Source organism: Pleurodeles waltl, chromosome 11 (genome assembly GCF_031143425.1).
Source record: "Pleurodeles waltl isolate 20211129_DDA chromosome 11, aPleWal1.hap1.20221129, whole genome shotgun sequence".
NCBI classification, from domain to species: domain Eukaryota; kingdom Metazoa; phylum Chordata; class Amphibia; order Caudata; family Salamandridae; genus Pleurodeles; species Pleurodeles waltl.
In genome coordinates, this window is record NC_090450.1 from 645,104,280 (window position 1) to 645,392,637 (window position 288,358).

The following is a 288,358-nucleotide window of genomic DNA, read 5'->3' on the forward strand; positions in this document are numbered from 1 at the left end:
GTTCCTGTCTTAGTGACAATATGGAAGTACTGAGAGCAGGATATAATGTGTCCACAATTTCTGGTATACTGGAAGCTCCCTGGCTTCAAGAAGTATATTCTGCACAAGTAGCCCTTACTAGAGCATGCCATGTTTCTGCTCAGCTTAAAGTTGCCATCTATACAGCTAGCCAGTATGGATTTGAAATAATACATGACTTTAGCCAGTTGTGGTCACAGAGAGGTTTTGTGACCTTTTCTGGTTCACCAATAAGAAATGGTGAGAGAGTTCAAGAGTTGTTGCAAGCTATCCAAATGCCTGAAAAGATTGCCATGATGAAATGCAGTGCACATCTGAAATCGCACGATTTTGTGTCAATGGGAAATGGATATGCGGATCAAGTCGCAAGGTGTTGGGCATTGAACTGTATATCATTCAAAGATAAGTGGGAATTATTACCTGAAAAAGATGAGACATGTCCAAGGTATGCATAACATGTAATAGATATGTTGGAAGAATTAAGAACACTGCAAAATAATGTTGACAGGGAAGAAAAACGATTATGGAGCAAAATCATATGTGTACAGCAACTGGATGAATTATTTGTTTCAGAAGAGGGTCAATTGGTTTTGCCAAACAGTTTGTTGTCTTAAATGGCTAGGTATTATCATTGTCAAGCACATGTAGGGAGGGATGCCATGATTTGCCTCTTTAAACAATATTGGTTCAATCCGAGGTTTAGACAAGTTGGTGAAACATTTTACCATTGTTGCATCATTTGTCAACAAATGAATGCGGGAAATTGAACAGTGGTCAATTTGAGCCACATTGGAAGAGCATGAGGTCCATTCAGCAGAATGCAGATGGATTTTATTGAGATGTCTTTGTGTGGAGGATTGAGATATGCGTTGGTGATCGTTTGCATCTTTAGTCATTGGATTGAAGCTCACCCTACACAAAGAAATGACAGCCTCACTGTAGTGAAACTACTGCTTAGGGAACTGATACCACGTTTTAGGTTTCTGATCTCTTTAGAATCAGATAGGGGAAGTCACTTCAACAACTAGTTAAATTGCCATGTGCAGCCTTCAACATTGAGCAGAAGTTGAATTGTAGTTACTGCCCTTAAGAATCAGGACAAGTGTAACAGATGAATGGTACCTTGAAATCAAGAATGGCGAAAATGTGTGCGCCCATGAATCTGAAATAGCCCCACGCACTGCCATTAGTTCTGATGACAATGAGAAACACACCTAACAGGAAGACAGGATTGTCAATGCACCAGATCCTCATGGGCAGAGCAATGAGGTTATCAGCAGTTCCTGCAAATGCTCTTGTGAACATAGCAGATGATATGGTGTTGGACAACTGCAAAAGTCTGGCTGATGTGGTTCACTCTTTCTCTCAGCAGGTGGAAGCCACCACACTGCAACCGTCCCAAGATCAAGGACACAACCTGAGTTGCTGGTGGCTGGGTTGTGGTCCGAAAACATGTGAGGAAGACGTGTTTGGGACCTCAATGAAAAGGCCCTTTCAAGGTAGTTCTGATCACTACCACAGCTGTGAAGTGTGCTAGGCTTCGGAACTGGAAACATGCAAGTCATAAGAGAAAAGTGGCATGTCCCTTAGACAATAAAGAGGAGTTGTTGACAGTACCAACAATGACCAGACAAGCCTCAGAGCCGGAAAGAGAAGAAAGAGGAACTGAGGCTGGATCTGAGCAGGTAGAGAACAATTCAGTCATTCCTGAGAAAGACAAAGGAGAGGGTCTCCAGGAGAGTGACAGTGAGCCAATCTCAATTGAGGCAGCAGGAGAGTCTAGTCAGGGGAGTGCTCTCCCAGAAGTAGATGAAGTTGACAGACAAACATGCCAGATCCGGACGGGAGAGTAGTTGAGGTGGATCAAAGCCAATGTGGTCTGACTCCTCCTGAAGCAGTTGCATGTCCATCAAGAGAAAATCCTGCAGAGCAAGAAAAAGTTTCAAGTTCAACACTGAAAAGAGCATTAAAACTGATACAATAGTGGCAACGGGTCTCACTAACAATTGACCTATCCGTATCACCTATTATCATAAAAATACAGGAAACATTTCTGACAATATATATTTTTTCTCATTCCATGTGTGCACTCATCATGACACCTGCCGCCAAGGTACCAACCCAAAGGGGATCATAAATGAAAAATATTTTGATAGTGCACCACAAATTTGAAAATATCATAAAAAAGTCCAAAAATCATGTGACGTCACTTTGTTCACTTTTGTTATCTTCTTTTTATTGAACTTCTCTTTGTAACAAATTCATAGAAACATCAGCCAATGCATTTTGTCCTTAACATAGGACTATCTCAGGGCTGCAATGTGATAAAAATGATACACTCAATCCAATAGTATTTATATTACATAAGTACACAAAGAAAACATACCCTATTTCTAAAAAGAAAAATTCATTTTTTTAAATTTATTTTTTAAGAAAGGGATACATCCTAAACCGTGGAGAAAATTAGAACATACTCTTCAATATCAGTAAAAAGACAGAAAAAACATGATAAAAAGGGACACTCACATTCAATAATACACATTAAGCCCAGACATATGCACAAATTATCTCTATATCTGGGGAAATAGTAGTTATAACTTCTCCCCATCTAATAATAAATTTGTACATAAATATACATTCAAACAACAATATTACAAACAAAAAATACATGAATTTTATAAATGCACTAACCATAACAAACACTTACAAATTAAATAAATACATATTATTTAAAACATGTACACTACATAAAAAAACTGACTACATGCCAACCAATTAATAAATTGGTTGACCAATCGTCAATAATTAAATACAAAAAAACAAATATCTATTCACACAAGAGATTTTACCCTACACTATGGTGCTGGTTGTATGATATTCAGTAGCCCAAAAGTGATATTTAATAGTTGAAAATAAAAAAAAATCCTACCTTGTGTCCATATAGTTTTCATATTAATCATCAAAAAAAGAGAAATATCCAGCAAGAAATAGTTGATGCAATATGAGCTTAATAACGGCCAACCTATCAAAAAAGTGATTTAAAAAAGAAACAAAAACTAATAACAAAGCCAAAAACTCAAAAATTGTGTAGTCATGACTTGAGCACCACCTCCCACCATGGCAATCATGTTATACCTGCTTACCTCTTCAATTTATACTATGTCCTTGTTGACATCAACCCATAGCTTTGCACATTAGCAGGTAGCATACCTAGTGCCAATTAGACCTAACAAAAACAATAAAACCACAAAAATAAATAGTGACATACCCAGCCACTCGAGGACTAATATCGGGTGGTATACCACCAGACATTCCTAATATGGTAACCAACATCCACATAGACCGCTACTGAAAGCAGTCTATGTATGATAAACCTTAACGTCCATAATGTGCCAATTATCAGACCTATCTCCCGTATATCTAAATCCAAGTCACACCCCCAAGGGCACGTATAACAACTGCTTACCTGCGCACCTCAAGCTCTGCACGACTGCACGACCGAGTATGATGTGCTGTGACACCATGTGAAACCAAGCCAACCAAAATCCCGGTTTATAAAACGCAGCCGGCTCACCGATAGGTCCAATATACCCGCATGTTACTATGGAAACCAAAATACTTTCAAGAATGTGGACAGCCGCCCTGCAGAGACGGTGGCCATTTTATAATGTAGTCACAAGTAACGCGTGACATTTGCAATATAGAAAAACATGTGACACTGCCGATATTATACATCTATCGACATGTCAAAACGCGAACAGAAGAACAACAAAAAGTGGCGGCAATTTTGTAATACAAACAGTGGTAATGCTAACCATTACAAATACAAAAAAAAATAATGCTGGCTATTATTATATGTCAAACAGCCCCTCGGTGTAACAATAAATAACCAAAAATACCACATACCGATGATACATGTGATATTCCAAACGGAGTTATAGGTTTTGAGACCCCAATGTGTCTTATATGATACTGGCTGTTAGTACATGTCCATCAGCCCATCAATATGACAATAGATCACCAAAAGCAACTCATAATGATGATATATGTAATATTCCAAACGTAAATATAGGTTTTGAGACCCCAATGTGCCTTATGCATCACAAAAGTACAAAGAGCGATTGCAATTGGCTAAAAAGTATGAATATCCACAATATCACAACAGACTCCCATTCCCCCTTGGGACAGAACATCATAGTTCTCTAATGCGGGCCAATTATTTAACCATCAGCTAGAGAAAGTAGTGAAATTCATCATCCGTATTGTGCCCCATATCAACGGCCCTTAGTCGGCAGATCCGAGCCACCACTTTGGGCCGTAGGGTCAATTCTCTATCGCCACCTCTCAAATTAGATAGTGCAAAGTCCACCCCATGAAACCAGACTTTACAATCATCAGGGTGTAGTTCCACCACATGGAGTGCCAATGGGTATCTAATATCCTTATTTTTTATAGCCCAGATATGTTCCTGTATCCGAAGCTTCAGGGGCCAGATTGTGCTGCCCATAAATTTTGCCACAACTGCACCCAATGATATAAACACAATACTTTGTTTTGCCATTAATAAAATATCTAATCACATATCTCTTGTCAGTATTATAACAAAAGAGCATTGACCAAGGGTCCACTGAAAGGAAACAAGTGGCCGGAGTCACAAGCAAAGAGAAAGGAAGCAGTTGTTGTGACAACAATCGAGGAAGAAGTAGATACGACCTGAGTGAAGAAGAATTAAATGGAGATTGCAAGTTGAAAAGAAAGAGAATAGCAAGTGAAAGGTACGCATGTCCTGTATGGGCATCTGCAACAACAAATAAATGGCAAAGAGAATTTGCGCCTTTTTGTTTTGATCGAGAGATTCCAGGTTAATATTTTGGCACTTGAAGGAAATTAATGAACTGAATTGTTGAGACAAATTTGAGAAAAGTACGAAGAAAAAGAGACTGTTGAAAGTAACCAGAAAATACTTTTGAACCTTGATTTGACAAGCTGCTAAACCGATTTTTGACAAAGGTTTCTGGAAGTGAGACTGAATGCTGTAAATAACTGCTGAAAGAAGATTGAAGATTTTGTTTTTTATTTTGCTGCAAAGTTACTACATTTTTCTCTTTTACATTCTGATTCTTTAGAGATCATGAATAACATTAGCCAGCAGGGTAGGAAGAACAGGTGCTGTAAACACATGAATATTGGTTTGGAAATTGTGTGTGTGATATTGTGCTTGATATTGATTGTGGGTATGACTGTTCTTGACAAGAGTAAAGCCAACCATACTTCAGCTTTAGAGACAAATACTGCATTAACAGAGATAGAGAAGTTTAGGTTAGATGAGAAGTATCCACACGTAGACAATGCATGAGGGGAACTTTCTTCTAATGCCTTCTATCACTTGTTGAGTGAGTATTTTGAGACAATGGATACAAGGAATTGTTATATGTGTACGCAGATTCATTCATCAGTCGAAGAAGGAGTTATCTATCATAGTTTGCCCCTTACTTATGGGATAAATTGTAGTCTCTTACTAACAAGATTCTGTAACCAGGATTACATTCAGTATTTCTATTCCAACAATGACGCTGTGTTTTCATTTGTCCCCATAATTAGATATCTAAGTAGAATAGCTAAGGACGATTACATAGTATTACTGAGAGGTTTCTCTGAGCCTACATGAACTTTTGGCACAGCATATGTGCACAAAAATAATCTGACCTGCTTGCTTACCCCATTAGAAAAGAGCACCTTAGATCAGTAAGATGACAGGAGAAAGCCATCCAAGGAGAAGTTAGAAAAGGGGTAAGAGAAAAGGACTTTTAGAAATGATTATACTTTTAGTGAAATTAAGACACAAGGGAAATAAGCTTTAGATTTGTTACACATAGGAAAGCTTTGTGTATATAGATCTAAATCAAGCACTGACACTTTATTTGTGGGAAAGAGTGAATGTAAGAATGTTTTTTTTGTTTCAGATTAAATGGACATTTATTTTGAATGGACAGGATCCAGCGATCCCTGATATATATGACATCTGTAGACCTAATGTTTATTTCCTACTTCCGAGAGGATGGTATGGCACATGTTACTTGGGGATAGTTTTCCCAAAGAAATTCCAACTTGATGACTTGAAAAGATTACCGAAAATGACTGAGTTGCATCACATTAAACAAAAGAGAGAGTCTCCTTCTGGTATAGTGGGAGATATATTTGGAGCAATAATTCCTTCAGTAGGAGTTGTTCTACATTCTGTAAAGATTTGAAAGTTGTCTACTATTTTGAATAACATGTTGACAAATTTTTCAGGAGTCATGATCCTAATGGATACAGAAATGGCTGTGGTAGGATCCATGACTCTTCAGAACTGCCTTGAGTTAGACGTTCTTTTAGCAAAGGATGGCGGAGTTTGCAAAATGTTTAGCATTGCTGCTCGGACATTCCTGATGATAGCAAAGATATTAGAAGCTCACTTACTAATTTGACTCATGAAAGTGCTGATTTGGAAGAGTTGAAAGAACCAGGTGTTTGGGAAAAAGTTGGCAAATTATTTGTTTCAGTGGGAAATTGGCTCAGCAACATTGGGAAAGGGATACTATTGAAGATAATACAAGGGAGATTGATTATTGTGATTTGCATAATTGGAGCATGGTGAATATGTAAGTTATTTAGGATGATCAAATTAAAGAAAATGAGAAGTAATCAGAGGAGAGAATATATGAAAAGGGAACATTTATTTTGGGAAAATTCAAAGAGGGAACGAAGATTAAAGGGGCTAGAGATGACAAAATTTTAGCTGAAGCAGAAAATTTGTGTGGGAAGATTTAAGTGTGATGACACCTTTAGTCATCAGAGGAGGGATTGTTAATGCTGAATTTTGCTAATGAATATTCATGTGTCCTGAGAGTTGAATTTGCATAGAAAATGAATTAATGTAGAAAATAATGCACACATTTGAAGTTTCACCTACTTCAGTGGCTGCAAATGTATAAGAAGTGTACCTTTTAATAGCTTATTAAATTACGCATTGAGCTTATGGTTGATTTATGTAGTAGTATGTTATATTAGAGGTTATGCATTATGGCCCTTATTACAACCTTGGTGGTAAATCCCGCTTACCGCTGTGCTGACTGCCGTCAAGATACCGTGGCCGCGGCGGAAATCCGCTACAGGTATTACGACCCACATCTCGTAATCCAACACAATACAGACACCCACACAAGTCCGCCACACCTAAGGTCAGTGATAAACTGGCGATAGCAAAACCTACACCGTCACGCCAACAGAACTATGCCTACACTATCACGACCCCCGAATCAACACGGCGGTCATTCAACCGCAGTAGTCCATTGGCGGTACATACAGCGCTCAAAAGACTCACACATTTACAAAACACAACCACATTGGACTACTCAAAATACACATACCTGATACACATACACACACCACACCCACATCACTATAAAACACACACCCAAATTACCCACAACCCCTTACAACACATTTTTTGGAAGAATCAGAGAGCGAGAGAGAGATAGAGAGAATAGCAAACACAACACCAGCATCCACAGGCACATAACACAAATCACTTATACAACATCCACACACCTCAAAGAATACACACCAACACAACACATCACACAGCACAACAAACATCTCCTCACACATCATCCACACCACATTATGGCACCTCAAAGACACCTCAGATTTTCTGAGGAGGAGCTCAGGGTCATGGTGGAGGAAATCATCCGGGTAGAGCCACAGCTATTTGAATCAAAGGTGTAGCAGATGTCCATTGCAAGGAAGATGGAGCTATGGCGGAGAATTGTCGACAGGGTCAACGCAGTGGGACAGCATCCAAGAACAGGGGATAACATCAGGAAAAGGTGGAACGACCTACGGGGGAATGTGCGTTCCGTGGTATCCAGACACCAGGTAGCAGTACAGAGGACTGGCAGTGAACCCCCACCTCCTCCCCCACAACTAACAACATGGGAGGAGCAAGTCTTGGCGATCATGCATCCTGAGGGCCTCGCAGGAGTAGCAGGAGGACTGGACTCTGGTAAGGCAAATCTTTACTACTATATTCCCCCACCCTACCTGATGCTATCACAATATACTAGCCCAACCCTCACACCCATCACCCCAATACCCCACAGATACCCCACTATCACAATCCACACATCCCAAAACCAAGGCCTGCATGTTATGCCAATGCATAGACACCCATCACCAAAGCATGCCCAGTACAGATACTCACCCAGGCCCCAAAATCACCACTCACACAAGGGCAAAGACAATAGGTCAAGCACAGGAGTAGAGGGTAACTCACCCATTGCACAAGATGGCACACACAGATACAATAACTATGCATTTATACCCCAACAGGACCCCTACCCAACATCACCAGACAGGAGGTGCCAGACATATCCAGTCCCCCCACACAAGAGCCCCACAGAATCGACAGCAGCTCTGCATACCTGTATCAAGATGACTAGCCTGGCCCATCAGGGACCTCGGGACAGTCGGTTCCCCTGCCACTGTCACAAACCACCACAGAACCTCCCCCCTCAGGAAACACCACCATAGCACCCACCCAGCGGGCCCATCCCTCTGTCCCCAGGACACGTCAATCAGCAGTGTGTCCACCACTACAGGGACCCCAGGCAAACCCACCAACCCAAGACAATCAGGGACCTGGGGCCAGTGGCAGTGGGCACACGGTTCAGGGGACAGAGGCACAGGATAACAGGGAACCTGGGAGGACTGCTGTGTGACGGGGGAACACAGGCCCAGGGAACCCACTCTCCACGAGGCACTCTCCAACATTATGGGAGCATACCACCATTCCCAGGAGACCATGGGCACAGTACTGGTAAAGTTTCAGGAGACCCAGCGGCTGCAGGAGGAACAGTACCTGGGGATCAGGGAAGACTTGAAGTCCATTAACACCACCCTGGTCACCATTGCAGGGGTGCTGGCAGACATGGCCAACACCATGAGGGACACAGTGGCCCACCAACGGGCCCTTGACACTAGCCTGAACGATGAACAGCCCTCCCCCCCTGCCGGCGCTGGTGGAAAGGAGGTCCCACCACAGGACCAACAGGCCACCAGCACCCCACCCCCTACAGAAGGAGAACCAGCCCACAAAAGGTCCCTGAGATCCAGGAACAAGACAGAGAACATTGCCAAGACCTCCGCAAGGAAATAAGACTCTTCTGATTGTCACCCTTCTGTCCCACTATATCACCCTGACAACCTTGAACTGCCATTACTCCACTTCCTATGCCCCCTTAGACAATGCACCTGTGATATCAATAGACTGGACTCCACCATGGACATTCCTCCACCATCACACCAGCCCATTGCACAGCCCCCTCCACTTATTAGCACAGAAATAAACACCCTTGAATCACAAATCAATCTGGAGTCAGCCTGTACTTTCACAAATGTGTTATTGCAACCTCTCAGAAAAATAGCAATGTCAATGTTAATTTTCACATTTAAATGTTCGACAGTTGTTGGGCAGGCGTAAACATGGCAGAAGGCAGAAAGTGGTACCCAGATCTGTGAAATGGAAAGCCAAAGTGAACTGTCAGAGTTCATACACAGAGGTAAAAAGGCAGAATCACGCAATGTCCTACAATAGTATGATATGAGAGGAGCAGTGCCAGTCTCTTACCTGTGTCTCACTGGAAGTATTGCATGATGATGTTGTTTCGGTTGTCTATATCTTCTTCTTCTGCCTCCTCTTCTTCACTGTCCACAGGCTCCACAGCTGTCACAGGACCAACATCAGGCCCATCCTCCTGCTGAAAAGGCACCTGGCGTCACAAAGCCAGGTTGTGCAACATACAGCATGCCACGATGATCTGGCACACCTTGTTCAGTGAGTAGTATAGGGAGCCACCTGTCAGATGGAGGCACCAGAACCTGGCCTTCAGGAGGTCAAAAGTACACTCTCTTATCCTCCTAGTTTGTCCTTGTGCCTCATTGTAGCGTTTGTCCTGGGATTCCTCACTGGGGTCAGTATCCATGACAGGTTGGGGTAACCAGAGTCACCTGCAAATATCGAGGGACAACTGTTAGAAATACACCAACCCTTAAGGACTCTCCCATACCCAGACACCTATGTAAACTGTGTTGGGACCTTGGGCTCACCTATTAGCCACACTGTGGGCCATATTTATAATTTTTGACGCAAAACTGCGCTAACGCAGTTTTGCGTCAAAAAAATTAGCACCGGCTAACGCCATTCTGAAGCGCCATGCTGGCGCCGTATTTAATCAATGACGTTAGCCGGCGTTAGCCGCCGGCGCTGCCTGGTGTGCGTGGAAAAAAACGACATACACCAGGCAGCGCCAGCATAGGGGGATATGGAGCTTGGGTGCCAAAAAATGGGGCAAGTCAGGCTGAGGCAAATTTTTCGCCTCAACCCGATTTGCGCCATTTTTTTCGACTCCCAACCCCATAGAAATGACTCCTGTCTTAGCAAAGACAGGAGTCATGCCCCCTTGCCCAATGGCCATGCCCAGGGGACTTCTGTCCCCTGGGCATGGTCATTGGGCATAGTGGCATGTAGGGGGGCACAAATCAGGCCCCCCTATGCCACATTTTTTTTTTAAAAAAATACTTACCGGAACTTACCTTAATGTCTCTGGGATGGGTCCCTCCAGCCTTGGGTGTCCTCCTGGGGTGGGCAAGGGTGACAGGGGGTGTCCCTGGGGGCATGGGAGGGCACCTCTGGGCTCCTTCCTAGCCCACAGGTCCCTTAACGCCTGCCTTGTCCAGGCGCAAAAAAACGGCGCAAAAGCGGCCGTACGTCATTTTTTTGGACCCGCCCACTCCCGGGCTTGAATTTTGCCCGGGAGTGTAATTACAGCGCACATGCCTCGGAGTCACTTTTTTAGACGGGAACGCCTACCTTGCATATCATTAACGCAAAGTAGGTGTCCACGCTAAAAAATGACGCAAACTCCATGGACTTTGGCGCTAGACGCGTCTAACGCCAAAGTGTAAATATGGAGTTAGTTTTGCGTCGGAATTGCGTAAAAAAAAAACAACGCAATTCCGGCGCAAACAGAGTATAAATATGCCCCTGGGTGCCTCTGGAGTTGCCCCATCCCATAAGGGATGCTGCTATTCCTCAAAATGTAAGCGTCATGCACAGAGCAAGGGTACTTGGCATTCACATGGGAGATGTACTGGTCTGTCAAACACACCATCTGCACATTCATGGAATGGTAGCTTTTGCGGTTTCTGTACACCTGTTCGTTCCTGCGGAGGGGACAAATGCCACATGTGTACCATCAATTGCACCAATGATGTTGGGGATATGTCCCAGGGCATAGAAGTCACCCTTCACTGTGGATAAATACTCCACCTGAGTGAAAACGATGTAGCTGCGCATGTGTTTCAGCAGGGCAGACAACACTCTGAACAACACATTAGAGAACATTGGCTGTGACATACCTGATGCCATGGCCTGTGTTGTTTGAAAGGACCCACTGGCCAGGAAATGGAGTACCGACAGGACCTGCACTAGAGGGGGGATTCCTGTGGGATGGAGGATAGCTGACATCAGGTCTGGCTCCAGCTGGGCACACAGTTCATGGATTGTGGCACGAACAAGTCTGTAGGTGATAATGATGTATCTGACTTCCATTGTCGACATGTCCACCAGGGGTCTGTATACTGGAGGATGATGCCATCTCATCATCTGCCCCAGCAGAAGTGCCCTATGGAGGAGAAGGGTGAACAGAGGGTCATACACCACATAGTTTTCACAAGGGTGTTTAGAACAATTGTGATGTAATCGGTGTGTTGCGCTGTATGTCCGTATTCCTGCACAAAAGTGATGTGCGCAGTTAGTTGCCCTGCCATGTGGCCCCCTGAAATGGCGGTTGCCTGACCTGTTAGGTGTGACAAGGGAATATGAGGTAACTGCCCTGGCATTGTGCAGCGTCGCGGTAGGCGGACGAAGACTGCAGCGCTATTCAGCATTGGTTATCATTGGGCCCTATGGTTTCCAGGAGCCAATGACGATGTACGCCGGTGGTGACGGTACACACCGCCGCGGATGTGACCGCCAATTTCTATCTGTTCACTCACTTGATACCTGACCTTCAACAGGAGAGGACCTACACTGCAAGTGCTGCTGTGGCCTGAGTCTGGAAGCGACAATGGCTACATGTCTGGGGAAAGGGCCCCTGCCTTCACCGCGGAGGAGTTGGACAACCTGGTGGCTGGGGTCCTTCCCCAGTACACGCTACTCTACGGTCCTCCAGACAAACAGGTGAGTACACTGTGAGCATGATGGATGGGACATGAATGTATGGAGTGGCGTGGATGGAAGATACGGGGGTGGGCAGAGGCCAGAATGTGAGGATGGTCAGTGTATGTGTCTCTGGGCCAGGGTGGGAGGTTGTGGCCAATGAGTAAGATGAGCTGGACGGGGAAGTAAAATCCATTCTTACCTCACTTTTCCTCTAGGTCAGCTCCCACTAGAAGAAGGGCATTTTGCATGCCATCGACAAGGAAATGCGGACCCTGGGGGTCTACCTTAGACGGAGCACCTACTGCCGCAAAAGATGGGAGGACCTGTGCCGCTGGAGCAAGAAGACGGCGGAGACCCAGCTGGGGATGGCCTCCCAACGTGGGAGGGGTGCCCATTGCACCATGACCCCCCTGATGTATCGGATCCTGGTGGTGGCATATCCTGAGTTGGATGGGTGCTTGAGGGCATCACAGCACCCACAAGGGTGTGAGTACAGTCTCAATCAGCGGACTCTGCGCGCCTTATAAGGTTTCTGGGTGGGGGAAGTGGGCTGTGGGCTCCCTAGGCCAGGGCAAACATGCCAGGGTAGATCCATTGTTAGGCAGGGTCAGTGGCAGTCAAACCCCAAAAGTGATAGTGGCCATCTACACCTAGTCAGGCTCCTGTTGGTTCCAGGTGTGCATCAAATGGGTCTAGGCACAGTCCCCCATGGGTATGTGATTTTCCCCTGAACTGTTATTGCATGGCCTAGTGCATAGGGCTGCTCCATGTGTGTTGTGTCTGCCAACAATGGTGTTGTTGCAGGCATTGACCATGTGTCTCTTCTGTCTTTCCTCCCCTTTTTGTTTTGTCACCCTGTCCTTGTGTGCATTAGCATCATCTGGCAGAAGAGCATTGGCACCGGAGCAGGAGGGAGCTGCAACCCACATGGCCCAGGAGGGTGAATGTATGGAGTCTGAAGGCACCAGTGGGACGGAGGGCGAGGGGAGCTCCACAACGGGGACCGGAGGAAACACCAGTGACAGCGACTCCTCCTCTGATGGAAGCTCCCTTGCGGTGGCAGGCACCTCTGCCCACCACATCAACAGGTACAGCCGCCACCCCCCCTACCAGCACCGCCCTCCCAGCAGCCCCTCAGTGTGTTACCTGTGCCCCTTCACCCAGGAGGGTGGGCATCTCCCCAGGCACCTCAGTCCCTGTCCCAGTCAGCCCTGCTGCCCTCAGTGAGGAGGTTATTGACCTCCTGAGATCCCTCACTGTTGGGCAATCAACCATTCTGAATGCCATCCAGGGTGTCGAGAGGCATTTGCAGCAAACAAATGCATGCCTGGAGGGCATTCATTCTAGTGTGGCGGTCCAACAGAGAGCATTTCAGGCTCTGGCCTCAGCACTGATGGCAGCCGTTGTCCCTGTGTCCAGCCTCCCCCCTCCAACTTCCACTACCCAGAGCCTATCCCAAGCACACCATCAGACCAGCATGCACACTCATCAACACACAAGAGTGGACATGGCAAACCTAAGCACCACACATCACACAGGCACTCACACAAGCACCATCCCCATGCAGATACACCAACATCCACTGCCTCCACTGTGTCCCCCTCCTCCTCGTCCTCCTCCTCCCTCCCAGTCTCGTCTCCACTCACACCTGCATGCACTAAATCCTCAGCCACTACCTCCATCACCAGCACGGCCATCACCACACACCGCTCACGTGCAATCACTGCCCCACTACCACTTACACGTCCCCTGTGTCCTCTTCCAGTGTGTCTGTGAGCCCTCCTCGCAAAGTACACAAACCCACTCAACAGCCATCCACCTCACAACAACCTCCAGGCCATGCACCCTCACCCAAACTCAGCAGACGTACACCTCCTACAACCATTACCTCTTCCTCTACTCCCAAACCCCCTCCATCTTCCCGTCGCAGTGTGTCTAAAAAACCTTTCCTCGCTAACATTGACCTCTTCCCTACACATCCACCCCTGTCCTTCCCCTAGGGCCAGGATGTCCAGATCCCAGCCCAAATGTAAATGTAAATTTTGCACTTGTATAGCGCACTACTCACCCGTTAGGGTCTCAAGGCGCTGTACTCATACCGCTATGGAACCCCTCCTGGCTTTTCCCTGTGAGGTGCCCACTCCTGGGCACCCCCAGGGTGAAGCCAGGCATCCAAGCGCTGTTGGGGCCATTGTGGAGATTAAGCAAGCTATTGCCCAGAGTTGCAGAGTGGGACCCATTAATTAGATTAGGCACCGAGGCGAGAATTATCTGGTCCAAGGGAATTGAGCCCAAGACCTGCCGAAACGGGACTTGAACCCTGGTCTTGCGCCAGATCTCTGCTTCAGGGTCTGCCGCTCTAACCATTGTGCCACACTTCTCCACACCTCAGCCACGAAATCCTCGAGCAGTGTGGTCCCTGATAGTCCAGTAACATCACAGCGGCAAACATTAGGGCTGCCAGTGTGCTACCTAAAAAGCAGCCCAGGTTGGTGATCTGAACAGAGGCTTGTCAGAAAGTCTTTGATTCCCTCAAGTAAGCCATGTGCACAGGGCCTGTGCTCAGGACCACTGATTACTCCAAGGAATTCCTAGTGCAAATGGATGCTTCAGAGCATGGCATAGGGGCAGTCTTAGAACAGATGAATGATGAGGGCCTAGACCAACCGGTAGCCTTCATTAGTAGGAGGTTACTTCCACTGGAACATAGGTGGAGTGCCATTGAGAGAGAAGCATTTGCTGTAGTCTGGGCACTGAAGAAGCTGAGACCATACCTGTTTGGGGCTCACTTCCGGGTTCAGACAGACCACAGGCCCCTCAAATGGCTTATGCAGATGAGGGGTGAAAATCCTAAACTCTTGAGGTGGTCCATCTCCTCACAGGGATTGGACTTTACGGCAGAGCATTCCCCTGGGACTGACCATGTCATTGCTTATGGTATCTCTAGATTCTTTCACCTTAGTGATAAGAGCTCACAGGCGGTTGTTTAGCTCTCCCCACTTTCAGCTGGGGGGCACAAGTTACACCTGACAGCCTTGGGGTGGTCATCCACCAACTTTTTGCCTGATTCCTCTATTTTTCTGACACTGTTTTTGCTGGTTTTCGGATTATGAGCACTTTGCCACTGCTGACCAATGCTTACGTGCATTTGCTCTCTCTCCCCTAAACATGGTAACATTGGTTCCTACTCAATTGGCATTTTTAATTTACCTGTAAATCTCTAGTATAGTGCACTACAAGTTCCCAGGACCTGTAAATGAAATGCTACTAGTGGGTCTGCAGCACTGATTGTGCCACCCACAAAGGTAGACCTTTAGCCCTCTCTCTGGCCTGCCATTGCAATGCCTGTGTGTGCAGTTTCAGTACCACTTCGATTTGGGATTTGAAACTACTTGCCAAGCCTTACACTCCCCTTTTTCTACAAATAAGTCACCCCTAAGGTAGGCCCTAGGTATCCCATAGGACAGGGTGCTATGCAGGTAAAAGGCAGGACATTTACCTCTGTGTTTTACGTGTCCTGGCAGTGAAAACTTCACATTTGTTTTCCACTACTGTGAGGCCTGCTCCTCTCATAGACTAGCATTAGGACTGCCCTCAGATACTTTTAAGTAGCAGATTTTGATCATGAAAGAGTAGCCATATCATGTTTCGTATGGTCAGAAGGGTATTAGAAAATCCTGCTTATTGGTGAAGTTGGATTTAATACTACTAGTTCAGAAATGCAACTTTTAGAAATTGACCATTTCACTGTACTTACTGCCATCTAAGTCTTTCAGCCTGTCTCCAGTCCATGTCTGGTCTGTGCTGGTTGACAGTGCCCCTTGTGTATTCCCTCAAGACAGCCATAAACACAGGACACTCAGTCAAACCTGCATTCATCTGCATACTGAATGAGTCTCCCTGGGCAGGAAGGGTGGATGGGCTCTCTCTTACATTTCAAAGGTCAGTGGTCTGCCCTCAGACAAGGGGATGATAACCCCTCCACAGGGATCCTGGCAGATAGGACTTTGCTGAAAGGGGAACTTGTGCACTTCAAAACTACTCTTTGATGTTTTCCCCATTCAAAGGCAATTTTTGGGTATATAAACTGGGTCTTTGACACCACCATATCAGAAGCTTCTGGATCTACACCTGCGTTATGTCAGAGGAACTGCCTGGCTGCCTAAAGTACTCATCTGGACTGCTTTGCTGAGAAGGACTGCTGCCCTGCTTGATGCCCAGCAGCCCTGCTGGCCTCTGACCTTGATGGAAGGACTCTGCCTTCCCCAAAAGCGCTCTCCAAGGGCTTGGATTGAGCTTGCCTCCTGTTCTGAGGTCTCAGGGACAACAAAGACTTCACCAGCTAGCTTTTAGCTAGGTTTACAACTTCAGTGATGCCACAAATGACCTCAGAGATGCCACCACCAATGCTGCAGGTGCTCCCAATCAATTGGCATCGCTGCACCCAACGACTGACACCTACAATGCAAGTCCAATGTTGCCGTGACACTGCTCACGCGATGCAGGGTCAACACAACACTGCGAAGTTGACACATCACATCTTAACCAACTGAATCCATTGACCCCGCCGGGACACAAGGTACTGATGCATTGCCACCAATGCCACACCAGCTCCCCCTGCAATCGGACAGAACTGATGTCTCGCCTCGCCCTGCCTCGCTGTGCGTAAGCAACACCTCACTTCCCGGGCACCCACAGTAAAATGTATTAGTGTATTAGAGGTCATTCTCGGTATATGGGGCACCTGTGGAATAATACTGGCATACTTAAGGACATTTTTGGCATGGGGTACATGTTGAAAATACTGATGCTAGAACATTGGAGGAAATTGTTGGCATAAAAGAGGACAGCTGTGGCATGTGGGAGGGCTGCAACTATGACAAAATGCTGGCACTGAATTGTGGAGGTCATTTTTGAAATAAGGGCCTCCTCTGGTATCTGAGTGGCAGTAGCAACATTCTTGCACAGCATAAGGAGTCACTAATGTCATATAGGGGCACCCATAACAAAATGTTGGTCCTGGCAGACTGGAGGTAGTTTATGACAAATGGGCACCCATACCACATTTTAGAAACAAAATGGGGACATTCTGGAGAGCATCATGTGTTAATGACTTTGAACACCATGAAGGGACTTGAATATTTATTTAGTGCCTTATCAGAGGCTTTGCCTTTTTAGCAAATATATGCGAAGATAAAACGCACTATTTAATAGTTTCTTTTTCAAACATTACCTGGGAATGGAAAGGAGAATTCCCATAAACTCCCCTCCACTTTCTTGCTACTTTCTCATTAACATGCTTCACTTTCTCACTACAATTCAGGCTCAGTATTACTCCCCAAAAGTTTCAAAGGTCATATCGGGACCCTAATATAGATGGTATGGTATGTTATGTTTATGCTATGTGGTATCTAAAATGGACATTTAATTGAGTTGTGTTCTTGTGCTCTTCCAGCCATGCAGTTGTTATGGAACTTTAGTGAGGTTGATTATTGTTATGTTATTAGTGGTCAGTTAATTTGCTATGACTTCCTGGAAGGAGTCAGGGCCAAGGGCCATTAGCTGTCACTTCCTGTGGTATTAGTAAGGACAAATTGTATGTGATGTCACTGCTGCTACCTGCGGCATTTTGGAGACCTGACATCCATGAGAGAGCTGTGGTTGTCGCACTCTGTTTGGGAGTTGTTCTAGCTGCATCTCACGTGTAACTCTGAGAAATAGCTGTGCAACGTTTAAAAAGCAGGCTCTGCTTCAGGGCCCACATTCATGATACAACCAGTGCTTAATTTGTGCTGATGTTTGCCGGGGCTCAGCACAGGCACATATTTCATAACACTAGCACATCTTTATATGCCACCACATGGCAGTGTTGTTTTAATTTTTTTAATGTACAGCATATCAGCAGTATGGTTAACCATTCTATAGACATTATGCAAATTATATCAGCGCACCAACACCGTTCTTGCAGCTTTGAGTGACCTGAAGTAGTAAAAATTGTCATTGTAATTTGGCAGCGCCAGCATGAGCATTGGAAGGCGCAAGGTGCAGCAGCATCCTGAGCAATATCTCTGGTACTGGGAGTTACTTGTTTACAAAATAAGCTTTGGATACAGCCCCATATATCTGCATTGTACACAAGTTTCTTTTTTGTTCCTGGGTGCAGAGGGTAATTAGTTATACTTTGGAAAAATTGCCTTCGTTGTTTTATTAACATTTTATTAAACAGGTAGTATTCTGGCATCAAAATCTCCCTTCAGCCAAAAAAAGAATGCAAATTCTGTATATATTTCTACGATATGGGAACAAATTATTCTCCAATCTCAACATTTCATTTTATTTCTATTAACATCTCATAAATTACATAAATTAAGCCTGTTTAAAACGAATCCATGCGGCCATTTTCAGGAAATGAAGATCACCTAATTCACTTTACTAAACTCATTGTGAAAGTAAAAGTATTTGTTAACGTTTTCAAACAACATCTAGAACGGAGCTTGGGGAATTTCACTCCTTAATCTATGAAGATAATAATGCCAGAGAAAATGTAATTCATATTTAACGAAGTGCATTGCTTAAAATAAATATAATTCTGGAGGAGAAACGGTATCACATTTTAATGCATTTGAACATTCATTTCGTCAAGCAGCATCTGCTCCCGAATTTCCCTCCAAGTTCTGAATATTCTTCCACAGTTCTGATGTACACACTAGAGACCATGTTATCAAGCTCTGATTTTAACTAGATAGAAATATGATTTTTAGCATCAGTTGACTGGATGAATCACACAATGAAGAAAGTTATAATTGATCTATGAGACAGGATTATTTTTCCAATTTAACTAGATAGTTGAGAGAATTGTACCTTATTACTTTGTCTGCCATTATTTTTATACACCACTTTTTCCACATTCATAATTTAACACATCAATTTGTTGACTAACTATCTCTTATCCTTAAAAGAAAGTATTCGTTATTAAATTCCAAACTAAACCTAACCCAAACAATAATCCTAATCATAACTTCCGCTTTTACAACTCATTGGACTGCGGCATTGCCTTATTGAAGAACTGCTTCACGGCCTCCATGAACAAGGCCCTCTGACTTCTAGGCCCTTAGGAACTCGGGGCTAGGGTGTGACTGGCCTATAAGGCTGTCAGGCAGTGCCCAGTGGGCTGTTCTTACAGCTCAGTGTGTGGGCCATTTGTTTGGGTGTTTGTGGGCCAGTTTTCCGTTCTGCTGGGTCGGGTTTTATGGGTGGTTTCCTGCTATAAAAAACAAACATTGCTTGCAGTAAGCATAAGTCTATGCAGGTTTGCATGCCTTGCAAAATAGTTGTACGGCATGTCTTTAAAAGATCGAAACATCAGCACAGCACACTTTTTGTGCTTTCTAGTTCACTAATAGCTGACACTTTTACTTTGGTGCCTGGGTCTATTTTCAGTCCCAGTGTGACCCTGGATTTGGCTCCCGAAGCATCAGCATCTGACTCTAACTTAAGATAAGCAGTGGGGACCCACTGACTTAAAGAACATTATTAAGTGGTGAAAAAACAAATAACTAGGATTCCAATAATGGTGCTTTACAACCATTCACATCTGAAAATCCAAGACATTTATCAAGATTCACCCATCCAAAATAACATTTGACCTCATTGACAATATCAGAAAGCTTCCTCAAACCTAACATGAACCCAAAATGTTTCACACTACAACTGATACAGAGGACAAAAGTCCAGGGCTTTTTAATTGATACCAGTCTCAAATTCAGGATGCACATCACATGCCGCATCACCTGCCCATAACTTAAAACACTGGTCTGATCTAAACAGTCCTCTAGGTGCTGGTCATATCCCATCCTAACGGTAACAAAGCTCTACTTGCTACCAACCTTGAGAGTCATTTGTTACCCCTAAATATTGTTCTTCAAACAGACGTCCAGTTCATTAAAAGTTTGCAGGATTTCAACAGGAAAACTCCTACCAACAAAGAACTCTACGGGCCCCTTATGCCTTTCCACATCATTTTAAAATCCTGCAACACTATCTAGTTGGCTGTCATCAGGGGCATTCCACACCCCTTTTTTCCAGGTATCTGGACATGCAGCATTTCCAGACTGGAATTTTGTAAATGCAGGAAGAAAAGACTACGGGCCCGATGATGAGTTTGGCAGTTGGACTGCCAGACTGCCATGTTGGCGGTCCCAAAAAGGCTACTACGCCGGCAGTCCTCAGACTGCTGTATTATAGTGTAGACAGGAAGAGCCACTGCCCGACAAGCCAAAGTGCTGACAGCCACTGGCGGTCTCCTATCTTGGCAGTCGGTACTACGGTGCTGTCAATGCCGCAGCCAACCACCGAGCCTATTACAAACACACAGTCAACGTGGCGGTCCCCATGAAAAGATCAGCCAATGGCGTCGACGTGTTAAGCAAAGTAACAGACAAGTGCCCTTTGGATGAGTTAAAAAACAACACAGCTGACAATCATGGGCCCATTGGGCACACCTGCAAAGCACACTATAAAATAATGATCCTTTGCATCTCGACTGCAACTGAGAGTTGATTTCTGGCCAGGGAGATGAGGCACCCCTTTTTCACTATCCCTAAAACCCCTTTCACACACTTTTCTCAATTTACTCCCCATATCACTTTCTATTTGTAAGTAACTTCCAGTCACCCACTTTAATTCCCCAACATTTCACTTCTCAAATGTCCCTGTTTTTTTAGAGGAAGAGTTGAGAGTCTTGGTGGATGAAATCATAAGAGGAGCCACATTTTTTTGAAGCCCAAGCCAAGCATACTCACCTCAATAGGAAAATCGAACTGTGGTAAAGGATTGTCAACAGACTGCATGCTGTAGGCACACCCTGCACCCAAAGTAGGGCATTAGGAAGAGGTGGAATTACCTGAGGGCCAAAGTGTGTTCCATGGCCTCCAGACAACAGATGAAGGCCAACAACACTGATGGTGCCCCTTCCGGTACCCCATTACAATTCTTTCCCTGGGAGGATAAGATCATGGCCTCCCTGCATCCTGAAGGCTTGACAGGAATACCTGGTGGAGCGGAGTCTGGTAAGTTACAACACAAAAACTGTCCCAAAACTGCAATGTCATGTATGCTCACAGCTCAGCTTTTGCCACTGTATCGTTTATTGACTCAAACCGTATTAAATACCCAAAGTATCTGAGATGTAAGACTGTCAATGTGTATTGTTAGACCTAACAACACAGCAAACAAGGCCCATCACATGACATAATATTGAATGGTGATTGTAAGTGATTCAATAACAAAATTTCATCCCAGGACTCATGGTATGTCTCAACATGTAAATGTATGCTCCAACCGAAATGCAGTCTGGCAACAGATATGTAATACCCAACATTTGTCAAATGTTGGGAAGCAGAGGGAGCGACATGACTACAACACCTGGGAGGCCCTATTTCTGTAACTCCAACCACCAGCCCAGTGTTCCCTTGCCCAAATACATCTGTCAGTGAACTCTCAAATGAGGTTTACTCACCAGGGAGTATACCATTTTTCAAGTGTTGGGAAGTACAGGGAGGGACCTGACTACAAAGCCCATAGGCTGTGTTTCTGTGTCTCCAACCACCAGCCCAGTGTCCACTTGCCCCAATAGGCCTGTTAGTGATCTCTCAAATGTGGTTTACTCACCTGGGATTATACCATTTGTCAAATGTTGTGAAGTAGAGGGAGTGACCTGGCTTGACAGCACAATAAGCCCTGTTTCTGTAACTTCAAACATCAGCCCAGTTTTTACCTACCCAAGTACACCTATAGGTGTACTCTCAAATGAAGTTTACTCACCTTGGTGTATATAATTTGTCAAGTGTTGGGAAGTAGAGGGAATGACATGACTGAAAAGGCGAATAGGCCCTGTTTCCATAACTCCAAACACTAGCCCAGTGTTCACTTGCTCAAATGTTAAAGAACACCTGGGTGTACCATTTATCAAGAGTTGGGAAGTGCAAGAAGTGACCTGACTGCAACTCCCCGGAGGCTCTATTTCTGTAGCTCCAACCAACAGTTTAGTGTTTACTTGTCCAAATGCACCTGTTAATGAGCTCACAAATGAAGTTTACTCACCTGGGAGTATACCATTTGTTAAGTGTTGGGAACTAGAGAGGGTGACCTGACTGCAACTCCCAGGAGGCCCTGTTTCTGTAACCCCAACTCCCAGCCCAGTGTTCACTTGCCCCAATACATCTGTTAGTGAACTCTCAAAGGAAGTTTATTCACCTAGTAGTTAGCAAGATTAAACCATTGAGTACAGGAATGACAGTTTACCAAGTGTGTACACCAAGTATTCCTAAGGACATAAGCTGCATCAGAAGATTGGTAGCAGCAGCAAACACATTGACACAGCATTACACATGATGTATGCAGATACAGATACCACAAAGTTGTGTATTTGCCTGTATCACACTCAACTAGGCCTCCCAATGGTCAAATGCACACATTGCCTCTCCACTATGTTGGCTTCACTAACGGTAAGATGGCATTTTCATTCACTCATCCAAAGTGCAACTGATTATCACATCTGAAGAGCTGCTTGAGTTTAATAGTTAAGGCAAGCTTCCTACGTGTCATGTCAAATACTCCTAAACCATGATAACATGGCACAATAGGCTAAGCTGCTACTTAAGAATGTACCATGTCTCTAATTACTGTAACACAAATCCTTTGGAGGTAGATGTCACACTTAAACCAACAACAATATATCCTCTGACTTAACAGGTCGAGTTGGCACACCCCTAGGCAGACCTCGTCCACCAACCAGACTCACACTCCATCCCTGGATGAATCCCTCAGTGATGATGGCACTCCTGGGCTTGTGGATGTGGAGGATGGTCCTGGCACATCTAGACAACCTGTAAGATGGCAACAGCATATCTCACTGTGACCATAATGACACCTCCCAGGCCTGAGCCCTGTTGCATCAATGTCACAGGCAACAACGTGCCCCCCCCAACATGTATAACTAGCACTGTTCCATCCATCTTGAGTCCTGGATCCTGAGGTGCAACCCAACACTTCTGACACTGAGGCCCGTATTTATACTCCGTTTGCGCCGAATTTGCGTCGTTTTTTTCGACGCAAATTCGGCGCAAAACTAACGCCATATTTATACTTTGGCGTTAGACGCGTCTAGCGCCAAAGTATTGGCAAATAGCGTCATTTTTTTGCGTGAACGCCTTCCTTGCGTTAATGAGATGCAAGGAAGGCGTTCCCGTCTAAAAAAATGACGGCGACGCAAATGCGTCGTATTTATACTCCCGGGCAAAAATCACGCCCGGGAGTTGGCGGGTCAAAAAACCCCGCATTTGCGCCACTATTTAACGCCTGGGTCAGGGTAGGCGTTAAGGGGCCTGTGGGCTCAAAAAGAGCCCACAGGTGCCCTCCCCTGCCCCCAGGGACCCCCCCTGCCACCGCTGCCCACCCCAGGAGGACACCCAAGGATGGAGGGACCCACCCCAGGGACATTCTGGTAAGTTCAGGTAAGTATTATTTTTTATATTTTTTTACTTTTTTTTGGGTGGCATAGGGGGGCCTTATTTGTGCCCCCCTACATGCCACTATGCCCAATGACCATGCCCAGGGGACACAAGTCCCCTGGGCATGGCCATTGGGCAAGGGGGCATGACTCCTGTCTTTACTAAGACAGGAGTCATGAAATGGCGTCTGGGCGTCGTAAAAAAATGGCGCAAATCGGGTTGAGGCGATTTTTTTGCCTCAACCTGACTTGCCCCATTTTAAGACGCCCTAACGTCATTTTTTCCCAACGCCGGCGCTGCCTGGTCTACGTGGTTTTTTTCCACGCAAACCAGGCAGCGCCGGTCTGCTTGCGCCGGCTAACGCCATTCCATAAATACGGCGCCCGCATGGCGCTTCAGAATGGCGTTAGACGGCGCTAAATTTTTTGACGCTAAACTGCGTTAGCGCAGTTTAGCGTCAAAAAGTATAAATATGGGCCTGAGGGTTCAGGCTCCAGTTGGAGAGGGCACCCTGTGCCAAGGGCAGAGGCTCTTGGGGGTAGGATGCTTGGGAGGAATACCATGGACCTGTAGAGTGAGGCCACTGCAGCTGCTGTCCACCAGGATACCATCAGCCACATCTTGGGGCTCTATCAGAAGTCCCAAGGAGTGATGGGCCAGGTGTTAACTGAACTCTAAGAAATGAAGTAGCAGTAGAGGGACATGATCCAAAATATGGATGACCACAATTCAAACATAGGCACCCTAAGAGTGGTGATGAGCATATCCACACAACCCATAGCATGCTTTTCAACCACCCTCCACCTTTTCCTGCGGGCCAAATAACTGAAGACCAAGTACATCTGCAGCAGCCATAGGAAGAGAGGCCCTGCCGGAGGCACAACCACTGTTGAACACCACTGCCACTGCAGCAGCTAACCACCCGTCTCGCAAGCAGGGACATCCATGCAAGAATCCAGGGGTTGTGGATAGCAAGACACCTACCACTGCCAGCAAGAAACCTCTTCCTTAATGTCCTCCTTTTGTGTCACATATATACTCCGTGGACTAATCCTGAACAACATTCCAGTTCGAATGGGAAAAGTGCTGTGGACTTTGGACTTTCCATGGTGTGGCATCTACTCCAATGATTTCATTCACCTTTACTGACCTCTTCACTGTACATTCTTGTTTCTTTCTGTCCCAAATAATTTTTCTATGTTAGCATTGTAATAATTCACCCATCACAAATGCATTGTCTATTGTATAAAAATGTACATTTAGCTATGTAGATATGTAAAACCATGTAAACCATACGATGAAAATGCAGGTTTGTGCAAGCTGGTATATGTTGCATGTACAATGTGTCCAGCTCAGGATTACCAGCATTACACACCTACACATAGATACAAGTGTCTTGGTTCAGAAGAGATTTTATTACATTTTTCAGCACGTAGGCTGTCAAGAAGTTAGAAACATAGAAATAGATGTCATCAGCTGTAGCCATATCCCATAGCTTTCAAAAAGAAGCTCACCTCATATAATGCAATACCCAGGCAGATGGCACTACAACTGTCCCTGATCACAGGGCCATTACAATCCAGTGCTACTGCATCTGGTGGTGTGACACAAACAAATGTCAGTGATGTGCCACAGGCACTTTGTCCTACAATGATGAAACACATTAACAGTTACAAACAGTTCAGACAAAAAGAGTGCTTAGATAATATGAAGTAGAACTGAAATGATTTTGACCTACAACAACATTTTCAATGAGCACATTATGACACACGTGAAGCATCGTGGCCACCACATAACAACAAACAAGTCCAATGGAGTCTTCGGCACTTCCATTCTATCACAGTACAAGCTGTCTTGACACAGGTCCTCTACACCCAAAGTCTGTTCAATACATTCCCGGGATAATCCATGTCCACTTTGTATGTGCCAACAGCACAATATACCTGCCAATGTCACAACTCAGAAATGGCCAAATGAAGATCTCATGGTGACAGTACCTGAACAAAGAACAAAACGAGGAGTATATTTATGAAACCACTCATATAACACAAGACACATAGGAAATATCTGGAGAACAAAGTCTGTTAAAAAAATCTGACACAAACAGAGCACTATCATCAAGGTGTGAACGTTTCAAAAGCTTCCTCATCAAATTCCCTTTGGCAGACTTTGCCTGAGATTCAGCTCCCTAACTAATTTCAAACATAAACTCCACACATTATCACAACTACAGTTCATTGTACAGTCAGAGTAATGACATCTGATTACATACTTACACTTGTGAGAAGAAGCTGTTGATAAGATCTTTTGGCAAGTCAGCTCCTTCCTCTTCAACACCATCATCTTCATTTGGCATTTCAAGATTCTCACCCAGTGATATCACAGGTTCCCCGACCTCTGGGATGTAAGAGATATTCCTCTGCTGGGAAATTTTATGGAACATGCAGCATGCCACAGTGATCTGACACACCTTCCTGGGTGAGTAAAAGAGGGCTCCCCCAGTCTTGTCCAGACAGAAAAATCTGGCCTTCAGGAGACCAAAAGCCTTCTCCACTGCCCACCTTGTTCTTCCATGGGCCTTATTCAAGCAGACTTCCCCTGGTGTAGGTGGATTCCTCAACCAAAGACAATTTGGATATGCTAAGTCTCCTGTTTTGGAATGAAACATAAGTGCTGCAATGAGTCACTCACTTCATGATTGTAGGGCCTGACATTGCACACACAAAATTAGGACAGATATGACTTACCAACTAGCCAGGCCCTCTCTGGTTGCAGTTGTGACATCAGCTGAGACATTGGTGCTGTTCTGCATTACGAAGGAATCATTGGCTAAATCTGGATACCGGGCACAGGTGTTTGATATGTAGAGATCTGACAAGCAGACAACCTGCATGTTGATAGAATGGAAATGCTTCCTTTTGCGATAGACTTGTTCGCTGGCCAGCGGTCACACCAAGTCAATTTGTTTCCCATCAATGGCTCCCACCACATGTGCGAGTCGACCAAATCTGTAGAAGTCAGCTTTCACATTGCCTAACTCATCATGTCTGGGGCACATGATATAACTGTCAATGTGTATCATCATTGCTGATGGCATGTCTCTTAACACACCACTAAACATAGGTTGGGACATACCACCAGATATGGCCACTGTATTTTAGAGGGACCTTGTGGCCAGGAAGTGTAATACTGCCATGATTTTAACAATGGGTGGTATGCATTATGGACTGGTGTTTTCAAGCATCAGATCTGGCTCCAACTAACAACATACATCCAAAATTGTTTGCCTATTGACACAGAACTGTTTGATGATGTTCTTCCATTGATTGAAGTTCTGGCAATGGGCGGTATACTGGAGCTTGTCACCTCCTCCTTCTTTCAGGGTACCTATTTGTGAAATAAAATTAATTTGAGCATTAGTCACTGTGTCCACACCAACACACTTGATGAATAGTACCAAAATCATGTGATAAAGCATTACTGACTGTAAAAACATTACATCCATTACACAAATACTGTTTACTACTCAAAGGCCAAATGTGAGCCCCATGGTTGTCTACACATGTAACAATAGCACGGAATTGGGCATCACCCAACTACTTCCTCCTCATGTGTCCCTTGAAATTTATCATTCTGTTCTGACCGTAAAAAATACAGTTACCGCTGGTGGACAGTGCGCTGCCGTAATATGCTATCTCTGACCATCAATACATTACACTGGTGATTGTTTATTAGAACCTACATAACAAAGCTGCTTTAGATTGTTTGTACTGATCAGACACATATATTGGTGTTGTGGTGCATTTAACAGGCCCTAGTACTGTATTTACAACTGCCATAATGGCGGATGCCTGACCTAGTTCACTGGACATTGGTAACTTCTCTCGCCCGCTGGCAGAAGATGAATGTATGGTAGGCAGTTTCAACAGCAGTGGACACAGTCATAGGCAAATGTTAATGACTGTGATGATTGCAGGCCAATGGCTGTGACTGTCTGTGGCGATGACTGTGTACTTGGCGTACATGTACAGTGCATTGTGATAAATCACTCACTTGACTCCTGACACTGCTGCCATTAATACCTCTACCACTTCAGCTGCTGTGTGCCGCCTCTGGGAGCAATCATGCCAGGCCAAGCAGTTGAAGGGGCCCCTGCCTTCTCTCCTGAGGAGCTGCAGAGTCTTTCCGAGTAGGTCCGTACCCTGTAAAGTCACCTCTATGGCTCACTAGGGGAGCAGATAAGAACCTCATAGACATATTTGATTCTGTTCAACACCATCCTTTCCTTCCTCATAGTCCACAATGCGCCTCTGAGTGCCAGTGAGACTTTTCGGGTGCCTGTTGTCACATTTTGTGTACCATACATGGGATGTAAATGGTGCTGGCAGTGGATACAAGTACTCTATGTATTTCACATTACCTTTGTGTTGTGTGATAAGCACTAGATCCTCCTTCTGTTGCATTAATATATCTAGGGAAGGAGTCTTTACAGCCATACAATGACATATCTTTGTATATGGTGTGTGCAAATGTAAAACAACATGAATGAGCATTATAGCATGAGCTGTAAATGTATACTGTTTTAGTCATTTGAGGATCTTGTTAGCAAAGTGTATAGCCCCACATTTCACTCAGCTCACATCTGTCCTTGCCAAACTGTTGTATGAGAACCATGTAAAACTCACTGTGCCCTTCAGGGTGCCACACAACTCTAAATCCACATAGAGAATGGGCACAGGATATACTGTCATGCATGGAAGTGATGGAAATGTGAGTGCTGTGTAGGTTCTATATACTCAGTCTTCAGAGACCACGGCCTGTCAAATGTTTCTCATAGTCTGGGACATAGACCAGGCAAGAGTAGAGTTACTGTGGCTATGCAACTGTGGCATCGGGCCCACTCTCTGTACACCTGCAGATCCTTGGATGTGGCCAAGTGAGTCTTCAGTGAAAAGACTTGACCTGAACGCCATTATATATTGATAACATTATGAATGGGTCCTGAGGTATCTCCCTGAACTAGAACTTACTTGCTCATTTTCAATGTGTGTGGTTGACTTATGACCGGTCCCTTACTCCCACAGCTCTGTTGTCAACTTTCCATAAGTCATATTTGTACACCACAGGTTTATTGCACAAGTGACAAACCTACAGTGCAGAAAGTTGGTTGATTCAGGGGAGGGCATGGCATGTGACTTATTAGCTTGGTTACATGCAACAAATCAGACCAAACATACCTTAGCCATATCAGGAGGATTGCCACATATGGTAAAATGTGTGTTCTGTGCTTCAAGAACATACCACACAAACCCACTCTGAAGTGGTATGAGGTTACATTGGGTAACCCACATGTCAACACATGCACATGAAAGAGACTTTACGTGCCACCCATAGGTGCCCTTTCATTGTCACTTAAGTCTTACGGTATAGTCTGTACTGTGGTAGTTGCCTGTAGGGACTGTATGCAGTGAGTTAATGTGGCTGGATGTAAATGTGTCTCTCCAGTGAGGCCCAAGGAGCTGACCTTTCAGAAGGTTACAATGGTGTGTTGTGTTTCATTGTGGCTCGCATCACTGAGCATGTTGCTTGAGGCTGGGTTACCTGATATCAGTAGGTTTGCTTAGTCAGTGTAGGCCATGAGCACGGTAGTACATTAGTCTGCAGATGACTCCAAAAATGTGTATTTCTGTCCCTATACTCCTCAGCATGTGTTCTTTACAATTGTGGTGCGTTGACAATTACAATATTTTTTTGCTTGGTGTTCTAAAATGTGTGTGAAACAAACAGTTGGCCAAAACATTAAATTGCAACCTTTTCATTTGTCTATTGCATCCATAAAGGCCAATGCCCATCAGAAGAAAGGGATTTGGAGAGCCATTGCCTAGAAGGTGCAGACCCTAGGGATTCATTGCCGGCGAACGCATCCATTGTCGCAAGAGGTGGGAGGACCTGAGATGCTGGACCCAGAAGATCACGGAAGTCCAGCTGGGGCTGTCCTCCGAGCGTGGGCGGGGTGCACACTGGAGCCTGACCCTCTGATGGCCCGCATTCTACCAGTGGCCTACCCTTAGCTTGATAGTCATTTGACAACAGCTACAAGGGGGTGAGCCCTTGGGCATATTCCTGCCGGTTACATTGCCAAGTTACTGTGTTAGAGTCTGCCTTCCCCCCCTCAAGACTGGAGATGGACCATGTGTGACACATAAGATGAGTAATTGTTTGTGTAGTTATGGAAGTGGGTGCATTCAGATGTTCCTTGTCTATTGGCCAAGTGACCTAGGACACACAGGGTACAGTCCACAAGCAATGTACTCTCCAGGACTAACACATAGCTGAATATAGTGATCAAACAGATCATGTAGTTTGCTGTTTGTAGGTGTCTTTTGTACCCAACAGTCCACTTGTCTTAAGTGTGTCAGCCCCAACAGCATACAACATGAGGTAATAGATCACTGTACTCAGCCATGTGTCTGCTCATATGAGTATATTGGCATCTGTCCCCCACAGGTCACTTGTCTTCAGTGTGTCATGTGTGCTAGTGCCTCACTTCTGTCTCTCTTGTGAGGATGACCATCTTACATGTGACAGATCATAATTGCCCTCTGGGAGCAGTCACATAGCAACACTTTCCATTGGTAAATAGTGAATGTCAGTTGATCTGATTTTGGTAACATCACTTTTGCCATCATTCATTGTCCCTTCATGTTAGCGTCTATACATTTCACTTTTTCCACATAAATTTCACTGAAGTTTCAATTATGGTCTACCCATCTTCATGGGATGATGTCTGATTCCCTCACATATGTGTGCATGGTAACGTGTTAGGAATTAGGCATATGTGATGGGCATACAATTAATTTGATGCCACAGACAGGAATGTGCCACCATTGCTTGGTGGCTCACACATATCCTCACCGGACACTCCATGTAATTTGGCATTGTACAATTGCAGAAGCAATGGAGGAAATGACAGGTAGGACTACAGTTTTTACTCACAATGTGCATTTCCATGCAATTGATGTGGAATCATTAGGTGAAGTGCTTAGCACATGTTAAATGGTGAAGGTTCATTACTTAACTGCTGACATGCACCAGGGAGTGACTTGCAGGAATGTAGGAATCATATGTGGTGTGTACACTCATTCATTCAAGGGAATCTGTGTTTGCATGACAAAAAGGGACAGTGAAGTGCCTTCCCATTGAGCAACATGTTAAGGGTCTTCTGAGGGTACTGGAGAATACCTGAGCCTCTACAACATTCAATAGACTATTGGCTTTTACCTATGCAATCTTAGAACGGTATTATCAGCAGTGTCAATCAAGACAGGTGATTTCTCTTGGGCTAGCTGATTTATTGTGGTGTGGATAATTGTAGACAGGTCTCCCAGTCATTTTGGGTTAATTGTCTCCAGTGTATTTTTCTGTGAAAGATGTGTTATCTATCAGAGAAACATTGGTACTACTTCCATGAGTCTGTTTAGACTATGTACATATTGTGATGTTACCATTAGGGATTTTTAACAGTGTGACATAGGTGTTTCCCTGTCACCTTCCTTCTGTACTTCTTGCTGCAACATGGCTGGATTAGTTGGCCATCATTTCATCATGATGTGGTATTAGGTGTATTAAGATGAGCTGGATGCATGATCTTGTATGGAATCTGTGAGATTGAACATGGCATTGTCCTAATATTTTTTGCCAACAGACTACTGAAGGATGCTATGTAAGACAAACCATTCAAGGTGATAAGATCTCCTACTTGCTCCATGGGTATTGTGATTGCTCAACTTCACCCATGCAACTGGAGTTATCTATGATTCTGATTTTCCTGTGGGCAGCTGTTCACAGTTCATGCAGCATGCATGCAGATGGTGTTGCAAATGTTGGGGCCACTTTGCTGAAGCTTGTGGCTAGGGGCTACTGTACATTATGGTCATGTTTGGTAATTAAAGCAGTTGTTCAAGTGTTTTCAGGCAAAGTTAGTGGCCCTATTTGTTTTTGTAATTTCAGCATCAGCACAGGCAAGCGGAGGAGACAGGGCTAAAGCCAGTGGGGAAGCAGCTAGTCATGGTACCTCCAGTCAAGAGACATCAGACACAGTGGGGGACAAAATGGTTCGGAAGGTGAGGGGAGTGCCACAGAGGACACAGGATCAATATCTTCAACTTTGGATTCTTCCTCCAGTGGCCACTCACTTGTTGTGGAGTATCCCTCAGCACCTGTACCTGTTCCATCCATGTCTGCTACCCCTAGTTGCATCTCCAGCCTCCCCATTGCTCCCCACCAAGTTGGCTGTGCCCACACACCCAAGAAGGTGGGTATCCCCTTCTCACCAGGCACCTCACCCCCTGCCCCTGTTACCCCTGCTGTCTTGAGTGAGGAGGCTATTGACCTCCTGAGGAGTATCTCTCTGGCTCAGACTGCCATTCTGAATGACATCCAGGTGCATGCCAGACAGCTTCAGCAGGTGGTTGTGTACCTGGTAGGCATTCATAGTTCATTTTCTGGGCCACCAAGATCTTTTCAGTCTCTGGCCTTCTCACTAATGGCAGCCTTCCACCCTTACAATCCTACCCCACCCCACCTACCTCTTCCCCATATAATTTCCCTATCCTCCTACCTGTCCAAGCACACAAACACATCCACCTCAACATGCAAAAGCAGCACACATAAGCACAGGCACCACAAGACACACCAGCATGCAAGTACTCAACAGTCACACACAGAGACCACCAAACCCACCATTTCCACAGGTACCATGCCCACCCCACCCCACCTATCCACAAACCACACTCACCACAATACCCATAGACACACACCACACACATCATAGCCCCAGACACCACCCTAAAACCCACAGACGCAACCACCACCCACACCATACCCCTGACTCCACCCCAACACCCACAGACCCAGCTGTCACTCCCACCTTAGCCATCACATCTACCTCACAGCTGTTTTTAGGCACACTATTGTCCTGCCATTACCTTTCTATCTTTTTGCCATTCCTGAATAATTTGTGATGTATGCATACAGTTGTGTTTGATGCAACCTGATTGCTGATCCATTTGCTGTGAGTGCAAGATCTGACTTTGGGATGAGTGCTGGTGTCACCCTGGAGAAGGGGAAAAGTTCAATGGATTGATATGTGGATGGTAATCCAGTTGGGGTGTCTTTGCATTGCGTGGTTTTTGATATGATAAGTATTTCATCTTGGCTTAGCCAATGTCAAAATGTATTGTGTTACATTTGTCTCCCTGATATAGATTGGACATTCATGTGTGCAAACTAGAGTTTTGTTTGTCCACACATGGATGCTGTTTAATTGTGCTACCTTTCTATACATTTTACTGTTCATGTGTCCATTTTTATGTGTGTACCTTCCAGCTACTTCATCTACATCTGTGACCTTTGCTGTTTTTGCTTTCTTGACTTGCACTTACACATTTGGCAGATCAGCATGTCACTTAGTTAGTCTATGGTTTGTCCCTGAGATACATGAAGGCCCCGTTTCAGTACAAACCTTGTAGAGGGACATGTGTAAAGTGAAATGTGTCCCAGGGCAGCATCCTTCCTGGTGTCCCACTGATGCCACCATCCCTATTCTGCAGGTATTGCTTACATTGTGAGCTTTGGATATTTGTCTCTCAAAATGTTGACATGCCATTTACCTTTCATTGTCTTGCAATGTGGGTGAGATGTGAGGGTTAAATAGAGGGATGTTGCATGGAAAGGGGTGTTTGGGTTATATGACACATCCATACATATGTGTCTTCAATATCACGACAGGTCATGGCATGTGAGCAATGTGAGGGTGGCAGTTCAATTAGTAGGTGTGATGTTGATGTGGTGCTGCTGTTGTGTGACACAATGTTATGTATACTTCACTGTCCCGGAAGCTGGTATGTACAGACGTGTGGTTTTATGGAGTGTGGTGGTGCAGTGTCAGTGACCTGCCCAAAGGGGGCATCATGGGGCTGTGATAAGGTCATACGCTGTGTACATCTCCGACCCGGGACACACAAGATTATACTTGGTCCATGGAGCACATTCTCTATACCTGGTCGATGACAGTGCATTGATTTGTGGTGTTTGGGGACACAGCTACATGATTTGTCTTATCGTTGATTGCGTTCACGGCATCATTCATTTTGGGCTCCATCTATCAGTAACACAGGACTTGTAGGATCAGTCAGACTGCCACCACCACTATGGCGGTCCATGGACCGCCAAACTCATAATCAGGCCCTAACAGCCTGTTTACCTTTTTCTTTGCTCTGCTGCTTTTTAGTTGAAATATGGCAAGGACCAGCTCACCATTACATGAAAGATCCAAAAGACTACATTTAAAACAATACCGCACCATAGTATAACATCCCAGTGATAAGGTCCATCAGCTTTGTCAAATCCTGTTATTCAATCTGACAACTGTGCCACTCTTCCCTAACCCTAATCTCTTGTTGTTCCTCCTGCTCTATGTCTGGAATCTCTTGACCTGTTGCTGCTCTTCACTGAACACCCCTGTCTCCATATTTATTTGTGCAACACTTTCCTGCTACATTTTTCCTCCCCTAACTTCTCTTGGTGTATTTGTACAGTCCTAATTGCTTTGAATTTTGGGGTCATATTTATACTTTTTGACGCAAAACTGCGCCGGCGCAGTTTTGCATCAAAAATATTACCGCCGGTTAACGCCATTTTGGTGCCCCGTGCAGGCGTCAATTTTATACTTTGATGCACGGCGGCGTAAACCACATGTGTAAGTCATTTTTTTTTACACACACCGCAGCGTCAAGTCATAAAGCAAAATGACGTTAACGCGGCGGAAATGACTGTGGGTCGATTTACGACAATGCAAAACGGATATGCAGCGTTTTTTTACAGATTAGCATTAAAGTTCCCCACAAACACACCCATTTCAACAGAGGAGAGCCAAAATGGATCCCAGATGCCTGTACAGACCCCAGGAAGATGACAACAGACCAGGAACCAGCCAGGAGGACCCACACAAGACCCAGGACAGTTTGAAGAAGAAAAGAAAGTGTTGCTTCAGTGCAGAGGAACAGGAAATTCTGGTTGAAGAGGTGACAGAACACCAGCACCAACTGTTTGTCACCTCAAAGTTGCCAATCAGTAGGAGAGAGACAATATGGCAACAAATTGTTGACAATATTAACAGTGTGGCAGAAGTACGCAGAACAGTCATAAAGTGCAAGAAACACTGGCATGACTGCAATCGCAGGACCAAGGAAAAGATGGCCAGGAACAGGAAGGCAGCACTGCAGACTAAAGGTCAGAGTCCAGTACACCAGGAGGCCCTGGACCACATGGAGGAGATGGTCGCAGCTGTCATCCCAGAGGAGATCGTCACAGGGATTCAAGGACAGGACAGCGCAGACTACCAGGAGACAACACACATGCAGGGTAAGTCGCATGGGGAATTAAAATGCACTAATGTTAACTGTAAGCAGGGGGGGATACCGACCACAAAATGCTTGGAAGCCATGATATACATGGAGTGGCATGGGTAAAGGTGTATGGCATGGGGGCATGGCCTGTACAGAGAGAAGCTGGAGCACACCATAACACAACACCAACAACAGTCCCATGGGGGTATGCTGTCATGCCAATGATGTAGAAAAGGTAAAGCCATGCCAGGAGGGAAGAGCACAACATCAAACTGACATCCCGTCACACGTCAGCCACTATACCCCCTGCATTAACTAGGGCCCAACTAACAACCTCTAGCCATACCGACAACAGGAATGTGTAACAGTGACAACAGTTACCACTACCACCTCCGCTCTGTGTGCAGCTCAAGTAGCCAATGGCAGTAACGTCCCCATGGATCATGCACACCTAAATTAGTGGGCTGAGAATGACAACTTTAACAATCACCTGAAACAAGACAAATGTTCCAGTCCTGTCAAATATGAATGCCCATAGTTGCCGCAAACATCAGCCAATGTCATCAACATTAGGAGCTACACAGCACTAAGGTCACACCCATGCTGCATATGCCACCGTCCATCCTGTGTCTGGGTCACAATGCAACATCCCAAATGTCATACTGCTCAGGCAACAGCATTGAGGGGGAGGACACATGTAACTGGTCACTGACATACACCTGCACAGTCAGAGGAGGAAATAGGACACTGCTATGACTATCAGGGCAATCCAGTCTCCACACATTCACCTACATCAGCTGTACACATTACCAATGCTAACATCCATATCGTGTCATTAGAATGCTATGCATAGGATACGCTACATTTCAACTACATACAAACGGATGTGAAAGATCAGATACTGGGGCAGGTCCAGATTGTTAAGTGTGCTGCTAGTGCCATCAGAGCACCCACAGCCAGTGAAATGCCTCACCATTTGAATGGATGTAGACGGAGGGTTGAGTAGGACAAGAAGGTGGCAATTCACTATTTGGCCTAAACCAACACTAGAGGAGATGATGCCGACAAGTCTAATAACTTACCACAATATATGTGACATGCTGGTGGGGCATAGGCCTGGGAGAATGCCCATCTGAAAGACTGAAGCAATGAACAGGAAACAATATCACAATGTGAAATCATCACAAGACAGGCATGTCACATCACCAATGCCACAACATAGACACACTAATTGTACCCTATTTCATTGCAGAGGATGATGGAAATCCTGCGGATATGCCTGTCCAGGACTACCCTGATGACATGGATGACGACCTGACAAACATCAGCCACCAGACTCTACAAGATGGCCTTGGAACCCTCCAGACCCCACCTTCTCTCACAAGGAGGAGCTCATAACAAGCAGCCATCACAGAGGACCCACCCACAACACCAATTGGAAGACCTGCCAGCTCCAATACAGCTGAGGATTCCGATGACACAGGCACCAGCTTTGAGAGAACTTTAGTCAGAGTAAAGTAGGAGCTGACCAAGGAGGTGCGGGTAGGGATGCAAAATATGGCAGCCAGTCTAGAGGGGGTGCGTTTGTGCATGATGTCAACTGAAGAGCAGGCAGTAGGTATGCAAGGGCGAACAACTCTCTTGCAGGAAGTAGAAAAAAGGCTGAAGGAAATCAGCACAGCTGTAATACAGTTGACCCAACACCTACAACAGCAATCCTGTCAACGCGTGCACGAATGCAACATTGAACCCTTCAGGGCCGATCTGGCTGCCTACCATCGTGATGTGGTTTCTATTCTCAAGAACCAGCAGATCCTCCTTGCAGCAGTACTGCCCTTAAGATCTTCACAGGTAGCAGCGACCGGGATGTCTGACTGCACATCTTCTAACACTGAGGTGTGTGTTGCCCCTTCACAACCACCACAACCAAGGACAGAGGAGGCAACACACACATTAGAAGAAGAAGACGTGGAACAGATCACCTTCACACGTAAAAGTACCCTGAAGCACTCATCCCTGCCACATGGCCAACTATTACCAAGGTCCAGCGCTTTGTAACATGCCAGTCTTATAACAACTGTACTCAATGACTGTTCTGCAAACCACTGTATATCTTGTCAGCCTGCCCAGTGATTGTCTCTCACTTACTCATTGGCAAATCCTGTCCCTGTGCACTGTCTGACACATACATCACCCCAGCATGTCAAATGCATTTTTCTTTAGCACTTGTGTAGGATCACAATGGAAGATGTCACTATAATGGACTCACAATCATGGACAATGTACATATAGCACTACAGCACTTTTCAATAAATAGTACTTACACAACAACTTTGTCTCTGTGTAATGTGACACATCAACCGTGCAGTAGATCACTGAATTTTGCCTCCTGTCAAATTACATAGCTTGTCAGTACAACTGTCCTGAAATTATGTAGTCTGATAACTATGTACAGTGGCCTGGATTGCACCATACTCTGCCCTTCCTGAGGGTAATATCTGATGAAAAGAGAAACCATACACCATAATGCTGTGTTGGACAGAATAATGCTTCCTCAAGGGATATCTAAGCCATCAAATAGTGGCAGCAAAATGTTGCCACCATGCAATACTAACACATATAACATTGCCCACAAATCTAAGCAAACAGTCAACAAACTGCATGAATTACGGTGTCTGAATTTACATCTAAATAAGTAACCATGCTGAACAGTGTCACAAATGATCTCTGTGAGTCATGAACACGATACTACAAGAGTGCTTACTACCACTCAGCTAATAAGAGTTTCCTTGAACATCACACTGCAGTCAGACATAACACAGTGTCCCCAATACCAAAACTGGATGCGCTGTATGTGACATTGAAAACATACGTAATGAAAACAACACGTTGGGATCCATAGTAACTGTGATTGGTGGTTGCAATGAATGGTCGAATCTTTGCAAGGTAGCTCTGGGGTAGCTGCCAGTATTACAGCTCAGTTGGGATTTGTTTGTAGCATAGGACACAAATGTTATAGAACAGAATTAATGCACACTTATGCCAAGGCCCTGATCTACAAGCATTTCACTCATACTGTAAAGGGTTCACTACATATTTTTTAAACGGCAATAACAGAAGAGGAAACTCTGGGAAAAGTCTTACCTACCCTAATCCACCCTAACTACTCATTACCCACAACTGTCCCTAACTAACCTAACCTAAACTTACTTATCACATCTAACAAAACATTCTAAACATCAACACCCCATCCCCCTTATGAGACGGGACACATGGAGGACAACAGATACTAACCTAACCACATACTATCCCATCCTAAGCAAATATATATTTTTTGTATTTTTATTTTTTACATTTTTTATATATATTTTTTTTTCTAAACACACAAGAACCCCAACATAGCCCCCAAACACACACTCAAAAATAAAAAAAAATGAAATAATCAGGAGCCCCTCCCCCACCCACTAACACTAACTAAACTAACATCCTATACTAACCTAACACTAAGCCCCCTAAGCCTACTAAGTATAAGAATAAGGAAAGAGGAGGTAGGGGAGGGAATCATGCCCATCAACAAAGTCTAGAGGTTGGCCCTCCGGAGGTTCCGCTTAATGGACTGCACACGCCTGTTGATATGGCGGACATCCCGCCGCAGGTGACTCATTTTCCTGAGGAACCGGTCCATTTTGCGCTGCATGTCCACAAAAGCAGCAGGGTGAATTGTTGCTGCTGGGGTGGTCTGGGTACCAGCTGAGGATGTGTGCGGCCGTGTATTGTCAATGCCTGTGGGCTGCCCTGAAGGTGGTCCACTGCTAGGGCCTGGAGCACTTGCAGATGTTGTAGGCACAACGGTTCCAGCTGTGGGTGGTGCCACCTGGGTGGTAGTGGTGGTCATGCTGGTGGTGGCTGTGGTGGGCAAAGAAGGGCCACCATGTGGGAAAGCCCTCCAGGCTCCGGAGACACGTTCGGTCCTGTATCTTCAGGCCATCCTTCTGTACCCCGACTCTACCAGCAGGATATGCTGGTAACGCATTGCCCGCCTCTGGAACTCATGGACCTGGATGGGTGTCATATTAGCAGCTGTGAAGCCAAATGAAAAAAATTACATAAGGAACTGCATTGTGTGAAACGGCACAAGAAGTCAATCAGACAGTACATCTACTGTACTTGTAACAGCTCCTATCATCATACAGATCATTGAATGTCCTTGAGGAAGTACATGGCAGGCCAGTTTCAAAGGTTGTATCACACATAGCACATCCAAACCCTACAAGATGGGTAACAACTGGCATGATTTTGGCATCAGAGTTCTGCCAGTTGTCAGCTAACAATCATGCTGCACATCTTCCGCCAATGCCAGTGCTACAAATGTCAGTGTACGGGATCGAAATATAGGGCCACATGATCTGCAAGTTGTAAATGGACTTGCTAGTATAGTACTCATGTGCTAAACCTGAGTGTGTATACTAGGTTCCAAACAAAGATTCACTGATTTACATGTCTGTGTAACATACTTGTATCATCAGTCCTAGGTACACTATTCACAAACCCATGCCTGTGTTTGAGGGTGGGGGGGTGGAGAAACAACTAACAATTTCAAACAACATGGACACCCAGGAAGCTTAGGAAAGCTGGACATGTGTTTGCAGTGGCACACACATCACAGGTAAGGTGCATCTACAAATAGGAGACAGCAAACCCTTGACCAATCCCAGCGCCACACATGTCTTGCAATGCAGACCTTTGTCCACATCATATACTTCCAGTAAGCCATGCCTTACAACTAACACAGAGTTGCAAGAACACCCCGGCCATGAGTTGCATGCACACCTAGGCCATTGCCCTCAAGTGCTGCATACTTGTAGCACTACATGTAGAGCTACATGCTGACAGGAAGTTCAACCTACAGTTTCATAAGTACATTAGTGAATAGGGAAGCAGAAGTCTGTGGGTAAGCATTTTGCAGCCCCATTCTGGGAGAATGTGGATCTGACAGGATTACTAAATCTGAGATTAGGTCCAGTGCGACTCTTGTTGATACAGGTGTTATCCACATGACTCAACCCAATTCACTTTGTGGGGCCTACAGAAATGACCTAGCATCCCTAAATAAGACAATAGGATAAGCATTGGCAAACTCCAAAATGCTGAGAAAATGAAATCCCACTCATGGAACAAGACAAATGATGGGCCAGCGTATCACACCTTGCTATTTGTTCAACACACAGGAGTCCATCACACATCACCAGCAAACACAACACATAACAGACATATCAACACTTACTGGAGTTGTCGGGGTCCTCGAATGAAGCCACCTCGCCCACAGTGTAGGGTGTGGGTCCACCTGTAAGGCATGGAAGGAAGAAATGTGCTCAAAATCTGTGCACTGACCAACAATTCCAAAGGCAAAAACTATGTGGAAGATGACATAAGTAAGTAAATCCACTCAGACATGATGATACTGCATCCGATATAGCACGGCTACCTTTTACATATCATGGGTCCCCTGTGAAATTTACACACATATCTGCACACATGCAGTGGCCCTATCATGTGGTGGCAAACATGCTACTTCATTAGTGAGCAGACATAATAATGGAGTGTATTCATCTCATCATGTGCATCCAAGAGAGACATCCAAAGCCTCTTTCCTTGAGGAGTGCATTACCAGTCAAACAGCCATTGTGGCCATGACACATGTATGACACATAGGTACAATGTACAGAGGGGCAGGGACATTTGTAAGCCCTCATGTTGTTACAGTTTCTTTATTTGATGTGGCCCAGCTATGATGAGTTGCACCAACCACAGATATATCAACCCATGTGCATACCTTTGGCCTGCCAGCCCTAAACGAAAGGTTGAACACCAAACACCAAATACCAGTGTAAGATGTTAGCTGAGGGCACCTTACACTTTTTCCCTATGTTTCCAAATCCAGATCTGACATGTATCCAAAATGATGAAGGACCACAAAAATCCCTAACATTCATAGAACTCCCGTGAACGCTTTCCTTACACACTCACCAGACACACATGAGACATATGTGTGGGCCACATTGCTATCAACAATTGACGTGAAACCTGCACTCATTTTCTGCATCATGTAGTGTTTCTAAAGTCAGTCTATCTGTTGCGTCAACAACGGTCGGTAATGTTTTGGAAAATCTATACCTCACTGGCAAATGTGACCTATATAGACATGATTGGCTCCTAATTTGTGTTGCTGTCTGACACATAGGCGGCACTAACTTACATTAAGCAAAATTATTCAGTAAGTTTGCAGAGCTCTTGCTTCCTGACAGCTAGCAATTGTGGTCCTTCACACAGTCCACCAATGACCCTGCATGTTTCCAAAGCATTCCACACACTCAACATAGCCGGCAGATATTGTACAAATCATCTGATGTCACTACAGAGCTTTTAATCATTCACATTTACATGATTTGTACTCACCAACAGAGCCACTAATCCCAATTCCCAGGTGGTCCAGCAGATCTTGCTCCCTGGAGATGAGGTCAGCCCAGCGGTGCTTCAGCTGGTGGTCATTCCTCTGGCTCCGATGCACATGTTGCAAATGATGCTGGACATTTCCCCACCGGATTCTACGTGCCTCGGTGTGATACCCCTGTATCACCCGCCCCCCTGCCTCATTCATAAGTGGGAGGAAATGGCACACCAGCCATATGAACCCCCCAAGCTCCTCCTCACCCATCTCGGCGAGACGTGGCCTACCCAACATCTTAGCCCCGAAAAAGGGGAATAGGGGATAAAGAAGAACAAAGGAGAAAATGGGGAAAGAATAATAAGAAAAAGTAAACTTAACTACTAAAAGAGCCCAACTATCCCCAAACTAACACTACCCACAACAGACTCCCACAAACAACAAAGACAATACAATACTGGACAATAGTACACAATAAACACTCAGACAGTAAACAACAACAATTTTAAATCACAAACTAACAAGTAATGGAGCACACAGGGGACAAAAGCACAATTTCACTGGACAAAACTCAGAACGCAGCCACAGTCTAGAAGAATCACAGACTGCAAAGTGAAAGTGAAAGTACCCCCACTGTACATAATCTGTAAACAGGATATCCTATTACATCACTTCCTTCATAAAATTGCCACAATTTTTTTCATTATGAGTCATCATTTTTTAAGCATTTAGCATTTTTTTGACGCACAGGAGTAAAAATTAGGTTGCATCCATATATTTGGAAATAGTCTAACACTTAACCAATTTTAAGGCCATAATGCGTTGTTTTGCAGGCATAAGCGTCATTTTTTGACGCGTGTGCGTCAAAATTTCGGGGCATTAACTGGGTTTGGGTAATTTATGCCATTTTAATGTAATGTTACATTTGTGACACAACTGAGATAGGCTGATTGCACCCACTTTGGTGTTGACGGTGTATGGTCACATGTGAGACATAATACTGCTGCTGACCATGATCCGCTACTTCCTTAACAGGATTTTCACTCGTAGCTTACGCACTAGATGGCCATATGTGTGGCCTACATATATGTATTGCACAAATTGGGCATGTTTGGCATCAAGAGAGGATAGCAAGGTGACACACATAAGTACAATACCTCAATGCCTATGGCTCAATGTGTGTGCATTGGCTACTAATGTAGCTGTCAACCCAATGTGTGTGCATCACAAGATGCATTCTTGAAAATATGCTTGTATGAATGTGAAGTCAATGTGTCCAAACCTTAGATGCAAGTCAGTGTGGAAATGAGAGAGGAAATGTGCTAGTCATACATGTAGCAACATCTGTTGTGTGCACTTCCAAGATTTTGGGTAACGTAGACACCACAAATGACAAACCATGCACCGGATAGATGGCAGATGCTTGTTCATGTCAATGGTCCAAAAGTTGCCCATCCCATGTGCTAGAAATTTGGAAACTGGGGCATGGGTGTGTTGGGAGTTAGGAAATGGGTTGACATGTACATGGAATGTCATGTGCGCAATGCTTGTCATAGGTATGGCACTTGTGCTGTCTATGTTCTGCTTCTAGGGAACTCTAGTCACAGATAGTCCTTGCAAAGGTAGGTGCTGTACAACTTACTGCTGTCAAGGGTCTTGACACACATTCCTGTTACCAATGCAATAGCACATCCACTGCCTCATGTATGAGGCATTTTTTTCCCTTATAGACTGATGGTGTCTTAGTTGTGTGCCATATGCTGCTATGAACCATGTGGCCAACATGTATGTGTGAAATAGGTGTGGTCCTCTGCTATTGAAATGTACAGGATATATGTCATTTACAGTGTGTGTGTATGTGACTGTTGTATAATACGCATCACAATTGCTCAGGAAATTTCTGTGTCATGATCGGTATATTAGCAATGCTCCATGAGGCTACACTCTTATTCTGATAGTTAGAGATAAAGGTGAGCACAAATGATTAGCCATACCATGATATGGTGATTATTATCAGTGTTTATTTACATTTGTTAATACAGTGGTGATGGTGAGTTGTTTTAAAAGAAATTGTTCACAATATGTTGGCGCCTACGCAATCCAGCAGCTGTGTTTTGTTGTTCCCCCTCATGTTGCAGGCCAGCATCCTCCTCTTCCTACTCTTCAGGCATTTGTGGCTCTGGTTCTAAGAGGGGAATGTTCCTTCGTATGCAAATGTTGTGCCGGATGGCACATGTTAGAATGATCTTACAGACCATTTCTGGGAAATATAGGAGGCTGCCACCAGTGATGTCGAGGCACCTGAATCTCGACTTGAGGATGCCGAAGGTCCTCTCGACTATGCTGCGGGTCCTCCTATGTGCCTCATTGTAGGCACACTCTGCTGCAATGCTTGGGTTGCCAAATGGTGTCATAATCCATGGCTGGATCCCATACCCCTGATCAGCTGAAAAAGAAAATGAATGGGATCATGTTGATGTAGCTTGCCCCATTAATATCACCTTGCATGGCACTAGTTGTCTTGTGTTGTCTGGTACTCTTTTGTGTTATTGTGTTCCTTCCTAGGCTTGTAAGATGTACCATCTGCATTGTGTTGTTTCCTTGGCTGAACGAGTGTTTGCCTGCTCACCGGTTGTCAGCAGTATGTTTGCGTATTTGCAGTACAGTGTGCACTCCCTAGCATTGTGACTTGTGATACAGGTGTCCCTGTGTCTTCACTGGGGGTGAGATGATAGTTCCATACACAGATTCATTTTGACAGTGGTGGTAACACGTTAGCATCTATGTACCCTGGACATCCCATACCTTTAGACTTAGGCAATGGATTAATTTAAACATCAGTGAGACGCTTACATTTTGCAAGGTGACAATTAGCCAAACCTCTCCATACGTTGTGATCATTGACATCTTAACATTTGACTGTACACTAATTCCAGATGTGTGACAGGTTCACTGCAGACCTATCAAACATGGCTAGCGATGTCACAACCTCTGTGTGTTCCTGTCCACATGTTGCTCTTGTGGTGTATGTGTTGTGTGTCCTAGAGGGTTGCTGTACAGTGTGTATGTAAGTAGGTTTTTGTACTTACCAACAAGTAGTCCATTTCCATATTGTCCATCCTGGAAGTGTTGATTGATGGTAGAGTAAGGGAAGATGAATGAGCCATGTACACTCCCATGATACTTTGTCACGATGTTGGTGATCAATCCTTGATGATCGACAATGGCCTGCACATTTATGTAGTGTGTGTGCTTCCTGTTGCGGTAGAAGTGTTCAGTTGCAGCAGGTGGCACAAGGCGTACATGTGTTTAGTCGATGGCACCAAGAACGTGTAGGAATCCATTAATGAGGTAAAACCCCTGTTTTGTCTCCAGCTGCTTCTGCAGTGTGTTTGGGAAGCAGATGTGGCGGGGTGTGAGTCCAATGATGGCATCCAGTACTTTGGGCAAGAAGGCAGAGAATGACGGCTGTGACATTCCGGCAACCAGGGCGCCAGTGCTTTGAAAGGAGCCACTTACCAACATGTGAAGTACAGCTAGCAGCTTGGTTTCTGTTGGGATGGTGCGGGGTGTCAGCAAGGTGGGTGCCAACTGTGGCTCTATGTTGCACAGCAGCTGCTGAATGGCCTGCCAGTTCATACTGTACCTCTGGATGATGTCATGTTCCCTGAGGCCATGAAGGGTTGTTCTGGTGCAGAATATCCTCTCCTGCCTTCTGCGCTGCCTTTGTGGTCCTTGCTGATGTTGTGGTAGCTGCTATTGTTGTTGCTGGGCTCTGCGTCTGCGCGCATGCTTGATGAGAAGCACCTCCATGTCTCCCTTTTGCTGCTCTGCTGTTGCTTCTTTGTGTTCTGATTAAATACAGGTGTGTTTGCCCCATTTTAATGCCTGCCCTGTCCCATGGGTTAATTTTTGACGCAAATCGGGCTGTGCAGCATTTTTGCCCGGAAGCATAAAAACGACGCACGGGCGTTTAAGTCATTTTTGGGACGGGAACACCTACCTTGCATGTGATTAAAACAAGGCGGTTTCCCGCATCCAGAAAATGAGTCACACGGCAGGATTTTGACATCCTCGGGCGTCAAAGTTTAAATATGGGGCAAGTTTTGCACCGAATGTATGTCAAACTTTTTGACGCACATTCGGCGTGGATGGACTATAAATATGCCCCTTGGTTTGCACAAATTGAATTCACGTACATACTTGCACAAACAAATGTTGTCTATTCAATGCTATTAGTACAAACACATTTTGAATAATTAGTTATATTTCTATTAACTAAATTACCTTCTTAAATCGAAATAAAATAGAGCCCTCTACACTTAAACCTACTGCCGCTGATACATTTTATTTATTTATACTCCTAGTAATTCAAATAACCCGATCAATTTAAATATGAGGATACAGAAAAGCCTAACACAAAAATAATGGAAATATGATTGCAATAAATCAAAAAAGCAAATACAGATTTATTTATTAATGCATGCATTTATTTGTTTCTTTTTTTATTAATTTAAACTGCTTTACTAACGCTGCTGAAAGCTGTTCAAGAAAAAAAACATATAAAAGAAATCAGTTTAGGTCCGAAACTAACCATCTTAGAAACAAGAGAAAGAACACAGTTAGACTCCTATGTATAAATAAATATGCAGCAGTCTTATTTTATAAGGTCTAAAATGAAGTCACAGTTCTCTGTCATTTCGAAAATGAACAACTGCCAAAAATGATGTCAGACAGAAGCAAGCCAGAAAGTCTGATACCCTAGTAGTAGAGAAAATCAGGTGAAATTACTTGAGAGGGGTCTGTTAGTCAACAAACAGAACAACAGGAAGTCAGGATGCGTCAAAGAGGGTCCTGAGGCAAGTGATAGAAAAATGGCAACAGCAGGAAATGTCACCTAAGGGGGCCTGAACACACCTTTGCAACCAGCAGCAGTTCATGAGCATAAAAAAGAAGGGATTAGGCGGTCAACTGCAACCTTGCCGATAAAGTTTAATTTAAGGTTGTCATTTATAAAGTGCAACTGTCACTCCCATATTGACAACGTGGTGCTATGGAGGAAGACAGGTGATGGGTGAGTTGCATAGTAACTGTAACATTCCCAAATGTGATGAGTAAAGGACATCTTACAAAATCTAGGAGTAGCAGAGAAAATCTGGGATCTCGAAGAGCCAGGTCTTCAGGCATTTTCGAAATGCTGATTCTTAGTCAATGAACCTTAAGTAGCTGGAAAGAGAGTTCCAGGTCTTGGTCCCTAGGGCCGTGAATGACTTGCCCCCTGTCATTGTTTTGTCTAAACTGGTGTGGTTTGAGTAAATTGGCCTGTGAAGATCTCAAGGTTCTGCTTGTAGAGTAGTGTGTGAACCTACAGTTGTGTTATCTAGAATAGAATTTGGAATTAGTGAAAGAAGCTATCTTGAATTGAAGTCAGCAACCACAACCCAGCAGCGAATGACCAACTGTTCTGAGCTGGCCAACCTTGGGCACTAGTGAATCAGCCACCACAGTGCTGACCAAAAAATGATTCCAATAGAAAATAGAATGCTTTGTAATGCAGTGATGGAAGAATGCATTCTCAGGCTCATCAACTTCTTTTGCCACACCCCTTTCGATCAACTGTTCTGAGCTGCCAACCTCGGGTAGTACCACCACAGTGCTGACCAAAAAATGGTTTTAATGTAAAATAGAATGCTTCGGAATGTAGTGGTGGAAGAATTTACCCCCAGACTCCTCAACTAGGTTTGCTTCACCCGTTTCCCATTGGGCTCACTTCCGCTCTGTGTCACAATCGCCATTATAGAATGAAGCAAGAACTGAAAGAGGAGTGGGGAGCAAACACAATAACAGATCGGTGCCAAAGTTCCTCATCATTATTTCCTCAGGACGTTTGTCATGTGACCTATGAAATTATTTCACCAATGTGTTAGCAACCATGGAAATCCAGGGGCTGATTTAAGAAAAGTGGTGCTGCACCCAGTGTAGTGCCACTTTTTCACGCACTTTATAGCCCTCCTACCTCCACCATGTGTGTGCTGTATTTAAAATACGTCGCACCATAGCTTAAGATAGGGGGCAATAGCATAAACATCTTTGATGCTATTGAAGTACTGTTCAGGGTTAGCTCCATATTTTGGCACTAACCATTAACAGTACACAGGGGGTCATTATAAATAATGGTGTTTCCACTTTTAAAAATGCTGCAAAAATGGCGCAAAGAAATCTTTTAGATATTTTTGCGCTATTTTTTCAGCCCCCCTAAGAGAGGAACACCCCCCCCCTTTGCATACAAAATGCCTGGTGCAGGCACAATGTAGCGCAAGGGGTCACAAAGTGGTACAATGCATGCATTGCATCACTTTGTAAATCCGGTGTGGCGATTTTGACCTCGTTGGGCACATTACCATAAAAAAAAGACACTAATGTGGCGCATAGAGACACTAGGCCCTCAAATCTGGGCTAAAGTGTGCAAAGTTTGTATGCAAATTTAACACGAATCTCTAAATTCTTAAATAAGACAAATTTACCACTTAGCCATTTCAAAGCCAGTAAGCTAGTCAGGGCAATGCAAATTTCCTTGACTAAGGTAGTATTGAAAAGGACATCTGCATAGTAATCATCTTTTCTGACACGTTCTTGGCTGCAGAGGGCCACCAATAAAACATATGAAGTTGAGAATAAATTCAAATGTTAACGTTTTTTTCTCAAGAGGATCCTTTTGGGACTATTGGCACCAGTCCCAGCCAGTTTCCAATGCCTTGACTGACATTTGACATTTCCTTTCAATCAACAGGGGATAAAAGAAAAAGGTACAGGAAGCAATTTACAAGAATTAAACTTTGCCGCCATTTCGGAATTGGAAGACATTTTAGTGTGTGACTTTTTCTATCCAAGCTAAACATCTCTGGATTTCAATAGGCCAAATTGTATTAAAAGAGATACATGATGCGTGTTGTCTGTGTCCTGAAGACCTCAGGGCTTATTGGATAGAATACATGGTTGATATGTACTCATTATTCACTTTATAAATTTTGCTCTGCAAGCATTGCCTTGCGCTTAATCTCGGAGATGGTGGAGGGTTACGAACTGAAGCGTGGTATGAGTTAAATGACAGCACACAACAAACGTCGGGCCACATGTACGAACATTTGGAATTGCAATTTCCTAATTGTCATTCCATGTGAATCACGATTAGGAAATCGCTATTTGAATGAATTAAACTCCAGGAATTTCATTTTAGTGTTTCCCAATGGCTCGTAAATCTACCTACCTCATTAATATTCATGAGGTAGGTCACAATTTGCAACCCATTGTGAATAGCTATAATCACAGGGATGGTGGCCTGCTGGGCTCAGCAGACCACATGTCTGTGATTGCTTTTGAATAAAGCAATTTTTTTTTTAATGCAGCCCGTTTTCCTTACAGTAAAACAGGATGTGTTTAAAAAATGAAAAGTTTTCATTTCATTTTGTAAGAGTAGGTAGTGGTCCATGAAACCACTGCCTGCTCTTGAAAAATGTTTTCACCTGCATTCACAATGGGGAAATGGTGACCACCTACTTGAAGCAGGTGGTAAATTGTGAATGTTTTGCAACCACATTTCAGTCACAAAACATTCCTACATACCGCTGCGATTCGGTATTAAGAAGAGACGCCCTTGACACGCCTATTCCTTATACCAAATCAGTATGTAGTCACAATTCCAGTTTCGCAAATTGGAATTCATAAATACCAAAATGCATTTTTGCTATCGCAAATGGCCACGTTGGGCCATTTGCAATCGCAAGAATGCATGATACAGCTGGCCCATGATTCGGTAACAGGTTACCGAATCGCAATTTTGGCTCTGCACATCCCAAAAAGCATTTCCTAGTCTCAAACAGGCCGATTCGTAGAATTGGCCAATTTGCGACTAGAAAAATGCTTTGTACATGTGGCCCAAAGTGCTCTATTAGAACTAGATTATTTACAAAAATAAGTCCCAGGTTGGTAAAACATTTAAAATAAAGACACAGACGGAAAGCAAAACATCATGGGGACCTGAGATTTGACCCACACATAGGGGGTCATTCTGACTCCCGCCGGCCGCGGTATCTGCAGGGCCGGCGGGAACTGCCAGAATACCGCTGCGCGGTCACAAGACCACCACGGGTATTCTGGGTTTCCCGCTGGGCTGGCGGGCGACCGCCAGAAGGCGGCCCGCCAGCCCAGCGGGAAACACCCTTCCACAAGGATGCCGGCTCCGAATGGAGCCGGCGGAGTGGAAGGGGTGCGACGGGTGCTGTTGCACCCGTCGCGATTTTCAGTGTCTGCATGGCAGACACTGAAAATCTTAGTGGGGCCCTGTTACGGGGGCCCCACGACACCCCATACCGCCATCCTGTTCCTGGCGGACAAAACCGCCAGGAACAGGATGGCGGTATGGGGGTTGGAATCCCCATGGCGGCGCAGCAAGCTGCGCCGCCATGGAGGATTCCCCAGGGCAGCGGAAAACCGGCGGTACACCGCCGGTTTTCCGTTTCTGACCGCGGCTGTACCGCCGCGGTCAGAATGCCCTTGGGAGCACCGCCAGCCTGTTGGCGGTGCTCCCGCGGTCCCCGGCCCTGGCGGTCCATGACCGCCAGGGTCGGAATGACCGCCATAGTCTAACATGGTTTTTCACATTCAACCATTTAGAAAATGATTGGGTCACTCCTTTATAAGGAACACCTGTGAATTAGCCCTCTCACTTTGCGTAATGCCTGCTGAAGGACGCTACTGTACATTTTGAATATCTTTTTCATCCCATGGGACAATGACGCCAGATAGCCTTGCATAATGTTCCATATTTTGCTATGATATGTATGCCATTGTCCTAATTTCTCTGCTGCCCTGTACGTCTGGTGAGACAAACTCAGTGTCTGTTGCTGGAAAATAAAAAGAAACATCAAGGAGCTTGCCCTGACATGGTTGTTCTGCATTGTATCCATTTCTGATGAAATACTGCTGTGTTGGCAGAAGCACTTTTGTTAGAAATAATCCAACAAAAAGCCAATAAGCGAGTAGTTCACTCTATTTAGGGCATGTGGTGTTCTGCATGGTGGGCAGATGTGGATCTGATAGCCTAGCATTCTTGATGGATCACCTGCCAGGATCTAAATGATCCAAAAAGTTAGATACAGGTTGCAGGCAACAACTGCCGGAGATATGTGTGCTCCAAAAAAGTCTGTATCCAAATATGAATTTGCTCACTTCATCAAATCCTTCAATTCTACCTAAGTGTTTATGTAGTTAATACATAGATTTATTCTTGACTCAGGACCTGATTTAGATCTTGATGGTTGCACCACCAAGCCACGTTGGTGGCAGACCCAAGACGACAGTCAAGTCGACAATGTTCCACCGGGCCTATTTAGATGTTTCAGCTATACAAGAGGTGAATTGACGGCAGTTCGCTGACAGAGGGAGGACATCGCGGGTCCCAATGGACAGCGGACAATGGCAGTGGATGTGGAATAGTGGTAAGTTCACACACACACACTGTGCCTTTGCCATACTTGTTCCCCTCCACAACTCATGAAATACCACACCACGTACACACATTCATTGCCATTCCACCACAACACATACATGCCACAAACAAACATTAATGGGCATCCACAACACAACATACATTCACCATTGACATTGCACCCACACATGACACAACCACAACAACCAACAGAACTACACACTCATGTACACAAACACACTGTCACACAAGCACAACTACACACAGCATGAAAATGACAATCACACAACATCACTCACCTGAATGATGCACACAGCAACACAACACACAACACAACGTACACAACAACATGACAGTCATATGCAGGTGGCACACATACTGACAGAACAACAGCACCCACTCCAGCTCCCTCACTCTCACTGAGCCAATTGCATTGCATGAACACATATACGTACTGAATCACACACAACTCGCAGCACAACATGACAGGTACTGGTCCGATGGCAACGTGTACACATAGACATAGTTGACAGGAGTCAGAAATGGGGTCTCTAGTTGGCAGTCAGTATGTGCTCTGTCCAAACAGGGACCCTCACTCTAGTCAGGTTAACGAAGATACACACCTAGGATAACCCCTGCTCACCCCCTTGGTAGCTTGGCACAAGCAGTCAGGCTTATTTCAGAGAAAATGTGTAAAGTATTTGTACCAACACAAAGTAATACAGCGAAAACACCACAAAATGAACACCACACCAGTTTAGAAAATTAGCTAATATTTAGCTAAGTCAAACAAGACTAAAATGACAAAAATGCAACATGCACAAGTGAAGTTATGAGTTTTTAAATAATAGAATCTTACTACATAGTAAACAATAGAAATGTTGTTGTTACACAAAGTACCTGGTTTAAGTAAAAAATAAAGCAGCACGGGCAAGCGTCCTTCAAAAAAGTCAGCGATGCATCGATTTCTTTCTCACAAGTGAGGCCGTGTGTTGTTTCTTCTCCAGTCAGGTAAGCAATGAGTTGTTTTTCTTCCCCGCAAGAGAGCGATCCGTTAATTTCCAGACAGGGAACTTCGGATCGACGCAGATTCACGTGCGATTTTGATGCCCAAAGATGATGATTGTGAAATCCGGCCACACAGTGATGGAAAACCGCACAGCGTGGGGTTTGCATCGTTTCAGCAGCTGCAAGCAGGCGTTGCATCATTTCTCTAGCCACGATGCAGGTGGTGCATTGATTTCCCAGCCGCGATGTAGGTGGTGCATCAATTTTTCAGCCACAAGGCAGGTGGTGCATCATTTTTACAGCCGCCTTACAGGTGATGCGTCAAAATGTACCCCTGCACAGCTCCTCTGCGTGGATTTATACATTGGTTCAACCAGCCTCACCTTTCAAGGGCCTGGGGACTGAATAGGGCACCACTTGGCAGGGCAGGAGTCTCAGCAGACAGTCCAAGTGTTGGCAGAGGAAGACTTTGATGGCCCTGAAACTTCAAAACAGAAGGCAAGCTCAGTTCAAGGCTTTGGAGATTCTTCACAAGCAGGAATATACAGCAAAGTTCAGTCTTTGTCCCCTTCCTCAGGCAGAAGCAGCAACTGCAGTATAGCCCAACAAAGCACAACCACAGGCTGGGAGAGCACTTCTCCTCAGCTGTTGCGCTCTTCTGCTTGGCACAGGTTCCTCATTATTCCAGAAGAAAATCTGAAAGTCTGGGGTTTTGGGTCCACTACCTATACCCCTTTTTGCCTTTGAAGTATGCAAACTTCAAAGGAAAGTCTCTATTGTTCATAAGATCCTGCCTTGCCCAGGCCTGGGTCCCAGACTTGGGTTGCTGCAAAGAGAAGTTCCAGGCCCTCCACCACCCGCAGGCACCCGCCTGCGGGTCATCCCTGGTGCCTAGTGGTAGGCATATCTGCTTTGTACCGTGTATTTCATTCTTTGTATATCGTATTTCGTTTCTTGCATTTTGTTTTTTGTATTACACACTGTTGTGAACTTTACCTGTGCCCATTTTCTGCTCCGCTTTGTATCGCTCTGATTGTGCCTGTTTTTTATTTTCTGGCTCTTGCCGGTTTGTTCTGACCCTGCCGCTGCTTCCCCTGTGGCCCCGCCCCCCTCCCGCCCCCATTGGCCACTCCCTCCCGCCTCCCAGCTGCTCCTCCCTCCCAACTCCCCTTCTTAATGGCGGCCACTGCCACCAGAGGCAAGCCCGTCTGTGCCCGTCCGCGCCCGTCCGCACCTGGACTGCGCCCAGCGCTCGTCCCCCTGGTCCATGCTCCTCCGGCCTCCCCAAGCGCCACTACTCCTTCACAGAGCTCCTTGCTCTCAACCCCGGCCGGCACACCTCCTGCGCCCAGGCCAACCCCAGACTCACACATAGACCTTTCACATGCCACTCATGACACTTCTCTTGCACTCATACCAACACCAACATCACCAACAAGCAACACAACAACAGCAAACCCCCCAATCACCTCTATTGCATCCTCCTTAACACAAGCTCCATCAACAAGCACGCCATCGAGCTTTGGGACCTACTCACCACAAACTCTCCCGACATCGCCGTCCTCACTGAAACATGGATGAACTCTTCATTAGAACCCAACATCGCCATAGCCATCCCAGAAGGATACAAAATCACCCTTAGAGACTGCACTAACAAACCAGGAGGAGGAATCGCCATAATACACAGAAACTCCATCAAGATTTCCACCAACAACAAACAACACCCTCGACAACGCAGAGAACCTACCCTTTCAGGTACACATGAACGCCAACACCACCCTAAGAGGAACCCTCATCTACAGACCACAAGGCCCTTCATTCTATGACGCCATCGCCAACACTATCAGATCCCACGCCCTGACCTCCACAGACTACCTACTCCTTGGTGACTTTAACTTTCACCTGGAAAGCACCCACAACTGCAAATCCACAGCCCTGATGGACAACCTCGCGAACCTCGGCCTCAAGCAACTGGTCACCTCACCCACCCACTCAGCCGGACACACGCTAGATGCCATCCTCACCTCCAGCAGCCACATCACCTTCACTCACACTACCGAACCCCACTGGACTGACCGCCACTGTGTTCATTTCTCCTTCCTGAAACCTCCCACCCACCACCAAAAACATCCTACTCCCTACCGCAAGTGGAACACGATTTCCAAAGAACAACTAATATCCAGCCTCGCACAAGCCCCACCTCCCAGTACCAACAACCTCAATGCCGCCACCCTCAACCTCACACGATGGCTAGAAACATGCACTGACTCCCTCGCCCCATTCAAAATAAAGAACAACACCCACACCATCAAGACCGCCACCTGGTTCACCACAGAACTTCAGTCTTCCAAACGAGAATGCTGAAAAACTGAGAAAGCTGGTGCCAAGAACCCTCAAAGAGCAACTTCTCCGCCCTCAAATCAGCCATGCGCAAACATCACCAGCTCATCCGGACCTCCAAACGATCCTTCTTCAAAGAACGCATAGACAACAACACACACAACAGCAAGCAACTTTTTGCCATCATCAAAGAACCCACTAAACCCAAATCCTGCACCATCGACCCTCCACACTCCCAAGACCTCTGCAACTCCCTCTCCAACTACTTCCACCGCAAGATCGCAGACATACACAACAGCTTTACATCGTCATCACCCACCATCACCGCCACCGACACAACCAATACCACAACACTCTGCCACACCATCCTACTGAACACCTGGACCCCCACCAACGACGAAGAAATCGACAAAAACCATGAGCTTCATCCACTCAGGCTCCCCAACAGACCCTTGCCCCCACCACATCTTCAACAAAGCCTGCCAAAGCATTGCTCCCCAGCTCTGGGCCGTCATCAACAGTTCCTCCGAGACCGCAACCTTCCCAGACATTTGGAAACACGCCAAAGTCAACGCTTCAAAAAACCCAAAGCAGACCCTGAAGACCTCACAGACTACCAACCCATCCCTCTACTCCCGTTCCCCGCAAAGGTCATAGAGAAGATAGTAAACAAACATCTGTCTCGCTTCCTAGAAGACAACAACATTCTTGAGGTCTCCCAGTCTGGATTCTGCAAAAACCACAGCACCAAGACTGCCCTCATCGCCTGTACAGCCGATATCAGGACCAGCTTGGACAAGGACGAGACCGTCGTCCTCATCCTCCTAGACCTCTCCACAGCTTTTGACACTGAATGCCACCAAAACCTCTGCACATGCCTCTTCGACGCCGGAATTCACCACAAAGCCCTGGACTGGCTCACCTCCTTCCTCTCCGAAAGAACCCAAAGAGTTTGCCTCCCTCCTTGCCGACGATGCACAGCCACCAAGACCATCTGTGGGATCCCCCAAGGATCCTCCCTCAGCCCCACCCTTTTCAATATCTACATGGCTCCTCTCGCCAACATCATCCGCCCGCACGGCCTCACCATCATTTCATACACTGACGACACCCAGCTCATCATCTCCCCCACGAGGAACCCTTCTACCACCAAGAATAACCTACACCTGACTCTTCGCCATCGCTAACTGGATGACAGCAAGCTATCTCAAATTGAACTCAGAAAAAGCCGAGATCATCATCTTCGACCCCAACAAGACAGCATGGAACGACTCTTGGTGGCCCACCACTCTTGGACCACCCGCGCATGCAATCTTAGCATCATACTTGACTCATCTCTAGCCATGACTCAGCAAATCAAAGCCATATCATCCTCCTGCTTCAACACCCTTCACATGCTACGCAAGACTTTCAAATGGATTCCTTTAGAAACAAGAAGAACGGTCACTCAGGCCCTCATAAGCAGCAGACTGGACTACGGCTATGCCCTCCGCACAGGGACCACAGCCAAGCTTCAGAAAAAACTCCCCCGAATCCAGAACCCAGCCGCACGTCTCATCCTCAACCTCCCCGCCATGAACACATCTCTGCCCACCTCAGATCCCTACACTGGCTGCCCATCAACAAAAGGATCATCTTCAAAAGCCTTGTCCACGCTCACAAAGCCCTCCACGACACCGGACCAGCCTACCTCAAAGAACAAATCAACTTCCACAAACCAACTCGGCAGCTCTGCTCCGCTGACCTCGCCCTCGCTACAGTTCCCGGCATCCAACGCACCACCTCTGGCGGCAGACCCTTCTCCCACCTTACCAACAAAACCGGGAATTCCCTCCCCACCAACCTACGCAAGACCTAGGACCTCCTATCCTTCAGAAAGCACCTCAAAACATGGCTTTTTGAGCAGTAAACCCCTGCGCCTTGAGACCCTAGCAGGTGAGTAGTGTACTTAAGAAATGTGTTTGATTTATAAGAGGGGTTGGAGACTGCATTGTGTGAGGGCAAGCACTGCCCATTCATGTGTAAGTGACCACTCCTCCGTCCACTCCTCCCAGACGGCCCATCAGTAGATGCAGACTACCAACAGCTCCCTTTGTGCCACTATCTAGTGAAGATTCACAAACATCCCAACTGTCAGTCAAGCAGGCAGAGTCACAAAATGGTTTAAGCAAGAAAATGCCCACTTTCTAAAAGTGGCATTTTCAAATTGATAATCTAAATAAACAACTTTAGCAAAATATGTATTTTTTAATTGTGAGTTCAGAGACCACAAACTCCACATCTCTATCTGCTCTCAAAGGGAAACTGTACTTAAAAGTTGTTTAAAGGCAGGCCCCATGTTAACCTATGAGAGAGATAGGCCATGCAACAGTGAAAACCTAATTTGGCAGTCGTTTACTGTGAGTACAGATCAGTACATGTTCCACCTTTAACATATGCTGCACCCTACCAGGGTCTACCTAGGGCCTACCTTAGGGGTGCCCTGGATGTATAAAGGGGAAAGGTTTGTGCCTGGCAAGTAGGTGCACTTGTCTGGTCGAATTGGCAGTTCTAAAACTGCACACAGAGACACTGCAGTGTCAGGTCTGAGTCATGTTTACAGGGCTACTCATGGGTGGCACCACCAATGCTGCATCCTCATTACTAGTATTAGATGTATAGACCCTGGGCACTTCTAGTGTACTTTACTAGGGACTTACTAGTAAAACAAATATGCCAATCATGGAAAAGCCAATTACACACACAATTTACACAGGGAGCACTTTCACTTTAGCACTGGTCAGCAGTGGTAAAGTGCCCAGAGTATCAAAAACAGCAAAAACAAGGTCCAGCACACAGTCAAAACATAGGAAATAAATGGCAAAAAAGACAGGGGAGACCACACCAAGGGTGCCAGGTCTAACAACAGGTGTGAATGTACCATCATTGTGGTGCCAGCATTCATTTGCCTGCAGTGGTTCCGACCTCATGTGCAGTGCCCACACAACGTACCCTGAAAATGTGGCATTCCTACCTTTGAGTTGGGCAATGGGGGGTTATGTTTTCTTCGTGGGTCAGTGGCAGCAATGACAGCAGGTGTTGTCTAGTCGTGTCCAGTCAAAGACCGGGGTGGAAAGGGGAAAAAAGTGAGTTTTCACCCCTCCCAATACGCCAACTCATACAGGGAGGTTGGATGGCCATTTGTTTCCTGGCTGTAAGGCATATCCATATCTGAATGGTGGGAGGAGTGGATGTGGTCCCGGCTGCATCCCTTTTTACCTCTCCTTCCATTGACGTTGGCAGTATTTCTTGGCAAAGACAGAGGTTCGATGCTGGCTTTCGTCTATGGGACATAAATATCTAAATAGGTCTTGTGGGCTGTCACGATGGCGGGTATGTTTCCAGTCGAAAAGTCGACAACAGAACCACTACCACCAAAGTCTAAATAGGCCCTTAGTCTTGCTAAAAAGAAAAAAGGCCAATTTCAACATGAATAGTTTATTCAGACTGCAAACCCATTCCTGGCAGGTAGGTACTCCAATCGATAAGAAATTGGGTAGTTACTGGTTGTTCATTGTTTCCTTAGGAAACATTTCCCATGAGGAAGGGATAGACCCAAAATGTATTGGGGTAAAGGAAATGTATGGATGGCCTAACTATATGATGAGATGATCATACACAGACACAAGAATAAATGTAATCTTTATTTTTAATGTATACATAGAACATTGATTATATTTCAGAAGAATGATATAAGAACTGTGTACAATCTGGAGGATAATGATTGACCCTTTTGACAGAGTGCATGAAGGGCACATTACTCTCAATCAGAAGGAGCGCAATCAATTAATTTTTGACTTGCACCCACAGTAAGAGGGCGATACCCTGGTGCACCCTAATAACTGACTAGGTGATTACAGTTAGAATTACATTTGATTCACAAAGGAGTGCAGCTGTTTACTACCTATTAATAGCCTTATTGCCATTATGCAATAGGCTATACCTGATGCCAAAGACCTTTCCCACGTTATGGGCTCTCAACAGTGGCTCAGGCCTATGTAACTCAGGTTCAGGGCTTTCAAACACTGGTATAGCCCTTGTCACTGATTTTGCACTGAGCCTTTTGGCTAGGTTCACTTTACACAAATGTCACAAACCTACATATATACATACAAGAAACAGCTAACACTGGTTTTCTGTACTTTCTCATTTATCGATTACCTTTTAACTCTTTTACGTAGTTTGCTAATGTATTTTTACGAACTTGGTTTGCACATAACTTTTCAATTTTATTCAACTGTACTGTCTGCACCACTCCTACCTCACTCTCAAACTCCGACTTAAGCTTGTGCCACGCTTTCTAAATGTTGAGACAAAAATCCATTGAGGTTATCTTAGTTGTGCCTCTGTTGTATTTTGCTTGTACAGATGCTTTTGAGATCTTAGTCATTTTTGTGTAACAAACATAATGTGAAATTCCCAACATTACCAGAATTACATTTCATTACAGATTAATATAGATGTATGTGTTTTCCCTCCTCTCATTGTCTAGCAAGATGATTTCTCACTCATTTGAAAATCAGTGGTAGTAGTTCAATAAATACAATTATTTTTAAATGTTTTTGCTGACTGAGGATGAAGGAGGGGAAGATTAGACTTTACTACTGAGGCTGTGGTAAAAATTATTTACAAAAACAAAAAATGTTGGCATAGTCAGCCTTACCCCATACCACATGCACTATTTCCTGAAGTGTTCAAGTTGTACGCTTTCAAAATTGCTCACATTAAGCTTAGCACAGTGAAAACTTCATAATAAAAGTCAGCTAATCAGGGTGAAATTCAGTGATTCTATCTATCAATCTATCTATCTATCTATCTATCTATCTATCTATCTATCTATCTATCTATCTATCTATCTATCTATCTATCTATCTATCTATCTATCTATCTGTGTGGTGTTTTGTGGCTCTTGTTATGGTAATAAGAATGTGAGCCTCATTACAAGTCTGGTGGTCACTAGACGGCCAGACTTGCGGATGGCGGTTGGATTACCACCAATGCGGCAGTCTGAGTGCCTCATCACAACCCTGGCGGTCACCACCAGCTCCACCAGGATCAGAGATCCCAGTGGTCTGAAGGTGGCAGAGGCCCTAATCTGCCAAGGCAGCACTGCAAGCAGTGATGTCCTAGGGATTACGACCCCTTTCTCCAAGCCTGTTCTCCTGCTGGAGAACAGGTTCAGGGGGCCCCGGGGGGAGCCCTGAACTGCCAGTGCAATTGGCATGGGCAGTGCAGGGGCCCCCTGGCCAGCACCATCACAATGTTCACTGTCTGCTTTGCTGGTGCACCCTGCGCTCTACAGCATTGCCACTGGCTTGTTTACGAGCCAGAGACAATGCTGTAAGCACTCAGGTTTCCACCCGCTAACCTAGCAGGAAACTCTTAATGCGGCCAGCGGGGAGGAAGCCTCTCTGGTGGCAACCTCCCCATTGGAAGTTCAGCAGATGGTGTGAACCGTCTGCCGAACTCATAATGAGCCCCTGTGTGATTAGAGCAGCAGCACCACTGAGTGTGGTAGACTGAGTCAACCCCACACTATCTAGAGACTGTCGGCCTAACTCCTGGCTTGCCAGCAGTACCTCACATAACCTGCTTAGTGTAATAGTGATTTGTTGCTACCTAAACCTGACACTCTGACTCCTCAGGGAAGTCATGATGAACAGATCACACATTTCGCTCAGTTACTCAAAGAATCACACATGGCAAGGCAAGACGAGAGATGCAAGCTAAAGTTCAATATATTGATTGAAGCATTTGCATCCTAGCATAAAAAGAGTGAGCTACTGTAACGAGGCAGATGAAATAAGATACAGTCATCATCATTTCAATAAGTGTAAAAAAGATAACCAGCCCCACCATTTTGTATGGTTCTAGAAAGTTTAGTCATTCTTATCTTACCTCTATGTATGAGAGCATAGTGGTATTAACCCATCTGCTGGTCCCAATCTAAGGGAGTAACCTCAGCCCATTACCTGAAGTGGACAGCAGGGGTCTGCCTGTTGTCCGAATTGCAATCCTTTCAGGAGCTGAAGGGTTAGTGTAAGGATCAGCAAAGCTGGTTGCATTATGATGTACACCCCTGGAAGTCATGACCAAAATGCTCTCCTTAGGCCTATGTGTGGTGTTTAATAATAAACCCTATACAGTTCTCAGAAGTGGGCCTGATGTCATGATTCATCTAGAGGATAAGAATTGTCTCCTGAGACGACAATGCAAGCTTGCATATTGTGTGCTGAATGTAACAGCCTTGGAGAGGGCACAAAATGTGTGTAGTGCTGAAGGCTGATAAAATGTGCAGTATGTGCTCTGTCATTCTAGAAGGATGTATAGCAATGCACTAAAACAGGCTTCGCTAAATAAATGACAAAGACTCAAACATATGTGTGTGTTTAAAGGCGCAGGCTGTGAAACTAACTAAAACCTGGGTGTCTGTGCTGGCACTAAAGGGCCACTACAACAGTGGCTGCACATATTTATAGGCTTGCATTTCCATGGGTAATGCATTTTCTGTGTTACAAATAACTTTCGTGCCTTTTGATGAACCCCATGAAACTTTACAAAAGAGTACTACTTTTTGACCAGTTTGCACATGGAAAGTTTCTGGTGACTTTTCCTAATTTCCCCAAGGAACTTTAAACACAGCTATAGCCCAACGGCTGAAAGGATTTACACATAGGGCCTGATTACGAGTACGGTGGTCCATAGGCCAGCTGTAGCTGCTGTGGAGGGCCGACCCCTGCATCCTTGGTACTCTGAGTACCAGATCAGGATGCTGGCGGTCAGACCGCCACAACAGCAGCGACACCGCCAGGATCATAGATCTTGCAGTGCTGGGGGTGCAGAAAGTAGTGGTCAAGGAAGATCATGACTTTCCTTTCAGCCAGCCTTTTACATGGAGGTGTCACCGCCATGAAAAAGCTGGCGGAAAGGCAGAGTTAGGGCCACAGGGGACCCCCTGCACTGCCCATGATCATGTTGTGGGCAGTGCAGGGGCCCACCTGTCAGCACACTCAGAATGCATACTGTCTGCAATGGCAGACAGTGTGCATTTCAAATGTGCTGTGTGCTCTCTCTAAGACCCAAAGCCAGTGCCGTCACAGTGTTTGCGCTAGCCACCCCAGCTGAAACATTATAATATGGTGGTGGGGAGGCCGCAGGCTTGGTGGAGGCCTCCCCGCTGCCGTATTCCAGGTCTGGTGGTCTGACTGCCAGATTCCAAAACAGGTCCTAAAATTGGCACAAAGCTAAATCTTGGTCCAGAAAGAGGGCTTTTGTGTTTTGGTACAAACCTGTTCAGTAGTTTTGGAGAAACTAGGGAGGCTGCAGACGATTTGTGAAACCAACTGTTCTCAAGCTTAGATCTAATTGGCTGTCCCCACATCAACCAGGAAGCTATCTTAGGACTTGGGACTCAGTCCTGAGTCCTGAAACAAATGCATAAAAAAAGATGTATTGGCAAGGTATGGATACACTAACCCCTGAGGCTTGGTGGTGGCTAAAAGAGGAGACCCTCCTGGGACCAAAAACAATTTTATTCTCAAAAACAGGCTCCCAATGGTTCTATAAATCCCCCATGGGGAGGAACAGGGCATAGACAGGTGGGGAGCCAGAGTATATGTTGGGGATGGTAGCACATGGCCCCTCTCCAGAAGCCTGCAAGAGGCACAAGGGGCACCAACTGCTGAGTCAACATCTTTTTGAAAGATGAGCCATGCAGCCCCCCTCCCAGAGCCTAAAAACACCCGGCTCCAGTGTCATAAAACCAATTAGGGAAGAGGGAGCAGGGTCCTGCTCTTCAAGCCTAAAAAGGTCCCCAGAGACAATAATTTACTATAGGGGAAAGGCACAAGGCAGCATACCTCCTGAGCCTGAAGAGGCCCGAGGGACTCTATCCCCCACGGTTGCAAATAACTTGATGGGGAGGGAGGGCATGCATCCCCCTCCCAGAGCTATTTTATGGCTGAGGGACCCCATCCCCTGGGTCCGGCTCAGGGACAGTGTCCCAGGTCCCCAATCCCTGGGACACCATCTCTTTCTTGCATGCGGGCATGGACAGGGAAAGTGCACTATTCTCCTACCAGCAAGAGCACAAAGATGCCCTCACCCGGTGAGAAACCAAACTTTTTTCATGCCCACTCCTGCTGACAGGGAAAATAGTAACGAATGCTCACACCATTTGAGTAAAGTAAAAATTGCCCCTGTGGAGTTGGGGAAATTAGTTTTTTTACCTCTATATATCTTTGGCACTGTTTGACTAATTGTCATGCAATTCTCTAAAAAAGATGTTCCCTGGTGATTCTAGTTGCTTATGGAAAGTTTTGGGGTGATCCGTAAAGTGGGGTGGAGAAAAACGGGGTCAAAACATTGCGTTTCCCATGTGAATTCCCAGTGGACTAAGGTTATCTTAGTTGTGCCTCTGTTGTATTTTGCTTGTACAGATGCTTTTGAGATCTTAGTCATTTTAGTGTAACAAACATAATGTGAAATTCCCAACATTACCAGAATTACATTTCATTACAGATTAATATAGATGTATGTGTTTTCCCTCCTCTCATTGTCTAGCAAGATGATTTCTCACTCATTTGATAATCAGTGGTAGTAGTTCAATAAATACAATTATTTTTAAATGTTTTTGCTGACTGAGGATGAAGGAGGGGAAGATTAGACTTTACTACTGAGGCTGTGGTAAAAATTATTTACAAAAACAAAAAATGTTGGCATAGTCAGCCTTACCCCATACCACATGCACTATTTCCTGAAGTGTTCAAGTTGTACGCTTTCAAAATTGCTCACATTAAGCTTAGCACAGAGAAAACTTCATAATAAAAGTCAGCTAATCAGGGTGAAATTCAGTGATTCTATCTATCAATCTATCTATCTATCTATCTATCTATCTATCTATCTATCTATCTATCTATCTATCTATCTATCTATCTATCTATCTGTGTGGTGTTTTGTGGCTCTTGTTATGGTAATAAGAATGTGAGCCTCATTACAAGTCTGGTGGTCACTAGACGGCCAGACTTGCGGATGGCGGTTGGATTACCACCAATGCGGCAGTCTGAGTGCCTCATCACAACCCTGGCGGTCACCACCAGCTTCACCAGGATCAGAGATCCCAGTGGTCTGAAGGTGGCAGAGGCCCTAATCTGCCAAGGCAGCACTGCAAGCAGTGATGTCCTAGGGATTACAACCCCTTTCTCCAAGCCTGTTCTCCTGCTGGAGAACAGGTTCAGGGGGCCCCGGGGGGAGCCCTGAACTGCCAGTGCAATTGGCATGGGCAGTGCAGGGGCCCCCTGGCCAGCACCATCACAATGTTCACTGTCTGCTTTGCTGGTGCACCCTGCGCTCTACAGCATTGCCACTGGCTTGTTTACGAGCCAGAGACAATGCTGTAAGCACTCAGGTTTCCACCCGCTAACCTAGCAGGAAACTCTTAATGCAGCCAGCGGGGAGGAAGCCTCTCTGGTGGCAACCTCCCCATTGGAAGTTCAGCAGATGGTGTGAACCGTCTGCCGAACTCATAATGAGCCCCTGTGTGATTAGAGCAGCAGCACCACTGAGTGTGGTAGACTGAGTCAACCCCACACTATCTAGAGACTGTCGGCCTAACTCCTGGCTTGCCAGCAGTACCTCACATAACCTGCTTAGTGTAATAGTGATTTGTTGCTACCTAGACCTGACACTCTGACTCCTCAGGGAAGTCATGATGAACAGATCACACATTTCGCTCAGTTACTCAAAGAATCACACATGGCAAGGCAAGACGAGAGATGCAAGCTAAAGTTCAATATATTGATTAAAGCATTTGCATCCTAGCATAAAAAGAGTGAGCTACTGTAACGAGGCAGATGAAATAAGATACAGTCATCATCATTTCAATAAGTGTAAAAAAGATAACCAGCCCCACCATTTTGTATGGTTCTAGAAAGTTTAGTCATTCTTGTCTTACCTCTATGTATGAGAGCATAGTGGTATTAACCCATCTGCTGGTCCCAATCTAAGGGAGTAACCTCAGCCCATTCCCTGAAGTGGACAGCAGGGGTCTGCCTGTTGTCCAAATTGCAATCCTTTCAGGAGCTGAAGGGTTAGTGTAAGGATCAGCAAAGCTGGTTGCATTATGATGTACACCCCTGGAAGTCATGACCAAAATGCTCTCCTTAGGCCTATGTGTGGTGTTTAATAATAAACCCTATACAGTTCTCAGAAGTGGGCCTGATGTCATGATTCATCTAGAGGATAAGAATTGTCTCCTGAGACGACAATGCAAGCTTGCATATTGTGTGCTGAATGTAACAGCCTTGGAGAGGGCACAAAATGTGTGTAGTGCTGAAGGCTGATAAAATGTGCAGTATGTGCTCTGTCATTCTAGAAGGATGTATAGCAATGCACTAAAACAGGCTTCGCTAAATAAATGACAAAGACTCAAACATATGTGTGTGTTTAAAGGCGCAGGCTGTGAAACTAACTAAAACCTGGGTGTCTGTGCTGGCACTAAAGGGCCACTACAACAGTGGCTGCACATATTTATAGGCTTGCATTTCCATGGGTAATGCATTTTCTGTGTTACAAATAACTTTCGTGCCTTTTGATGAACCCCATGAAACTTTACAAAACAGTACTACTTTTTGACCAGTTTGCACATGGAAAGTTTCTGGTGACTTTTCCTAATTTCCCCAAGGAACTTTAAACACAGCTATAGCCCAACGGCTGAAAGGATTTACACATAGGGCCTGATTACGAGTACGGTGGTCCATAGGCCAGCTGTAGCTGCTGTGGAGGGCCGACCCCTGCATCCTTGGTACTCTGAGTACCAGATCAGGATGCTGGCGGTCAGACCGCCACAACAGCAGCGACACCGCCAGGATCATAGATCTTGCAGTGCTGGGGGTGCAGAAAGTAGTGGTCAAGGAAGATCATGACTTTCCTTTCAGCCAGCCTTTTACATGGAGGTGTCACCGCCATGAAAAAGCTGGCGGAAAGGCAGAGTTAGGGCCACAGGGGACCCCCTGCACTGCCCATGATCATGTTGTGGGCAGTGCAGGGGCCCACCTGTCAGCACACTCAGAATGCATACTGTCTGCAATGGAAGACAGTGTGCATTTCAAATGTGCTGTGTGCTCTCTCTAAGACCCGAAGCCAGTGCCGTCACAGTGTTTGCGCTAGCCACCCCAGCTGAAACATTATAATATGGTGGTGGGGAGGCCGCAGGCTTGGTGGAGGCTTCCCCTCTGCCGTATTCCAGGTCTGGTGGTCTGACTGCCAGATTCCAAAACAGGTCCTAAAATTGGCACAAAGCTAAATCTTGGTCCAGAAAGAGTGCTTTTGTGTTTTGGTACAAACCTGTTCAGTAGTTTTGGAGAAACTAGGGAGGCTGCAGACGATTTGTGAAACCAACTGTTCTCAAGCTTAGATCTAATTGGCTGTCCCCACATCAACCAGGAAGCTATCTTAGGACTTGGGACTCAGTCCTGAGTCCTGAAACAAATGCATAAAAAAAGATGTATTGGCAAGGTATGGATACACTAACCCCTGAGGCTTGGTGGTGGCTAAAAGAGGAGACCCTCCTGGGACCAAAAACAATTTTATTCTCAAAAACAGGCTCCCAATGGTTCTATAAATCCCCCATGGGGAGGAACAGGGCATAGACAGGTGGGGAGCCAGAGTATATGTTGGGGATGGTAGCACATGGCCCCTCTCCAGAAGCCTGCAAGAGGCACAAGGGGCACCAACTGCTGAGTCAACATCTTTTTGAAAGATGAGCCATGCAGCCCCCCTCCCAGAGCCTAAAAACACCCGGCTCCAGTGTCATAAAACCAATTAGGGAAGAGGGAGCAGGGTCCTGCTCTTCAAGCCTAAAAAGGTCCCCAGAGACAATAATTTACTATAGGGGAAAGGCACAAGGCAGCATACCTCCTGAGCCTGAAGAGGCCCGAGGGACTCTATCCCCCACGGTTGCAAATAACTTGATGGGGAGGGAGGGCATGCATCCCCCTCCCAGAGCTATTTTATGGCTGAGGGACCCCATCCCCTGGGTCCGGCTCAGGGACAGTGTCCCAGGTCCCCAATCCCTGGGACACCATCTCTTTCTTGCATGCGGGCATGGACAGGGAAAGTGCACTATTCTCCTACCAGCAAGAGCACAAAGATGCCCTCGCCCGGTGAGAAACCAAACTTTTTTCATGCCCACTCCTGCTGACAGGGAAAATAGTAACGAATGCTCACACCATTTGAGTAAAGTAAAAATTGCCCCTGTGGAGTTGGGGAAATTAGTTTTTTTACCTCTATATATCTTTGGCACTGTTTGACTAATTGTCATGCAATTCTCTAAAAAAGATGTTCCCTGGTGATTCTAGTTGCTTACGGAAAGTTTTGGGGTGATCCGTCAAGTGGGGTGGAGAAAAACGGGGTCAAAACATTGCGTTTCCCATGTGAATTCCCAGTGGACCTTTGAACACAACTGCAGCCTGAACCACTGAACAGAATTACACCAAATTTGGTAGAATGCTAGCTTTTGGTACGCAGATTGTGCTTTTGGTTATTTGGTGTAAATTATTTCAGTAGTTCATGAGAAAATAAGGAAAATCCAAATTTGTATATCACTGGTTGTGAATACATCACAAACTTTCACCATTTTTCACAAATGCGCGGGCGAATAGAAGCTCTGTAATAGGCTGTCCACAACCCGACTAGAAAGTTGCAGTCACAATTGTATGTTATGTGAGAGTGTCACCAGGGCTGAAATTAGAAATGATAAGTGGTATAAGGGGTCAGGGTGGAAGTACTCCGACCCCAGATGTGTGATATAGGGGAGTTTCAGAATGAAATTAGGGGTTTCAAAACATTTTTCTTCACCATGTGTGATATTCGCGAATATCCTCAAATATCCTTTAAAAAAACATTCACAGACTCATTCATACACTAATTCATTCACTCATACATGCACTCAGAGACTCATGCGCCCACTCACACAGCCACTCGGACACACTCATAGACTCACACACCCTCTTTCAGACCCACCCAGACACTCACACACCCACTCACAGGGACAGGCCCTGAGAACAACCCCTGCTGTGCATGGACTTCGGCCAGGCACATGGTTGGGTGATTATATTGGCTTGGCTGCCACTGCCCGGCCCTGTGGCCAACCTCTGCCGTACACGGCCGTAGTTGGATTAACGTATAGTAATTAATGTTCCTTTATGTTTAAAGACCATATACATTTGCTGAGAAGACCCAAAGGTTAGAGGGAGGTTATAATTAGGTTCTCAATTTACTTGTACAAAACAATAGAACTTCAGTAGTTAGAGTAGAGTTATTTCAAGTAACTTTAACTCTCGCCCTAAAGTAACTATAACTTGCGCCTTCATCATGCAGACCTAATTACTCCACATATTATTCATTGATTACATCTTTGATATTATCACAGCAACATTGGCAATGTAAGTATTGAAAAGAAAACTGCGCATGGTGAGAGCGCAAGTTATGGTTACCTTAGGACAAGAGTTATAGGTACTTGAAATCACTCTAACTATAACTGTTGAATTTCTATGGTTTTCTATGAGCAAATTCAGAGCCTAACTATAGCCTCCCTGTAACCTCTGTTTTTTTCAGTGAATATATATATATATATATATATATATATATATATATATATATATATATATATATATATATATGCAAAAAACAAGAGAGAACTCTGGGAAGTTCCCAAATTTAGGTGGAGAGCAGCTCTAGTAAGGAGCACCCTGCAACACCAGCGACACTCTAGATTTGCTCACCTCAAATGTCTGCTTTTCTAGCAAAGTTTTTAAGCATAGGATCAGCACAGTGCTATCCACGCCGAGCTAGATAGTGACAAAGTCTTTTGCCATTTGTACAGCAAAATCTTTAAGCATAGGATTGACACAGTGTCATCCTCGCTGAGCTGTAAAATGACAAAATCCATTTACCACTTCAGGCACAGTATTACACTGTGCCTGAAGTGGTAAATGGCTTTTGTCATGCTCAAAAACTTTGCTAGAAAAGCAGACATTTGAGGTGAGCAAATCTAGAGTGTCGCTGGTGTTGCAGGGTGCTCCTTACTAGAGCTGCTCTCCACCTAAATTTGGGAACTTCCCAGAGTTCTGTCTTGTTTTTTGCATAATTTATGCGTCACTCTAACCCTGAAAGGGCCTTGTTTTGACTTATACTGGGTGCTCCCTTGTGTCTGGACAAAGCTAAACCCCTCTGAAGAGCTCTAATGAGAGCGAAACACGTGTCAGGGGTTGCTTTACTCATTTCAGGTTGGCTTGGATGGTATTTGACCAGTCCAAAGCTGTAATACTGTGCCTGAAGTGGTAAATGGCTTTTGTCATTTTACAGCTCGGCGAGGATGACACTGTGTCAATCCTATGCTTAAAGATTTTGCTGTACAAATGGCAAAAGACTTTGTCACTATCTAGCTCGGCGTGGATAGCACTGTGCTGATCCTATGCTTAAAAACTTTGCTAGAAAAGCAGACGTTTGAGGTGAGCAAATCTAGAGTGTCGCTGGTGTTGCAGGGTGCTCCTTACTAGAGCTGCTCTCCACCTAAATTTGGGAACTTCCCAGAGTTCTCTCTTGTTTTTTGCATAATTTATGCATCACTCTAACCCTGAAAGGGCCTTGTTTTGACTTATACTGGGTGCTCCCTTGTGTCTGGACAAAGCTAAACCCCTCTGAAGAGCTCTAATGAGAGCGAAACACGTGTCAGGGGTTGCTTTACTCATTTCAGGTTGGCTTGGATGGTATTTGACCAGTCCAAAGCTGTAATACTGTGCCTGAAGTGGTAAATGGCTTTTGTCATTTTACAGCTCGGCGAGGATGACACTGTGTCAATCCTATGCTTAAAGATTTTGCTGTACAAATGGCAAAAGACTTTGTCACTATCTAGCTCAGCGTGGATAGCACTGTGCTGATCCTATGCTTAAAAACTTTGCTAGAAAAGCAGACATTTGAGGTGAGCAAATCTAGAGTGTCGCTGGTGTTGCAGGGTGCTCCTTACTAGAGCTGCTCTCCACCTAAATTTGGGAACTTCCCAGAGTTCTCTCTTGTTTTTTGCATAATTTATGCGTCACTCTAACCCTGAAAGGGCCTTGTTTTGACTTATACTGGGTGCTCCCTTGTGTCTGGACAAAGCTAAACCCCTCTGAAGAGCTCTAATGAGAGCGAAACACGTGTCAGGGGTTGCTTTACTCATTTCAGGTTGGCTTGGATGGTATTTGACCAGTCCAAAGCTGTAATACTGTGCCTGAAGTGGTAAATGGCTTTTGTCATTTTACAGCTCGGCGAGGATGACACTGTGTCAATCCTATACTTAAAGATTTTGCTGTACAAATGGCAAAAGACTTTGTCACTATCTAGCTCGGCGTGGATAGCACTGTGCTGATCCTATGCTTAAAAACTTTGCTAGAAAAGCAGACATTTGAGGTGAGCAAATCTAGAGTGTCGCTGGTGTTGCAAGGTGCTCCTTACTAGAGCTGCTCTCCACCTAAATTTGGGAACTTCCCAGAGTTCTCTCTTGTTTTTTGCATAATTTATGCGTCACTCTAACCCTGAAAGGGCCTTGTTTTGACTTATACTGGGTGCTCCCTTGTGTCTGGACAAAGCTAAACCCCTCTGAAGAGCTCTAATGAGAGCGAAACACGTGTCAGGGGTTGCTTTACTCATTTCAGGTTGGCTTGGATGGTATTTGACCAGTCCAAAGCTGTAATACTGTGCCTGAAGTGGTAAATGGCTTTTGTCATTTTACAGCTCGGCGAGGATGACACTGTGTCAATCCTATGCTTAAAGATTTTGCTGTACAAATGGCAAAAGACTTTGTCACTATCTAGCTCGGCGTGGATAGCACTGTGCTGATCCTATGCTTAAAAACTTTGCTAGAAAAGCAGACATTTGAGGTGAGCAAATCTAGAGTGTCGCTGGTGTTGCAGGGTGCTCCTTACTAGAGCTGCTCTCCACCTAAATTTGGGAACTTCCCAGAGTTCTCTCTTGTTTTTTGCATAATTTATGCGTCACTCTAACCCTGAAAGGGCCTTGTTTTGACTTATAACGGGTGCTCCCTTGTGTCTGGACAAAGCTAAACCCCTCTGAAGAGCTCTAATGAGAGGGAAACACGTGTCAGGGGTTGCTTTACTCATTTCAGGTTGGCTTGGATGGTATTTGACCAGTCCAAAGCTGTAATACTGTGCCTGAAGTGGTAAATGGCTTTTGTCATTTTACAGCTCGGCGAGGATGACACTGTGTCAATCCTATGCTTAAAGATTTTGCTGTACAAATGGCAAAAGACTTTGTCACTATCTAGCTCGGCGTGGATAGCACTGTGCTGATCCTATGCTTAAAAACTTTGCTAGAAAAGCAGACATTTGAGGTGAGCAAATCTAGAGTGTCGCTGGTGTTGCAGGGTGCTCCTTACTAGAGCTGCTCTCCACCTAAATTTGGGAACTTCCCAGAGTTCTCTCTTGTTTTTTGCATAATTTATGCGTCACTCTAACCCTGAAAGGGCCTTGTTTTTATATATATATATATATATATATATATTTACCACCTCCTCTATAAGAGCAAAGGAGTTAGGCATCACTGAGTAGTTCCACACCTCTTACTGCAAAATCTTATGGCACCAGTCACGCCATCAACATCTGTACCCAGGGCCAGCTTTAGCACTGGTGGCGCCCTGTGTGACAGTCTTATTTAGTGTCCCCCACCCCATGACCACTTCTGGGATTCCCTCGCTACTACCGGGCAAATTTGCCCCTCATCTCTCCATAGCCCTCCTTTCACATACATTCATTTGTTTGACAGAACTTGTAAAGGATGGCTTTACTAATCCACTCAGCTATCCACATACAATATAAGTCTGTTCTTTGCAGAAGGTATGTTACCCTCTCTGCTACTTTATGATTAGTCAAAGCTGCCAATAGACAAATCTCCCATCTCTCTCCCTAGCAGGAACATTAATCACAAGAGGCATCCTGACATTTAAATTGCTTCCAGAAGGCTGGAAACACAAGGAACTTTTCAGCAGGTGCTTTTAAATCACAAGTTTTTAATCTAAGTTATTGCTAAACATAGTGCCCCCCTGAGGTCAGTGCCCCTCAATTCAGGTCAGCACCCGGTGCGGCCGGACCACTCTCACCGCCCTAAAGCCGGCCCTGCCTGTACCACAAGCATAGCTTTGGATTTTGGGGCTCCCAAGCCTGCTTTCCTCCCTGAGATCCAAGTTACTAGGGGCCAGTGCGCAGTTCCAACAAGAAAAGCAACACACCACTTCAGTCGTCTCTGGCATTTCAGGTTAATCGTAGCTATGAAGAAAGTAAACAACATTAGAACCTAAAATCCCTTGGCTAGTGGACACTGTGGATAGTGCGCAGTTGTTTTTAGAGGCATTTAGGCAGCTCACTGCTGTTGAAGAGCAAAAAGTATTAATAAAATATGAGTAAATAAATAGTATTAATATTCCAAACTCAAAATGCTAAAAATGTAAAACATGCAAGTCTGAAATGTGGTTGACATGGTGTTCGCCATGTAGAATTCTATGTTAAAATATAAATATTGTTGAAAACATATTTTGATGAACCATGACCATTTGTACTGATAAAAGACAATTAATATTGATGAATAAAACAAATGATTTGAAAATATTATTATTTAATTAAATAATGTACTAAATATGGTTTGAGTATTAAAACTGTTTTATTATTCATGTATTGGCATTAGTAAAAGGTTTAAGATTGAGACCCGTATCTATACTTTATTTGCGCCGCATTTGCGTCGTTTTTTGACGCAAAAACGGCACAAACTTGCAAAATGCCATTGTATTTTGTAGGTTTGCGCCGTTTTGCGCCAAAAAGAGGCGCAAATGCGGCGCTAAAAAAAGTATAAATACGGGCCTGAGTATTTTTCCACAGCACAGTGTTGCGATGTTATGCTGACTCATTGAAATTCATTTGCAAACTTTGGGTTAGATTTAAGAAAGGTGGTGCTGCACCCAGTGCAGCGCCACTATTCTTGCAGCCCTTAGCACCCCCTTAAAGCATCTATGTGTGCGCCATATATAAAATACGGCGTACCATGGCGGTAGATAGGTAAACAAGAGTCAAACATTTTTACACTAGTTCGGAGCTGGGATTAGCTTAAAAAAAATTGACGCTAATCCTGCAGAGCCCATTGAGGCCCATTGTAATCAGTGGTGAGCCTCCTTTTAACACCTGTTCTGAGTAGGAGTTAAAAGTGGGGAAACAATGATGCAAATAAATCTCTTTCTCTTCGCCAATTTTTGGCCCCCAGGCAGGGGAACGCCCGCTTTGCAAAGATTATGGCGGTCATTCTGACCGCAGCGGTCGGCGGTCGCCGCCTGCCAAGCGGTTCCCGCCGAAAGACCGATCCGCGGTCAAAAGACCGCGGCGGCCATTCTGGCTTTCCCGCTGGGCCGGCGGGCGACCGCCAGAAGACCGCCGGCCGGCCCAGCGGGAAAGCCCCTTCAACAATGAAGCCGGCTCGGAATGGAGCCGGCGGAGTTGCAGGGGTGCGACGGGTGCAGTGGCACCCGTCGCAATTTTCACTGTCTGCACAGCAGACGTTCATTATCACCCCTCGTAGTCTTATCTAACAGGAGTCTAGTTAGTAACGTTTGGGACTTTAAGCTAAATTCTAGAAGTTAAGTTCAGTGATGTGCAGATGTCAGTTCCAGATGATGTTGTTCAGACTTGCCCATTCATGTTGCTGATGCTGATCGCTGAAGACCTGCTGTTCCTGTGCTCTGCTTATGAAGGCCCTTCCTCAAGAATGTAGGGTAAACCAGACATTTAAAATAAACAAGCAGGGGTCTAATACAGCCCTGGCAATGACGGTCCTTTGTCATAATCCGTTATTTCATATTATTCGCAAAACAATAAAAAGTTAAGCTCTCTAAGTTCTGCTTGAGTTATATTTTTGGACAGTAATCTGAACATTTGGAAGCATTTTGTTCATTAATATAATTTGTCTAACCTTTCTCTCATGAGTGTTGAGTCACATATGAGAAAAAGTTAAGCAAGGCCTTTGCTGCCATGCATAATGCTCAGAAGTGACTATTTCATCACTGCTTCAGAGTACTTGCAGAGAAAGCAAGGCAAAGACCCTCACACACAAAATGTTCATTAGTTGGAAAAGCATGGCAGCTAGGAGTGCAGTCGGAAAGCAGTGTGGAAGAGTGGCCTCCTAAATTAGGCTTGGGTGACACGCAATAGGGCGGTGACATCTACTACCCTCAGAGGTAGACTTGAATCTTTTGACTCAGACAGGAGTAATAAGATCATCAACTATAAGAATTAACAGCCATAAACAACAATAAAATGTAATAAGGAGTCAATAAGTTGCATTCACCATGACCTACGTGGCCCTGCATCACCACACCAATTTAGTTAATTTTAAACATTTGTTGCCCCTATATTCACAATGCTAAAGTCATGTAAATAATACGAAATACCAAATGATAGCAATACAGAAAAAACACAGGCTATCCAAAACGTCCCAAGAATCTCAATCAAATAAGAACAATCACCATTAAACACTCCAAAAGAATTATATAAAATAACAACAGAATTATTTGAGTAATAGCAACAGATTTCATTAACTGTGCAGTTGAATCAATGATAATCACTTAATAAACATTAAATTCAGGTCATCCTTAGAACCAAATTCTAATTCGAAATGCATGTCTGGGATTGGGCTGTGTCACATGCAAAAATTAAAGTAGGACCAAAATTAATTTGGAAAACATCTAAACTATGGTGCTAACTACAATAATGCTGTTGGATTTCTAAGGGAATCCTGCATAAGGAAAAACAAATGCACATTGGTTATATCTCTCCTAAGTGAGACAACAGTTAGCACTGCGGGCATTGCTTCCACCCACAATTTGGTGACGCGATTTAATAAGCTGCCATAGGCTCATAGGGCCTCATTATGAGTGTCTCAGAAATGTGTTCGATATTGATCACAGCTGATCAAATTCGGCACCCTAGGGCTCAGAGTCTTCAGATCGTCCCCTCTAATGGAGATGTCACAACACCCATTATGTGAAATGTCATAGAAGGCAATGGTCATCCCGAGAGGAAGCAAAGGAACCTCTTTAACTACCTGGTGTCCTCCCAACACAGACAAAATTTGTAGGACATGTGGCACTTAGGTTAAGTAGCAGAGATCTCGCTTTGACAAAGTAAGTATTTGGTCGCAATATGAACCATGAGGGTTTTACCACCAACTTTTTGTCATTACCACTGAATAATGGCCTGTTTTTATCTCATGTTATCAAAAGTCTAAGGCCCTCATTATGACATTGGCAACATACCGCTGTGGTGGCGAATATCTGTTTGCCATATCATAACACACACACACCAATCCGACAGAATACAGCCATATACGCAAATCTACCAACCCAAAGGTCAGTGCTAAAGTCACAGTCCCAACACCCAAACCGTTACACCAACAAAACAATGCCCATCACATTATGACCCACAAAGCACCATGGCAGACATTCAACGGTGGTAAACCATTAACGGTACATATCGCCTCGCTCAGAATGGACACCCACATACAAAACAACACTACATTGGCCAATATGAAAAACGCTCACCTGACACCCATACACACACCACGCCCATACACCCACAGCACTATAAAACACACACCCACGTTACCCACAACTCTTTACGAATACAAGTTATTGCCAACAGACTGACACCAGGACCTCTGCGACAACTAAACACGCACAACACTTACACCCATTCATCCCTCACGCAACCCACATCACACACCCCACACATTACTCAACATACTCTTACCAACACACACCAAACAACACCCATGTTCCCACAAAGGCACCCCCGTTTCCCTGATGAGGAGTTATGGGTCATGGTGGAGGAAATAGTTAGGGTAGAGCCACAGCTGCTTGGAGCACAGGGACAGCAAACATCCATTGGAAGGATGATGGAGACATGGCGGAGAATCGTGGTCAGGGGGAATGCCGTGGGACAGCATCCAAGAACAAGGGACGACATCAGGCAGAGGTGGAACTACCTATGAGGGAAGGTGCATTTCATTGCAGCAAGGCACCAGCTCGCCATACAGAGGACTGGCAGTGGACCCCTTCCTTCTCTCCCACAGCTCACAGCATGGTAGGAGCAAGTCTTGGCATTACTGCATCCTGAGGGACTCGCTGGAGTAGCCGGAGGACTGGACACTTTTGGTCAACATTTACTACTAATCACCCCCCATACCTGCATGCCATATCACCCACTCACCCTTACTCCCATCACTCCACTGCATCCCACATACAACACCTACATATATGACTAACCACAATGCCAAGCCCTGCATGCTATACCAATGCATGGTCATCCCTCCAGCCCTGAATGGACACCCATTACCAAAGCATGCACAGCATAGGGAAACTAACAATCACACAGTACATCACCATACACAAGCAAAAGGTGGCAGGGCAACGGCAACAATAGAGGGGAAGATAGGGATGTACAATATGTCACAGACATGAAGCATAATACATCACTTACATCCCCAGTTAATGTTAGCGGAGAGGGGTGCCACGACTATCCAGTCCCCCAACAGAAGATGCCCGCAGTGATGACAGTAACTCTGGACTTCAGAATCTGGACCAACAACCTGGCCCATCAGGGACCATTGGGCAGCCAGTGACCCCAGCCTACTCACAGTTCACCACAGAGCATCCCTGTAGAAATATGGCTCCTTGTTGCAGTTACCCCCCCCACACTTTTTGCCTGACATTAATGCTGACTTGACTGAGAGTGTGCTGGGACCCTACTAACCAGGCCCCAGCACCAGTGTTCTTTCACAAAAAATTTACCATTTTTTGACACACCCCTGGCACACAGATAAGTCCCTTTAAAAGGTACCAGTGGTAACAAGGGCCCTGTGACCAGGGAAAGCCCCTAAGGGCTGCAGCATGTGTTGTACCACCCTAAGGGATCCCTCACCTAACACATGCACTCTGCCATTGCATATTGTGTGTGTTGGTGGGGAGAACAAGGCAAAGTCGACATATCATCCCCGTCAGGATGCCAAGCACACAAAATACTGCCTGTGGCATTGGCAAGTCAGCCCTCTAGCAGGCCTTAAAGCCCTAAGGCAGGGTGCACTATACCACAGGTGATGGGCATAGCTGCATGAGCAATATGCTTCTAAGTGTCTAAGGGGGTCATTCTGACCCTGGCGGTAATTACCGCCATGGCGGAGGTCGGCGGTAGCACCGCCAACAGGCTGGCGGTGCACCGCTGGGCATTCTGACCGCGGCGGTTCAGCCGCGGCCAGAAACGGAAAGTCGGCGGTGTCCCGCCGACTTTCCGCTGCCCTTGAGAATCCTCCATGGCGGCAGAGCGTGCTCCGCCGCCATGGGGATTCTGACACCCCCTACCGCCATCCAGTTCCTGGCGGTTCTCCCGCCGGGAACAGGATGGCGGTAGGGGGTGCCGCGGGGCCCCGGTAAGAGGGCCCCAAAAAGAATTTCAGTGTCTGCCTAGCAGACACTGAAATTCGCGACAGGTGCAACTGCACCCGTCGCACCTTCCCACACCGCCGGCTCAATTCTGAGCCGGCGTCCTCGTGGGAAGGGTGTTTCCCGCTGGGCTGGCGGGCGGACTTTCGGCGATCGCCCGCCAGCCCAGTGGGAAAGCCAGAATGACAGCCGCGGTCTTTTGACCGCGGAGCGGTCTTTCGGCGGGAACCGCGTGGCGGGCGGCGACCGCCGTCCGCCGCGGTCAGAATGACCCTCTAAGTCTATTCTTAGACATTGTAAGTGCAGTATGGCCATATAAAATATATGGTCTGGAAGTTTGTCAAAATGAACTCCATAGTTACATTATGGCTACACTGAACACTGGGAAGTTTGGTATCAAACCTCTCAGAATAATAAACCCATACTGATGCCAGTGCTGGATTTATACAAAAATGCACACAGAAACATCTTAGAGATGCCCCCTGTATTTTACCCAATCTCTCAGTGCAAGACTGACTGGTCTGTGCCAATCTGCCACTGTGAGATGAGTTTCTGACCCCCTGGGGTGAGAGCCTTTGTGCTCTCTGGGGCCATAAACAAAGCGTGCACTGGGTTGAGGTGCTTCACGCCTCCCCCTGCATGAACTGTAACACCTAGCAGTGAGCTTCAAAGGCTCAGGCTTTGTGTTACAGTGCTCCAGGGAACTCCAGCTAGTGGAGAGGCCCACCCCCCGGACACAGCCCCCACTTTTGGCGGCAAGTCCAGGGAGATAATGAGAAAAACAAGGAGTCACTCCTTCTGCCAGGTCCACCCCTAAGGTGACCCCCTCCTTGGAAAATCCTCCATCTTTGTTTTGGAGGATTTAGCCCAAGAGGGATAGGGATGTGCTCCCCTCCCCAAATGGATGGGGTACAAGGAGGGTGTAGCCACCCTTAAGGAAAGTAGCCATTTGCTATTGCCCTGTGACCTTAACACAACCCTAAATTCAGTGTTTAGGGACGACCCTGAACCCAGGATTTTAGATTCCTGATGACTTACAAAGAAAAAGGACTGCTTAGCTGAAAAGCCCTGCAGAGGAGGAGGAAGATGACAACTTATTTGGCCCCAGCCCTACCGGCCTGTCTCCAACTTCAGCGAACCTGCACCAGAGACGCATCCTGCGGGACCAGCGACCTCTGCCGACTCAGATGATTGCCCTGCACCTAAGAAGGATCAAGAACTCCTGTGGACAGTGGACCTGTCCAACCAAGAAAGAAGAAACTATCTTTGAAGGGACTCTCACCTCACTCAATAAGCGTGAGTCCCCACCACTCTGCACATGTCGCCCTTGGCATGTGTCCAGAGAAACCAATGACCCAGAGCAGATCCCCAGGCGACGCAGACGACGTGTTTACTCTGGGCTAACCTCTCTGCTCCCCCACGATGAACCTGCAGAGGGAATCCCAAGGACCCCTCTGACCGCGACTGCCTGGGACGAAGAAACCTGGCGCCTGGAAGAAGCACAGCACCCGCAGCCCCCAGGCTTGTGAAGAACCAACCACTGGTGCAGCAGTGACCCACAGGCAGCCCTCACCCTTGCCCAGTTGGTGGCTGGCCCGAGAAGCCCCCCTGCATCCTGCCTGCAACGTCTGAGTGACCCCCGGGTCCCTCGATTGAGTTCTATCACAAACCCAATGGATTGTTTGTCCGCTGCACCCGGCCGCCCCTGTGCCGCTGAGGGTGTACTTTTTGTGCCCACTTGGGACCCCCCAGTGCTCTACAAAACCACCCTGGTCTGCTCCCAGAGGACACAGGTACTTACCTGCTAGAAGACTGGAACCGGAGCACCTCCGTCTCCATAGGCGCCTACGTTATTTGGGCTCCTCTTTGACCTCTGCACCTGACCGGCTTTGTGTTGCTGGTGCTGGGTGTCTGGGGTTGACGAACCCCCAACGGTCGGCTGCCTATGCCCCAGAGACTGAACTTGTAAGGGCTTTACCTACCTCAAAAACTAACTTGTACTTCCCTGCCCCAGGAAATGTTGAATTTTCCAGTGTCTATTTTTAAAATAGCTTATTGCCATTTTATGCCAAACTGTGTACATTATTGTTTTGGTTCAAAGTCCTAACTATACCTATGCAAAGTACCTTACATTTAATGTACTTACCTGCAATTTGAATATTGTGGTTCTAAAAATAAATTAAGAAAATAATATTTTTCTATATCAAAACCTATTGGCCTGGAGTTAATTCATTGAGTATGTGTGTTCATTTATTGCCTGTTTGTGTACAACAAATGCTTAACAGTACCCTCTGAAAAGCCTAACTGCTCGACTACACTACCACAAAAGAGCATTAGTATTATCTGTTATTGCCTCTGTCAAGCCTCTTGGGGAACCCCTGGACTCTGTGCACACTATCTCTCACTTTGAGACAGTATGTAAAGAGCCAGATACATACACTTCCCCATCAGGAGCCAACACCACAGCACCCACCCAGTGTACCCACATCTCAGTCGCCAGGGCACATCAATCAGCAGTGAGTGTGCCCACCTGTACAGGGACCCCAGGCCACACCTCATACCCAAGACAATTAGGGACCTGGAGTCAGTGGCAGGGGGCACACCGTTCAGGGGACAAAGGCACAGGCCATAAAGGACACTGGAAGGACTGCTGTGCACGAGGGGAAGGACAGGACCAGGGAACCGACTCTCCAGGAGGCACTCTTCGAGATCGTAGAAGCCTACCAGCATTCCCAGGACACAATGGGCCAGATCCTTGTCAACATGCAGGAGAACAGGTAGCTGCAGGAGGGACAGTATCAGGGGATCAGGGAGGACTTGCAGGCCCTTAACACCACCCTGATCTCCATAGCAGGGGTTCTGGCAGACATGACCAATATCATGAGGGAATGGATGGCACAGCAGCCGGCCCCTACCACTAGCCAGTCCATAGACCAGCCCTCCACTTCCACTGCAGCTAGTGGGCAGGAGGTCCCACCACAAGACCCACAGACCACCAGCACCCCTCCCCATGAAGACGGTGAACCACCCCGCAAAGGTTCCTTGCGAACCAGACAGAAGCCAGAGACACTTGCCAAGACCACTGCCAGGAAATGAGCCTCTCCGCTTGTCCCCCTTTTGTCCTACACAGTCACCTTTTCCACTTTGAACCACCTTCGCTCCCCTTCCTATGGCCACTTGGACAGTGGACCTGTGCTACAAACAAACTGGAACAATACCCTGGACTTTCCTCCATCATCACCGCATTCCATTGCACTTTTCCCTCAATTTCTTAGCACTACAACAAACACCTTTGAACACAACTTGACTACTAGTGTTTTATGTTTTGAAAAATTGCATTTATGGAAACAGTCACATCTAGTGCAAATGATCTGAACACTATGAGTACATAGAAATAAGGACCTGTAGCTGTCTGTAGTCAGCACATCAGTACACAGTTGTTATATCACAAACATCTGTAAAATGACAAGCCATACTTGACAGTAAGTTGAGATGCAAATGAAGTTAATGCTATTATGCTACAGCCACACGGAATACAGCAGTAGTCATGGGAATGGTCAGTTGCTCTATCTCACCTGTGTGTCATTGGAAGTATTGACGGATAACTGATGTTCTGTTGTCCTCATCCTCATCCTCAGCCTCTCCATCCTCACTGTCCTCAGGGTCTACTGCTGCCTCAGGGGCATCTCTAGTCTCCTCCTCCTGCAGAAAGGGTACATGCCATCTGAGGGCCAGGTTGTGCAACTTGCAGCATGCCACCACTATCTGGCAGATCTTTTCCGGTGAGTAGCACAGTGATCCACCTGTCAGATGGAGGCACCTGAACCTGGCCTTCAGGAACCCGAAGGTCCTCTTGATGATCTGTCTGGTTCGCCCATGTGTCTCATTATAACGTTCCTTTGCCCCTGTCCTGGCATTTTTCGAAGCAGCCATGATTGGTTTGGGTAGCCAGAGTAACCTGCAAGTATTGAGGGACCACATATAGCCTTACACAGGCCTATGGGGGAACACCTGAAGACATACACTAACATACAGTGGGGAGGGACTCTAGCTCATCTATTAGCCGCACCCTATGCCTCTGTAGTTGGACCATCATATTTGGGATGCTGCTATTTCTCAGAACAAAGGCATCATGCACCGACACAGGCAACTTAGCATTGATGTGGGAGATGTACTGGTCCACCAGGCACACCATTTGCACTTTCAGTGAGTGGAAATTCTTACAATTCCTGAACGACTGTTCATTATGGCGGGGGGGACTAACTCAATATGTGTCCTGTCAGTCACCCCAATAATAATGGGACTATGTCCCATTGCATAGAATCCGGCCTTCACAGTGGCCAAATCTGGGGGAAAGAAATTTAGCCGCACATGTGTTTTACCTGCGCAGACAAGACTCTTGCCAGCACAATTGATAACATTGGCTGTGACATTCCTGCTGCTAAGCCCACTGTCACTTGGAAAGAACCAGTTGTCAAGAAATGAATCACTGATAGCACTTGCACAAGAGGGGGGATCCCATTCGGATGACGGATAGATGAGATCAGGTCTGGCTCCAATTGGGCACACAGCTCTGTGATTGTGGCCCTGTCCCGTCTATAGGTGAGGATGATGTGCCTGTCCTCCAGTATAGCCAAGTCCACAAGGGGTCTGTACACGGGGGTATGTCTCCACCTCCAATTCATCTGCAGCGGTAGGTATCTAAGGGACACAAGAGTGAGTAGGCTGTCACAATTTGAACAATGAAACCATAACTTCAGTGTACATGGTGCATTTATGTTATGGGACAGTGTTAATACGAGGTATATGCCAGTCTAATCTGTGACGCAGTTAATGTCAATATGACCTTTCTCCCATCCCCCCCCGTAATGGCGACTGCCTGTCCTTTATGTAGGGACAGGTGGAAGTGAGGCAACTCCACCGACGTTGGGCGTTGTGGCGGAAGGCTGTTTTGCACCACCATGCAATTGCTCATTGGATAATATAGGGTTCTATGGAGTACAGTGGCCAATTTGGATCTGCACCGGTGGAGATGGTGTACACTGCCGCGGACGTGACTGCCATTTTCTATCTGATTCCTCACTTGTTTACAGACCTTTAACAGGAGAACACCTACACTGTGTGTGCTGCTTTGACCTGTGTCCGGAGCCCACCATGGCCCATGTGACTTGGAAAAGGGCCCCTGCCTTCACTTCGGAGAAGTTGGAGCGACTGGTGGATGGGGTCCTACCCCAGTACGAACTGCTGTATGGGCCTCCAGACCAACAGGTGAGTACACATTGGGCATGATGCATGTGGGAAGGATGCATGGAGATGTGTGTGCTAGCACTGTGTCATCGGGGGTGGGTGGAATGTCTTGTTGTGTTGTACATGGTGTGCGCCGGGCGATGTGTTTGCCAATGGTGATGGAAACAGGAATGGTGGGCCATTTGTGTAACAGGCTGGACTGTTTGTTTAATGGTGTTCTCCTGTCTGTATTGCCTCTGCAAGTCAGCACCCATCAAAAGAAGGGAATATGGCATGCCATCGCCAAGGACGTGCAGACCCTGGGGGTCTATGGCAGACAGAGCACCCACTGTCAGAAACGGGGGAGAACCTGAGAATCTGGGCGCGGAAGACCGCGGAGGCCCAGCTGGGGATGGCCTACCAACAAGGAAGAGGTGCCCATCTGGCCCGCAGCCTGGATGGCCTACCAAGAGCTGGATGGGCACTTGAAGGAACCACAGCAACCACAAGGGGGTGAGTACAGTGGGTATTATTCTAAAATTTGGAAGGTGGGGTGGGATTCAGGTGGTGGATATGAGTTAGTGGCAAATGCAGGTAACCTAGCTTGTTAGCATTCCATTTCAGGCAGGGCTTTGTGGGTACAAGGAGTGGTACAGTTGGCGGTGTGTGGCAATCATCTTGCCTTAGCATCTAGCCGTATCACCGGCATTGCAATGTAGTTTGAGCCTGATCCCTGTGTGTGACGGTGCTGTGTATGCCAACTGTGGTGTTGGTACTGTAACTGACCCAGTGTTTCCTTTTTCTCTCCCCCCCTTTTTTGTTCTGTCATCTTGTCCTGTGTGCATTAGCATCATCTGGCGGAGGAGCAGGTGCACCGGCGACAGAGGGAGCTGCATCCCACAGGACCCTGGAGGCAGAGTCTACTGATGCCGAGGAAATCAGTGGGATGGAGGGAAAGGGGAGCACCACCAGGAGGTGAAAACACAGACTCAAATGCCTCCTCTGATGGAAGCTCCCTGGTGATGGTAGACAACTCTGTGACCACCCCAGCTTCAGGTACAGCCGCCACCCCCATACCAACACCGCTCTCCTAGTTGCCCCTCAGCGAGTTGCCAGTGCCCGCTCACCCAGGATGGTGAGCATCTCCTTCACCCCAGGCACCTCAGGCCCTGCCCCAGTGAGCCCTGCTGCTCTGAGTGAGGAAGCTATTGACCTCCTGAGATCCATCTCTGTAGGGCAATCAACCATTATGAATGCCATGCAGGGACTTGCATCCCAGATGCAGCAATGCAGTGGGCAAGTCACCCACTCCAGAGACTGTGGCTTTGGACTCCCCAGCACAAGGAAATGGGCATGGCACACCCTCCAGAACCAGTGGACAAGTCACCCACCTGAGAGACTGTGGCCTTGCACTTCCCAGCAGAGAGAACTGGGCATGGAGCCCCCTCTAGAACCAGAGGGAAAGTCACCCACTCCAGAGACTGTGGCCTTGCATTCCCCAGCAGAGAGAACTGGGCATGGAGCCCACTCCAGAACCAGTGGGCAAGTCACTCACCGGAGAGGCTGTGGCCTTGCACTCTGCAGCAAAGAGAACTGGGCATGGAGCCCCCTCCAGAACCAGTGGGAAAGTCACCTACTCCAGAGACTGTGGCCTTGCCTCCCTAGCAGAGAGATCTGGACATGGAGCCCCCTCCAGAACCAGAGGGCTAGTTCCCCAATTCAGCTGAGGTGCCATCCACCCCCATCTCCTGAGGTGCCTGTCCACTTGCAAACTGATGCCCCTGCAGAGTTATATCCGGATAAAGTCAGGATTCGAGTTGGGCCTTGGACTGTGACATGTGGTCATGTGGGACCTTTGAACATTGGACTGGGCAGTGTCCCTTTGTGTACATTTGTACATATCAGTTTCACAGACAATTAGATTATTTATTAGCTGTTGATATCAATACATTCACCTTGGTGCATTACTGTTGTCCTTGAATTATTCTGCCGTGTATCGGGTGCAAATAGTTTTTTCGTGTGCAGCCGGTCGTGTGTGTGTGTCGGGTTGTTGTGAAGCCATTTTAGTTATAGATACATGCATGTTATTTTAGCATACTAGGCCTGCCGCTGTGCACTTTAACCTAGATATATTTTATTTAGCTTTGTTTATTATTTTAACAATGCCCACTTTTTGCGGTCTTGTTTTATTTCTACATAGCTGTTTTTGTTTAGCAAGACATCCTTGTTCACTCTGTGCTTCTTTCAAGGCTGCAGCAAGATAGGTTGCCAGTGAACGTGGTAAAAGTTTTGTCTCTGGTTCTCATAGAAAAACACATATCCTTATGTGGGGACAATTTGTCAGAACATCCGCTGTTTTGTTATATAAACACTTCCCTGTCCCTTATACGTTAGAGGGAGATTCCAGCCAGAGAAACACGACTGTATGCTGATTGCTGAATGCTTCGCTACAGCTGCTTATGCAGACTTCAGGCCTTTGCTCATTTATGAGGGATGATGTTTTCCCAGGTGAACCTGAAGGGCAGAACTGGAGCTTAACATACTGTGCTCTAATATAGCCTAGGTAGGAATTAGTGTACTGACTCTAGTGGCAACATGGTAGTGTTATTTCTATGCTTTACTCTCCTTGTCACAATTTTAATTCTGTCAAGCTTTGTCATCCTGGTTATTGCAATACATGTTTTATTGTCTAAGATGCACGTGCTTCATTAAAACCTTATAGAAACATATACTGCCTCTGTTTGTCATTTATATATGTGAAACTAATGTAACTGAGAGAAACGGATGAGATCTGAGTCACCACAATTTCCTTCAGAAATCAATTGTGTCATGCGCTCGGCTGTCCAATCATCTCTGCTCTTGGGTAGTGATGAGGCACTGCTAGTTAGCTGGAGCAAAACCCAGATTAGGGCAACAGGTGTCACCTGTAGTGGGTTAAGACTAAGGCCCTCATTACAACCCTTGCGGTCGGTGGTAAAGCGGCGGTAAAACCGCCAACAGGCCGGCGGTAAAAAAAATTGAATTATGACCATGGCGGAAACCGCCAACATAGACAGCCACTTTAACACTCCGACCGCCACGGCGGTAAAAACAAACAGCATGGCGGTCACCGCAAACAGACATGCGGAAGACAATGTACCGCCCACTCTATTATGGCAGGCCAATCCGCCACCTTTTCTGGGGTGGATTCAACGCGAACAAAAACACGGCGGAAACAGGACTTGGAAGGGAAAACACTCACCTCTATACACCCCACGAAGAACCAGGACGCCATGGAGCCTGAACTCTAAATACTCCCTGCCACAGTCTTCCTGCTCCTCTACCAGGAGCATGAACGACGGCGCCAACGACCACGGTGAGTACTGCACCTACAACACAGGGGAGGGGGGAGGAGGGAGGGAAAAGAGAGTGACACACACACATGCGTAACACGCAACACCCCCACCCCCACCCTCACCCACACCAACACACACACAAATACATGCTGAAACATTACATTTACACCCCCCAACCCTCCTGGAAGAACGTAATGACAAAAGGAATTGATTGTAACCGTTATAATCAATAAACATCCATTAGTCCAAAAATGTATATACACTATAAACAAATATGTACACCAAGAATTCAAGTCCAGGTACTGCACCTATATAGTCCGTGGACCACCGGGCCCAAAATGCATGGGCGAGGCCCACATAAGATATGCGATCGAAACAAACAGAACACTGCAGGCGTATCAGATCGAAATAAAACAGGCACCTCAGGGGGAAGGGAAGGGGGGGCACCTCAGCCGAATGAGTGCACGACGCCAGCTCCACAAGGGGGCTCCATGCCCATTGATGTATCCTGGGGAGTGCAAAGCCACAGTCTCTCAAGTCTCTCCAGTGAGTGGTTTGCCCACTGCTTTATCCTGGGGAGTGCAAAGCCACAGTCTCTCAAGTCTCTCCAGTAGCTGGTTTGCCCACTGCTTTATCCTGGGGAGTGCAAAGCCACAGTCTCTCAAGTCTCTGCAGTGGGTGGGTTGCCCACTGCTTCATCCTGGGGAGTGCAAAGCCACAGTCTCTCAAGTCTCTCCAGTGGGTGGTTTGCCCACTGCTTTATCCTGGGGAGTGCAAAGCCACAGTCTCTCAAGTCTCTCCAGTGGGTAGGTTGCCCACTGCTTTATCCTGGGGAGTGCAAAGCCACAGTCTCTCAAGTGGATCACAGTCTCCACCGGTTCTGGAGGGAGCTTTGTGCCCAGAGTGCTTCATCCTGCCAAGGACTGAGGTAGTGAATGCCTTTCTCCACTGGTTCTGGAGGGGGCTTTGTGGCCAGAGTGCTTCATCCTGCCAAGGACTGAGGTAGTGGATGAGATTCGCCACTGGTTCTGGAGGGGGCTTTGTGACCAGAGTGCTTCATCCTGCCAAGGACTGAGGTAGTGGATGAGATTCTCCACTGGATCTGGAGGGAGCTTTGTGCCCAGAGTGCTTCATCTTGCCAAGGACTGAGGTAGTGAATGAGATTCTCCACTGGTTCTGGAGGGGGCTTTGTGCCAAGAGTGCTTCATCCTGCCAAGGACTGAGGTAGTGGATGTGACAGTCCACTGATGGAGGGGCAACATGGAAGCTGCCCAGGCCCCTGGAACTGACCACCAGCCACGTGCAGATGACGACTAAGGATGGCAGCCATGTCTGCGGTGGTGCCACAGGCTCAGGTTGTCGTGGGTCTGCTGGTGGGGCTGGCAGCGGTGTCATTAGCGGTGGTGCATGCAGCGGTCATTGTGGCGGGGGTGCTGGTGGCAGCCCCACTTACTGTGGTGCTGGCTCACTGACTGCCGTGCTGGTGGCTGGCTCACTGACTGCTGTGGTGGTGGCTGGCTCACTGACCGCGGTGCTGGCAGTGGTGTCAGTAGCAGCGGTGATGGTGGTGGGCTCACTGACCGCGGTGCTGGCGGCGGTGTCGTTAGCGACGGTGCTGATGGCGGGCTCACTGACTGCGGTGCTGCTGAAGGGCACAGTGTCTGCGGTGCTGGTGAAGGGTTCAGTATGTGGGCTGCTGGCGGCGCTGTCTGTGGCGGCGGTGCATGTGGCGGTCTTGTCCGCCGTGCAGGTTGGCGGCGACGTTGACTTGCCTTTATTCTTCATGCCCTTCCCCTCCTTGGATGGTGGCACAGCTGTCTTGCCACTCCCCACAATTGTCTTGCCTGAGCCTTTGGTGGCAGGTGTTTTGGCCTTCTCCCTCCAGGATGTGGGCAACTTTTTCTGTTTTGGAGGTGGGGGAATGTCCTTGGCCTTGCTTCTTGGGAGACTAGGAGCCCTGTTGCTTGGCGCACTCCAAAGTCCGGGTATTGCTGGCACCACTGTGCCCAGTGATGTGGTGGCTGAGGTGCTGGGTTGGGACCTGGAAAGGTGGGCCCTAGGGTATGGACGGGGGGAGGTGTAGGGAAGAAGTCAACATTTAAGAGGAAAAGCTTTTTAGATACACTGGGACGGGTAGATGGAAGGGGTTTGGGAGTGGAGGAAGAGGTAGTGGTTGTAGGAGGTGTCTGTTTGCTGACTTTGGGTGAAGGTGCATGGGCTGGAGGCAGTCATGAGGTGGATGGCTGTTGGGTGGGTGTGTGACTGCGTTTGTGTACTTTGGGACGAGGGCTCACAGACACACCTGTAGAGGACACAGGGGATGTGTGAATGGTAGTGGGGGTGGTGAGTGCACGTGAGCGGTGTGTGGTGATGGGCGTGCTGGTGATGGAGGTAGTGGCTGAAGATGTAGTGCATGCAGGTGTGAGTGGAGACGTGAGAGGGAGGGAGGAGGGAGACGTGGAGGAGGGGGACACAGTGGAGGCAGTGGATGTTGGTATGTGTGCGTGAGTATGATGCTTGTGTGAGTGCTTGTGGGATGTGTGGTGCTTATGTTTGCCAGAGCCACCCTTGTGTGTTGAGGTGTGTGCCTGCTGGTCTGATGGTGTGCTTGGGATAGACTGAGGTACTGGGGATTGGGTCTGGGTGGAGGAAGTTGGAGGGGGGAGACTGGACACAGGGACAATGGCTGCCATCAGTGCAGAGGCCAGAGCCTGAAATGCTCGCTGTTCGGCTGCCTGGCCAGAATGAATGCCCTCCAGGTATGCATTTGTCTGTTGCAACTGCCTCTCTACACCCTGGATGGCATTCAGAATGGTAGACTGCCCAACAGTGAGGGACCTCAGGAGGTCAATAGTCTCCTCACTGAGGGCAGCAGGGCTGACTGGGGCAGGGCCTGAGGTGCCTGGGGCAAAGGAGATGCCCACCCTCCTGGGTGAACAGCCACGGGACACACGCTGAGGGGCTGCTGGGAGGGTGGTGCTGGTAGGGGGGGTGGCGGCTATACCTGTAGATGCTGTGGGCACAGAGGGGCCCACCACTGCAAGGGAGCTCCCATCAGAGGAGGAGTCGGTGTTACTGGTCTCAGATCCTGTTCCCACCGTGGAGCTCCGCTCGCTCTCCGTTCCACTGGTGAATTCAGACTCTGTTGTCTGGCCCTCCAGGGCCATGTGGGATGCAGCTCCCTCCTGCTCCGGTGGCACAGCTCCTCCGCATGATGATGCTAATGCACACAAGAACAGGGAGACCACAAAAAGGGGGTGGGACGAAAGACATGTTCAGTGCATACAATACCGCTACCGTTGGCGGACACTACAGACACAGCAGCCCTCTGCACTATGCCATGCACTTAGAGATCCCTAATTAATCACAGGGACATGGGGTACATGGCCTATGCCTGATTCCTGCACACATGGAAGTCACAGGAGCCTGACTAGGTGTAGATGGCTCTTACCACTGGTGGGGATGGAGTGCCACTTAGCCTGCCTCACAAAGGTTCCTTGCCTACAAAGCTCGCCCTAGCCTAGGGGAACCCACTGCCCACCTCCCCCACCCAGACACCTCCAATGCACGCAGAGTCAGCTGAATGAGAGTGTACTCACCCCCTTGTGGCTGCTGTGATGCCCTCAAGCGCCCCTTCCAACCCCGGATACGCCACCGCCAGGATCCAGAACAACAGGGGAGTCATGGTGCGACGGGCACCCCTCCCATGTTGGGTTGCCATCCCCAGCTGGGCCTCCGCCATCTTCTTGCTCTAGCAGCAAAGGTCCTCCCATCTTTTTCGGTAGTGGGTGCTCCGTCTGCGGTGGACCCCCAGGGTCCGGACATCCTTGGCGATGGCACGCCAAATATCCTTCTTCTGGTGGGCGGTGACCTAGAGAAATAGTACAGGGGAAAATGTAAAACTTTTACCATCCGGACCATCACAGTCATTGTCCCATGTTCCCACCCTTGCCATGACTCACATACACTCACCATCCGATCATGCAGGCCTCATCTACCCCCCCACCCGTATCTTCCATCCACACCACTCCAAACAGGCATTGCCCATACAGCATGCTCAAAGTGTACTCACCTGTTTGTCTGGAGGACCGTAGAGTAGCGTGTACTGGGGGAGGAAACCATCCACTAGTTTCTCCAACTCCTCCGATGTGAAGGCAGGGGCCCTTTCCCCAGACACATGAGCCATCGTCGCTGCCAGACACAGGTCACAGCAGCACTTGCAGTGTAGGTCCTCTCCTGTCGAAGATCAGGTATCAAGTGAGTGAACAGAGAAAAAAGGGCGTTCATGTCCGCAGCAGTGCGTACCATCACCGCCGGCGTACATCGTCATTGGCTCCTGGAACCCATAGGGCCCAATGTTAACCAATGCAGGATTGCCCTGCGGTCTTTGACTGCCTACCGCGACGGTGTACAACGCCAACACAGTTACCTCATATCCCCTTGTCCCACCTTACAGGTCAGGCAGCCGCCATTTCAGGGGGCCACATGGCATCAATTTTTAATGCGTCACACATATATAGGCCTTGCATATACACAGAGACAGGCACATAGAGTATTGACATATGTGTGCAATAAAATTATTGTCTTACTACCTCAGTGTTGGCTGACTCTGTGCTCGCTGTTCTCCTCCACAGGGCCCGTCCGCCGGGGCAGTTGAGGAGATGGTAGCATCCTCCGGTGTACAGACCGCTGGTGGACCTGTCGACAATGGAAGAGAGACATGTAATAGTCACCTACAGACTTGATCGTGCCACAATCCATGAACTGTGTGCCCAGTTGGAGCCAGACCTGATGTCAGCTATCTACCATCCCACAGGAATCCCTCTCTAGTGCAGGTCCTGTCAGTACTCCATTTCCTGGCAAATAGGTTTCTTTAAACAACAGTGGCCATAGCATCAGGGATGTCCCAGCCTATGTTCTCTAACATGTTGTCCAGAGTGTTGTCTGCCCTGCTGAAACACATGCGCAGCTACATCGTGTTCCCTCAGGTGGAGGATTTGCCTATAGTGAAAGGTGACTTCTATGCCCCAACATCATAGGTGCCATTGATGGGACACATGTGGCCTTGGTACCCCCCGCAGGAGTGAACAGGTGTAAAGAAACAGGAAGAGCTACCATTCAATGAATGTGCAAATGATGTGTTTGGCCGACCAGTACATCTCCCATGTGAACGCTAAGGCCCATATTTATACTTTTTGACGCTAAACTGCGCTAACGCAGTTTAGCGTCAAAATATTTTGCGCCGTCTAACGCCATTCTGAAGCGCCATGCGGGCGCCGTATTTATGGAATGGCGTTAGACGGCGCAATCAGACCGGCGCTGCCTGGTGTGCGTGGAAAAAAACCACGTAGACCAGGCAGCGCCGGCGTTGGCCAAAAATGACGTTAGGGCGTCTTAAAATGGGGCAAGTCAGGTTGAGGCAAAAAAATCGCCTCAACCCGATTTGCGCCATTTTTTTACGACGCCCAGACGCCATTTCATGACTCCTGTCTTAGTAAAGACAGGAGTCATGCCCCCTTGCCCAATGGCCATGCCCAGGGGACTTGTGTCCCCTGGGCATGGTCATTGGGCATAGTGGCATGTAGGGGGGCACAAATAAGGCCCCCCTATGCCACCCAAAAAAATTTAAAAAATATAAAAAATTATACTTACCTGAACTTACCTGAATGTCCCTGGGGTGGGTCCCTCCATCCTTGGGTGTCCTCCTGTGGTGGGCAGGGGTGGCAGGGGGGGTCCCTGGGGGCAGGGGAGGGCACTGTGGGCTCATTTTGAGCCCACTTGTCCCTTAACGCCATCCCTGACCCAGGCGTTAAAAAGCGGCGCAAATGCGCTGTTTTTGGCCACGCCCACTCCCGGGCGTCATTTTTGCCCGGGAGTATAAATACCACTTAAAGGCCTGGGAGTCATTTTTTAAGACGGGAACGCCTCCCTTGCATCTCATTAACGCAAGGAAGGGGTTCACGCTAAAAAATGACGCACACTCTGGGCACTTTGGCGCCCGAAGCGTCTAACGCCATAGTATAAATATGGCGTTAGTTGGCGTTGGTTTTGCGTCGAATTTGCGTCGAAAAAAACGACGCAAATTCGGCGCAACCAGAGTATAAATATGGCCCTAAGGCCCGTATTTATACTCCGTTTGCGCCGAATTTGCGTCGTTTTTTCCGACGCAAATTCGACGCTAAACTAACGCCAACTAACGCCATATTTATACTATGGCGTTAGAGGCGTCTAGCGCCAAAGTTCCCGGAATGTGCGTCATTTTTTAGCGTGAACCCCTTCCTTGCGTTAATGATATGCAAGGGAGGCGTTCCCGTCTTAAAAAATGACTCCCAGGCCTTTACGTGGTATTTATACTCCCGGGCAAAAGAGACGCCCGGGAGTGGGCGTGGCTAAAAACGGCGCATTTGCGCCGCTTTTTAACGCCTGGGTCAGGCATGGCGTTAAGGGACAAGTGGGCTCAAAATGAGCCCAGAGTGCCCTCCCCTGCCCCCAGGGACCCCCCCTGCCACCCTTGGCCACCCCAGGAGGACACCCAAGGCTGGAGGGACCCACCCCAGGGACATTCAGGTAAGTTCAGGTAAGTATATTTTTTTTTTTCTAATAATTTTTTTTGGCATAGGGGGGCCTGATTTGTGCCCCCCTACATGCCACTATGCCCAATGACCATGCCCAGGGGACAGAAGTCCCCTGGGCATGGCCATTGGGCAAGGGGGCATGACTCCTATCTTTACAATGATAGGAGTCATGTTGATGGGGGATGGGCGTCGTTAAAAAATGGCGCAAGTCGGGTTAAGACGATTTTTTTGCCTCAACCTGACTTGCCCCATTTTAAGACGCCCTAACGTCATTTTTGCCCAACGCCGGCGCTGCCTGGTCTATGTGGTTTTTTTCCACGCACACCAGGCAGCGCCCGTCTGCTTGCGCCGGCTAACGCCATTCCATAAATACGGCGCCCGCATGGCGCTTCAGAATGGCGTTAGACGGCGCAAAATTTTTTGACGCTAAACTGCGTTAGCGCAGTTTAGCGTCAAAAAGTATAAATATGGGCCTAAGTTTGCACGCTCAGTGCATGACGCTTACATTTTGAGGAATAGCAGCATCCCTTATGTGGGCAACTCCAGATGCACGGTGTGTGGCTAATAGGTGAGGACAAGGACCCTATACCCTGTGAATAGTTGTTTGGGTCTGGGGTTGTCCCAAAGGGTTAGTGTGTGTCTAACAGTTGTCCCTCGACATTTGCAGGTGACTCTGGGTACCCCAACCTGTTATGGCTACTGACCCCAGTGAGAAATCCCAGGACAAGGGCAAAGGAACGTTACAATAAGGCACATGGGCGAACTAGGAGGATTATTGAAAGGACCTTCGGCCTCCTGAAGAACAGGTTCCGGTGCCTCCATAGGATAGGTGGTTCTCTCTACTACTCACCAAAGAAGGTGTGTCAGATCATCGTGGCCTGCTGTATGCTGCACAACTTGGCTTTGAGACGACAGGTGCCTTTTCTGCAGGAGGATGGTCCAGAAGCAGGTCTTGTGGCAGCTGAGAAGCCTGTGGACAGTGAAGAAGAGGAGGTAGAAGAAGAGGACATAGACAACAGAAACAACGTGATCCAGCAATGCTTCCAGTGAGACACAGGTAAGAAGACATCACTGCCTCATACATCTGATAAAATTGTTAGACCTATCATCTGTCTGTCACTTTCACGTAGTGTATGGACCCTGACGTGTCACTTTGCCTTTCCATTTCACAGATGTGGCTCCCACTGTGTGACCTCTGCTATGTTACCTCATGGACTAGAGCTGTGTGACATAGGTATGTTGACAATAGAATGGACATTGCCATTTTCCTCAGTTATTGCAAATACACATTTGTGAAAGCACAGACTGACTCCAGATTGTTTTGTGATTCAAGGGTGTTTATTTAAGTGCTAAATAGTGGAGGGGGTTGTAAAATGGTCAGGGGTGATGGTGGAGGAATGTCCATGGTAGAGTCCAGTTATTAGTCTCACAGGTGCATTGTCCAAAGGGTCATAGGAAGTGGAGCTAGGGCAGTTTAAGGATGGACAGGGTGACAAAGTGGAACAGAAGAATGACATTCAGGCCCATATTTATACTTTTTGACGCTAAACTGCGCTAACGCAGTTTAGCGTCAAAAATTTTTGCGCCGTCTAACGCCATTCTGAAGCGCCATGCGGGCGCCGTATTTATGGAATGGCGTTAGCCGGCGCAAGCAGACCGGCGCTGCCTGGTTTGCGTGGAAAAAAACCACGTACACCAGACAGCGCCGGCGTAGGGGGAAAATGGCGTATGGGCGTCTTAAAATGGGGCAAGTCAGGTTACGTCGAAAAAATCGTCGTAACCCGACTTGCGCCATTTTTTTTCGACGCCCATCCCCCATCAACATGACTCCTATCATTGTAAAGATAGGAGTCATGCCCCCTTGCCCAATGGCCATGCCCAGGGGACTTCTGTCCCCTGGGCATGGTCATTGGGCATAGTGGCATGTAGGGGGGCACAAATCAGGCCCCCCTATGCCACAAAAAAAAAAAAAAAAAAAACTTACCTGAACTTACCTTAATGTCCATGGGATGGGTCCCTCCGTCCTTGGGTGTCCTCCTGGGGTGGGCAAGGGTGGCAGGGGGGGTCCCTGGGGGCAGGGGAGGGCACTCTGGGCTCATTTTGAGCCCACTTGTCCCTTAACGCCATCCCTGACCCAGGCGTTAAAAAGCGGCGCAAATGCGCCGTTTTTGGCCACGCCCACTCCCAGGCGTCATTTTTGCCCGGGAGTATAAATTCCACGTAATGGCCTGGGAGTCATTTTTTAAGACGGGAACGCCTCCCTTGCATATCATTAACGCAAGGAAGGGGTTCACGCTAAAAAATGACGCTCACTCCGGGCACTTTGGCGCCCGAAGCGTCTAACGCCATAGTATAAATATGGCGTTAGTTGGCGTTAGTTTAGCGTCGAATTTGCGTAGAAAAAAACGACGCAAATTCGGCGCAACCAGAGTATAAATACGGCCCTCAGGGTGTTCTCATTTCTTGGCGGGGTCTAGGCATTGTTCTCTGTCTTTGTCCTGGATCTCAGGGACCGCTTGTGGGGTGGTTCTCCATCTGCAGGGGGTGGGGTGCTGGTGTCATGGTCCTGTGGCGGTGCCTCCTTTCCACTAGCGCTGGCGGAATTGGTGGGCAGTTCGTCATCCAGGCTAGTGTCAGGGGCCCCTTGTTGTGACACAGTGTCCCTCCTGGTGTTTAGAAGGTCCTTCAGCACCCCTACAATGGTGCCCAGGGTGGTATTGATGGACTGGAGTTCCTCCCTGAACCCCAAATACTGTTCCTCCTGCAGCCGCTGGGTCTCCTGAAACTTGGCCAGTACGGGAATGATGGTACGCTAACATTATGTTGGCGAGGGCCTCGTGGAGAGTCGGGATCCGCCGCCAGTCCTCTGCACTGCAATGTGGTATCTTGAGACCACGGAACACACCTTCCCCGTTGGTCATTGCACCTCTTCCTGATGTCATCCCTTGTTCTTGGATTCTGTCCCACTGCGTTGACACTGTCCACGATTCTGCGCCATAGCTCCATCTTCCTAGCTATGGTGGTGTGCTGCACCTGTGATCCAAATAGCTGTGGCTCTACACAGATGACTTCCTCCACCATGACCCTGAGCTCCTCCTCAGAAAACCTGGGGTGTCTTTGTGGTGCCATGGGGTGGCGTGGGTGATGTGTGAGGTGGTGTCTGTTGTGATGTGTGGGGTGATGTTTTGGGGTGTGTGGTGTTTTGTGCGTGGATGTGTATGAGTGACGGTGTTGTGTGCCTCTGTATGCTGGTATTGTCTTTGCTTTTCTGTCTCTCTGCTTCTTCCAAATCTTTTGTTGTAAGGGTTTGTGGGTAATGTGGGTGGGTGTTTTATTTGTATTGGGTGTGTGGGGGTGGTGTGTGTATGTGTATCAGGTGTGGTATTTTGAATTGTCCAATGTGGTTATGTTTTGTAAATGTGTGTGTATTTTGTGCGTGGCGGTGTGTACCGCCAATGGTTTACCGCAGTTGAAAGACCGCTGCTTGGATTCGTGGGTCGTGATAGTGTGGGTGTATTCCTGTTGGCGTGACGGTGGAGGTTTTGTTATCACCAGTTTATCACTGACCTTTGGTGTGGCGGACTTGTGTGGGTGTCTGGATTTTGGCAGATTCCGAGCTGTGGGTTGTACTAGCTGTTGTGGATTTCCGTGGCCGCAGCAGTGGGTTAGCGGTCTTCTGCACGGTGGTAAGCGGGATTTACCACCAATGTTGTAATGAGGGCCAAAGTCTCCAACACCGCAGGCGATTCTGTCACTCAAATACAGTAGTCTTATTAGAATAATGAGAGCCTACGTGACATGGTGTGTGTGATGCGTGTGTGTGTCACTCTCGTTTCCTCCCTCCCTCCCTTGTGTGCTAGGTGGCTGTACTCACCATCAACGTCTTCGTCTGTGTTGATGTTCCAGATGGAGCATAACATAGAAGATCATCGGAAAAACATGCAGTTCAGGTTCATGGCAGCGTTGTCCTTCCCTGTGTCTCTGATGGTGAGTCTTTTCTCTTCTGTGCAGTGTTACTGCCAGGCTTTTGGTGACGTTGGTGCCACCCCGGAAAACGTGGTGGATTATAGTGTCTTATTATGGTGGGGGGTACTTTGTGTTCCGCCTGGCTGTTGATGGCTACCGCTGTGGTGAGTGTTGTTTACGCCCTGGCAGTTGTGTGGTACATTGGCCGTCTATGGGAGTTGTCCGGCCATGGTCATACTGTGACAGTAGTTACCGCTGGCCTGTTGGCGGTATTACCGCCACTTTATCACTCACCGCCAGGGTCATAATGAGGGCCCTAGTGTGTAACTACGAAGGGTTCTCCAGTGCGTACCTCCATAGGGCACTGGCAGTCTATCTTTAAGGTTAAGACCAAAATGGATGCAAGGAGGTGTGCTTGAGTCACTCTAAGCAATGTATGTAGTGATTGAGTCCCTGTTGCCAAGCTCCATCCGTTTTAATTATTATTTTATTATTATTTCTGATCCTGTGTGTCTGTAAATTGGTTTCATTGTTCATTCCAAGACCTACTGCTAAAAAAACATATGCGAGCTACATGTGTACTGTATGAATGAGGGGGCACAATTGATGGACTTTGCAGGGATTCTGGTGCTGATGAATGCTACAGATCCCAATGTGGACCTTTTGACAGACACATGTTGACCCATATCCATAAAATGTAGGAGTAATAACTCTGTCAGTCTTCTCCATTTAATTTATATTTTTTTAAACCATCTCCCTTGTCCTCAATCTGTAAAGGAGCATTGGTGACATCCCCAGATATTTTTAGTCTCACATTTTGTGTCCTGCTTTATAACAAGGCCCAGCTTAGGCACTTCTTACAAAGTAGGAAGCCAGTTTGTCATTATAATCATTTTTCTCAACTGAGGAAGCCCCATAAAGAAGCATTGCACCTGGATAGATGTGTGAGGACTTACTTATTTTCTGACCTCAGTATGTTTGGTTCTACGAGAACACGCACACACACGGGATACAAAAAGTCCACCACTTAAAACAAATGCTTTCCTTTGATACACTTGTCAATTAATTGGAATTATTTCCTGTTTAATGTGAAATAATCTTGGGATGGTGCAATCCTCCCTTCCCTTGCCCGTGGAGGAATTTTTTGAGAATGCTGTGAATATCACTTGTTCCCAAAAAATTTCTTGTAAGGTACATAATATGGATTTTTGTGCTTATTGCACCGAAATCGCAATGTTCCAGAAATGACCTGGACTTCTTTCGATTTTAACTACCAGCAGATATCACCTCCTGCAATATAATGAGGCACATATTTTCAAACCGAGTTCACATAATCTTAATTTTGTCTGCTGGGAAATACGTTTTTATGCCACTGTTAGTTACAATTACCTGCACGGGTAATGGTAATTAAACACTGCACCTAGATAAAATTAAAGTCCTGGGATCCATTTTTAAGTTGTTTATGAGTAAGCCTCAGGCCCTTATTTAGATATTGGCAGATGAGTTACTCGGTCACAACTGTGACGGACAACCTGTTTACCGAAATGTTAATCCCACATGACATAATGGGATTTAGATTTTGGTGGACGATCTATCTGTCACTGTTGTGACGGAAAAACATGTCCACCAATATCTAAATCAGTTCCTTGGTCTCTAATCTGACTGTAATTCTGTCATACTAGTGTTTAAAGGTTAGTAGATGCTTCTGTGAAGAGAAATGCTGGTTAAGACACTGATCTAGGATGAAATGTAAATGAATATGTTGAGTTCTTTACCATTTACTTGAAAGATTCAACTAGTTATAGTAAGAAATTGGATTAATTGTAGACAGGAGTGAGATCCCACATCAAATAATAATTACAGTCCTTGTCAGGTTGAACTACAAAAGTCACTAAATAAACCTGTGCCTAACCCCCTGGTATCATTGCAAAACAACAGTCAGGTTTAACTCGGAAGTAATGTGTAAAGTGATTATGTTGCGCTCATAGAGTAGTAAAGTGAAAACATGACAAAGAAGATCTCAAACTAATTTAGAAAAATGTTAATAAATGAAATTACATAAACAACTAAAATCTAATCAGTAGAACCAGAGTTATATATTGTTTTTAAAGTTTGAGGTCAAGTTAGTGCCAAAGGGAGATATCTGGCCTCTGACCACAATGGAGCACAGCCAGGATAAAGGATCAGGTTCACCCCACTAAAAGTTTTATGGACTGATTTTAATATGAATATTGTGTGGCTACTCTCTTTGGGGCTGTGCGTCATCTTGTGTCTTGTGGCGTTGCACTGAGTTGGGTCCAATGAGGCTTTCAGTCATGAGCTGCTGTAGGAGGCTGGACTGGCTTGTAGTGAGTACCAAGGGGTACTTGCACCTTGCACCAGGCCCAGTTATCCCTTATTAGTGTATAGGGTGTCTAGCAGCTTAGGCTGATAGATAATGGTAGCTTAGCAGAGCAGTTTAGGCTGAACTAGGAGACGTGTGAAGCTACTACAGTACCACTTAGTGTCCTATGCACAATATCATAAGAAAACACAATACACAGTTATACTAAAAATAAAGGTACTTTATTTTTATGACAATATGCCAAAGTATCTTAGAGTGTACCCTCAGTGAGAGGATAGGAAATATACACAAGATATATATACACAATAGCAAAAATACGCAGTATAGTCTTAGAAAACAGTGCAAACAATGTATAGTTACAATAGGATGCAATGGGGAAACATAGGGATAGGGGCAACACAAACCATATACTCCAAAAGTGGAATGCGAACCACGAATGGACCCCAAACCTATGTGACCTTGTAGAGGGTCGCTGGGACTATTAGAAAATAGTGAGAGTTAGAAAAATAACCCTCCCCAAGACCCTGAAAAGTGAGTGCAAAGTGCACCAAAGTTCCCCTAAGGACAAAGAAGTCGTGTTAGAGGAATAATGCAGGAAAGACACAAACCAACAATGCAACAACTGTGGATTTCCAATCTAGGGTACCTGTGGAACAAGGGGACCAAGTCCAAAAGTCACAAGCAAGTCGGAGATGGGCAAATGCCCAGGAAATGCCAGCTGCGGGTGCAAAGAAGCTTCTACTGGACAGAAGAAGCTGAGGTTTCTGCAAGAACGAAAAGGGCTAGAGACTTCCCCTTTGGTGGACGGATCCCTCTCGCCGTGGAGAGTCGTGCAGAAGTGTTTTTCTGCCGAAAAAACGCCAACAAGCCTTGCTAGCTGCAAATCGTGCGGTTAGCATTTTTGGACGCTACTGTGGCCCTGGAGGGACCAGGAGATTGCAAATTGGACCAAGAGAGAGAGGAGACGTCGAGCAAGACAAGGAGCCCTCTCAGCAGCAGGTAGCATCCAGAGAAGTGCCAGAAACAGGCACTACAAGGATGCATGAAATGGTGCTCACCGGAAGTCGCACAACGGAGTCCCACGTCGCCGGAGACCAACTTAGGAAGTCGTGCAATGCAGGTTAGAGTGCTGTGGACCCAGGCTTGGCTGTGCACAAAGGATTTCTGCCGGAAGTGCACAGGGGCCGGAGTAGCTGCAAAAGTCGCGGTTCCCAGCAATGCAGCCCAGCGAGGTGAGGCAAGGACTTACCTCCACCAAACTTGGACTGAAGAGTCACTGGACTGTGGGGGTCACTTGGACAGAGTCGCTGGATTCAAGGGACCTCGCTCGTTGTGCTGAGAGGAGACCCAAGGGACCGGTAATGCAGCTTTTTGGTGCCTGCGGTTGCAGGGGGAAGATTCCGTCGACCCACGGGAGATTTCTTCGGAGCTTCTGGTGCAGAGAGGAGGCAGACTACCCCCACAGCATGCACAAGCAGGAAAACAGTCGAGAAGGCGGCAGGATCAGCGTTACAGAGTTGCAGTAGTCGTCTTTGCTACTATGTTGCAGGTTTGCAGGCTTCCAGCGCGGTCAGCAGTCGATTCCTTGGCAGAAGGTGAAGAGAGAGATGCAGAGGAACTCGGATGAGCTCTTGCATTCGTTATCTAAAGTTTCCCCAGAGACAGAGACCCTAAATAGCCAGAAAAGAGGATTTGGCTACCTAGGAGAGAGGATAGGCTACTAACACCTGAAGGAGCCTATCAGAAGGAGTCTCTGACGTCACCTGGTGGCACTGGCCACTCAGAGCAGTCCAGTGTGCCAGCAGCACCTCTGTTTCCAAGATGGCAGAGGTCTGGAGCACACTGGAGGAGCTCTGGACACCTCCCAGGGGAGGTGCAGGTCAGGGGAGTGGTCACTCCCCTTTCCTTTGTCCAGTTTCGCACCAGAGCAGGGCTAAGGGGTCCCCTGAACCGGTGTAGACTGGCTTATGCAGAATTGGGCACATCTGTGCCCAACAAAGCATTTCCAGAGGCTGGGGGAGGCTACTCCTCACCTGCCTTCACACTATTTTCCAAAGGGAGAGGGTGTAACACCCTCTCTCAGAGGAAGTCCTTTGTTCTGCCATCCTGGGCCAGGCCTGGCTGGACCCCAGGAGGGCAGATGCCTGTCTGAGGGGTTGGCAGCAGCAGCAGCTGCAGTGAAACCCCAGGAAGGGCAGTTTGGCAGTACCAGGGTCTGTGCTACAGACCACTGGGATCATGGGATTGTGCCAACTATGCCAGGATGGTATAGAGGGGGCAATTCCATGATCATAGACATGTTACATGGCCATATTCGGAGTTACCATTGTGAAGCTACATATAGGTAGTGACCTATATGTAGTGCACGCGTGTAATGGTGTCCCCGCACTCACAAAGTTCAGGGAATTGGCTCTGAACAATGTGGGGACACCTTGGCTAGTGCCAGGGTGCCCTCACACTAAGTAACTTTGCACCTAACCTTTACCAGGTAAAGGTTAGACATATAGGTGACTTATAAGTTACTAAAGTGCAGTGTAAAATGGCTGTGAAATAACGTGGACGTTATTTCACTCAGGCTGCAGTGGCAGGCCTGTGTAAGAATTGTCAGAGCTCCCTATGGGTGGCAAAAGAAATGCTGCAGCCCATAGGGATCTCCTGGAACCCCAATACCCTGGGTACCTCAGTACCATATACTAGGGGATTATAAGGGTGTTCCAGTAAGCCAATGTAAATTGGTAAAATGGTCACTAGCCTGTTAGTGACAATTTGGAAAGAAATGAGAGAGCATAACCACTGAGGTTCTGGTTAGCAGAGCCTCAGTGAGACAGTTAGTCACTACACAGGTAACACATTCAGGCACACTTATGAGCACTGGGGCCCTGGGTTACCAGGGTCCCAGTGACACATACAACTAAAACAACATGTATACAGTGAAAAATGGGGGTAACATGCCAGGCAAGATGGTACTTTCCTTCAACTGCGGGGTTCTTCGGGCTCTGCATCACACTGTGCCAGATTTGTTTAAGCTGGCAATCGGGAGATGTGCAGTGCTGCAATGTTGAGCTCTACATTGTTATACATCAGCTATGGTGAAACAACTGATCAGGAACTGTGGAGTGATGTTATGCGAGGACAAGCATTGCTCTGTGCCACTCTGGGTCAAATCCAATGAAACCTTCGGTTAGCAGAGAGAAGTACACGCTGTCTCCAGCCAAGGGTCCCACGCTTTAGGACAGCAGTTGGGAAGTTCAGGACTCATTTCCACAGAAGCTAGCAGAGGAGACCAGGTCAGGTCCAGTTGAGTCTGGTCAGCTGGAACACAGGAAGGGCCTCTGGAAGCCAGTTGTGTAGCTCAAACAGGAGGTCAGCGAACTGGCACTTGCAGTCGTGTCTGGATTCCAGGGTTTGAGGCAAGGACATCCAGTCTTCCTTTTCCAGACAGCAAGGCAGTCCTTCTTCTGAATATTCTTAGGTCCAGGAGTGTTCTGATTTCAGACTCTAGGGAGTACCATATTTATGCACAATGCCAGCCTTTGGATGGCGGACTCCCCTTTGTCTAACCTTAAACCGGGTCTGGCCCAGTGTATCCCTTTCCTCTTAGTTTGTCTCAAATCTGTCTAGTAAAACAAAGGGCAGAAAGGCCCATATGTGAGCTGCATTTGTCAGTGACACGGCATGAATCTTCTAAAGTCTGGAAGGAAATTAGTACAGGAAGGGTCTCAGTACAACCCCAAGAGGCCATTCAGCTCAGAAGAGAATCATTCTTGCCCACACCCAAGGCTCTTTTGTCAACTGTCTGACGGGAATACACATCACACATCAGAACAGCAATTAATAGTCAGGTGACCCTGGACACTGCCAGAAAGGCACACTTGCCATAGGCAGAAAATGCCAACTTTCTAAAAGTGGGATTTTCCAAATAATAATTTAAAACCTGACTTCACCATTAAAAAGGATCTTAAAATTACAAATAAAATGAATGGAAGAAGTAGTTCTATAGCAGTTACCAAACTAAATTTAGCACTTATTATATGTAATAAGTAAATCAATGTTAGTCCATGGGAGGCCAGCCTTGCCGCAGTGAAAAACAACTTTGGAGGGTTTTCACTGCCAGAATATGTCCTACATTTCAAATACCATGCACCCAGTTCTGTAAGCCGTCAAGAGCCTATATTAGGGGTGACATGTAAGTATTTGAAAGGAAGGTATAGGCCTGTCTAAATCTTTATTTTGCCAGGTCGAAATGACAGCTTTGAAACTGGGCACTCAGGATGCAATGGAAGGCCTGAGACATGTTTTATAGTGAACTTCAATGGGTGGCACAATGAGTGCTGCAGGCCACCAGCATCATTTAAATTACAAGCCATGGTTACATATAGTACTATATGCTAGGGAAGTATTAGTACATTAAATGTACCAATAAGGTGTATGCTAAGGGGCATATTTACAAGTACCTTGGTCTTCCTGCGTCACATTAGTGCAATTTTTTAACGCTAATGTGGAGCTAGAAATACTTTTTTGCTGCGCTGTATCCACAAAGAAGCACAAAGCTTGCAATGCGCCACTTTGCACTCCTTTGCCCCACATTATGCCTGCACCAGGTTTAATGTATGAAAGGGGAGGCGTTCGGGTGCTAGGAGACCCACAATAATTGCACTGTGAAATCTACAAGATTTCACTACACCATTTTTGGCGTCATTTTTTATGCCTGCTCAAAGCAGACGTTGATTCCTCCTTGAATTTTGCTGCACTGGCTTCAGGATTTCTGATGCTGGTACAGCATAGCGCCACAATAGCATCAAAAATGTCGATGCTATTGGTCTAATGACTGCCATGGGGCACCGTATTGTAACTACGGCACACCCACTGTGTCATTAGGTGGGGCAGAGGTGACAGAAGAATAGTGGCGCATCACCACTGAGTCGCCATTTTCTTGCAAATATGTCCCTAATTGTACTCTGTTTGGAAGGGAGAAATCAACCACTTTGCCACTGGATAGCAGGAGTAACATGCACAGAGTCCTAAAGCCAACAAACATGTTCAGCGAAAATAGGTGACTGTAGGCAAAAATCTGGGAGAAGATCACTCAGAACAGTTATTATAATGTATCTTCTGTTTGGGAGAATATGGGATTACATATGATGAGTTTTAAGTTACTAGTTAGCCATGTTTGGTTTTGTTATGCTCACACATTGCAATATTTTTTAGGTTGATTAAAACCGCATGTGAGGTTCGATCCTGAGTATGTTATAAAAATCATGATTACTGTCTGCTTTGTGATCTCGACATGAAACATTGAATCACTATATCTGTATCTGTCGTAAAAGGACATCGGAGGTTTTGTTTAAACATTTTTACTGCATCAAGCCGAGTTGCTACTTTTATTTTCCTCCACTTCGTATTGATAGAAGACCAAACCATTATACCCTTCACCTTTAGAGGTTTTCTCATTGTGATGACCACGGCTGGGTCATATTAAATATTATTATTACAATGAAAACAGGCCAATCAGAGCAAAGTGAACACATCAATAATACTGTACATACAAAAATAAAACCCTTCTGAATTATGCACCTTCTTATGGGGAAAATCCACCCAATTTTCATTTTGTTCTCCACTCTCAGTCAGGTCTCCAACATCATTCATTTCCTCGGGTAAGACACGTTTCTCTGTGACGCAAGGGAATGTTATCGGAACAAAGTGAAAATGAATGTGCATAATTATTCCTTCAGTATCAAATAAAAATGAATTTGTTACCATGTATTTAAGTTGACAGTTAAGAGTAGAAGTGAGATGAATTGAGAATAGGTTGTTCCAGTTATTCATTTTGCATGCATGTAATCAGAAGGAACACAATCATATGTAATACATGCTCCAACTTGTCTCTAAAACCTGCACCTTATCAAATAAATCAATTGAGACACTTATGATAGGAGCCCTAAACTTTGTCATTAGTAGACTATATTTAAGGAGCAGATTTATGAAAGTGGTGCTGCACTTAGCGCTCCTCTAATGCCACCATGTGTGTGTTGTATTTAATATACAACGCATCATGGCAGTATTTAGGAAACTAGCATCACAATTCTTTACACTAGTACGGCACTTTGCAGGATTAGCGTAAAAAATGTTGACACTTGTTAGAAATGGGGTCTTTGGTTGGCAGTCAGGTTAACCCCTATCCAAGCAAGGACCCTCACTCTAGTCAGGGTAAAGGAGAATCACCCTCAGTTAACCCCCGCTCACCCCTTTGGTAGCTTGGCACGAGCAGGCAGGCTTAACTTCAGAAGTAAGGTGTAAAGCATTTGTACCAACACACACAGTAACTCAGTGAAAACACTAAGAAATGACACAACACAGGTTTAGAAACATCGATAGTATTTATCTAAATAAAACAAGATGAAAAAGACAAAAATCCAACTTACACAAGTCAAGTTATGAATTTAAAAAGCAAAAGAGTCTTAAATCCTTTAGAAAACAGTGAGAACATTGTTCGTGCACAAAAGTACCTGGGTAGCGTCAAAATAAAGCTGTATGGGAGAGCGTGCATCAAAAAAGGCCAGCGATGCATTGATTTCTCACTCGCAAGCAAGAGCATGCATCGTTTATCGTCCGACCGGGTCGACGTGCATTGTTTCTTCTCTCCCGCAAGAGAGCGATGCGTCAATCCGGATGGGCACCTCGGGTCTGGGCAGGCTTTGTGTTGATTTTCTGCGCCCAGCGATGTTGCATCGAAATCCAGTCGCACGGTGTCAAGAACTGACACTGCGTGGAGGCTTGCGTCGTTAACAGCAGCCGCTGTGGGTGTTGCATGTAGTTTCTCCAGCCACTTTACATCCATCTCCCAGCTGCAATGCAGTTGGAGCATTGATTTTAGCCGCAAGGCCAGCGGCGCATCATTTTTCAGCCGCAAAACAGGTGGTGCATCAAAAGTTTCCCCCTCACAGTGGTCTTTGCGTGGATTTCTGTCCTTTTCCACCAACTGCACCTTTGAAGGGCCCAGAGGCAAATTAGGGCACCACTTGGCAAGCAGGACTCTCAGCAGAAAGCCCAAGTGCTGGCAGTGAGAAGTCTTTGTTGTCCCTGAGACTTCAACAACAGGAGGCAAGCTCAATGCAAGCCTTTGGAGATTCTTCACCAGTGGGAATTCACACAAATGTCAGTCTTTGTCCTCTCTCAGGCAGAAGCAGCTACTGCAGGCCAACCCAGCAAAGCACAGTCACAGGCAAAGGGGCAGTACTCCTCCTCCAGCTTCTCCAGCTCTTCTCCTTGGCAGAGGTTCCTCTTGGTTTCAGAAGTAATCTGATTTTCAGGGGTTTTGGGTGCTCTTCTTATACCCCTTTCTGCCTTTGAAGTAGGCCTACTTCAAAGGAAAGTATCTGTTGTTTTCAAGATCCTGCCTTGCCCAGGCCAGACCCCAGACACACAGCAGGGGGCTGGAGACTGCATTGTGTGAGGGCAGGCACAGCCCTTTCAAGTGTAAGTGACCACTCCTCCCCTCCCTTCAGCCCAGTTGGCCCATCAGGATATGCAGACTACAGCCCAGCTCCTTTTGTGACACTGTCTATTGGAGAGGTGCAAACAACCCAACTGTCAAACTGACCAAGACTGGGAATCCATAAACAAGTAGAGTCACAGAATGGTTTAAGCAAGAAAATGCCTACTTTCTGAAAGTGGCATTTTTCGAACACACAATCTAAAAACCAACTTCACTAAAAGATGTATTTTTAAATTGTAAGTTCAGAGACCCCAGACTCCACATGTCTATCTGCTCCCAAAGGGAATCTGCATTGTAATCATATTTAAAGGCATCCCCCAGATGTAGGCCTAGCAACAGTGAAAAACGAATATGGCAGTATTTCACTGTCAGGACATGTAAAACACATAAGTACATGTCCCACCTTTAACATACACTGCACCCTGCCCATGGGGCTACCTATGACCTACCTTAGGGGTGCCTTACATGTATAAAAAGGGAAGGTTTAGGCCTGGCAAGTGGGTACTCACAGTGGCAAGTCTGAGCCATGTTTACAGGGCTACTAATGTGGGTGGCACAACCAGTGTTGCAGACCTACTAGTAGCATTTGATTTACAGGCCCTGGGCACCTCTACTGCACTTTACTAGGGATGTACTGGTAAATCAAATATGCCAATCATGAAGGGCCGATGTACACAAACAATTTATACAGGGAACACTTGCATGTTAGCACTGGTCAGCAATGGAAGAAGTGTCCAGAGCAAACAGAACAGCAAAAACAGAATCCAACACACAGAAACAACCTGGGAAGTAGAGGCAAAAAGTTAGGGGAGACCATGCCAATGAAGCAAAGTGTAACAACACTAATCCTGCAAAGTGTGTCGCCCTTTTAACGCCTGCTCTGTTCCCTGGGCATGCCCATTGCACCCTGTGCAATGGAGGGAGGCCCATGTCCCTGTTGTGTGGGTAGGGGTGTTCCTGGGGCTTGGGGTGGGCACCTGTGGGCCCATTCCATGGCGTTTCACCATGGAAATGAGTTCACAGGTCTCCTAACGCCTGGTCTGACCCAACTGTTAAATAATGGTGCAAAGCAAGCTTTGCACCATTATTGGCCCCCTCCTCCCACCCATGCATCCTTTTAGCATGGGGGATAAATATGGGGCTAGCACCATTTTTTAGATGGGAATACGTATCTAAAAATGGTGCTAACTCCAATATTAGACGTGTCTAGCGTCAAAATATAAATATGGAGTTCCATTTGTGCTGAATTTGTGTAAAAAAAAAATTGACGCAAATTCGGCGCAAACATAGTATAAATGTGCCCCACAATGCAAACCTTAACTTAATCTAGTGGTCACTTTTCCCATATGTTCATACAGTATAAATTCAACTAGGCTTACACAGCATGACAAGAGGTCTATATTCCTTTTTTTACAATTATTAAAGTTGCTTCCTATCTGTCAATATTAAAAGAACTCACCAAAGATAGCAATGTAGTTTTTTGTTGTATCTCAGTAATGCTAATTGGTCTTTTTCTCTCCTATGTGTAGCTGGCCTCCAAGCACTCCCTTGTTTGCCCACTATTTAATCAGTAATCTTTGAGAAATACCGATTTTCAGAGTTTGGACTGACATTTTTCCTATGGACTTAAACGTGGGCAGTTCAAAAGTGAAGTTCAAGTTCCAACCTGCAGGGAGCTAACGTTTTTGGATTGTGAAAGGCAAGATGTTTTTTCAGCTATACAAGAGAAGAAATTAGGCGATTAAGCTTAGTGAAGGTTTTTTTAAACTAAAGGGGAGACATTGGAATAGAACTAAATACTGATTTACAATTATAGTTTTTACCACATTTGTCCACCCAATATGGGAAAGTAGCATGTGCTGCCAGGATTGAAAGTATAGTAGCGTTTTCCCCAATAAGGTTTGTTAGACCTGGCATCCTTGGTGTGGTTTTCCCTGACTTTTTCCCTTCTGATCTTGCGTGTTTCAGACTTCATTTTTGCTGGGGTTAGGATTCTGAGCACTTTACTGCTGCTAATCAGTTCTTAAGTACAGGTGCTCTGTGCTCTAAAAGGTGGTAATATTGGCTCATCCACAATCAACATATTTAATAGACTTATACATCCCTGGTAAAATGTACTACACGTGCCTAGGGCCTGTAAATTAAATACTACTACTGGGCCTGCAGCACTGAGTGTGCCACCTACTCCAATATCCCTTTAAACATATCTCAGGCCTGCCACTGCAGAGCATGTGCTTGCAGTTTTAAACTGCCATTTCAACCTGGAAAGTGTACCTGCTTGCCAGGCCCAAACGTTCCTTTTTATTACATATAAGTCACCCCTAAGGTAATCCCTGGTGAGCCCCAAGGGCAAGGTGCTGTGTATTTAAAAAGTTAGACATGTATTTTTAAGATTAATGTATCCTGGATGTGAAACACTATTAAATTTGTTTTTCACTACTGCGAGCCCTATCTCTCCCTCTCCCTATCTCTCCCATAGGTTAACATTAGGGTTACCTTGATGCAGTCTTTAAATGCAACTTCCGATTGGGAAAAAATAGAAATTTTGAGTTCAGTGTATTTGGACTCACAATTTCAAATCATAACTTATGGTGAAGTTGGATGTAAAATTATAAGTCTCAAAATGCCACTTTTAAAAAGTAGGTATTTTCCTACTTTCATCATTCTCTCCCTCTGTCTGTCTCTGAATACATGCCTGGGGTTGGTGACAGCTGGGCTTTGTGCATTCCCTCTAGAGAGTCACACAGAAAGGGAGCTGAGGTGTGACATTTGCATTTTGATGGCCCATCACCAGGCTGATGGGTTTTCCTGGTCTATATGGGATGGAGGAACTGACACTTTGCCTCTCCCCACTGGAATAACTGATACTTATACCAGAATGGGGCTGTGCCTCTTCCCACACAAGGGCTGCATAACTCCCTGAAGAGTTTCTGGAGACAAGGAAGGAAGAGCAGGGACTGTGTGCACTCCAAAGGCCTCTCCTTGACGTTCTCCAACACCACCTCAAATTCTAAACTCGGTATAAGTACTGTACCCCAGATCCCATGAAATCAGAACTTTGGTGGAACCAAGGACATTCAGCCTCGAAGTAGAGCTGCTGTGCTGTAAGAGTGACTGCCACTTTGCCAGCTGCTTTACTGTGCTGGCCTGTTGATTGCTGATTACTGTGCTGTAGGAGGGACCACCACTTTGCTGCCTGTTTTCTGTGTTGGCCTTCTTCCTTCTGCTACTTGCCTAGTAGTGAAAATGGCTGGACCTGCTCTCTACATCCTTTACCCAAGTTTCTCCAAAGGCTTGCTAGCTTGCGCCCTGTTCTTGCAGTCTCAGGGCTTGCAACTCTGCTCTTGCTGCTGGACTGTGTCATTGCTGAGTCCTACACTTACCTGAGGTGTCCATCTAGTCCTGGGCCCCAGAAGTGGGTTTGCAGCAGTTTCTCTGCAAAAATGGATTCATCTGAGCCATTGCGCTGCTCGGAACTGACGCTGTGCCCTCTGACACCAATGCATTTTTGATTCAACAACAATGCAGGACTTGAATGCAAGGTTCAATGATGACACAGCACCGATCCAATGACATCACTGCACTGCTCAACAATGATGCATTGCATACACCTCAACAGAGTTCAATGTCAGAGCAGGATTCGACTGCAAGAACCCACATTGACGCATCCATCCAATCAGAACCGATGCATCACCTTTGCATTTTCAGCAGTTTCTGCATGATTCCTGTAGCCAGCCTGCCCTCCATCATGGTCAGCCTGAACTTCAGATTTATCCCGGTCTAGCCACGACCTCAAGTGACCTTTAAGCGCTATTGACATGTAAAACTCTTTTTGGATTTAATCTTTAAAAATTCTAGTCTTTACTTCTACTTATCGGATTTTTGTTGTCTTGGTGATGTTGTACTCAAATACATATTCTCTATTTTTCTAACCTGGTGAGAAGTCTTTTTGTTGTGTTTTCACTGTGTTTTTGTAATTCAAATGTTTCACAAATACTTTATACATTGCCTCTTGAGTTAAACCTGACAGCTCTGTGCCAAGCTACCTGAAAGTGCGCACAGTTTAATTAAGTTGTGCATCTGAGTTACCCTAACTAGAATTGTGGTCCCTACTTGGGCAGGGTACATACCTTTGTCAACTAGAGAACCAATTTCAAACAAGGTTGTATAATGTAATTTGTACATTGAAGCTACCTGCTTATTTACCATTATCCCAAGGTACCTTACAGCACAGCATTAACAATTTTTTCATGTCACACTGTAAGTCTAATTAGCATAGTTTATTAGCATTCTTCCACTTGTAGCTTTATTTATTTAGTTTCTAGCTATTCAGATACTCTTAAATGTCATCCAATGGATCCAAGTGCATTTTCTTAGTTACTGGGGCCTGCACAAAGAAGTACCTTAATTGCCATAGGAATATTGGGACTGGCTCTTACCTTTGTTCCGTACTGATGAAACATGATAATGGTTCCATGGATATCATGGACATCTGTCAACAGGTTTTAATTTGCCCTCATGAAGGTCGTCAATTATTTAATCTGCTTGTGGTCTCTTGTAGAGGGAGTCAAGAAGACAAGCAAGCTCACAAGGGAAACCCATCTCTTAGAGTACACTTACACATTGTAGAAAATAACAGTTCACAAGGTTTAATGCCTTTTCTGGATCTGGGAATCTAGATGCCATTTATGTTGATTTGGTCTCAGCTCCATCAATCGCTTCCCATGTGTATTGCACATTGGAGGACAAGAAGCGGTCCTTGTAACATCCATTTGGTTAGGTGAAATAAGCTGACTAACTATTTTAGCCAGTCTAACAATATTTATTTTCATAAAAAATGTTAGAATCAGTTTTTAAAAACGTTAGTGGCCTGTATGACCCACACAATTTTGGGACTTTCATGCTTAGATAATATGGTTTATTTGCACTTTTCAAAGGAATGGTTCAATATATGGCCTGATTGATTCCTATTAAAACTCACTATCAAATGTGATATCAGCATACATTTATTTTAAAAATCTCGTTATGGGTCTGTACTCCCCATGAGCTTTAGAAAATAGAAGGAAGAATATGATCTTGCTACATTCCTTTCGGTTATGGGTTAAGGAAGTCAGTTAATACTTGGACCAGTGGGTTGTCAGGACTCAGGAGGAGCCTTGGGAAGAGACGAGGCTCCAATGCTAGTCCACCACTCACCACCAAGTAAGAGTTGTACGAAGAGGAAAATGTAATCTCATATCTACAGGTTCTGGAAAGGGGTATGGGGAGTTGTAAAAAAGGCACTGGAATAGAAAATGCATGTCTCACAGTAGTAGACAGATATATGTTTGTTGCTTGTGTTCATTCCCAAGGTATTTTCAAAGGGACCACATTCACCACTAGTACATCTAGGCCCATATTTATACTTTTTGACGCTAAACTGCGCTAACGCAGTTTAGCGTCAAAAAGTTTTGCGCCGGCTAACGCCATTCTGAAGCGCCATGCGGGCGCCGTATTTATTGAATGGCGTTAGCCGGCGCAAGCAGACCGGCGCTGCCTGGTGTGCGCGAGAAAAACCACGTACACCAGGCAGCGCCGGCGTAGGGGGAAAATGGCGCATGGGCGTCTTAAAATGGGGCAAGTCAGGTTACGTCGAAAAAATCGTCGTAACCCGACTTGCGCCATTTATTTTCGACGCCCATCCCCCATCAACATGACTCCTATCATTGTAAAGATAGGAGTCATGCCCCCTTGCCCAATGGCCATGCCCAGGGGACTTCTGTCCCCTGGGCATGGTCATTGGGCATAGTGGCATGTAGGGGGGCACAAATCAGGCCCCCCTATGCCAAAAAAAATCATTAAAAAAAAATAAAAAAATACTTACCTGAATGTCCCTGGGGTGGGTCCCTCCAGCCTTGGGTGTCCTCCTGGGGTGGGCAAGGGTGGCAGGGGGGGTCCCTGGGGGCAGGGGAGGGCACTCTGGGCTCATTTTGAGCCCACTTGTCCCTTAACGCCATGCCTGACCCAGGCGTTAAAAAGCGGCGCAAATGCGCCGTTTTTAGCCACGCCCACTCCCGGGCGTCTCTTTTGCCCGGGAGTATAAATATCACGTAAAGGCCTGGGAGTCATTTTTTAGACGGGAACGCCTCCCTTGCATATCATTAACGCAAGGAAGGGGTTCACGCTAAAAAATGACGCACATTCCGGGAACTTTGGCGCTATTCGCCTCTAACGCCATAGTATAAATATGGCGTTAGTTGGCGTTAGTTTAGCGTCGAATTTGCGTCGAAAAAAACGACGCAAATTCGGCGCAAACGGAGTATAAATACGGCCCCTAATATGACTGATGCTCTGTAAGTGACAGTGGGACACAATCCAAGGAAGTACCCAGAGACCTTCCCAAGCTTGAAAGCACCAGAAAATGCTAGAGAAAGTAGCCTTCACATTGAATAGCAATATGAGCTGGTAGATTAAAATGTAAATTGACATTCAAGGAAATACAAATGCATAGAGAAATGAAACAGGAGAGAAAGGAGGAACAAAGGTGCAGTGAATGAACTGTGTGAGTGGTAACCAAACAGCTGCAAGGCAACTTGTCCCTGCCACCTGTTTTTTTTTAAATTAACCTGGAAAATGTTGGTGTTTAAATCACAATTCTGCAAATGACACTTTAAGAAAACTGTCCTAAGTCCTGGGTCACATGACTGTGAAAAGTTGGCAGTTGTGCTTTGTGTATGCCTAACAGTCAGTGAGAAAAAAGGGGACTAGTCGTTGGTAGGATGAGCCATCTGTCAGGATGGCAGCAGTGGAGCTCTTCCCTGCCTCACTGATATTTCAAAGGAGCTGTCTCTAGCACACTCACAAAGACCTTCACACCAGTTCTTTGTCACCTTAGATCTCTTGGAGCCTGGGCAGTGGCAAAAGGAAGATGGCGGTCACTCTAAAATATTCTCCCACTTCAAAGGCTGGCACCAGGTGTATATATTGGACCCTCAGACCAGCTCTTCCGTTCACTCCTGGACCTGCAGAGAAACCCCACAGAAGGAGTACCAGGTATTTTAGAGGACTACCCTGCTCTTTGAGGTTTACATTGTACCTCAGATGACTGCCCTTCTGCTACCTGAAAACTACCCTTCTACTTGAAGCCTGTCTTTCTGCTTGATCCCAGGACTAATTGGCTGGCCTTCTGGTCAGAGCTACAGGGACACAAAGAGGTCCAATAACTGTGAACCCATACTTGGACCCTGTCTATGTGAGTCCTGCCCTCTAAGTGGCTTCCCATCAGTTTTGCACCCAATGAAGGGGCCTAAAAAGTACCCAAACGGGCAAGAGCAGAAACTTGAGACTTTAAAAAATGCCCACAAAAAGTGGCCTGTAAACCGACAAGAGACTAGGACCTACCAGTTCTCCACTGGAAATGTAATTTAACAAATGAATTTATGATTGTATACTTGGTGTGGGTAGCAAGGGCACAAAGATTTTGCACAATAAACCTATGATTGAAATTCAAGTAGTAATTGTACCCTTGCTCATTGTGGTTGATTCTGTAGCCTCCTTACATGACAAGAGTTTTTGGGAAGAAACATTTTTTAATGTATTGGGAACAAACTGTTTCCATCCAACATAAGATCCAATAGCTTTACTTGTGACTTCTACCAATGTTAGGTTATAGAAATTTTAATTTAAATTTGAATCTAAATGCAGGAAGTCCTTTGGGAAACTGTATGTTGTAGAAGACAGAATACCTTATTACTATTCTTATTATGAATAGTCCGAATCATTTTTCGTTAGTGGAAGAGAGTAGGAATATGGAAGTAGAAGTTCTTAAAGAATTTCCTATGCTATTTTCAGAAAATATTAGAGCAATAGAACGTTGTTCACATAAAACAGTGTTAAAGATGCCACAGCAAAAGTGCACAAGAAAAGCAACCTACCAGTGGCTGTAGTAAAAGAGGTCAATCTAGAAATTGAGAAGTTATTAAAAGCAGGTATTACTGAGCCACGAGAAGACTTGGAATAGTTATCTTCCTAATTAGTGTCTAGACAAAAAAGAAACACTCTTTGTGACTTGGGGACTTGAACATTGTAGGGGGTTCATCTGGGGTTCAGAAGTTCTAGCTAGGTGTTACCACAAACCCCTAACTAAACTGTTGACAATTGACGGGTTGCATTCTGCCACATCCTGAATTGCTAAACTATCTATACGACTGCTAGAGTTTAACCACAAAATCGAGTACAGTTCTAGAGTGAAGAACAAAGTAGTGGATTGCTTAAGTAGGTTACCTTTTTGCTTCCTATAACTGAAACCCAGTGTGTTAGTTGGGAAGGGTGTATGTCTAAGTAAGGTAAATGTTGCTATATCAAAAAAAGAATGGAATGATGTGTATGATAAAGATGAGAGTTTCAAAGTTTTGAATGAGTATATTATGAAGGGGTGGCCAAATAAGAAGTATTTGGACTATGAGTTACTTGGTTTTTTGGAAGTGAGAGAAAAGTATTCTGCAGATGATGGAAGAATAATGAGGAGAAAAAAGGTTATTCCTACTGTTGGCTTTAGAGAATGCAGTGTGAACATTTGCCACAAGGGACATTTATGTATAAAGAATAGAAAAAAAGAGTGAAGGAATTATATTAATGGCCTTAAAAAAAATAAGGATATGGAACGCTGTGTCAGAGATTGTGTGGAATGTTCTAGAGCTGGTAAATCCAAGGTGACTTTTTGACCACAACTGGTACTCACCGCTGGCATGGCAGACGATAGGTGTAGACATCATGGGCCCTGTACGTGATGATAAGAAGATGTTTGTACCGGTTGTATGGATTACTCTTATAAATTGCCCAAATTAGAGTTTGTGGATTATGTTGACACAGCTAGCATTGTAGTATTTTTAGATAAGATTTTTCAAAGAGAAGGATTACAGAGAAAATTAAAACGGATAATGGGACCCAATTGAAGTCTGAAGAATTCAAGAATTTTCTGAAGCAAAATGGTGTAGAACATAGATTTACTAGAATTTATCAACCAGAATGAAATGGGGAAGTGAAGAGATTAAATAGAGTAATAAAGGGTACATTTCTAACCATACGAAAAAGTATTAGGAATTAGAAGTAAGAAAATGTTAGGACCCTATCACATTACTTCCAAAGATACTGCCATTTACTATTATGCATGGTAGAAGCACGTACACGAAGGATAGTTTAGGTTGGATGTCAGAGGTCTACCAAAGTAGTAAAACTGAATATTGACAAAGCCCAAATAACAAACGCGGGTGAGACAGACAAATTTAAAGAAATTGAACTATGTATGTGTTAAAAAACATGGTAAGATTTTTAAGGGGGAAATGATCTATACTGACCCTTGGGAAGGTGTAGGAGTGTTTGCTTATTCCACCAAATTGAGTGATAGAAAGGTATAGGATATGAGTAGATTAGCTAGATGTAAGGATGGATGATAGAATAATCCTGTCATATGTATATAATCAAAATGTGCTAGGAAGTTCACATGGTTATATGGTTATTAGATGCAGAAATTGAACACCCTGTATTGAGTTCTAGAGATGGCGTAGTAGAAACCACAGACAGTTTTGAATCATCGGTTGGTGAAACTAAGACCAAGTCAGGCCAGGTTGTCACACAACCATCTTATCTACATAACTGAATATGTTTTTTTTTGCAAAGGTTCCTTTGCATTGTGCGTTGCTTAATAACAATCCTTTTCTGAAAAGCATCCAAATTAATTGTTCTATTTTTAATATGTATTTATTTTCATCATCTGTTTTTTATTATTCTTTATTTACCACACTTTGACCTACTTCGTCCTTCAAGTTTGGAAGAGGGGCGGTGTGGTGATGCTTGGTTAACTTGCATGGAATCAAACTACGTAACAAACTATAGAACCACGTGAAAACCAAGGCAGTTCATGTATGGTGATGGCAGTAGTAGAAGTGCTCACTGGGGGAGCAATATAAAGCTGCCCCAATAAACTACTCAGCGTCTTTACAATCACAACCTGTAATCTCAAAACAAAACTTATAATTGCTTGTTCAGTTTTTGAAACTGTACATTAAGAATCAACAAAATTACATTTTTATGCAGGAAGCACTGGTTTAATATCCCAATTTAATGCATTAAATTGTATATACTTTAGTTCGGTTTTTACATGCTTTCTAAACATGTTTCTAAGCAACAAAAAACACTTTTTCTGGCTTTGCTTTGTAAATACGGCGCCTTCACACGTATCACTTTGTGTGAAAAGGGGGGGTGCAGTAGGTGTTTCTGTAAGTGTTCCACTGCAACACCCATTGCATTTTGACGCTTCCCCAGATTTATGAGGATTCCTAAACCTAACGTAGGGCCAAAAACGAACACCACCCCAGGGGTGGCATTAGCATGGCACAATGAGGAGAAATACTTTTATTTCTCCTCATTTTTTGCTTTTCCTATGTGTGCTGTAGAAGAGCAAAATGCCATTAATGATTGTAGAAGTGCAAGAAGGTGTCTCATCCTGCACATAGAGAATCACTCAATAATTATGATTTTCTACTCCTATGGGGGCTCATTTACAAGCCCTTTGTGCTGCCGTTGTGTCATTTATTTTAGGTTACGGCGGCACAGAACAGTCCTCCACCCTACATCATATTTACAAACTGATGCAATGGGACCATTGCACCAGTTTGTAAACCCTTGTACTACATTATACCTGCACCAGGTATGATGTATGCAAGGGAGGTGTTCATCATAAGAAGGGCCTTAGGAATGGTGCAGTGACCTATAAAAGATTTCACTGCATTATTCTAGTGTCATTTTTGAACGCCTGCTAAGGACAGGCATTAAAATGACGCTATGCTTTGTTCTATGGGCCTCGTTGCGCTTTGCTGGACTAGCATCAACATTTTTTATGCTAATCAAGCAAAGCTCCACAACTGGATCAGCAATTCTGACTCTGCAAAGGGGCAGAACTCATCCTCTCAGCTCTTCAGCTCTTCTCCATGGCAGAGGTTCCTCTTGATCCAGAAGTGTTGAAAAAGTCTGGGTTTTTGGGTCCAATATTTATACTAGTTCTGGTCTTTGACATAGGCACATTTCAAAGACAATGTCTTCCTCCTCACAAGTTCCAATTCTGTCCTGCTCTGTTGCAGACACTCTCCAGGAGGGGGAGCCTTCTTTGTGCATGGCATGTCCAGTCCTATTCAGGTGCAGGTGTCAGCTCCTCCCACAACTTCGAGCCCAGGATATGCAAGGCACACCTAAGATCCCTTTGTATGACTGTCTAGAGTCTCTGCGGAAGGCTCCAGCTGTCAGCTACACAGACATGGATTCCACAGGCAGGACTATCAGGACATGTAAAACACAACAGTACATGTCCTCCCTTTTAAATACACTGCACCCTGCCCATAGGGATACCAAGGGCCCAGCTTAGGGGTGCCTTACATGTACAAAAAGGGAAGGGTTGGGCCTGGCAAGTGGGTGCATTTACAAGGTTGACATATCAGTTCCAAACTGCACACACACACACACACTGCAGTGGCAGGTCTTACACATGTTTACAGGGCAACTCATATGGGTGGCACAATCAGTGCTGCAGGCCCACTATTAGCATTTGAGTTACAAGCCCTGGGCACACACAGTGCACTTTACTAGGGACGTACTAGTAAATCAAATATGCCAATCACGGATATACCATTCACCAATACAATTTACTCAGGGAGCACTTGCACTTTAGCACTGATCTGCAGTGGTAAAGTGTGCAGAGACAATAAACCAGCAAAAATAAAGTCCAGCATACCATAAAAACAGAAGGTCAGAAGGCAAAAAGACAGGAGAAATATGCCAAACGATGCCAGGTCTAACATTGCTATTATGCATTCCGAAGGTGCTGGAACTGAGACCAATGCCGCCGCACTGTTTCCACCAAGCTTACCGGAAGAAACATCATGATATAATGTTTCCACCAGTCAGCCCAGGGGAAACATTGTGATACGGCTATGGTGAGGTTGCCGGCTTGATAGCTGCCTCATCACCACCGTATTGGAGTTATGTTGGTTCAACAACCCAAATTCTAATCAGGTCCTAATTATTCATATTTTACACAATAGCATCTTCAACAACAAATCAATCAATCAATCACAGACATTTATAGAGCGTGCTACTTACCCGTTAGGGTTCCAAGGCGCTGAAGGGGGGGGGGGAGACTGCTACTGCTCGAAGAGCCAGGTCTTGAGGAGTCTTCTGAAGGCGAGTAGGTCTTGAGTCTGTCGGAGGTAGGTAGGGAGCGTGTTCCAGGTCTTGGCGGTGAGGTAGGAGAAGGATCTGCCGCCGGAGGTGGTTCGTTGGATGCGGGGGACTGTGGCGAGGGCAAGGCTCGCGGATCGCAGTTGGGGGGTCGGTGTATAGAAATTGAGTCTGTTGTTGAGGTAGGTGGGGCCGGCGTTGTGGAGTGCTTTGTGTGCGTGGGTGAGGAGCTTGAAGGTGACCCTTTTGTCGACGGGAAGCCAGTGGAGCTCTTTGAGGTGAGGGGTGATGTGGCTGTGGCGGGGTGCGTTGGTGATGAGTCGGGCTGAGGCGTTTTGGATGCATTGGAGCCGTTGGAGGTGTTTTGCTGGGATTCCTGCATAGAGTGCGTTGCCGTAGTCCAATCTGCTGCTGACGAGGGCGTGGGTCACTGTCTTCCTGGTGTCGGTCAGGATCCACTTGTAGATCCTGCGGAGGGTGCGGAGGGTGTTGTAGCAGGAGGAGGAGACGGCGCTGACTTGTCTGTCCATGGAGAGTGCAGAGTCGAGGATGAATCCCAAGTTGCGGGGGGGATCGGTGGGCGTCGGAGCCGTTCCTAGGGTGGTGGGCCACCATGAGTCGTCCCAGGCGGAGGGGGATGTCCCGAGACTGAGGATTTCTGTCTTGTCGGTGTTGAGTTTCAGGTGGCTATTTCTCATCCAGTCGGTGACTGCTTTCATTCCTTCTTGGAGGTTGGCTTTGGCGGTGGCGGGGTCGTTGGTGAGGGAGAGGATGAGCTGGGTGTCGTCGGCGTAGGTGATGATGTTGAGGTTGTGACGGCGGGCCACTTGTGCGAGGGGGGCCATGTAAATGTTGAACAGCGTTGAACTCAGGGGGGAGCCCTGGGGGACGCCGCAGATGATGTTGTTGGCTTCTGAGCGGAAGGGTGGGAGGCGGACGGTCTGTGTTCTGCCGGAGAGGAAGGATGAGGTCCAGGCTAGGGCTTTTTCTTGGATGCCGGCTTCTTGGAGGCGTGATAGTAGGGTGCGGTGGCAGACCGTGTCGAAGGCCGCTGAGAGGTCTAGGAGGATGAGGGCGGAGGTCTCGCCGTGGTCGAGTTGGCGTCTGATGTCATCTGTGGTGGCGATGAGGGCGGTCTCGGTGCTGTGGTTGCGTCTAAATCCGGTTTGTGAGGGGTCGAGGACGTTGTTGTCTTCGATGTGGTGTGTCAGTTGAAGGTTGACGATCTTTTCTGCGACTTTTGCTGGGTAGGGGAGGAGGGAGATGGGGCGGAAGTTCTTGAGGTCCTTGGGGTCGGCCTTGGATTTCTTGGGGAGGGCGTTGATGTCTGCGTACTTCCAGCTTTCCGGGAAGGTGCCTGTTTCGAAGGAGGCGTTGATGATCTTGCGGAGTTGGGGTGCGATGATAGAGTCGGCTTTGTTGAAGATGTGGTGGGGGCAGGGGTCAGTTGGTGATCCGGAGTGGATGGAGTTCATGATATTGCGTGTTGCGTCGTCGTCGACGTTGGACCGGGCGGTGATGGGGTTGGCGATGCTTGGGTTTGATGTGGTGATGGAGGTGGCCGTGGTCGGGGTGTTGAAGCTGCTGTGGATGTCAGCGATCTTGCTGTGGAAAAAAGCGGCGAGGGAGTCGCAAAGTTCCTGAGAGGGCGGGATGTCGTTGACTTTGGCGCTGGGGGTGGACAGTTCTTTTACGATGAGGAAGAGCTCTTTGCTGTCGTGTGCGTTGTTGTCTAGGCGGTCTTTGAAGGAGGACCTCTTGGTGGTCCTGATGAGGTGGTGGTGTCGGCGGGTGGCGTCTTTGAGGGTTACGTGGTTGTCCGGTGTGCGTTCTTGGTGCCATTTCTTTTCCAGTTTCCTGCAGGCGCGTTTGGAGGCCAGGAGTTCGTCGGTGAACCAGGAGGCTTTCTTGCTGGCGAGGTTGCTGGGGGGTTTCTTCAGTGGGGCGAGGATGTTGGCGCAGTTGTTGATCCATTGTCTGAAGTTGTAGGCCACGGTGTCTGGGTCGGTGGGCTCGATCAGTGGGTTCTGGGAGAGGGTGCTGAGCAGTTGTTCTTCGGTGACTTTGCCCCAGTTGCGGCGGGGGAGTTGGCGGCTGTGGTGGTGTGCGGTGTTTTTGTTGTAGGTGAAGTGGATGCAGTGGTGGAGGGTTCGGTGGTGTCTTTGAAGGTAACGTGGTCGCTGGTGGAGAAGATGGCATCCAGTGTGTGTCCGGCGGCGTGGGTTGGTGACGTGATGAGTTGTCTGAGTCTGAGGTTCTTGAGGTTGCTGATCAGCGTGGTGGAGTTGCGGTCGTTGTTGTTCTCGAGGTGAAAATTTAGGTCCCCGAGGAGGATGTAGTCCGTGGAGGCGAGTGCGTGGGTGCTTGCGAGGTCGGCGATGGTGTCGCAGAACTGGGCCCGTGGTCCGGGGGGTCTGTTGACGAGTGTACCTCTGAGGGTGGTGTTGGGGCCGGTGTGGATCCGGAAGTGTAGAAGCTCTGCGGTGTAGAAGTGGTCGTCAATGTGGGTGATGATCTTGAGGGAGGATTTGTGGACGATGGCGAGCCCTCCTCCGTAGCCGTTGGTGCGGTCCCTGCGGGAGATCTTGTATCCGTCTGGGATGGCGATGACGATGTCTGGCGCGGATGAGTCGTTCTACCATGTCTCGGTCAGGAAGGCTACGTCCGGGGCGGTGCTGTCGAGTAGGTCCCAGAGTTCTACGGCGTGTTTGCGTGTGGAGCGGGTGTTGAGGAATATGCAGCAGAGGTGGTTCGGTCTGGTAGTCGTTGGTTTGGAGGTTCGGTCGCAGGAGAAGTGGCAGTTGCAGCAGGCGAAAGGTCCGTGGGTGTGCTTCGGGGCAGCTTGGTAGCAGTGTTGGTCTCGGCCGTTGTTGAGTGCTTGGAGGGAAGCGGCGTCATAGCTGAGACTGGGCGGAGTGCGGTGCAGGGTGCGAGGTCCAGGGGTTCTGGCGCGGACGGGCGCAGACGGGCTTGCCTCTGGCGCGCCTCTGGCGCGTGCGCGCAGCGACCTGCATTAAGAGGGGGTGGAGGGAGGGAGGCGGAGCTGGGGGCGGGCCGAAGTGGCGGGAAACAGGCGAGGGAGTGGCGAGTAGGGAGGGGGGTGTGAAAAAAATAACGCTAGGTAGCTAGAGGGAAGGGGGACCTGGGAGGGCAGGGGGTGTAGGCTGGGAGAAAAAAGTCAGGGAAGCGGGCGGATGGCGCTGGATTGAGGGCGGGGGGTCAGAGGAGGAGGGAGTCGTGCAAGGGGAGAGAGCAAGAAGCAGTACAAGCAGACAGAGAGGACAAAATAACGAGACTACTAGGTAACAGATACAGATACTATGACACAGGGCACAGATTGAATAACAGTGTCAACGTGATTACAATACAATACGGAGAGTACAGTGGGCACAAGAGGGAGAGACGGTGAGGAACAGAAACAGAAACAGACACGACAGAAGCAAACCTTACTGCCCACCACTGGGCCACCAGGGATGAGGAGCAGACGGGGGCCTGCGGGTGGAGGAGGGCCTCGAACCCGGGCAGTAGCGGCAGTCAGGGTCAGAGCACCTTCAGGGTGCGCTGCGCGGTGGGGGGAGCGTCCTGTCCTGACAACAAGGTCAGAGAACACGCCCTCGCAGCGCAGCGACCTGCATTAAGAGGGGGTGGAGGGAGGGAGGAGGAGCTGGGGGCAGGTGGGGGGTGGGGCCGAAGTGGCGGGAAACGGGCGAGGGAGCGGCGAGTAGGGAGGGGGGTGTGAAAAAAAATAACGCTAGGTAGCTAGAGGTGAGGGGGAGGTGGGAGGGCAGGGGGTGTAGGCTGGGAGAAAAAAGTCAGGGAAGCGGGCGGATGGCGCTGGATTGAGGGTGGCGGGGTCAGAGGAGGAGGGAGACGCGCAAGGGGAGAGAGCAAGAAGCGGTACAAGCAGACAGAGAGGACAAAATAACGAGACTACTAGGTAACGGATACAGATACTACGACACAGGGCACAGACTGAATAACAGTGACAACGTGATTACAATACAATACAGAGAGTACAGTGGGCACAAGAGGGAGAGACGGTGAGTAACAGAAACAGAAACAGACATGACAGAAGCAAACCTTACTGCCCACCACTGGGCCACCAGGGATGAGGCGCAGGTGGGGGTCTGCGGGTGGAGGAGGGCCTCGAACCCGGGCAGTAGCGGCAGTCAGGGACAGAGCACCTGCAGGGTGCGCTGCGCGGCGGGGGAAGCGTCCAGACCTGACAACAAGGTCAGAGAACATATAAAAGATGTCTAAAGGCAAGACTCAGAAATCAGACTGGCATATTTGACAAATGTGCAGTTATGCAAGTTTTTGGGGGGTTGGGTTAAAAAAATTAACAGGGGAAGGCAAGAGGATTCTACCTTGAATCTCACTAACAGTACATCCATTGATTTAAGGCCAAGATGCTTTTCAGGTCAACATTTAATTTTGTGACAGAAACAGACTTAGTGCTGCCTCCGTGACTTGTCTCAACTGTGTCTTGGTGTAGTATGACAACATCAAATAACATTCAGTGGAACTCACACTCAATGTGACCTATGCAGAGAACAGCCTGCAATTAGGAGGTTGGTTTGTATTCAACTCCTGCCCCTCGACATCAAACTGCCAATGATAAATTCCTAATTCCTAACTTAAAAGACAATAACTTTCTAGCTCTTAGATGTGTCCGGATTGGGAGGGGGATGGCTGATGTTGTAGTCAGCACAGCTTGACATTTGCACCTTTCTAGGAGAGTCAGCAGCCCTTTGAGAAACAAAGAAACGTTTTGTCAGTTCCTCCAAAGGTTGCTTATGCAATAAGCTGAGACAGTCCTTCAATTTCTCAAACTCTCTATACATGCTATGCAGGTTTATAAGTGTAGTTACACTTACAAATGCCATTTACATTGTATGCGGTGTAAATAGGTTGCTTTTGCAACATAGAATGTGTTCATTAGTGCCCAGCTCAATAGGAACCATTTTATCAACCTTATAAAAATGAAAAGACTGATTTAAAAGCCGAAACAATTCCAGTGTATGCCATACAAGTTGCATGCAGCTGTTTACAGTGTGCACACACTCTTTTGAGCTATTTTGCTGTGACTGCCTTTTTGACCTTTGTTTCAAACAAGTCTCTCAGCAACAAATATAGTAATACACGAAGATGTTTTACATAGAACGGTCTGTGAGTTATACAAAATTCTCGGCAGGAGGCACAGTAATCAGTCTCCAGGCAGAGTTTGTATTAATTATGCCTATCTACTGACAGACAATGAGCTGACATTCTGATGAATGTTTAGAATTATTTACGGCAGTAGTATGCTGGATGTGTGACAACTGGGTCAGGCTTCACACTGACAAGACAGATTCTAGTGGCCCACAGGCAGCCTTCTTTGTTGACCTTGGAGTGGTAGCTATTTAACTTAGGAGCAGAATCCACTCCCATTTCTTAAGTCCCAAGTCTGAAGTTTACTTTGATAGGGTTCTCTCCCTGATGAGCACGTTTTCAATGTCTTGTTTTGACCAGATTAACCTGCTGTGGAAGATCATCCCTGCTATCCCACCATACTCCTCGCAAACAGTAGTTATGGTATCTATTTTTCCGCACCTGGATAACTAAAATGCCCTTCATTTAGCCCCTTTCACTTCCCCTCATCAACTTCAAAATATCCAAAAAGCTGCTGTCTCATTATTGAGCTTCTGCACTGCTCCTATTTCTTTCATTTTTTTATATTTTTCTACATTGACTGTCCAACTCCATACAGATTGTTTTCAAGGCCCTTTGTCCGGTGCATCAGGCCTTTTATAGGCTAGGCTTCAGCCAATTTCAATCTAAGGCCCATATTTATACTTTTTGACGCTAAACTGCGCTAACGCAGTTTAGCGTCAAAAACTTTTGCGCCGTCTAACGCCATTCTGAAGCGCCATGCGGGCGCCGTATTTATGGAATGGCGTTAGACGGCGCAATCAGACCGGCGCTGCCTGGTTTGCGTGGGAAAAAAACACGTAGACCAGACAGCGCCGGCGTAGGGGGAAAATGGCGTATGGGCGTCTTAAAATGGGGCAAGTCAGGTTACGTCGAAAAAATCGTCGTAACCCGACTTGCGCCATTTATTTTCGACGCCCATCCCCCATCAACATGACTCCTATCATTGTAAAGATAGGAGTCATGCCCCCTTGCCCAATGGCCATGCCCAGGGGACTTCTGTCCCCTGGGCATGGTCATTGGGCATAGTGGCATGTAGGGGGGCACAAATCAGGCCCCCCTATGCCACAAAAAATTTAAAAAAAAATACTTACCTGAACTTACCTTAATGTCCATGGGATGGGTCCCTCCGTCCTTGGGTGTCCTCCTGGGGTGGCCAAGGGTGGCAGGGGGGGTCCCTGGGGGCAGGGGAGGGCACTCTGGGCTCATTTTGAGCCCACTTGTCCCTTAACGCCATGCCTGACCCAGGCGTTAAAAAGCGGCGCAAATGCGCCGTTTTTAGCCACGCCCACTCCCGGGCGTCTCTTTTGCCCGGGAGTATAAATACCACGTAAAGGCCTGGGAGTAATTTTTTAGACGGGAACGCCTCCCTTGCATATCATTAACGCAAGGAAGGGGTTCACGCTAAAAAATGACGCACATTCCGGGAACTTTGGCGCTATACGCCTCTAACGCCATAGTATAAATATGGCGTTAGTTGGCGTTAGTTTAGCGTCGAATTTGCGTCGAAAAAAACGACGCAAATTCGGCGCAAACGGAGTATAAATACGGCCCTAAATTTCTTCACTATCTTCCTATCTACTCTTTAAGATTAGACACTTCCAGCCTGCCCATCAATTTGAATGGAAGCTCATTTTCTTACGTGGCCACTAAATACTGGAAAGTTTTTTCAGTTGCATGACAGAATATGGGCCACAGAAACATTGCTATAGAAAAATGTTGCAGAAAAATATCGAGGGCCAAAATATTGACTTTACATATGTGTAATACAATGTACAAGAATATGCACCACAAAAAGATTGTATGCAAAGAAAATCAACATTACATGGGTAGGTATGTAAACTTAGATGTATATAACATTATTGCATCTACTAAAAAAAAATCAATTAGTTCTAAATGTACTATTTTTTAATAATATAGTATATAAAAATGGAATCATTTAAGTGACATCATTAGCACATCATACAAATTCCGATTACTTACAATAACTTAAAAAATCTGAAATTAAATCATAAATTAAAATAATTTGATTACCTATATATGTTTAATTTCTTAATAAAAGCTATTGTAACAATAATATATATGTTGAATTTATTTAATGAAAAGAAAGTTGCATAAATTGGGTGGTGAAATGTAATATTCTAACTTCAGTTTAACAAACAGGGCCGGCTTTAGAACTGGTTGTGCCCTGTGCGTCGGTTTATTCTGGCACCCCCCACCCCATGACCTCCTCCTCTGTTTTAGTCACTACCACCAGGCAAATGTGCCCCTCATCTCTCCATCACTCCCTTTTCACATACATTCATGTGTTTTAAAGCACTTGTAAAGGCTGGCTTTACTAATCCCCTCAGCTAGCCACATAAAATATAGGGGCATATTTAAGAGCCCCTAGGGCCATTCTAACGCCACATTATCATCATTTTTTTTACGCTAATGTGGCGTTAGAAGGCCAAAAACGTTGTGCCATATTTACAAAGTGGCGCAATGTATGCATTGCGCCATTTTTTGTCCCTTTGTGCAAATGTTGATTACCCCATTATAAATGGCGCAATGAAATCTGACAGATTTCTTTGCTCCATTTTTTCCCGGCACTTTTAATGCCTGCTCAGAGCAGGCATTAAAAGGAAGCGTCTGTTGGTTAGAATGGGCCTCTGGGTGCTTTGCAGGACTAGCATCAAAAGATTTTATTCTAATCCTATAAAGCGCTGAACTAGCGTAAAAAATTCTGACTACCACTTCCCCTAACTACCAACATGTTGCACCATATTTGAAATACAGCGCACACATGGTAGCGTGAGGGGAGCGCTAAGGGGCACAAGAAAAGTGATGCAGGACTGTGTGCAGCGTCACTTTTTTCAAATATGCCCCATAGGGGCATATTTAGGAGCCCCTAGGGCCATTCTAACGCCACATTAGTGTAATTTTGTTTAGGCTAAAGTGGCTTTAGAAGGCCAACAACACTGTGCCATATTTACAAGGGGGTCAATGCATGCATTGTGCCACTTTGTAACCTTTTGCGCTACATTATGCCTGTGCTGGGCATAATGTATGCAAAGGTGGCATCCTCCCATTAGGGGGGGCAAACAAATGGTGCAAATAAATCTGACAGATTTCTTTGCATCATGTTTTTTCCAGCTCTTTTAATGCCTGCTCAGAGACAGGCATTAAAAGGAGGCTTCCATTGATTACAATGGGCCTCTGGGTGTATTGCAGGATTAGCGTCAACATTTTTTATGCTAATCCTGCGAAGCGCCGGACTAGCATAAAAAATTCTGATGCTCGTCCCCTAACAACCGCCATGGTGCACCATATTTTAAATATGATGCACACATGGTGGCATTAGGGCAAGGGTGCTAAAGGGTGCAAGAAAAGTTGGCGCAGCACTATGTGCAGCGCCACTTTTTTCAAGTATTCCCCATAGGGCAGTGCTTAATTTGTAAATTAAAAGGTGCCAGTGCCCAAAGCGCTCCTCTTAAACATGCGGCTGCTGCAATTAAATGTGTGAATACGAAATACAGAGGCAGTGTAATCCTGAAGCCATCTCGGGCCTCTTCAATCCATTTACAGGCACTCCCTGCACCTTCAGCTCACTCTAGTGGTTTCTGCTTTTTCCCATTGTGACGCATTTTGGTTTTTCTCTTCCACAGTCTTTCCCATATGTGTCTTTTTCTCACAGTAAGGCCCATATTTATACTTTTTGACGCCAAACCGCGCCAACGCAGTTTTGCGTCCCAAAAATTTGCGCTGGCTAACGCCATTCCGAAGCGCCATGCGGGCGCCGTATTTATTGAATGACGTTAGCCGGCGTTAGCCGCCGGCGCTGTCTGGTGTGCGTTAAAAAAAACGACGTACACCAGGCAGCGCCGGCGTAGGGGGAAAATGGCGTATGGGCGTCCCGAAATGGTGCAAGTCAGGCTGAGGCAAAAAAATCGCCACAACCCGATTTGCGCCATTTTTTTACAACGCCCATCCCCCATTGAAATGACTCCTGTCTTAGCAAAGACAGGAGTCATGCCCCTTTGCCCAATGGCCATGCTCAGGGGACTTCTGTACCCTGGGCATGGTCATTGGGCATAGTGGCATGTAGGGGGGCACAAATCAGGCCCCCCTATGCCACAAAAAAAAAAAAAAAAAAACTTACCTGGACTTACCTTAATGTCCCTGGGGTGGGTCCCTCCATCCTTGGGTGTCCTCCTGGGGTGGGCAAGGGTGGCAGGGGGTGTCCCTGGGGGCAGGGGAGGGCACCTCTGGGCTCATTCTGAGCCCACAGGTCCCTTAACGCCTGCCCTGACCCAGGCGCTAAAATCCGGCGCAAATGCAGGTTTTTTAGTCCCGACCACTCCCGGCGTCATTTTTGCCCGGGAGTATAAATACGACGCATATGCATCGCAGTCATTTTTTAAGACGGGAACGCATACCTTGCATATCATTAACGCAAGGAAGGTGTTCACGGAAAAAAATGACGCTAACTCCATGAACTTTGGCGCTAGACGCATCTAACGCCAAAGTATAAATATGGAGTTAGTTTTGCGTCGAATTTGCGTCGTAAAAAACGACGCAAATTCGGCGCAAATGGAGTATAAATATGCCCCTAAATGCTTTAGGTAGAAACATAAACAAAGCCCCTCAAAAATAAGTGCAGGTGCTCTGCATCGGAAACAACAAGCACAAATTAAGCACTGCCATAGAGGTATATTTAAAAGCCCCTAGTGCCATTTTTACACTACATTAGTGTCATTTGTTACACTAACGGGGCTTTAGAAGGCCAAAAACGCTGTGCCATATATACAAAGAGGCACAATGCATGCATTGCGTCACTTTGTAACCCTTTGCGCTACATTATGCCTGTGCCAGGCATAATGTATGCAAAGGGGACATCCCCCCATTAGGGAGGCCAAAACAATGACGCAAAGAAATCTAAGAGGTTTCTTTGCATCATTTTTTTCCGCCACTTTTAACGCCTGCTCAGAGCACTTATAAGCAAGAAACTTTAATTCAGGTTTAATTGTGTGCCTTATCAATTCACTACTTATTCGATTAGATTTGTTGAAGTAATACACAGCTCCTACTTATTTTCTGAATTGGCTGAATCGAAAGAGCTTATGCAAATCATCAAGCTGCCTTGTTCTCTTTTTCATATGTTCTGGACAGATTAAAAAGCATAAGCCTGCAGTGCAGAAGGTTTGTTTATGTGGCCTGTGTCTTTAGTATTCCTAGCACGTTAGAATACCCTTTCCAACATCATATTACCTTTTCGTACATCATTCCGCTCTTATTTTTCACCCACAAGGCAAACTGGCCATTACGAAAAAATCACAATATTATGAATCAGTTTCTAAATATCTCACATGCTTTCTGTTGATTGGACCCAAGAAAGATAAGCGATTTCTTCTTGAAATATAAAGAGTTATTTTTTAACAATGAATAAAATGGCTAGCTTCAGACTGTGGTATCTGACTGCAGCTGAAATTGTAAATGAATTGAGCTATACGGAGTGATTCTACATCTCAAAGATCAAGTTAGCGTGCTTCCTTTGCACATATTTTGCTATTTATTTTATCGGCGCACAGACAAATACAAACACATTAAAACTTTAACTAATTTGTAATTTATTTAATTGAGAGGAGAATAAAGTGTGCATGTGGGTGTCACACACTGTTTTACGTAAGCTTCTTTACAATCACCCACTGAGATATGACACATGCTGCCCACCACAGCGAGACTGTTTCACATGGTGTGATGAGCATCTAATACCTGTACCGGAGCCAAAAGACTCCTCTTCAAACTCCCTCTGATATTGTCGTTTTCCCCCTGCATATTCCAAGACTGCCTAAAATCTTGTAATCTGATCAAAGATTGCATATTTCTCCAATCGTAGCACCACATTCAACTAACGGCCTAAGGGCCGTATTTATACTTTTTGACGCAAAACTGCGCTAACGCAGTTTTGCGTCAAAAAAATTAGCGCCGGCTAACGCCATTCTGAAGCGCCATGCGGGCGCCGTATTTATTGAATGGCGTTAGCCGGCGCAAGCAGACCGGCGCTGCCTGGTGTGCGCGAGAAAAAACACGTACACCAGGCAGCGCCGGCGTAGGGGGAAAATGGCGCATGGGCGTCTTAAAATGGGGCAAGTCAGGTTACGTCGAAAAAATCATCGTAACCCGACTTGCGCCATTTATTTTCGACGCCCATCCCCCATCAACATGACTCCTATCATTGTAAAGATAGGAGTCATGCCCCCTTGCCCAATGGCCATGCCCAGGGGACTTCTGTCCCCTGGGCATGGTCATTGGGCATAGTGGCATGTAGGGGGGCACAAATCAGGCCCCCCTATGCCACAAAAAAATAAAATAAAATACTTACCTGAACTTACCTTAATGTCCTTGGGATGGGTCCCTCCGTCCTTGGGTGTCCTCCTGGGGTTGGCAAGGGTGGCAGGGGGGGTCCCTGGGGGCAGGGGAGGGCACTCTGGGCTCATTTTGAGCCCACTTGTCCCTTAACGCCATCCCTGACCCAGGCGTTAAAAAGCGGCGCAAATGCGCCGTTTTTGGCCACGCCCACTCCCGGGCGTCATTTTTGCCCGGGAGTATAAATACCACGTAAAGGCCTGGGAGTCATTTTTTAAGACGGGAACGCCTCCCTTGCATATCATTAACGCAAGGAAGGGGTTCACGCTAAAAAATGACGCACATTCCGGGAACTTTGGCGCTAGACGCGTCTAGCGCCAAAGTATAAATATGGCGTTAGTTTTGCGTCGAATTTGCGTTGAAAAAAACGACGCAAATTCGGCGCAACCAGAGTATAAATATGCCCCTAAATTCTGCTATTAGAAGAGACGTCTGTATCTTACGCGGACCGAAAAAATACATGCGGGAGGTCAGCCTATAGAGCCGTCTTTTTATTGGGTAACCAATATCGGGGCAGAAAATAAAGACCATACATATAAAAAAAACTACTAAACTGGAATAGTCGATTTGTTTTTGAGACAAAATGTACCTTGTAACAGATTTGATTCCTACAAGCTCTAATTAAATTATACAAGGTTATTCACGGGGCAGCTGGCAGCGCAGAAAAAGGGTGGGGAGGCGCTGGGGGTTTGGGGGAAAAGAAAACAAAAACACTTACCTGATTCCCCACCACACTGCTCTTCAGCATTCACTGCAGTCACACGCTCCCAGCCTGCCCTGTGGCCAATCCGAAAGCTGCTCTAATGCTGTTGGCAGCATGAAAGCAGCATTCGAATTTGGTGGCACACCCTGGATTCATGTTCCGAGGCAAACTGTGAGCTTCTGCCTGCTCTCTCCAAGATGGCAACACAGTGCTGGGTTGGAGAGAACCCAGTGCGCATGTGTGTTTGGCCAGCCCATAATTGCCAGCCAAGCAGATGTGCGAACTGAGGGGAGTGCTGTGCACTCCCCCTCCGCCCCTGTCACAATCCATGGTCCCTCCCCTTTAACAATAAAACAATAATAATCATAGTAAATGATAATAAACATAGTTTATCATCGTTTTGTTGTTAAAGGTTTGCAGCTGTTGCTGCTGGCGGACGGGTGACACTGCCACGCCTGATGTTATGTATTTGTCAAGCCTAAATTATTGCACTTATCCGTAATTATTTTCTGTGAACTGTGACCTTCATTTGTGGAATGTTAGTGCAGTTTAAAGGTTTTAATTCACTAACTCACTCCTTCACTCACTCCAACCTGTACAGCAATATATTGTCATAATGATAGATTAATTTGATGTGGTGTGGATAGCTAGGGTAAATCATAGACAAAACAGCTGAAGGGAGGAATACTTGCAAATTCTCTCAACCACTGGAAATTGCGGTGGGTAAAAATCCTGTCCACAGTTTCTTGCCTCTTGTGCCACTTTAGACAGAGTCAGACCTTATGCACATCAGCATTGACTCTGCTCTTCATGGGAACAGTCCTCCTTCAGCTTCAATAGGAGGCGGCCTGCAGAAGGGAATACAAGCAACTCAAAACTGGCTTAATCCTTGTTAGGATCCAACAGTGAAGTATAGCTTAATCCTGTAGCACAAAGAGCATTGATCTATGTCTAGGCACACCCTGGGCCAAGGGATGGAGAGTTGTAAGGTATAAAATCTATACGTATAAATCTACACTTGGAAATGGTCGCTAACAGAAAAGTGCACTTTACACCCAGGTTTAGGGGTAGAATTACACCTGAGCAAGTTTACACAGCTAAATTTATCTTCATGAATAGGCCCATTTTGAATTGGCTGCAGAAAAATATGTGGTAAAATGGCAGCCGGTGGGCAATGCTAGAGAAGGCTGCAAGCCCAGTAGTGAATGCAGTAGGTGTCGGTGGAGACCCAACAGCAACTGAGGCACACTTTCGCTGCCCCCTCCTGGGTACCCCAACCCTGTTGATGTGCAGGGCTTTGATGGTGCTAACAGCACAGGTGAGTGTGATTGACAAGGCTCCGCACTGTACACTGAAATCACTGTACATGGGGCTGAGTGACTTGGGACCTGCTGTGGCCCAGAGTGAAAGGTAGGCTTGAGCATTGCTAGCATTGTGGCAGCCCCCCAACATGGGGATTCAGGTGACAGGAACTTGCTTGTGTCCCGTCCTCTCAATTCTGCTGTCTCATTGGAACCGACTGAATGGTGACAGAGCCTATGCCTATTATTGGAGCAGAGAGGCTTTCTCGTATTACAGCGACTACCCTCCGGTGGCACTGATGCTGCAGGGCTATTGATTGGCAGGGGATATCCTGTGAACAGTGACCGGGGGCTGATGCAACTCTCCCAGTGAGGAGCAGGGAGAAGTCAGTGCAGCCTGCTGAGCTGAGCCTTTGTGGCAGCATTGGGAGTGAGGTGCAAGGCCTAGCACTCTACACGGAGCCATCTGGGGCAGTCTGGGAACAGTCCACCTTCAACTTCCATACGAGGCACCCCCCAGAAGGGAATGCAAGCAGATCCAAACTGGGTTCTTCCTTGTTAGGATTCAACAGTGAGGTATGGGTTATAGCACCCCCCTTGAGCCTTGGTCACTGACTTTCTCAGTGGTGAATGGACTTTTCACTTTTCTACATAGATGTTGAGATGAGCCTGCTCCAGGTCTGAAATCCTGTGGTCATCTTTTGGACTTTCATTGGGAGGTGTTAATGTGTGCTCCCAACTTGCCTTGCTGTTGATGACACACTCTTTGACACTCCACACCCCTCACATTGCCTGTCTACACTGGTCTTTGGCCAGTCTAGGTAACCCCCTGGTCTTTCTATTTCCAGCATGGGGTTACTGCAGCATTGGCATCTTAGGGTGCTATATTCTCTATAGTCGCTTCTGAGAGGGGTGATTCTGCAGGTCCCTCTCTTGCATTGATCTAAAAGAGTATGTGGAAAAGAAAGGTGCCCTCCTTGAAGTCCTTATCTCTGCACGTGGCCCATGTACCTCCAATGTAGATGGTATTCTGGCACGAGCTGTGGGGGTAGTGTCCAAGGAAACTGAGCTTTCAGGGAGACAATAAATCTGACTTAGGATGGACCTCTGAACATACCTGCATGTTTTACACATCGGTCAGGGGACCCTACCTCTCGAGCTGCACATAGTTCAGAGGTGGAGTATATGATGGAGGATACCCTGCATGCTACCCTACTACCTACCAGATTACCTAGGAGGCTGGGGTCCTTATTTGATCCGATTTCTGAATCTGTGCAAACCGGTTTCAGCCCTGAGAAAATACAGAGAAAATGGGATTTATCATGACAATAGGGGCATGCACATGGAGAGTTCAGTCTTTTCCTTCTACAAAATATACCCTCTCTGATGCCTCATTGAAAGGGCTTATTGAAGCCTTAAATGACATCATGGCCCCAATATGTGGGAGGGTATCACGTATTGAAGAAAAACCTCCTCATATGGCGGAACCCATGAAGGGGGTGGTGGATTTTTTTGTTTTGTCCAGTGCATTAAACCTCTGTGCACCTAATAAGTGCAGGCCAGTGGAGGCCTGTGGAGCTAGGCTGAACCACTCCAATAGTATACATCAGTATACCAGTGCAATAAACCCTGACTCTTGTGGTGTGTCTGCTCTGATTTCAGTCCCCCTGCCCGGTTCTTGTCCTCAAATGTGGCTTTAAGTCCATATCATATTAAAGGAGCCATAATCAATTTGCTGATGAAGTTTCCCTGTATGTAGTGATCCTGGGGAAATTGTCCCCTTTGATTAACCCTGCTTTCAAAACCTTTGATGAATTTAGAAACAAGGTGGTGCACTGGATAAACAATCATTCTAATTTAGGCATGCAGATATTTGACTATATCAACATGGTGAGAGGGGTGAGATGGGTAGGGAAAGATGTGAAGAGGTGGGATGGGGTCTTTGTGATAATTAATTTTAATGGATCTACCATTGCGGCTCACATTCTGGTTACCATAGGCTCTCTCAGACCAAGAAAACTGACTAATATCCGAGCCCTCCCTCTCAGTTACTTTTATAAGCCTGAAACAGCTTGCAAGATCACACAGAATCTGGGCCTCCTGGGGTCGTCCAAGAAAGGTAGATGATTACCCATATTTACAGCTAGTCCAGTTTTGAGGACTGAGAATAGATTTGCTTCACTAAGCAATCTGCACTCTTGTGGCTGTTTAGCCCAGCCTGTGCCTTCTTGTTCTGCTGTGCCACCCTGGTCTGATTCTGTTCCTGCTGTTGCCCCGACTGATATTTCAACTACCAAACATTAGCAGCTTCGCTCATTACCCTGGAACATCGCAGGTTTGTCAACCAAGTTTAATTACTCTACCTGGGTTTTGTTTGTAAGACAATACCATGTGATCTGTCTCCAGAAAATGTGGGAAGAGTCAAATAATGTTTTCTTGGAAGGGTATAGAACAGTTTTTTGTTGCAGCAATGTCCACAGAGGCAAGGCAGGCTAAAGGTGGTTTGATCACTTTTGTTTCTGTGGATTTGACTGTGAGAATTAAGGACTTTGGTTGGGATTTACCATTGGTACAAAGGTTGAAATGCTATCTATATCCTTTGTGTTCATTATCTTTTATAATGCTAAAGCCTGGGCAGAGGAGTCATCCAACTTCAGTATCTTAAGTTCGGCTATTAATACCCTGTCAGGCATGAAGATGGGTTTGATAAGATAATCCTTGTGGAGGACATTAATTGTGACATACATCTGAGCCCTTTGGATCCCATTAGCAGTAGGCCTAAGTGTTGTTGGCAGAGGGTCAACATATGGTGCATAGTAGTGAAGATTCTGAGTTAAACACCATTTTAAATAACCATAATTTGGTCTTTTCCCTTGAAAAACGTACAAGTTCCATTAGTCCCAGTATTTTACACACCTTTAGGAGCCGCTGGTGTGCTTCCATAATTGATTTTATTTTTGTGTCAGCCTCCCTGTCTTTTCAATGCAAATTTTTGCATTGTGCACAGTGCTGTTAGCGACCACAATCCTCTCTTGTGAAACCTAAATGGGACAGATAGTAGTTCCAGGAACCTATATATGACTTGTGTGCTTCCACAAAGTTCAGAGGAGGGGTGCAAGATGGTCCCAAGTTGAGCCCATCCAGTTTAAAATGTAGCTTTTCTCAGAGCGTGGACATCATTGTCTCACAAGTCTGGATTTAAGTGCCCTGAGTGGGTCAATCTTGAGTGTGGGAATATCTCATAAGGTGTCTGCATTATTAGTGGTCCCCCTAAGGCAGGACAGGCCCGTGAGACCAAATGGTTTGATACCAAATGCTCCAAGGCCTTATCGAGATTGAAGGAAGCTTTAAAGATGGTTCCCAGAGATGAGAACTTTTTTATTGCCTGCCACAATGCCTATAAAGTGGAACTTGCGAATCGTAAGGCCCAGGTAAGAGAGAGAGGCTGGGACAATTTAGACGAAGCCTATGAAGTTAGGGATAGTGCTATGTTTTGGCAGGTATTAAACCACCCCAGTCTTGTTAGTGACAATGATTCTGTGTTATGCCATCATATATCTGAGGGCCAGTGGGTGGTGCATTTTAAAGGGATTTATGATGGCGAGTGTTAGACCTGACACCCTTAGGGTGGTCATCCCCCAACTCTTTGCCTGCCTCCCTCCACTTTTATGACACTGTTTCTGCTGGATTTAGGACTCAGCACATTTTACCACTGCTAACCAGTGCTAAAGTGCATATGCTCTCTTCCTACACACATGGTAACATTGGTGCATACTGAATTGGCATATTTGATTTACTTGTCACTCCCTAGTAAAGTGCCCTACATGTGCCCAGGGCCTGAAAATGTAATGCTACTAGTGGGCCTGCAGCACTGGTTGTGCCACTCACAACCAGGTTGGATGTTATATTACTATTTGAGAAATTCCACTTTTAGAAAGTGAGCATATCTCTGCACTTAAAATCCATTTGTGCCTTACAGCATGTTTATAATCCAAATCTGGTCTGGGCTGGTTGACAGCTCCATTGTGCATTTTATCCAGACAACCACAAACACAGGATACTTAGTCACACCTGCACTCATCTGCATACTGATTGGGTCTTCCTGGGCTGGGAGAGTGGAGGGCCTGACACTTACATTTCAAAGGCTAGTGGCCTGCCCTCACACAGCGGACTGCCAAACCTCCTACTAGTACCTGGCAAACAGACCTGCACTGAAAGGGGACCTTGTGCATTTCAAAACCACTCTTTGAAGTCTCCCCCACCTCAAAGGCATTTTTGGATATATAAACTGGGTTTCTGACCCCACCAATTCAGACACTTCTGGAATTGGACCTGCAACCTCTCAAGAGGAACTGTCTGGCTACCCAAAGGACTCATCTGGACTGTTTTGCTGAGAAGGACTGCTTTCCTGCTGTTTCCCTGCTGCCGTACGCCAACGCCGTCACGCCCTCACAGGATTTGTGCGAATCCCTCGCCACTTTCTTCCATCGCAAGATCAGCGACCTCCACGACAGCTTCGGACACCAGACCCAACCATACACCACTGAACCCGCTTCCCCGGACATCACCCTCAACAACTGGACCCACATCAACACGGAAGAAACCAAATCCATCATGAACTCTATCCACTCCGGCGCCCCTTCGGACCCCTGCCCGCACTTCATCTTTAACAAAGCCGACGACATCATCGCCCCGCACCTCCAGACCGTCATCAACTCTTCTTTTTCTTCTGCTACCTTCCCCGAATGCTGGAAGCACGCTGAAGTCAACGCCCTACTAAAGAAACCTACGGCTGACCCAAGCGACCTGAAAAACTTCCGCCCCATCTCTCTTCTACCTTTCCCAGCCAAGGTAATAGAAAAGACCGTCAACAAACAGCTGACCACCTTCCTGGAAGACAACAACCTGCTCGACCCTTCACAAACCGGATTCCGAACCAACCACAGCACGGAAACCGCCCTCATCTCAGTCACAGACGACATCAGAACCCTGATGGACAACGGTGAAACAGTCGCCCTCATTCTCCTCGACCTCTCGGCTGCCTTTGACACCGTCTGTCACCGCACCCTAATCACCCGCCTAAGCTCCACCGGGATCCAAGGCCAGGCCCTGGACTGGATCGCCTCCTTCCTCGCTTATCGCTCCCAAAGAGTTTACCTCCCTCCGTTTCGCTCAGAACCCACCAAGATCATCTGCGGCGTACCTCAAGGCTCATCGCTCAGCCCGACACTCTTCAATGTCTACATGAGCCCCCTCGCCGACATCGTACGCAAGCACGACATCATCATCACCTCCTACGCCGACGACACCCAACTTGTACTCTCCCTCACCAAGGACCCCGCCAGCGCCAAGACCAACCTACAAGAGGGTATGAAGGACGTCGCAGATTGGATGAGGCTCAGCCGCCTAAAGCTGAACTCTGAAAAAACGGAAGTCCTCATCCTCGGCAACACCCCGTCCGCCTGGGACGACTCCTGGTGGCCCACGGCCCTCGGCACCGCACCGACCCCCGCAGACCACGCCCGCAACCTCGGCTTCATCTTGGACCCTCTTCTCACCATGACCAAGCAAGTCAACGCCGTGTCCTCCGCCTGCTTCCTCACTCTCCGCATGCTCCGCAAGATCGTCCGCTGGATCCCCGCCGACACCAGAAAAACCGTGACCCACGCCCTTGTCACGAGTCGCCTGGACTACGGCAACACCCTCTACGCCGGGACCACCGCCAAACTCCAAAACCGCCTGCAACGCATCCAAAACGCCTCGGCCCGCCTCATCCTCGACGTACCCCACAACAGCCACATCTCCGCACACCTGAGACACCTGCATTGGCTCCCAGTCAGCAAAAGGATCACCTTCCGTCTTCTCACCCACGCACACAAAGCCCTCCACAACAAGGGACCGGAATACCTCAACAGACGCCTCAGCTTCTACATCCCCACCCGCCCCCTCCGCTCCGCTGGCCTCGCACTTGCTGCCGTCCCTCGCACCCGCCGCTCCACGGCGGGTGGGAGATCTTTCTCCTTCCTGGCGGCCAAGACCTGGAACTCCCTCCCCACCAGCCTCAGGACCACCCAGGACCACTCCGCTTTCCGGAGACTCCTAAAGACTTGGCTGTTCGAGCAGCGATAACCCCCCCTTTTTTCCCCCCTAGCGCCTTGAGACCCGCACGGGTGAGTAGCGCGCTTTATAAATGTTAATGATTTGATTTGATTTGATTTGATTTGATTTGATTTGATTTGATTTGATTTGATTTGATTTGATTTAGTACTGCCCTCTGACTTTGCTGATAAGTGCTCGCCAAGGGCTTGGATTGAGCTTGCCTCCTGTTTTCTGAAGTCTCAGGGCCAAAAAGACTTCATCTCTTTAAGGAACACCTTGTGCACCAAAAATCGACACACAGCTTGCTGGAAACGATGCACAGCCTGCCTTGTGGTGAGAAAAGCGCCGCACAGCCGAACCAGAATGACACAGCCCGACTTCCCGAGTGAAGAATCGACATAGCGCCTGCCTTGCGGCCGGATATTCAATGCACAGCCCTACTGGATCTATGCATAGCCGAACCAGAATGACGCAGCCTGACTTCCCGAGTAAAGAATCGATGCACCGACTGCCGTGCAACAGAAAATTTGATGCATCACCATACTGGATCAATGCAACACCTGTGATTTCATCCCTCATGCCCAGGATTTACATGCATCACCCCTGGGTGTCAAAAGATCCCCGCATCACAGAGAGGAATCAGGCCTGCACACTGGAAATCAACAGAAAGCCCTTTGCAGTGTGGAAAGAAACAACGCATCGTCTGTGCCGCATCGGAAAATCCGATACACACCTTAATTTTCCATGCATCTCCTCCCCTGCAGTCTCCATGCTTGTTGTTTTTGATGTAAACCAGGTACTTTGTGCAAACAAGAGACATCTGTTGATTTCTAAGATTCAAGACTCTTTTTAATCTTGCAAAAGTGATATCTCATCTTGTGCTTATTGAATCTTAATTGTTTTTACCTTAATTTAACCAGATAAATATATTTTTCTAAACCTGTGTGGTGTATTTTTGTGGTGTTTTCACTGTGTTACTGTATGATTTATTGCACAAATACTTTACACATTTCCTTCTCAGTTAAGCCTGACTGCTCAGTGCCAAGCTACCAGAGGGTAGGCACAAGATAATTTGGATTGTGTGTGACTTACCCGGACTAGGATTGTGGTCCCTATTTGGAGAAGGGTGTATACCTCTGCCAAATAGAGACCCCATTTCTAACAGCAAGCCACTGGGAGTAGATGCTGCTCTGGAAGTGTCTTTCAAAGGAAGACCAAATATTGTTTTTACTCTTGAGGAGGTGGCCAAGGGTATTCTAAGCCTAATACGTGATACTGAGCTCTGTGCCCTCCTTGTGGCAATGGTTCTAAATGCTGCAGTGAAAGTGGGTCCCCCATCAATGAGGCTACTGCAATATTCACTCCCATTTAAAAAAAAGGAAAACTGTCAGATCTACAAACATATGGTACTGTTTTCTCTCTGTGCTGGCACACTTTAGGCTGCTATTGGTGGACATACTCACCCTTGCACCACAGTACGATCTTTGGTATTGTGGGGGTGGTCTTACAGGACAAATACTATTTTTCAACAGAGTTTAATGTTGTTCCCACTTTAGCTTTGTGCTGTACACTGCTACACACATGCAATATTGCAAAACGTGTGGAAACTTTGAAACTTGTTCCACTGTTACGCCTGCCTCAAAGAGGCATAATTTTGGGGGTCAAATGCCTATCTACAAATGTTGGTAGACACGGATGTATGTCAAAAAAATCTATGCACGGTTTCATAGGAATGCCAAAGAATCACCCATGGAATGCACCTTGAAGCAAAGAATGACGAAGTGGGGCATAGCACCACTTTGTGTTCCTTTAAGCAATTTTCCAACACAACTCATGATTTGTGTTGGAAAGTAGATCCCAGCACAACACTAAGCACTGGGTTAGCATTACTCTTGTAAAGCAAACCTGATGCTAAGTGTTACGACGTTTTCCCCTTGGGATGTGAGTTAGTTTTTAAGGGTCAAAGTGACTGCATGTGAAGCATGGACAGAATGACTGTGAAGATCAGTCTTGCAAGTTCTTGCATTTTTTGACTGGGGCATTTTTGCAGGACTTAGGAAGGTGGTTCCACAATCAATTCCAACCATTGCCAGTCGTTATTTTTCAAGTTTGTTTTGATACATTTGACAGACGTAAATTTTGGGACTTTTGTGGCTTGAATTATGATTAGTGAAAAGAGCTGAGAGAGGAAATGTAGAACTTGTTGATGGATGGAATTGGAGATGGACTTAGGCTTGATTATTGATAGAAAAACAGCCCATCTCCGAATCCACTTTGGAGAGATAGTTGTGTTTTTTCATTTAAAATAGTTCTTATAGCTCTGTTTTGTATTGCTTGATGTTCCAGTACTGGCAGTCTGGGCTGTCCTTAGGAAAACTGTGGGGGTAACATAGGAGTCTGGAAAAGATGGTCCCTTAGACAATCAAGATATTCTGTCATATACTTAACATTACAGTGATTTTAAAAAGATTATATAGGTGTAAGTACGCTGTTACCCTTACCGCTTGAACTTGTGTGGTGCAGAAGAGGTCAGAATTGAAAATAAAAAATGGAATATATTGAGAAATTGTTGGTTTAAAGCACCCAGCTCCACCAATACAGGACTAGGAAACATATTTCAGCAAAGCAACGGAATAACGGTTAATAACCCCTTCAGCCATGAATATATGGTGTTCCTTGCATGCTATTTTCAAGGGTAAATACATTTTCAAAACTCTTTCGGGGCAAGTGAAACACTGGGAGAGAAGGCTTACTTCTGCGACTACATAACAGTGGTGGTGGGTCATGTTCGAAGAACTCCAATATGTGAAGGAAAATGTCTCCAAGTTAGCTTAATCAAGATGAAACGAAAAATAAATCTTAATTTTTTCACCTTTACAGAGTAATTCATGATCAAAGGGGGAACTTGGCAATTGCTGAGCTATAGAAGGTATCCGCTTAGTGTACTCCTAGCGGGATGTTTGATGACGGACTTATTTATATCATTCCTATTTAAATATTGTGTCATGATAGGTGTGTGTTTTAATGTGAAGTTTATTTAATACAATTTCAGTTTGTTCTTGGTGTGTCTGCATGAACTTCTAATTATCACATTTGAGTGCCATATTGAGCAGTATAACACCTTTTTATTATTAATAAAATACCTTGAAAAAACATGTTCACTGGTAGACTTGGGGCCAGATTTATACTTTTTGCTGCAAAACTGCTCAAACGCAGTTTTGCGGCAAAAAATATAGCATCGGCTTGCATCATTCCACAGCACCAGCTGGGCGCCATATTAAAAGAATGGCGCAAGCTGGCGTTAAACTTGGGCTAGCACCTTAAAAAAAGACCCTAGCCGGGTGGGGTGGCGGTGGGGAAGGAGTGGGTGGTGCATCAAAAAATGACGCCAGCCTGGTTAGAGGCAAAAAAGTGCCTCTAACCAGACTAGTGCCATTTCCTGGCACACAACCACCAAATCCATGACTCCTGTCTTAGGAAAGACAGGAGTCATGCCCACCACCCCAATGGCCAGCACAGGGGACAAGTGTGCCCTGGCAATGGCCATTGCACCCTGTGCAATGCATGGGGCCCCAAGTTAGCCCAATGGCCCCAAAAAAATAATACTTGCCCTACTTACCTGTGATGGGGATCCCCCATCCATCGGTGTCACTCTGGTAGGGGTGGGGGTGCCCCTGGGGCTCGGGGTGAGCACCTGCGGGCCCATTCAATGGAGTTTAGCCATGGAAATGGGTCCACAGGTCCCCTAAAGCCTGGTCTAATCCAGGCATTAAAAATAGTGCAAAGCAAGCTTTGCTCCAATATTTAGCCCATCCTCCCACCCGTGCATCATTTTAGCACGGGAGGATAAATATGGGGCTATGGGGATAGCACCATATTTTAGATGGGGATGCCTACCTTGCATCTCATTGATGCAAGGTAGGTTCACCCATCGAAAAAATGGTGCAAACTCCAATATGTTGACGGTAGACATGTCTAGCGTCAAAATATAAATATTAAGCTGTTTGTACCAAATTTGTATAAAAAAAAAATGGCACAGATTTGGCGCAAACAGAGTATAAATATGCCCCTTGGTCTTTATTTAAAGGTTATCTTGGAGCTGAAGGGAGTGGAAGGGCTCTATTGGAGTGCTACATTTTGACATATTATATGTTACATATGGTGCTTCCCACACAAGCCTGTTAAAACATTCAGGGCCGATTCACAAAGGTAAATGTACACGTTTGTGTAAGTTTACTACTTTGGTATTAACAATCTATTTGCAGAGTTTATCGAATATGCACTTCCTATACTTATGTGTGCGGAGTTTTCTGCAACAGGAGACTCCATAGTCGGGACGGAGAACTCAGCACGCATAAGTATAGGGAGTGCCAAGAGTAAAACTGCTCACGTTGTTTGTGAATACCAAAAAGAAATACACAAAAGTGTAAGTATATTTTTGTGAATCAGGAAACAATGTTATGGCATTTTAGGTGACTTCGGCCAAGTGAGTGCCCAAGAGTGTAGAGTATTTACACCTTAGATCATCTAAAAATATTGCAATAGAATATTTTCTGTGGGCATTTTTTAATTTTGCCTACTCAAAACTTCATTCCAAATTTTGTTGAGGGCACGATTTCTTCTTAATTCAGTCTGCATTTCTGTCCAAAGTTCCAATAAGGGGAAATTCAAATTCTGTTTAAAGTGAGAGTAAATGCTTGCAAGCGGAAGCAAATGTTGGAGGCGAGCTTTGGGACACTCGGCTTCCCATTAATATGCCTTTGCCGTCCTTGATGTGTCATGTTTCTACTTTGGAAACGGCCACCTTCGAGTAACTTGAACTGCCATTTTACTAGTGGTTCGTCTCCAGTTTCGTTCCCATGCACGCCTGTGAATGTTGTGTACCCCGGAACGGAAGAAGAAAGCAGGAAGTGAGGATTGCATTTTCCCTTAACCTTCATTTTCAGATTCCCAATGCCAGCTGGAACAGATCAATTGCTGAAAAATGATACTCTTGTGTTTGGGTTGACCTCATAGTGGCATAGTGTGGGTACTGTGTACACGAGCATCCTTTTAATGAAAAAGGCACATGGAATCTGTTATACTGAGGTATGAAAAATGTTCACAAGACAAGTGCAGGATTACAGGGCTCCCTCTCGTGAAAGCATTATGGTTATGTTAGCAACGCACATACTGTTGTCAGCAGAGTAGAAGGAAGTGAAGAATTTCGTATGTGGCTATCCTGAGAAAGAACAGAACATAAGCAAGGAAATACATGGAGCTTTCGTTAGCGTGGGAATACTACTACTACTTGAGGAAAAAGAAGCTGGCCTCGTTTTGTCAATTAGACTATGAGAAAGACCACCACCAGCGTTTCCACCTCTTCATGGATCAGGGTCTCATAAAGCGTTTCTTTCACCAGATACCAGTCACAGTTTCTAGTATTAGTTAACGAGATTGATCAAGATAATATCTGATCATAATAATAGCTTTTCAAATAGCGTTTCGTGCTCCACTGCTACTATTTCTAAGCACTGTAAATGAGAAGTTTCCCTGTTACCTTTTTTAATCCTAATTAAGATCTTGAAAGATCGGAAAGCTGAGTTGACCTTGATAGGAGATAACTGCACGATTTAACTGCGACGAAATTGAGTCACTGAATCACCATGCTAATTTAATAATATGAATATGAATAGCAAAAATAACGATAATAATAATAATAATAATAATAATAATAATAATAATAACCATAATAACACTGATAATAATAATAATAATACTAATAATAACGACAATAATAATAATAGAAACACATTAATAATAGCAATTAATATTATTATAGTTGTTGTTATTGTTATTTTTATTATTATTATTATTATTATTTTATTATTATTCAAATAAACCAAGGCCCAGATTTAAGAAGGCCCCTAGCGCCTCCTTCCACCACATTAGTGTAATTTATTTTTCGTTAATATGGCCCAACGAGGCCAAAATCGCCTGGACAGATTTACAAAGGGGCACTTTGTAACCAAGTGAGCCACATTATGCCTTCACCAAGCATAATGTATGCAAGGGGGGCGTTGACCCGTTAAAGTGGGCTGACAAAATGGCGCAAAGAAATCTAAAATATTTCTTTGTGCCATTTTTTTCGGCATTTGCTCAGAGCAGGTGTTAAAAGAGGGCACACCATTATATATAATTGCCTCTATCTACTGTTTAGGGTTAGCTCCAAAATTTTGCCGCTAACCCTGAACAGTTCATCAATAGATTCAAAAATGTTCATGCTATTGCCCCCTTCCCTGCGCCATGGTGCGCCGTATTTTAAATACGGCATAAACATGGTGGTGGTAGGGGGGCACAAGAAAAGTGGTGCTACACTGGGTGCAGCGCCACCTTTCTTAAATCTGCCCACAAGTTCGAATCAGGGAAACCCACAGCAAGGTAATACAACAAGCACAAGTGTGACAGAACTATCGTTTGTCACACGAGCCTTGGTGACTTGTAACTTAAACCTTGAATACGAAATACAATACCTTTCAGAAGATATCCCAGGCACAACCATCATTTTCCCCCTACTCACACCAAAAAAACATTAAATTAACATGCAGTAATTGCATAATTGTAATCCTGACTGCTGGCATCAATATTACAAGCACACAGTAAACTGTTCTTTCTACAAGCACGAAGAAGTAATTAATGTATGGTCTCTGCACTATGAAACCAAATGCACATACAGATAAACATAGAAGTGAATACTGCTGACTCTTGTCTCATATAGTAGTCAGGCAGGCTCCTCTCATGTCTGTAGCAGGAACTAAGACACCAAGATTGTATCGTGAGGTGCTCATGTTTTTAAATAGCCCCAAACACACCCTTTCTGAAGACATGTCTAAGTTTCTGCTTATCTGAAGTACTCCACTCGAAAATGAAACAACATTCAAGTTCCCGTGATGGCCATCCAGGTCTGGCCTTCAGCACTTGCAGAGAGCTTGCCTTCAGGGCTTCCATATTATATGCTTGCTTCATCTGCCAATACATTTGACTCAGTTATCCACAAACTAAGGGACTTATCTACAAAGAATTGGCATAGGGCAGCGCTGCAAGTCATTTTGCTGCACTGCCCTATACACTGCCCTATACAAAATGGTAAGGGCAGGAATACGGTGCATTCCTGTCCTTTCAGCCAGTGCACAAATTACAGCCATGTGCCAACGCAGGCACCCTTGCACCATGATGCAAGAGTGTCTGTATTGTTGGCATGATTGTTTTTGTGCAGGTAGGTGTACCTTCCTGAAAAAAAACAATCACAAGAGGGTTTTCTTCATTCTATGTGTGGTGCAGAATGAAGAATAATCAAGGAGAAATGTATACATTTCTCCTTGCTACACCTGCTCTGAGGAGGTGTAAGTTTTTGGTGCTGCCCCAGATTTACACTATGTTGTAAATGCAGTGCAGGGTCAAAAACCAGGGGATTCAAGTGGGAACACCCACAGCAATGCCCATGGCACGCCTCCCAACGCACTCGAGGTAACGCAACAACTTGTGCTGCCTTGCCTCACACCACATCTACAAGCCCACGCAAAGCCACGCAGGGTGGCTTTGCGTGGCCTTGGAGATATGGGTTTGCTCTGTGCGCCACAAGAGCTTCAAAAAAGCGATGCACGGGGACTTTTAAATAAGCCCTTTATTTTTTCTCATTTATCATGCCATATGTCTAATGTGCATTTTTCAGCAAGTTCTTTGTGTGCACTAAGTGGAAGGGTGACAATTAAAGCCCTGGCAAGGGGGTGACTCAAAATGGTGTTCAGTCTTTGCCTCCAGAGCTAGGTTTCTGTAGCATGGCAAACCCATTTGACTGCACTGCAGTTAACACTAGTTGATTGGTACCTCACGTTTGAGCGCGCATGCACAGCTTTTGCATGTGAGTGATTTAAGTAATGTGAGATGTGCAGTGTTTTCCCAATCAGTAACAGCACATACTCTCAGTCAAAATTTCACATTCTTGGGACGGTAATCCAAAAAAACTATTGCACAACATGATAAAAAAAAGATTACTGTTATAAGTTTAAAATTTGCTAAGATCATCATTGTGTACATAAAATAGTTTATCCATCACACTTACTTCATATAAAATATTACAAACCTACATAGAAAAAAATTCTAATAAAATCCTACTGAAAGGAATTTCCTTACTTATTACCATCTTTTGAAATGTCAAAATCGAGGTACTACATAGTGTAGGAGGCTGGCCTGGCTTATAGTGGGTACCTTGGGGTACTTACACCTTGTGGCAGGTCCAGTTATCCCTTACTAGTAGATTAGAGGTGTTCTAGCAGCTCAGGTGGATAGAGGTAGCTATAGCAGAGCAGCTAGGAGACATGCAAAGCTCCTACTATACCACTTATATCACTATATCATAAGAAAACACAATACTCAGAGATACTAAAAATAAAGGTACTTTATTTTAGTGACAATATGCCAAAAGTATCTCAGAGGATATACTCCCTTAGGAGCTAAGTATTATGCACAAAATATATAGATACAAATCAAAATAAGGTAAGCAACAATTAGAAAAGTAGTGCAAACAATGCAGAACACAATAGAACGCAATAGGGAGACATAGGCCTAGGGGCAACACAAACCATATACTCCAAAAGTGGAATGCGAACCACAAATGGACCTAAGGCCTAGTGTAGTGTGTAGAGGGTCGCTGGGAGTGTAAGAAAACACTAAGGGTGTCCAAGATTCTGCAACAACGGAGGGTGCCAGGAACTTCTCCTTTGGTCAGAAGAATTCCCACGGCGTGCTGGAGGATGCAGAGTTGTTTCCACGCAGAAAGACCGCAAACAAGCCTTGCTACCTGCAAGAGTCACGATTGAGGATTTTGGGTGCTGCCAGGGCCCAGGAAGGACCAGGAGATCGCCCCTTGGAGGAGGAAACAGACGGGGCACTCAGCAACACAGAGGGCCCATGCAGAAGCAGGCAGCACTGGCAGAAGCACCTGAACAGGTGCTTAGAAGATCTAAGGACGACGGTCGACTCAGAACAACAAAAGAGGGTCGGAGTCCAACTCAGCGAGTTGGGCAATGCAGGACGGAGAGGTGGGGACCTGGGCTAGGCTGTGCACGAAGGAAGTCTTGCAAAAGTGCACAGGAGCCCGAGCAGCTGCAGTTCACGCAGTACACAGGATTACTGTCTGGCCTGGGGAGGTAAGGACTTAACTCCACCAAATTTGGACAGAAGGGCCACTGGACTGTCAAAGACACTTGGACCCAGCTCCTGTGTTCCAATGACCATGCTCATCAGGATGAGAGGGGACCCAGAGGACCAGTGATGCAGAAGTTGGGTGCATTGGCAGGGGGAAGATTCCGTCGACCCACTGGAGATTTCTTCTTGGCTTCCAGTGCAGGGTGAAGGCAGACAGCCCTCAGAGCATGCACCACCAGGAAACAGTCGAGAAAGCCGGCAGGATGAGGTGCTACAATGTTGCTGGTAGTCTTCTTGCTACTTTGCTGCAGTTATGCAGGTGTCCTAAAGCAGTCAGCGGTCGATCCTTGGCAGAAGTCGAAGAGGGAAGTGCAGAGGAACTCTGATGAGCTCTTGCATTCGTTATCTGGTGAGATACCCACATGAGAGACCCTAAATAGCCCTCAGAGGAGGATTGGCTACAGAGAAAGGTAAGCACCTATCAGGAGGGGTCTCTGACGTCACCTGCTGGCACTGGCCACTCAGGGCTGTCCATTGTGCCCTCACACCTCTGCATCCAAAATGGCAGAGGTCTGGGACACGCTCCCTATGGGTGGCAAAGGAAATGCTGCAGCCCATAGGGATCTCCTGGAACCCCAATACCCTGGGTACCTAGGTACCATATACAATGGAATTATGAGGGTGTTCCAGTGTGCCAATCAGAATTGGTAAAATTAGTCACTAGCCTGCAGTGACAATTTTAAAAGCAGAGAGAGCATAAACACTGAGGTTCTGGTTAGCAGAGCCTTAGTGACACAGTTAGGCACCACACGGGGAACACATATAGGCCACAAACCTATGAGCACTGGGGTCCTGGCTAGCAGGATCCCAGTGAGACATATCAAACATACTGACAACCTAGGGTTTTCACTATGAGCACTGGGCCCTGGCTAGCAGGATCCCAGTGAGACAGTAAGAACACCCTGACATATACTCACAAACAGGCCAAAAGTGGGGGTAACAAGGCTAGAAGGAAGCTACCTTCCTATACATAATGAATAAAAAAACTCATTTTTTCTGGCTGAACATACACCATACTTTGTTAAAATCAGTTTAAAAATGATATGCCTTTCTATGCTGTAAATTTGACGATCCAGTAAAATAGGTACAATTGAACATTTCATATACAAACTTACCTCCCGAGCCAGCTGCACCCCTTGCGCCACGTTACCTCAAGCCCTTTGTGAACTTGCAGTGTCCCCGGGAAACCCCGATGCACTGCCTACACCAATGCCCGCCGGAGGCCATGGCGAGGACCACTCCTCTGTCTTTTTGTGTCTGCCTCTGGCTAGTACAAGTGGACCTGATTTGTGCATTCACAAACTGCGGACTTGTCTGGGATCCACTAAGGAAATCCAGCTTCCAGAGAGACCAGAAGGAGCCACAGTCAAGGGGATAGTTGGATAACAGACTAACTTTGAATTACTTATCCACAGATGGGGTTACATTTCCCACAGTTGCAGTCAGAGAGTGTCACCGGTACCCCAAGACACAAGGTTGCCTTGGCTGGAGCTAAAGAACTCAGTGAAGAAGAAGTTGGGCCACAGGTGTTGTGCAGGTGTTACAGAGACTAGAGATCCTTGTTCCCGATCTCTGGAGGAAGCAGAACAGGACGGGTCATACACAGTTTAAGGTGGTTCTTCTACAAAAATGAATTGACACAGGAACGCAAGGTGGAGATGGAGGAATGCAAGGTGGAGAGTGAGTAAAAGTCTGGTGATCCCCAAAGGCTGGAAGGTGCCAAGGCTTCCCCCAACCACGATCCAGAAGGACCATGGTCTCAGGCAAGTCATTGCACCGGCAGGTGGGTTCTTAAAAAGGTGGTTAACTAGGGCATATGGAAGGCAGAATAAAAGCACTAGAAGAGTCACAAGACTGAAGCATGAATTTTCAATGCACTTAGTGATTGACACATTTCCCTTAAACATGTGCACCTCCATATTTATCAGCCCCCCTCAACATCCTTCCAGATACTCCAAGTATTTTTTTCATTAACCCTGAGTTTCATATCTCTCTCTGTGTGAGCGATGTCACCGTCACCTGACCCTAATGGGAGCCAGAGTCCAACACAAGAAAACAGAAGAGGAGAAGCCAGGGATACAGTGGTCTCAAGGAACGAACAATGAATACCCATATCTTTCAGTCATTACAAAGACTATATATTGCAGTGGGAAACTTAAATATTAATAAGCAGAAGGACCCCGTGGCTGTGTGGGTAGTGTTGGTGAGGAGATCCTTCCCAAGGTGGGCTCCGTCTGACTGGATGCCTTGTTTACCTTGCAGCAGATTTTCATGTAAATTTTTGTGGAGCACTCTGCCACCTACTGTCACTAGGCCTCTTCCAGCTTCTTATTTGTGTCACCTCTAGCAGACCCCCACCTTCCCCCACCTGCTGGTCCCAAGTACTGGGCCTCCCCAAACTAGGCCGCTCTAGGAGCCATCACCTCAGTCCCCCCTGGACATGTAGAGGGCTCTGTCAACTCCTGTGTGTCTCTCCTGGACACCACATTGTCTGCTCCTGCAACTGCAAACTGGGCCCACTCTGAGCTGGTGTGCTTGGAGCCCGGCTGCCAATGCAGAAGCCATATTGCAGCTTTCTCAGCAGACTGCATTTTGAAGAGTATTTACGCAGAACTTCATCTTAAGGTTTGGGTCTCTGACTTTTGATGTTGAGTCCACTAAAAATGTTGCTTAGGGCTTGCTTTTATTCTAGGACGTGCAGACCTGGGACCGAGGGAGCCTAAAATGTCAATCCCCAGGCTAAGAGCGGGCCCAACTGCACCCCTCAACACTAGGAAGGGGCAGGGCCTTCCCCCCCTTTGTTCTGAGGTTTGACTTGTGGGATTTGGTGGCCGTTGTAAGCTACTATTTGAAAACTTTTTTTGGATACAGCCCCCTTTTTAGGGTCAAGCCTGCGTCGCATGCGCTTGCGCTTGCGCATGCGTTTCGCTAAGCGAGGCGCTTTAGTAATTAAAAAGGGCTCGGAGCCCTGTCCACGTCACGTCAGTGTCTGTCATTGGATGGTGGGCTTGCCTGTTAAAATGTGCTTGATTTTCATTAGTGGAAGGCATGCACATGTCATGCCTTTTCCAGTGGATAGCCCTCCTCGAGCGCATCGACCAAGTACAGAAAACATGCGAGGCTCGCTGTTTTCTGTCCGGATCGTGGACTACTTTTTCTCCATTTTCCCAGCGCGATCTTGCTTGGCAGAAGTCGAGCGCTTTACATAATATCGGCCCTGTTACACAGCTAATTGCACTTTTTCAGGTTACGTGCATAAATGCACTTTTGCCGATAGGTTTCATTACCAGTGAAAAGTCGGGTTAGGAGTTTACAACGCTATCAGCTCTAACACGAGCAAACGCGAGACCCGTTGCTTTGCAAATGCTTGTTTAATTTGACGCTAATTGTGGAAATTGTAATGGTTGATTACACTGTCTTTGTAGCACAAATCTTAATCTAGAATAGGCAAGAGGAAATCTACTGATATTGTTGCTTCAGCTGCACCCCCTGCGAAAAGCACATCCATTGATTGCACAGGGCCCTTGGTGTTATCAGAATGGAAATATAATCAACTGAATGTTGATTGTATCTAAATGCAGGGGATTCGGTTCTCCAGAACCAGGATCTTGACATAGCCTCTTCTAACAGTATAGATAGTAACCCTGACCTCCGTGGTAGTAATAATGGTACCCTTAAAAATATCAACGCCCCAAAAAGAGAATAGTGTTTAAGGAGAAAGTTAAAGTTACAGGGATTGCGACTACACTAAGTCAGATAGCCAACTCCGATAACCCAATACCCAGTGTTTGCCATTCTGATATTGTGAATGTAGCCCAGGCTCCATCTAACGATATCAAAAATTATGTTTTTTAACCACCAAGCCTAGTTAGGCTGAGGAACACTTGGGTACCTGGGTGCAGAAAATTTGTGATCTTATCAGGGATGAATTCTCCTCCCATGAAGTGCGTTTGGCAGCCATCAAGAGTGAGTTAACTTCACTAGGGCTTTCAAAGGGTACCGCCATGGCAGTGCAGCCCACCAAAACTGGCCCTATACATAGTGGTGAGAATTTTTTAAGGGGCGTTTGTCCTAGTGAAAGTTGTTCTGGTCTGAGAGTCTGTCCATCGCAATCTCAACCTAGACAGAGGGAAGGCTTTGATTATCAGTGGTGTGACCAACTGGCTACTGTTCAGACAGCTCTAACTTCAGAAGGGCAAGAGGCAATCTGACTGGCAGTAGCTTATGCCACTTAAGAAGAGGGGATTCAATTCTACTCATCACAGACCACGGATAACAATAAGAAACCGTATCTTCTAGTAGTCAACCTCCCAACTGCTTCTTGCCCCTATGTCATAATATTATCATAAGTTCCCCAGTTACGCCCAGGACAGGCAGAGAACTATGTGGACTTATTTAACAAAACTCTGAATTGGCTCACACAGCATAGGGAATTCCCACTGGCAGAGGCAAATAACATTCTCTTTGTTAGAAGGGTTGCTTGGATTGGATGTGGGAGGGCGGATCTGGGGGGGGGGGTGATTGTGCTATTGTAAACTTTAGATCCCCTGTTCTGGCCCTTAAGATTTGATTTAGACCTTGTGCTAATTTTAATACAGCTCGGAGTTTAATAGAGCCTTTACCCTTGAGTTACTTTTATAGGCCGGTTTCTATGGTGCATCAACCTCTGACCAAGCAGTGGCATAAGAGTGGTATGCTCTCCTATTTACCCCCAGGAGAGGATCCCCCTGGGTTAGTAAATTAATCTCCACCTATAACTGCTTTGATGCACTTGCTGAGGTAGACTGACTCTACAAGAATGCAGACCTCTCCTCCCTTTGGTCTGGAGACGTGACCCCAACATTTTGAAATCTTGCACGTAATACTTCTTCAGGTTTTCCCTGGGGGGTTTATTTAGCTTGGATTAACTGCTGACCAGCAGTCAGTAGGGGTCTCAAACTGTCTCAATGGCCCCATTACAAGGGGGACTGAAGATAGTGATGGTATAACCTCAGCAGCACAAATCAACCTGGTCTCCTGGAAAGTAGCAGGGTTGGCAAGTAAAATAGATATCTCTGATTGGTGTGGGTTTATTGAGTCTTCCGATAAAAGCTTATTTCTGGAAACCTGGTCAGAGCAGGCAGTTTTAGTCAAGGTTTTAAAAAGTTTTTTTAAGGCAGTTATATCTTCTCGAAAGGGTAGGCCCTGGGGGGGTCTTTCAATTTGGGCCAGGAGCACATTGCAGGGTACGGTGAGGGAAGTAGTGATCGATTCACTGGACATTATTTGCATTAGTTGGTCTGTCCACCCTGATGTCACTTGCTACATCTACAATGTATATAGTAGACCCATCAGGGCAAACAAGAAAGCCATTGTTATCAGGTGTCTGGATAGCCATCTTGTTACACTTCCATCTACAGCCAGGAAAAATATGTGAGGCAAGGGTATCTTCATTGCCAGTATGAGCCTTTGGCCCTTGACAGCCGAGCCAGCTCTTTTGATGAAGAAGATGTTTGGTTAGTCCCAACTGTTGACTATGCCCCCATTATGAACTGGTCAACCCTAGCTGTTCAGATCAATGCAATTACCTTAAATAAAGGGTTGCATGCCTGTAATCGCTGATCTAATTCAGATAGGAAGGGCATGATATGATGGTGTTGTCCCGTACTTATAAAGTTCGCAATGTCCTAGCCCTCAAGCTCAGACTCCCAGTAGGAGGAGTTAGGCATATTGAGGATGCTCCTTTGGATAATAGATCGAGGCTAGTGAGTAATAGGTGCAGGGTTAAGTGGAGCAGTGTGAAGTTTTCAGTAGTGTTTCAAAGTAAAGTGTGTAGTTTGGTTGCTGTGGGCATGGGAGTTCTTCTCTCTTGTGGTGTGAGTGCAGTGAGAGGTGATTTAATGGGGCAGATTACGGAGGTCCATTCACAAATATTCAAAATGATGAGGAACCTATTTTTCTTTGAAACTAAGTCTAGCGTGAGGAAAAGTGCCCATTATCCTGATAACAGGTCAAGAGAAGCTGCAAAATCCAGGTTAGTGGAAGCAGTTAAACGTCAAGATAAACCCCTGATTCAAGCCATCAGGCATTCATATAAAAAGGCAGTATTTACTGCCAGAAGAGATTGGCAGAGAAGCATATGGGGGGCCTTCTCAAGGCTGTGAGATCTAACGATCAGCTTTCTTTTTGGAATGTGATCTCTTCTTGCAGCAGAGAGGGACTTAGCACTATGGAGAACAATGACCCTGATTGCTAATAGATTTAGCATTTCTCTAGCCTATATGCCAATCCCGGAGATAATCAGGTGTTACCCGTTGGAACTTTGAGATCCGATGATCTCACTGTAGGCAATGTTCCCGCTCAGGTGGAGGCAGCACCCCTTTGGTGTCTGCCTGACGAACTAAAGGTAACCCATGAGCAAATCAGTTTGCCCATCAGAAAAATAGTACCCAATAAAGCTCCCGGCTTAGGTCAAATCTTCGGGAATTTGTTTTTGGAAGAAATAGAAATCTGGAGTGCTTATTTCAGGGTTGTGTTTACAGCTATACTAAATGGAGCTCCATTTCTCCCGACCTGGGTGGGGCTGGAAATCATTCATGTTTTTAAAAAGGGTTCACATGACATACCCACCAAATGTAGACCTATTAGTTTGTTAAATGGTTCTCAAAAATTATTTTGTAGAATTTTTCTGACTAGGTTACAAGATTGGATGATGCTCAACAATATACTGACTCTCCTGCAGGGATTTAGAGGCTCAACTAGTACCATAGCTCAAGTGTTTCATTTGCAGATGATCCACTGGAATACTGTGGTTCTGGTTTGGGGTCGCCTGTATAATGCATTTGTTGACCTGCGCTTAGCATTTGATTTAGCACCTAGGAAGACTCATCAGGGAAATTTTGTTCAGGTTAGATGTGGTAATGCAGGGGAGAAGACAGAACCATTCCCAGTTACTGGGGAAGTTAGACAGGGGTGTGTACCTGTCCCTACACTTTTCACATTATATATTAATGGGTTCATAATTCTTTTAGATTGTTGTGATAATGATGTTCCTAGATTGGCTAGTATGACGGTCCCTGCTCTTATGTTTGCAGATGACACTCTTCGCCTCTCAAAATCCCCAATGGGTGTGCAAAAATTGTTTTGAGTGTTTCTGCAAGATAAGAGGCCTTGAAATAAACGTAAGCAAGACCAAATTTATGGTTTGAAATCCAGGGTGCACTACCTTGGCAAACCTTAATTTATCTGGAGTTTCGCTAGAATGAGTGTCTACATTTATATACCTACGTATAACTCTTAAAGAGCAAATGGGGTGGCAGTTGCACATAATGTAGCGTGGACTAAAGATGGAGCAATATTCACGTAGAATCATCAAGAAGCTGAGGGTCTCCCAGCTTCATCCATTCCAGCCGGCCCTAAAGATTTACAAACATTTGGCCCTGGGGGCAGCCACTTACAGTGCAGAACTTTGGGGGCTTCTGGGTGTGCCTTCAATAGTTTTGTGGAAAACAGGTTCTTGCACTTAGCTGGTTGGAGTTCCTTTAAGTGCCCCACTGCTCCCTTTGGGAGGCTGGATTTTGGTTTGAGGCCCATTTCTGGTTATGTGAGGATACGCCCCTGCTATATTGGAGGCAAATTTGGGTGGTTCCAGAGCATGACTCATATCATCTGTGGCTTGAGGAGATCTTATCCCTTGCTGGCTCCAGAAGAATCCCTTGGATAAGATTTGTGAAGGATTTCCTCCAGGAGCTAGGGATGACTCAATTCTGGGCTTCGCCAGGCGAAGCAAGGTTGATTTCAAAGTCCACCATCCATCAAGCTTTTTGGTCTGATAGAGATCTTTCACTCCGCTCTCTCTGATGAGTCAAGGTTCCCTAACTGACTCATTTCTCCATGTTAACGACTCCTTTATGAGGGAGGACTGGCTAGATGAGATAGAGCATCCACTCGCCAGGCGCCTTCACCTACAGTTTAGGTACAGTACTTTGCCATTCCGTGCATTTACTTTGAGGTGGTTTCGTGAGTGCAAGACAACGATATATGCTGTCCAATGTGCAGATCCCAAACAAGTCTGTAGAACACGTGCTGTTTTTCTGCCCAGATTATCAGGCTGGTAGGGCTGTAACCAATACTGAGAGTACATTTAAAAAATCTATATATCATATCTTGATCTGGTATAATTTAGATATACGGAAATTTAGTGTCATTACTCCAAGAAACTATCAGGTGGGAAACTGAGATCATCATTGGTAGATATTTTAAATCATAATCTCAAGAATCCATGTCTATGTTCATGTTGAAGTCTGACTTGGAGATTTTCAGAGGTGCATCTAACATGAAGTCTAAAAAAAGTAGATTAGCTATTGTTATCATCAGGCCTGTTAAACGTGCAGCGCACCTCAGATCACTAAAAACACATTATTTTTTTACAGTAGAAATTAATTTTATATTCTCATGTTACAATAGTCTATTCCAAAATTTCACCATTAATTTCATCAGTATGAAATACCAGAAGTCCATTGTTGCTTCCATCATTGCTGCTTATATCATTGATGATTTGATGAGATTCAAAACTGCTTTTAAAATCTGTCCCTCCAATTTGCTCCAGGTTTTTAAACTCACTTGTTGCAATTGGATTGTTCCAGTTCAGTGGGTCTGGATTTTTTCTGCTTTTTGATCACCTGGTTTGGGACTTTCAACTGTGGGTGAGCCTCACTAATGGTGTCTTACCCACGGTAATCACTTGGCAAACAAACTGTGCTTATTTACTGCCTCTGTCTGCCTTTTTAGATAAGGCCGCTGCTACCAAGCAAGGTTAAGGGGCACTTGGTTGGTTAAAGATGAACATGTGTGCACACTTGTGTGCACATGTATGCAGGGTGGTTGTGGGAGACAACTGTCATACACAGCCTGTTAACTGCACACAGGTAGCCTAACACAACGTGGAGTCTGCAGGATTAGATATTCACCTGTGACAGAGCTTTTAGGGTTAATGTACCCTAATAGGGAAAGTCAGTGCAATTTACTGTTTTGTCAATGGGGACACTCCATTACAGATATGGGGAAAGAACTGCCATGGAGTGCCACTTGCATTGGCCTACAGAAACCATTGAAGTCTTGAACTGGAGTGTGACCTGTAGTTCTTGTATGATTTAGAACATATATTTATGGCTCTCTGTGGACTCCGTATCAGTGTTTGATGTAACCACTAGATTAAATGTGTGAACGCTTTTTTACAGTAGTGAACACATAGAAATGAAGACGTGTGACTTACAGCACAGTGCCTGGCCTAGTCATTTAGCGGGAACCAAGCTTGGGAAGATGCTACAACGGTCGATGAGATGGGGTATAGGTAATCCGAAGAAGGCAGTGCTCTCCTGGAGAGTTTGCCATGGTCCAAACCAACTGCTTGTACATGCTATATGGGCCTTCATCAAAGTGCTGAGATGATGGTTGTTGTATGCGGAGTCAAGGCGCAACTCCAGCCAATATGAAGCATGTGAAAAGAAAGAGAGCTTCATGTAGAAATCTACACATTGTTAGTCAAGATAGCACAAACAAGATACTACAAAAAGGTACCACTCTGCCATGCTAAATAAAATTATGCAATAAATGCATCATTGAAGGCGGATTCAACCAAGCATACAAACGGGAGGTATAGACAATTCTAATTCTAATTTGCCATTTATCATTATGGATAATACCACTGGCTGACAGAACAAATAAAAAGCAAGCATACTGCTCTTACTCATACCTGAGTCTTGAGAAGTGTAGCATCACGACCTCAGCACCGGTAAGGGAGGCCCAAGAAGATGCACTGGGTTGTGCTTACTGAGCTGTCCTATACCTGAAGAGACACATCATCAAAGCAGCCAGGTGGCAGCTCAGAACAACTCTAGAAGTCTCCAAGGAGTGACGGGACTCCGATGGAGACTAAAAAGATTAAAACCCTAAGGGGTGTCATGGCTGACCCGGAGGCTCAAACATCATTGGGTCTCAGTGATGATGCAGATTCCCAGGGTCAGTCAACAATTTTTGACAGAGCTTCACCCTTGACGTCAGCCACTTCCATGAACAGCTACCATGCTGCTGCATTCCTAAAACAGCCACCACCATTTGATACCGCCAAAAAGCAAAACAGTGGTGATAAATGGACTGCCTGGCTAGAGACATTTGAAGATTTCATTGATGCTGTTGAAGTGACTGATAAAGGAAGATTATCGTATATCTAAAAAATGTTGATGTGTGAGAGAAGTCATAAAGAAAATTTACAAGAACTGACAAAGAAGTCACATACCGCCAGATTAAGAATGCGTTAATTCTCAAGTTTAATCTTGTACCAAACGTCAATTAGGAATGGTATGTTTTCAGTCAAGAACATCAAAGAGTTGGGGAAACAACCGATTAATTCACTGGAAGACTAGACACACTCATCAAACACTGTAAGTTCAATGAATTTAATGATGAATAAGCTATGTGGCTTAAAGTGATCGATGGATGATTGTCCGATTTTAATTTCTGAATTAGAGGCATTTTCTTTTATGCTAATTCAGCGCAAATTTAACTCCATATTTATATTTTGACGCTAGACTAGTCTTAGGTCAAAATATTGGAGTTAAAGTCTTTTTATGGATGCGTGAACCCACCTTGCATCAATGAGGTCCAAGGTAGGCGTTCCCGTCCAAATTATGACTCTAAGGCCCCTCCTGTGCAAAAATGGTGCACGGAAGGGAGGCGGGCCTAAATAATGGCACTAAGCCTGCTTAGTGCCATTGTATAATGCTGGTAAGGGCAGGCATTAGGGAACCCATGGGTCCATTTCCATGGTGGAACACCATGGAATAAGTCCACAGGTGCCCTCCCCAGGTCCCAGGGACACCCCCACCCACAAGAGGGACACCCGAAGATGGGGGACCCCCATCCCAGGTAAGTAGGGTAAGCATAGGTAAGTGTTTTAAAAAATATATTTTAAGAGCCATTGGGGGCTCTGAAATGGGCCCCCCTACCTGCACTGGGTGCAGTGGTCATGCCCAGGGGACCCTTGCCCCGTGTGCTGGCCATTGGGGTGGTGGGCATGACTTCTGTCTTTTCTAAGACCCAAGTTATGTGGTACGGTAGGTTTTGCATCAAGAAATGATGGTAGGCTGGTTAGAGCAATCTTTTTTCACTCTAACCAGCCTAACGTAATTTTTTTCTGCAAAACCCACTTCTCCCATACCACCACACCCACCCGGCTAACGTCATTTTTCTTGATGTTAGCCCACCCTTTGTGCTGGATTGCGCCATTCCATAAATTTGGTGTCCGGATGGCGTTCTGGAATGGCGCAAGCCAGCGCTATACTTTTTGACGCAAAACTGCATTTGCACAGTTTTGCGTCAAAAAGTATAAATCTAGGCCTTAGTCTGGAGCGAGGGTTGATGGCAGATCTGAGGAATGTGCTGAGTAACAGTCTGCCAACATGAAAGTCAGAGGTGCCCAGAGCAAGTCACTCATGAGATGTTCACATGCAAAAATAAGTTGTGTTTCAGATGTGGATTTGTGTTTCCACATGAAGGACAGTGTACTGCCATTGGTCAAATATGCAAAAACTGGGGTAAAGAGATCGATTTGGTGAGGAGGTGCAGAGCGAAGGAGAAAGTAAATGTGTCACAGCACAAAGACAAAAGGGCCACCAGAACATATGAGAAGCAATGTTTGACACACACCAACAAGGCAAAGTGATGACATCAGCTAAGGCGAATAGATACCAAACGAAGTTGATCGTCATCTAAATCATCATCAAACAGTTCTTCAGCCTCCTTTCATTTATTTTCTTGTGAGTTATAAAATTTATTTCACACACACACATTATCCACTCCAGCTCCCTCTACCACCCAACCCTCCCTATACTCTCAAACCCCTCCTACCCATACTCCTCCTCCCACATTCATGTCTTACCTGTCCCTAACCCCTATACGACTTAAACACACCCCTCCTAAGAAAGATCCTTGAGGTGCCTGGTCTATGCCCAGTAGATACCCCTCCTGAGAAAGTTACCCTTTGGCGGTCTGTTTAGGAGGCACATTCTGGGCAACTATTCACACAGGCTGTTGCTCTGCATCATGTTTGCCCTCCCTTTACAGGTTTTAAATAAAAATGTGAGAGATGTATCTCATTTATTAATACAAATTGTTTATTTTTACAAAGTTTGTCTAGACATTATTATTCATTTACAAGTCAGTGATTAGTAACAATATTAATGATGAAATTGTGAGATACATATTCTTACTTACATTTATGACAGTAAAGACAAAAGCATTTTTAAATAACATATTTAGACAGTGCAAACATTTGTGAAAAAAACTTACAATGGGCATGGAAATTTTGGTGCAAGCATTCATGATGATGGACACTTACACCAAAATCAAACATTATTTTTCTTTTTTTGAAAGTGTTACTACAGTTGTGTTTATTTTAACTTGATATGTGATAAAAATAAACACCTCTGCATTACACAATAAAAAGGTAAGGATACATTTAATTGTATTTATATACAGAAAATGTACTAGACAAAGGGAAGTGTGACATTAATTAATATATAAGATTAGATTTAGTGTAAACAAAAGTGTTGCCTTGTCTAGGGCAATTTTAACATTTAATTTAATTTAAATTATTCTAATAATGTGTAATGCATATGCATATGATTTGATAGTTGTCAAAATGATTAAGAACACCTGTATGGGCACCTTTGAATTTAGGATTATCTAATGTCAGTTTTTGTGTAGGTAGCCATTATCATAAATGCAGTTTGCACCAAATTGTAAACAATATTAAATTATACAGGTGTGTTTCTTTAGATTTCTTAAATGACCACATCACACACATATGCATTTCATATTACTAAAATATTGCCTGTAAGAGTGAATAAAAAATGCATGAGTCCAGTGCTAATGGATACGGATAGTTCAAAATATAATGTCAAAAAGTAGCTTACCTTCGATTTCAGCAACAACAAAGTTGATTTGCTTCATGGTCAAGTAGCAGCAGCACAGGAAGGACTTGGACAATGGGGTTCATGAAGGGAAGGTAAGTGGTAATAAAAAGGTATATTTTCACCTTATATCCCTTCTAATACGCCAACTCAGGTGTGGAGCTCTCCATGCCACAGTAACTTCTGTGGGAAGTCACAATGTGATTGGCCCAGTGAGCAAATTGGCTGCACTCCCTCAAACAGCGCATGGCACCATCGACCCTGGAGGGAAAATTCTGACAGAGACAGCAGTACTCCAATGGACTTTCTTCCATTGACACACCATCATCTAAATAGAGAGTGCAGTCCGCCTAGTAGGCGGATGAAGAAAGAGACAGAAAAGTGGTGGCAGAACCAGATCCACCAAGATCTGAACATAAAGCATCAAAAAATCACACACTTGTGGCCACAGGCCGATGGACTTTTTGAGCATTTTATGACTATGCTAAAGAAAGCAGTGCAACATGCAATTCTTGAGAAGCTCCGTCTCACAACAGTGTTGAATTCTACTTTACGAACTTGTTGGTCAACACCCGTCTCCACCACAGGTGATAGACCTGCGACTTTTATGTTCGGGAGAGCAAATGCAACCAAGTTATCCCAATGGACCTAGGAAATCCCTAATCAGAGACTGTTGCTGATTCTTTAGCATCATTGGCAATTCTGGATATTAAAGATGACCATTTACAGTTTACAGTAACCAGATCAGGTTGACAGATCAAAGCACCAAGAAGATTAATTGACGAGTTTTGGCGGTACATTCTCCTTTATATGTAGACATTTGTGTGTAATGATTTTCTAAAAACTTTCAATTTTTCATTTAACAAAAGGGTGATGTAAGACCCCATTTACAAGGAACTGACACATTGGGTCTGTTGCAACAGTTTCCTTACACCTCCCTACGCCATCCTAATGAAACCATTGTAGCGCTGTATTTATAATACAGCACACATGGCGCTTGTTAGCACAACTGCATCAAACTTTTTGACGCAGTTGTGGTGCTTAGCTGAACTAGCATAAAAAATTATGATGCCAGTCTGCAAAGCTTGGGGAGGCCCATTGAAAAGAGCTTAGTGGCAGTTTAACACCTGTCCTGGGCAGGTGTTAAAAAATTATGCTAGGACGGTGCAGTGAAATCTTGTAGATTTCACTGCACCATTTTGTGGGCCTTTCTGCGATGGGAATGCCTCCCATGCATACATTATACCTGACACAGGTAAAATGTGGTGCAAGGGTTTACAAACCAGAGCAATGGTGACATTGTGCCAGTTTCTAAATAAGTCATAGGGTGGGGAACAGTTTTGTGCCACCATAACGTAAAAGAAAATGACATTGCGGCAGCACATGGGGCTTGTAAATGGGCCCTGTAGTGTCTTTCATGATTTAGAACTCAATCTTCATGGCTACCCGAGAACTCCATATGAGTGTTTGATGTAATCACTGGAATAGGTTGTATGAATGCTTGCTTTAAAATGTTGGAATTCACAGGTACACACCAGAGGAATAAAGACATGTGATTTACAGCTCCATATGTGATGTAGTCATTCGGTGGGTACCAGGCTGTGGAAGACACAACATAGACTCTGCAGAAAAAATGAATTATGAAACCTTCAAAATTACATCTGTACATTATGGGTAATCCAGCGTTTTCATATTTACCTGGCTCAAATCAGAGCCCGGGCCTTTTATCACTCTGCTGTGCCCAGTTAATTACATTTCTATCCAGCGGAAGGAGGAAAGGCTGTCACCTCACAAAAGGAGCAATTAGCAGTACTTCACCCAGCGCCTAGGGAGAAAAGCGATGGGACAAAATTATCTGCATCAATCACTCAGCTGTCACACTGGACCAGGGATTGTCCTGTCCTAGCCCACTGAACAAAGGAGAGTTCCCAGAAAACTTGGGCCAACCAAGGAGGGGGGCTTGATTTGAAGTTTTGATGTGCCGGACTCTGACAGTGATGTCAGCATGGGGGGAGATGACTACCATTGTGGACTGTCCCAGCATGCTGTGCAGGAGGGCTGACACAGGAGTGGAGCGGTAACGTGGCACCCTAGGATTGGATAGTGGTGCCTGACTTCTGGAACCTTCCTCTCCCCTTTAAAAACTCTTTCACAAGGAGAAGTAAAGACTCTCTATTGCCAGAAGATTTTTCTACACTTCACTGCTGGATCCTGGGACTGCCATGGAGAAGTAGAAGGAGGAATCTTCTGACCCCACTCAGGACTAAGAGGGTCTCCCCGAGAGCCAGTGAGGCTAGCCCCCTTACATGCCCTAAGGGTCAGTTGAGGGAAAGCCCTGGATTTTTTCTGCTCTCAGAAACAAAGATCAGAAGGAGAGCTGGTGCTGGGAACCAGGAGAGCCAGCTGTTTTGAGGTCTGCACCATGCTGGAGGTGAGAAGGGCCGCTGCAACTGCTGCTGGTCTGGGAGCCAGAGCTCACCACCAGTAGTAAAATGAGCCCAGGATAGTCTAAATCAGCCCAACAAGGCCCGACTTTAGGCACGTAAAAATTTGGCAACCTCTGACCTTTTCTGTCTCTGAGCACATGGAGCTACGCTGCAGGTCCTGTAAATACTTCTGAAGTGAGCCAGGGGGATAGACAAAGAGGAAGACGTATGTAAAAGGTATTGCCAAGAGAGGGGTGTGCTTGAGGCCCACTCCACATTGCATCTCTTCGCCTGGGGACCCCATCCCCTGGGTGTATTTCCATTTCAGTGGGTCATGACCCCATCCCCAGATCCCTAATACCTCCTGAGAAAAAGCGGAGACTAAAGTGAGGGAGTGCCGTCGCACTCCTCTGGAACAGCTGAAAGGGTTCCAGGATCCCATCCCTGGGCCCCAGTGGCAGGAGAAGAGGAGAAGGAGTGCTACAGCACTCCTCCTCATGGCTGGGTTGCCCTGCTTCCCATGGCAATGACTGCAGGGAGTAGGGCGCCAGCCACCAACATGGCAGATCAGGAGAGTACTGGTGGTTCTCACGGTAGCACACTGGAGAAAGAAAAACACAAGAAGAAGCATCACACTTGTAGGGAGAGCCGATACTATAATGTTCACTGCTCCTGAAGGCGCACTCCTTAATGCCCTGTGGGCTTGGCTGATTTTCACTATTTGTGGCTATTTCTCTATTTGTGGTGGACTCAGGTTGACTGCGTCACCATAAATGACATCAGGAAGGCACAGTTTTTCCTCACAATGGATTTCAAGAGTCCCTATCCTAAATTAGGGAGGGACCCCAAAATATTCACCATCCCAGGATTTTCCTTACATTTTCAAGTACTCACAAGGCTGGAGCATTTATTCGACAGCTGAGAGTACTGTGGTTTCCAGGGGCCATCTGTATAGTTGCATTCATTATGGCCTGAAAGGCCTAAAGGTAGTTAAAGAAAGTACATGTATTGAATTGTCCTCTAAGGGCGAAGTGTATGGTTGCAATGCAATGTCACCAGGGGCTGTTTTTATAAGTGCAGGTTAATGGTGGAAAATGCATATAAATTACACAGAAACAGGTTTCACTCATTCTAAATGCTTCTTTGGTTCACCGTAATAATGTTGATGATTTCTGTTCACAGTAAATACCTTTTAACAATATTAATAATTGCATGCACGCCTGAGTATTATTTCTGATAATTCCATTTAGGTACAAAATTATGATTTTCACATGTGGTTTGTTGCTCTTAAATCTCGACAAAACCAAAAGGCTCACTTGAAATGTTTGTGTGACACCTTTAGTGGGTCACAGGAGATTACACACTGTCAATTTTCATCTGCCAATGTACATATTTGTAAATTATTGCATAGTATTTAGTAGTGTGCATGTATGTAAGGAATTTACTTGTCCTTTTTCCAAAGAGAAAGTACTGGCTGGATAATCATTTATTTAGTGTTATCATTGCGTGTCAGTGAATGGTGAATACTAACACACACCACCTCCCCTGGGTAGGCCTTGGACTGCTGTGCCTTACTACGCTGAGAGAGTCAAGCGCTACAATGAGGTGCTTGGTTCCCAGTAAGGAGACTGTGGACTTATTACTTGTGCAGGCCAAACAACTAATAACTCGACTTCCTACACCATTCGTGTAGAATTTCTGGGCCCTATAAGTTGTTTTTTTAAACAATTGCTTTAAAGGGGTCTAAGACTGGAAACAGGGTGGATCCTTTATAATCCCTACTTCTATAAACCAGCTATACTTGTTAATGTCCAGGATCTTACTAGATCTAAATGCATTTACAAATCCAAATTAGACATAAAATGCATTCTGAAATATCTATAGTAAGATCCTTTCTCCAGCCTTATTTTGTATAATAACCACTTTCTTATGATGTATTTGTATTAGGGCAAAAAGAAAAGATAATGGACGGAATGCAAAACAAGTCAAGCATTCACCCCCAGTCACAGATCTGGGTTTGATCCATTGTATTTTTGGCTCACTATGCCATTCTAGTTTAGACTCAGTCATATGCAAATCCGTTGTGAACCTGCTCCCCATGGGAAAAGTCCAGCCCAAACTGCCAGGCCAGGCCTACCCTGAACCAGAAGCAAGCATCCTGGGACCGGCTTGGAATATCACCCCTAATCAGCCAGACTAGCTTGAATCCGGTAGCATAGCTAGCATGGGCCCCACATCTGGGCATACCCTTTCCACTTAGGGTGACAAATGCAAAAAGAACAGATAGTGGACAGAATACAAAACAAATCAAACATTCACTCCCAGTCACAGATCTAGGTTTAATCCGTCATTTGATCAGATGATGCCCCCAAACTGGTCTCAGGATGCTTGTTTCTCCTTGAACTACAGTTTGTTTCTTGCATCTTTATTTACAGCAATCTTCACTACTCCATGCCTTTCTAAAATGTTATTCCTAATCTTCCACTGCAGCCTCAGACCTAGGAAACTCTTCTTAATTCTTTCTGCTTAGCAACATATCATTATTTTTTCAACCTATTAGCACATTTCATGAATAGCGACTTTCCCTTAACTAAAATTTAGGACAACCTCAAGGTGGTTCAGGTCATTCTCTGTTCCAATCAAGCAAATCAGAAATTTGGATATTTAGTATTTGGGTAATGTAGTAGGTCCTTTCAGGTGCTGCTTATCTTCAACAAGGATACTCTGGCTCTTTTGGATCTTCTTAGTTTTTCCTGATCACCTTCTGTTTTACTCATACTGCTTGATTCTGTCTCCTCATCAATTGTTGGCGGTAGTGATTCAAATGACACACTTGACTACAACTTCTTTCTACTGTACTATCTAGCATTGTGGGTGTCTCTTTTTGTTCTTGATTATATACTTGTTCCCCTCATGGATCCTACTGTTGTACTGAAGGTGTCTCAACTGTCACTCTAGTCTGAGTTCTTTCTTCTCCACCCTCTGTAACAAGAGTTCCAATGCCACTTTGTAAGATATCTGAAAATTGGATTTCTTCACCTGCCTGCAGTTCCTCATCCTTCTCTTCTTGCCGTTTTGCTTCTTGAACTTGTATGACTTGTACAGTTTGTGGTGGTATAGTCACCAGTGTTCTTGGTTCTGGCTCATAGAATACTATTTCTTCATATGGATCTCTTGTTCTCTGGGTATGCATTTGGCACTCTTGCCCATTTAAAATCACCTGTTAAGGGCCTTTTCATCTTGGCTTCAGACAAGTTTTTCTCACATGTGTCTTGATGAGCACCCAGTCCCCTGGGCTTAAACTGTGCCACGGCTTTTGATGCAGGTTTGTGGTGATAGCTTCAACCTATTGAGAGACAGAACACACCACATCAGCCAATCCTCTGTAGTTACCGAGTACCACATAATCTGTTATGTTCACAAATGCATTTGCAGGTACAGCAGGCAGACTCATGGGTCTACCCATGAGTATCTCATGAGGTGATAAACCTATTTTCCTGTTGTGTGTACTTCGAAGGCTCATCAACACCAAAGGTAAAGCATCCGGTCATTTCAGTGAAGTGGATGCGCAAGCTTTTGTCAGTCAGGACTTCATTGTACCATTGAGCTGCTCGACTATAATAGAAGCTTCTGGTCGATAGTTACAATGCAACTTTTGCTCAACTTGTAGTGCTGCTCACATCTTAAGGATCTCACTGTGAAAGTGAGTCCCTCAATCTGACTCCAGAAAAACAGACATTCTGTACCTTAGTACCATATCCCTTAACAGCAATTTCGCTACAATGAGACTGTAATTTCTTCTGGTTTGGTAGGCCTTTACCCATCATGAGGAAATGCACACAATAACTAGGAGATATCTCAGGCTATTATAAACAGGCTTTTCTATGAAGTCCATCTGCATCCGGTTGAAATGACCACCTGATCTCTCCATGTGACTCAGTGTAACTGGAGTCCTAAATCTGGGGTGAAACCAATTCTCTCTTAAGGACATAACCATTGCATCCCTGTGTAAATATGTTGGACTGTGGAAATATTGTGTCATGAGTGATAGCAAACTGTTTGGCAACACTGGTCTCCCATGTGCTGAAATCCAAATGTAATTTGCATCCTTTCCCCATCTTTCTATGACCCAACCCTATTGTTCAGCTTCTGAAATATTTCCCAGCAAACTTTCAAGTTCCTTCCATGTGTCAGCTATAGACCTCAACATTGATAAGACAGTGTTCTCTTGAGACTCATCTGTGAATGGTCTATTAAATGTACAGTCCACAATTGCACAATAGCATGTCATTTTGCCTGCATATCTGTTGCTGACTGTAACATAACCATTGTCATCCCTGTGAGTTGCACTTTTTACAACTTCAGATTCAGCTGCAAAGCTTCTAAAAGTGTTCTCACATGCTCAGCGATTCTAATCGGTGAACAGGAAGATGCCATGAAACCTCTCTGTGCTTTTTGTGACTCTTAGAAATTGGGAGGCATACGTATGAGAGCCTGGCACCATTGTTTTGCAAAAGTTTTTGATGCCACAGTGGCCCAAGCAATGCTACAAATCAATGAGATGATGCATTTGCCCAAATGTGTGGCTTTGTGAGGCTTGCATCGAGCAAAGGCTGTGCCTAAATCAGTTACGCTAGCAGAAATTAAAATATGCAAGGTAGCCATTACCCCATAAAATATCACACAAAACTAACTAAAGTGATGTTTATGGGTTTGACAATGTGTGATGCACCATATGGATGCAGCACGCAAAGCCAGAAACGCATCAAAAAGTCTTGGGTGACACAGGCGTAGAAAATGACACAGTGTCTGTGGTATAAAAACCTGAATGTCCAAAAACACTTGGGCAAGCTCAGCTTTAGCATGGAGGTTGTGATCCTGTAGCTCTGTGGCTCATGGTGAATGCCACCACCATCATGTAGGCAGCAAAGGAGGAAGGAGCATGTGTTCTTGCAGCACATCTCTCTCATCAACCTCAAGAAGGGAGGGAGAAATCCATAGGGTCAGAAGGGAGTACATAATAGAATTTCTCCAGAAGATTTGGCCTGCTGCCACCAACTGTCAGGCCCACCAACAATCCTCCCAAGGGGGAACATCGATGGCTGTGTTCCACATGTTGCCCTCTGGGTCATTCTGGGTCACAACAGCAGGAGTGGAAGGAATATCCTAGGCATCATTTTCTGCCTTTTTGCCCACGGTCCTGGGTCCCATTGTTTGCCTCAAACCCCTGTATCTCCTCTTCCCCAAGACAGCTGGAGACCAAGCAACACTTCTATGCAGTTGCAGGGTTTCCACATGTCTTGTGTGCTATGGATTGCACAGAGGAACAATTGGTTCCCCCAGCAGAAACAGCACACCAGTTCCAGAATAGAAAAAGACATACTCTATCAACGTCAAGGCCTAGTACCCCAGAAGTTCTCATGATGCCTACATCTTCCGGCACAGTATTATCAACAAGCACTGCTGAATGGCTGATATGAGAATGACGTACTTGATGATTAGTAAATCTGAGGCATGCAACATGCCAACAAACTTGTATGACATAATAACCATCTCTGTGTCTGTTGATGAAGCTTGGGGTATATGTAAGAGCAGTGTGCCTCATACTTGCACATGAATTGTGGTGCATGTGTGACAAAAACTCATAATTCTGATATTTAAGACATTCAAGTGACTTTGTGTGATTTGGAACTTTGTACTAAATCTGAAGTCATGCAACATGGCAACAAATGCTATGCGTAAGGGGGTGTTCCATGAGTGTTGTGTGGGTGTATACTGTACATGCAACTCCCATGATTGATGTTGCATAGCACATATGCCAAACATAGTAAACCTGGGAATGTGCAAAATAAATATGCCTTCCCAGGTGATGCGTAACAAGGATAAATGACGTAGGATGTCCAAGTCACTTCCGCTTCATATATGTTCTACATACTGTGGCACTCATAGATAGAGGAACATGCCTCCAAAGATTGTTTATGTGCCAGAATATGCATCTTCCTGCACTACAATAATCATGCAGCAACACAGACATACTTGCACCATGGTGAAAGAGTACCTGTGCTTCTGCTAGGCAGACCATTGTGTGCCACTGCATGGTGAAAGTACAGGAATGTACTGTATGGCTTAAATACTGTGCATTCCTGCCCTCCCCCAGTGACACAGACCAGCACACCAAGCTCACTTGCTGTGCTGCACTGCGCCACTTTGTCAAATATCTGGCCTCTAGTGTTATGTGCACATAGTGGGAACAACTTACTGCAATGTCTGGACATTGATTTCTTCAACTGTCATACCCTCACTAATCCTGTAATGGCAGTAGCAACAGAACATCTGTGTGTAGTACTGTCTCACTTCACACTGTCTGAGTGAACTGAACCGCATCATCTGCACTGGTTAACAAATTAAGGTGATAATCACATGGTACACAAGACAAAGTAATATGAGTATAAACTGAAAAAGATGTCTAAGTGTGAGATGAGAGTTTCTTCAATAGTATACCTTGCCTCTGTATCAGCTAAACCTAAACAAAAAGTATGATGTTTCATCTCATCCTTTGTCCATCAGTACATGCTTCACACATGGCTTAAGACTTGTGTGTCGACCATAGTTCATGGATCAGCTGTGGAAGAACTAGTTTGTGTCATGCAATGAAAGTTTGGGCCACAGTTGTGTAAAAAAACAATTTAATGCACCAAAGTGAGAGTCAACATGTCAAAACACACATATACCTCTGCCATACTGACAGTCTAGGTACACATACACATACATATATTTCAAGCTATATTGCCATTTGTACCCAATGTTGTACATCATCAGTGTATTTTGTAACTAGGCTAAATTCCCAGCATATTAAGCCTTCTATGTTCAACTCACAAACTCTAACACACTGCTGCCAAACATTAATTAACAAAGAACTTATAGTAACCAGGGTAAGGTGTTCCAATGCACATAGCATCCCAGTCTCTACATACTCAAGCCACAACAATGATGACAGAGTCAAATCATAGAAGAACAGATTCCCCTACAAGGTAGAATAACATACACACATAAAATAAAGTATTAAGTCCTGGTCTGTAGTAGAAAGCTACTTGTATCTAGTTCAGTGTGCCCTACGTTCTAGTGGGCCACATGTCCAGACCTATGTGTCCATCTAATTTTAGCATTACTTGTCGACAACAAGCATTATCTGAAGGCTGACAAAAAAATGGATATCTAACAATGTCACATGTTGCAAAATAAAAACATTTTGGCAGCAATTTGCAACATTAAAGTAAGTGAACAAATCAAAGGCTGGGTCAACGTCATGCAGCCAAACAACATCATTAAGAAATTACAAGAGGACATATGCATGTGCGAGTGACAAACAGGTTGCCACAGTCCAAATCCACCTACAGCTGACTCTATGATACAAATTTGGATCACTACTTTGTCTCTGTGCACATGTAGTGAGTGCACAGAACATAGAGTTGTCCACAACTTTCAGAAATACCAGTCACAGTAATCTGCTGCCTCCACATGAAAGTTAGCATGTGGAAGTGTCAAAGTATCAGGACACGGATAACATTAGCATTGACACTGATAACTGGTATGTAAAAACCATTGCCAACAACTGTATTTATAATCCATGAAGTTCTAAACTGTAAGAAATACCTATGAGTTAGTCAGTATACATAACTTACATGTGCAGGTATCTCTCCGCAACAATGTGCATAGTAAATAACTTTTCTTTCCTACCTTCAGCTGACCAAGGTTATGGTCTGCAGCCATGGGTCATAACCCCATTCCCCATTCACAGACAGAGGCAAAAAAAAGGTAGAATCAGGCACTGACCAGGACTCATAACATTTTGGAAAGAACTTACCATATTTGGGAGTCCAGCTTTTGGTGCCTGGACATGTCATGTCATGTGTGCAAGATGATCTTGGTATATGCCATATTATACAACATGTGTGCCCAGAAATGACCCGGCCAGAACACTCTGCTCCGCTCGAAGAGTTTTCAGAATTCGGGCACTTCGCACTACACAAAGGGCCGTATTTATACTCCGTTTGCGCCGAATTTGCGTCGTTTTTTTCGACGCAAATTCGACGCTAAACTAACGCCAACTAACGCCATATTTATACTATGGCGTTAGAGGCGTATAGCGCCAAAGTTCCCGGAATGTGCGTCATTTTTTAGCGTGAACCCCTTCCTTGCGTTAATGATATGCAAGGGAGGCGTTCCCGTCTAAAAAATGACTCCCAGGCCTTTACGTGGTATTTATACTCCCGGGCAAAAGAGACGCCCGGGAGTGGGCGTGGCTAAAAACGGCGCATTTGCGCCGCTTTTTAACGCCTGGGTCAGGCATGGCGTTAAGGGACAAGTGGGCTCAAAATGAGCCCAGAGTGCCCTCCCCTGCCCCCAGGGACCCCCCCTGCCACCCTTGCCCACCCCAGGAGGACACCCAAGGACGGAGGGACCCATCCCATGGACATTAAGGTAAGTTCAGGTAAGTATTTTTTTTTTTTTTTTGTGGCATAGGGGGGCCTGATTTGTGCCCCCCTACATGCCACTATGCCCAATGACCATGCCCAGGGGACAGAAGTCCCCTGGGCATGGCCATTGGGCAAGGGGGCATGACTCCTATCTTTACAATGATAGGAGTCATGTTGATGGGGGATGGGCGTCGAAAATAAATGGCGCAAGTCGGGTTACGATGATTTTTTCGACGTAACCTGACTTGCCCCATTTTAAGACGCCCATGCGCCATTTTCCCCCTACGCCGGCGCTGCCTGGTGTACGTGGTTTTTCTCGCGCACACCAGGCAGCGCCGGTCTGCTTGCGCCGGCTAACGCCATTCAATAAATACGGCGCCCGCATGGCGCTTCAGAATGGCGTTAGCCGGCGCAAAACTTTTTGACGCTAAACTGCGTTAGCGCAGTTTAGCGTCAAAAAGTATAAATATGGGCCAAAGTATCGCGGAGTTCCTAAATTTCACTATCTGGGACAAAGCGGAGTAAATTTGTTACCATTCGTGTGCACAAGATTTAATTATGGCACTCGCAAGCAGGCATCTTCCAGGAACGATGGTGCCGGTATAGTGCAGCTCGTGAGAATGAATGCACCTTAGGTAGATTATTAACTCAAGAAGCCGCTACATCTACTCAAAAATAGTTTTCAAGAGAATTTACTTCCCCCAACAGGCTGTTCAAGTTGTTTTTTAGTGCAAGAAGCCTTATTTATTTGTTTTACTTTTTATTTTCCAACATGAAGGAATGTCCCCAGAAACTCCAACTTCCTGTTCCTTTCCAGCAGGCTCCTCCCAGTGCTTTGTCCATCTCCTAGTCACTTTTTACTTGGCCTTCAAGGTGGAAGGATCACCATGTTTGTCTCCTGGGTATATACCTTTGGATTTAAGGACTTTATTTTTGTGATATCGCACAAGTAAGTTAAAAAAAAAACTATTGTATAAGTGTGTTTGTTGTTTGATAGGACAATGCACCAGCATGTATTTATACTTTAATTTGATTTTTAAATTTCCTTGTGGTTGGTCATCTGGAGTTTAAGTAGGGGCCTAGTTATTTTTTGTTGCATTTCATTGATTTTTCATCTTTTGTAAAGGAAAATTGTTGCACAGCTTAGTACCTTTTCTCCATGTTTGTTATATTTCCAATATTCATTTATTTTACTATGTGGCCTAGACTTTCAATGGGCCATATAGCCAGTAGGCCCATTACTAGTCATCAGTGCATGGACGTAATGTTTCTGTGAAATATGGTTTGAAAACTTCATTTAGGGCAGGGAGGGTAATGGATTAACTTAAAATGTTGGCTATTGTTTGCATTTCATTTTTTCTGCAAAAAGTGAATATGTGGGGTAATATTTGATGGCATATAAGGATGTGTATTGTTTACATTGCTGAGTTCATGTTAGTGTGTTCTTCAGTGTTACCAACATGTCTTTTTTTTCTGGTCAGTGTGTGTGTCTGTGTGTGGGTGTGTGTGTTTGTCATCAGCCACCATTTGTCTTTGTTCTTCATGCATTGTGGCCAGGGGTCAATTTGTATAGTGTATGTCCATAGGCCTGAATGTGTTTTTGTTCTCCATACCTCTGTGCTCGCAGTCGTTGTTTTTGCCATAGGCTTGCATGTGATCTTTGTTTTCCATGCCTCCTTGCTCTCTGTTATTATTTGACGATGTGGCTGGCGACCAGTTTATGCATTCAGCCAGTGTGTGCTGCATAGGCTTGCATGTGTTCTTTTTTCTCCATGCTTCCTTGCTCGAAGTTGTTGTTTGACCATCTGGCTAGTGTCTATTTTGTGCATTCAACCAGTGTGCCTCTGCTATAGGTTTGCATGGCTGGATGTGATACCAGTTTAATGATATGCTTTGGGTTCATTGTAGATTGTGTATATTAAGAATATAATTTGATGAACATTGCTTAAATTATTACACACTTTTTTTGCATGTTTTATTTTGCACCTCTTTGCTTCATAATAGATTTCTTTCTCGTCCTACTGTACAAATATCAGCTATTAGAGATCATTTTTTAAATTTAATATTTTATTTAAATTTTATTATTTTATTTTTTATTTTTATTTTTCATTTTTTTGATATTATCATTTGTTATTTTTTATTTTATATTTTCACATTTTATTTTAGATTTTTGTATTCTTTTTTTTCAAACGTATTCATTTAATTTTATAAATGTTGCCTTGATCCATCCATCCATCCATCCACCATAGGCACACAGACGCGCTACAACATTCAGTTTCTTTAGGTATAATTCCATTTCCACCTGGACACCCTGGCTACGGTGCACTGAAGACACATCAGCAGCATCATTCATGTTTTAAATGAGTATTTCATTTCCCCTGGACCACCTTGTGCCTTAGGTTTTTTAAGTATTATTCCACTTACCCATGCACCTTTCTGACTACAACAGGTGTCTCCGTTAAAATAGGGTGAGATAAAGCAAAGAGTTATATCTGTATGCTGTGTTGCCTGATTTGTAATGAAATGTTAATGTATGCTCATGGTGTGTGTTGACCTTACAATGTTTAGATAAATTGTTATTAATTATATTAGTAACCAACCACACAAATATTTAATTTGTCTGTACTATTTCAACCAGCAACAATGCCACATTTCACTAACTAAATGTTTTTCTTGGTTGCTTGCTTTAGATGCAGAAGAGAAGAAAAGACATCACCTGCAGTACTTCCAAAGAGAAAGCTTGTACAGTGATTTCAGTCCTCCAAACCCTTTCTTTTGTGCAGCTTAGTGCTACTGCCAAATGAGAGCTTTAAGATGGCCCCAAAGAAAGTTGCTCACAAGAAAGTGGTCAGTGAGAAGAAGCAGCTTTCTACCACTGGCGTGCTGACTGCAACCCTTTTCGAAAGCCTTGTGCCTGCCACACCGGCCTCCTGGAAGGAACCTGGGAGCAGCACTCCTGCACTAACAGCACCTCCCCAATGTAAGCCGAAGACCATGTCTGTCAGTGAAGCAGCCACTGCAATCATGGTGACGCCCACAAGCAGTGACGTTGATTTGGATTTGTCCCTTTCGCAAAGTAGTAACCAATGGTTTTAGGAAGCGGAACAAAGTGGACAGCAGCCACAGCCAGTAATAGTAGATATTCTTTAAGTTTCAGCAGAAGAGGAGGCTGAGCTTCCTGCTAAGCAAGAACCTCCTCTTTTAGAACCATTGGCTCCAAGATCTCCAGCATGGACAAAGAAGGGGACTACTCCACCATCTTCTCCAAGCACCACTTCTGATGCTGATGATATGGACATGGAGTGGACCCCAGTAGAGTCCAGGAGTCCCCAGGAAGGGCAGGGGAACAGAAATGTTATTGAGTGCTTTAGAATCTTGTAAGGGGATGGTGAGGTGGATGACAATGATAAGCCAGTCATTGTTGATGCAGGCACAGAGGAGTCCGACATTACTATTCAACCTGCTGCAAGGGATGTCACACACGTAGCACTAGCAGCTGCCATATTTGTAAGGCCCCAGCTGAAGCCTGTGCCAACCCCTACCTCAGTAGGCATATGCACTGCAGAGAGGCAATCGACGATTCACCCACCAAACTCCAATTCTTCTACATGCATTGGCAGTAGCCCACTGAGAAAGTACTCCTCCCGGTTTGAGAGTTTTTTATGCTTAGCAAACAGGAGGAGAATATTGCAATATCTCCCTTTGCCATGCCAGTATTTTTCAAGAGTAAGCCTGGTTCACATTATGATACTGGAGGCTAGAAGTCCCACAAGAAAAACCCTCATGCAATTTGATGGGAAGAACAGTTAAAAAAAATTCTGAACATGGTTGTGGTGGTGAAGGTGAGGAGAGTTGGCAATAATCAGATACTCCTAGTCAAGTCATGGTGGAAGGTGAGGATAAAGAGGGTGATATCCTAATGCAAAGCAGCCCTATACCCAGCAGGGTGCCATAATGACTTGCCTCAGCAATCTCACAATGGCCCAAGAAGACTTAGAGGCATATTTATACTGTTTGCGCTGAATGAGCATCAAAAATTTTGACGCACATTTGGCACAAACCGTGCACCATATTTAAACTTTTACTCCTGCGGATGTCAAAATTCCTCTGTGTGCATCATTTTTGGGATGCGGGAAACTGCCTTGCATTAATGACATGCAAGGTAGGCGTTCCTGCCCAAAAAATGACTTTAAGGCCTGTGCGCCTTATTTATACTCCCGCGTCATTTTGATGCACTGGAGGGAGCGGGCCTTAAAAAACGGTGCACAGCCTGATGTGCACAGTTTTTTAACACTTGGGTGAGGGCAGGCGTTAAGGGAGCTCTGGGCTCACTTCCATGGTCTCTGACCATGGAAGGAGTCCAGAGGTGTCCTTCCCTGCCCCCAGGGACACCCCCTGCCACCCTCCCCACCCCTGGAGGATACCCATGGATGGGGGGACCCATCCCAGGTAAGTACAAGTAAGTTGAGGTGAGTATTTTTTTTTTTAAGTGGCATACGGGGGCCTAACTTGGTCCCCCCTACATGCCACTGTGCCCAATGACCACGCCCAGGGGACAGAAGTCCCCTGGGCATGGTCATTGGGCAAGGGGACATGACTCCTGTCTTTGCTAAGACCGGAGTCATTTCAATGGGGGTTGTGCGTCCAAAAATGGCGCAAGTCCGGTTTGAGACAGGATTTTTGCCTCAAACCTAAATTGCACCATTTTTTGACACACAACCCCCATTTTCCCCTATGCCGGCGCTGCCTGGTTTGAGACATTTTTTTTACTCTAACCAGTCCGCAGCGCTGGCCAACGTCATTCCTTAAATATGGCACCTGCATGGTGCGTAAGAATGGCGTTAGCCGGCGGTAAAAAATTTTGCCGCAAAGTATGGGCCTTAGAGTCAGATAGTGACACCATGGCATATAGTGACTGCCCCATGATGCACATTAGGTTTACCACCAACTACTTCTTGAAAGTCACCTACATCTGTGGCCCCAGAAAAGAAGAAAATCCAGATTAAATTTACAGGCGTGCTTAGGCAGGACGGCCCTACAGCCACAACCACTCAATGCTACTTTTGTACAATCGGAAGCTAGCAAAAATTCTAGCACAGGACCTCCTCCCTTTTTCTTTTATGGTAGAAGTATGATTCATAAAATTTGTGGCAGACAGTCAAGCCTATTTTGCCAAAGTTGCTGTTCTATCGCTGCATCACAATGTTCTGCAATTGGTTGGACAAGCTTGGCAGCAAAGTGTTGTCTAAACCGGACGACAGACATGTGGACCAGTTGTCGGGCGACAGATTACATGAGCATCACTGTACACTGGATCTCTTTTAACAAAAGCTGTCTACAGGTCTTGGCCCTAAAGAAGGTTTTAAGAGCATGCGGGGCATGCAACAGTATCCATGTTTGCCATGGAGAAATCACATGCAGCTCCAAACATCTTGGATGAATTTAACAGCAAGGGTCTGAATGGCTAAGACCCAGAGGTCTCTAAATTGGATTTATTGCCACAGACAATGGCAGTAACATAGTCAACGCTATTGCAAACAGCGGGTTTGTCAAGGTTCTGTGTTTGGCACACTGCATTAACCTGGTTGTGCAAAATGTTCTAAAAAAAGAAGACATAGGGGGTCATTACAACATTGGCGGTATAAGGCGCTTACCGCCATGCAGAAGACCGCCAATAAACCGCCGCAGCCGCGGTAGACTGCCACAGCTATTAAGACACACATCTCGGAATCCGCCGAAATTCAGACACCCACACAACACCGCCACACCAAAGGTCAGCGATAAACTGGCGGAAACAAATCCTCCACCTCCACGCCAACAGAAACACGCCCATGCTATTACGACCCACGAATCCACGCTGCGGTCTTTCAACCGCGGTATTCCATTGGCGGTACACGCCGCTGCGCTCAAAATACACACACATATACAAAACACTGCCACATTGGACAATTCAAAATACACACACCTGATACACATACACACACCACTCCCACACACCCAACACAATATAAAATACACACCCACATCACACACAAACCCCTACAACCAGAAATTCTGAGAGAAGGCCAGAGAGACAGCACAGCTATTGACAACACCATCACCTACACAACATCCACGCACAAAACACCACATACCACTACACTCACCACACTCATCAACACATACACCACCCCGCACATCACATATAACACCCCATGTCACGCCAAAGACACCCCCGCTTCTCCGAGGAGGAGCTCAGGGTCATGGTGGAGGAAATCGTACGGGTAGAGCCACAGCTATTTGGCTCACAGGTACAGCACACATCAATAGCCAGGAAGATGGAGCTATGGCGCAGAATAGTGGACAGGGTCAATGCCGTGGGACAGCACCCAAGAAATAGGGAGGACATCAGGAAGAGGTGGAATGACCTACGGGGGAAGGTGCGTTCAACGGTCTCCAGGCACAACATCGCGGTGCAGCGGACTGCCGGCGGACCCCCACCTCCTCCCCCACAACTAACAACATAGGAGGAGCAAGTCCTCTTGCATCCTGAGGGCCTCGGAGGAGTCGGTGGAGGATGGGACAGTGGTAAGTCAAATCTTAACTATCACATCCCCCACCCTACCTGCATGCTATCACACACCCCCACCCTCACACCCTCCCCTATGACCACAAATCCTCACTAATCTACCCATGACACCAAGCACCCATCCCAACACCAAGCCCTGCATGACACAACTAAGCATGGGCACCCCTCACTAAAGCATGCCCACTGCACATACCCAGGACACCCCCCCCAACCATCACCACACAAGCCACCACACAGGAATGCCTGCACTGGGGATCACGCGCACCCAACCATTGCACACCATTACACACAAAGATGCAATAATCATGTTCTTATACCCCTGCAGGAACCCGAAGGAACGTCACCACACCAGAGGGTCCAGATAACACCACTCCACCCCCAGAAGAGGCCCACAGTGACGACAGCAGCTCTGCCCCACTGGATCCTGATGACCAGCCTGGACCATTGTGGGCCTCAGGACAGTTGGTTCCCCTTGCCCAGCCACAGCCCAACACTGAGCTGCCACCCTCTGGTAACACCAGCACAGCACCCACCCAGCGGGCCCAAACCTCCCTACCCAGGATAGGTCAATCAGCGGTGTGTCCACCTCTACAGGGCACCCAGGCTAACCCACCACCCCAACAACAACAGGGACCTGGGGGCAGTGGTAGTGGGCACACGGTCCAGGGGACGGAGGCACAGGAACACCGGGGAACTGGGAGGGCTGCTGTGCGACAGAGGGAGGACAGGCCAAGGGAACCAACTCTCCACGAGGCCCTATCCTCCATCATGGGAGCATACCACCACTCCCAGGAGACGATGGCGATGGTCCTGGACAAGTTGCAGGAGACCCTGCGTCTGCAGGACGAACTGTATTTGGGGTTCAGGGAGGAGCTCAGGACCATCAGCTCCGCCCTGGGCACCATCGTAGGGGTGCTGACGGACATTCAAAAGACCTTGAGGGACACCGTGGCACTCCAAGGGGCCCCTGACACTAGCCAGGACGACGAACTGCCCACCACCTCTGCCGGCGCTAGTGAACAGGACGCCCCACCACAGGACCACCACACTAGCACTCCATCCCCTGCAGACGGACAACCACCACGCAAGCGGTCCCTGAGATCCAGGAACAGGACAGAGCAAGATGGCAAGACACCCGCCAGGAAATAAGACCACCCTGATTGTCCCCCCACTGTCCCACTTTGTCCCCCTGTCCAGATTGGAACTGCCCCAGCTCCACTTCCAATGCCCAGATGGGCAGTGCACCTGTGAGATGAATAGACTGGACTCTGCCATGGACATTCCTCCACCATCACCCATCCTCATTTTACAACCTTCCTTGATTTTTTTAGCACTTAAATAAACACCCTTGAAAGCCAAAAAAATCTTGAGTCAGTCTATGATTTGGAACTTTGTATTATCAATTACAGTGTCATAATGGGTTACCCATTGTAAGGCTAACATACCAATGTCACACATCACAAGCACTTGAACGATGCAAGCAGTTGACACGTAGGTTACCACACTTATTAAACTGAAATGGAAGGGTACAACTCAATTAACAAATAGTGAGTGAATTGTAGGTACAGGATAGAGGTAGACGTGTGAAAGTTAATGTAATGTTAAACCAGAAAATGTTCTCACCTGACTGTCACTGGAAATATTGCTGTATGACTGACTCCCTGTTGTCGTTTTCTTCATCCTCAGCTTCATCCTCATCACTGTCCACTGGCTCCACAGGCTCCACAGCTGCCACAACACCGTCATCTGGATCATCCTCCTGCAGAAAAGGTACCTGGCATCGCAATGCCAAATTATGGAGCATGGAGCAGGCGATGATGATGTCGCACACCTTCTTCGGTAAGTAGAATAGGGATCCACCTGTCATATGGAGGCACCTGAACTTGGCCTTAAGAAGGCCGAAGGGGCGTTCGATTACCCTCCTAGTCCACCCATGGGCATCATTGTAGCGTTCCTGTGCCCTGGTCCTGGGATTCCTCACTGAGGTCAATAGTCAGGAAAGGTTGGGGTAACCAGAGTCCCCCAATAGCCATACACAGTGCCTCTGGAGTTGACCCATCATATCAGGGATGCTGCTATTCCGCAGGATGTAGGCGTCATGCACAGCGCCAGGGAACATTGCATTTACCTGCGAGATGACTGGTCTGCCAAACAGACCATCTGGACATTCATGGAATGATAACTCTTCCGGTTTCTGTACACCTGTTCACTTCTGCGGGGGGACCAGAGCTACATGGGTCCCATCAATGGCACCTATGACGTTGGGGATATGTCGAAGGGCATAGAAGTCACCTTTCACTGTAGGCAAATCCTTCACCTCAGGGAAAATGATGTATCTCCTTACGTGTTTCAGCAGGGCAGACCACACTCTGGACAGCACGTTGGAAAACATAGGCTGGGACATCCCTGATGCCATGGCCACTGTTGTCTGAAATGACCCACTTGCAAGGAAATGGAGCACTGACAGCACCTGCACGTCAGGGGGGATTCCAGTCGGATGGCGGATTGGTGACATCAGGTCTGGCTCCAACTGGGTACATAGTTCCTGGATTGTGGCACGGTCAAACCGGTAAGTGACGATGATATGTCTTTCTTCCATTGTCAACAGGTCCACCAGCGGTCGGTACACCGGAGGATTCCGCCATCTTCTCAAATGTCCCAGCTGATGGTGCCTAAGAAGGACAACAGCGAAGAACCAGTCACTATTCCTCCAGGTATGTACCCACAGTTACACACAATAAACCAGACAAAAAAGCCTTCCTGTATGTGTGTTGAGTATAGGCCTAACTATGCGTGACGCAGTAGTAAATGAAGCCATGTGGGCCCCTGAAATGGCGGCTGCCTGACCTCTAAACTGGGACAATGGGATTGTGGGGTAACTGCGCTGGCGTTGCACACCGTCGCGGTAGGCGGTCGTAGACTGCAGCGCAATGCTGCATTGGTTAACATTGGACCCTATGGGTCCCAGGAGCCAATGAACAGGTGCGCCGGAGGTGATGATGCGCACCGCCGCGGACGTCACAGCCGCGGTCGTCACCGCCATTTTCTATCTGTTCACTCACTAGATACCTGACCTTCGACAGGAGAGGACCTACACTGCTAGTGCTGCTGTGACCTCGGTCTGGAAGCGATGATGGCTGCTGCATCTGGGGAAAGGGCCCCTGCCTTCACTGCACAGGAGTTAGAGAAACTTGTGGATGGGGTCCTTCCCCAGTACACGCTACTGTACGGTCCTCCAGACCAACAGGTTAGTACACAGGGAGCACGTTGTATGGGCTAGGCCTGGGTGGGGAGGGCTGGGTGGAAGAGGGAAGGGGGCAGAGTACATAGAACAGTTATGCATGGGAATAAATGGGCCACATGGCCAGAGTAGGGAGGGGGCCACTCACATTGACGGTGCAGTTGGTAATGACTGTTCCTCTTTCCTTGTGCATGTCATGTAGGTCAGCGCCCACCAGAAGAAGGACATTTGGCGTGCCATCGCCAAGAAGGTCCGGACCCTGGGGGCCCACCAGAGACAGGGCACCCACTGCCGTAAGAGATGGGAGGACATTCGCCGCTGCAGCAAGAAGACGGCGGAGGCTCAGCTGGGGATGGCCTCCCAACGTGGGAGGGGTGCCCATCGCACCATGACCCCCCTGATGTTCCGGATCCTGACAGTGGCCTACCCGGAGTTGGATGGGCGCTTGAGGACATCACAGCAGACACAAGGGGGTGAGTACAACCTCATTCAGCGGACTTTGCGTGCAATGGAGGGGTCTGGGTGGGGGAGGTGGGCTGTGGGTGTCCCTAGGCCAGGGCGAGTTAGGTAAGCAAGGCCCCTCCGTAATGTAGGCCATGTGGCACTCAACCCCACCTCAGCAGAGTGCCAAGTTGAGGTATAGTTGCCCCTGTGGCATCCATGTCCTCAGCATTCGCCCCGTGCCCGCTCACCCAGGAGGGTGGGCATCACCTTCGCCCCAGGCACCTCAGGCCCTGCCCCAGTCACTCCTGCTGCCCTCAGTGAGGAGGCCATTGACCTCCTCAGGTCACTCACTGTTGGGCAGTCTACCATTGTGAATGCCATCCAGGGTGTAGAAAGGGAGTTGCAACACGGTAATGCATTCCTGGAGGGCATTCATTCTGGTCAGGCTGTCCTTCAGCGAACCCTGCAATCTCTGGCCTCAGCACTGATGGCAGCCATTATCCCTGTGTCTAGCCTCCCCCCTCCAACTTCCTCCACCCAGACCCAATCTCCTGTACCCCCGCCCATCAAAAGCACACCTACAGACCAGCATGCACACAAATCAACACACACAAGTAGCTCAAGCAAACATAGGCACCACACACACCACAGGCACTCACGCAAGCCTCACCCACATACAGACACAGCAACATCCACTGGCTCCACTGTGTCCCCCTCCTCCTCTTCTCCCTCCTCCCTCCCAGTCTCGTCTACACACACACCTGCATGCACCACATCTACAGGCACTAGGACTCGCACCAGGACTCCCAGCACCACACGCCGCTCACCTGCACTCACCACTTCCACTGCCATTTACACGTCCCCTGTGTCCTCTCCAAGTGTGTCTGTGACGCCCCCTCCCAAAGTACCCAAACGCCGGCAATCACTCACCCAACATCCATCCACCTCACGACAGCCTCCAGTACCTGCACCTGCACCCAAAACAGCTAAAGTGACACCTCCTACAACCACCTCCTCTTCCTCCACTCCCAGACCCCCTCCAGCTACCCATCCCAGTGTTCGTCAGAAACTGTCCCTCTGTCAAATTGACCTTTTTGCCCCCACCCCCCCCCTCCAATTCATCAGTCCTGTCGTAGCGCCTCAGCCAAAAAGCCACCAGTACCAGTGGTGGGTGTTCCAGGTTTTTGGAGTGAACCGGCCACCAGGGCAGGCAGTAGAACCCGGAGCCAAGGCAGTGGCAGCCCACCCCCTGTAAAGGCTCTTAAAATGGAGAGTGGACGACGGGACCGTCTTAAGACTCCTGGTGGGACAACAAGTGACATGGGATCGAAGGCGATTGGTGAGTCAGCTGTAACTCCAACAAAGGTGGGGAAGGTCCAAAGGAAGTCTGCCCAGCCTGTTGTGAGTGTCACGGCAGAGAAGTGCGCCATCATATCCGGCGGTCCAGACACAACCGACAGCACCGTCGTCACTGGTCCAGAGACCACCGCCAGAGTCACAGCCCAGGAGGGCCCAAGTATTGTCACTGGTCCAGAGACCACCGCCAGAGTCACAGCCCAGGAGGGCACAAGTATCGTCACTGGTCCGGAGACAACCGCCAGAGTCACAGCCCAGGAGGGCAGAAGTATCGTCACTGGTCAGGAGACCACCGCCAGAGTCACAGCCCAGGAGGGCACAAGTATCATCACTGGTCAGGAGATCACCGCCAGAGTCACAGCCCAGGAGGGCACAAGTATCGTCACTGGTCCAGAGACCACCGCCAGAGTCACAGCCCAGGAGGGCCCAAGTATCGTCACTGGCCAGAGACCACCGCCAGAGTCACAGCCCAGGAGGGCACAAGTATCGTCACTGGTCCAGAGACCACCACCAGAGTCACAGCCCAGGAGGGCACAAGTATCGTCACTGGTCAGGAGACCACCGCCAGAGTCACAGCCCAGGAGGGCACAAGTATCGTCACTGGTCCAGAGACCACCGCCAGAGTCACAGCCCAGGAGGGCCCCAGTATCGTCACTGGTCCAGAGACAACCGCCAGAGTCACAGCCCAGGAGGGCACAAGTATCGTCACTGGTCCAGAGACCACGGCCAGAGTCACAGCCCAGGAGGTCCCAAGTATCGTCACTGGTCCAGAGACCACCGCCAGAGTCACAGCCCAGGAGGGCACAAGTATCGTCACTGGTCAGGAGACCACCACCGGAGTCATAGCCCATGAGGGCACAAGTATCGTCACTGGTCAGGAGACCACCGCCGGAGTCACAGCCCATGAGGGGCCAGGATGCCACAGCCCCGCTGGGCAATGATGGAACGTCATGCCACACACCAATGCCCATTGTAGAGATCGTCATGCCACACACCAATGCCCAGTGTAGAGATCGTCATGCCACACACCAATGTCCGTATCAGAATCGCCATGTCAAAGCACCGCTGAACAGTCCTGAAACGCCATGTCAAAGCGCTGCTGAACAGGGCAAAGACCGCCATGGCAAAGCACCGCTGAACAGGGCAAAGACCGCCTTGGCAAAGCACCGCTTAACAATCCTGAAACGCAATGTCAAAGCACCACTGAAAAGACCGGAAACGCCATGTCAAAGCACCACTGAACAGGGCAAAGACCGCCATGGCAAAGCACTGCTGAACAGGGCAAAGACCGCCATGGCAAAGCACCGCTGAACAGTCCTGAAACGCCATGTCAAAGCACCGCAGAACAGGGCAAAGACCGCCATGGCAAAGCACTGCTGAACAATCCTGAAACGCCATGTCAAAGCACCGCTGAACAGGGCAAAGACCGCCATGGCAAAGCATAGCTGAACAGGGCAAAGACCACCATGGCAAAGCATCGCTGAACAGGGCAAAGACCGCCATGTCAAAGAACCGCTGAACAGGGCAAAGACCGCCATGGCAAAGCACCGCTGAACAGGACAAAGACCGCCATGGCAAAGCACCGCTGAACAGTCCTGAAACGCCATGTCAAAGAACCGCTGAACAGGGCAAAGACCGCCATGGCAAAGCACTGCTGAACAGGGCAAAGACCGCCATGGCAAAGCACCGCTGAACAGGGCATGCACTGGACCGCCACATCAGGCATCCTTATCCCATGTGCAGCTGGGACAGTGACAGGACAGGTACTTTCACGTGGAGACTCATCCAGTCTGGGCACCAGTCCCCCTCCACAACCAGTAGAGACCTGCATCTACTTGAGAGACTGTGGCTTTGCACTCCCCAGGATGGCACAGTGGGCAAACCACCCACTGTAGTGACTTGAGAGACTGTGGCTTTGCACTCCCCAGGATGGCACAGTGGGAAAACCACCCACTGTAGTGACTTGAGAGACTGTGGCTTTGCACTCCCCAGGATGGTACAGTGGGAAAACCACCCACTGTAGTGACTTGAGAGACTGTGGCTTTGCACTCCCCAGGATGGCACAGTGGGAAAACCACCCACTGTAGTGACTTGAGAGACTGTGGCTTTGCACTCCCCAGGATGGCACAGTGGGAAAACCACCCACTGTAGTGACTTGAGAGACTGTGGCTTTGCACTCCCCAGGATACATCAATGGGCATGGAGCCCCGTCGTGGATCTGGCTTTGCATTCATCTGGCTGAGGTGACCCCCTTCCCTTCCCCCTGAGGTGCCTGTAGTGTTTCTATCTGATGCCCCGGCAATGTTCTCTCCGATTTTGGTCAGGTATCTATTGTGGGCCTCACCCATGCTTTTTTGGACTGTTGGTGCACGGACATTGTTGTGTACATATCTGCACTACTTCTCGGATTGTATGTGTAAATAAGAGTGATTTTGAGATATGTATATCTGTATATTTTTGTATGACATCTATATTGGCACATTACAATGTTTGCCCGATCTTCGCATTGTCTTTGCATTCTTCCGGGGGGATTGTGGGTTGTTACTGTGATTTTTGTGACTGCATTGGTGTGTATGTTGTAATCTGCGAGGGTGGGGGTGGGGGTGTTTGTTGGGTGTCCCCCTAACTTTTGCCTCCCCCCTCCCCCGTGTCGTAGGTGCAGTACTCACTGGTATCTTCCGCGCCTATGTAGCTGTTGGTCGTAAAGGAGCAGAAAAACAAGGGCAGGTAGGATTTGTAATTCGGGCTTCATGGTGTCCTCCTTCCTCGTGGGATGTGTTCAGGTGAGCGTTTTCCTATTGCAAAAGCTGTTTCCGCCGTGTTTTTATCCGCGGTGCATCCGCCCCGGAAAAGGTGGCGGATTGGCAGGTTGTAATAGTGTGGGCGGTACATTGTCTCCCGCCTGTCTGTTGGCGGTAACCACCGTGCTGCTTGTCTGTACCGCCGTGGCGGGCGGTGTGTTAAAGTGGCTGTCTTTGTTGGCGATTTCCGCCAGGGTCATGATTCCCTTTTTTTCTCCGCCGGCCTGTTTGCGGTATTACCGCACATTTAACACCGTCCGCCAGGGTTGTAATGACCCCCTTAGTCAGTAACATACTGATCACCTACAGACAAATCTGTACTCATTTAAATCATTCTTTTAAAGCCCAGAAACAGTTGCGGATTATTCAGCATGCTAATAGAGTAGCAGTTAAAGCCCTGATACAGGAGGTGTCAACACTTTGGAACTGAACTTGTTATATGTTGCAATGTCTATTTGAGTACTATAGAGCGATAAATGACTATGTCCTTCAAAGAAGAAGGGAAGCAATTGGGAAAGCTATGAATATGGATGTGGCAAATGGCACCTAGTCAAATTCCTGGCACAGCCCACCTCCTTGCTTCACAATAGGTTTCTTTCTTCTCGTCCTACTGCACAAACATCAGCAAGCAGTGATCATTTTGTTAATTTAATATTTTATTTAAGTATAATATTTTTTAATTTTAATTTCTTCATTTTTTTTGTAATTGTAATTTCTTATTTTTGGGATTTTTTATTCTTTTTTTTTCAAAATGTTTTTTTTTTTTTTTTTTAATTGCCTTGATCCATCCATCCATTGATTCCCCCTGGACACCATGGCTGTGGTGCACTGCATACACATCAGCAGCTTAATTCATGTTTTAAATTAATATTGCATTTCCACTGGACCACCTTGCTGACACAGGTTTTTTAATGATTATTCCATTTACCCATGCACCTCTCTGATAACCACAGGTGTCTCTTTTAAAATAGAGAGAGATAAAGCAAAGAGTGATTGTTGTTTTGCCTGATTTGTAATGAAATGTTATTGTATGCTCTTGGTGTGGAATGACCTTACAATGCCTGACACAAATGCTTCCCCCTTTTCAGGTTTTCACATGGGACGTTAGCAAGAATGGCTGTCTGATGGGCCAAACTACCTTGTTGTTGCATCTGCTACAGGACCAGCTAAAGAAGGTGTCTGAAAGGTTCGCACTCTGAGGTGTGAATGAAAACACAGAAGTGTATGCCTTGTTTGAGAGCATACATTATTGCTTGACTTGGTATTAAAGGCTGCAAAATGACATTATCTCATTCAAAGAGTACCTCTGTGCCACTCTACTTGATCCACACTGCGAACTTGTTTCTGAAATGGATGTTTCATAATGTAAGAGGAGGGTTTTTGAGGAAGCCAGAGGCCAGGAAGAAGAACATCTAGAACATAGAGTCCTGCTATGCAGTTCTGTGGTGCACCTTCCACTTCCATAGAGGACAGTCTTGACTCAGCCAACACCAGCAACAAGAATACCGGCAACAACTGCAACAGAAGAATCGGACTGAAACTCTACATTGGCCTGGTTTCAAGTGGCAGGTCTTAAGTCCAGTGCAGAGGCAAAGGCAAAAGCGGTCCAGTAAGTGGCAGCACCAATGACCATTCACAGGATGTTCCAGGAGTATCTGGATGACCCAAAAGAGGTGTATGTGGATCAAAACCCATATGTGTATTGGTATGGGAAAATGCACCAATGGCCACAGCTTCGCAGGCTGGCAATAAGGTATCTAACTTCTCCTGTAGCCAGTGTTTCAGCTGAGCGTGTGTTCACTGCAGCTGGCATAGTTGTCACATTGAGAAGGCCAGTCTCTTGCCTCCAAATGTAGAGAGATTGCCCATGATCAGAATGAACCAACATTTCATACCACCTAATTTCACCATTCCCGAAACACCACAGGAACAGGAGGAGGAGGATTTGTCAGAATCAAGTGTGTTTGCTGACCAACTTCAGGGTGAACCACCTGAGTTTGAGGATTAACTCTACTTCTTGGATTGAGAATGCCAGTGCCACCATAGAAATGTTTAATTATTTCTCATTAAACTTCTTCCTTTCTTTATAAACAATTGCTAGTAGAAGATTATATTTGTGTCAGATTTATGCTGCCCCACCATTTTATAGTCATATATATGGCCATATTGGAGCGGGATCAGTGTGCAGTAAAGAAGCCTCCACATTCCCTTCAGGACATTGAAGATAAAGTCTGCCTTCCTCACATGCTATTATCTATCCATTTCTTTGCGTCATCTAGTAGGGCTGCCCCAGAAGATCATTGATTAAAAGACTGCCAGTGCCAATGCCAAATTCCAATCTGTTGCAAGCATCAAAGAGGAGATACAATTTTCTATCTACCTCCGTGCTTGGATGTGAACTACTAACTATTGCACCTATGAGTGATGATATTTTGAGTGACTGTGAGTGATGATTGATGATGTATGTGGTGGCAGAAAGTAAGGGATGGAGTTACAAAAATTTGTAAACTTGATTTCGATTAATTGCAATGTTTGGGGGCTGATGGGTAATAATTTTTTCCTGAAAGTTATTGGCCTTTCAAATGAAGCGAAATTTACCTGCCGGGTCCATTCCTTTTTTTCTGATTATTGAGAAACATGGCCAGTCACTTTAGTTACCAAACACAAATCAAAACGGAATACTCCAATTCTGTTTCTCTATTTGCTTTGCAACAGCAGGGAACTAAACAGGTCTACCTTGCTTGGTTTGGGACTGGGACAAAGTTACTTAGAATCAGGAGGAGGAGGCTAGAGGAACTCATGGCAGGACTACCGCAACAGTTTGAAGAAGAAAGTTATCAACTTCAAAGAGAAACGATGAGGATGATTACTCTGAGCCTTGGAACTCACTCAGGTCTGTGGACTGGAGAGAAGTATGTTGTTTTGGGAAATGCTGTTAAGTGTGTGATGCATTGCTGACTCAAATGTGGATCTCCTCTTTATGTTCCTGGTATGTTTCTGAGTCTTCTTGGTACACACACATGACTCCTCTGGAAGATTACCTTGCTTCCTTCTGTTCTCCTCCTTTACTCTATAACACAGTTATGCTGTTTTTCAATATGCAGGCCTTCTCTTAGTCCTCTCCTGCACAAACAAAACTTGGTGAAAGCTCAACACTTCAGCAAACCTACTGGACAGGCTCAGCCAGGTACCCATGAGTGAAAGGCATTCCAAAAAGAACGGAGATGCACCACCAACTTTGGCAATACAGTATAATTTTCCTTCTGATTATCATACTTGTCAGGTAGGGTAACTTCACTCTTCCATAATTTGTATTTTGTATTTTTCAAACCTAAAAGACTCAACATTTAGAAATATACTATCTTGGGTCTCTCTGGGACTGAAGGACTGTTTTCAATGCATTTAACTGAACTTTGTTATATCCCTTCCTTGATTTCTTTCCACAATAGATTGATAATGGTGTGCTGCTCAGTGCCCTGTTGAATAATGTTGTTGTTTCTTTTTTGTAGTGTTTGTCTTTGTCAAACCTTTCCCCAAATCTCCTTTTCCATCAATTCATCAGGCCCCTAGCCCTCTTCCCCTGGCTGTGCTTATTGAGATGTGGCTTAATTTTATACCTTAAATGGATCACACACTTGCTGGGGCGGATGTGGTGAAAGCAACACCAACTCACTGCATGATATTCTAATACCTGATCAATACCTCACACTGACATTTACCCACCTACGCCTCATTCATCAACATCATCATTCTGGCCTTGTTTTGTGTGTCGCGTAAATACTTAACTCCTGACTCTGAGCCCACTTCTCCTGACTCAAGGATTTAATTTTCTAAGTTTAATTTTCATTCAATACTAGGTCCCCATTGCTCAGAAGAAGTTGATATAGCTAGTTTTTATTATCATCTCAGATCTTATTTGTTGTGTGTCATACTTTCATCATGGTAGTCTGGTTTCATTCTTTGTAAAATTATGATATAATATTGCCCACTAACTCTCTGTTTTCTTTAAATCTAGTTGATGGTAATAGGTAACCCTTTGTTTAATCCTACAATCGGAGTTTGTATAAGTGGGAGTGGCACCTTGTGTCTTCCCTGTTACTGCGCTAGCCTGCTTCTATTACTACCACCACCTTTGAATAACACTGCAATGAGAAGACTGAGGTAGCAGCACTCGCTTCATCTATTCATATAAGAGAACTATGGATTAAAGTGAACTTGTTTAGTTAGTGATTAATTTTTACTGAAGAAGATGTTGTTTGTGTGTATGTAGGTTTTTGAAGGCAAAATAGGCAATGGCAATCACCCCCTAGTGGTCAATATAGTTACAGAAGGCAATAGAACAAGTGTATAGCTGACAGAAATACACTGAAATACACTTTTTAAACAGATTTAGAAAACAGTTCACATTAAAAGGCAGTAGTGCAAACTAAGATACCAAAATAAAGAATTGAGGCATAAATGATGTAAAATAGATTATTCCCCTTTTATTATTTACAAATAGAAATCCCACCCTTTCTACCCAAAACAGGCCATCCTTCTCCCCAAATAAATTGCCCCATCCCCAACCACAGTCCAACGAAACCCAAAAAAAGTCTAAAGAAAAAGTCCAAAGTGAAAAAACCCAGTCCCAAATCCTTTTCCACCCTCTCCACCCAAAACAAGTTTCCCAACTCAAAAAATTAAAAAAGGGTCAAAAGAGGGCATTCTCCATGTGGGTCCAGAGATCACTGAGAGTTGCCTCAATGTGTGCCATCTGAGCGACCCAAGAGTGCTTTGGGTTGCAGGACGTGGAGCTGGAAAATGCGGTCTGAGTGTGAGGGGGCAGCAGTGGTGGGGCATGGATGAGCTGATGCCAGCTGATGGCAGCACTGACGGTACTGCTGGGGGCTGGTGGCACTGGCAGATGGTTGAAGGAGTTTGAACCCACGGGCATATTGGCAGCTGCCTGGGCCTAATCCTCCTCTTCCTGAAGAGCCACCAGTTGGTATTGAAAAGATTACGTTTGGAATGAAGTTAGGCCTAGCCCCATGCACAGAGAGACCAAAAAAACAAAATGGCTGCACCCATGCAAACCCCTTGGTGCCATTCATGCAATATTTTCAGTGCGAGAACGCACATCTCACTCCTGAATGTGAAACATGAAGCGTGAATAGGCATGTCACTGCCAGAATTCCACAGAGCTTGCTGAGTTTTTTAATAACTTTGTGGAATGCCACATAGTGGAAGTCCATGAGCTCCACCCATCACTTGTCCAGACAAATGTGCCATCGGACTTTGATCCAGAGGAGAGTGAGCCAATGGAGGAGGAGTACATTGTTGAGGTCCTCCAACACACAATGGCAGGACATTAGTGACGCAGTACCAGTGTGTTTCAAATTTCTTTACCAAATCATTTTCCACAATGGACAACATGTCTAAAAAAACTTCAATGTTAAACATGAAACTAAATGCTTGTATTCATTCATTGTGTTGTCTGTATGTCACAGTCAATGGAACCATCAAGTCAATCACATCTTCTCAACTAAGAGTAGGCCTAAACATGTAACAATCATGTTGTCAGACCCGTTAAGCAACATGGGGCCATGGCTCCAATAATTCAGTCACCCAACGCTGCAATGCAATGTGATGTAGTGTACTACATGTAAAGGCCAGGCTTGACACATGTCCACATCTAAATAGTACATTTCTGTCCTCAAGCTCTTCAACAGAGTAGTGCTGCACAGCTAGCAGTCTTGCTGTTTGCTGCAGCTGTGTTTTTTATGCTACTCAGTAAGTGTTGCAACAAAAATCACCCATAACTGTGATAAACCACTCAGAGCAGTGTGCCTTCTCAGGGTGGTAGCATGCAGAATGGCAGCACATTGCCGGAGCAAATGCTGTAGCACATACCTTCAAAGATCATGATTGTCAGTTGCCATGGACAAAGGTCAAGTATGATGAGTACAAGTTAACATTTTGGGGATCATTACAACCCTGGCGGACGGTGTTAAAGCGGCGGTAATACAGCAACCAGGCCGGCGGAACAAAAAGGGAATTATGACCGTGGTGGAAACCGCCAACATAGACAGCCACTTTAACACTCCGACCGCCACGGCGGTACAGACAAGCAGCGCGGCGGTCACCGCCAACAGACAGGCGGAAGACAAAGTACCGCCCACAGTATTACAACAGGCCAATCCGCCACTTTTTCGGGGGTGGATTCACTGTGGATAAAAACACGGCAGAAACAGCTTTTGCAATGGGAAAATGCTCACCTTAACACACTCCATGAGGAAAGAGGGCACCATGGAGCCGGAACTCCAAATACTCCCTGCAATAGTGTTCCTGCTCCTCTACGAACATCAGCAACTGCGGCGCCAAAGACAGCGGTGAGTACTGCACCTACGACATAGGGGAGAGGGGGAGGCAAAAGTCAGGGACACACACATGCAACACCCCCACCCCGACCATCGCACACTACAACACACACACCAATGCATTTCCAAACATCACAGGAACAACCCCCAACCACCCCGAAAGAATGCAAAGACAAAAGGGAATTCAGTACAACCATTGTAATGTATCAAAATACAGTAAGCTCATATATACATAAATATATACACATTCCAAATATATACATCACGATTAGTAGTGCAGGTATGCACATTTCAATGTCCGTGGACCACTGGGCCCAAAATGCATGGGTGAGGCCCACACACAAAACCTGTCCAGAAACGGAGAGAACACTGCAGGGGCATCAGATAGAAATACAACAGGCACCTCAGGGGTAAGGGAAGGGGGGGCACCTCAGCCGGATGACAGCACCACGCCAGATCCACGACGGGGCTCCATGCCCATTGATGTATCCTGGGGAGTGCAAAGCCAAAGTCTCACAAGTCTTTGCAGTGGGTGGTTTGCCCACTGTACCATTCTGGGGAGTGCAAAGCCACAGTCTCACAAGTCTTTGCAGTGGGTGGTTTGCCCACTGTACCATCCTAGGGAGTGCAAAGACACAGTCTCACAAGTCTTTGCAGTGGGTGGTTTACCCACTGTACCATCCTGGGGAGTGCAAAACCCACTGTACCATCCTGGGGAGTGCAAAGCCACAGTCTCTCAAGTCTCTACAGTGGGTGGTTTGCCCACTGTACCATCCTGGGGAGTGCAAAGCCATAGTCTCACAAGTCTCTACAGTGGGTGGTTTGCCCACTGTACCATCCTGGGGAGTGCAAAGCCACAGTCTCACTAGTCTCTGCAGTGGGTGGTTTGCCCACTGTGCCATCCTGGGGAGTACAAAGCCACAGTCTCACAAGTCTTTGCAGTGGGTGGTTTGCCCACTGTACCATCCTGGGGAGTCGAAAGCCACAGACTCACAAGTCTTTGCAGTGGGTGGTTTGCCCACTGTACCATCCTGGGGAGTGCAAAGCCACAGACTCTCAAGTCGATAACAGTCTCCATTGGTTCTGGAGGGGGACTGGTGCCCAGAGTGCTTCATCCTGTTAAGGACTCAAGTAGTGGATGCTGTTCTCCACTGGTTCTGGAGGGGGACTGGTGCCCAGAGTGCTTCATCCTGTTGAGGACTGAGGTAGTGGATGCTGTTCTCCACTGGTTCTGGAGGGGGACTGGTGCCCAGAATGCTTCATCCTGTTAAGAACTCAGGTAGTGGATGCTGTTCTCCACTGGTTCTGGAGGGGGACTGGTGCACAGAGTGCATCACGCTCCCCGTGACAGTCCCAGTTCCGTCACTGCTCCTGCCGCACATGGGCTAACGATGCTTGAGTTGGCGGTGCTTGCCCTGTTCAGCGGTGTTTGCCATGGCAGTCTTTGCCGTGTTCAGCGGTGCTTGCCCTGTTCAGCGGTGATTGCCATGGCGGTCTTTGCCCTGTTCAGCGGTGCTTGCCATGACGGTCTTTGCCCTGTTCAGCGGTGCTTGCCCTGTTCAATGGGGCTTGCCCTGTTCAGCAGTGCTAGCCATGGCGGTCTTTGCCCTGTTCAGCGGTGCTTGCCCTGTTCAGCGGGGCTTGACTTTGCTGTCTCTGAGCTGTGCAGCGGTGTGTGCCATGACAGTCCCTCATTGCCCAGCGGGGCTGTGGCTGCCGGGGTCCTCCTGGGCACTGACTCTGGCGGTGGTCTCCGGACCAGTGACGACTGTGCTGCCCTCTCGGGCACTGACTCTGGCGGTGGTCTCTGGACCAGTGACGACTGTGCTGCTCTCCTGGGCACTGACTCTGGCGGTGGTCTCCGTACCAGTGACGACTGTGCTGCCCTCCTGGGCACTGACTCTGGCGGTGGTCTCCGGACCAGTGACGATTGTGCTGCCCTCCTGGGCACTGACTCTGGCGGTGGTCTCCGGACCAGTGACGATGGGGCTGGCGGTGGCGTCCTGGGCAGCGGGGAGGATGGCGCCTTCTCCGCCGTGCTGCTCTTCCTAGACTTTGGCGACTTCTTCTGCCCCTTCACCACCTTGGGAGGAGTCAAAGCTGACTCGACACTCCCCCCGGGACCCTTGTGAGCGGCTTTGCCAGCAGGAGTCTTCACCCTCTCCCGTCAGGCACTCTCCAACTTCTGGTGCTTCACAGGGGGTGGACTGGCAGTGCTTTGGCTCCGTGTCACACTGGCTGCCCTGGTGCCCGGTGCACTCCACATACCTCGAACAGGCACCACTGGTACCAGAGTTTTTTTGGCTGAGGTGCTACTACAGGACCTATGAATTGGAGGGGGGGGTGGTGGGACAGAGGTCAAAGTTGCTCAGGAAAAGTTTCTGACGAACACTGGGACTGGTAGCTGGAGGGGGTCTGGGAGTGGAGGAAGAGGAGGTGGTTGTAGTGTTGAAGTAAGCCTCAGCAAGGCCTACTAGTGCAAGGGGTTCACCTTTTTCTGCACAGTCCTCAGACCATGTAGGAAGAAGTTGGCACGGAAACTGGAATAAAAGACAAAAGTTTATTAACCTCATGAGGTGGTACTACAGTTCAAACAGCACCCTTTGGTAATGTCTGAAGTAGCACACTGAACTGAGAGAGCATGGTCCTTCCTTTTATACCCACGCAGGGGCCAAAAGGAGATGGTACAATTATGGAAACAAGACTCGTATACATGTAAGGTCATGTAGAAAATGCACAGTCGACAAGAAGGAGGAGCTAACAGTTTCCAAGGACTAACAGCTGCAGACCGTACTGAGCATGTGCGATAGTAAGAGATGCTAAATATAACTCATCACTAGGCAGATTTCAAGAGCAGTTAACAGAAAGGTAGGACAGAGCACATGGTGAGCACATAGCAGCATGTAGCAAAGAAAATGGCTGCCATGAATACAAAATGGATTCCGCAAAATGTTTACAATAGTAACTAAATACAAAATGTCTTCTGCTAATGCTTAATCTAATCATTGCTAAATTACAACAGACGACCCTTTCAGCATTAGCTGAAGACATTCGTCTTTCTGGGATAATCTAAATATTCATCCTGTATATTTATGCTCATCATTTCAGCTATTTCCTTATCTAACATATGTTGTGCTTTCATTTCTGTAATATTTATTTTGGTAGGCATACAAGCAGTAATACACATAGAGTATAACATTGGACCACACTGAATACAGATACAGCATGTAAAAAATATTGCAATTATTACACACAGGATAGTCAGTAGTTTCCATCCCCAGATGGAAACAAGAGCCCAAAACCATCCAGAAAAAGTCCAAGTACCAGTCTCTGTATGGATTTCTGCAGCAATTTTATGCAATTTAGATATTGTTTCATATACTGAAGGTGAGTGATCTGGGATAAAAACACAACAACTACTACCGATGATTCGACATGCACCACCTCGATCAGCTAATATCACATCTAATACCATACGATTTTGGAGCGCTACAATCCTTGCAATTTGGAGCTCCTCAGTAATATTCCTGAGTGCCGGAGCTGCCTGATTGGTAACAGCTTCCACAACCCTAGTCAATTGTCTCATCTTCCTACTGTTTAACGCAACACCTACAAAGGGGAACAATCCTAAATTAAAATCAACATATTGTTGCAAGCTAGTATCAGTTTGGTCTACCTCATTTGTACTTATTTCCCTTTTATATCTATTGTTAATGATGTCATTGAACAGTTTTAAATCTCGGTGATATGATGCAGGAGCCAAAAACACAGGGGGTAATAGAAAAGATACATAACACACACCTGACCACCCAACAGGTAGTTGATAATATCCATAGTTACCACAAATAAAATATGTATTATGTGAAGCTGTAAAACTACTATTATTTAATCCCTCAATAGTTAAAATCAAGGTACAATCGCTTATCCCTACTGGAATTCGTCCAATGCTTCGTATACATAAATCTGCTTTAGTTTTTGTAATAGAAATCACAAATTGTTCTTTCTTGTCAGAGTCTCGTATATTTGTGAAGACATATGGTATTGAAACATTGTCCGGTTGATACTCTTCCGATTCCCATTTAGTTCCTTTAGCTTGGGGATACCCATCTTTGTCTTGGTAGCATACTTTATTAAGACGAAAAAGAAGTCCGCCCTCTGTACGTTTTCCAGACGCAAACAAAAGCATGTACCAAGCTTGACAAGAACCATTGTGTGAAAAAGGAAGAGGAATGAAAGGTGTTCCTCCTTTCTTTTGATGCGCAGGTATCATTCCACATACCCAACAGTTAGTAGTATTTGTAGCATTATGAGTATGATGCAACATCTGAATGAAAGTATTATTGAAGTACGATTGACGGTGCTTCTGCTCCTGATAGGGAAGCGTAAAGTAATAGTGATCCTCTGGTACTGGAGTAGTGGCAACAAAAAACTCACGAGCAGGAGATTTCTTTTCAATAAACCAGGTGATTGTTGCTGTAACCACCAAAAGAACAACAAACCCCATAATACCAATGATCAATTTGCTATTCATTTTAGCAACAGCGATAATCGACCCTTTTCAGGAATGAATAAAAACAATTGTTGGAGCTCTTATCCCTGGGCAGCCGCTGATTTCTTCACCACGGGCCAAGATGGGTGTCACTACTCTAATACATGGCTGATCCACCCCCCTTACCACATTGGCTCTCTGTTTCACTAACCCAGGGCGGTAGCTCAACCAGTCTTTTCAAAACAATTTTCAGATTCTTTCCTTGGTCTCAAATTATATCGCGACACTCCAGAAGTCGTATGGTCCGGGAAGACTTCTGCAGATTCGTCAGGTGATATAGCACGGCCTTTCTCCGTAGTCAAAATCTCTCGATGATCGGTCAGCACAGCAGGTTCCACCAAGGTAGGTAGCACTCTCTTGCAGTGAGTACTATGGACCCAATTCTTTTGGTTCGTCACTTCAACTGCTGTCCTCGTCGCAAGGAGCACCTGTTCTGGACCTCGCCACCTTGGTTCCAAGCTGCTTGATCTTTCAAAAGACTTAATCATCACCTGGTCACCAGGTCGGAGTTCATGGCCTTCACCTGTAGATCTGTCAGGAAGTGCTTCTCGAACCTGTTGATGAATAGAAACCAAATTGTCGGTTAACTGTGCCAAATAATCATTCATCAGGACACAAGGTACATCATATACAGATTTTGGTTTAGGAACTCCCCAAATGTTCATTGGCCTCCCGAACACTACTTCATAGGGGCTAAGGCCAAGTCGGGAGTGTGGCACTGACCTAATAGACAATAAAGCCAATGGTAATGCATCTGGCCAAGTTAAGGATTTGGAAGCCTGTATCTTCGCTAATTTCAGCTTCAATGTAGCATTATACCTTTCCACCAACCCTGCTGATTGTAGGTGGAAAACCTCATGGAACTTCTGTTTGATCCCTAATCCTTTCAGGACATACTTAATAACTTCCCCAACAAAATGAGGTCTGTTATCACTCCATAAAAGTCTGCAAACACCAAACCTAGGGAAAAATTCTTTCAAAAGCACCTTCGCTGTGGTAATGGCAGTACTATCCTTTGTGGGGTACGCCTCTATCCATTTACTGAAGGCACAAATCACCACCAAGACATACTTTAAATTGTTGCAGCGTTCAAGCTGAATATAATCCATTTGTGGAACTTCAAAAGGTGCAGTTGGTGTAGCAAACCCTCCTGCAGGAGTACGTGTCCCTTTTCCAGGATTGTATTGTAAGCAGATCAAACAAGACTGTACTATTCTTTTAGCTGTACTGGAAATTTCTGGATGCTCCCAAACTTGCGTAAGCAACTTCGTTATTGTTGAAGCTCCAACATGTGCCAGTCCATGTGCCATCTGAACCATAGGTTGTACAAAAGCTATGGGCAATTTCCATTTATCCATCTGCTTATTCCGCCAACAGCCCTCATCATCCAATTCTCCATCTTTAAACCATTGCTCACGTTCTTTCACAGAAGCAGATTTCTGTATATCTAATACGTCTTGTCTTGCATTATGCCAACGTTCAGCTCTGACTTCACTACATACATAAAAGTAGTACTTCGCTGCATCGCAGTCTCACGTGCTACACGGTCTGCAAGAGCATTACCTTGCCCTATCTTATCGGTCACTTTCTTATGTGCACTACATTTCACAATAGCTAATTTCTTTGGATATGTCAATGCAGTCAAGAGGTTATGCACTAATTCTCCGTGCACAATGGTAGCATAGCGGCTGTCTGTGTAAATGTTCACACTTAAATCAGTACTAAGTTCACATGCTCGTGTCAAAGCTATTAGTTCAGCTGCTTGAGCTGACTTCTGTGGTATACAAGCTGTCTCCACTACCGTGTGTATTGTGGTGATTGCATATGCAGCTGAGGTTGTACCATCTGGCAACTTCAAACAAGACCCATCAACCCACAGTTCCTCATCTACATTTAAAAAGGGGCGTATCTTGTAAATCAACACGACCCTTTGTCTGTTCTTCGGTAAGGAATATACAATCATGTATTTCTTGTGACTGAGACTGGGTCACCGGATATGGCAACAAAGTAGCTGGATTTAGTGTCGCACATCTCTTCAGTGTAATGTGAGGAGCCAACAATGTCAACTCATAACCTGTCATACGGGCGCTAGTTAAATGTTGTGTCTTTGTTTGATTTAAAAGAACATCAACCGCATGGGGTACTAGCACCAACAGCTTATGTGACAAAACTATCCCCTCACTCTGACGTATTGAGACAGCTGTTGCGGCAACTGAACGAAAACACCCGGGCAACGCTCGAGCGACAGGATCAAGTACTGCTGAAAAATATGCACAAGGACGCTGCTTATCGCCATGTGTCTGTACTAAAACTGATAATGCACATCCATCTTTTTCATGTACGTAAAGTACAAAAGGCTTCATGTAATCTGGAGTACCTAACACTGGTGCAGAACAAAGGGCTTGTCGCAGCTGCCGGAAAGCAGTCTCACATTCATCTGTCCATGGGAGGGGCATTGGAGTATTTTTAGTCAGAAGTGCTAGCAAAGGTTTGGCAATGTGTGAAAACCCTAATATCCATTGCCTACAAAAAAGAAGTAAGACCAAGGAATGCACGAACATCTTTCTGAGTAGAGGGTACTGGTGTGTCTAAAATTGCTTGAATACGATCTGATGTAAGTGCACGGCCCTCCTTAGACAAAAGGTGACCTAAATAGGTTACCTTTGGTCTACAATATTGCAATTTCTTTCGTGACACTTTATGATGGTGCGAAGCAAGAAAAGAAAGTAAGGACAAAGTGCACTTTTCACATTGCTCCGGGGTATCAGCTGCCAACAAAATATCATCAACATATTGTATGAGAGCCACACCTTCAGACAAAACAAAAGAGTCAAGTTGTCGTTTTAACGCCTGACTATAAATGCTTGGACTCTCCGTATAACCTTGAGGAATTCTGCAAAATCTACATGATCGTTTATTCAAAGTGAAACCAAACAAATATTGGCTGTCAGGATGATTAGGGATCGAAAAGAAAGCATTCTTCAAGTCTATTACAGAGAACGTAGTTGCTGTCGGGGGAACCAAAGTAAGGAGTGTCGTGATGTCAGATACCACAGGATATTGTGGTATCACAATCTTATTGACTTCTCGTAAATCAATAATAAATCGGTAAATCCTAGTATCAGTATCCTTTTTCAAAATAGGAAGAATCGGACTGTTACAAACATTATACAGAACTTCCTCGACAACTACAACTGCAATAAGATCACGCACAATTCGTGTGAGTGCTTCTTCGCCCTCCTGTGAAATCTTGTACTGAGGCAAACGTGGCAACACAGCTCCCTCCTTGACACTAATATGTACCGGTGGAATAATCATTTGTCCCACATCAGTATCTGAAGTAGCCCACAAAGTACTAGGGATTGAAGCTAATGCAACATCCTCTTTAACAAGACAAACTATTTCCATCACAGGATGATTATCATTTAAAATAACACGCACCCCTTCAGGAGAGCATCGTATTGTAGCCCTGAAATACTTGAGCATATCAAGACCCACAATATTGTCTGGTGTATTTGGAGAAAGCAAAAATGGACATTGAGCAGTAAATTTATCAACATGGAATGCAAGTGGTTGTGTCAATGGGCTAGGGGAAGGTGTTCCATCGAAACCTATCGATGTAATGGTTAAGCCAGACAGGGGAGCCCTTGGAATCAATTGTTTAGACAAGGCGCTACGAGTTGCTCCTGTATCAACCAGAAACTGATCAGTAAGACCCAAAACATGTGCTGTAACATAGGGACCCCTCTGATCTACTGGAACTTCAACTGATTCCTTACCCCATCCTAGGCAATCCTATGCATAAGCAGAATCTTGGAAATCAGGCTGCACATGATCAGACATCTGGTATTGGTTCCGTCTATCAAAAGTGTTAAACCCATCCTGCCCTCGTGTATTAGCATCAACCCTAGCATGATCATTTGTGCTTCTTCTAGGTCCTAAGTATCCTGAGCGATTTCTCGTTTGTCCCCGACCACGTGAACACTGCTGAACACGTAGTGCTGGGCAATCGGCAGCCCAATGCCCAAATTTCTTACAATACGCACACTGATCAACAGACAAATTCGAAAGAGTGTAAGAAGAACCATAAGATCCACGTCCACCTCTATCACTACCTCTAAAAGGCGGACCATAAGCTTGAGCCAACATAACCTTCGTCTTTAATTCTTTAATCTTTTTCTCCTCACTACCTTTTGCTTCTAATTCCTGTCGTTCATAATACTGAGCCATAGTCAAAAGAGAAACCGGAGTAGAGGTAGTCCATGAACTTTCACTAGCTTTTAGACGACTAGCTATTCCTGGTAACAGATTTGCAACATATTTATCGACAAACAAATGTCTGCCCGTATCATCTGACAATGACTAACCGCTAAAATCATGAAATGCTTCTTCAAAGCGTGTAAAGAAATCAGAGACCGATTCATCTGCCTTTTGTTTACAAGACGCTAAAACAGTCTAATCTATCTTTTTAGGGGGAATAATCGTTTTCAACTTAACTAATATGGCTGCAGGAAGATCTAGAATCAACTGATATAGCTTTTTCGCAGGTTCCCTATCCCTGTACATCTGTTCTATTTCTTTCCATAATGCCCCGAAAACTGTACGATCATCAATTTTACGAACAGTTCTCCACATATCTGGCGGTAATATCAATCCGAAAAATAAATCAATGTCAGCCAAAGTCATAGTACAAGAACTAATTGCTCCCTCAACTTCCTCATAAAAGGCAGCCGGATTTTTCCGCGGGTCAGGTAATGCTGTTTTAAGTGCCATTACATCTGCCCTATTCCAAGGAGTATACACCCAATTATAAATAAAATAACCCTTAGCATCAACAGAAGTTTTATCATCATTTGTACCCAATCCTTTAGGAGGAACATACAAAGGTGCGGCCTTCCGCATTGGTTTCGCGTGAACTATCATAGTCTTATCTGTTTCAAAGATGGAAGCTTGCGCCCCTTCGGTCTGAGATGCTCGTGCAACTGCGTCTGCAGCCCTTTTCTCCTCCTGCAAACAGACTGCCACAATACATAATTTCATTAAACGCCTGATTGCATCAGCCACCTGGGGGAAAACAAAAAGACCATCACGCATTTGCTTACGATCAGCTGCTACATCATCGGGCTCTAACTCATCAGAATATTTCCGATATAGTTCAATAACTTCTGAGCCAAATGCCTCAGTAAAATATAGCTGCTCCTTTTCCGTCCACCCTTTCATGTTGTCTAAAAGTTCAGAAGCAGAAACAGCGCTACGAATTGTTTTACGAGCAATCGATCTAAGCTCAGCCGCATGGTCAGCAGGCAGCATAGAGCGACTGTCCCGCATCTTCTGTTGCTCCGAACTGGAGACTTTAGGTAACTCATGAGGGGCAGAAGGGACGACATACGGAGGTGGAGGGCGATCTAGTAACAATAAATCGTCATGTGGTTTATTAAGGATAGGATAGAGGGGTTGCCTAACAGTGTATTGGCCAGTTATCTGTAGCTTACGTTCTTTCTCCTCTAGCTCCTTTAAGTCATTTATTTCTTTCTTTCTCATTTCCAATGCTTTCACATATACATTCTTTCGCTGCTCTTTCTCAAGCAAGGCTTGCTCACGCTTCATTCGTCCACGCGCTTCTTTCTCCCATATTTGTACACAGTCAAACATATCTTGCCTAGACTTTCGCATACGCATACATTGTTCCACATACTCAATCTTTCGCAAATCATATGACCCATGCATAGGCCAACGTAACTCAAGATCCGCGCGGGTGTATTTATTCCATAATGTGCTGTACATTATAGAAGAAAGACCATGTTTAACATACATATCTCTATTTGGCGTCCCCTCTGGAGGTGCCGGCTGCGATTCTTCCAGTCTCAAATTGGTACCTTTACAAAAGCAATACATCCTACGAAGTGTGCTAAAAACAGGCATGCCAAAAATAGTGCAGAATATGCAGTATTATAATCAAAGTAGCACTTAAGGTGCCGTTCAAATCAAAATAAAATTGGAGAGAATTCTCCTCATTACCTGCCTATATAAATTGCAATTTATATATCAAATCCAAAGAATACAAATTGACTAGTCACCCAAATCGCAAAAGCCACAGTAAGTAGTACTAGCTACATTACCAAACACAGGCATCAAAACCCACAGCAAGTGCCGTAAAACGGCTCTTACCAATCACAGGGTGTCCAGGTTCCAACTGCCAAGTTCTAAAATCGACCAAATGGTCTCTGCATGACGAACGAACAAAAAGGATCTCAGTCGAGGACCGGCGCCACCTGGATGGTCAAATCAGAAAGAAGGGAAAAACGCCGTGGTTGCCAAGACTCGGGTCTCCTCAGGCATTGATCGTCCGCAGCGAGATTCCAATCCTTCCTCCCGACCAATCCGTTGGGCATCCGAGTCGCCGATGAGTCCCTGTTCGGGCGCCAATTTGTTGAAGTAAGCCTCAGCAAGGCCTACTAGTGCAAGGGGTTCACCTTTTTCTGCACAAAGTCCTCAGACCATGTAGGAAGAAGTTGGCACGGAAACTGGAATAAAAGACAAAAGTTTATTAACCTCATGAGGTGGTACTACAGTTCAAACAGCACCCTTTGGTAATGTCTGAAGTAGCACACTGAACTGAGAGAGCATGGTCCTTTTATACCCACGCAGGGGCCAAAAGGAGATGGTACAATTATGGAAACAAGATTCGTATACATGTAAGGTCATGTAGAAAATGCACAGTCGACAAGAAGGAGGAGCTAACAGTTTCCAAGGACTAACAGCTGCAGACCGTACTGAGCATGTGCGAAAGTAAGAGACGCTAAATATAACTCGTCACTAGGCAGATTTCAAGAGCAGTTAACAGAAAGGTAGGACAGAGCACATGGTGAGCACATGGCAGCATGTAGCACAGAAAATGGCTGCCATGAATACCAAATGGATTCCGCAAAATGTTTACAATAGTAACAAAATACAAAATGTCTTCTGCTAATGCTTAATCTAATCATTGCTAAATTACAACAGTAGGGGGTGTAACTTTTGATGCTTTGGGTGCGAGTGCATGTTCTGGGGGCTGTCGTGAGGTGGATGGATGTTGGGTGTGTGTGTGCCCGAGTTTGTGTACTTTCGGAGGGGGCGTCACAGACACACTGGGAGTGGACACAGGGGACGTGTAAATGGTAGTGGGGGTGGTGAGTGCAGGTGAGCGGGGTGTGGTGCTGGGTGTTCTGGTGCGTGTCCTAGTGGCTGTAGTGGTAGTGCATGCACATGAGAGTGTAGACGACACTGGGAGGGAGGAGGGAGACGACAAGGAGGGGACACAGTGGAGGCAGTGGATGTTGCTGTGTCTGTATGTGGGTAATGCTTCTGTGAGTGCCTGTGGGATGTGTGGTGCCTATGTTTGCCTGAGCTGCCCTTGTGTGTTGATGTGTGTGCAGGCTGGTCTGATGGTGTGCTTGGGATAGGCTGCGGTACAGGGGATTGGGTCTGGGTGGAGGAAGTTGGAGGGGGGAGGCTAGACACAGGGACAATGGCTGCCATCAGTGCTGAGGCCAGAGATTGCAGGGTTCGATGATGGGCAGCCTGACCAGAATGAATGCCCTCCAGGAATGCATTAGTGTGTTGCAACTCCCTTTCTACACCCTTGATGGCATTCACAATGGTAGACTGCCCAACAGTGAGTGACCTGAGGAGGTCAATGGCCTCCTCACTGAGGGCAGCAGGGGTGACAGGGGCAGGGGCGGAGGTGCCTGGGGCGAAGGTGATGCCCACCCTCCTGGATGAGCGGGCACGGGGCGAAGGCTGAGGGGCTGCTGGGAGGGCGGTGCTGGTAGGGGGGGTGGCGGCTGTACCTGTAGAAGTGTGGGGCACAGATGGTGCCGCCACCACAAGGGAGCTCCCATCGGACGACGAGTCCGTGTCGCTGGTTGCTGATCCGGTGACTTCCTTGAAGCTCCCCTTGCCCTTGGTCCCACTGGTGTATTCAGAGTCCGTGGTGTGGCCCTCCATGGCCATGTGGGATGCAGCCCCCTCGTGCTCCGATGCCCCTGTACGGCGCCTGATGATGCTGATGCACAAAAGAACAGGGAGAGCACAAAAAGGGGTGGGGAAACAGAAGAAAGACAGGTTGAGTGCATGGCTTACCGCTACCGTTGGCGGACAATACAGACACAGCAGCCCCCTGCACTACGCCGCGCTCTTGGGGTCTACAGATGCAGTTCCTAGGATATGGCCTACATGGCTATGGTGGACTTCTGCACACATAGATGACAAAGGGGCATGTATTCCTGTACTTGGCACTCTACAGAGGTGGGGTGGAGTGCCACATGGCCTGCATTACGGAGGGGCCTAGCCTACGGAACTCGCCCTGGCCTAGGGAAACCCACAGCCCTCCTCCCCCACCCAGACCCCTCCACTGCACGCACAGTCAGCAGAATGAGAGTGTACTCACCCCCTTGTGTCTGCTGTGATGCCCTCCTGCACCCATCCAACTCAGGGTAGGCCACCGCCAGGATCCGGAACATCAGGGGGGTCATGGTGCGATGGGCACCCCTCCCACGTTGGGAGGCCATCCTCAGCTGAGCCTCAGCCGTCTTCTTGCTCCAGCGGCGAATGTCCTCCCATCTTTTACGGCAGTGGGTGCTCCGTCTCTGGTGGACCCCCAGCGTCCGGACGTCCTTGGCGATGGCATGCCAAATATCCTTCTTCTGGTGGGCGCTGACCTACATGACATGTACAGGGGAAGAAGAGAAGTCATTACCAATACCACCGTCTAAGTGAGTGGCCCACATCCCTAACCTTGCCATGTGGCACATGCATTCACAGTCCTTCATGCTCGCAAAGCTCTGCCCCATTCATTCTTACATCCAGCCCTCTCCACCCAGGCCTAGCCCATACAACTTGCACCCTATGTACTCACCTGTTGGTCTGGAGGACCGTAGAGTAGCGTGTACTCGGGGAGGACCCCGTCCACGAGCTTCTTCAACTCCTGTGCAGTGAAGGCAGGGGCCCTTTCCCCAGACGCACGTGCCATTGTCTCTTCCAGACCGAGGTCACAGCAGCACTTGCAGTGTAGGTCCTCTCCTGTCGAAGATCAGGTATCGAATGATTGAACAGATAGAAAATGGCAGTCACGTCCGCGGCGGTGACGTCTGCGGCGGTGCGTATCATCACCGCCGGCGCACTTCGTCATTGGCTCCTGGGACCACAGGGTCCAATGTTAACCAATGCAGCATTGCGCCGCGGTCTTCGACCGCCTACCGCAACGGTGTACAATGCCAGCGCAGTTACCTCACATCCCATTGTCCCAGTTTAGAGGTCAGGTAGCCGCCATTTCAGGGGCCCACATGGCTTCATTTTCTACTGCGTCACACATACCTAGGCCTGGACTCAACACACATACAGACAACTTTTTGGATTTTGTTTTGTGTTCTGTGTAGCTGTGGGTACATACCTCTGAGTTGCTTGACTCTGTGGTCGCTGTTGTCCTTCCTAGGCACCGTCAGCTGGGACATGTGAGGAGATGGCTGAATCCTCCGGTGTACCAACCGCTGGTGGACCTGTTGACAATGGAGGAGCGACATTTAATCATCACCTACAGGTTTGACCGTGCCACAATCCAGGAACTGTGTACCCAGTTGGAGCCAGACCTGATGTCACCAATCCGCCATCCCACAAGAATCCCCCCTCAAGTGCAGGTGCTATCAGTGCTCCATTTCCTAGCAAGCGGGTCATTTCAAACAACAGTGGCCATGGCATCAGGGATGTCCCTGCCTATGTTTTCCAACGTGTTGTCCAGATGTTGTCTGCCCTGCTGAAACAAATGAGGAGCTACATCGTTTTCCCTCAGGTGGAGGATTTGGCTACAGTTAAAGGTGACTTCTATGCCCTTGGACATATCCCCAACATCATAGGTGCCATTGATGGGACCCATGTAGCTCTGGTCCCCCTCCACAGGAGTGAACAGGTGTACAGGAACCGGAAGAGTTATCATTCGATGAATGTACAGATTGTATGTTTGGCAGACCAGTACATCTCCCAGGTAAATGCTATGTTCCGTGGCTCTGTGCATGGCGCCTACATCCTGCGGAATAGCAGCATCCCTTATGTGATGGGTCAACTCCAGAGGCACCGGGTGTGGCTCTTAGGGTACTCTGGTTACCCCAACCTGCCATGGCTACTGACCCCAGTGAGGAATCCCTGGACCAGGGCAGAGGAACGCTACAATGAGGCCCATGGGTGGACTAGGAGGGCGATCGAACGCACCTTCGGCCTCCTGAAGGCCAGGTTCAGGTGCCTGCATATGACAGGTGGTTCCCTATTCTACTCACCAAGGAAGGTGTGCCAGATCATCATCACCTGCTCTATGCTTCACAATCTTGCTTTGCGACGCCAGGTGTCTTTTCTGCAGGAGGATGGTCCAGATGATGGTGTTGTGGCAGCTGTGGAGCCTGTGGACACTGATGAGGATGAAGCTGAGGAAGAAGACATTGACAACAGGGACTCTGTCATACAGCAATATTTCCAGTGACACACAGGTGAGAACAATTTCTTTACTAGTACATTTACTTTCACACTTCTACCTCTATCCTGTCTGTCAATTTGAAGCAGTATTTGGTAACTGAGATGTACATTTCCATTACGGTTTCACAGGTGTGGTTGCCAACGTGTGTCATCTGCTTGCATCCTTCATGGACTTGTGATGTGTGACATAGGTATGTTGACATTACATTTTCAAAAGGATTTTGTCATTGTCATAGATAATACACATTTTAAAAATCACAGACTGACTCCAGATTCTTTTGTGGTTCAAGGGTGTTTATTGAAGTGCTAATTATTGGAGGGGGTGGTAAAATGGTGATGGGTGATGGTGGAGGAATGTCCATGGCAGAGTCCAGTCTGTTAGTCTCACAGGTGCATTGCCCATATGGGCATAGGAAGTGGAGCTGGGGCAGTTGGAATATGGACAGGGTAACAAAGTGGGTCAGTGGGATGACAATCAGGGTGCTTTCATTTCTTGGCGGAGGTATTGCCATCATGCTCTGTCCTGTTCCTGGATCTCAGGGACCGCTTGCGTGGTGGTTCTCTGTCTGCAGGGGGTGGGGTGCTGGTGTGGTGGTCCTGTGGCGGGGCGTCCTGTCCACTAGCGCCGGCGGAGGTGGTGGGCAGTTCATCGTCCAGGCTAGTGTCAGGGGCACCTTGGAGTGCCACTATGTCCCTCGTGGTGTTTTGTATGTCCTTCAGCACCCCTACGATGGTGCCCAGGGCGGAGCTGATGGTTCTGAGCTCCTCCCTGAACCCCAAATACTGTTCCTCCTGCATGTACTGGGTCTCCTGAAACTTGGCCAGGACCATAGCCATCGTCTCCTGGGAGTGGTGGTATGCTCCCATGATGGAGGAGAGGGCCTCGTGGAGAGTGGGTTCCCTTGGCCAGTCCGCCCCCTGACGCACAGCAGCCCTTCCAGTTTCCCTGTGTTCCTGGGCCTCCGTCCCCTGGACCGTGTGCCCACTACCACTGCCCCCAGGTCCCTGTTGTTGTTGGGGTGGTGGGTTATCCTGGGTTCCCTGTAGTGGTGTACACACAGCTGATTGACGTGTCCTGGGTACGGAGGTATGGGCCCACTGAGTGGGTGCTGTGCTGGTGTTACCAGAGGGTGGAAGGTCAGTGTTGGGCTGTGCCTGTGCGAGGGGAACCGACTGTCCCGAGGCCCACGATGGTCCGGGCTCGTCATCTGGATCCAGTTGGCCAGAGCTGCTGTCATCACTGTGGGCCAATTCTGTGGGTGGGGTAGAGATGTCTGGACCCTCCTGTCTGGTGACGTTAGGTAGTGGTCCTGCAGGGGTATAAAAGCATGATTATTACATCTGTCTGTGTCATGGTGATCAATGGGTGGGTGAGCGTGTACCCCAGTGCTAGCATTCCTGTGTGGGGGCTTGTGTGATGATGGTTAGGAGGTGTTATGGGTATGTGCAGTGGGCATGCTTTAGTGAGGAGTGTCCATGCTTTGTTGTGTCATGCAGGGCTTGGTGTTGGGATGTGTGGTTTGTGTTATTAGTACATTAGAGAGGAGTTGGAGAGATAGGGGAGGGGTGAGGGTGGGGGGGTGTGATAGCATGCATGTAGGGTGGGGGATATGATAGCTAAGATTTGACATACCAATGTCCATTCCTCCACCGACTCCTCCGAGGCCCTCAGGTTGCATAATGGTCAAGACCTGCTCCTCCCATGTTGTTAGTTGTGGGGGAACGCACCTTCCCCCGTAGGTCGTTCCACCTCTTCTTGATGTCGTCCCGATTTCTTGGGTGCTGTCTCACTGCGTTGACCCTGTCCACGATTCTTCGCCATAGCTCCATCTTCCTAGCTATAGAGGTGTGCTGCACCTGTGATCCAAATAGCTGTGGCTCTACCCGTACGATTTCCTCCACCATAACCCTGAACTCCCTCCTCCGAAAACCTGGGGTGTCTTTGGCGTGCCATGGGGTGGTGTAGGTGATGTGTGGGGTGGTGTATGTGGTGATGAGTGTGGTGATGTGTAGTGGTGTGGGGTGTTTTGTGCGTGGATGTTGTGTGGGTGATGGTGTTGTGTGCCTGTGTGGTGGGGTTGTCTATTGCTGTGCTCTGTCTCTTTCGCCTTTGTCTCAAATGTTTGGTCATAGGGATTTGTGGGTGATGTGGGTGTGTGTTTTATATTGTGTTGGGTGTGTGGGAGTGGTGTTTGTATGTGTATCAGGTGTGTGTATTTAGAATTGTCCAATGTTGCGGTGTTTTGGAGATGTGTGTGTATTTTGAGCGCGGCGGTGTGTACCGCCAATGGAATACCGCGGTTGAAAGACCGCCGCGTGGATTCGTGGGTCGTAATAGCATGGGCGTGTTTCTGTTGGCGTGACGGTGGGGGATTTGTTTTCGCCAGTTTATCACTGACCTTTGGTGTGGCGGACTTGTGTGGGTGTCTGAATTTCGGCGGATTCCGAGATGTGGGTCATAATAGCTGTGCCGGAATTCCGTGGCCACGGCAGTGTATTGGCGGTCTTCTGCACGGCGGTAAGCGGCTTTTACCGCCAATGTTGTAATGACCCCCTTTTTTTGTACAGAATGTATATATGCAAGTCTGTGGATACCTAAAACACTACCCATCTGAGTCAATTCCTTGCCACATTGTCATATGTACCACTTCAGGCCTCCGCTGTCAAAATGCTCATTACACAGGCATTGTACATCAATGTGGTGAAACTCAAAACCCTATAACAACAATATGAGCAGATGTTGTTTCTATGTGAGTAATTTCCTTGAGAACTATGACAATGGGGATGTTTTTTTGCAAACATTACAACACCTGAAGAATACAGAGATGTCAAGAGTGTGAATTTTACATGTCAAAAGTCAGCACAAAATTGTAGGTGTACTCACACTAACTCTCTAAACATGTCACAGTGTAGGTATTTGGATATGACCTTACCTCTGCATGGCAAGATTAGTTTACCTCTGACCTGAGTGTACAAGTGCATAGATGAGGGGATAACAAATTTCTTATCATCCCAAAGGGAAAATGTGAGTTGAATGTGTGCATTTACACATGCCTGTGTCAAGGAGTGGAGTGTCCTCAAACCAGGAGGGCTATACAAAGACCTGCCCCCAGACTAGATGTACTGCTACTAAGTTTGACTGAAGTAAGACAGAGATCATGTGTGTTTGGCAGCATTATATTAATTGAACATCAGTAGTGAAAATGACTATGTGACCCTGGTTCACTGCAATCAGGTTTAATGTTTCACTCATCTATTACAAAGTTGGTACGTATCACACTAGAAATATGTGTACATGTTAGCACCATATGTAGAACATGTACCTGTTGTAGGAGGCTGGCCTGGCTTATAGTAGGTACCTGATGGTACTTACACCTTGTGCCAGGTCCAGTTATCCTTATTAGTAGATCAGTACTGTTCTAGCAGCTTAGGCTGATCGAGGTAGCTATAGCAGAGCAGCTTAGGCTGAGCTAGGAGACATGCAAAGCTCCTACTACACCACTTATATAATAAAGCAGTATATCATGAGCATCATAATACTCAGAGTTACTAAAAATAAAGGTACTTTATTTTAGTGACAATGTGCCAAAAATATCTCAGAGGATATTCTCCCTTAGGAGGTAAGTAAAATACACAAAATATACACACAAACCAAAATCAGGTAAGTAAACAGTTAGAAAAGTAGTGCAGAAACTGTACAATACAATAGGATGCAATAGGCCCAGGGGCAACACAAACCATATAATAAGAAAGTGGAATGCGAACCACTTAGGGACCCCTGGCATAGTGTAGTGTGTAGAGGGTCACTGGGAGTGTAAGAAAACACTAAGAGTGTCCAAGATACCCCACCCCAAGACCCTGAAAAGTAGGAGTAAAGTGACCCTACTTCCCCAGAAACACACTAAAGTCGTGATAGGAGATTCTCCAAAGACCACAACAGACTGCAAAGCACTGAAGACGGATTCCTGGACCGGAGGACCTGTAAAGGAAGGGGACCAAGTCCAAGGGTCACGAAAGTGTCCAGGGGGGGCAGGAGCCCACTAAACCCCGGATGAAGGTGCAAAATGGCTGCCTCTGGGTGGAAGAAGCTGAAGATTCTGCAACAACAGAAGGTGCCAGGAACTTCTCCTTTGCACAGAAGATGTTCCACGGCATGTTGGAGGATGCAGAGTTGTTTCTTTGGAGAAAGACTACAAACAAGCCTTGCTAGCTGCAAAGGTCATGGTTAAAGAAATAGGGTGCTGCCTGGGCCCAGGAAGGACCAGGAGGTTGCCACTTCGAAGAGGAGACAGAGGGGGCCCTCAGCAACACAGAGAGCTCACACAAAAGAAGTCAGCACCTGCAGAAGTACTTGAATATGGGTTCAAGAAAACTGAGCACGGCAGTCATCTCAACACTGCAAAGGAGGGTCCCAGGAAGCCGATGGTCAACTCAGCAAGTTGAGCAATTGCGGACGGAGTGCTGGGGACCTGGGCTATGATGTGCACAAAGGATTCCTTGCAAAAGTGCACAGAAGCCCTAGCAGCTGCAGTTCACGCAGCACACAGGATTATTGTCTGGCAAGGGGAGGCAAGGATTTACCTCCTCCAAATTTGGATAGATGGACCACTGGACTGTCGGGGTCACTTTGATCCAGCACCTGTGTTCCAGGAACCACGCTCATCATGATGTTTGTATCATGTATGTATTTTTGTTTTTGCCTGTGTCACTGGGATCCTGCTAGCCAGGACCCTAGTGCTCATAAAGTGTGCCCTGTATTTGTTCCCTGTGTGGTGTCTATCTGTATCACTGAGTCTCTGCTAACCAGAACCTCAGTGTTTATGCTCTCTCTGCTTTTAAGACGAATTTTACCAATTCTGATTGGCACACTGGAACACCCTTATAATTCCCTAGTATATGTACCTAGGCACCCAGGGTATTGGGGTTCCAGGAGATCCCTATGGGCTGCAGCATTTCTTTTGCCACCCATAGGGAGCTCAGACAATTCTTACACAGGACTGCCACTGCAGCCTGAGTGAAATAACGTCTACGTTATTTCACAGCCATTTTACACTGCACTTCAGTAACTTATAAGTCACCTATATGTCTAACCCTCACTTAGTGAAGGTTAGGTGAAAAGTTACTTAGTGTGAGGGCACCCTGGCACTAGCCAAGGTGCCCCCATATTGTTCAGGGCAATTTCCCCAGACTTTGTGAGTGCGGGGACACCATTACATGTGTGAACTACATATAGGTCAATACCTATGTGTAGCGTCACAATGGGAACTCCAAACATGGCCATGTAACATGTCTAGGATCATGGAATTGTCACCCCAATACCATTCTGGTACTGGGGGGACAATTCCATGCATCCCTGTGGCTCCAGCATGGACCCCAGGTACTGCCAAACTAGCCCTCTGGGGTTTTCTCTGAAGCTACCGCTGCTGCCAACCCTCAGACAGGTTTCTGCCCCCCTGGGGCCTGGGAAGCCTAGTCCCAGGAAGGCAGAACAAAGGATTTCCTCTGAGAAAGGGTGTTACACCCTCTCCCTTTGGAAATAGGTGTTAAGGGCCTGAGAGGAGTAGCCTCTCCTGGCCTCTGGAAATGCTTTGAAGGGCACAGATGGGGCCCTCCTTGCATAAACCAGTCTACATGGGTTCAAGGAGCCCCCAGCCCCTGCTCTGGCACGAAACTGGACAAAGGAAAGGGGAGTGACCACTCCCCTGTCCATCACCACCCCAGGGGTGGTGCCCAGAGCTTCTCCAGTGTGTCCCAGACCTCTGCCATCTTGAATGCAGAGGTGTGAGGGCACAATGGAGACCTCTGAGTGGCCAGTGGCCAGTGCCAGCAGGTGACGTCAGAGACCCCTCCTGATAGGCCCTTACCTGGTCAGGTAGCCAATCCTCCTCTGAGGGCTATTTAGGATCTCTCCTGTGGGTTTCTCACCAGATAATGAATGCAAGAGCTAATCAGAGTTCCTCTGCACTTCTCTCTTCGACTTCTGTCAAAGATCGACCGTTGACTGCTCGAGGACACCTGCAAAACTGCAACAAAGTAGCAAGTAGACTACCAGCAACATTGTAGCACCTCATCCTGCTGGCTTTCTCAACTGATTCCTGGTGGTGCATGCTCTGAGGGCTGTCTGCCTTCACCCTGCACTGGAAGCCAAGAAGAAATCTCCTGTGGGTTGACGGAATCATCCCCCTGCTAACGCAGGCACCAAACTTCTGCATCACCAGCCCTCTGGGTCCCCTCTCATCCTGGCGAGCCTGGTCCCTGGAACACAGGAGTTGGATCCAAGTGTCTCTGACAGTCCATTGGCCCTTTTGTCCCAATTTGGTGGAGGTAAGTCCTTTCCTCCCCACGCCAGACAGTAATCCTGTGTACTGCGTGAACTGCAACTGCTAGGGATTTTGTGCACTTTTACAAGACTTCCTTTGTGCACAGCACAGCCCAGGCCCCCAGCACTCCATCCTGCATTGCCCAACTCACTGTGTTGGACTCCGACTTCGTGGGACCCTCTTTTGTTGTTCTGAGACGACTGCCATGCTCAGATCTTCTAAATGCCTGTTCAGGTGCTTCTGTGGGTGCTGTCTGCTTCTGCATGGTCTCTCTGTGTTGCTGAACACCCCCTCTGTCTGCTCCTCCAAGAGGCGACCTCCTGGTCCTTCCTGGGCCCTGGCAGCATCCAAAATCTTCAACCATGGCTCTTGCAGCTAACAAGGCTTGTTTGCAGTCTTTCTGTGTGGAAACAACTCTGCATCCTTCAGCACGCTGTGGGACATCTTCTGACCAAAGGAGAAGTTCCTGGCACCTTCCGTTGTTGCAGAATCTTTTGCTTCTTCCACCCGGGGTCAGCTGTTTTACATCTTCCTCCGGGATTTAGTGAGCTCCTGCCCCCCCTGGACACTTGCGTGACTCTTGGACTTGGTCTCTTTCCTTTGCAGGTCCTCAGGTCCAGGAATCTGTCTTCAGTGCTTTGCAGTCAGTTGTTATCTTTGCAGAATCTCCTATCTCGTCTTTACTCTATTTCTGGGGTGGTAGGGTAACTTTACTCCTACTTTTCGGGGTCTTGGGGTGGGGTATCTTGGGCACCCTTAGTGTTTTTCTACACTCCCAGCGACCCTCTGCACACTACACTAGGCCTGGAATCCAATCGTGGTTCGCATTCCACTTTTGGAGTGTATGGTTTGTGTTGCCCTTAGGCCTATTCACTCCTATTGCATTCTAATGTGTTTGATAGTGTTTGCACTACTTTTCTGAGTGTTTTACTTACTTGATTTTGGTTTGTGCATATATCTTGTGTATTTTACTTACCTCCTAAGGGAGTATATCCTCTGAGATACTTTCGGCATATTGTCACTAAAATGAAGTACCTTTTATTTTTAGTACTTCTGAGTTCTGTGTTTCTTATGACATAGGTGGTCATTACAACCCTGGCGGACGGTGTTAAAGGTGCGGTAATACCGCAAACAGGCCGGCGGACAAAAAAAGGGAATTATGACCATGGCAGAAACCGCCAACATAGTCAGCCACTTTAACACTCCGCCCGCCACGGCGGTACAGACAAGCAGCGCGGCGGTCACCGCCAACAGACAGGCGGAAGACAATGTACCGCCCACAGTATCACAACCCGCCAATCCGCCACCTTTTCCGGGGTGGATTCACAGTGGATAAAAACACAGCGGAAACAGCTTTTGCAATGGGAAAACGCTCACCTTAACACACTCCACGAGGAAGGAGGACACTATGGAGCCCGAACTCCAAATACTCCCTGCGCTTGTCTTTCTGCTCCTCTACGATCACCATCTACGTAGGCGCCAAAGACAACGGTGAGTACTGCACCTACGACATAGGGGAGAGGGGAGGCAAAAGTCAGGGGGACACACACGAAACACCCCCACCCCCACCCCGACCCTCACCCACTACAACACACACACCAATGCATGTCCAAACAGCACAGTAACAACCCCACCCCCCCGGAAGAATGCAAAGACAAAAGGAAATCAGTTCAAACATTGTAATGTATCAAAATACAGTAAGCTAATATATACAGATATATATACACATTCCAGAATTTATACATTACGATAAGTAGTGCAGGTATGCATGCACATATCAATGTCCGTGCACCACTGGGCCCAAAATGCATGGGTGAGGCCCACACTAGATTCCTGTCCACAAACGGAGAGAACACTGCAGGGGCATCAGATAGAAATACAACAGGCACCTCAGGGGGAAGGGAAGGGGGGGGCACCTCAGCTGGATTACAGCACCACGCCAGATCCACGACTGGGCACCATGCCCATTGATGTATCCTGGGGAGTGCAAAGCCACAGTCTCACAAGTCTCTACAGTGGGTGGGTTGCCCATTGTACCATCCTGGGGAGAGCAAAGCCACAGTCTCTCAAGTCTCTACAGTGGGTGGGTTGCCCAATGCTGCATTCTGGGGAGTGCAAAGCCACAGTCTCTTAAGTCTCTACAGTGGGTGGCTTGCCCACTGTACCATCCTGGGGAGTGCAAAGCACCAGTCTCTAAAGTCTCTACTGTGGGTGGGTTGCCCACTGTACCATCCTGGGGAGTGCAAAGCCACAGTCTCTCAAGTCTCTACAGTGGGTGGGTTGCCCACTGCTGCATCCTGGGGAGTGCAAAGCCACAGTTTCTCAAGTCTCTACAGTGGATGGCTTGCCCACTGTACCATCCAGGGGAGTGCAAAGCCACAGTCTCTCAAGTCTCTACAGTGGGTGGGTTGCCCACTGTACCATCCTGGGGAGTGCAAAGCCACAGTCTCTCAAGTCTCTACAGTGGGTGGGTTGCCCACTGCTGCATCCTGGGGAGTGCAAAGCAACAGTCTCTCAAGTCTCTACAGTGGGTGGGTTGCCCACTGTACCATCCTGGGGAGTGCAAAGCCACAGTCTCTCAAGTCTCTACAGTGGGTGGGTTGCCCACTGTACCATCCTGGGGAGTGCAAAGCCACAGTCTCTCAAGTGGATAACAGTCTCCACTGGTTCTGGAGGGGGACTGCTGCCCAGACTGCATCAGGCTCCCCGTGACGGTTCCTGTTCCGTCACTGTCCCAGCTGCACATGGGCTAACGATGCTTGATTTGTCGGGCTTTTCCCTGTCCAGTGGTGCTTTGCCATGTCGGTCTTTGCCCTGTTCAGCGGTGCTTTGCCCTGTTCAGCGTTCTTCACCATGGCGGTCTTTTCCCTGTTCAACCGTGCTATGCCATGTTGCTCTTTGCCCTGTTCACCGGTGCTTTGCCCTGTTCAGTGTTCTTCACCATGGCGGTCTTTTCCCAGTTCAGCTGTGCTTTGCCATGGCGGTCTTTGCCCTGTTCAGCTGTGTATGGCCATGGCGGTCTTTGCCCTGTTCAGCGGTGCTTGACTTTGCAGTTTCTGACCTGTTCAGCGGTGCTTTGCCCTGTTCAGCGGTCTTCACCATGGCCGTCTTTTCCCTGCTCAGCGGTGCATGGCCATGGCGGTCTTTGCCCTGTTCAGCGGTGCTTGACTTTGCAGTTTCTGACCTGTTCAGCGGTGCTTTGCCCTGTTCAGCGGTCTTCACCATGGCGGTCTTTTCCCTGTTCAGCTGTGCTTTTCCATGGCGGTCTTTGCCCTGTTCAGCGGTGCTTGACTTTGCAGTTTCTGACCTGTTCAGCGGTGCTTTGCCCTGTTCAGCGGTCTTCACCATGGCGGTCTTTTCCCTGTTCAGCGGTGCTTTTCCATGGCGGTCTGTGCCCTGTTCAGCGGTGCCTGACTTTGCAGTTTCTGACCTGTTCAGCTGTGCTTTGCTCTGTTCAGCGGTCTTCACCATGGTGGTCTTTTCCCTGTTCAGTGGTGCTTTGCCATGGCGGTCTTTGCCCTGTTCAGCGGTGCTTTGCCTTTGCTGTCTGACCTGTGCATTGGTGTGTGGCATGACGGTCCCTCATTGCCCAGTGGGGCTGTGGCTGCCGGGGCCCTCCAGGGCACTGACGCTGGCGGTGCTCTCCGGACCAGTGACTACAGTGCTGCCCTCCTGGGCACTGACTCTGGTGGTGCTCTCCGGACCAGTGACGATTGTGCTGCCCTCCTGGGCACTGACTCTGGCGGTGGTCTCCGGACCAGTGACGATTGTGCTGCCCTCCTGGCCACTGACTCTGGCGGTGGTCTCCGGACCAGTGACGACAGTGCTGGCGGTGGCGTCCCGGCCGCCGGAGAGGATGGCGCCCTTCTCCGCCGTGCTGCTCTTCCCAGACTGTGCAGACTTCTTCTGGCCCTTCACCACCTTTGGAGGAGTCACAGCTGACTCGGCACTCCCCCTGGGACCCTTGTGAGCAATTTTGCCGCCAGGAGTCTTCACCCTGTCCCGTCGGCCACTTTCCAACTTAAGGTGCTTTACAGGGGGTGGACTGGCAGTTCTTTGGCTCTGTGTCACACTGGCTGCCCTGGTGGCCGGTGCACTCCACACACCTTTAACACGCACCACTGGTACTGGACTTTTTTTGGCTGAGGTGCTACTACGGGACCTATCAATTGGAGGGGTGGGGGTGGGGGAAAAGAGGTCAACGTTGCTGAGGAAAAGTTGCTGACGAAGACTGGGATGGGTAGCTGGAGGGGGTCTGGGAGTGGAGGAAGAGGAGGTGGCTGTATAAGGTGTAACTTTAGGTGATTTGGGTGCAGGTGCAGGTACTGGAGGCTGTTGTGAGGTGGATGGATGTTGGGTGTGTGGGTGCCCGCATTTGTGTACTTTGGGAGGGCGTCAAAGACACACTGGGAGTGGACACAGGGGATGTGTAAATGGTAGTGGGGGTGGTGAGTGCAAGTGAGCAGGGTGTGGTGCTGGGTGTTCTGGTGCGAGTCCTAGTGCCTGTAGATGTAGTGCATGCAGGTGAGAGTGTAGACGACACTGGGAGGGAGGAGGGAAACGACGAGGAGGGGGACACAGTGGAGGCAGTGGATGTTGTTGTGTCTGTATGTGGATGATGCTTGTTTGAGTGCCTGTGGGATGTGTGGTGCTTATGTTTGCCTGAGCTACTTTTGTGTGTTGAGATGTATGCATGCTTGTCTGATGGTGTGCTTGGGATAGGCTGGGGTACAGGGGATTGGGTCTGGGTGGAGGAAGTTGGAGGGGGGAGGCTAGACACAGGGACAATGGCTGCCATCAGTGCTGAGGCCAGAGATTGCAGGGTTCGATGAAGGGCAGCCTGACCAGAATGAATGCCCTCCAGGAATGCATTACCGTGTTGCAACTCCCTTTCTACACCCTTGATGGCATTCACAATGGTAGACTGCCCAACAGTGAGTGACCTGAGGAGGTCAATGGCCTCCTCACTGAGGGCAGCAGGGGTGACAGGGGCAGGGGCGGAGGTGCCTGGGGCGAAGGTGATGCCCAACCTCCTGTGTGATCAGGCACGGGGTGAAGGCTGAGGGGCTGCTGGGAGGGCGGTGCTGGTAGGGGAGGTGGCGGCTGTACCTGTAGAAGTGGGGGGCACAGATGGTGCCGTCACCACAAGGGAGCTCCCATCGGCGGACGAGTCCGTGTCGCTGTTTGGTGATCCGGTGTACTCACCCTCTTGTGTCTGCTGAGATGCCCTCAAGCGCCCATCCAACTCAGGGTAGGCCACCTCCAGGATCCGGAACATCAGGGGGGTCATGGTGCGACGGGCACCCCTCCCACGTTGGGAGGCCATCCCCAGCTGAGCCTCCGCCGTCTTCTTGCTCAAGCGGCGAATGTCCTCCCATCTTTTCCGGCAGTGGGTGCCCCGTCTCTGGTGGACCCCCAAGGTCCGGAGGTCCTTGGCGATGGCACGCCAAATGTCCTTCTTCTGGTGGGCGCTGACCTACATGACATGTACAGGGGAAGAAGAAAAGTCATTACCAACTGCACCATCGATGTGAGTGGCCCCCATCCCTACCCTTGCCAAGTGGCACATGCATTCACAGTCCTTCATGTTCCCTGAACTCTGCCCCCTTCCTCCTGACATCCAGCCCTCTCCACCCAGGCATAGCCCATACACAATTCTCCCTGTGTACTTATCTGTTGGTCTTGAGGACCGTAGAGTAGCATGTACTGGGGGAGGACCCCGTCCACGAGCTTCTCCAACTCCTGAGCAGTGAAGGCAAGGGCCCTTTCCCCAGACGAAGCAGCCATTGTCTCTTCCAGACCGAGGTCACAGCAGCCGTTGCAGTGTAGGTCCTCTCCTGTCGAAGATCAGGTATCGAGTGATTCATCTAATAGAAAATGGCGGTCACGTCTGCGGCGGTGCGTCTCATCACCGCCGGCGCACTTCATCATTGGCTCCTGGGTCCCATAGGGTCCAATGTTAACCAATGCAGCATTCTGCCGCGGTCTACGACCGCCCACCGCGAAGGTGTACAACGCCAGCGCAGATACCTCACATCCCATTGTCCCACTTTAGAGGTCAGGCAGCCGCCATTTCAGGGGGCCACATGGCTTCATTTACTACTGCGTCACACATACCTAGGCCTACACTCAACACACATACAGGAAGAGTTTTGTATTTGGTGTCGTGTTCTGTGTATCTGTGGGTACATACCTGGGAATTTGTTGACTCTGTGGTCGCTGTTGTCCTTCCTAGGCACCGTCAGCTGGGACATGTGAGGAGATGGGCGAATCCTCCTGGTGGACCTGTTGACAATGGAGTAGCGACATTTAATCATCACCTACAGGTTTGACCGTGCCACAATCCAGGAACTGTTTACCCAGTTGGAGCCAGACCTGATGTCACCAATCCGCCGTCCCACAGGAATCCCCCCTGACGTGCAGGTGCTATCAGTGCTCCATTTCCTTGCAAGTGGATCTTTTCAGACAACAGTGGCCATGGCATCAGGGATGTCCCAGCATATGTTTTCCAACGTGTTGTCCAGAGTGTTGTCTGCTCTGCTGAAACACGTAAGGAGCTACATCGTTTTCCCTCAGGTGGAGGATTTGGCTACAGTGAAAGGTGACTTCTATGCCCTTGGACATATCCAGAACATCATAGGTGCTATTGATGGGACCCATGTAGCTCTGGTCCCCCCGCAGGAGTGAATAGGTGCACAGGAACCGGAAGAGTTATGATTCTATGAATGTACAGATGGTATGTTTATCAGACCAGTACATCTCCCAGGTAAATGCTATGTTCCCTGGCTCTGTGCATGACGCCTACATCCTGCGGAATAGCAGTATCCTGTATGTCATGGGTCAACTCCAGAGGCACCGTGTGTGGCTATTAGGGGACTCTGGTTACCCCAACCTGTCATGGCTATTGACCCCAGTGAGGAATCCCAGGACCAGGGCAGAGGAACGCTACATTGAGGCCCATGGGCGGACTAGGAGGGTGATCGAACGCACCTTTGGCCTCCTGAAGGCCAGGTTCAGGTGCCTCCATATGACAGGTGGATCCCTATTCTACTCACCAAAGAAGGTGTGCCAGATCATCATCGCCTGCTCGATGCTTCACAATCTTGCTTTGCTTCGTCAGGTGCCTTTTCTGCAGGAGGATGGTCCAGATGGCGGTGTTGCGGCAGCTGTGGAGCCTGTGGACAGTGATGAGGAGGAAGCTGAGGAAGAAGACATAGACAACAGGGAGTCAGTCATAGAGCAATATTTCCAGTGACACACAGGTGAGAATTTTTTTTTTACTATTACATTCACTTTCACACTTCTACCGCTATCCTGTCTGTCATTTAGTAGCAGTATTTGGTAACTGAGTTGTACCTTTCCATTACGGTTTCACAGGTGTGGTTACCAACGTGTGTCATCTGCTTGCATCCTTCATGGACTTGTGATGTGTGACATAGGTATTTTGGCATTATAATTGAAAACGCATTTTGACACTGTCATTGATAATACAAATTTACCAAATCACAGACTGACTCCAGATTGTTTTGTGATTCAAGGGTGTTTATTTAAGTGCTCAAAAATGGAGGGGGGTTGTAAAATGGTGATGGGGGATGGTGGAGGAATGTCCATGGCAGAGTCCAGTCTATTCGTCTCACAGGTGCTTTGCCCATATGGGCATAGGAAGTGGAGCTGGGGCAGTTCCAATCTGGACAGGGTAATAAAGTGGGACAGTGGGAGGACAATCAGGGTGGTCTAAATTCCTGGCGGGGGTCTTGCCATCTTGCTCTGTCCTGTTCCTGGATCTCAGGGACCGCTTGCGGGGTGGTTCTCCGTCTGCAGGGGGTGGGGTGCTGGTGTGGTGGTCCTGTGGCGAAGCGTCCTGTCCACTAGCGCCGGCAGAGGTGGTGGGCAGTTCATCGTCCAGGCTAGTGTCAAGGGGCTCCTTGGAGTGCCACGGTGTCCCTCATGGTCGGATATATGTCCTTCAGCACCCCTACGATGGTGCCCAGGGCGGAGCTGATGGTTCTGAGCTCCTCCCTGAACCCCAAATAGTGTTCCTCCTGCAGGCGCTGGGTCTCCTGAAACTTGGCCAGGACCGTCGCCATCGTCTCCTGGGAGTGGTGGTATGCTCCCATGATGGAGGAGAGGGCCTCGTGGAGAGTGGGTTCCCTGGGCCTGTCCGTCCCCTGTCGCACAGCAGTTCCCCTGTGTTCCTGTGCCTCCATCCCTTGGACCATGTGCCCACTACCACTGCCCCCAGGTCCCTGTTGTTGGTGGGGTGATAGGTTATCCTGGGTTCCCTGTAGTGGTGGACACACCGCTGATTGACGTGTCCTGGGGACGGAGGTATGGGCCCGCTGGGAGGGTGCTGTGCTGGTGTTACCAGAGGGTGGAAGGTCAGTGTTGGGCTGTGCCTGTTCAAGGGGAACCGACTGTCCCGAGGCCCACGATGGTCCGGGCTGGTCATCAGGATCCAGTTGGCCAGAGCTGCTGTCGTCACTGTGGGCCTCTTCTGTGGGTGGAGTGGAGATGTCTGGACCCTCCTGTGTGGTGACGTTCCGTAGTGGTCCTGCAGGGGTATAAGAGCATGATTATTGCATGTGTGTGTGTCATGGGGGTTGTTATGAGTATGTGCAGTGAGCATGCTTTAGTGAGGGGTGACCATGCTTAGTTGTGTCATGCAGGGCTTGGTGTTGGGATGTGTGGTTTGTGTTATTAGTACATTAGTGAGGAGTTGGAGTGATAGGTGAGGGGGTGAGGGTGGGGGTGTGTGATAGCATGCAGGTAGGGTGGGGGATATGATAGTTAAGATTTGACTTACCAGTGTCCATTCCTCCACCGACTCCTCCGAGGCCCTCTGGATGCATGATGGTCAAGACTTGCTCCTCCCATGTTGTTAGTTGTTGGGGAGGAGGTGGGGGTCTGCCGCCAGTCCGCTGTACCGCGATGTTGTGCCTGGAGACCACAGAACGCACCTTCCCCCGTAGGTCCTTCCACCTCTTCCTGATGTCCTCCCGATTTCTTGGATGCTGTCCCACAGCGTTGACCCTGTCCACGATTCTGCGCCATAGCTCCATCTTCCTGGCTATGGAGGTGTGCTGCACCTGTGAGCCAAATAGCTGTGGCTCTACCCGTAGGATTTCCTCCACCATGACCCTGAGGTCCTCCTCGGAAAACCTGGGGTGTCTTTGGCGTGACATGGGGTGGTGTGGGTGATGTGTGGGGTGGTGTATGTGTTGATGTGTGTGGTGATGTTTAGTGGTGTGTGGTGTTTTGTGCGTGGAATGTTGTATGGGTGATGGTGTTGTGTGCCTCTGTGTGGTGGGGTTCTCAATTGCTGTGCTCTCTGTCTCTCGGCTTCCTCAAGATTTTTGGTTGTAGGGGTTTGTGGGTGATGTGGGTGTGTGTTTTATATTGTGTTGGGTGTGTGGGAGTGGTGTTTGTATGTGTATCAGGTGTGTGTATTTTGAATTGCCCAATGTGGCGGTGTTTTGGAGATGTGTGTGTATTTTGAGCGCAGCGGTGTGTACCGCCAATGGAATACCGCGGTTGAAAGACCGCCGCGTGGATTCGTGGGTCGTGATAGCATGGGTGTGTTTCTGTTGGTGTGACGGTGGAAGAATTGTTTTCGCCAGTTTAACACTGACCTTTGGTGTGGCGGACTTGTGTGGGTGTCTGAATTTCGGCGGATTCCGAGATGTGTGTCATAATAGCTGTGGCGGAATTCCGCGGCTGCGGCGGTGTATTGGCGGTCTTCTGTACGGCGGTAAGCGGCTTTTACCGCCAATGTTGTAATGACCCCCATAGTGTTATATGGTATAAGTGGTATAGTGTGAGCTTTGCATGTCTTCTAGTTCAGCCTAAGCTTCTCTGCTATAGTTACCTCTATCAGCCTAAGCTGCTAGAACATTACTAATGTACTAATGAGGGATAACTGGACCTGGCACAAGTTGTAAGTACCATCAGGTACCCACTATAAGCCAGGCCAGCCTCCTACAGGATGTACCACTTACCTTCCAACAAATTAAACTCAGTGTACCAAGACAACTTAACTTGCACCCATATTAATGGTATAGGGCCAAGGACAGGTGTCAATGTGCATGTAGGCACACAGGTAGCATGCATCTCTAACAGTTGTGGTGATGTTTGCTAAACTACTTTTTTGATGCTTATGGCACACGTTCCATCATCTGGCACTTAATTAGTAGATTGTAGATTGTACATACAGAGCTTTAACAGATGTTGCATAGAAGTGGAATGGGCTAAGCACACCTTTTCTGGGCAAGGTTTGGCAGCCTACGTCCATTTTTGAGAATGACACTGGTGCTGATGATGTGTAACACATTATCCAGATAACATTACTAAGTGTGCAAAATTCTTGTCTCATGATATATGATTTAGAATACGTGTGTGTCCTAATGCCACATATTTCATGTCATTTACCATCATACTATGCACATACAGCCTGCATACATTAAATTTATCCTGCATTGTGGATTAATATATTTGTGGTCAAACATTCATGCAGACAAACACTGAAAATGTCTGTTAAACATACTTGTTTGTGTATGTGTGTGTATCATCAAATTTGTCAAATCTTGTATTACGGAATCAGCATGCTAGCCATCACAAACAAAGCTTTATTCCTATAAGACATGCTGCAAATATTGTTGTGGTAGGCCTAACGTGTTCATAATCATGGATTACAATCGTGACAGAGGGCCTAAGACATCTCAACATATGTGTCTGTAAGGGTGAAAGTTCATTATAAGTAGTATATTGGTCACATCATTTACTTAGCTTAACCTGAGATATGGCTGCTGTAATCCAGCCTCAGGGGGAACCTGAGCAACCCTCAGAGCCATACATGTAATCGATATGTGAATAGGAGTGACAGGATCATTAACACAGATGCCCTGGAGGCTGTAAGGATGTAGGCCTGCAACTGTCATTAACCATTGTGTTGAACAAAACACTACCACACTGCCTCACTGATTCGCATTGTGAGGGAGATGTCCAGATGGCAGGGTTATGGACATATAGCTTTGCAGGTCATATGAGGAGGCCAGAGATCCTAGCTCACTGTAATCAGAATAATATGGGAGACAGTGGGCAAAGGTCCATTGAAATGCCAAACTAATTGCCTCATATACCCTATGTCCCATTTCTTAGAGGCATTCATCCAGTGCAAGTTATGTAGTGATGCTGATACACTGTGTAAAAATTCACATGCAGGGATGCCCTGTGTCAGCAGAGTACAGTCCATTACATTGCTCACCTACTTATGGGGTAACTTGTATTGGCTAGCAACAACACAGTTAGCCTTGCCTCATGGTGCACAGTTCTTGTACCGATGAGTACACCTGAATACATACACACACTTCGGAGATATATTGACAAATTAGAAATGTGACAGGGTGGAAATCTGCCCTAGGAGAATGTGTGTACGAACATTTGTAAAGGTTTAGCTCATCATAGTATTGCTACAACTATATACCAGAAGCTATTTGTCTGACTCCCTGGGATTAGCCTGAGGCTCAATGGTTGTAACGTACAGTTATGTCTTTTCAGGAGGGAGCCAACCTCCCTCCATCTATGTATTCTCTATCTGGAGCTTAGTAAATCAAGACAACAATGTCTGTTGCCCTAGGTTTTTCCAGATGAGTAATGCAATGCAGAAGCACACTACCTGGGCATTCTTAACTTAACACATATGGTAATGAGCAAATTGCATACCCACTTACATGATGCAATACCAACAGCAAAGTGTCCAGAACTGGACCATGTGTCCTATGTCCTATGTACACATCACCATGATTGTAAATCAAATTAATGAATGATATACAATTGGAAAATTGTGAGACTACATCTCAATATCACATACCTACAATGCTAGCACTTGAGTCAGTTTGGTTGTTTGATTTTTTTTTATCCTCATTTCCAAGCCCTTCACATTGCCCTCTCACCTGAAGGAAACAATTGCAATATTCTTCCAAGTTCCCTGGGCTTATACCAGCTGCTGAAAGTTGTTTGCTCAATATTTATATCGCTTCTCAGCAAAATGGTAGGATAATCATTGTACCGTTATGGTTCTATTGTTCCTGGTTACAAAAGAGTTCCACCTGCTCTCAGCATTCAGCTTATCACAGGCTACATCTTGCTTACACTAGAGGCTAGCTGCCCGTACCCAATAGTGATGTCTTGGGGGGCACCACGATAACCAGTTCATACAGATTTCTCTTTTTGCTAACAGCTCTAGAAGAAACAGAAGTCCTTTCTGCCATTTGTTTAACCCCTTTGAGTCGGTCTCCATCCCAAATAATATTAAAGAGTGGCTTACCTTTATTTTCACACCCAGGATTTCACTCAGTGACTGACTGACGTTGTTCCGAAAATCGATGAAAGGCTTGCAGTCCACAAACATGTGCTTATCATCCTCAAATTCTGTGTTTCTTACACCTTGATGGTCCTCATGTAAGTTTGCCCAGAAAGTGTAAATATATGATTTAGTTTTAGTGAGGCCAGTTTCACTGTATTATGAAGTAGCTCAAAAGATACTTGCCATAAATCCTGGGATGGTAATCCAGGACGATCCTTCATCCAAATCAGCAGAGATTCCATGCCTTTAGAGTTTTCTTTGGCAATCAAATCCCAGTACCATTGTGACACTTCCTTTTTTATGCTTTTATGCTCCCCTAATAGTGCTTCATGCTTCCATTTATTCTCTCTAGTTAGACCCTGCATGGACCACCATGAACTCAGCTGTGGGGACTTTAGCTTTGCCACCTTACCACCTGTCTTCTTCAATATGTTTTGCCACAATATCAAGACCTCCCCAATTCTAAAGTTGCCTCAATTCGTAATATCTGCCTTCTGCAATGGATGGCTAAGACTGTCTTTCAATAATGTTGGCATCCTCAGAGAATTTCAGATGGGAGCCAGATCTGAACAATATTGCACTCCCATATTTTTCCTTTTGGTGACCCAAATCCTAAGTGTGCACAAAATAACTTTTATCCGAACCCATTGTAAGTGTTTGGGATCTCCACACTTGTCCTGAAAGCATTCCTGACCAGAAGCAGGAAGCATTGCAGCATACATCAGATCCAGGGAGTTAGAGTTCTCCTTAAAATATAGAAGTTTTTAATTTGAAAAACATAGCAGTATTTCTGAAAATCAGGCAAAGCTGTCCCCCCACTTTAGATGCTTTCTTAGATTCTCCCAAGCAATCCTTGGCCCCTTTGATGCCCATATAAAACTGATTATCATGCTTTGCAATTTCCCCATCTGTTTCTCTGGAAATTGCAATCGGATGGTATTAAACGTCACCTTTGGTAAAATCATAATTTTGATGAGATTTACCCTGACATATATACCTAATGGCTGGTTTCCTTATCTTCTCAATAACTTTACAATTTGCTTAAAGACTCCAGCTAAGTTTCACCCTGGCAGCTTGTCAAAACTATGGCCCTCATTACTGACCGCCAGGGCTGTTTTGGAGTTTGCACTGCCAACAGGCTGGCGGTACAAACTCGCGTATTACGACTGCGGCGGAAGCGACACGGTCGCACCGCCGGGACTGGTGGTTTACTGCCACGTTGGTCCCGGCGAATTGAATCCTTCCTGGCAGCGCTGCTTGCAGCGGTGCCCAGGGGATTACGAGTCCCCCTCCCGCCAGCCTTTTGATGGCAGTAGGAACCACCATGAAAAGGCTGGTGGAAAGGGGAGTCGCGGGCCCCTTTGCCATGGGCAGCGCAGGGACCCCTGGCACAGCCCCATGGAGCTTTTCACTGTCTGCAAAGCGGACAGTGAAAAGCGCGACAGGTGCAACTGCACCTGTTGCACCGCTGCAACACCGCCGGCTCCATTTGGAGCCGGCTCCCGTGTTGCGGAGGACATCCCCGCTGGGTCGGCGGGCGGCAACTTGGTTTCCGCCCGCCGGCCCAGCGGGGATGTTGTAATGGCCACTGCGGAAGTGCGGACACGTTGGTGGCCGCGCAGTGGTAACAACTTGGCAGGCGGCGGTTGCCGCCCGCTAAAGTTGTAATGAGGGCCTATATGTTATTTGGACTCCAAGGTATCTAATCTGATTTTTCAATAAGACAGTCTGGCTCAACACTGCCCACACCATCACTTCTGTGTTATCTTTTTTGATCAGGTACCCTAATAGCTCCCAAAATCCCTCTGCGTGCTGCACCGATCTTGGTATTGAGCACTCTGCATTGGCTGTATATAGAATTAGGTCATCAGCATACAGAGCAACCTTGTTCAAGAAATTCTGATGCCTAAACAGAAGTATAGACCTATCCTGTCTGAGCAAAGGGTTTAATATACAAATTAAAAAGTAGTGGTAACAATGGCCACCCCTGTATAGTCCCCCTCATTACCGGGAAAAGAGATGTAAGTTCTCCAATAACCACTACTCTGGCTACAGGGGCCTTATATAACATCTGAATAGTTTTAACCACATTTGGGGTTAGCCCAAAAAACTACACAACCTCCCATAAATATCTTCAATCCACATGATCAAAGGCTTTTGCCAGGTCTACTGTAACTACAGCCAGCAGGGAGTTTAAAGGTTGTTGCCAAATCAATCACCCCAATTAACTGAAGTGTTAGCTCATGAAGGTATCGCTCTGGCATGAAGCCCTTTGGATCAATTTTCACCACTGCAGACAGAACCTTAGACAGTCTGCGAGCAACTATTCCACCAATAATCACATAGTCGCAATTCAGTAGTGAAATCTGTTGATAAGATTCAGTTCATTTAGAATCTTTACCCTGCTTTTTAATTAAGACAGCTATTGCCTCATACCAGGAAGGAGGGGTCTCCTTATTCACTAGATAATCTGATTGAATAGTGATTTCCAAAAGAACTTAAACACTCACTCAGATTCTTATATTATTCAGTAGGGATCCCATCCAAGCCTGCTGCTTTGTCCTTCATACTTGCCACGTGCTGTCTAATTCCAGCCTCACTGATTTCTGCCTGTAGAGATTCTCTATGACCCTGGAACAGCCTAGATAGCACTTTACTTGTGAGCAAGTCCTTAGTAGCCCTAGGCGGGGATCCAGAGCTTCACTATACACAGCACTCAGGGTTCTGAATAACTCAGCTCTCAGATCTCGCTCTGTCCTCAGCTCTCTTCCTGTAGCTGATTCTATCAGCACATCTATCTGGTTCCTAACCAGTTCTATCCTGGTTTTCCATGCCAAAAGGACTCCATGATTCTCCCCATACTAAATTTTTTGAAGTTTGCTTTGTATTCCATCTGTCTGTTACCCTTTGCTCTAAGGTAGGCTTAAAATCATACTGCAACTTCTCCAACTCATATCTAAGCTTTATACAGTGAGCGACCAGAGAATGCGCTGACTAATGAATGTATCTTTCCTTCTGGGTGATTTCATCCCTCACATCCTCCAGCTGGTTTTCAGACTCAATGGTTTTGCATGGGCAACCTTAATTATGCACCCCCTCAGTAAAGCTTTGTAAGCATCCCATACTATGCAATCACTCGACATCCCATTATTGTTCTGAAAAAAGAAACTAGATTTCTGTGCTAACTCTATCATTATACTATCATCTTGCAATAATGATCTGTCCATGGTCCATCTTCCCCTGGGATTCACTAGAGGGAGCTCAATTGCCAAGTGATTTTCAGCATGATCAGAGATCTTAGCCAGAGCTTGCGTTGCAGACATGACATAGAGGGCTAGCACCCGGTCCACAAGAAAATAATATATTTGGGAATGGTGTCCATATTTATTGCTATAAAAGGTATAGCCTCTTGATTTACATGCCCATCACACCAAATATCTATCATGCCCAGACCATGCATCACATCCTTAAGTCTAACCTCAACCCTTTGCATACTCATATATTTAGCCTTTGATGTTCTATCCTGTTATTTGTCTTAAAACACATTAAAGTCATCCCCCTATAACACACTGGGAAAAGAATAGGACAAGATGGTGTTCTAAGGCATTCAAACAGGTAAGATCATCACAATTAGGTCCATAATACCCTGCACATGACCAAACATATCCTTCCATTTCTAAGGTGGCCAATACCCACCTACACGAGCTGTCCGTCTTATACTGTAGAACCTTAATTTCACTAGTTCTCTTAGTCAGAATGACCTCCCCCTTCGTACTGCAAGAGTGATCTGCGGGAAGCACCTCCTGTACCCATGAGCATCTTTTAAAAGCTCACTGGCATTCTGATTTATTTCAATGGGTCTCCTGGAGTATATAAATCTGGGCTTTAGCTTCCTTCAGCGCCTCCTGTACTAATCTCAATTGTTTCCTAGTTCTTAAGCCATTTACGCTCTAACTGACTATTCACTCCTTAACTCCATGCATCTGTACTACAGAACCACTTCCCTCTTCCTCCTTGCCACCAATAACTGAGGGAACATATCCTTCTCCTTCTCCAAGGTTCTGAGGACTGATTTGTTTTCTTTTTTTGCCCATGTTTCCCATCCATGTGCACCCACCCAGAGGAACCCTCCCTACTGCTTCTATTACTATCTTCAAGCCTCTAAGGCTTTCCCCGTGAGCCTCCCCATGGACCTGCAAATTCCCTCCTACTCAGATGATAAAAATAAAAAGAGGGAGAATAGAAAGAAACAAACACAAACTCACGCTCTGTGAAAAAATAACACAATTATGGGCACACTTAATTAATGAGTTTTCTGTCCCTCAATCCCTTCTCTTCCCCGTGCTGCGCTCAGCTATATTGGGTCCTTAAGTTCTACAGGTCACACTTTCTTCTCCCTCAATCAATGACAACCACTATGAAGTTGGGAACCCCGTAAACTTCTACATCAGGTCCTCTGCCCCCTCTGCGTCTCTCATGTTGTGCATTTTGTTCCTCCACAACACTTTTAGTGCAGTGGAAACTTTAACTGCACTGTGGCTCAAATTCCCTCAGTACCTTCACCCCCCTCACCCAGTTCCCATCGCTTCTGTGCATCGCTTCTGTGCTGTAAGCCTTCCCACGTCTGATCTGACCAAGTATGTATATTAGTTAAATGGCCATGATTTTTGCTTCAGGGCAGCTGCTAGTATTGGTTCCTTTAATACATAGGTTAGGAAATTTAAAAGAATCTTCCTGGGGAATTTACGGCCAGTGCTCCATCTAAACGGGTCTCTAGGGACTCTTTGGATATCCACCACAAGATCTACATCTGACCTATCTTTAAAAAAACTCTTCTTCAGCACATTTCCACCAAATGTTTTTATATCAGACCCCTCTGTCTCCTCAGGGATATTTAATAGACCCAGGTTGTTTCTTCTTGATCCATGCCATGTCTTCCCTCAACGGCTTATTCTGGAGCTGTAAAACATAAATGGCTCTTGTATTCTTCAATAGGGTATTTTTGATCTGGGCTTCCCTTTCTTGTAGAAGGCCATTTCATTGCACCAGTACATCTAACTTGTTCCCCAGAGCCTGACAGACTCCCTGAATTTCTCTTTGATTCTGTTTGAGGTCTGACATTTCTGCATCATGTTTTCTTTAGGGACAATAGCAATTCGGCTAGTATGGGACCTTTGGGCTGCTTAGAAAATTCCTGCTGGCTCTCTCCAGCCTCTGACTGGTGGCTGCCTAAATCACCTGCTTTCTCTAAGTCTTCAGCTTCCCCTGGAGGTGAGTCCACTAGAACCTGAAATCTATTTGCAGCAGGGATAGCTGAATCCAGGGCAGTTTGACTTTCAATATCATCATGGTTTCTATGGTCTGAGTGGGATATTGGTGCTACTCCTGCAGGGGACGACGTATGTGCTTTCACAGACCAAACCCATGGGTACCTGCTGCCCTTCCCCCTAGGCATGTTTGCCTGACTTATACATGATCTTAAAGTAGGAATTCAGAGAAGGAGAAATTCTAACCTGCAAGTGCCTAGGAGCAGATGCGAGGGTCTTCTTACCCCCCTGTTTCACATGTCTAGTCAGGGTGGGATCTTTACTAATAGTGTTTGAGTCTGTGTCCCTCCCCGTCTTGTCAAAGGCAGGATTTGTTGCTCCTTTTTCCCTTACAGACCTAAGGACATACTTATTCTTATTTGTCTCCTTTTTGGTTCTGCAATTGTCTTAGTGGTAGCTTTCTGTTCTGCAAACATGGGGAGTGCGGAGTGTGACTGGAGGCCTTCTTCCTGAAATCCTTCTGCGAGTGAGAGCCTCGCCTACCCTTTACACTTCCCAGGCACTTAACTTCCTTTTTATGTCCCTTGAATCCCTCTGCACCCCTACCTGAGCCTCTGAATGTCAACTTATCCAGCTTTTCTGCTCTTGGTGTTTGCTACCTCCTCCAGCTGTAATGTAGTCCCTTGTACTCACACCCCAGTCCAGGCAAAATGACTCAGGTTAGTGCCTCCACTCGTGATCTGGAGGCTGAGACATGCTGCGACCGTGCATCTCTGAGTCAGTCAGCACAGAGAACGATAAAACAAAGCAGCTCTGGACTCCACCATCTAGCCAAGACAGCATGGAGCCCCCCCAGACGCCCTGAGCACGGTTAACCCATGGAGCGGCGATGACCGGGGGGAAGGAGGCAATGAAGAAAATCCTGGAAGAGAACAGAGGAAGCACAACCAAACCACTTCTACCGCCCCCTCCTCAAACCAGCATTCTCCCTGTGAGAAGTAAGCGGAGTCTCTTGAGGACTGGGGATAAGCCTGCTGCCAGTATCAGCCTGCCACCATGTTCCTCAGTGCCATTTGTGACAATTGCATTGTTAGATTTTGAAATGTATTTGTTCCAAAAGTTTATTGCCCAGATCCCTTTTGCCATATTTGTGATCTGTCTGGGCTGCCACACACAATTGAATGACAGTGTAAGCATAGTCTTGCAGACATTATGTATATTTTCAACTGGAACTGATATGTTATTTCTTTATCTCACTCGAAAACATGACATCAGAGGAGGACAAACAGTACTTCTTGAGACTGGAGTGCTACCGCCACATCCGGCATAGAGGGAAAGCTTGCTGCAAGAAAGGTGTGGAATATGGGAAGGCAAAGTCAGCAAGTACCTGGCATGCAGGAAAGTGGGCACACACAGGCTGATCCAGTAGCCCCAAAAAACAAGAGGGAGCCTAACAGAAGGTGGACACTACCCAACCAACTCCAGGCACATATAATGGCTGTTATGTGGCAGGCCATAAGCCCATACAGACAACACCTGCAAGTGACTATGTTTCAGGACCAGATCCTGAAGAACTTAACCAAACTGAAAACATTGAAGCATGCCATTGAACGTAAACAGGAAAGCACGCATGCCATGCTTGTCCAAATACCAAATTCAGTGGAATGGATAAGTTTCCAAATTTGAAGTCTACCCTTGTCCAGACCCCACTCCCTGTTGTTTAACTTTTTTATCATTTGTTTTAATATAGGCATAGGGGGTCATTACAACATTGGCGGTAAAAGCTGCTTACCGCCGTGCAGAAGACTGCCAACACACCGCCGCGGAATTCCACCATGGTCATTATGACCCAGAACTCGGAATCCGCCAAAATCCAGACACCCACACAAGTCCGCCACACCAAAGGTCAGTGATAAACTGGCGATGACAAAACCAACACCGTCACGCCAACAGGAATACGCCCACACTATCACGACGCACGAATCCACGCGGCGGTCTTTCAACCGCGGTATTTCATTGGCAGTACACACCGCCGCGCTCAAAATACACACACATTTACAAAACACTACCACATTGGACAATTCCAAATACACACACCTGATACACATACACACACCACTCCCACACACCCCATACAATATAAAACACACACCCACATCACCCAAAAACCCTTACATTAACAATTGCGACTGAAGGCCAGAGACAGACACCACCATCTACAAACTAGCATCCACAGGCACTCAACACCATCACTCACACAACATCCAAGCACCTCACACAACACACCTCTAAATATCACCCCACACATCACAACACACACCACTCCACACATCACCCACACCACCCCATGGCCCCGCAAAGACACCCCAGGTTCTCTGAGGAGGAGCTCAGGGTCATGGTGGAGGAAATCATCTGGGTAGAACCACACCTATTTGGATCACAGGTGCAGCACACCACCATAGCTAGGAAGATGGAGCTATGGCGAAGAATCGTGGACAGGGTCAACGCAGTGGGACAGCACCCAAGAACACAGGATTACATCAGGAAGAGGTGGAACGACCTACAGGGGAAGGTGCATTCCGTGGTCTCAAGACACCACCTTGCGGTTCAGAGGACTGGCGGAGGACCCCCACCTCCTCCCCCAGAATTCACTACATGGGAGGAGCAGGTCTTGGCTATACTGCATCCTGAGGGCCTCGTAGGAGTAGCAGGAGGAATGGACTCTGGTAAGTCAAACCTTTAACTACTCCATCCTCCACCCACATGCATGCTATCACATACCCCCACACTTGCCCTCACCCCATCACTCCAACTCCACACGTATGTCCCAATATAACAAACCACACATCCCAAACCCAAGCCCTGCATGTAACACCAAAGCATGGACAGCCATCACCAAAGCATGGCCACTGCACATACCCATGCACCCCCCTAAACCATTATCACACAAGGTCCTACACAGGAATGCAAGCACTGGGGTACACGGTCACCCACCCATTGCACACCATGGCACACACAGATGCAATAATCATGCCTTTACACCCCTGCGGGACCCCTACCCAACGACAGGAGGGTCCAGATATGTCCACTCCACCCACAGAAGAGGCCCACAGTGATGACAGCAGCACTGTCCAACTGGATCAAGATGACCAGCCCGGCCAATCTGGGACCTCAGGACAGTCGGTTCCCCTCACACTGGCACAGGCCACTACAGAGCTTCCCCCCTCTGGAAACAACAGCATAGCACCCACCCAGACGGCCCATACCTCTGTCCCCAGGACACGTCAATCAGTAGTGTGTCCACCACTACAGGGAACCCAGGCTAACCCACCACCCCAGCAACACCAGAGGCCTGGGGGCAGTGGTAGTGGGCACATGGTTCAGGGGACAGAGGCACAGGAACACAGGGGAACTGGGAGGGCTGCTGTGCGACAGGGGGAGGACAGGCCCAGGGAACCCACTCTCCACGAGGCCCTCTCCAAAATCATGGGAGCCTACCACCATTCCCAGGAGACGATGGCAACAGTACTGGCCAAGTTTCAGGAGACCCACGGCTGCAGGAGGAACAGTATTTGGGCTTCAGGGAGGAACTCAAATCTAGCAATTCCACCCTGGGCACCATTGTAGGGGTGCTGAAGGACCTTGTGAACACCAGTAGGGACACTGTGGCACAACAAGGGGCCCCTGACACTAGCCTGGACGATGAACTGCCCACCACCTCTGCCGGCGCTAGTGGACAGGAGGCACCGCCACAGGACCACCACACCAGCACCCCACCCCCTGCAGATGGAGAACCACCCCGCAAGCGGTCCCTGAGATCCAGGACAAAGACAAAGAACAATGCCAAGACCCCCGCCAAGAAATTAGACCACCCTGATTGTCATCCATCTGTCCCACTTTGTCACCCTGTCCATACTTAAACTGCCCTAGCTCCACTTCCTATGCCCCTTTGGACAATGCACCTGTGAGACTAATAGACTGGACTCTGCCATGGACATTTCTCCACCATCACCCCTGACCATTTTACAACCCCCTCCACTATTGAGCACTTAAATATACACCCTTAAATCACAAAACAATCAGGAGTCTGTCTGTGCTTTCGAAAATGTGTATTAGCAATAACAGTGGCAAAATGCTATATGAAATGTAATGTCAACATACCTATGTCACACAGATCTAGTCCATGCGGAAACAAAGCAGATGTCACACAGTGGGACCCACATCTGTGAAACCGTAAGGGAAAGGGACAACTCAGTGACCATACACTTGGTGAAAATGAGAGACAGATGGGAGGTAGTAGAATTAAATCAGATGTAGCAGGCAGTGATGTCTTCTTACCTGTGTCTCACTGGAAGTTTTCCAGGATCACCGTGCTCCTGTTGTGTATGTCTTCTTCTTCTGCTTCCTCGTCTTCACTGTCCACAGGCTCCACAGCTGCCACAATACCTCCATCTGGACCATCCTCCTGCAGAAAAGGCACCTGTTGTCACAAAGCCAAGTTGTGAAGCATGCAACAGGCCACGATTATCTGGCACACCTTCTTTGGTGAGTAGAATAGGAAACCACCTGTCATATGGAGGCACCGGAACCTGTCCTTCAGGAAGCCGAAGGTCCACTCTATAATCCTCCTAGTTCGCCCATGGGCCTCATTGTAGCGTTCCTCTGCCCTTATCCTGGGATTCCTCAATGGGGTCAGTAGCCATGACAGGTTGGGGTAACCAGAGTCACCTGCAAATGGCGAGGGACAACTGTTAGACACTCACTAACTCATAGGGACATCCTCAGACCCAGACACCTAGTCACACTGTATTGGGTCCATGTCCTCACCTAATAGCCACACACGGTGCCTCTGGAGTTGCCCCATCACATAAGCGATGCTGCTATTCTGTAGAATATAAGCGTCATGCACTGAGCCAGGAAATGTGGCATTCACATGGGAGATGTACTGGTCTGCCAAACACACCATCTGCACATTCATCGAATGGTAACTCTTCTGGTTTCTGTACACCTGTTCACTCTTGCGGGGGGGGCAAGGCCTCATGTGTCCCATCAATGGCATCTATGATGTTGGGGATATGTCCCAGGGCATAGAAATCACCTTTCATGTAGGCAAATCCTGAGGGAAAACGATGTAGCTCTGCATGTGTTTCAGCAGGGCAGACAACACTCTGGACAAGACGTTGGAAAACATAGGCTGGGACATCCCTGATGCTATGGCTGTGGTTTGAAAAGACCCACTAGCTAGGAAATGGAGTATTGACAGCACCTGCACTTGAGGGAGGATTCCTGTGGGATGGCGGATAGCTGACATCAGGTCTGGCTCCAACTGGGCACATAGTTCCAGGATTGTGGTATGATCAAGTCTGTAGGTGATGATCACAGTCCGGACCCTGGGGGTCTACCACAGACGGAGCACCCACTGCCGGAAAAGATGGGAGGACATTTACAGCTGGAGCATGAAGACGGCAGAGGCCCAGCTAGGAATGGCCTCCAAACATGGAGGGGTGCCCGTTGCACCATGACCCCCTGATGTTCAGGATCCTGGCGGTGGCGTACCTGGAGTTGGATGGGCGCTTGAGGGCATCACAGCTGCCACAAGGGGGTGAGTACACTCCTATTCTGCTGATTCAGTGCGCATTGGAGGGGTCTGGGTGGGGGAGGTGGGCTATGGGTTCCCATAGGCCAAGGCAAGTATTGTAGGCAAGGTCCCTTCTTAAGGCAGGCCCTGTGGCGCCCCACCCCACCTGTGTACAGTGCCAAATACACCTAGTCAGGCTCCTGTGACATCCATGTGTGCAGCAATCGGGCATAGCCTTGTAACCCATGTCCCTGGGATTGATTAGGGAACTCCAAGTGCACGGCGTAGTGCAAGGGGCTTCTGTGTCTGTAGTGTCCGCCAACAGTAGCGGTATTGCATGCACTCAACATGTCTTTCTTCTGTCTTCCCCCCTTTTTGTGGTCTCCCTGTTCTTGTGTGCATTAGCATCATCAGGCGGAGGACCAGTGGCACCGGAGCAGGAGGGAGCTGCATCCCACATGGCCCTGGAGGGCGACACAATGGAGTCTGAATTCACCAGTGGGACGGAGGGCGAGGGGAGCTCCACGGAGTGGACAGGAGATGAGACCAGCGATACGGACTGCTCCTCTAATGGGAGCTCCCTTGCGGTGGTGGGCCTATCTGTGCCCCCGCATCTACAGGTACAGCCGCCACCCCCCTACCAGCACTGCCCTCTCAGCAGCCCCTCAGCGTGTGTCCTGCGCCCACTCAACCAGGAGGGTGGGCATCTCCTTCACTCCAGGCACCACAGCCCCTGCCCCTGTCACCCCTGCTGCCCTCAGTGAGGAGGCCATTGACCTGCTCAGGTCCCTCACTGTTGGGCAGTCTACCATTTTGAATGCCATCCAGGGTGTAGAGAGGCAGTTGCAACAAACCAATGCATACCTAGAGGGCATTCATTCTGGTCAGGCAGCCCATCAGCGAGCTTTTCAGACTCTGGCCTCAGCACTGATGGAAGCCATTGTCCCTGTCTCTAGCCTCCCCCCTCCAACTTCCTCCACCCAGACACAAACCCCTGTACCTCATCCTAACCCAAGCACACCATCAGACCAGCATGCACACACCTCAACCCACAAGGGAAGCTCTGGCAAACATAAGCACCACACATCCCACAGGCACTCACGCAAGCATCATACACATACAGTCACACCAACATCCACTGCCTCCACTGTGTCCCCCTCCTCCTCATCTCCCTCCCTGTCTCGTCTCCACTCACACCTGCATGCACTACATCCTCAGCCACTATGTCCATCACCAGCACACCCACCACCACACCCCGCTCACGTGCAGTCACCACCCCCACTACCATTCACACATCCCCTGTGTCCTCTCCCAGTGTGTCTGTGAGCCGACCTCCCAAGGTACACAAACGCAGCCACACACCCACCCAACAGCCATACACCTCACGACAGCCTCCAGCCCATGCACCTTCACCCAAAGTCACCAAACGTACACCTCCTACAACCACTACCTCTTCCTCCACTCCCATACCCCCTCCATCTACCCGTCCCAGGGTTCCCAAAAAACTTTTCCTGTCCAACCTTGACCTCTTCCCCTCACCTCCCCCACCCCTTTTGTCTCCTAGTGCCCGCCTCTCCAGGTCCCAACCCAGCACCTCAGCCACAACATCTGTGGGACCAGTGGTGCCAGTGGTAACCAGCTTCTGGAGTGCGCCAGGAAGCAGGGCAGCCAGTGTGGCAAGGAGCCAGAGCACTGACAGTCCCCCACCTGTAAAGCACAAAGTTGGCCAGTGCCAGGCGGGAGAGAGGAAAGAAATCAGCCACCAAAGCCGCTCCCAGCGGTACAGTTGGGAGTGTGGAGACAGCTGCGCCACCATCCAAGGTGGGGAAGGAGCACAGTGAAACCGGCAAGTCTGGGAAAATCTGCACGGCGGACAAGACCTCCACCAGCCCCGCTGCCCAGGACACCGCCGCCACCAGCATCGCTGCCCAGGACACCGCCACCACTAGCACTGCTGCCCAGGACACCACCCGCCACCAGCACCGCTTCCCAGGACACTGCTGCAACAAGCACCGCTGCCCAGGACACCGCTGCCACCAGCACCGCTGCCCAGGACACCGCCGCAACAAGCACCGCTGCCCAGGACACTGCTGCAACAAGCACTGCAGGCCAGTGAGCGCCAAAGATTCCAATGCTACTGAGACCGCCATCAGCAGGATGAAGCACTCTGGGCACAAAGCCCCCTCCAGAACCAGTGGAGAAAGGCATCCACTACCTCTGTCCTTGGCAGGATGAAGCACTCTGGGCACAATGCCCCCTCCAGAACCAGTGGGGAATGTTATCCACTTGAGAGACTGTGGCTTTGCACTCCCCAGGATTAAGCAGTGGGCAAACCACCAACTGTAGAGACTTGAGAGACTGTGGCTTTACACTCCCCAGGATTGAACAGTGGGCCAACCACCCATTGTAGAGACTTGAGAGACTGTGGCTTTGCACTCCCCAGGATTAAGCAGTGGGCAAACCACCAACTGTAGAGACTTGAGAGACTGTGGCTTTGCACTCCCCAGGATTAAACAGTGGGCTAACCACCCACTGTAAAGACTTGAGAGACTATGGCTTTGCACTCCCCAGGATTGAACAGTGGGCAAACCACCCACTGTAGAGACTTGAGAGACTGTGGCTTTGCACTCCCCAGGATTGAACAGAGGGCATGGAGCCCCCTCGTGGATCTGGCGTCGTGCACTCATCTAGCTGAGGTGCCCCCCCTTCCCTTACCCCTGAGGTGCCTGTTTTTTTTCTATCTGATGCCCCAGCAGTGTTCTCTCCGTCTTGTTCGGGTATCTTGTGTGGGCCTCGCCCATGCCTTTTGGGCCCAGTGGTCCACGGACTATGATAGTGGAATACCTTGGACTTGTATTCTTGGTGTATATATTTGTTTGTAGTGTGAACATCTTTATATATGTATATATTTTTGATTACTGTATTTAAATATATTACAATCATTCAACTCATTTCCTTTTGTCCTTGCGTTCTTCCAGGGGGGGTTTGGGGGTGTAACTGTAATGTATCATGATGTATTAGTGTGTGTGTTGTGAGTGAGGGTGGGTTTTGCATGTTGCATGTGTGTGTCACTGTTTTTTCCCTCCCCCCTCCCCTGGGTCGTAGGTGCAGTACTCACCGTAATCTCCGCCGGCGTTCGTGCTCCTGGTAGAGGAGCAGGAAGATAAAGGCTGGAAGAATCTGGAGCTCGGGTTCCATGGTGTCCTGGTTCCTCGTGGGGTGTGTAGAGGTGAGCGTTTCCCCTTCCAAGTCCTGTTTCTGCCGTGTTTTTGTTCGCGGTGAATCCGCCCCAGAAAAGGTGGCGGATTGGACTGTTGTAATTCTGTGGGCGGTATATTGTCCTCCGCCTGTCTGTTGGCGGTTACCGCCGCAGTGTTTGTTTGTACCGCCTCGGCGGTCGGAGTGTTAAAGTGGCTGTCTATGTTGGCGGTTTCCGCCACGGTCGTAATTCAATTTTTTTTCCCCTGGCCTGTTGGCAGTTTTACCGCCGCTTTAACACCGACCGCCAGGGTTGTAAAGACCACCATAGTCTTAGTTAGGATTTAGTATAGGCTTAATGTAGTTTAGTTTTTGCACATGTTATTAGGTAGTTAAAGTTATTTTTTTTAGAATGCTGTAGAAACCTGAGGCAGCACTGGCAATTATTGCCACCCTAGTGGTGGCATCAACATTTACATAACATCAAAAATACCTGATATTCTCATAGTGTTCATGTTTCCCTTGTGTGGTGCATAGTGCAGCACACATTGAAATAGAACATCACCATCATTGATAGATCATGTGTAGGAATAGACACCTCACAGCACATCAACAATCATACCCGTAAATTCCACATCTCCCTACTATGATACAAGGTTTCCTAGAGTGGACTGTGGCAGCTGAACTACTGACAGAAACACATAATATTAAGCAGACATGGAGATTTGCAAGGCTGGACTGGTGATGCAGGGCAGTTCAGAAAAGTACCTCATGCCCTGACCCACACATGTCTGCAAACTTGTTGCATTCATCACAAATACATCCCATACAACTGTTCCACACTGTGCATATGAATCACATACACATACTAGCCAGCAATTTGCAACGACAACACTTTGTGCAAGGGAGGTATTCCAAGATCAAGGGGGTGGGATTCACATGCAACAAAAAGGGAATAACACCTGTCTCATGGCACAAAATAGGTACAAATTTAGCCAACATCTCTCTTCTGCAGGTCTAAAGAAATGAGACTAAGGGACAAATACAGACAATACCACACATATTCTGCATGGGTGAACTGTCAGACCAGTTAATCATCAACAATCATAAGATCCCTGAGGCACAACCCATGACTGGAAAGTGCACCACCTCATACCAATACTACCATGCATTCAAATAGGAATATACGCAATAGTAGATGCAAGTCTAAATCACCACTCTACTGAAAACAAAAATGTGCATGGCATATAGCAATAGACAAATATGCACATCTGCCACTTTTTTTCACATTCCATTGCAGCGGACCAAGGTCATGGTATCCAGCCATGGGTCATGACCCCATATGGAAACCTAGTAACTGATGCTGAGCGGCTTACAACGAAGCACCCAAAAAGACCAGGAATGTGGTGGAGAGGACATTTGGCATGCTAAAATCCAGGTTCAGGTGCCCTGGTCTAACAGGAAGAAGCCTGTTATATGCACCACCCCTTGTGTGTAAAATAATACTTGTCTGTCCAATTTTGCACAACATCTGTGTTCACACCAATGTCCCCTGGGATGAACATGTAGATGTCCTCAGTGAAGAGGATGAAGACAATGATACACAACAGGAGGATAGGGAACAAACAAACTCTGCTGTTGGAGCACACAGAACAGACCACATTGTGCACAACTTTTTTACTTAGAGACTGCACTCCAAGCATCAATAAAGAAAAATTTATAAATAAATCACTTTAACTCTGATTTCTCATGGGCTAATTTTTTTCACCATCACATATGTATTCAATTCACCCACATATCAGAGAGCATGACTAGAACACAAAAGATGTAAATAAGTTAGGAACACAGGAACAAAAAACAAATACAAACAATGCACCACCACGTGAACGTTTAGGTGAAAAGTAGGCATAGTCTGCAGCACTAACAAACTACATTATTGCACACATATCACACAAGTGTGTTGGGTTGACCTATGCCTGCAGCAATCCAGGAAATACATATGAAGACTGCTGTACGGATGTCTGGCCTAGATAGGAAAAGAGTAGCAATTACCTACAACAGTAGGTTTGTGTCTGCTATGTAACCAAGCAATGTCTGAATGTCACTATCACAGGTGATAACTGAAAACATACTCCTCAGAGGTACTCACATGTTTGACCAAGAGATTATGAAATACAGAGAAGGAAATGTGTAAATGTCAAGGTCTAGCACAGTTAATCCAGTTTAGAATGTACATGTAAGTCAAGCAATGCCTAAGCAAGCCTCAAACCCTTGTCAAATTGTACATGTGATGAAGGACACAGACATGTTGAATGTCGCATCTTCTCTACTCATAGCTGTCATGAGTAATCACACAATCTAAATACACTCATAGTGAATGTGGCAAAGGTTGTAGAATGCAGATGTGTATGAGTGCCTGTGTCAAATAAATTATGTAGAAGGATAGTTGAGAAACTCCCTTAGTTTACTTTGAGATCCAACATGTGGAGGTCACTCAGACACTACACAAGTGCTGTGGCTGGTGTTCAGTGATGTCTGGGGGCCAGTAATGTGATCTTGCAAAGCTTGGAAATGCTAGGGCAAATATTACTTGGCCTATAGAAAAAGCTATGTCTGTTAGAAATGGGTTCTTTGGTTGGCAGTTAGTTTACCCCCTGTCCAAGCAAGGACCCTCACTCTAGTCAGGGTAAAGGAGAGTCACCCTCAGTTAACCCCCACGTACCCCCTTGGTAGCTTGGCACGAGCAGGCAGACTTACCTTCAGAAGCAATGTGTAAAGTATTTGTACCAACACACACACTATCTCAGTGAAAACACTACAGAATGACACAACACAGGTTAGAAACATAGGGTATATTTATCTAAATAAACCAAGACCACAATGACAAAAATCTAACATACACAAGCCAAGATATGAATTTTTAAAAGAATAAAAGTCTTAATCCTTTAGAAAACAGTGAGAACGTTGTTAGCACACAAAGTACCTGGGTAGCATCAAAATAACACTGCACGGGTGAGTGTGCATTGGAAAAGGGCAGCAATGCAATGATTTCTCACTTGCAAGCAAGACTGTGCGTCGTTCCTCCTTCGGTCGGGTTGGCATGCGTTGTTTTCTTTCCCGCCACAGAGCTATGCGTCGATCCGGACAGGCACCTCGGGTCGAGGCAGTCTTTGCTTGTTTTTCCGTGCCTAGCAATGTTACGTTGAAAATCCGGTCACACAGTATCACAAAACCGCACTGCGTGGAGTTTGCATCGTTATCAGCCTACGTTAGCGGGTATTGCGTTATGTTTCTCCAGGCCCGTTGTGTCAATCTTTCAGCTGCGATGCAGGTGGAGCATTGATTTCAGCCGCAAAGCTGGTGGCGCGTCGTTTCTCAACAGTGATACGGAAGGTGAATCGAAAATTTCCCCGCACGGAGGTCTGAGTGTGGATTTTCAGTTCTTAGCTGCCAGCTTCACCTCTCAAGCGCCCAGGAACTGTATAGGGTATCACTTGGCAGGGCAGGAGTCGCAGCAGAGAGTCCAGGTTCTGGCAGGGGAAGTCTTTGATGGGCTTGAGACTTCCAAAACAGGAGGCAAGCTCAGTTCAAGCCCTTGGAGATTCTTCTCAAGCAGGAATGCACAACAAAGCACAGTCTTTGTCTGATTTCACAGGCAGAAGCAGCAACTGTAGGATAGCCCAACAATACACTCACTTGGAATGTATAATGGCCACAAGCAGGGGCAGCACTTCTACTCAGCTCTTCAGCTATTCTCCTTGGCAGAGGTTCCTCTTGAATCCAGAAGTGATCTAATTTCCAGGGGTTTTTGGTGCTCTTTTTATACCCCTTTCTGGCTTTGAAGTAGGCAAACTTCTAAGGAAAGTCTCTCTTGTTTGTATGATCCTGCCTTGCCCAGGCCAGGCATCAGACACACCAGGGGGTTAGAGACTGCATTGTGTGAGGGCAGGCACAGCCCTTTCAGGTGTAAGAGACCACTCCTCCCCTCAGCCCAGATGGCCCATCAGGATATGAAGCCTACACTCCAGCTCCCTTTGTGTCACTGTCTAGAGGAGAGGTGTAAACAGCCCAGAAGTCAAACTGACCCAGACAGGGGATGCATAAACAAGAAGAGTCATAGAATGTTTTAAGCAAGAAAATGCCTACTTTCTAAAAGTGGCACTTTCAAACACACAATCTAAAAAACAACTTCACTAAAAGATGTATTTTTAAATTGTGAGTTCAGAGACCCCAAACTCCACATATCTATCTGCTCCCAAATGGAACCTGTGCTTTAATATTCAAAAGCAGCCCCCATGTTAACCTATGAGAGAGATACCTCTTGCAACAGTGGAAACCGAATTTGGCACTATTTCTCGGTCAGGACATGTAAAACACATAAGTACATGTCCCACCTGTGATATACACCGCACCCTGCCAAAGGGGCTATATAGGGCCTACCTTAGGGGTGCTTTACATGTATAAAAAGGGAAGGTTTAGGCCTGGTAAGTGGGGTACACTTGCCAAGTCGAATTGGCAGTTTAAAACTGTACTCACAGACACTGCAGTGGCAGGTCTGAGACATGTTTACAGGGCTACTAATGTGGGTAGCACAACCAGTGCTGAAGGCCCACTAGTAGCATTTGATTTACAGGCCCTGGGCACCTCTAGAGCACTGTACTAGGGACTTAGTAATAAACCAAATATGCCAAGCATAGAAAGCCAGTTACCAATACCTTTTACAAAGGGCACTTGCACTTTAGCACTGGATAGCAGTGGTAAAGTGCCCAGAGTATCAAAAACAGCAAAAAAGGAGTCCAGCACACATCAACACACTGGCAATCAGAGGCAAAAAGTTGGGGGAGAACACACCAAGGATGCCAAGTTTAACAATGTCCATCTACAAAGTTCACAAGTCTGACTTAGTATGCTATGCATGAATGAAGGGACAATGTGGATTATGAAGATGGGTACTAAGGGTAATCTGCAGAAAGTATGCCAGCAGTGTTGAACTAGAAACATACCTCCCAAAATATGCCCTCAATATGTGTGAAGGAACACATATAGAGTAATACTCACTGTACAACACAAAAATGTTTCCATCTAACACCAGGCACATATTCACAGATTTTGTGTAGGTCTGTACATATTCCAGTCACATTGACAGCAACTACAACTATGTGCTTGGCCAGCACAATCAAGTGTGACAGAAATAAGTAAAAAATTACAGTTTCTCTACCCTGGGTTTGCAGGTATGACCCAGTTCCACAATCTATTAATGACCTAACCAAGCATCATACGAATAAGGCAACCTATGTATGCATAGTCACGTCAAACCCTAGCAAATAATAAGACATGTCCAACACAAACAAGCTGTAAGACTCTAGTTTATAATAGGGCAAGCCTGACATTAGCAACCTCAAAGTCAACTCAACAAAACACAGTTGGACATGGGTTAACAATTTTGCAGGTGTATGTCTGCAGGTGTGTGCATTGCAGTGCTGATGATTAATCTTGGGGATGGCACCCTCCCCCAATCCCCAGGTGGGGCTACATCAACTTTTGACACAGTCAGGGGCCTGCTGCCTGTGCACAGTGAACTGTGCTGAGGTGACCACAGTCAACGTGTGTCAATACCTGCAACAGTTGGCCTGTGTGGGCAAACAAAGTGCCACTGGAGCAATGATGACTAAGCTGCCATTACTGCTGAGAGCAGCCTCCTATAAAGATTGTATGCTAAAAGAAAAATCTGGCAAAAAGGGAGAGTTATTATACATTCCAAGTGTATGTGCTTATCATATAATCCCTAAATGTTATCACACATGTCCCACCTATGTGGGCCAGGCTTGGTGTGGTCTATTTGCGCATGGACAAAAGAGAATAGTTTACATATGGAAATATGTATGTATACAATATTTATTTACAAACTTATATGAACAGTATGTATGTTCCTACATAGGAAAACATAGTAAACACTGATATGAGTACATAGCTTTGCTACAATGGTCTACATATATCCATGCTGGAATAGAGAATTGGTAGTTGTCATATCCCTAAAAACACAGCTGTAGCATGCATTACTTATCACACAAGAAAAATATATTTTCACACACAAACATGTCACATACATAACAACCATGACACATTTCAGCACACTATCTTCAAGAATTAGTATGCATGGGGAACTATACGTTACATGTGTTGCATTACAGCATGAAGTCTGGCCCTTAGAACACACCAGTGTGTGTCACACACTTGCACTTACATTGGTATGGTTTACTGGATCATAACCCAGCCTTAATCAATACCATCCTTAGCTAAACATTTGTCAAAGGTATCAAATGCATGAACATATTTCGTACATGGTCTACCTATCTTATGGTATGTTGGGAAACAAACAGTGGGAATTCTGGCACTACAAACTGTTAAACCTAGAGTATGAGTTCCATCACATATGTACACTCACAGTACACACATTGTACAAATGTGGAAACATGTATGTGGAAAAAGGTTGCCATACACAATGACATTTACAAACAGTAGCAGTCCTCCAGTGCATCATAATCACCTACAAACATATGGAAACACACTCCTATGTTAGTAGTACACAGTGAAATACACATGCATACATATGTTGCCCTAGCATAGAAACAATAAAGATGCATAGCACTTGTAATTTGAAATGTGATTCTGGGTGCCCTGTCAGCCTTCACTCTAAAATTCACGCCTGCCTTTCATGCATAAAAAAAAATTATGCTAACGGTATTTTTCAAACATCGCAAATACTAAAATTGACGACTTGCACCTGCGTGTCTAAACTAAAACGTTATGCCTTGTTAACTTTCATACAAAATTTCATGCATTGCTGTCATGCGTAAAAAAAAACAGCGCATATCAAAAAACTTAGGATTTCCTTGCTGCACATATGGAAAGGTGAACTTACTTTCACTTTTACTTTACAGTCTTGTAGTCTGTGCTTGGGAGAGATTGTGAGGTGCTTGTGCTGATGTGAGGAGTGGCGGATTTGGAGTCTTTTGTGCTGTATGCTGTCTGTGACTTGTCCATTTAGTAATTTTTTTCATTGTATTTGGAATTTTTGTGCTGTTATTGTATAAGCATTGTTGGGTGTTTTTCTTAGGGGTAGATAAGGTTGTTGGGGTAATTGGGGTACTATATTTATTTGTTGTTGGGTAGTTAGGTTGCAGTCGAGGTCTACTGCAACATGTCGGGGAAGTGAAGGGCAGAGTAGATGGCTGGGGATGATCTGGGAGGCCTCATCTGGTTGGTCTGCCACTACCTCCCTAATATGGTGGCCATGGGTGGCAATGTGATAATGGGCTACCGGACAGAGGCACGGAAGCTGTGCTGGGACAAGGTGCTGTACCAACTGACATGCATCTTCTCTGTCCAGTGCACTGACCACCAGTTGAAGCACTGGTGGGCAGACCTCATCTCACGTGAACAGGATCTCCTGGATCACCTGGTAATTTGGGTCAGCTGAATTGTTGGTAATTGCCCTTAAAACATAGCCACATCCTTATTTGCATTTGCATGACAGTAGGACATAAGTTGTCAAGCACTAACCTGTTCGTCCCACAGAGACAAAATGTTGACCAAGTTGGTTGTTCCCAATTCCTCCTAAACGTTGCCTGTCTCCCACTTAAATGCACATGAATGGCACCACAACATCCCAGGAGAAAGGGGATGGATGAGAGAAGGAGAGAAACACTGGAGTCACAGGGCTGGATCTGGACGCCTAGTGATGATTCTTGAAGAGCCGGTCTTTCCAATGTTGATTACGCATCAGTCAAGTAACTAATATCTCATACCCCATGTATACTCTACTGTTAAAATATGATTTGCAAGCTAGATGTACCTGTTAGGGTCCCCTTACCCACTTTTAATGGCTCTCCCTCTCTATAGGAATTTTTGAAAACAATGTGGATGGCCTGTAATTAAATAGGAGCCTTGAACCTCCCCTACTGTCTATAACTACTCCCACTGTGATCCCAGATTAGTCCGTTGTCACCTCAGTTAAGCCTACCTTGATGTTCCTTAATGTTCAGTGGATATCTTGCATGTTTCACCTTGATGAGATTTCCCAAGATGCTGATTCACTTGACTCATAGACATTTACGTAGGCAACAATAATAACAACAAACTCTCAGGGAATTAGATTCTCATGGTTTGTCATGGGTTAATCATTGTATTGTGCTAGTATTGCGGGAAAGAAAGTCAATGTTTAATTCACACTGAAAACATAGGGTTAATATCATGGATTACAGTTCACATTGCATTACTATGAAAACCTAGGGTTAAGCAATAGCGTTCAACATCATGAGCAGCCGGCTTATCACTGTTACATCACAGTGTAATTTTGAGCATGGTAAAGATAAGCTTCAACATCGTTTAAGAGCCCAACTATTTATGTTCTACATCACCAGCAGCAATTTGAAAGAATGCAAATGCCACTTTGAACTCAGTGATAATAAATATATTTACAGTATAACATTTTCGTAATAATTGTTAAATAGAAAAACCTTTCTGTGATACAATGCAAGCAACTACAATAAGCGTTATAGCATGACAAGCAACGAACATCCCAATGACCTTAAATGCCAAAGATGTGCCCTTTTAGGTGCATTGCATCCTGAAACATTGACTTATCAAGTTTTAAGTCAGCAAGTATCAAGTTTTAGCAATAAATGTTCTTAAATCACAAGCAGCATGTTACCGCCTTTTTAAGGGTTATTTCCCTTGGTCTCTTCTTCTTCCAGAAGTGGCCTCCAAGACACTGGACAGAACGGATTGTGAAGATGAAAAGCGGACAAGCAGAGATTCCTTCTCTGCAGCTGGTGACCATTACAGCAAGCAATTCACTCAAGCTGGGTGTGGTTTAAACATCTGCTGCATCCAGCCACACCCAGTCTAAGTCACAGGGAGCCACATCCAGTCTGAGTCATAGGATTGCTAGAGGCTTGTGCCACACTTGTTCCTAATTAGGCATTGGTTTCTAACAAGCATTAGGTTCAAAAAGTGTTAAATGTACTAGATTCCACTGTGCCATTTTTGGAGTTAAATTTAATGCATGCATACGGTAGGTTGGTAAAATGACACTCCGTTGTTTTCAATATGCCTAAATTCACTTAGCAGGTTTGGCACCTTCATTTATGGTGCAAATCATTCAAAGTGCACAATAATGACATAATTCACAATGCTAGTGTACTAACATGTGCCATGGTGCTCTGTGTGTCAAATACAGTACACACATGGTGGAGTTAGGTGGTGGTAAGGGGCCACAGAAAAAGTGGAGCATCTGAGATATTCAACAAATTCCTAAGCGTCAGACAATTGACAGTCTACTGCCTCCAAGAAATTGTTACATTTGTGTTAGAAATTGAGTCTTTGGTTGGCCATCAGGTTACCCCCTGTCAAAGCAAGGACCCTCACTGTAGTCAGGGTAAAGTAGAATCACACTCAGTTAACCCCTGCTTACCTCCTAAGAAGCTTGGCACGAGCAGGCAGGCTTAACTCAGAGACAATGGCCCTCATTATAACCCTGGGGGTCGGTGATAAAGCAACGGTAATACCGCCAACAAGCCGGCAGTAAAAAAAATGGAAGTATGACCACAGCAGAATCCGCCAACACAGACAGCCACTTTAACACACCGACCGCCACGGCGGTAGCAACAAGCACCACAGAGGTAACAGGCGAACAGCCAGGTGGAAGGCAATGTACCGCCCACTCTATTATGACCGGCCTATAAACCACCACCTTTTCCAGAGAGGTACCAACAACAACAATATCACAGCAGAAGCAGTACACAGAAGGCAAAGGACTCACCTCTGGAGACTCAAGGAAGAACCACGACGCCATGGAGCCCGAACTGCAGATCATCCCTATGCTGGTCTACCTCCTCCTACACCAGGAATACCAACACCAGCGACGACAACCACGGTGAGTACTGCCGCCTAGCACACAGGGGAAGGGGGAGGAAAAAGAGAGTGACAGACACACGCAAAACGCAACACCCCCACCCCAAACACCATACACACAAGCAGATGCAACAACATTACACATCCACCCGTACCACTCAGGAATAATGCAAGGACAAAAGGAAGTGATTGAATTGAGTGTAATAAGATAAAAACTAGAAATACATCAAAATTCAAAACAGTATTTAGAGATATACAAATGGAGGGACATTGCCCAGTCCATAATGTCCGTGGGCCACAGGGCCATATCACATAGGCCAAGGCCCCACCTGACTCCTGCATCAACATGGAAAGAACACTGCTGGGGCATCTGGTCAAAAATACACGGGCACCTCAGGGGGAAGGGGAATGGGGGCACCTAACCGGAAGATGGTATACCACCACAGGTCCTGGAGGGGACTACATGCCCTGTGGGATGTCCTGGGGAGTGCAAGGCCACAGACCCTCTAGTTGGTGGTTTTCCCACTGCTTGGTCCTGGAGAGTGCAAAGCCACAGTCTCTCTAGTGGGTGGTTTGCCCACTGCTTGGTCCTTGGAAGTGCAAGGCCACAGTCTCTCTAGTGGGTGGTTTGCCCACTGCTTGGTCCTGGAGAGTGCAAGTCCACAGTCTCTCTAGTGGGTGGTTTGCCCACTGCTTGGTCCTGCGGAGTGCAAGGCCACAGTCCCTCTAGTGTGTGGCTTGCCCACTGCTTTGTCCTGGGGAGTGCAAGGCCACAGTCTCTCAAGTAGATGCCTTCTTCCACTGGTTCTGGAGGGGGCCTTGTGCCCAGTGTGCTTTATCCTGGCAAGGAGGGGGTGAGTGGATGCCTTCTTCCACTGGTTCTGCAGGGGGCTTTGAGCCCTTTGATGCAGCACTTGGAGAGTGCAAGGTCACAGTCTCTCACCTGGGTGTCATACCCACACGATTTGCAGTGGGCAGGATGTATAACACTCCATGGAGGCAGGACTACAGTCCATCAGCCGCTGGGGACGGCTGCACAGTGGTGGCAGTGCCGGTGCTGATGTTGGTGCTGCCAGTGGTGGGGGGAGGCTCCAGCCCTTCCCCTGCAGCCTCAGACGGCTGCCCACTGGGGGTGCTCCTGCTGCCAGTGGTGATGGTGGCAGTGCATGTGGCGGTGCTGATGGCAGTACAGGTGGCGGTGCTGCCAGTGGTGGGGGAGGCTCCAGCCCTTCCCCTGCAGCCTCGGACGGCTGAAGCGCCATGGTTGGTGGTGGGGGCTCAGATCCTCTCACAGCACCAGGCCTCCTGTCCCTCCTGCCTGCAGGGTCAGCCCCTTTGCCCTTGGCAGCTGGTGGTCCCTCCTTGCCCTTGGCAGCTTGTGGTGCCTCCTTGCGCTTGCCATGTGGTGGTGCTTCCCTGTCCTTGCCCTTGCCGTGTGGTTGTGCCCCTTGCCCTTGACGTGTGGTGGTGCCTCCTCGCCCTTGGCAGCTGGTGGTACATCCTTGCCCTTCCCCTTGGCAGCTGGTGCAGGCACACTGCCAGTGCTGATGGGTGTCTCCTTGGAGCCTCTCACACCTGCAGTAGCTGCCGAAACCACAGTGGCCGTGGACTGGGTAGCTGAGGTGCTGGCCTGGGTTCTGCCCACCCTGGCCCGAAGTGAAGGACGGGGGAAGGCTTAGGGAAGAGGTCAAGGGTGGAGATGAAAAGCTTCTTAGGGACACTGGGGCAGGAAGAGGGTCAGGTGCGTGGGCTGGATGCTGCTGTGAGGTGGATGGCTGTTGGGTTTCTGAGTGCTTGCGTTTGGGTTCTTTGGGAGGAGTGGGCACAGACACAGTGGGAAAGGACACAGGGGACATGTGCATAGATGTGGGTGTTGTGACTGCCAGTGAGGGGCGTGTACTGATAGGCATGATGGTGATGGAGGCAGTGGGTGTGGATGTAGTGCATGCGGGTGTGAGTGTAGACGCTACTGGGATGGAGGTGGATGAGAGGAGGAGGGGGACACAGTGGAGGCAGTGGCTGCTGTGCTTTTCTGCATCTGGATGGTGTTTGTGTGAGTGCCTGTGGGATGATGTGTGGTGCTTGTGTTTGCCTGAGCCACTCATGTGTGTTGTCTTGGGTGCATGCTGGTCTGAATGTCTGCTTGGAATAGGTTTGGGTTCAGGGGAATGGGACTGGGTAGAGGAAGTTGGAGGAGGGAGGTTAGAGACAGGGACAATGACTGCCATCTTGGAGGAGACCAGAGCCTGGAATGACCTATGTTGGCCCGCCACACCAGAATGAATGCCCTCCAGGAATGCATTTCTATGTTGCAAATGCCCTGCCAGCCCCTGGATGACATTCACAATGGTTGGCTGCCCAACAGAGATGGATCGCAGGAGGTCAATAGCCTCCTCACTCAGGGCAGCAGGGCTAACTGGGGCAGGGCCTGAGGTGCTGGGTTGAAGGAGATGCCCACCCTCCTGGGTGAGCGGGCACGGAAAACAGGCTGAGGGGCTGCTGGGAGGATGGTGCTGGTACGGGTGTGGCGGCTGTACCTGTAGTTGGGGTAGCCACAGAGGTGTCCGCCACCACCAGGGAGCGTCCATAGGAGGAGGTGTCACTTTCAGAACTGTCCCCTCCAGTCTCTGCAGTGGTGCTCCCCTCGCCCTCCATTCCACTGGTACCCTCATCGACAGGGTGACAAAACAAAAAGAGGGGGGAAGAGACAGAGGATACACTTGGTCAATGCCAGCAACAACACCACCGTTGGCGTACACAACACACAGGGGACAGCCCTACGCACTAGGCTATGCACTACCAGTCACAATTCTAGTAACCAAGCCATGGACAGTAATACCTAACCCCAGTTGCAGCATACCTTTGACCCACAGAGCCCTGCCCAGTAGTGAATGCCCACTAGCTTGTTTGGGGGTGGAGTGCATCAGCCCCTGCCCAACATGGAACCTACCCTGGAATGTCGGGCCTGGCCTAGGGTCACCAATAGGTGCACATCCCCCGCTCAGATTTTGAGACAGGACCACTCACCTGAAAAGCAGGATGTCTCCAGGGGCGATGGTATGCTCTCCGACCTCCTGGAACACCTCTCGGCACTTTCTGGTGGACACAAAAACCCCGGCAGGTGTCCCAAAGGAAAGGGGGAGTGGAAGACAAAGAGACAAAACACTGCCATGTCTTGCCTGACCAGCCAGGCACCCTGTATCTTCGGGGGGAAGGTCATTGTTGACAGAGTGATAGTAGAGTTAGTGCACTCGACTTCCTTGAAACCAAATCTCTCTTTCTGATATGGGCAAGGGAGCGGTAGAAGAACACTGGGATGCTCCAGCACTTTTCTTGGATAATAATAACTGTTGGCACAATTACTAACACTGCATTACCAAAAACCCAAACTGAGTACCATAACAATAAGTACTGCAACACTAGGGCTGGCTTCACAGAGATTGCACACTACAATTAGAACTGTGGTTGCACCTACCATGCACAAGAAAGACAATAAGGGCATTAATTATATCACATATACCTTTCCTGCATGCATAGGGTTAAACTAAAAGGAACAAAAACTTTCCAAGAAACACAAATGTCCACTCTGGGTTCAAACAGTTAGGGTGGCACAGTTTGGTTTGGTTTAACTGTGTGTGTGAAAAACCCTTCAAAAAGCAAATTCCTCAAACCTGAAACACAGGCATGAATGACACAATTTAAATAATTAAAGAGTTATGCTATTAGAGAAAGAAAAGTCACGTAAATGCTCTTTTAAAATTGCACTGTCACTTTTTGTAGTACTTGAGCTCAAGCAGATTTCCTGAAGCACATTTAGGCGATTAACTACAATAAGAATGTAGAATGTTCAGAAATGCATTTGTCTCTTCAAGATAAGCACTCTGCCAAAATATGAGGTCTGAAATACGCCAGCTGTTCTAGGAAAGCTTGACACTCAAAGAACAAACTCTCTGGAGAATACTAGTCACTTAGCTGCAGTCTTTTCCAGAGTGCTGGAGGAATGCCTGGTGTCAACTGGTACAAGAATGAAGAAAATAATTGCCTCAAAAGTCCTGAATACAAGGATGACAGCAGGGGCTGGACTGCCAATTCAGATGCTTCGATCAGGAAGCAAAACAAAGCCAAGCAGGGAGCCATGCTTCATTCTGCTATTTATAGCCAATCAGGAAAGCAGTTGAGTGTTCCACATATGGTTGAGTCACCATGCCCATTTAGAAGCACATGTCTACACCTGCTCACATTAGCCAACAAGCATTGGTAAAACGAGCATTGATAAAACCAATTGTGTAACACAGCACAATATGTTTACTTAGAAACATGAAGGTTTACCCAAGAACAGAGATATGATTTAACCCTAATCTCTGGGGATGGTGACAGATAACGCAGGAGGCACCTTGGGGGCTCCTGACACCAGAGACCACCCCTCCACGCGCAATTAGTATATTGGGAACTGTACTCACCCCCTTTTGGCTGCTGTGATGCCCTCAAGTGCCCATCCAGCTCCGGATAGGCGACCGCCAGTTTGCGGAACATCGGGGGGTCAGGATTCGACAGGCACTCATTCCTCGTTGGGAGGCCATCCCCAGCTTGGCCTCTGCCATCTTCCTTGTCCAGCGTTTCAGGTCCTCCCACCATTTGCTACAGTAGGTGCTCCGTCTGCCATCGACCCCCAGGGTGCGCACGTCCTTGGCAATGGCACGCCATATACCCTTTTTCTTATGGGCACTGACCTGCAGAAAAATAAAAATAGAAAATGGTATCAGTCTACCATCCGGCCTGTTACATTCATGGCCCACCTTATCCCTCCCATCACCATATCCCTCCCATCCCCTGACGCACATACATTGCCATACATGCAGCAGGACCCCTCAACCACCCCACCTTACACAAGGATTTCACACACAGCACTCCATGCATTCATGCCCTATGCATTGTGCTCACAGTGTACTCACCTGTTGGTCTAGAGGCCCATACAGCATTTGGTACTGGGGTAGGACCCCTTCCACCAGTCTCTCCAACTCCGCAACGGTGAATGCAGGGGCCCTTTCCACAGTGATTAGAGCCATGGTTGGTCCCAGACACAGGTCACAGCAGCACTTGTAGTGTAGGTCCTCTCCTGTTGAAGGTCAGGTAGCAAGTGAGTGAACAGATAGAAAATGTCAGTCACGTCCACGGCGGTGCTTACCGTCACTGCCGGCGTACATCACCATTGGCTACTGTAACCCATAGGGCCCAATGATAAACAATAAGGAGTTGCACGACGGTATTCGACTGCCTCCCGGAATGGCGCAAAACGTCAGCGGCATTACCTCATTTCCACCTGTCCAACCACACAGGACAGGCATCCGCCATTTCAGGGGGGGCAGGCCATGGCACCTAACTGCGAAACACCAGACATAAGCACATTTTGGGGCTAAACACCAATATACTGCTTCTGTCACAACATGCAATGCCTTGTTCATTGAGGAAATGTCGGAAACTGACCAGATGCTCATCGTTTTGCCCCCTAGATTACAACCGCTGAGGATGAATAGGAGATGGAGACATCCCCCCGTGTATAGGCCCCTGGTGGACTTGGCAACAATTTAGGACAGGCACATTATCCTCACCTACAGACTTGACAGGGCCACAATCCAAGAGCTGTGTGCCCAATTGGAGCCAAACCTGATCTCAGCTATCCGTTAGCCCACTGGGATCCCCCCTCTTGTGTAAGTCCTATCTGTGCTCCATTTCTTGGCAACTGGATCCATCCAAGTGACAGTGGCATTGGCAGCAGAAATGTCACAGCCAGTGTTTTCAAACATGCTGACCAGAGTGTTGTCTGTCCTGATGGAACACATGCGCAGCTACATCGTATTCCCCCAGGTGGAGGATTTGGCCACAGTGAAAGCTGACTTCTATGCAATGGGACACATCCCCAACATTGTTGGGGCTATTGATGGTACAAATATTGCCTTTGCCCCCCCCCTAGGAGAAATTAACAGGTGTTCAGAAATCGAAACAGCTTTCCCTCTATGAATGTGCAGATAGTGTGCCTGGCGGACCAGTACATCTCCCATGTGAATGAAAAGTATCCCGAGTCTGTGCATGATGCCTTTCTCATGAGAAATAGCAGAATCCCATATATGATGGCTCAACTCCAGAGGCACCGGGTGTGGCTAATAGGTGAGCCAATGGTCCCTACCCAGTGTATGTTGGTTAATGGGTGTGGGGTTGGCCCTAAGGGTTAGTGTCTGGCTAACAGGTATCCTTCGATATTTGCAGGTGACTCTGGTTACCCCAACCTCTCATGGCTACTGACCCCACTGAGGAATCCCAGGATAAGGCAGAGGAACGTTACAATGAGGCACATGGGCAAACAAGAAGAATTATAGAATGAACCATTGGCCTCCTGAAGGCCAGGTTTCAGTGCCTCCATCTAACAGGTGGATCCCTGTGCTACTCACCCAAGAAGGTGTTCCAGATCATCGTGGCATGTTGCATGTTGCACAACCTTGCCTTACGTTGCCAGGTGCCTTTTCTGCAGGAGGATGAGGCTGGAGATGGGTGTGTGGCAGCGGTGGAGCCTGTGGACAGTGATAAAGAGGAGGCAGAGGATGAGGATGTGGACAACAGAACATCTATCATTCGACAGTACTTCCAGTGACACACAGGTAAGACAATGTAACTTCAACTTCCATTGCAGTTTTGTGTTGTAAATTTCCACTGGCAGGCTGCTGTTCCCACTACTATGGCCATTTACTGTACCCTTTGACATGTCTATTCACAGATATCTGTTCCCTACTCTGGCTCCTGGTGTATTGACTGCAGCACAATACAGGTCATACCTATGTATACATTACTGCACAGTCTAATTGCAATGTCTACAGATTGTTAAACGAATACATACTTAAATCATTTGGCATACCACATATTTGTGTTTTTTCAAAGGGTGTTTATTTAATTGCTGAGAAGTAAATGGGGATGCGCAATGGGCTTGGGTTATGGTGGAGGAAAGTCCAGAATAGAGTCCATTCTATTGGTATCACAGGTGCATTGTCCAATGGGGCATAGGAAGAGGAGCAATGGCAGTTCAAGGTGGACAGGGTGACAGAGTGGGACACAAGGGTGACAATCAGGAGAGTCTTATTTCCTGGCGGGGGCATTGCCAATGTTCTCTGGCTTATGCCTGGATCGCAGGGACCGTTTGCGTGGTGGTTCTACTTCTGCAGGGGGAGGGGTGCTGGTGGCCTGTTGTTCCTGTGGCGAGACCTCCTGTCCACTAGCGTCAGAGGAGGTGGAGTGCTGTTCATCGGTGTGGCTAGTGTCAGGGGCCCCGTGGTGTGCCACTGCCTCCCTCATGGTGTTGGCCATGTCTGCCAGCACCCCTGCAATGGTGACCAGGGTGTTGTTGTTGTCCCTCAGGTCCTCCCTGATCCCCAGGTACTGTCCCTCCTGAAGCCGCTGGGTCTCCTGCAACTTGGGCAGTATCTGGCCCATCATCTCCTGGGAATTGTGGTATGCTCCCAGGATGTTGGTGTGTGCCTCGTGGAGAGTCAGTTCCCTGGGCCTGTCCTCCCCCTGTCGCACAGCAGTCCTCCCAGTTTCCCTGTTGTCCTGTGCCTCTGTCCCCTGAACCGTGTGCCCACTGCCACTGACCCCAGGTCCCAAATCTTCCTGTGTTTATGGGTGTCCTGGAGTCCCTGTAGTGGTGGACACATTGCTGGTTGGCGTGTCCTGGGGACAGAGGGATGGGCACGCTGGGTGGGTACTGTGGTGATGTTTCCTGAGGGGGTAGGCTCTGTGGTGGTATGGGACTGTGGCTGGGTAACCGACTGTCTGGAGGTCCCTGATGGGCCAGGTTGGTCATCCAGATCCAGGCAAGCAGAGTTGCTGTCATCACTGTGGGCCTCTTCTGGGGTGACCTGGTTGCTGTTGGCACCTCCTCTCCGGTGACGTTGGGTGTGGGACCTGTGGGGATGTAAATGCAGTGTTATTGGTTCTGCGTGTAACATCTTGTGCATGGGTGTGTTGGCCTCTATGGTTGTGAGTGCACTGTCAGCTTGCCTTGTGTGAGTAGTTATTTTGTGGGCTAGGTGATTCTCTCTAGTGTGCATGCTGTGGTGATGGGTGTCCATGCAGGGCTGTGAGTGGTGTCCATGCATTATTGTTGCATGCAGTGCTGGGTATTGGGATGGGTAGGTTGTAATGGTGGGGTGTGTGGGAGGTGGTGGAGTGATGGAAGTGAGGGTGAGGGTAGGGGTATGTGATGGCATGCAGGTAGGGGGGTGATAGAAATAGTGATTTGACTTACCAGAGTCCAGTCCTCCTGCTGCTCCTTCCAGGCCCTCGGAACGCATGATTGCCAAGACTTGCTCCTCCCAGGTTGTTAGTTGTGGGGGAGGAGATGGGGGTCCACTGCCAGTCCTCTGTACAGCTATCTGGTGTCTTGCAACCAAGGAACGCACCTTCCCCGTAGGTCATTTCACCTCTTCCTGATGTCATCCCTTGTTCTGGGGTGCTGTCCCACGGCGTTGACCCTGTCCACGATTCTCCGCCATAGCTCTATCTTCCTTGCAATTGGATGTCTGCTGCACCTGTGATCCGAATAGCTGTTGCTCTACCTGGATGATTTCCTCCACTGTGACTCTTAGCTCCTCCTCCGAGAACCTGGGGTGTCTTTGTGTGCCATGGGTGTAGTATGAGTGGTGTGTGTGAGGGTGTGTGGGGTGATGTGTTGGGGTGTGTGCTGTGAGGTGCGTGGATGGTGTATGGGTGATGGTGTTCTGTGGCTCTGGTTCTGTGGATGCTCTTGGTGTGTCTCTCTCTATGTTGGCAATGGTTAATAGTCGTAAAGGGTTGTGGGTAATGTGGGTGTGTGTTTTATAGTGGTGTGAGGGGGTCATTACAACATCGGCGGTAAAAGCCGCTTTCTGCCGTGCAGAAGACCGCCAACACACAGCCGCGGCTGCGGAATTCCACCACAGCTATTACGACCCACTGTTCGTAATCCGCCGAAATTCAGACACCCACACAAGTCTGCCACACCAAAGGTCAGTGATAAACTGGCTATAACAAATCCTCCACCATCACGCCAACAGAAACACGCCCATGTTATTACAACCCACGAATCCACGTGGCGGTCTTTCAACCGCGGTATTCCATTGGCGGTACACACCTCCCCGCTCAAAATACACACACATCTCCAAAACACCGCCACATTGGACAATTCAAAATACACACACCTGATACACATACACACACCACTCCCACACAATCAATACAATATAAAACACACACCCACATCACCCACAAACCCCTACGACCAAAACTATAGACGAAGGCGACAGACAGAGAGCACAGCAATAGACAACCCCACCACACAGAGGCACACAAAATTATCACCCATACAACATCCACGCACAAAACACCCCACACCACTACACATCACCATACTCATCAACACATACACCACCCCACACATCACCTACACCACACCATGGCACGCCAAAGACACCCCAGGTTTTCCGAGGAGGAGCTCAAGGTTATGGTGGAGGAAATCGTACGGGTAGAGCCACAGCTATTTGGATCACAGGTGCAGCACACCTCCATAGCCAGGAAGATGGAGCTATGGCGAAGAATCGTGGACAGGGTCAACGCTGTGGGACAGCATCCAAGAAACCGGGAGGACATCAGGAAAAGGTGGAACGACCTACGGGGGAAGGTGCGTTCAGTGGTCTCCAGGCATAACATCGCAATTCAGCGGACTAGCGGCGAACCCCCACCTCCTCCCCCACAACTAACAACATGGGAGGAGCAGGTCTTGACCATCATGCATTCAGAGGGCCTCGGAGGAGTCAGTGGAGGAATGGACATGGGTAAGTCAAATCTTAACTATCATATCCCCCACCCTACCTGCATGCTATCACACACCCCCACCCTCACCCCCTCCCCTATCACTCCAACTCCTCACTAATGTACTAATAACACAAACCACCCATCCCAACACCAAGCCCAGCATGACACAACAAAGCATAGACACCCCTCACTAAAGCATGGCCACTGCACATACCCATAACACCACCCCAACCATCATCACACAAGCCCCCACACAGGAATGCTTGCACTGGGGTACACGCACACCCACCCATTGCACACCATGAGACACACACACATGCAATAATCATGCTTTTATACCCCTGCAGGACCACTACCTAACGTCACCAGACAGGAGGGTCCAGACATCTCCACTCCACCCACAGAAGAGGCCCACAGTGATGACAGCAGCTCTGGCCAACTGGATCCAGATGACCAGCCCGACCATCGTTGACCTCGGGATAGACGATTCCCCTTGCACAGGCACAGCCCAACATTGACCTTCCACCCTCTGGTAACACCAACACAGCACCCACCCAGCGGGCCCATACCTCCGTACCCAGGACACGTCAATCAGCTGTGTGTCCACCACTACAGGGAACCCAGAATAACCCACCACCCCAACAACAACAGGGACCTGGGGGTAGTGGGCACACGGTCCAGGGGACGGAGGCACAGGAACACAGGGGAACTGGGAGGGCCGCTGTGTGACAGGGGGCGGACAGGCCAAGGGAACCCACTCTCCACGAGGCCCTCTCCTTCATCATAGGGGCATACCACCACTCCCAGGAGACAATGGCTACTGTACTGGCCAAGTTTCAGGAGACCCAGCGCCTGCAGGAAGAACAGTATTTGGGATTCAGGGAGGAGCTCAGAACCATCAGCTCCGCCCTGGGCACCATTGTAGGGGTGCTGAAGGACATACAAAAGACCATGAGGGACACCGTGGCACTCCAAGGGGCCCCTGACACTAGCCTGGACGATGAACTGCCCACCACCTCCGCCGGCGCTAGTGGACAGGACGCTCCGCCACAGGACCACCACACCAGCACCTCCCCCCCTACAGACAGAGACCCACCCAGCAAGCGGTCCCTGAGATCCAGGAACAGGACAGAGCAAGATGGCAAGACCCCTGCCAGGAAATGAGACCACCCTGATTGTCCTCCCACTGTCCCACTTTGTTACCCGGTCCAGATTGCAACTGCCCCAGCTTCACTTCCTATGCCCATATGGGCAAAGCACCTGTGAGACTTATAGACTGGACTCTGCCATGGACATTCCTCCACCATCACCCATGACCATTTCACCACTCCCTCCAATAATTAGCACTTCAATAAACACCCTTGAACTACAAAACAATCTGGAGTCAGTCTGTGATTTTGAAAATGTGTATTAGCTATGACAATGACAAAATCCATTCGAAAATGCAATGTCAACATACCTATGTCACATATCACAAGTCCATGAAGGATGCAAGTAGATGACACACGTTGGTAACCACACCTGTGAAACTGTAATGGAAATGTATCACTCAGTTAGCAAATACTACTTCAAATTGACAGACAGGATAGAGGTAGAAGTGTGAAAGTACTTGTAGTAGGCAGGAATGTGTTCTCACCTGTGTGTCACCGGAAATATTGCTGTATGACTGACTGCCTGTTGTCAAAGTCTTCTTCCTCAGCTTCCTCCTCATCACTGTCCACAGGCTCCACAGCTGCCACAACACCGTCATCTGGACCATCCTCCTGCAGAAAAGGCACCTGGTGTCGCAAAGCCAAGTTGTGAAGCATAGAGCAGGCGATGATGATCTGGCACACCTTCCTTGGTGAGTAGACTAGGGATCCACCTGTCATATGGAGGCACCTGAACCTGGCCTTCAGGAGGCCGAAGGTGCATTCCATCACCCTCTTAGTCCGCCCATGGGCCTCAATGTAGCGTTCCTCTGCCCTGGTCCTGGGATTCCTTACTGGGGTCAGTGGCCATGACAGGTTGGGGCAACCAGAGTCCCCTAATAGCCACACACGGTGCCTCTGGAGTTGACCCATCACATACGGGATGCTGCTATTCCGCAGGATGTAGGCGTCATGCACTGAGCCAGGGAACATAGCATTTACCTGCGAGATGTATTGGTCTGCCAAACATACCATCTGTACATTCATCGAATGATAACTCTTCCGATTCCTGTACACCTGTTCACTCCTGCGGGGGGACCAGAACTATATGGGTGCCATCAATAGCACCTATGATGTTAGGGATATGTCCAAGGGCATAGAAGTCACCTTTAACTGTAGCCAAATCCTCCACTTGAGGGAAAACGATGTAGCTCCTCACGTGTTTCAGCAGGGCAGACAACACTCTGGACAACACGTTGGAAAACATAGGCTGGGAAATCCCTGATGCCGTGGCCACTGTTGTTTGAAATGACCCACTTGCAAGGAAATGGAGCACTGATAGCACCTGCACTTCAGTGGGGATTCCTGTGGGATGGTGGATTGGTGACATCAGGTCTGGCTCCAACTGGGTACACAGTTCCTGGATTGTGGCACTGTCAAACCTGTAGGTGATGATCAAATGTCGCTCCTCCATTGTTAACAGGTCTACCAGCGGTCGGTACACCTGAGGATTCCGGCATCTCCTCAAATGTCCCAGCTGACGGTGCCTAAGAAGGACAACAGCGACCACAGTGTCAACAAATTCTCAGGTATGTACCCACAGCTACACAGAACACGACACTAAATACAAAATTCTTCCGGTATGTATGTTGAGTGTAGGCCTAGGTATATGTGACGCAGTAGTAAATGAAGCCATGTGGGCCCCTGAAATGGCGGCTGCCTGACCTCTAAACTGGAACAATGGGATGTGAGGTAACTGCGCTGGCGTTGTACATGGTCACGGTAGGCGGTCGTAGACCGCGGCGCAATGCTGCATTGGTTAACATTGGACCCTATGGGTCCCAGGAGCCAGTGATGAAGTGCGCCGGTGGTGATGATACACACCGCCGCGGACGTCATCGCCATATTCTATCTGTTGAATCACTCGATACTTGATCTTCGACAGGAGAGGACCTACACTGCAAGTGCTGCTGTGACCTCAGTCTGGAAGAGACAATGGCTGGTGAGTCTGGGGAAAAGGCCCCTGCCTTCACTGCACAGGAGTTGGAGAAGCTCATGGACGGGGTCCTCCCCCAGCACACGCTACTCTACGGTCCTCCAGACCAACAGGTAAGTACACAGGGAGCACGTTGTATGGGCTATGCCTGGGTGGAGATGGCTGGATGTCAGCAGGAAGGGGGCAGAGTTCTGCGAGCATGAAGGACTGTGAATGCATGTGCCACATGGCAAGGGTAGGGATAGGGGCCACTCACTTGGACGGTGCAGTTGGTAATGACTTCTCTTCTTCCCCTGTACATGTCATGTAGGTCAGCGCCCACCAGAAGAAGGATATTTGGCGTGCCATCACCAAGGACGTCCAGACCCTGGGGGTCCACCAGAGACGGAGCACCCACTGCCGTAAAAGCTGGAGCAAGAAGACGGCGGAGGCTCAGCTGGGGATGGCCTCCCAACGTGGGTCGCACCATGACCCCCCTGATGTTCCGGATCCTGGCGGTGGCCTACCCTGAGTTGGATGGGCGCATGAGGGCATCACAGCAGACACAAGGGGGTGAGTACACTCACATTCTGATGACTTTGCGTGCAGTGGAGGGGTCTGGGTGGGGGAGGAGGGCTGTGGGTTTCCCTAGGCCAGGGCGAGTTACGTAGGCTAGGCCCCTCCAGAATGCAGGCCATGTGCCACTCCACCCCACATCTGTAGAATGCCAAGTACAGGTATACATGCCCCTGTGTCATCTATGTGGACAGATGACACTCATAACCATGTAGGCTATGTCCCAGGAACTGCATCTGCAGATGCCAAGAGCACGGTGTAGTGCAGGTGGCTGCTGTGTCTGTATTGTCCGCCAACGGTAGCGGTAAGCCATGCACTCAACCTGTCTTTCTTCTGTTTCCCCACCCCTTTTTGTGCTCTCCCTGTTCTTTTGTGCATCAGCATCATCAGGCGGAGGTACAGTGGCACCGGAGCACGAGGGAGCTGCATCCCACATGGCCATGGAGGGCCACACCACAGACTCTGAATTCACCAGTGGGACGGAGGGCGAGGGGAGCTTTACGTCGGTCACCGGATCAGCAAACAGTGACATGGACTCGCTCTCCGATGGGAGCTCCCTTCTGGTGGTGGCACCATCTGTGCCCCCCACTTCTACAGGTACATCCGCCACCCCCCCTACCAGCACAACCCTCCCAGCAGCCCCTCAGCCTTCGCTCCGTGCCCGCTCACCCAGGAGGGTGGGCATCACCTTCGCTCCAGGCACCTCAGGCCCTGCCCCTGTCACCCCTGCTGCCCTCAGTGAGGAGGCCATTGACCTCCTCAGGTCACTCACTGTTGGGCAGTCTACCATTGTGAATGCCATCCAGGGTAAAGAAAGGGAGTTGCAACACACTAATGCATTCCTGGAGGGCATTCATTCTGGTCAGGCTGTCCATCATCGAACCCTGCAATCTCTGGCTTCTGCACTGATGGCAGCCATTGTCCCTGTGTCTAGCCTCCCCCCTCCAACTTCCTCCACCCTGACCCAATCCCCTGTACCCCAGCCTATTCCAACCACACCATCAGACAAGCATGCACACACCTCAACACACAAAAGTAGCTCAGGCAAACATAGGCACCACACATACCACAGGCACTCACACAACATCACCCACATACAGACACAGCAACATCCACTGCCTCCACTGTGTCCCCCTCCTCGTCATCTCACTCATCCCTCCCAGTGTCGTCTACACTCTCACCTGCATGCACTACATCTACAGGCACGAGGACTTGCACCAGAACACCCAGCACCACACCCCGCTCACCTGCACTCACCACCCCCACTACCATTTACACGTCCCCTGTGTCCTCTCCGAGTGTGTCTGTGACGCCCCCTCCCAAAGTACACAAACGCGGGCACCCACTCACCCAACATCCATCCACCTCACGACAGCCTCCAGTACCTGCACCTTCACCCAAATCATCTAAAGTTACACCTCCTACAACCACCTCCTCTTCCTCCACTCCCAGACCCCCTCCAGCTACCCATCCCAGTGTTCGTCAGAAACTTTTCCTGAGCAACCTTGACCTCTGTCCCACCACCCCCACCCCTCTAATTCATAGGTCCCGTAATAGCACCTCAGCCAAAAAAAGTCCGGTACCAGTGGTGCGTGTTAGAGGTCTGTGGAGTGCACCGGCCACCAGGGCAGCCAGTGTGACACGGAGCCAAAGCACTGCCAGTCCACCCCCTGTAAAGCACCTTAAGTTGGACAGTGCCCGACGGGAGAGGGTGAAGACTCCTGCCGGCAAAAAAGCTCACAAGGGTCCGGGGGGGAGTGCCGAATCAGCTGTGACTCCTCCCAAGGTGGTGAAGGGGCAGAAGAAGTCTCCAAAGTCTGGTAAGAGCAGCACGGCAGAGAAAGCCGCCATCCATCCCGCTGGCCGCGACACCACCGCCAGCACTATCATCACAGGTCCGGATACCACCGCCAGAGTCAGTGCCCTGGAGGGCAGCACTATCGTCACTGGTCCGGAGACCACCGCCAGAGTCAGTGCCCTGGAGGGCAGCGCTATCGTCACTGGTCCGGAGACCCCCACCAGAGTCTGTGCCCTGGAGGGCAGCGCTATCGTCACAGGTCTGGAGACTATCGCCAGAGTCAGTGCCCTGGAGGGCAGAACTATCGTCACTGGTCAGGAGACCACCGCCAGCGTCAGTGCCCTGGAGGGCCCCAGCAGCCACAGCCCTGCTGGGCACTGAGGGACCGTCATGCCACACACCGCTGCACAGGTCACAGACAGCAAAGTCAAGCGCCGCTGAACAGGGCAAGCACCGCTGAACAGGGCAAAGACCGCTGAACAGGGCAAAGACCGCCATGGCAAGCACCGCTGAACAGGGCAAAGACTGCCATGGCAAGCACCACTGAACAGGTCAGAAACTGCAAAGTCAAGCACCGCTGAACAGGGCAAAGACCGCCATGGCAAGCACCGCTGAACAGGTCAGAAACTGCAAAGTCAAGCACCGCTGAATAGGGCAAGCACCGCTGAACAGGGAAAAGACCGCTGAACAGGGCAAAGACCTCCATGGCAAGCACCGCTGAACAGAGCAAAGACTGCCATGGCAAGCACCGCTGAACAGGGCAAAGACCGCCATGGCAAGCACCACTGAACAGGGCAAAGACCGCCATGGCAAGCACCGCTGAACAGGTCAGAAACTGCAAAGTCAAGCACCGCTGAACAGTGCAAGCACCGCTGAACAGGGCAAAGACCGCTGAACAGGGCAAAGACCGCCATGGCAAGCACCGCTGAACAGGGCAAAGACCGCTGAACAGGGCAAAGACCGCCAACTGAAGCATTGTTAGCCCATGTGCAGCTGGGAGAGTGACGGAACTGGGACCGTCATGGGGAGCGTGATGCACTCTGGGCACCAGTCCCCCTCCAGAACCAGTGGAGAACTGCATCCACTACCTGAATCCTTCACAGGATGAAGCACTCTGGGCACCAGCCCCCCTCCAGCACCAGTGGAGAACTGCATCCACTACCTGAATCCTTCACAGGATGAAGCACTCTGGGCACCAGTCCCCCTCCAGCACCAGCGGAGAACTGCATCCACTATCTGAATCCTTCACAGGATGAAGCACTCTGGGCACCAGTCCCCCTCCAGAACCAGTGGAGGCTGTTATCCACTTGAGAGACTGTGGCTTTGCACTCCCCAGGATATGGCAGTTGGCAATACACCCACTGTAGAGACTTGAGAGACTGTGGCTTTGCACTCCCCAGGATGGTACAGTGGGCAAACCACCCACTGTAGAGACTTGAGAGACTGTGGCTTTGCACTCCCCAGGATGGTACAGTGGGCAAACCACCCACTGTAGAGACTTGAGAGACTGTGGCTTTGCACTAACCAGGATATGGCAGTGGGTAATCCACCCACTGTAGAGACTTGAGAGACTGTGGTGTCGCGTGGGCTCTCATTATTCTAAATGAGACTACTGGATTTCTAGGCAGCAGGATCGATAACGATGTGGGGGACTGAGTCTGACCCACATGTAAGGAACTCTGTCACCCTAAATCCGGTTGTTGCTCCGGCTAACTAGCAGTGCCTCATTTCTCCCACGGGGAAGAAATGATTGGGCAGCCGAGCGCATGACATCTTAGGAACTTCTCAGGGAAGTCGTGGTCACTCAGATCCAAACCAACTCTCTCATTCACAATATGGTCTCATATACAAATGACAAAGACAGTATAAGTTTTATATAATGTTTTAATAAAACGACTGTATTTTAGATATTAAGGCGTGAGCCGCAATAACCAGAACAATACAACATAGTAGGATTGATATAGTAACCAGGAGAGTAAAACATAGAAATAAAGCTATCATAATTCCTAACCGTTTCTACTCTCCCTCTGCTTGTTCTATTTAGAGCACAGCATGTTAAGCTTTCAGCTTGCCTTTCTTTATCACTAGGGAGACGGACACACTCATACCTGAGCAAAGGCCTGTGATCTGGTTCAGCATCTGCAACGAGGCAGTCAGCGTCTAGTTGTGGTTCCCTGGTCGGAATCTCCCTCTTGATGTATTGGGACAAGGAAGTGATTTTATAACTAACATGTCATCGTGATCACAAAATGTTCCTGCGCAGGAATGGCAAGTCTAGACTCCTACCACGTCTATCGGCAATGTACCAGACTGTATCCTTGACTAAAGCACAGAGTGAATATGTTATGAAGAACTCCAGTGCTGAAGTAGGCAAAACAGTGTGATATGAATAAAAAACAACACCGTAGAACTGGCTATTCTGTAAAATAACAGTACGAAGCCTAATAGAAAGCATTTAGAGTAAAGTGCACAGAGGCTCTAAGCTGTTAGCAAATTAATAAAATATATTGAGGGCAAAGTGCACAGAGGCCTAAGGCCTGAAGCTAATGCGCAAAATATACGTAAAACTGACCACATTTCGACAAGATGAGAAGACAGCAAAGTCATAAATTTAGGAAACATGTGACGAGAGAGCAAATTGCAATATAGTGTCAATTTAGTCGGGAGAGAGAGAAAAAAAAAATCCAATTGTCAGACAGAAGCAATAGAACGTAGAAGCTCCTCCACTTCGAGATATGTCAATATCGGAAGATCCACGCCACAAAGTACCATGGAGCAGGTGTGTTCCAAAGCCCCAAAACCATTCAGGGCGGCACCCCGTGTAGTGCCAAGGAAAGAGACAAAACCATCTTCCTCCAGGAAGGGAATCTCATAATCCGCTTCACGAAGCAAACAAAACCGTAGTGCACAAGTCTGGGAATGAGCCCTAATCGGGAACATCAACAGATCAAGATCAACCACTGGAGAGCGCTGCAGTGAGAGACAGAAAGCCAGTGCATGTTCAAACGAGCACCAAAGGCATCGAAACACGGGTTGCACACAATCCAAAACCGGTCGGAACGACAAAGACCAGTCACACTCCAAATGAGCCAGGAGTGTTGCTCCAAAACACTGCATCATGCGTTCACGACACAGCTGCGCTGACGGGAGCAGCAATAAAGGATCTCGTTGCGGCGTGACAGCCATTGCGAAAAAACAGCAACAACAGCAAAACTCCAGCCAATAAAGCCAAAGTAATTGGGAAACCCCCAAAAATGCTTCCGAAAATAGAGTGTATAGCCGAAGGTATCAAACCGAATATGGAAGAGAAGGTGTGAACGAAACCAACACCAACGGCTTTGAAAAAATTAGCAATACCAGCAGTGCTGGATGCATTAAATATACGTCCCACAAGTTCACCGAAGTGACTCGGAAAGTTAGTATTCAAAAGGGACTGTATCTCCGCCGATGACCTTGCCACTTGAAGTGCGTAGGTCTCGCTAGCAGATGTAAGGGCCACATGCTTTTGAAACAATAAAGCTTTCAGCCCACTCAACTTGTCGAAATCAACCTTGGAAGTAGCAATATGAGGCCAGATGTCCGCTACCTCCCTAAATTCAGTAGGGGGAAACAACACATTCCCGCAGCACGTAACGGCCTTGTTGACAACCACGATGTAAACTATTCCGGCACGCATGCCACAGCAGCGTTCGCTGTTAAGAACAATGTAACTGCCGTTAGAAAGCACCTGGAAAGTGTTTTTAATTACCGGGACCGGAACTCCCTTCAGATAACAAGCTAAGTTAGCAATCGAAGCATTACACGCTCCGTGCAAGGACAGCTGTTTACAAACCATGGAATGGCTAACAGAAGTTTCGCAGTCGCTACCGCTAAGAAAAACTTCCCGCAAACCATTAACACATCTGTACTGAAAAGGAAGCTCCCACACCTCGTGTATGTAACTGTCACCCAATAGTTCATATCTTCCCACCGGAATGTGCTTCAAACAAGAAGTAAATTGCAGAGTGGAGATAGGCAAATTAATAACCCCATGAATCAACCACTCAGCTGACGGAATCTCAGCCACCGTAAAAGGCAGTTTCTCCAATTTTTCAATATTTAACATAACATACGTCGCTTCCTTCTTAGCCATCAATTGTTGTTGACGAGTTAAATTAAAGGAGATAAAGATCTCTCTCGCACGAATGTGCTGCCATGGAACGCGACCCGCCTTCAAGGTCTGAAGAGTCCAACCCAGCTGCATGATAGATCGTGTCTGACTCTGCCCATGATATAAAGAAGACATGTCTGATTTTATAATGTCAATAGCAGAAGAGACAATGCTGTCAATCGTGTAAACACGGTCAGAAAGGGTATGCATGCCATTATCAACAACAGACAAAGTCTGCAGCAGATTTTCTCGATCAATCTGTCTTAACCTGGCTGACCGGGGCACCTTCGGACCTGACAAAAAATCTTGTAAATCAGTACCATTAGACAGTAACTTGAGGTGTGACTTAACTGCACCCAGCGTGGAGTACTTCAACCATTGTTGACAAAGTTTCCCCACACTGTATGTAGTTATTATATCTGCATGTTCTGGTGAAATGTAACGAGGGTCTGCCCTACTAGTCCTGAACCCCCCAGAAGAGGTAACAAAATGTTGATGACACTGATTAGTGTCTACAGGCCACAATAACCACCCGCCCGGATGTAACGATGAAGCGTTAAGCGTACCATTCTGGACCCAATGCGTAAATTCACTAAAAGTAGCATTCACATAGTGCTGCCAGTTATTTAATTTAGAAGGGACAGGTATGCTAGGCAAAGTCAATTCTCTAATCGACGCCAAGCCCAAACAACTAGTCTGTTGTACTGTGTCATTGAGGAAAATCATTTGCACAGGGATAATGCATGCTCGAAATAATGTATCTGTGCCTTGCATCTGCCAATTTTTCGTACCCCAAACACTTTTCAAGTCAACAGTCTTCAACCAGTATTCATATCCTTCGACCGAAAGTTTAGATACAAACGAATTAGAATACAGTAATTTAGTATCGGTCAACAAAATCTGCTTATTAGAATACGGTGCCACTTTAAAATAGTAAGGCTTAGCGCTTCGCTGATCATGCCCAGAAAAATATGCAAATTTATCATTATACGTTTTCGAACTCCCTTGTGGAGGAGTCGAGCAATGTTCCCATTGTACATAATTAAAGATGGACTTAGGGCTACTCGCTTTGTGAATAAAGTGGTGTCCATAATAGGTGTAGCAAAACATATCACCATGATTATCTTTAAATTGGTAAGCATCTTCATCGTCATAGACAGTATAATATTGCAAATCTTTTAGCATAGCATCTACTGTCTTCACATCCCAATCATCAGAAACAATGCCTGGAATAACAATATCATTCATTGATAACTTAAGAACATACGGTATTTGAATCAATTCAGTGGGACCATATATTTCAAACATTACTTTATCCCACACAATTCCATCCGGAATCGGTATTGCAGAAATGTTCACATGGGATAAGTCTCTTCGAACCATATGAGACGAAAAATGTGGTCTCAACACAGTCTCCACGTGCTCAATGTCTGATCGATCCGGAAGAAAATGACCATGTATTACCAGAAAAATGGTAACCACAAATCCCAACCATAAAAAAATAGTCAGTACAGCCATAAAAAGCCACAAATAGTTCCAAGGAACAACAAAATATGTACGTTTAAGCCAACTTAGTAGCTTACGTGGACCTCGGATTGAAGACAGCGAAGACGAAGAGCTGGGTATACATGCCCCTGTGTCATCTATGTGGACAGATGACACTCATAACCATGTAGGCTATGTCCCAGGAACTGCATCTGCAGATGCCAAGAGCACGGTGTAGTGCAGGTGGCTGCTGTGTCTGTATTGTCCGCCAACGGTAGCGGTAAGCCATGCACTCAACCTGTCTTTCTTCTGTTTCCCCACCCCTTTTTGTGCTCTCCCTGTTCTTTTGTGCATCAGCATCATCAGGCGGAGGTACAGTGGCACCGGAGCACGAGGGAGCTGCATCCCACATGGCCATGGAGGGCCACACCACAGACTCTGAATTCACCAGTGGGACGGAGGGCGAGGGGAGCTTCACGTCGGTCACCGGATCAGCAAACAGTGACATGGACTCGCTCTCCGATGGGAGCTCCCTTCTGGTGGTGGCACCATCTGTGCCCCCCACTTCTACAGGTACATCCGCCACCCCCCCCTACCAGCACCACCCTCCCAGCAGCCCCTCAGCCTTCGCTCCGTGCCCGCTCACCCAGGAGGGTGGGCATCACCTTCGCTCCAGGCACATCAGCCCCTGCCCCTGTCACCCCTGCTGCCCTCAGTGAGGAGGCCATTGACCTCCTCAGGTCACTCACTGTTGGGCAGTCTACCATTGTGAATGCCATCCAGGGTATAGAAAGGGAGTTGCAACACACTAATGCATTCCTGGAGGGCATTCATTCTGGTCAGGCTGTCCATCATCGAACCCTGCAATCTCTGGCTTCTGCACTGATGGCAGCCATTGTCCCTGTGTCTAGCCTCCCCCCTCCAACTTCCTCCACCCTGACCCAATCCCCTGTACCCCAGCCTATTCCAACCACACCATCAGACAAGCATGCACACACCTCAACACACAAAAGTAGCTCAGGCAAACATAGGCACCACACATACCACAGGCACTCACACAAGCATCACCCACATACAGACACAGCAACATCCACTGCCTCCACTGTGTCCCCCTCCTCGTCATCTCCCTCATCCCTCCCAGTGTCGTCTACACTCTCACCTGCATGCACTACATCTACAGGCACGAGGACTTGCACCAGAACACCCAGCACCACACCCCGCTCACCTGCACTCACCACCCCCACTACCATTTACACGTCCCCTGTGTCCTCTCCGAGTGTGTCTATGACGCCCCCTCCCAAAGTACACAAACGCGGGCACCCACTCACCCAACATCCATCCACCTCACGACAGCCTCCAGTACCTACACCTTCACCCAAATCATCTAAAGTTACACCTCCTACAACCACCTCCTCTTCCTCCACTCCCAGACCCCCTCCAGCTACCCATCCCAGTGTTCATCAGAAACTTTTCCTGAGCAACCTTGACCTCTGTCCCACCACCCCCACCCCTCTAATTCATAGGTCCCGTAATAGCACCTCAGCCAAAAAAAGTCCGGTACCAGTGGTGCGTGTTAGAGGTCTGTAGAGTGCACCGGCCACCAGGGCAGCCAGTGTGACACGGAGCCAAAGCACTGCCAGTCCACCCCCTGTAAAGCACCTTAAGTTGGACAGTGCCCGACGGGAGAGGGTGAAGACTCCTGCCGGCAAAACAGCTCACAAGGGTCCGGGGGGGGAGTGCCGAATCAGCTGTGACTCCTCCCAAGGTGGTGAAGGGGCAGAAGAAGTCTCCAAAGTCTGGTAAGAGCAGCACGGCAGAGAAAGCCGCCATCCATCCCGCTGGCCGCGACACCACCGCCAGCACTATCATCACAGGTCCGGATACCACCGCCAGAGTCAGTGCCCTGGAGGGCAGCACTATCGTCACTGGTCCGGAGACCACCGCCAGAGTCAGTGCCCTGGAGGGCAGCGCTATCGTCACTGGTCCGGAGACCACCACCAGAGTCTGTGCCCTGGAGGGCAGCGCTATCGTCACAGGTCTGGAGACCATCGCCAGAGTCAGTGCCCTGGAGGGCAGAACTATCGTCACTGGTCAGGAGACCACCGCCAGCGTCAGTGCCCTGGAGGGCCCCAGCAGCCACAGCCCTGCTGGGCACTGAGGGACCGTCATGCCACACACCGCTGCACAGGTCACAGACAGCAAAGTCAAGCGCCGCTCAACAGGGCAAGCACCGCTGAACAGGGCAAAGACCGCTGAACAGGGCAAAGACCGCCATGGCAAGCACCGCTGAACAGGGCAAAGACTGCCATGGCAAGCACCACTGAACAGGTCAGAAACTGCAAAGTCAAGCACCGCTGAACAGGGCAAAGACCGCCATGGCAAGCACCGCTGAACAGGTCAGAAACTGCAAAGTCAAGCACCGCTGAATAGGGCAAGCACCGCTGAACAGGGAAAAGACCGCTGAACAGGGCAAAGACCTCCATGGCAAGCACCGCTGAACAGAGCAAAGACTGCCATGGCAAGCACCGCTGAACAGGGCAAAGACCGCCATGGCAAGCACCGCTGAACAGGGCAAAGACCGCCATGGCAAGCACCGCTGAACAGGTCAGAAACTGCAAAGTCAAGCACCGCTGAACAGTGCAAGCACCGCTGAACAGGGCAAAGACCGCTGAACAGGGCAAAGACCGCCATGGCAAGCACCGCTGTACAGGGCAAAGACCGCTGAACAGGGCAAAGACCGCCAACTGAAGCATTGTTAGCCCATGTGCAGCTGGGAGAGTGACGGAACTGGGACCGTCATGGGGAGCGTGATGCACTCTGGGCACCAATCCCCCTCCAGAACCAGTGGAGAACTGCATCCACTACCTGAATCCTTCACAGGATGAAGCACTCTGGGCACCAGTCCCCCTCCAGAACCAGTGGAGAACTGCATCCACTACCTGAATCCTTCACAGGATGAAGCACTCTGGGCACCAGTCCCCCTCCAGCACCAGTGGAGAACTGCATCCACTACCTGAATCCTTCACAGGATGAAGCACTCTGGGCACCAGCCCCCCTCCAGCACCAGTGGAGAACTGCATCCACTATCTGAATCCTTCACAGGATGAAGCACTCTGGGCACCAGTCCCCCTCCAGAACCAGTGGAGGCTGTTATCCACTTGAGAGACTGTGGCTTTGCACTCCCCAGGATATGGCAGTTGGCAATACACCCACTGTAGAGACTTGAGAGACTGTGGCTTTGCACTCCCCAGGATGGTACAGTGGGCAAACCACCCACTATAGAGACTTGAGAGACTGTGGCTTTGCACTCCCCAGGATGGTACAGTGGGCAAGCCACCCACTGTAGAGACTTGAGAGACTGTGGCTTTGCACTCCCCAGGATATGGCAGTGGGCAATCCACCCACTGTAGAGACTTGAGAGACTGTGGTGTCGCGTGGGCTCTCATTATTCTAAATGAGACTACTGGATTTCTAGGCAGCAGGATCGATAACGATGTGGGGGACTGAGTCTGACCCACGTGTAAGGAACTCTGTCACCCTAAATCCGGTTGTTGCTCCGGCTAACTAGCAGTGCCTCATTTCTCCCACGGGGAAGAAATGATTGGGCAGCCGAGCGCATGACATCTTAGGAACTTCTCAGGGAAGTCGTGGTCACTCAGATCCAAACCAACTCTCTCATTCACAATATGGTCTCATATACAAATGACAAAGACAGTATAAGTTTTATATAATGTTTTAATAAAACGACTGTATTTTAGATATTAAGGCGTGAGCCGCAATAACCAGAACAATACAACATAGTAGGATTGATATAGTAACCAGGAGAGTAAAACATAGAAATAAAGCTATCATAATTCCTAACCGTTTCTACTCTCCCTCTGCTTGTTCTATTTAAAGCACAGCATGTTAAGCTTTCAGCTTGCCTTTCTGTATCACTAGGGAGACGGACACACTCATACCTGAGCAAAGGCCTGTGATCTGGTTCAGCATCTGCAACGAGGCAGTCAGCGTCTAGTTGTGGTTCCCTAGTCGGAATCTCCCTCTTGATGTATTGGGACAAGGAAGTGATTTTATAACTAACATGTCATCGTGATCACAAAATGTTCCTGCGCAGGAATGGCAAGTCTAGACTCCTACCACGTCTATCGGCAATGTACCAGACTGTATCCTTGACTAAAGCACAGAGTGAATATGTTATGAAGAACTCCAGTGCTGAAGTAGGCAAACCAGTGTGATATGAATAAAAAACAACACCGTAGAACTGGCTATTCTGTAAAATAACAGTACGAAGCCTAATAGAAAGCATTTAGAGTAAAGTGCACAGAGGCTCTAAGCTGTTAGCAAATGAATAAAATATATTGAGGGCAAAGTGCACATAGGCCTAAGGCCTGAAGCTAATGCGCAAAATATACGTAAAACTGACCACACTACACCCTCCCCTTGTCGGTAGCAAGTGGTTCTAACAACATAAAAAAAAAAAACATGACCTAAATTTAAACCCAACATTTCGACAAGATGAGAAGACAGCAAAGTCATAAATTTAGGAAACATGTGACGAGAGAGCAAATTGCAATATAGTGTCAATTTAGTCGGGAGAGAGAGAAAAAAAAAAATCCAATTGTCAGACAGAAGCAATAGAACGTAGAAGCTCCTCCACTTCGAGATATGTCAATATCGGAAGTTCCACGCCACAAAGTACCATGGAGCAGGTGTGTTCCAAAGCCCCAAAACCATTCAGGGCGGCACCCCGTGTAGTGCCAAGGAAAGAGACAAAACCATCTTCCTCCAGGAAGGGAATCTCATAATCCGCTTCACGAAGCAAACAAAACCGTAGTGCACAAGTCTGGGAATGAGCCCTAATCGGGAACATCAACAGATCAAGATCAACCACTGGAGAGCGCTGCAGTGAGAGACAGAAAGCCAGTGCATGTTCAAACGAGCACCAAAGGCATCGAAACACGGGTTGCACACAATCCAAAACCGGTCGGAACGACAAAGACCAGTCACACTCCAAATGAGCCAGGAGTGTTGCTCCAAAACACTGCATCATGCGTTCACGACACAGCTGCGCTGACGGGAGCAGCAATACAGGATCTCGTTGCGGCGGGACAGCCATTGCGAAAAAACAGCAACAACAGCAAAACTCCAGCCAATAAAGCCAAAGTAATTGGGAAACCCCCAAAAATGCTTCCGAAAATAGAGTGTATAGCCGAAGGTATCAAACCGAATATGGAAGAGAAGGTGTGAACGAAACCAACACCAACGGCTTTGAAAAAATGAGCAATACCAGCAGTGCTGGATGCATTAAATATACGTCCCACAAGTTCACCGAAGTGACTCGGAAAGTTAGTATTCAAAAGGGACTGTATCTCCGCCGATGACCTTGCCACTTGAAGTGCGTAGGTCTCGCTAGCAGATGTAAGGGCCACATGCTTTTGAAACAATAAAGCTTTCAGCCGACTCAACTTGTCGAAATCAACCTTGGAAGTAGCAATATGAGGCCAGATGTCCGCTACCTCCCTAAATTCAGTAGGGGGAAACAACACATTCCCGCAGCACGTAACGGCCTTGTTGACGACGACGATGTAAACTATTCCAGCACGCATGCCACAGCAGCGTTCGCTGTTAAGAACAATGTAACTGCCGTTAGAAAGCACCTGGAAAGTGTTTTTAATTACCGGGACCGGAACTCCCTTCAGATAACAAGCTAAGTTAGCAATCGAAGCATTACACGCTCCGTGCAAGGACAGCTGTTTACAAACCATGGAATGGCTAACAGAAGTTTCGCAGTCGCTACCGCTAAGAAAAACTTCCCGCAAACCATTAACACATCTGTACTGAAAAGGAAGCTCCCACACCTCGTGTATGTAACTGTCACCCAATAGTTCATATCTTCCCACCGGAATGTGCTTCAAACAAGAAGTAAATTGCAGAGTGGAGATAGGCAAATTAATAACCCCATGAATCAAACGCTCAGCTGACGGAATCTCAGCCACCGTAAAAGGCAGTTTCTCCAATTTTTCAATATTTTACATAACATACGTCGCTTCCTTCTTAGCCATCAATTGTTGTTGACGAGTTAAATTAAAGGAGATAAAGATCTCTTTCGCACGAATGTGCTGCCATGGAACGCGACCCGCCTTCAAGGTCTGAAGAGTCCAACCCAGCTGCATGATAGATCGTGTCTGACTCTGCCCATGATATAAAGAAGACATGTCTGATTTTATAATGTCAATAGCAGAAGAGACAATGCTGTCAATCGTGTAAACACGGTCAGAAAGGGTATGCATGCCATTATCAACAACAGACAAAGTCTGCAGCAGATTTTCTCGATCAATCTGTCTTAACCTGGCTGACCGGGGCACCTTGGGACCTGACAAAAAATCTTGTAAATCAGTACCATTAGACAGTAACTTGAGGTGTGACTTAACTGCACCCAGCGTGGAGTACTTCAACCATTGTTGACAAAGTTTCCCCACACTGTATGTAGTTATTATATCTGCATGTTCTGGTGAAATGTAACGAGGGTCTGCCCTACTAGTCCTGAACCCCCCAGAAGAGGTAACAAAATGTTGATGACACTGATTAGTGTCTACAGGCCACAATAACCACCCGCCCGGATGTAACGATGAAGCGTTAAGCGTACCATTCTGGACCCAATGCGTAAATTCACTAAAAGTAGCATTCACATAGTGCTGCCAGTTATTTAATTTAGAAGGGACAGGTATGCTAGGCAAAGTCAATTGTCTAATCGACGCCAAGCCCAAACAACTAGTCTGTTGTACTGTGTCATTGAGGAAAATCATTTGCACAGGGATAATGCATGCTCGAAATAATGTATCTGTGCCTTGCATCTGCCAATTTTTCGTACCCCAAACACTTTTCAAGTCAACAGTCTTCAACCAGTATTCATATCCTTCGACCGAAAGTTTAGATACAAACAAATTAGAATACAGTAATTTAGTATCGGTCAACAAAATCTGCTTATTAGAATACGGTGTCACTTTAAAATAGTAAGACTTAGCGCTTCGCTGATCATGCCCAGAAAAATATGCAAATTTATCATTATATGTTTTCGAACTCCCTTGTGGAGGAGTCGAGCAATGTTCCCATTGTACATAATTAAAGATGGACTTAGGGCTACTCGCTTTGTGAATAAAGTGGTGTCCATAATAGGTGTAGCAAAACATATCACCATGATTATCTTTAAATTGGTAAGCATCTTCATCGTCATAGACAGTATAATATTGCAAATATTTTAGCATAGCATCTACTGTCTTCACATCCCAATCATCAGAAACAATGCCTGGAATAACAATATAATTCATTGATAACTTAAGAACATACGGTATTTGAATCAATTCAGTGGGACCATATATTTCAAACATTACTTTATCCCACACAATTCCATCCGGAATCGGTATTGCAGAAATGTTCACATGGGATAAGTCTCTTCGAACCATATGAGACGAAAAATGTGGTCTCAACACAGTCTCCACGTGCTCAATGTCTGATCGATCCGGAAGAAAATGACCATGTATTACCAGAAAAAAGGTAACCACAAATCCCAACCATAAAAAAATAGTCAGTACAGCCATAAAAAGCCACAAATAGTTCCAAGGAACAACAAAATATGTACGTTTAAGCCAACTTAGTAGCTTACGTGGACCTCGGATTGAAGACAGCGAAGACGAAGAGCTGGGTATACATGCCCCTGTGTCATCTATGTGGACAGATGACACTCATAACCATGTAGGCTATGTCCCAGGAACTGCATCTGCAGATGCCAAGAGCACGGTGTAGTGCAGGTGGCTGCTGTGTCTGTATTGTCCGCCAACGGTAGCGGTAAGCCATGCACTCAACCTGTCTTTCTTCTGTTTCCCTACCCCTTTTTGTGCTCTCCCTGTTCTTTTGTGCATCAGCATCATCAGGCGGAGGTACAGTGGCACCGGAGCACGAGGGAGCTGCATCCCACATGGCCATGGAGGGCCACACCACAGACTCTGAATTCACCAGTGGGACGGAGGGCGAGGGGAGCTTCACGTCGGTCACCGGATCAGCAAACAGTGACATGGACTCGCTCTCCGATGGGAGCTCCCTTCTGGTGGTGGCACCATCTGAACCCCCCACTTCTACAGGTACATCCGCCACCCCCCCTACCAGCACCACCCTCCCAGCAGCCCCTCAGCCTTCGCTCCGTGCCCGCTCACCCAGGAGGGTGGGCATCACCTTCGCTCCAGGCACCTCAGCCCCTGCCCCTGTCACCCCTGCTGCCCTCAGTGAGGAGGCCATTGACCTCCTCAGGTCACTCACTGTTGGGCAGTCTACCATTGTGAATGCCATCCAGGGTATAGAAAGGGAGTTGCAACACACTAATGCATTCCTGGAGGGCATTCATTCTGGTCAGGCTGTCCATCATCGAACCCTGCAATCTCTGGCTTCTGCACTGATGGCAGCCATTGTCCCTGTGTCTAGCCTCCCCCCTCCAACTTCCTCCACCCTGACCCAATCCCCTGTACCCCAGCCTATTCCAACCACACCATCAGACAAGCATGTACACACCTCAACACACAAAAGTAGCTCAGGCAAACATAGGCACCACACATACCACAGGCACTCACACAAGCATCACCCACATACAGACTCAGCAACATCCACTGCCTCCACTGTGTCCCCCTCCTCGTCATCTCCCTCATCCCTCCCAGTGTCGTCTACACTCTCACCTGCATGCACTACATCTACAGGCACGAGGACTTGCACCAGAACACCCAGCACCACACCCCGCTCACCTGCACTCACCACCCCCACTACCATTTACACGTCCCCTGTGTCCTCTCCGAGTGTGTCTGTGACGCCCCCTCCCAAAGTACACAAACGCGGGCACCCACTCACCCAACATCCATCCACCTCACGACAGCCTCCAGTACCTGCACCTTCATCCAAATCATCTAAAGTTACACCTCCTACAACCACCTCCTCTTCCTCCACTCCCAGACCCCCTCCAGCTACCCATCCCAGTGTTCGTCAGAAACTTTTCCTGAGCAACCTTGACCTCTGTCACACCACCCCCACCCCTCTAATTCATAGGTCCCGTAATAGCACCTCAGCCAAAAAAAGTCCGGTACCAGTGGTGCGTGTTAGAGGTCTGTGGAGTGCACCGGCCACCAGGGCAGCCAGTGTGACACGGAGCCAAAGCACTGCCAGTCCACCCCCTGTAAAGCACCTTAAGTTGGACAGTGCCCGACGGGAGAGGGTGAAGACTCCTGCCGGCAAAACAGCTCACAAGGGTCCGGGGGGGAGTGCCGAATCAGCTGTGACTCCTCCCAAGGTGGTGAAGGGGCAGAAGAAGTCTCCAAAGTCTGGTAAGAGCAGCACGGCAGAGAAAGCCGCCATCCATCCCGCTGGCCGCGACACCACCGCCAGCACTATCATCACAGGTCCGGATACCACCGCCAGAGTCAGTGCCCTGGAGGGCAGCACTATCGTCACTGGTCCGGAGACCACCGCCAGAGTCAGTGCCCTGGAGGGCAGCGCTATCGTCACTGGTCCGGAGACCACCACCAGAGTCTGTGCCCTGGAGGGCAGCGCTATCGTCACAGGTCTGGAGACCATCGCCAGAGTCAGTGCCCTGGAGGGCAGAACTATCGTCACTGGTCAGGAGACCACCGCCAGCGTCAGTGCCCTGGAGGGCCCCAGCAGCCACAGCCCTGCTGGGCACTGAGGGACCGTCATGCCACACACCGCTGCACAGGTCACAGACAGCAAAGTCAAGCGCCGCTGAACAGGGCAAGCACCGCTGAACAGGGCAAAGACCGCTGAACAGGGCAAAGACCGCCATGGCAAGCACCGCTAAACAGGGCAAAGACTGCCATGGCAAGCACCACTGAACAGGTCAGAAACTGCAAAGTCAAGCGCCGCTGAACAGGGCAAAGACCGCCATGGCAATCACCGCTGAACAGGTCAGAAACTGCAAAGTCAAGCACCGCTGAATAGGGCAAGCACCGCTGAACAGGGAAAAGACCGCTGAACAGGGCAAAGACCTCCATGGCAAGCACCGCTGAACAGAGCAAAGACTGCCATGGCAAGCACCGCTGAACAGGGCAAAGACCGCCATGGCAAGCACCGCTGAACAGGGCAAAGACCGCCATGGTAAGCACCGCTGAACAGGTCAGAAACTGCAAAGTCAAGCACCGCTGAACAGTGCAAGCACCGCTGAACAGGGCAAAGACCGCTGAACAGGGCAAAGACCGCCATGGCAAGCACCGCTGAACAGGGCAAAGACCGCTGAACAGGGCAAAGACCGCCAACTGAAGCATTGTTAGCCCATGTGCAGCTGGGAGAGTGACGGAACTGGGACCGTCATGGGGAGCGTGATGCACTCTGGGCACCAGTCCCCCTCCAGAACCAGTGGAGAACTGCATCCACTACCTGAATCCTTCACAGGATGAAGCACTCTGGGCACCAGTCCCCCTCCAGAACCAGTGGAGAACTGCATCCACTACCTGAATCCTTCACAGGATGAAGCACTCTGGGCACCAGTCCCCCTCCAGCACCAGTGGAGAACTGCATCCACTACCTGAATCCTTCACAGGATGAAGCACTCTGGGCACCAGTCCCCCTCCAGCACCAGTGGAGAACTGCATCCACTATCTGAATCCTTCACAGGATGAAGCACTCTGGGCACCAGTCCCCCTCCAGAACCAGTGGAGGCTGTTATCCACTTGAGAGACTGTGGCTTTGCACTCCCCAGGATATGGCAGTTGGCAATACACCCACTGTAGAGACTTGAGAGACTGTGGCTTTGCACTCCCCAGGATGGTACAGTGGGCAAACCACCCACTGTAGAGACTTGAGAGACTGTGGCTTTGCACTCCCCAGGATGGTACAGTGGGCAAACCACCCACTGTAGAGACTTGAGAGACTGTGGCTTTGCACTCCCCAGGATATGGCAGTGGGCAATCCACCCACTGAAGAGACTTGAGAGACTGTGGTGTCGCGTGGGCTCTCATTATTCTAAATGAGACTACTGGATTTCTAGGCAACAGGATCGATAACGATGTGGGGGACTGAGTCTGACCCACGTGTAAGGAACTCTGTCACCCTAAATCCGGTTGTTGCTCCGGCTAACTAGCAGTGCCTCATTTCTCCCACGGGGAAGAAATGATTGGGCAGCCGAGCGCATGACATCTTAGGAACTTCTCAGGGAAGTCGTGGTCACTCAGATCCAAACCAACTCTCTCATTCACAATATGGTCTCATATACAAATGACAAAGACAGTATAAGTTTTATATAATGTTTTAATAAAACGACTGTATTTTAGATATTAAGGCGTGAGTCGCAATAACCAGAACAATACAACATAGTAGGATTGATATAGTAACCAGGAGAGTAAAACATAGAAATAAAGCTATCATAATTCCTAACCGTTTCTACTCTTCCTCTGCTTGTTCTATTTAGAGCACAGCATGTTAAGCTTTCAGCTTGCCTTTCTGTATCACTAGGGAGACGGACACACTCATACCTGAGCAAAGACCTGTGATCTGGTTCAGCATCTGCAACGAGGCAGTCAGCGTCTAGTTGTGGTTCCCTGGTCGGAATCTCCCTCTTGATGTATTGGGACAAGGAAGTGATTTTATAACTAACATGTCATCGTGATCACAAAATGTTCCTGCGCAGGAATGGCAAGTCTAGACTCCTACCACGTCTATCGGCAATGTACCAGACTGTATCCTTGACTAAAGCACAGAGTGAATATGTTATGAAGAACTCCAGTGCTGAAGTAGGCAAAACAGTGTGATATGAATAAAAAACAACACCGTAGAACTGGCTATTCTGTAAAATAACAGTACGAAGCCTAATAGAAAGCATTTAGAGTAAAGTGCACAGAGGCTCTAAGCTGTTAGCAAATGAATAAAATATATTGAGGGCAAAGTGCACAGAGGCCTAAGGCCTGAAGCTAATGCGCAAAATATACGTAAAACTGACCACACTACACCCTCCCCTTGTCGGTAGCAAGTGGTTCTAACAACATAAAAAAAAAAAACATGACCTAAATTTAAACCCAACATTTCGACAAGATGAGAAGACAGCAAAGTCATAAATTTAGGAAACATGTGACGAGAGAGCAAATTGCAATATAGTGTCAATTTAGTCGGGAGAGAGAGAAAAAAAAAAATCCAATTGTCAGACAGAAGCAATAGAACGTAGAAGCTCCTCCACTTCGAGATATGTCAATATCGGAAGATCCACGCCACAAAGTACCATGGAGCAGGTGTGTTCCAAAGCCCCAAAACCATTCAGGGCGGCACCCCGTGTAGTGCCAAGGAAAGAGACAAAACCATCTTCCTCCAGGAAGGGAATCTCATAATCCGCTTCACGAAGCAAACAAAACCGTAGTGCACAAGTCTGGGAATGAGCCCTAATCGGGAACATCAACAGATCAAGATCAACCACTGGAGAGCGCTGCAGTGAGAGACAGAAAGCCAGTGCATGTTCAAACGAGCACCAAAGGCATCGAAACACGGGTTGCACACAATCCAAAACCGGTCGGAACGACAAAGACCAGTCACACTCCAAATGAGCCAGGAGTGTTGCTCCAAAACACTGCATCATGCGTTCACGACACAGCTGCGCTGATGGGAGCAGCAATACAGGATCTCGTTGCGGCGGGACAGCCATTGCGAAAAAACAGCAACAACAGCAAAACTCCAGCCAATAAAGCCAAAGTAATTGGGAAACCCCCAAAAATGCTTCCGAAAATAGAGTGTATAGCCGAAGGTATCAAACCGAATATGGAAGAGAAGGTGTGAACGAAACCAACACCAACGGCTTTGAAAAAATGAGCAATACCAGCAGTGCTGGATGCATTAAATATACGTCCCACAAGTTCACCGAAGTGACTCGGAAAGTTAGTATTCAAAAGGGACTGTATCTCCGCCGATGACCTTGCCACTTGAAGTGCGTAGGTCTCGCTAGCAGATGTAAGGGCCACATGCTTTTGAAACAATAAAGCTTTCAGCCGACTCAACTTGTCGAAATCAACCTTGGAAGTAGCAATATGAGGCCAGATGTCCGCTACCTCCCTAAATTCAGTAGGGGGAAACAACACATTCCCGCAGCACGTAACGGCCTTGTTGACAACGACGATGTAAACTATTCCGGCACGCATGCCACAGCAGCGTTCGCTGTTAAGAACAATGTAACTGCCGTTAGAAAGCACCTGGAAAGTGTTTTTAATTACCGGGACCGGAACTCCCTTCAGATAACAAGCTAAGTTAGCAATCAAAGCATTACACGCTCCGTGCAAGGACAGCTGTTTACAAACCATGGAATGGCTAACAGAAGTTTCGCAGTCGCTACCGCTAAGAAAAACTTCCCGCAAACCATTAACACATCTGTACTGAAAAGGAAGCTCCCACACCTCGTGTATGTAACTGTCACCCAATAGTTCATATCTTCCCACCAGAATGTGCTTCAAACAAGAAGTAAATTGCAGAGTGGAGATAGGCAAATTAATAACCCCATGAATCAACCACTCAGCTGACGGAATCTCAGCCACCGTAATAGGCAGTTTCTCCAATTTTTCAATATTTAACATAACATACGTTCATTCCTTCTTAGCAATCAATTGTTGGTGACGAGTTAAATTAAAGGAGATAAAGATCTCTCTCGCACGAATGTGCTGCCATGGAACGCGACCCGCCTTCAAGGTCTGAAGAGTCCAACCCAGCTGCATGATAGATCGTGTCTGACTCTGCCCATGATATAAAGAAGACATGTCTGATTTTATAATGTCAATAGCAGAAGAGACAATGCTGTCAATCGTGTAAACACAGTCAGAAAGGGTATGCATGCCATTATCAACAACAGACAAAGTCTGCAGCAGATTTTCTCGATCAATCTGTCTTAACCTGGCTGACCGGGGCACCTTGGGACCTGACAAAAAATCTTGTAAATCAGTACCATTAGACAGTAACTTGAGGTGTGACTTAACTGCACCCAGCGTGGAGTACTTCAACCATTGTTGACAAAGTTTCCCCACACTGTATGTAGTTATTATATCTGCATGTTCTGGTGAAATGTAACGAGGGTCTGCCCTACTAGTCCTGAACCCCCCAGAAGAGGTAACAAAATGTTGATGACACTGATTAGTGTCTACAGGCCACAATAACCACCCGCCCGGATGTAACGATGAAGCGTTAAGCGTACCATTCTGGACCTAATGCGTAAATTCACTAAAGGTAGTATTCACATAGTGCTGCCAGTTATTTAATTTAGAAGGGACAGGTATGCTAGGCAAAGTCAATTCTCTAATCGACGCCAAGCCCAAACAACTAGTCTGTTGTACTGTGTCATTGAGGAAAATCATTTGCACAGGGATAATGCATGCTCGAAATAATGTATCTGTGCCTTGCATCTGCCAATTTTTCGTACCCCAAACACTTTTCAAGTCAACAGTCTTCAACCAGTATTCATATCCTTCGACCGAAAGTTTAGATACAAACGAATTAGAATACAGTAATTTAGTATCGGTCAACAAAATCTGCTTATTAGAATACGGTGTCACTTTAAAATAGTAAGACTTAGCGCTTCGCTGATCATGCCCAGAAAAATATGCAAATTTATCATTATACGTTTTCGAACTCCCTTGTGGAGGAGTCGAGCAATGTTCCCATTGTACATAATTAAAGATGGACTTAGGGCTACTCGCTTTGTGAATAAAGTGGTGTCCATAATAGGTGTAGCAAAACATATCACCATGATTATCTTTAAATTGGTAAGCATCTTCATCGTCATAGACAGTATAATATTGCAAATCTTTTAGCATAGCATCTACTGTCTTCACATCCCAATCATCAGAAACAATGCCTGGAATAACAATATCATTCATTGATAACTTAAGAACATACGGTATTTAAATCAATTCAGTGGGACCATATATTTCAAACATTACTTTATCCCACACAATTCCATCCGGAATCGGTATTGCAGAAATGTTCACATGGGATAAGTCTCTTCGAACCATATGAGACGAAAAATGTGGTCTCAACACAGTCTCCACGTGCTCAATGTCTGATCGATCCGGAAGAAAATGACCATGTATTACCAGAAAAAAGGTAACCACAAATCCCAACCATAAAAAAATAGTCAGTACAGCCATAAAAAGCCACAAATAGTTCCAAGGAACAACAAAATATGTACGTTTAAGCCAACTTAGTAGCTTACGTGGACCTCGGATTGAAGACAGCGAAGACGAAGAGCTGGGTATACATGCCCCTGTGTCATCTATGTGGACAGATGACACTCATAACCATGTAGGCTATGTCCCAGGAACTGCATCTGCAGATGCCAAGAGCACGGTGTAGTGCAGGTGGCTGCTGTGTCTGTATTGTCCGCCAACGGTAGCGGTAAGCCATGCACTCAACCTGTCTTTCTTCTGTTTCCCCACCCCTTTTTGTGCTCTCCCTGTTCTTTTGTGCATCAGCATCATCAGGCGGAGGTACAGTGGCACCGGAGCACAAGGGAGCTGCATCCCACATGGCCATGGAGGGCCACACCACAGACTCTGAATTCACCAGTGGGACGGAGGACGAGGGGAGCTTCACGTAGGTCACCGGATCAGCAAACAGTGACATGGACTCGCTCTCCGATGGGAGCTCCCTTCTGGTGGTGGCACCATCTGAACCCCCCACTTCTACAGGTACATCCGCCACCCCCCCTACCAGCACCACTCTCCCAGCAGCCCCTCAGCCTTCGCTCCGTGCCCGCTCACCCAGGAGGGTGGGCATCACCTTCGCTCCAGGCACCTCAGCCCCTGCCCCTGTCACCCCTGCTGCCCTCAGTGAGGAGGCCATTGACCTCCTCAGGTCACTCACTGTTGGGCAGTCTACCATTGTGAATGCCATCCAGGGTATAGAAAGGGAGTTGCAACACACTAATGCATTCCTGGAGGGCATTCATTCTGGTCAGGCTGTCCATCATCGAACCCTGCAATCTCTGGCTTCTGCACTGATGGCAGCCATTGTTCCTGTGTCTAGCCTCCCCCCTCCAACTTCCTCCACCCTGACCCAATCCCCTGTACCCCAGCCTATTCCAACCACACCATCAGACAAGCATGCACACACCTCAACACACAAAAGTAGCTCAGGCAAACATAGGCACCACACATACCACAGGCACTCACACAAGCATCACCCACATACAGACACAGCAACATCCACTGCCTCCACTGTGTCCCCCTCCTCGTCATCTCCCTCATCCCTCCCAGTGTCGTCTACACTCTCACCTGCATGCACTACATCTACAGGCACGAGGACTTGCACCAGAACACCCAGCACCACACCCCGCTCACCTGCACTCACCACCCCCACTACCATTTACACGTCCCCTGTGTCCTCTCCGAGTGTGTCTGTGACGCCCCCTCCCAAAGTACACAAACGCGGGCACCCACTCACCCAACATCCATCCACCTCACGACAGCCTCCAGTACCTGCACCTTCACCCAAATCATCTAAAGTTACACCTCCTACAACCACCTCCTCTTCCTCCACTCCCAGACCCCCTCCAGCTACCCATCCCAGTGTTCGTCAGAAACTTTTCCTGAGCAACCTTGACCTCTGTCCCACCACCCCCACCCCTCTAATTCATAGGTCCCGTAATAGCACCTCAGCCCAAAAAAGTCCAGTACCAGTGGTGCGTGTTAGAGGTCTGTGGAGTGCACCGGCCACCAGGGCAGCCAGTGTGACACGGAGCCAAAGCACTGCCAGTCCACCCCCTGTAAAGCACCTTAAGTTGGACAGTGCCCGACGGGAGAGGGTGAAGACTCCTGCCGGCAAAACAGCTCACAAGGGTCCGGGGGGGAGTGCCGAATCAGCTGTGACTCCTCCCAAGGTGGTGAAGGGGCAGAAGAAGTCTCCAAAGTCTGGTAAGAGCAGCACGGCAGAGAAAGCCGCCATCCATCCCGCTGGCCGCGACACCACCGCCAGCACTATCATCACAGGTCCGGATACCACCGCCAGAGTCAGTGCCCTGGAGGACAGCACTATCGTCACTGGTCCGGAGACCACCGCCAGAGTCAGTGCCCTGGAGGGCAGCGCTATCGTCACTGGTCCGGAGACCACCACCAGAGTATGTGCCCTGGAGGGCAGCGCTATCGTCACAGGTCTGGAGACCATCGCCAGAGTTAGTGCCCTGGAGGGCAGAACTATCGTCACTGGTCAGGAGACCACCGCCAGCGTCAGTGCCCTGGAGGGCCCCAGCAGCCACAGCCCTGCTGGGCACTGAGGGACCGTCATGCCACACACCGCTGCACAGGTCACAGACAGCAAAGTCAAGCGCCGCTGAACAGGGCAAGCACCGCTGAACAGGGCAAAGACCGCTGAACAGGGCAAAGACCGCCATGGCAAGCACCGCTAAACAGGGCAAAGACTGCCATGGCAAGCACCACTGAACAGGTCAGAAACTGCAAAGTCAAGCACCGCTGAACAGGGCAAAGACCGCCATGGCAAGCACCGCTGAACAGGTCAGAAACTGCAAAGTCAAGCACCGCTGAATAGGGCAAGCACCGCTGAACAGGGAAAAGACCGCTGAACAGGGCAAAGACCTCCATGGCAAGCACCGCTGAACAGAGCAAAGACTGCCATGGCAAGCACCGCTGAACAGGGCAAAGACCGCCATGGCAAGCACCGCTGAACAGGTCAGAAACTGCAAAGTCAAGCACCGCTGAACAGTGCAAGCACCGCTGAACAGGGCAAAGACCGCTGAACAGGGCAAAGACCGCCATGGCAAGCACCGCTGAACAGGGCAAAGACCGCTGAACAGGGCAAAGACCGCCAACTGAAGCATTGTTAGCCCATGTGCAGCTGGGGGAGTGACGGAACTGGGACCGTCATGGGGAGCGTGATGCACTCTGGGCACCTGTCCCCCTCCAGAACCAGTGGAGAACTGCATC